A 236,423-nucleotide genomic window follows, 5' to 3' on the forward strand; every position below is an offset into this window, starting at 1 on the left:
GCTGCTGCAAGCCGACTGCGTCCGTGTTTCGCTAGATTGCAAAAGTTTCTCGGGACGCACATCTATTAATGCTGATATATACAACACTCGAGGTTCTTATCTATGGTGGTGTGGGTGTTATCAGAGCAGGGCGTGTCGCGGCCCGGCGCTCGCTCGTTTTCCAAAGCGGCGAAGCAGGAGAAGGAGAGATCCATAGAACGGAGATATTGCAGAGGAAGAGAAAGAACGGCGAAGCCCCGTTTGCACCGCGGTGCAACGTGCTCTACTCGCGCGCTCCTGTTCGGCTGCTGCACACGCAGCCGCCGAGATCAGCGCACTTGCATGCACACGTACTCAACGTGACTCTCTTTGAGTCTCCGCGCCCGAGCAATCCGGATACGTTCCGTTTCGCTCGTTTCTTATCCCTCCATGCATATGCATATTTTATAATTATTATTTCACCATTTGTTTATGCAATATTAGGAACTTGGAGCTCCTTGATTGTGGAGTTCGAACGATTGCGACTCGGCTGCCTTGAAATTTCATCCAATCTTCAGTATTTCCTCTGAAGGCATCGGTCGTTTGAAAATCTTGCGGACGACGTTCTTGGTTCAAAATTTGAGGAAGGAAAGAATTTTTAGTCAGGCGAATGACAAATTTTGACGTTGGTTTCGCCTCTTTTTAAAAATGTTCATATTTCATTGCGAGTAAAAGCAAGAAAAATTCAACGAACTCTCCACACAGAGTTGGAACTTTCGAGATTCAATATTGTCTAAAAAAACACATTTTTGCGCGGTTTTGTTTTCACGTTTTGTTGTAGCTGAACGTTATTTTCGGAGGTAAAAAGTGTGCTTGCCATTTTTTTCGAAATTTGATTATTTACCCCCGTTTATGAAAGTTCTTGAATAGACAGAGTTTTTTTGAACTTCCATAGAAAGTGCGATTTCGTTGAATCTTTAGTCAGTGAATCGACGATACGAACGAAATATTTTTCTTAGCCATTGAGAAATTTAACACCGCGCCAGTTTTTTCGATTGGGCGGCAGTAAAAGGTGGGAATTTTTGATTCGCCAACAACTATCGGTTACTTAAGGTGATCGCGCGGCCAATTTCACCAACACAAATGCTCCGAAAGTATCTCGCGCTCGTTCGAAAGGTGTATCGGGTTTTATCGCGTTCTCTAAGTACAGTCCGTGCGCAGTCTGAATGTGTGGGTGTTATCAGAGCAGGGCGTATCGCCGCTCTAGCAGAAAGTGGCTCTCGACCCGGTGCATAGATCCGCTAAAGCGAGACACATGTCCCCTGACAGGAGCGTAACGTGACTTGAGCTTCGGTGCAGTCGACTCTCTCGAGGATTCGGCCTGTTCCCGGTTCGATCCATCGTCCTCTGGAGTTTCATTTGATTATTCGAGTCCGGATACATATACGGTGTCCCGAAAGTTCAAAACGACAGAATTAGACAAATTTCGTTCGAATCTGGGGAGAAAAAATCAATAAACACGAAGATGCTTGGTTCGGTTTACACTTTCGGGGCCCAGACTTCGAAAACGACTCAAAAACCAACGAGAAAGGCTGCGCTTTTTAAGCACCAGAAAATGGAGTCGAAAAAATTTCGAAAATCTGCATAAAGTTAATGAAAATTATTGAAACCTACAATTCTTATTATCTTTTTCGAAATTCTCCGATTCAATTCGTCGACGCTCGTGAAATGGAGACGCGAAGATGAGCCGAAGAATCAGGCTCGGTATAAAATCGACAAAATCGTAGACGACTCGTGAGGATTCGAATTCGAAATGTTCCTGGATCGCGACTCCGCTACCCTGTATAAGCATATCCTCGTGGATGCTGCGATCGTCGTCGAACCTCTCGACTCACCGTGGACTTATCTACACACAAGGGAGAAGTACAGAGGACAAAACCGTAACCCAGCAGGGTTATCAGGATAACCCTCGTGGACCGTTGGTTATTCGCGCTTGGATTTGCCTCTCCGTCGATTCTCGACTGCGGCTGCAGCAATAAAAAACGGTGCATCGGTTCCTAGGCGCCACGGTGATATTTGTCTTTTCTTCTTTTTATCGCGAGCGAACTGGCACGAACTCACGTGGATTCTGTTCCATGTGCACATACTCCGGAGTATTTTGTAAATCCTCCGTAGCAATAAAAGTGGGTAATTCAACAGGAGATAGATCGGAGTACATTCATGCGTTATATAATAACAGAGAGGGTTGAATATAATTATGCAAATATCTCTCCGCACGCCGCTAACATTTACCTTTAGCCCGGGATCGCGTACGTATTGATACCAAACAATCCACACACACGCGCGCACGCACACATGTGGGATTCATTTCACATGAGGCCACGGAGCGAAATAATCATACAAAAGTCCAACGTGTAGGAAAAGGGGGGACATCGGTGCACACGTGAATGTATGCAGCGTTCCATGTTTAATTAATATCATTAAACAAATTGCAGAGACCAACATCAATTGAAAGGTTCCACGAGAAAAAAAGAGCCGACTGCAGTTCGGATGATAAACCATCCCATTGAGGAGTCTTTTTCTCGAGTTTTGATTGATGAAAAATTCGTGTTTTTGCACGAAATATTTAAACACTCGATCAAATCGATTCTTTGCGTCACAAGAAATTTTACTTATCCATCACTTACTACGCAATTAAATTTGTTTGAATAAATGTCAACAATTTTTTTCATTTTTCGAAAATTGATGTTTCTTTGAAGGGAATTGGTTTTCTGTTAAGGCAGATCATGCTCGTAGGATCGTATTTTATGTCTAAATTGGGTCGCGATTTTTATACTTCCTAATTAAAGATATTAGCACTTTAAATTAATGTCAGAGTTATTAACACAAAATCGTGAATCAATTTTTTCAACTTATCTTTTGGCGAATGAGATAACAAGCCATCGATTAATCGGAGATCCATCACTGACTAAACCCCAAATTTCATTCGTCCCTGGCTGAAATACTCTAGTTTTTTATGTTAAAAATCGCATTAGAGAGGACAAAGGGTAAACGCGAAGAAAAATGAATTAAGAAAAAGGTGTTAATAAAAAGACAGAAGGCTATGACAGGAATGGGCCAAGCCAAGAAGAAACAAAATGCCGGAATTCGTAAATGTGAATACGAGTGCTCATCACCAATTTCGTTCAATCTTTAACGTAATATATCATTATTACTAGTGAGACGATCGTCTCGAATTTTTTCCCAGACCTTCATTATATACTTTATTGTTATTGTGTACGTTTTTATAAACTTCGTAAAAAGCGTTCGTTCGTAACATGGAAAGATAAACGATTTTTTACGCACAGTCCCTACAACCCTGCGTGTATTTTTCTTCATATTTAAACACGTTTGTCCAAATAACCAATAAGAAGAACCCTTGAAAATTTGATATGCCTGTCAGTCGCCTAGCCATGGAAACTCCTCGTAAATTTCAAGACTTTTCTATAAGAAAATCGTTTCGTGCATGAACTTAAACTGAAAATCTCTCAGAATTTTCAACACCAAGAGAAACGCTGTGCGAGGCACAAATGCACATCGGTGTCCAACATTTTCGATCGTCCTGCCTCATTTGCTCTGTATTTGTGGTATGTGCCTTCATCCGTTACGTAGTAGGGCTCCCAACATTTTTTTATGGAGAATTATCCACTGAGAATAATGTATGCGTGCATCTACTCTCGAATGCAAACACGCACACAATAGGTATGTTTATCGTTCACGAGCGAGTATTTGAGAATATACATTTCATCGAGAAGCCAGAGTGCAAACTCCGAGATTCGCACACGTACACAGCCAGGATACAACGTCTTGATGGCCTGCGTACATAGAAAGTCCGCCCACTTCGTGACACGCAGTTCTCTATCACTAGTTGCAGTTTTACTCCTTCGATCTCCATGCAATTTCACCTTTTTTTCAACCTCAATATTTTTCAAACTTTCTGTTATCAATTGATTACTTTCGAATATCTTTCGTTCGTCTTTTATTTTGGTTTTGATGAAAATATAATAAATTCACTGAAAATGAAATATTGTTGGAACCTTTAAATATTTTTCAGTACGTTCAACTAAAGGAACTTTGTTGCAGTATTTGAAAAAATGTTACTGAAATGAATAAAAAAAAAAATGGGCACGAGTAACAAAATCTTTGAATATTTTAACAAAATGTTGTTTTCAGTGTTTGTTGGCTTCTGTACATTTTGCAATGACGTTCGAGCCTTCATTTCTACATTATTGTTTTCAATGAACTTTCGATTTTTAATTTTTCAATAATCGTTACGAATCACTCCTGAATTTGATTGATTCGATAACGCACGCTTTGTTTTATTTATACAAATGAACTTCGCGATCACTATCGCTCGTAGGGCTGCCTCGATTGATGCTTTATTCAAAATAATGATTGAATTTTCCACCACACAATTGTGGTTCCCTGAATAAAAGTCTCACTACGCCCGTGCATTGGGTTGTGTAAGTATTCATGGCACAAAGCAGCGGGTGCGAAAGTGTTGCAATCGCGGACTCCGCCCCAGTTGTACCCACACGAGCATGCACGGACTCGACTTAGGTGAGATAAAGATCCCCCGGACTTCTGCTGTTATTATTTTGCCGAGAACCGCATTCGAGAGCCGATAAACGAATCAGCTCGATAACTTGCACGAGATTTTGCTCGTGCATTACAATGGCTCGGCCAACTGTTGGCAAGGTCGTCGGTTCATTATTAATCGATTTTTTCTCTCCTCCACTATTTCTCGTCCTTTCTATTCTTATCCGTTTAATCATTATCTGCCGGATCTTCACTCATTTTTGTGCACTTTGATCTTATTTTTCTCGTGTAACCTTATCAAAGGGAGAAAAAATCTAAATAATTCTAATTGGGCGAGCATTTTTTTCCCGTTTGCAATCTATTTAATCACAGTGAATCGAGAGCTTGGAACGGGGAACAAAAAATGCTCGAAAATTAGCCTCGATTGTTAAATTCCACACAATACTCTCCCAACGAGTCTCCGTAGCTGGAAGAGAATTCGAAACCGCGACGTGGACTACATTCTCGTTCGGTTCAATAATTGATTGCACCTCACAAAACTTCGATTTGTGAAGGCGGAAGTATAAAGATCGAGCAATATTTCACCAATCCTGGTAAAGACAGATTCGAGGAACGAATGCTCGGTCTGTACACGCTTCGAGTCTATGCTTCATAGCGAAAAGACGGATTCATTTTTTGCCGACCAATCCTTCGGATCCTCGCCGAAGGGTATACACGATTTTGCGAACAAGTTGCATAAGTAGTTTTACTCGGAACTTTTTTTGCGAGAAAGAAGGGTTCGAAAGGTCGCTATGTATACCGGCTGCTCAGAACATGGCGATATCAGATGCTCAATAAAGCATTAACGACCGAAAAATATTTGGCCACTTTCGGAACGAACCTGCAAACTTCACCGTTTATAATTCCATATCAGGATCGAGTATCCAAAAAAAATTCAGTGCTGAGTGGCTCTGGGCCTTTTTGCGATTGAGATTCGAAATAAATCGAACCGAGGAATCGAGAAAATGATGCATAAATATTTGCCATGTCTGGCAATCTTCTTACGCGATTGATTCAGCTCAATTTTTTTAAATTAAGAATTTTTACGAAAACTCATTCAACATCTTGCAGGAGATTTTTTTGAAACGATTTTTATTGCTTGTTTCTTCATTCTTCGATCTTCATCGATCTGAAAAGTCCGCCAATTTTTTGTTTTCTATTCGAGCTTCCTGCTGACGGAACGCTTCCATTGAACTTTCATTCATAAAACGGTAGCTACGGTAGTGACTCGTTATGCCAGGCAGTAACGAAACGTTGATGTGCGTCGGAGCAGAAGATCTACTGTGTTTGCGGATACATTTGTACCGAAGCCCATTAAGCACCGTCTTTGTGTCAGAGCTGAAGAGAAGAGAGCCGAGATGCATATACGCGAACTCGCGATCCGACCACGCAAAGAAAGGCGCACACAATATTCGTTTTGCCTCCTCGCGCGATATAGACCGAGCGGAAGGACCTTTTCGTGCAACACGTTGGGGGAGAGCAATGGATCTGAAGGTTTGAATTCATTCTCGCTGCACTCTGCCTACGGCGCCTCTTTCCCCGGAACGCGCTACGAACATTCGAGCACGATTTGTTGTATTTTCTCCGTTGTGTCTCTTTGTTTTTGCTTTCATAGACTGTAATCTCGATTCATTCGAAAATTCATAGGGTCCGCATTCGCTGAAACCTCTCACGAGAAATCGATTTATTGATGTTGATTTATCCAAAGTTATTACCTCAGGAACATACTCAGCTATCGAAACACATCGATCGTTTCGATACTTTTCAACCGATTGCACAATTCATCGAAATTTTTTGAGCTCCCACCCAAAAGTACAGCAATCCGCAAGCCAAGCTTAAGGAAGATCGTCCGTTACTCATGATTCAAAAAAGCCACTTAATTTTTTGCTCTTTTGATGATCAAGGAAACGAATTAAATTTATTCTCCCAATTAATAAAATGATCTGTAACTTATTTGTTGAGATTAATACATTGTTAACGTAATGATAGCGATTAAAATACTTTCGTAGTAAAATCGTCAAGCAAAATATGACAGGAACCATTTTCTATTTATATGCGTATGCATATCTATATTTTAAACCAACTGGCTCATGGCGTTGTCGAAAATTCCACTGTTTATGTCGTTATTACTCGTTAACCTGAAATAAGTGTTTTTCTTTTTCCATTCCCAAGTGATTTTCACGGGTAACAAGGGTTTCTCGAAACATCATTGATATCTAAAAACATTGTATTTTCTTATTCTCGTTTAGACTCTTTAAAGTTGGGAGGATCCTGTTTCATTGAATCCAAATGATCGCACAGGAAGTGTGCTTGCCATAAGAGCCTTTGTATAACCCTTAAGAAACTGTGATTTTCGTTAATTGTTTTCTCGACAACTAGACGGTAGATCCTACAATAATTCCGGGAATAAATGCACGTTGTATATTTCTAACATATTTCCAAATGTCAACTCTCAAAACTGGAATTTTCAATTTCCATTAGATTCCCATGAACTTCCTTAACAGCTCCAACAAACCTTTCAGCAGGAAGTTGAAGCATGAAAATCGAAAGAGAAAGTCGAATGAAAAATACTTGGAAGGACGAATTTATTTCACGCGGAGGAAGTTGAATCCGAAGACAGCGCAGGATCGAAAATTCCCGGACGAGCCATATGCCACGATTCCGTCGACATCAGCCTCGCCCTCCAACTGTTCAGTCCCATTTGGCTCTAAAAATCTATAAAAAGTCAATAAAAATAGAATTTCATTGACATTCGGAGCTAAATTGTCGAGAATGGCAGCTCCGTGCAGAAATAATTTAGAGAAAAAATAATCATAGCCGAAGTGGAATATTTTTACAGCGAGATCAAAGTACCAATGATGGTTCAGAGTTCCGGCTGATATTGGAGCGCAAAAAGTTTATTGTGAAACGTTGTACTCGTACCTGCAAACATTTCCGGCTCATTGCTGCTGTAGTTGATGCTATTGCCTTTCGTACGAGTGCAAAGTGTGCGTGGGCGATTTACTAGACTCTTCCTCCCTTTTTCTCTCCGCATGTATCCCTCACGATTTTCTCCCTCCCTTTTCCTCTTTCTCTCTCTCTCTCTCCGTCTCCTCGACTTCGCTGCTTCGCTCTCTCTCCATCTGAAGAACTCTCGTTGTACGAGGCTCGTGGAAAACCATATATTTTCGTGGTCATCATTCGACACGCAGACCGCGATGCATCCGCGGCCATTTGAGACGTTAGAGAAAATATTTGGCCGCAGGTTAATGTTGCAATACACATCTCGAGGAGTGTGTGTGCACGAGAGAAACGCAGGAGAAGAAACTCGTCAGGGGAAGTTTTACAACGTGGAAAACAGTCAAAACTGAGCCGACGGCGTCGAGAAGGCGTTGTTGAGCTCGCGTGAGTATGTCCGAGCTACGTATGCCACTTATTATCAATGTAAGCTACAGCATAATAGTAATAGGGGAAGAACGGGACGCGCACCAAACGCGCCGGGGGCAGTGTGTTCCACTTGACTGAGCTTCGACGCCCCCGTTCTTAAAAACTGCAATTATGTAATTGTGAGATCTCTTCTGTCTGACTCTAGTGAATGGTGCTGGCTAAGCTTAATTACCATTCGGCATCCTCTTTTTTTCATAATTCAACTTTCCTGTGTAGGTTTGTACTCGAAGGTAAACATTCAGCTGGAGAAAATGTTGCTTTTGGAATACGAAAAGTCCCTTAAAATCCGTGGAAATCAGGCCGCTCTTCCCGGCCCGGTCGTCATTTTCATTTTTACAGTTTTTATCTCAACTCTGCATTTTTTCGTCACGAAGCCATGCTCCACGGGTGTAAAATAGTCTCTCGAAATGATCGCGAATGAAATTTTCGTCAAGCCTCTGGCAAATACTTGATTTTCGATGGTTTTCGACCGATTTTCTCACAATCAGGGTTCACACGGGGCTCCATAAAAATGTAATTTTTTGTACGAGTAACCACAAATGCTTACAACACCCCGAAGCCGACTAAGTTTAGTCCGCAACCGCGCATCAACTTGATCAACTTACTCAGCGCTAATGTCGCCGGTTAAATTCTGACCATTAGACCACCAGCTCGAGAGATCTAACTCGAAAGATAATCCCATGAGTCATTGCACCGAGAGCGTACCTCGGATTATTTATAACGTACTCTCGGCGAGAATATAAAGAATATGAAGGGATATGCGCGTGGCGTTGCTCGGCGACAACGCGACGGGGCGAGGGAGATCAACTATATCGCCTTTCTCTCCTCCTCGTGTGCAATCACTCTTCGCTCGTCTTATGCACCGGTGTTCACGGATATGGAGGTACGAATGTGCGTGAGCCGAGGAAAAGACGATTTTTTCTCTGGCCAATGTGGATTCATGAATAATTCAAACTCACCAGACTTTTTGTCCGGAACTAAACTCCGAGGGGTTTCGCGCGGAGACATGAGTTTCGCTCACAATGTCAGGAATTACGTAATTGAGTTGGTTAATAGAACGTAAGAATTTCGAAGAGGATAATTCGCGGTGAAATACCCGAAAAAAATGTAACGCACGCGTAATTATATACAGTCGGATAAGTCGGAATAAGAAATTCGAGAGTTAAACGTTCGGTTAGCAAAATGCAAAGACGATTATTTGAGCGGTCCTTCGCGGGAAGATTCCTCAAGAACTCTCGATTTAATTGCAGGATTACTCCCATTACCGTAATTATACGACTGAAAATATGGCGCGAGCCCGGACCGAAGTTCCCCAACAGCATGTGTTCGGGCCGCGTGTGATTGCAGCCGAGTTTTAAGCAGACGGAACAGACTCAGACGCACAAAAAGTGCGGCAGAGATCGCGCGTTAAGGACGAGACCGCGCCTCGCGAATGGGAGACGGTGCGAGTAATGATCGATGTTTTGCACGGTGTGCACGCTCGCTCGCCTCGCGAGAACGTTTGCTCTCCGCGAGTATGCGAAATACACGTCGCGCGGCTTCATTCGGCGGGAAAAAGATCGGTACGTGCGTACATATGGGTGGCTCTCGCGAGCGCATCGCCTTGAAGAGGTCTCGCTTCGCGGACCCTGCGAGCAGATCGATCCTTCTCTGACGTATCACCGATCGCCTCGGCTCCCTTCCTCTCACTCGCTCCGACGCTCTCGCCATCGGGAACTCTGAGACCTTCGCGACGCATACGGCAAAACAGAATATACGGAACGGGAAACATTGTAACGCGCTGCTGAGGTATAAAATAACTGAGTAAATGAGAACGTCCTCGAGAGCCCCGCGCTTCACGATCCTTTGCCCATTCATCCACTAAACTTATCGCAGTATTTGTGGAACGAATTTCCCTCGCTCCGAATATAAACAGGACGGAACGAGCCACCGGTAATTAGATCGATCTTTCAATGAGGATTTTATTCTACCGAGGAAAAAATCAGACGACAAAAAGGTCAAGGCGAAGTCGCCTCCCATTACCCTTTTGTCCACCTTTTTCATCGTTCTTTCCTCACTCGCTTTTTCTCTCAGAAACAAACTCTTTTCTCACGATGCTTTACCAGCAGCAATTCAAGTTTTAGGGGTGTCGACGAATCGCTCGAATTCCATGTCCAAAGTGGCTCATCGGAAGAAGTCGTTTATGAACGTCCAACGAAAACGATCCCGAGACGAAAATCTCAAAATTCATTTCACTCGCTTCTCTAATCGTTCACCAGCCCCCTGCTGTGCGGTTGCAAAATTCCGCGAAACATCCCGAAGAAAGTCAGACACTTTCTTGACGCGGGGCAAAAATATTTTCACTGAAAATCAAAGAAAAAAAATTATTTTCCAACTGACGAGTGATTTTTTCTTTTCGAAATGATTTCTTGATAAATCCCGAAACGAAGTAAGCCTCAAGCTGCACATTGGCAATTAAACGAAGTGTGTATATGAGCTGCTTGACGAACACCAATAACTAGTGAAAATTATCCATGTATAACTGTGCGTACTCAACTGGGCGATCGGTATTAGTCGATTATCCATGGGGTGCATGATGAGCGATGCAAAACTCAATGGAACAACCGGTCACGGGTGCCAGTGCGTCATACCGCATGTATTCACCTATAGAAACATTCGCATAAGTTTATATATGTACACGAATAAATATTAGTTACAAGAACGTAGAAGAACGTCTAGTAGTGCCATAACGTATGTGCGAGCCAAGAGCGCACCGTTACTCCTTCGTGCGGAAATCTTTCCTCGAGGACAAACAAAGTTAATAAGCAATCCATATAATGCTACGTGATAAGAGCCTCGTGCGTGTATCAAGTCGCTCGGAGAGATGAGTCGTTTTTCCACATGGGTATTTCTGCATCGAACGAGAGAGACCACATTTTTGACTACTTTTTTTTTATGTCATAATTGTGATAATTTGATACGAATGAAAACGGTAGGATGATGATTTTCAACAAAATTTTTAGTTCGATCTTCCTGCAGATTTGAGTCTCTGATTCTGGATCTGCTTATTCGTGCTTTGATCTCGAAATAATTTCGGATCAAAGGCACGGTACATGGATCTTTTAAATCTCAAATTTAAAATGAAAATTTAATGAAATGAAATGAAATTATTTATTAATTATAAATAATTTTACCAAGTAAATATTAATATAATAAATAAATAAAAACAGGATTTATTAAAATTTTGAAAAAAGTCATTTTTCGAAATGTTTTTTCGATTTTAAGATTTGGTGGATCGATTCTTTCCCATCGATTTGTGAGCGAATTGATCTTCGTATTGGTCTAGAAATGACATGTTTCGAACGAGTGTGATAGAAAAAGAAGTTGAAATAATTTTGGGGTTTTTTTGTTATGAAGACAATTAGCGACATCAAATTATGAAAAATCGACACAAAAAGTCCTCTGTATTTAAAGCCTTATACACTTGTGATGGGCGAAAAAATTAAAAATTATTTTATTGGATATTCTTCAAGTACAATGTATAAAGAATATTCTCACAAAATTTCGTAAAGATCGGGGCATTAGATTTGTAGCTATTCGTATTTCAACCGACCGTCCGCGGTGCGCGTGGTCGTCTAATACTCGAATCTTCAAACGCGATTAACTCAGAATCGTTTTTTTTAAACACCTTTGCATGGACGAAGGATTTCGTATTTCGTTGAAAAAAAAAATTCTAAAAAAACCGGAAATTTAGCCCCTCAAAAATGAATTTTTTGTTAAAACTGTCGCCATTTTGTTTTAAATCAAAACTTTTACAAATCCTTCGTCCAGGCCCAAGCTATTGTTGTCATAAATTGGTGGTATAAATTTGTTACGGATCGGATTAATAATTTTTTAGTTATCATGTCCACCGCAACTGATGCTCAAAAAAAGGTGCTACTGGAATCCAACTGGAGTTGCGCCATTTTGAGAAATTTTTTGATGAAAAAAATTGCACGCGTACATGAGCATGTGTACTAACCAACGTCGTTCACAGTTTTTCAATAAACATTTATTTTCTTGTCGAAAAAAAATCAAATAAATCATGTTTTTTCGCACACTGCAAGTGTATACATAAGACCTTAAGACTCTTCACGTACACGCACATATCTATAGACATATTTGTGTGTCAGTTGGTTTATCGTGTTGAATATAAATCACACGTTTAATTAATTGTGTGATTCTTGATTACGTTGTGCACGTCAGCAGTAGGCTGGTGCAGGTAATTTATGAGGCTTCATTCGACGTATTTAATTGGACCCGAATTTAAATATAATTGGAACGTCGTATAATTCGGATGCGTTCCACGACGGGCCGGCGACACGCTCGCGGTCGAAATAAACCGCAGTAGCGAATCGCTCAGATTGAATGAGATCGGAAAGAACAAGAATGATCACAGTGAGCTGAGAAAAAAGCCAGTTCGAGAGAGTGAACCAACGTGAGATCGGAGGTATGACCACAGTCGCCGTGGACCGGGCGAAAAAAATTACGTACCATCCTCGTACGTGAAGTTTATACTTTCAAATATACAACTGGACCTCATTCGCTCATGAATACGTGTAGAGGATTTCAGCTGAAATCAAAACAAATGTTATTGATCACTCTCATATTCAGCCTGATTCGCTTCGACGCTGTTTTTCGAGGCACGAAAATGGAGCAACATTTATTTTGAGTGATTCAAATCTCGCAATTTCCGTTCAATCTTTATAAACACTCGACTCTCCCAAAACAGTTGGCTATAAAAAATTAAATTTCTTTACCTCCTGAAAAAGCAGATTCGTTTAAAAAATCTACGATTGCAGCACGTAAGTATCGTTTTTTCGATTTGAAAGCTGCTCCTCTGTAAAGTTTCATCAATGCGAAATCCAATAAATATGGTAAAAAAGAGGCACATTAACACTGATACTAAGAGATTCTCATTGTCCGCCGTGCAATAGTTGTTTCCCAACGAAAAGTGAACCTGCCACTCCGAATCCTACAAACTGATTTCAAAACGCCGAAAATTTTCTGGAAAATCTCATCAGCCCCGGCGATAAAATTATTCACAAAAGAAGAATAAACCATTGCGAATGAAAGGCTGATTAAAAACGAAGACAAAAGTGAAAGAAAAGAATAGTCAGGGTCAAGACTTCCTCGGTTTAGCCTGAAATGCATCGCATTTGTGTAGACGTGAATACATAAAAGTAGCGAGTGGGTATAGGAGAGTAGTCCAGCAGCCGCAACAGCGATATATCCGCGAGTCGAGAGAGGAACGATGCGGATGGCAGGAGTGAAAGGCCCACGCCCGTGCCTCAGGCTTCTCGGCAAGGGCGACTGGCCCCTCCGCGCAGTCCGCGCGCACACGTTCTCCCGAGAGCAGAACACTCTCTTGCGGTGAACCTCTCGCGAGTGTGCGCGGGCTGACCAACACATCCGTAACTACTGCGAGATCTGCGCCGCCCGAGACGATCCGACGCAGTCGGACTCTCTCGCTTTATTTACACGCAGAAACGTTCACCGCTCCAGATGCACGTTGGGCATATCGATATACGAAAAGCTTAGAACACATTGGTACGTGTTTCAGAGCGTTCGAAGCAGACCGATATGAAGCAAAATGGACCGAAAGTATAAAGCAGCTTCGGCATTAATTCCGCGTTATAAAACGCAATACTGCATTCGTTTCCTTCGCACTTTGTTTTATTTTATAAATTCATTGTCGTTCTTTCGAGATATTCGCAGCCAGAGATTCGTGTGTTTGGATCTTTGGCTCGCCACGTGAAACCGAGAATGCGGAATTTCTATTTTTTGTCGATAGTTTTAACGTTTCTGTGATCTTGGAACGATCCAAATTTCAGTGGTCTCAACGAATCTGATTCCTGGACGAAGGGGAACGGTTTTTCTTAATTTCCTTTTTCTAGCGAACTTGTTGCTCCATTTGACGTGCAAATCCATAAAATGGGCCACGCAACCCTGCGGATCTGACCGAGAGGACTCTCTGAAGGGAGAATATACTTTCGTTCGATTCACTTGACTGATGCATCGAGAATCTTTGCCCAAGCGATGCGCACATCTACGTTGGCTCAGTTTCGCAGATGGACGTGTGCGGAAAGAGAAGAATTGCAACAGGAAGAACTCGCCCGCTACCGGGTGGTAGTGGAAAGGTAAGAAGAGACGGATAAGTAATGGTGCGTTAGCGATTCGCTCGATGGATTTATTTAAAATCGAGAAAGAGAGGGAGAGAGAGAGAGAGAAAGATGTGGAGAAACGAGCAAACTCTTGGCTCGATTCGTCGTAACGAATTCAGGAGATCGCATGCCCGTTCAATGTATACATGTATATGTGGGATGAACGAGATCCGAGAAAGATTCAAAGTCAGCCTGAGGGACGTGGCTCGTTTCTCTCGATCATGATCCACGGATCGCGACCGTGACGAGAGCCCGCGTTGCGCTTCTTCACCGTTCCCTTTTCCTACTGTATAAGCTTCAGTGCCGAGAGAGAGAGGACATCTCGTTTTCAAGGCAGTATTTCCATCGCAGTATCCTATATACAGGGTGTCGTTAATCACGCGCTTCCAAATTATGTCAACTCGGAAAAAACACTTTTGTTCAGCGATGCGGACGGGAGCGATGGAGGGCTGAAAAGATCGTTCATTTTCATCGGGAGGATTTCGTTGGTACCGTTGGTCCTGCAATGCGAATCTCGTGCCAAAAGGTTATGCCACTTTGGAAAAAAATCGGAACATTTTTGAGGCGGTTTGAATTCAGGCTTATTTTACGAAATAAAGTTGATGTTTGATCGCCTTGCAACGGAGTTCTGTCTTCGTTGTATTTGCCAGGATTCTCGAGGAATTTCAATCGTTCCTCTCCCAAATTCAGGCACCGAGTTGGTAGAACGTTGGGCCGATTGATGGGCACGGATAATTCTAACTTTTCGTCCGGTGGCTGTTAGTGGATTGAGGTCAAAATTTGATCATCGGAATAAACAATTAATAGCCTCGAGGTACGTAATAGTGTCGATCGGAAAAATGTATCAAGCTTGCGTAATTTTGACACGCCCATAGGAATGTCATTGGAGAAAAGAGACGAGAACGAAGGTTATTTCGAGTGGTTTTATTAACCGTCGAAACTCGATCATCGAATCTGCTCGTGCAAAAAAGAATCTCAAAAAGATTCACGCGTAGTTATGCTTTCGATGTCGTACAACGAAAAATGAGAAAATTCTGCTCGCAGAAGATTATTTATTAAAAGTCGGAATTGCTGCCAGTTCGTCGGAGCGCAGTGCGGCGATGGCGAGAGCGACTTCGCCCCACGGGCGAAGCATTAGTTCGAGCGGCGATCTGACACGCTTCTCTCGACGTCGTCGACGTCCTCGTCGTTTTGGTCGAGCACCCGGTGCGAAGAGGAGAGGAGCCGTCACGAGATTATCGGATTATCTTACAGCCCCGGTGCGCTCGCTGGGGCGCTCGCGCTTTCTAAAACGTTATGCCTAACCGGTGTCTATACGCGCACACGCCCGCGACTCTCTCGTTAGGTTTCGTTGTTGTTCGACGACTCGTATTTTCTGTTTTCTTCGTATATACATCAACGGACTTATACCTACGTACGAGTAAACAAAAAAAAGGTGCTCGCCGGATAAATCGATTCATTTATATCTATGTACGAAACGAATGCTTCTCGCTGTGTATAAGCTGCGGTACGGGGCGGATCAACGCTGCATATCTATACCGAAAGTGTAGTACACACGTGCTCTCACTCTTGGCAATGCGCGAAAGATCGCGAGCGACCTACGCGCGCACACAACGGTGTCGTTCGGGTTCTCTCTTTTGCTCAAGCGGAAAGAGTCTCCGGCGCACGCGCGGGGGGACATGCACACACGTGAGATTAAATCCATGGATAAAACGGCATAAAGGTGGGCGAGCTTTATTTGTTCCGCGATATGAGCCCGCGAGAACAAATATAGAGAACGTTATCGCGCAATTTGCACATCCGATAGGCTGCACCATATTTTTATCGTGAATGAGCAACAGGAAAAACGTAACTTTACACAAATTTATTTTCCTTCCGCATGTACAAAAGGATTTTCCCACTGGACGGTGCCTCGTCGTATATTTTCTACGGGGCTCAAAAGAATCCTTAGTTTCGGGACGAATTTTGGTGAGGCGAAGATCGATCTTCGGCTGGGAGTGCATCTCAGCTCGGTAGAAATCGATAATTATACATCTTCGATAATCGTGATCGAATATTCATTAGAAAATGGCCCGAAGAGGCTTAATTACTGCAGTGAAAGCCCTCGATACACGCGCGCCGATGGAAACCTCCGAAAGTCAGAGAGCCGTGAATACATTTGGGAAAAGTACTGAGCACGTTGGTCGGAGATAAGGGGAACCGTCGATTGCTTTTCGTATCGTCGAGATCAGGGAGCGCAGGCGTCAGCGGGATGACAGCTTGGCTTCACGTGCGCTCGAGCTTTCTGAGAGCCCAGCAAAGTAACGAGATCACGTAGATTATTCGTGATAGCTGTCTTTCGGCGACTCTATCTCGTGCAGCACCCGAAGTCGGTATATAATAATAGGGAGATTGAGAGATCAACGTGATCCGGAGAGTTCGCCACCCGCGGAGTTGGTTACACTGTTCGCGAAGGAGGGCAGGCCGCGAGGGGCTTCGATGTTTGTAACCTCAGGACGCTTGGATATTCTCAGATACAACTTTACCGAGTGAAAATATTGAAAAACAAAAATGAGGAGCGTCGTACCGAGCCACTGGAATCGAAAGTCCATTCCAGAGGCATCCGGTCGCGGGTTCGATCCGGGCGATGTCCAGGCGCGGCTGCCGCTCTCCAGAGTGAAATTCTTCTCTCCGCGGCTCGGTTTCTACAGAATATAACATAAATGAAATGACAAAAGGGAAAGAGAGAAGGCAACGCGCATAGACTCCGGTCGCCCATGGACGATACGAAGAATCGTTTACACGTACATTCGTATATGAAGGTAGTGCAAACGCGGATCACGGATGAGTGGGTGGAGCCCATATTGCTCCGAGTTGCTCAACGAGATGTCCTCGAGTTATCGCGATAAGAAAGGCCATCCTGAGGACACGCCTAGGCTCCGGGAGGCCCGCGATAACCATCGACATCGCGAGGAACGCGAGCGAGCCATACCAAGACTTACACCGCGTAACTGTGCTCCGCACACTCGCAGCTCGCCACGTTTACGTGCGAGCGATGAAAAAAGGCCAGCCACAGGATCGATGGGAATAGATTTAGTGCCTTTCTGACATCCAGCCGTCGATTTATACAGTCCATCTTCGCCAGATCGACTAGCAGTGTCCAGCCTGGAAAAATTCTCTCGCTACTGCCTTGATAAATGCTCGGGTGGACGCCTAACCCAACAGCGGACTTACGCCTCTCTGCATACTTGGTATACACTCGCCCAAGTGCAAAAGGACTCACTAGAACGTACGACGGTATACGATCTATTTTCCGAATACCACGTGGCCACAGGAGCAGCGCACGTCTCTTATCTCGCAGCTCTTCTTTAGCTCGTGCTAGAGATCCTCAGCAAAACAGCGCCCAACACACTCTGGACTGGAATAATCGAGGATCGAGCCTGTTCCTACCGACGAAGAGTTACGATCCCGTCGACCATCGCGTTCCGTTACACTTCTCCATAGTATCGCATTCTCCTCGTGCGCTCTTACGTGTGCGTATTTATGCGCTAGTTCCACCGCACCATCGTCCATCCAACGAATATTCTTGGCTCAAGCTTCATACTGTTTCCGGTACGATGTTACCTGGGATACTGCTCCGGAATGATCGTATCTTCGTTGCACGAGCTTTTCGTACTGTTTTATCGTGCTCCTCGCGTCTGTGATCTCTGAACAGTTAATCGTTTCGAATCGCATATTGGTCTCTTCTGGAGAAGGTCATTATTGATTCGCTCGTTAATTTACTCGATTGAGATTGACTGCTCCGAGGTTTGCAGCCTTCTCAGAGGCTCGGGATTATTTTTATGCCGGGCAAATGGATCCTAATGCGGGCTCACCGAATCGAACAGTATTTTCAATCGAAAGTACATTTTCACGCGGTTCAAAGTCGCGATCGAATCATGCAGATTGCATGTAAAACTACTCGAAAGAGAGTCTGTGATTGAAATTGTGCAATGAGTCTTTTTTCCAATGAAACCAAACGCCTCGAATGCTCTAACCCAATTTTCGATTCTATGGCGACTGACAAACCGATCGAAAAATGTCTTTGCGTTACAAAACACAGATGCAACCGTGAGATAACGCAAGATAAATTGATCGGTTGCTGTGGAATTCCGACTGTAAACCCGCAATATTCGCTCTGATCAAGCAGCCTCGAGACCGCGCCATCGATCGAAGTGTACTTGAGTTATTTAGCGTGCTCCGATCGACCTGTGCTCGGTCAAACAGACCTTGGAATGCTTACAATCATTCCGGGAGCAGTGCTCGAAATAGTTGAGAGGTTTTTTGTTAAATGCTCACTCGACTTCTAAACAAATGACTGATTCCAAACTAAATAATGAGTTCGAGCTTCAGACCTTCATCGGTTTTAATCAACAGAGCCATCGGAGATGAAATTTTCCCAACGAAATTCATTGGCCAATGGAAGTTCCCTAAAGTCCTCAATTTCACATGACAGCGTCAAACGGTTTAAAAAATTCGTTTCCATCAATTCATACGCAACGAACTATCTCCAGGGATCGACAAAGAAAATATTTATTTCCTCGAAGCCTCGAACATTTGAAAGTCCGAAGAAGTTCAAAGCCTTTAAAATTCCATGTTTACAATCGCAAACATAAGTCGAATCACGCTCTGGGCAGAGGACTGGACACCATAAATTTTCGCAACAAGCCTGCGCATTTTACGATCGATTCTCCTTTTTTTATATGCTTATAAAATTTCGAAAAAATGAGTATTGCGGTCACCCCTTGGAATCAGTGCGGGGATGCAGGATGTTTTCTCAATGGCCGTAGCCGCACACGGACATTTTACGATCATCCACGAGGCAGAAAGATGGACACAAGAAAGTGAAAGAGAGAAGGAGAGTCTTCGGGACACGTCCTTCGGCCGATATTTCAGAGTTTCCTTAGCAGAAGATGGTTTTATGTAATCTAAATATTCCGTGAAAAAGAATCGTCTCTCGGGGATAAATGTGTGGCGAGCGTGTTCTCGTAAAATCAAGGATGAGTCGCGTACTTGTTGCGGAGCTCCGTGGACGAAAGAGCGAATGTTTCTAGTCGTAAAAGCAGAGCGCTCTGGCCTTCTGTGGCTAAAGGCGTGTTAATAACGGATAAAGAAAAAAAAAAATAAAAGGAAGAAAAGAAGAGAAAAAAAAGGAAGGAATCGATACTTGACGCGATCTCGCTACGCCGAGTTTGAGAGGACAAACCTCGTAAGATTTCTATAACTGGACCGCTCTCGAGATCCTCCGAGGAGAAGATCAACTTTTTATCTGATGAACGTTGAGGAATATCGAAACTCTTTCTCCCTTTTTTCTCTCGCCCGTGGCGATCGTGCCATAGACACTTTATTGGCTCGCCGAGGAGAGAGAGAATTCAATTTGTTCGATTTATCCTTGAGCTGCTCGCGACGTTTATCGCGACATCGGATCCCCTTTTGGGAACGAAGCAACAACGAATAGATCGGTACTACACTCATACGCGACGCTGTTCACTGGCGGCACGAGGAAAAAGGACTTTTTGACCGACACGAAAAATTCACAGGGATCCACTCGCTTCCGGCCCTTTGAGAAGTTGGACCGTTGAGCTCGGAGCAAGGGCACCGCCCCGGCTCGTTTCCATCACTCGTTAATCGATCAATGCTTCAAAGCACTCGATCAATAATACACCGAGACACATTCGAATTTGAAATCTTCCGCAGTTGGAGAATACTTGCAAGTTATTAAGCGAATCGCTGTATATTTCAATGATAAATGAATAACACGAATAAAAATTGTTCTTCAGCTGCGATAAAAGCCAGAAATAGTTCATCGGTGTTCGGCTCACATAAAAACAAAAGTCGAGCAAGCATAAAACCGATAGGGAAATGAGTTTTTTCCACAGTCTCCTCTCTAATAAATATTCATCGAAATATCTCATTGGCGCGTGATCATCTCGCGGAATATACAGCACGTACGGACGATCGTGAATAATGAGGGACAACAACTAACGTGTAAGATCGGAGATCGTGATGATTCGCCAAGAGCGATACTTAATTGTCACGCGTGGTGCTCGCGTCCACAACGAGAAATCTCTTGATATAATACGCGGACGCGCGGGACAAGAGAATTATTCGATCCCGACGACCTTGTTATATCGATCGCAGAGATCATGCTCTTCTTGGTCGCACCCACGAGTCGTGTGAATGATTATACGAGTACTGCGTCGCAAATATAAGCGAATTATTTTGCTCGGTAACGACGCTTCGCATTCTCCGATCGCGACGTTCCTGGACACTCGGCCAAGATCGCGTTCGCAAATTAAGGTATTCCCTTTCGCGAAGCCGAATATTTTACAAATAACTGACTTTAAATAGCAGAGCATGCGAATAGATTGGCCAAATTTCAGTTTATCGAACATTCAATGAAGAATTAAAACTTCAAACACCGTAAAATTTATACCGTACAATTTGCGCCACCAGAAAATACGCTCATGCGAAAGGAATACTTTAATTGTTGAAACGAAGCTCAATACACGTCGTTCAAATGAAGTTGTCACTGCGTTGATTTCGGTGGACGAAAAAAAATAGAGAAATCAGTAATTGAGTCATCGAGCAATTGCCTGTTAAAATATGGAAGGTCATTGCCTCATTTTTATTTCAACGAATCCTCGAGGATGGTCACTTGTCTGTCCCGATAGTGAGAATCTCGAAAAAATGAAGTGTGCCATTCGAAAAGTTATTGGCCTCGTGATAGGGAGAACGACGAAGGAACGACCGCGCAGTAATTCGAGTTTTGTCATCGGAGCAAGAATTATTTGAAAGCGGTTCGCGTATACATAAATTCAGGAGTCGGAAGATCGCTCAAAGAATTTCATTTAGTATTTCGCATTTCGACACTGCATTATGTGTCGACACGATGAGCGTGGAGCCTCGGGACTCGTAACATTCATCATGCGAAGTGAGTTGCGAATAAGTGGGTGAAACAGCAGTTAGTCGATCATCTGCATCCTTTCGATAATTACAAGCGAGCAGTTTCGCAACGAGTCTTTTATCTCTGAGTGAGTTTACATCCGACCATAAATATTAACGGGCCCAAACAGAGAGCGAAGTGTGCAATGCGCGACGCGTCCAAGTCGGTCAAGTTGTTTTATTTTCGAGGAAATTTGCGACGCCAAACCCCTGGATTAGTTGGACGCGTCACCGGCCCAGAGGCGTTTGCCGCTCTTCGAATCAATGCGCTCGCTCCCCGTGTGCCGCCCCGCTCAATTCCGACTTTCAACCTCTGCCCGACGACTCCACATCTTCAAAGTGGATTACGATTGATGGAGCCGAGGAAAGTGCCGTATGAAAGATGATCTACAATAAAAAGGGAGAGAAACGATCGAGCGATACGTACGTAGAAAAGGAGAGGAGCAGCAAGAAGAACGAGCTCGTTTGCTCAATAGCTTATGAGCCTGCCCGTCGATACATAGCTATACGTCGAGCTTATCGAAACACGTCTTCGCCTGCTCCCTCAGGCGTAATTCTACTTCTTACAGGCCCCGTACAAACGACCCTCTTCGCTTCGCCTCGACGAAGTACGGACTCGGAAAATCGTCCAGTGCCGCCGGCGCACTCCGCGGTGCACGAATCCTCCAATGAGCAGAGAATTTCATAGATCGTGGCAGAGGGCGCGAAAGACCGCGCTCCAGGGACTTCGAGATCGAACGCCGGCCGTTGCGCAACATCTTAGAAAACCGTAAACTCAACGTTTGGGACTAATATCGCGCTATTTTCTTCCTTCTAGTAGACGAATTCACTGTCTTAGGTCGCCATATTTTCACCTCTTCAAGCCACTTTTCACTCGCTGAATCCAGCTGGAATAGCAACTGGACTTTTTTTAGTAAAAAAGACTCGAAGTAGAACGCGTCGATCGAAATATTCGAAGGAAATCTCTGCAAAAAGTGACCAAAATAGTTGAAAAGCCTCGATTATCGCGATGAGCTATACCAACGTCGGGGAATACGCGATGGAGCGTGACGAGGAATTTTCTCTCGCTCTTTCCCGGCCACGGAGAGAAGTAACACTGGCTCAGGCACATTTGGAAAGTCATGAAAAAGGTACGCGGTGATGTCACGAAGACTTGAAACAGCGTATCGGCCGAGCCGAATCGAGAAGTCGATTTATTTGTGAATAAAAATTCTGCTGCGGATCTTTGTACCGAGAGAGAATGGCAAATTGCTCGAAGGCTCCGGAGCCAAAATCGATCAATAACGATTCAATAAACCGCGCGCGCGCGCAGATTAAATGAAAAAGGATTCAGTTCGTACCTAATTATTAAAATTGCGGTTGTATCCTTTACATTCCCGCGGCCATTTCTACTCCACGTTTGTTCCGACGCGGTGATCGTGACGAAGAAAGGAAAGAAAATTGCTCGCCGAAGCGATCGATAATTATTTTCATCAGAGGGGCATCAGCGGGGAGGGATTATCGTCTATAAAAATGATGCAAATATAGAGAAACTAAATATAAAAGATGACCGAGAACATACGAAGACGGCGAATTGCGATGATGAGGTCGTGATGCCGGGTCACTTTTCATTAGTTCCAATCGTGTATAACCCTCCGTCACAACATAACAGATCATCGTTATTATTATTAGTATCATTAATTCAACTCGAAGAAATCCAACCAACCTGCTGCTGGCTTCGTGACCACATTGGTGACTCTCTCTCTCTCTCTCTCTCGCAGCAATTGCTCTTTTTGAAATCTTCAGTGACCACGATCCGAGTTGAGCCACATTCTGATCCCTTTGGATATAAGCATGGACACGTGGATTTTTTTTATTGCATCTTCACATTCGTTTTTTCATCCCGTTTGCAATTCACGATTTCACTGTCTTGAGTCTATGCTCGGTAAACGGTCGATGCGAAGCGGCGTTCAACCAGAATTTTAGTGAAAACATTTGAGAGCTTTTCACTACGCTGGATGAAGATTTGTTGCGGCATGAAAAATCATGTTTTACTGACATTCGGAGTTTGCTGTGAATTTTCAAGTATCAAGATATCAGCGACCAGAACTCACAGCTGATCAGATACGTAAAAACGAAAAGATTGTCAAAGCTCGATTCGAGGGGGGTTTCTTCTTGAATTTCCACCTCGAAGTTATCGTCCTCGTCACCATTCGTTCAACGAAGAGTCGGGAACGTGAGAAAATCTTCTGAAATCTGCGATCCCATGCTATTCAACATCGTGGCGACATATTCAGCTCGAATCCCAGCCCACTATTTTCGGTATTTAAAAGCTTCACGGACCAGCAGTTTCGAAAAAAATGATTTCGCAATCGAAGAAGAAAAAGTGATAAAATCATCGAGAAATGGGGCTCGGCCGAGCCATGAAATTTCGGAAGTTGATTTTTTGAGTTTAGGCTCTCTCGTGTGGGATGACGAGTAGAAAAGATTAAATGGAAAGACGCGGACACACGGTAAGAGTCGTGATTGATGAATATTCGCGTCGTTAAATTTCTTCGAATAATCATCTCCCTCACGATGATTGTTACGATCGTTATTATTTTTGAAAATAAAGTCGGTTCTGCAACAATATTGTGACAGGATGGAGGCATCTTTTCTTCGTGTATCGTTGGAGAGCGCGCGGTGCGCGGTTTATAGACCGTAGAAGAGTAAATAGTTGAAAGAGGCGACTCGGAGGTCAACGATAATTGGATCAGCGTTATATTTATCCTGGCAATCTTCCTCGCAGTATCATCTCGTTTCTCTCGTATGAAAAAAATGTTTGTATGCCGCGATAAATATGCCGAGAGCCCCGAGATTGTGAGAAACGGTTTCTCGTCATGCAAATTCAACATATCGCGCTTAGATTTTTATGTTACATTTACTTACGAGTCGACCGCATCCTCGAGTGAGATCAGACTCGGTTAGACTAGTTGAATCAATTAATATTTATAGATATATGATCTATGTCTCGTATTTACATCCAGAGATATAGACATACGCGTACGAAATGGCGGAGACGACGTGTTCGCCTGAGAAGGAAGAGGAGGATCTTTTGAATCGTCGTCACGATGCTGTCTCGAGATCGCGATCGTCGAAGGCACTCAAGATCACTGATATTCAGCTGTACGGGTGTATAAAAATATGAGCAGATCGGCAACATCTTGAATCTCTTTGCTCCCGATGATAATCGTCGTGTGATATTTGATCAATTCCTGCCCCATCAGAGTCGCGTGTTTCTTCGATATCTTCGAACTGGACCTAAGTTACGGCTCGAGATTATACGAACTTTCCTAATTTAATGACGCACGATATTCGCGATTCGAGAACTCGAAATTATCGAGGATTTCAAGTAATTAATTGCTTCTTGGGAATGAATATTAATGGTTTTCTCAAAATTATTATTTATCCGTGCTCCCATTAGGCTGGCATCGAACGTGAATGATTTTCTATCATTCGTTTGCTGATTTTAGAGCGGAGCGACCGTTTCGAAGGTTCGTGAATTTCGGAAGACCCGAAATGGCTCGTCTCGCGGATGCCCCTGGGCTGAGAAAGGCGTGGTGGTCGATACACCTCGCATAATCGACGTGCTACACCAGCGACGAGGAGTGACCGTGATGCTGGCACCGGAGAGGCCTGTCGTCATTGGCACGTCGTTGTCCCATGATTTGTCTCATCGTAGGAGGAGCTCTTAAGATGATTTGAAAAGTATCAACTCGTTGGGTTAACATTGAGCATTTTTCGAGCGTCGGAATATCATGCGTAAACATCGCGTACAAAGACAACTCTGACATCGCAACTCTTTTGGTTGAACGAGCCTGAATAATCGAGTGTGTTACCCAGAAATGTTTGCATGTCATGTTCGAAGCACGTTCCCATCGATTTTCATATAATTTGCAACGAAACGCCGAAGAAGCTTCGAGAGTGTCAGTTTGCCTGCTACTTTCTCAATTACAAACAACGTCGAATTATATTCGAGGATACATGCGAACTTCCATCGAATAAAACAGCACATAAACATTTTGTTTAGCTACCTGTTACCATTAATTCAGGAGTCATGTAATAGCCCAAACTCGCTCTGACTCGCGCTCTCGAAATTAATGCCCGTGCACAATCGCGCGTATTACATTCAACTTATAATTAATGATACATCTGGGAAGAGTATAAAATCAAAAGAAAATCTGGTTGGTGCCCACTTACTTGCAAACAGCGGTTCAGGGAGTACTTAGATTACGAGTCTGTCGTATCGCACTGCGAGTTCGTTATCTCAGTAATTTCGTTGATCTCAGAGATAGGATAGGATTCATATTTTCATATGCACACAGAGCGTCGGAAGATTACGTTCAAAAGCTGTTGGACGAGTCCAACGCCCTCCACGATCGATCGGGAACCCGTTTAACGGTGCAGCATCCTTTTTTCTATTATTGTAGACTCGATAAAAGTTCCGGAGGCAAATGAATCGCGGTCGGCTCGATCGAAACGGGGCGAGGAGTTTTCAGATTTCGTTTTGTAATTCCAATTTCTTTGCTTTTCCATTCATTTTTCCGATTTTCTCTCGTATTTTTATAATCAACGATTAAGTTTTATTGAAAATGGTATAAAAGTAGAAATCGGACGTTTCTATGGGCCTGGATCGAAGTTAATGATGGTCCATGAAACATTTTATCCATTCGGAATAAAATGAACTTGAATTTGGCACAGCGGAGCTCCCGCAATATTTTCATCGATTAGAAGAAAGCCATTTATTAAACCGCAATCTTTATGATTCATAATTTCTAATGCCACTCAATACATTGCTCGTTGATTCTTCATCTTTACAAGGGTTACGGCCAGACGATGGAGGAACATCGTACAAGGAAGAAGAGAGAGACGAGATTTATGGCCTCGATGAAAAGCTCATCGTGGTTTGATTCTTCCGGAGATTTGATCGCCCCGTCTTCATCTAGCTCGCACCTGGTCGATCAATTTTCCTCGTCGTATAAATACATCGAAAGTGAACGTTCAGAGGAAAAGAATTTGCAGCAGAGGTACGAACCTTGCTGATTTTCATTTACGAAAAGCATGAATTTAATGCTAATTGTAAGATGGAATTTGAGGAATTTGCTCTTATCTCTACAAACTTAATTGAACTGTTAACGTTCCGATTTTTAAGAACCCTAAATCAAGGGCTGATGATCGAGCAGCAATGAACGTTGGATCTGAGAGCCCCATAAACTCGATATCTGGTACGAAAGGAGAGCGAATAATCTTTAGCACGATTAATTAATTAGCGGGAAGCTTCTCTAGAAGCGATAATCTCCGGGGACTTGAGTCGGTAAAGTATGCGCGCGTTGGTGCTTTTATCAACTGTCAGAGAGTTCACGGTGTCTCCGTTCAAGCGCGACTTCGCTCTCGCATATATACGCTGCATAAAGAGCACCAATAGAGGGCATTAAATAAATATATATAAATACGTATAAAAAGGATTCCTGAAGAATCTCCTGGGAAAGGAATTCGATGCTGGGAGAATCTCTCTCCTTGGATAGAAAAGTTGCAATGGTCGCTTCCTTGCAGGGAGGGCTCGCGGGGCTCGCAGTTTCTGGTGTGAACTTTTGCCGATCCCCCCGCGCCCGCAGAGCCGCCAGACTTTGATTCTTTATTGGCGAGCTACCTCGCTCTTATCGATAGACGAAATGGAGGCGCGGACCACAAGCCAATATTATCCAAGGGAATAAGGATTTTTCCTATTTTTACAGACACCCAGACATCGCCCCGTGCGCGCACGTACACACATAACGCCGTTTACGAAAGACTGCCCTACGGCTCATCACGTAACAGGAGAGGCGAACGAACCAAACACTCATCCGGCGCTTATACACACGTACACATCGCTGTACTCATTTCTCTCTGTGTGTACGTTGAAAGCACAAGAATAAGAGTGGGATAGATCGTCTAGTATGCTGGGGATGCTGTTGCCGATACCCGGTGACGACTCTCGTGATTGCCCCAAGAAGGGAAAGGTGTGGCACGCCGCCGCAGCCACAACCGCCACACCGCGCAGTCATGTTGCTGATTTATAAGGCTAAATTCCTTTGCTCCTTTGCCCGCGTGCGCGCTCTACCTTTATATACATACTTGCCAACATGTCATGAATTTACAGGAGAATTTACATTATTCTGTTATTAATACACATTTCGATCGGAATATGAAAGTTTTAAATCGAACATTTTTCATTCTTTTCCAGACAAACTTTCTGCTGCTCTGTCTTAAGGTGATTGGATTGAGTCGATGCTACCGAGAGGACCGAACGATTGGAAGGAAATTGGAAGCTTCTACTGACCATCGAGAAAACAAATGGATGGAAAAGTAACGATAAAATGTTCAATAGTTTCAATCGATTCCTGATAAGAAGCGAACGATCGAACGGAGCCACATTTTCGGGCGAAAGTGACTGCTGACGTTTCGTCGGGTGTAGGTTTTGCTTTGGAAAAATACAAATTTACACGAGCCCTGCGGTACTCTATTCTCGTAGAGGCTCGTGTCAATGGTTTTGCACTTATTTATCGAGAGTCTGCCAACTAAAGTGACCAACCTCCCGAGAGAGCCTTCACGCCTTCTTTATTGCTCCTGTTAACGACCACACATTGTTCGTATCCGGCTTTCGCCCTCTCTCTCTTCATTGTCCCGTGGCGACTCCCAAGATGATGTCTCCATAATTCCGTGCCGACGTGGCGAATGAGGCAGTGACGTATTCTGATGGAAACGAGCACTTAAAACGCTTCGTCGATAGTAAGCACTCGTGTTCACTAATTTCCCAACGAAACAAAATAAAATGTAAGAAAAACGTGTGCGTGTTCGGTAAGTCCAAACTGAAGAGCAAAAAAGCTGGTGAATTATCTCGAACAAGTAATTTGCATCAACATACGAAATCGTCTGAAAACTGAAAATTGAATTCCAAACCAGACAGATGCGAACTTAACCCTCGATAAAATGGTCCATCCTCAAAATAAATGACGCAGTTGCGAGTGGCGAACTTCGGTAATTTAAGTTGAGTACTAAATCACGTCGAATGTAAGATTGAAGCGAAGTGCCCATGGAAAGGTGTCTGGTTAAGGAGGCTGGTAAGTCGTGCGATTCGTAAATGCATCGATCCGTTCGGAGTGTGAGGTAGTTGAGCGCATATATTGTCGTGTGTGGACGAGGAGCAGGGCAAGGCGTGGCACGTACGTTTGCAATGGGGAAGCACCGCGGTTCGAGAATCCGTGATACGGTCGGAACGATACGGGCTTAGTATAGAGAGAGAGTTAGTGCTTCGGAGTTGGTCGTCGTCGTCTCGAGCTCGCTTGCATACACAGTCGAACGAGGGCTCTCATTTTTTCTTCTTCTTCTTCTCCATTTCTCTACGACTTCTATTCTGTACGGTACATAAGAGGTGTTTAATACACGTATAAATATACATTGTATTTTTTATTCTCATTCGAAGGAAGTGTATCGCAGAGACTCGATATTCACTCGCACGCTTCGCTCCTCATATCTCTCTGTTCCATATAACTGTGTAGCTGAAATATACTGCCACCGATAGTGCGACCTCGCGGTGTGTTTATGCAGATTTTCAGCTTGTATGTTCTCACCGAAGCAGCAGCAGCAGCAGCAGCAGCCGCGTCAATTCCTGGATGCGCGGAATATAATGTTAAACTAGTCCTCTTCCGCCGGCGCGCCCTGATGTCGATAATGCTCGGGCTATTATTAAATCGCGTCTACGTATGTTGCAATGGGGAATAACAGTTTTGTGGGAATCGGGCGCAAATGAGAGATTCCATTGCTGTTTTTGTTAGGATCTGCCTTTTCTTATGGTGGGTCATGCCTGAAGGATCGTATTTTATGGGTGTCTAAATTCGATCGATTTTTACTTCATAATTAAAGATATTATCACTTTAAATTAATGTCAGAATTGTTTATTCGAAATTTTAAATATATTTTTTTAACTTGTCTTTTGGCGAATGAAATTACAAGCCATCGATTAATCGGAGATCCATCGCTGACCGAACCCCAAATTTCATTCGTCCCTGGCTGAAATACTCTAGTTTTTTATGGTAAAAATCGCATTAGAGAGGACAAAGGGTAAACACGAAGAAAAATTAATCAAGAAAAAGCGGTTAATAAAAAGACAGAAGGCTGTGAGAAAAATGGGCGAAGCCAAGAAGTAACAGAATGTCGAAAAAGCAAATGTGAGGTTATACGAGTGCTCATTACCAATTTCCTTCAAATATCTTTAACGTAATATATCTTTAAGAGGATCGTCTCGAATTTTTTCCCAGACCTTCATTATATACTTTATTGTTATTGTGTATTTTTTGAAAACTTCGTAAGAAGCGTTCATTCGTAATGTGGAAAGATAAACGATTTTTAACGCATGGTCACTACAACCCTGTGTATTTTTCTTCATATTTAAAAGCGTTTATCTCAATAACCAATAAGACGAACCCTTCAAAATGACCATTCAAACTCCGTACATTTAAAGACTTTCTTAAGAAAATGGTTTCGTGCATGAACTACCTTAAGATCGCTGATAGGTAGAAGTGAATCTCTTCGCGGAGATAAATGATCCTCGTGGATTATGCGAGATGAGGAGTTATGATCGAGATAAAGTCGATCTGCTTCCGCGTGTATCTATCGAACCGGGCCCCTCGAGCTCCTTGGGACCTTAATGAGCATAATTAGAGCCTGGTAGAATCACACGCTTTTTTCCTGTTTACAAGCATAAGAGATAACATGAAGAAAAATACGCATCGATGGGGAGTTAAGCAATACATCGCAAATGGCCCGGAGCTCCCATATCAATAATCCGCGCCCCATATCTTCAACCTCCTCGCTTGATGCATGGCACACTGAGATATATCTAATAAGATCGTAATACATGTACACACATGGGTTCACGTGTATAAGCGATTGAGCCTCGGTGAGCGAGCGTTACCGGTGAAGAAGCGATTGGCTCGTCTGGGTACGGGCGTCTCGAGCGCGGGCCCAGCCTGGTGCACGTCTTCTCGCCACGCTCTTCTCGACGATGCATGAACCCGTATACAGGACGTCCTAGAAATTGCGTTGGATTTTTTAAGGGCCGATCGATCCGAAGGTTTCAGAAAAAAAACACTTTTTCAGACCCTTTTCCACGGAGCGTTGGATTCTGATTCAACGCCCCATGAAACCACGTACCACGTCAACGTTTAATAAACCTGCTCATCGCTTCGGCCAGATTTCTGCTCAATCGATAACCCAGCAACGGTGAATCTCCTCGAAAAAAAGAGCAGATTGACACTTTTCAAATCGATCTTCGCTACCGGTTGTGGCTAAACGCAATTAGACTTCTGAGACACCCGGTTAACATACACACGAGAGATACTTGGGATTCAGCTGCAACTGCATTAGGGGCCGGGAGAGTCTATCTCTCGTCGTCCCGCCGCATCGTCCCGATTCTCACGTACGCCTTGAACTCGTATACTCTCTATACAACATACTTATTATAAGAGAGAGAAAGAGAGGAGAAGCGAAGCGGAGGAGGGCGCGAGGCGGAGAAGCAAAGGGAGGGAGAGAGCGCGAGCTACAGCGGCGGGAGGGAAATTCTATCACCAAAGTTTATCTAAGAGAGGAAGGAGTGTGTGTGCATCGCGCGTTATTCCACCGGGTGCACTCCTCTAATGCACTATGGGAGGATGACTTCTATCCACGTAACTGACTCATGCGCGCGCGGCGCCTCGTGTTCAAACCCGCGATCCAGTCGCCGCCGTCACCCTCTTCGCGTACGGGGTTTTACATGCGGCAGAAATTCCTCGTGGCTCGTCAATGGAAAATTTGATTAATCGCCACCGCGCGCAAGTCGTTTTCTAATCGAGGCGGAAGACGCGCTAACTATTCGCGGAATCTTTAGCCTCTCGTGGTCGATCCACGCCTCGCCCTGTGCTGAGTGTATTAAACGTACATCAGCTCGCTTCTATCTCAATACGACTTTGCCAATCCGCATATCGATTTCGTACTCTTTCGGTATTACCCACCTCCCCTCTCGCCTTCCAACAGATCGCCCGATATCTCCAGTCACACGCGATGATGTAACTCCCTCCGCGCCAGGGATGCTCGCTCCTCGCAGCCGCGCTCTCACCCCGTTTTGCACTCCCACATGCTACGTGTTCCCGCGCACTTATGAACATGCAGTCACGACTGTTACGCATTCCCTCGTACCAATGTCGATTACTCAGCGACGCTGCGAAAGCAGCATCGTGTCTCTCCATCCAGCCTCCCCCCTCGGCCTCTCGAATTATTTTGTCGGAGCCCGGAAAACTTTTTAGATTCAATCTCGCTTCACGATCGTTCATTAAGCGAGGAAGTAGAGAGACTGGAAATATCTTTGCACTACCTTGGGAACCGAGAGATTGAGGCAATGATGGAACATTCTTGTCGTTGAAGTTCGTGCGAATCTTTAATTGTTCTGGACGTTAGTTTTAAGGTTTCCTGCGAAGAGCAGGTCGCGAAATCTCACGAATTTTCATGCATCTTAATAATTGGTGATGAAAATTCCTCATTGGAGTTTCAACTGCGTGATTCGGCTCACTAATCAGGGAAATGGAGTAGTTAAAATACTTGAATTTCTGGAGATAAGCAAAGTGTGCAGTGGGCCCCTTCCTCGTCGATCGATGCGCGATCGAAGCGGCGCGGTCTCATAGTGCGCTCCGTTCTCGAATTCGCGACTCCGTCTACACGAACAAACAGCGATAAATTGCGAAAGTTTTCTGGCTCTTTATCACGAAACTATTGAAAGAATAAACCGTTGCGCGAACGTTCAAAGAGTTTCTCCACGCGGTTTGTGTAAACGTTCGCTGTGCGAGCGTGCAAACGCGAGCGAGTGAGAAAGGGCGAGGCTGGGTGGAAGCACCTTGGAATATTTCTCAATGAACGCAGCGCGCGATATCGAGCCAGAGCAAGAACAAATCCTTCTTAACGTGCCCAGCTTTCCCGAGCACATTTATTATTAGTCTTGCGCACGTTACTTTTGTACCTAATACTCGAGGAATATTATTTACGATTTGGAGAACGTGCTTTACGACAGTCGGTTACGCGCAATTACGCAAGCAAGGTTCTTCCTTGAACGAGGCGGGGGAGGTTTTGCCATAGGAAGGAACAAAGTCCGAGCGAGAAAGGGCCGGAGAGCGAGAGAGTAACGAGAATTAATCAAAAAAGATTATCGTCACGAAAGAACAGAATGTTTTCCGAAGTAATGGCGCTGTCATAAACGCATAAATCGTTGTTTCCTTCTTGACCTCCTTGCACTGCCATCGCGAAGGATCCCTTTTAGTCCCGAGGTAAATATATGCCTAGAAACGGAGCCGGAATATGGGGAATAGTTGAGCACGAGAGAACGAGAAGGAACAGCGCGGTCCGGTGGACGTCGTCGTGCATCCTCTTCTGCGCGCCTTGCCCACCTCTCTTATCGATAACAGTCACGCGACGTGCTCCGGAGCTTCGGGAGCGAGGCAGAGATACACAAGAGCTCGCAAAGAACGTATCACTCGCGGAGGATTTCTCTTTTCACCTTCTCTTATCACCGTTACTGCTGGACCAGTCTGGACCTCGACGACTGTATGCCACGTGCACGTGCTAACATATGTACGAAGGAGTGTGATTTAAGGGGGATCTACGAGCACACATGTATACGGAGCGAAGTTAAACAAGCGGAAATATCGCTGGGAGGGAGAGAGGCTCGTTCCCGGGGCTCGGGGATCATCGGGAACCTGAAACCGAGCCCTTTTGGCATTGAGGGCCGGCGAAAAAGTTGGACTTTTCCTCCTGGAGCCCCGCATGTGTACACGCTCTTCCGTGAGAGATCGCGCGCAGCCTCTTCCTTCGCTGCCCGCATCCTATATCTTGTGACTCGGAGCTCTTCAGAGAGTTAGTACGCGAGAGTAATATTCGTTTTTGTTTGTTACGAAGTGCGAGAAACGTCTGGCCGCGGGTGTGTGTCTTATGGGCTTAACCCTGAGCAGACTCGCCAACGTGGCGATTTTATTCCTCCAACCGGCGGACGCGGATGAAACTATTTTCAATTTCACCTCGTACCTGCGCCACGCCCTTTTGCTCTTATCGCGAATGTTTACTCACTCGAGGATCCCAGGGTTATGGATTATTTTACGGTCTCGCACTGGGCGGAGATCAGAACACCGTTAAACCCCGAGAAACATGATTTCGTGGAGATTCTTGCGGCTCTTATCGAACCGGTGAATAAAACTAGAAGGTTTTTCACGCCGGAGGCTTTGAGCGAGTTAGTAAATGGCCGAATAAATGGATAATCGTCGCGGTCGTGATAACAGTCGAAAAATAGTGGCTACCGTTGCCGAACTAAAATCGTCGCGCATCTCGTCCCCCTCCAGCTCTAAAGTATCTCGAGATACTCGCAAATGGGATTTTTATCAGTGTCGTAACGATCGTTGACGCCAACCTAACGATCCTGTAAATCGATCGGAGTCCGGGATCTCCCCAGGAGGCTATCCGACCAAGGAATTTAAGGAGCTTTGACGCCACCGAGCCTCATCACGCCGCGCAAACCTTGCGTCGCCTCTCTCCCGAGATGATCGAGCCTCGTTACTATCCTTGATCATGCATAGTCCCTCATACATGGACAGACTTTTATCCAGCCGTACGAATGTGTGGATAATGCCGGAGATGAGTATTAGTAAAATAACGACGAAGAAGCGACGAACGAGGCAGTGGCGGCGAAGTTGAGCCAAAGCCGTTTGGATGCTGCGGGGAGAAGTCCACGACTTGACATCTCTGACCCCACGGGCGTTTCGCGATACATGAAAGGGTCAACCATGACTCGAGTACCGCTGGCGCGCGAGCCTCCACCGCTACTTATGAAGCCCCACGGGTTGCTGCGGGCTGCCGCTGATCTTTTCTATCTCCGTTCCTCTCTACGTCGCTCTGTTCTTATCGCACTCTCTTCATCTTCGCTCAGGATAGTCCGAGTCCTACGGTCACTCTACGGGACGGTTTAATCCCGTGGAAAGTGTGAATTATACGCGCTGCCTACACAATCGACCGTGCCCTCGCAACTGCTCAGTCATTCGCTCATTTTCGTGACTTCAACTTTTCAACTATTTCAAATAATCCGATGATCAATACATCACGCAATTCTGCTCGTTGAAACACGACTCGAATTCACTTTCCAAACATACTTTAACCCCGAATCGATGACACCGTTTTTTCAGAATATCTCCTCAATGTTTTTCGTGACAATCTTCCGAGTAAGCAAATCTTTCGGGTTCGATACTCCAGAAAAGCAATCAGTCGCAGAAACTGGGCATTCGGAGTGGATTGGAAAACGATTCGAACGCTTATTTTGACAAACGCATCGAGAATTTCAACGGTTAATCAACGACTTGGAAAGACATTGCGCAAAAAAAGTGCAAGTCTCATTGTGCCGCCTGAATATGCTTCAAGGGAATGTCGAATAGCAAACTCGGCGAGAGACTAATAAAACGTTGATTTCATTCATGAAATAACGGAGGTTTTCACAAACTTATGTCACCGCCTTCGTTGCATTGCACTAGAACATTTTTTGGAAGCATTCCTAAGTTTTCTTTGTGATCGCGTTGGTGGTGTGTTGAATGTAAGAGGCGAGAGAGAGAATGATCACATCGAAGTTGCGGGCGTGCGGATTCGAGATAGAAAGGACGAGGAGAATTGTGACGACGTCACGACGTCCGTTCCGGCTTGGTTGGTTCAGTGCTGTCGCTGATCTCGCACTTTCGTTTTCCGCTAATAGAGCGTAGAGAACAGCGGGTATATAAGTTTTTTTGGTCAAACTCTTCGGACTTGTATACATATATATTAAATCTGTACATAAATAATGTATATAGAGTATAGAGAGACGAAAAATGGAATAAAGTGAGTAGCGGATTGCTGCGGAGTCCTGGAGCCAGCAACAGCACAGCAGACTTCAAAGAGGACGTAGCCAGGCCTCGGTATGGCTCTAAGTTTAACATGGCAAACGCGTTGGCCCTGACAGCGTCGAGTAAACGCGACTCCACCCACATAGAAAGGGGAACTCTTGCCGATTGCTCTACAGCCTTTGCTCTCTTTCTCTCTCTCCATCTCTCTTTGTCGAGAAGGGGAGAGAGAGCGAGATCTGTCATGCTGCTGACCAGATCGCAAACTCGTTCAGTGGCTCGTGTTCCACACGGGATCGAATCCTAGACAACATCCACCGCTGTTATACCTTCTCTTTGGAAGAGCCTTTTCTAAAAATGTTTCGTTATGAAATAGCGATTTTTAAGTTTCCATATGAACCGTGGCGCGCCTCGTTGCTCTCAACGTCGATCGTCCGGTTTGAGTCGTTCCTAGTTTCGCCTTCCTTCGCGCGGCAGCTTCCCTCAATCGGTTATTCAGGATAGTCCGAGATTTCGTGTAAAATGGAGTTCGAAATTCTCCGTTTTGCTACGTCAGGCTTTTTTTCGTGCAGAAAGATCGCCGGACTCGCGCGCTCATTGATCATCGTCGTCATCGCTCGAGGATTTAGTCACTGTCACGAGGACGAGGTACACCCGAGTATCACAAAGTGTGATGTACAGCGTCACAGAGATTCCTGCATAAGATTGAGCCACGTGATATAATATTGAGAAAGGCGACATGAGCACCGCGCACGTACACGCAGGCATCGGTGCCTGTACCCGAGAGAGAAATATGATAACTGTCGATCGTGGAACATCGATGCCCCGGAGCAATGGTCACTCCATCGCTCATAAATAATCCGTGGATCGAATAACTCGCACGTTCCATCATTAGATTTTATTTCACATCTGTACATATTTATACACGTCATTCACGGTCTACGCCGAGTCGAAACGAGCTCTCATTTTTTCTGTACACTCGTCAAAGCGATCCACCCTGAATTCGAATCAGGAGTAATCAATTAAATTTCATATGTAAATCGCGAAATATGGTTGTAGCGAAATCCGAGATTTCGGGACGAACCCCTTTCCAGTGAAGCGAGAAGTACCTTCTGTTGGGGTTCGATCGTAAAATTATTTATTGAAAAACAATCGAACGTTATGAGCCATCGAGATTATTGCAAACTCCGTGATCGCGGTCGACGTTTTGATCGAGCTCCACCTTTTAACGGAATTCTTGCAAATTATGGAAGAATTTGTTGTTGCTGCACGAAGAACGTTTAACAATCGATGGAACTACAGCATTGCAATCAAGAATTACAGTTACGCGATATTATCGACGTTCCAAGGTCTCATGATATTGACCTTACAGGTTCTTATCAGTACGAGGTCAGATCGACTGTAGATTCGAGACTGCACATACAGCGAAATCGATTACTCGACGAAAAGCCCCTTTTCCTCGACGGAAACTGCCCTCTTCATCTTCATTTTTTCGAGGAGAAATGAGAAACACGAAAAACGAGGACAGAAAGGGGCTCTTGACCGTACGTCGGTGGACTCGAGTCGTGCAATTATCGACTATCATCGCATTCTTTCTAGCGAATCCACACAGCTTCTCTTCCTCTCGCTTCTACTTTTATCTTCGGTGCAAAGAAGCCACGCCGATGCTCACCGCGGACCACCCAGGCATCGAGGAGCGTCTTAATTCTACCATCTTCGTAGCTTCTCGCATCTAACTTTATACTACCGTGCACCAAGCACTTGCACTGTCTCGCATCAAGTACGTACGATCCATATATCCAGCTAAATGGCCAACTTCTATGGGCACCGTAAGTTTTAAGTGTGATACGAGCCGGAATCTCCGCATCGCGCCTCCTGCTTGGAAAGACGTTCCAACAATTTCGTAATTAAAAATTATATTGTTCTTGAAATAAGAACATTAATAGCGATAATTGCTGAGAACGTTATCGCTCGGCATTGTGTTTTAGCTCGGTTTCTGTAATTATTTAGCGCTTCTTTTAACGGACTGTTATTAGTAGGGCGTTCGTTTCCGAGGGGAAAATTAGCTTGGTGGATGGATGAGTGAAAATGCGCATGAATAAACCAATCGTTAACGGGGGTCTTGCTTTAGAAAGCCAAAAAAATCGGTCGTTTTCGGGAATAGTTTGGATAAACGGAAATAACTCACCATTTTCATCACATATTCCATTTTCCATTTTCCATTTTTATATATTTTCCTTCCATATGAACTTACAAAAACCCGAAAAAATTGCGAAATTCTATACTGTCTAGCGAGTTTGAAAAAAACGCTTCTAAAGAAGAAGAATATGACTTCAACGTTCTGTCATTATAGAATTTCGCAATTTTTTCAGATTTTTATAGGTTCATATGGAAGGAAAATATGTGGGAATCAGCACAATTTTGAGGCCTGCTAAAAATCGATTTCAAATATAAAATTGTTACAGAAATTAGAAACTCTATAAAAATTAGAAACTGGATCGAATCGCTGCTTTTTTTTCTCTGTCTCTCGATACAGATCGATAGGCATATTTTTGCCTCCCGTAATAAAGCGAGTATTAATCAAACGATGAAAATAAAAAAGGTTCGCGTCGAGAGATTTGGGATGTTATTAAAAGTTCTCGTGACATTTAGGTCATGCGGAAGATATTCAAAACGAAATTGGCGAAAAAGGTGGCCGGCGGCGGCAGCTCTATCGGATCTGTTGGCTATCCAGTCGGAAATAATGGTTTGGTGTATTATATAAATATCCATAGAAATATATGCCCAGATTGAAAGTTCGGAAGCGAAACGGCCGGGAGCTGGCTAATTCGCGTTTCAATATCACAGTCGAGTGCGCCTTTGTGCTTCCAAGAACTCATCGGTGTATGGTGGATACAGAAGTGTGATTTTTTACGAGGTATTCGGTCGAGTTTCTTCGACAATTACCGGCCGGTCTCCCGGCTCATTTCGCAGTCGTTAAGACATAAACTCTCGTGCAGCGGAAAATCGGGAATACGTGAATATAAATATTTTTTCAGGCTTCCAGAGAGAGACCCCGTTCCAAGCGTTTTTCTCGCTCCAGTCTCCGCGATAAACCGGCGAAGCGACGAAAATGCAGCTTCCATCTCGAGGGTGTTTAGTGCGGTTTCCAGGCGTGTTGCAAGTCCTCGCGATTTGAATATTAAGAGTCGAGCGACCAGGAGGGATCCTTGCGCGAACGTGCTTTGCGCTTGGCGCTGACAGGACGACATTACGTCACCGCACTTATTCCCCATTCATTTTTCGTGCTCCCGCGACTCACCGAAGAGTTGCGCAAAATTTGGAACCGTAGATAAATACGTGGATGCATAAAAAATATTTTACCTGTCCGAGTATCCTTGGGCGTCCGTTTAAAATAGTAAAAAACACTCATTATTTTTACCATAAATTGCAGCTCTCAGCATCGCAGTTGGGACTTTCAGCGTATTACTCTGTTTATAGCCCAGGGGATAATGTTTCCGTATGCTTTTGCTGCTCTATCTACGATACTCATGTGATTTTTTTTTCTATCATTTTTCTAATAACCACATGTTACCTTCGTAACAATAGGCCCCGAGAATGGGGGCCACTCTCACTGCAATTCATTCAAGTGACTACTGCCAATTGTAAAAGGCATAATAGCACTGGCAAACACGCCTGCTAATCGCTGAAACAAAAGGCGTGTCTGTACTTAATACTTCATTTCGTAAATTGTGCTTTTAGATGGAATTATTAACACGATTTCATGAATCGAGGATTCGAGATGTTAAGGCGATAAATTTATGAGCTTTTGATGGTGCAACGAGGTGACGAAAATGTCGGAAAATTCTCTCGAATAATGGAGAGTTGCTAGAAAATTTATTAGGATTGTGACGAATGACGAGTGAGAGCTTCACAAACTTTTGGGCAACACTGACCGTTGGAATAAGGAGAAAGAACGTTAGGAGAGACGCTGAAAAATGAACGAGGCAGTGGGATCGATTTGTACACTCATTAATCGCAATTTGAGGATTCGAGCATGGAAGCGTTTCCTCTGGCATTTCAGGCCATCAATAAGGGACAGAAAAAAGAAATCAAAAGGATGCAGTCGCACGATCAATCTTTCCGGGTTACGTTTCGTCTCTCGAATCCTCCACAGCTCAGCATTATTTTTTTTCCTCTTGTTCGAAGAGCGATACTAAAAATTTCTCCTGGACTCGAACTCGTTTTCGTTCTTTTTGCCTCAGCCTCGCACGAATGCAATTTTTTCATTTTCACCAGAAATCAAAAAATCACGAAAAAATAAAAAATAAAAAAAATAAGAAAGCTACTACGGAAATTCGCCAATCTTTTTAGTGACATTCAGCAAAAATGTCATTTTCAGGCTAGAAACAAATGACGCATTGATCGACGAACTTCCACAATTTTTCTCGTAACATTCCTCCAAAGCGTATATAACGGAGAAAAATTCATTATTTTGCAGTTCACGAGGGAGCACCGGAAAAGTTTCGCGATTCCCACTCGATAGTCTGCGCGCGTAATGTCTTTGAGAAATTATGTCATAGGCACGATCAAAGGTCGGTATTACGTACGATGATTAGCCTTTTGTAATGAGCATCGCCTCAGTTTACGCATTTCTCGAGTGATTGCATGCTCGGTATCGAGCGAGATGATTAAACACATTCGACTGCGAGTGTGCTGCGCATGGGTGAACCTCGCGTGGAGGATCATCAGAGAATTAATACGGAACATTGACAGGACGCAGGCATTAAATGTCACTATGAAATAACCGTTTAATTAATTATTTGGCAGGGTCGTCGCTAAACAATCCGAGTGATTGAAACCACTCATTAATTCATGTGTGGCCACCACCGAGTAACCTATTTGCAACACTTCGACGAGGTGAGAAAAAATCGATTGGAGATTATCGAGACGCGTAATTCTCCATGAACGTTTACACGTGACTTTGCTCGGGTGTGTGAGCACACACGAGCGTCGAAGTAGAAGATACTTCGACGCATTCGAACGAGCTTGAAATACGAAAGGTTTGAAATATATGCACTGATGCTAATTGCCAGCAAACTAACGGGATTCGTTCGAATGTTCGTGGAGCCTCGACTGAGGATGAAGAAAAAATTGTTCGGATGAGTCATTAATTTTAATCCTGATGCTCTAATGGTCTCGGAAAATATGAGCTGCTTCGAAGATGCTCCGCATTTTCGTCTCTAACGATTTTTTTATTGCTCGTTTTATCTCGGCTTAGAGAGCCGGTGAAGGAGTTTGCAGACGAGGTTTGTATCGTGAAAGATTCTAACTTAATGTTCGCGCTGTTATTGGAGTGCAGAATTTCTCAGACGAAGTTCGAGCCCGAATTGAAAACTCATTTTTTCAAAATTGACGAGTCTTCTTTACACAACAGATGGAAAAATGGTTTAGTTCTCATTGGGCTGAGTCGGTTTTTAACCATAGCGATGGATCCCCAGTTGGAGTTATTCCGAGGTCCTGTTCGTGGTAACAGGCTAAAACTCGGTGAGATGCAGCCACTTGCATCGTCCGGAAAATGCTGTAACTCTTGGGGGGTCTTGCAGGAACGTGGAAGAGAGTAAAATTGCGTTAAAGTTGTGCGATGAGTCCGCAAAAGCTTGAAAGATAAAACCAGGAAAATGGGAAAAAAATCAAAATCGAATGAAACGATGCTTTTCGTTAAAGACTTAAAAAAGGGCACTCAATTGTTTTTTCAAGCATTCGTCGGTTTTTATTCGAGGGGTAAATTACCTCTTAAGTGTTCAAACTTACCACATAATCGATGAGACTGCGAATTGGATCGACTGCGGTGAATTCTCGATCTCGTCGGTTCCCCCCATCGTTTCCGATATGCATCGATCTTTCTCTTTTCCTCGAGGTCTTCAAACTTTTTGATCGTTCATTTTTCACCAGACTGGCTGGCACCATGAGGCCACAGGAGCGACATCTTCCAAGGCTGCTGGCTCCGATATGCCTCGTCGCGAGGTCACTCAAATATCTCGGTTTCGCGATTAGGAAAAAAAAGGAGGAATAAAAATAAAACATCGTGTCGCTCCTGACCACTTAACTGCTACGGCCTGGCTCCATTGTATAACCAAAACGTTTCGTTATGACGTACGATTATTAATGACTTTGCGATACGCTCGCACATGGTAGCGGACCAAATATTATTTTACAAACTTTGATTTCATTAGACTCGCCGTTATCCCTCGATCCCATTATAATTTCGATCGAACTTCCTCTCGCCCGTCTCTATACTTTGTGTTACGTAATAGGAGAGGAAAAAAGGCAGCACATAACATTGGATTAATAACAGCCGTGTCGGGCAGGCTAATCTTTGACGAAACTTTCGATCGATACCCGTGCTCGATCCTCGTACTTTTTTCTCTTCATCGATGCTGTACGTACAGACATACTGAGCGTAGAAAAGATGGAATATAATGAAGCTCCGACGTTGGATAATTACGAAACAGACAATTGCTTCATCGATCGAACGATTGTCAGCCCCACGCGCCTCGATTTCATATAAAATCAATCAATTAGTTTAATCATGCAGATATTAGTTTATTAGCATCGTCGACTGTCTGCCTCGATGCGGTGGAAAACACTCTGACGAACTTCCGGAATTGGGCGAACCCGCTTCCAAAATCATTGGCACAACAATTGCGCATAGTTTCTGGACTTTCGATCCCAGGGGTCCAAAGAGATGGTGCGCGGATTATTGGAATTATTCGAAAAATCGAAAATTAAGTGCAGTGCGAAATACGAAATTGAAATATTTTCAATTCCCAACGATTTCACTCAGTTTTCATTTCGAGAGACGCGTAATGAGAAACCCTTGGAATTTTAATTGAGGCGCTCCATCGCAGCAATTAAATTAACTATTTTTTAATAGGACTGAAATGAAGGGCAAGCGATCAGCAATTATTTGTACATTATTCCGATAATCCTTGTTGTGACACGCCCAAACTGCGTTATTGAACCGAGCGTCCGAAAGTTTTGAAATAATAAAGAGAATAGACGTACGCGCTGCTCGCGCCCAGAGATACGCCGTTCACCAGAGTGTAGATAGCACGTGGCGAAGGTGTTGCACATACGTCGAGCAACGTGCGTTCTTTGGCTGATTGGATCCGCGGCGTTTAAACCGCCGCGTTCGCGCCAAGGTCGATCACGATCTGCAACCGTGAAATATTATTCCATTGTATCGCTATTTTTTACAATTTATTATTTTTATTCCATTTCTTACTGAGCTATTCTACTTTGATTCCCAGCCGAGTTACCAACCGCCACAGTAAATCGCTTTTCCTCTTTACACCTCCGAACCTTTCGATGCTAAATTATTTAATTACGCAATTTATGCAAAACCTGCCGAGTGCCAGTCTTTCTTTTGCACTGCCTCGCAGTTTCTGCACGGGCTGACAACTAACGACGCACCACTTTTCGACTTGGCTTGGAATTATCAGTTTCTGGTTATTGCAATTCTGCTTTTTGGTTCCAGCTCTGTGTCAAGTCTTCGTTCACCGAACTCGGACGCATCGCGATTAAAAACCACGAAAAAATACTATTTTGACTAGGCTGAAAAAGTGTCAGGATTTTTCAAAAACGTAAATAAAACTTTGACCAACTTTCTGACTAGAAATTCAAAGAATATACGAATTTTACAATTACATTTTGGATGAAATTTAAAAAAATGTTCACCAACTTCGTGACTGGTAATTCAATGAATCTCCGAAAATGATTCTCACTAGATTTTTCATAAAAAATTTCATCGATCCAATCGAAGAAAATTGAAATCCGAATACACGCGTTTCTCAGTTTTTCTACAGCGAGGGTGAGAGAAAACGTGCGTTTCGATTGCACTCCCAAGCTGGCAGAACTCCGTTGAAAATGTATCGTTCGACTGCTCGTAGAGGTGAGGCAAGCTGGATAAATGGATTCTGTAATTGATGAATATATTTTATTGATCGATAATTGTAGAGCGAGGTGTTTGAGGAATAACATGTGTTCGAATAGAGCGATACGATGGAAGAAAAAGGGGTGTACTCGGATCTGTGGGGCCGCTTCGATGTACGCGTAGTATACGCGGGCTCGCGTGGTTTGACATCCGCTATACATTCACTATTGCACAAGCGAGCACGGATACCATTTACAGATTCCGAGTTCGCTCTGCCTTCGCGATAGTGTGTATGCGCCCTGGCTAGCGCGAATTCTTCCATGTGGTGAACACACCTTGGTACACACCCTCGCGATTCTCTGCCACTCGGAAATCTCGTCTATCTTGCCGGCGAACGTTCCGTTTTCATTCCTCGTCTTTCCACTCGTTGTTGTTGTTTTCAGTTTGTTTTTTTTTTTCACCGTTCGAGATGATTTATCGACTTGTGATGAATTCTGTGAGGCTTGAAGCGATCGTGGTGATAAGATTTTACATTTGTTAATTAAAAACGGCGAGCTGGAAAAGTTTGCAGCGAGCATATTTGGGCTACGGTGAATTTTGCATCGGAAACTTTCCCTGCGATTGCTTGGTGCGCAGAGACAACTCACAAAGTTCCTCTTTGCGAGGGTTTTCGAATTTTGTTGAGTGCTGAAAGGAAAAGTGAACGCGTTGATAAAGCGGAGTGATGACGAAGAGGAAAATGGAGGCTTTTGTGATGTCGGAACGAAATAATCAACGTGAAGCTCGGCTGATATTTTTCCGGGATTGCTAATGAGGCCGTGGGGGGCGCGGCGATTAATAATGGAAATCTGGCGCGTCGGTGCGTCTCGACATTGATCAATGGCGTTCGATTCATTTTTTCTCCGTATCAAGATCACAAGCGCACACGAATGTACGGATGCGCCGAATAGTTTCTAACGTCGATGGTATACACCGGTGTGTACGTTTTCAAGGCGTTTTCTCGGCGATCGTCATCGCAGGGATCGTGTTTAGGAGCGCTGCGCGCCGAATTCACTGGAGGTAAAAGGCACGAGATCGGGGGGAGAGGAGCTCTCGATACGCGTAGATCGGAAGAAGGACAGCGATGAAAAATAATCGAGATCGTGATCGATCCGGTGATGAAACGAGTCCGAGAACACGAATCCACGCAAACTTCTCCGGAGCTCTTAAATTCGGTTTCGAAGCGCTCCGCGCGCAAGCGGCTCAGCATCGCGCACGTTTTCCGTTTATTTCCAATTGAATTTCTTTCGTATTAATGTCACGGCTGATCGAACGACTCGTATAACATTAAAACACGTGTTGCCTCCGCCTCTCATCGAGCCAGAAATAATAAAAGAATATTACGAGAGCGCGGAGTCTCGTGACAAAAAAAGAAGCGCCGATTCGCTGCAAAACAGGCTGCTGGCTCCACTCGATTTTTGTACTCGACCATTTCATTTTTGTCGCTCGAATATCTCTCTCTCTCTCTCCGGGCGACACCGCGAAACAACATCACTTACGAATCGACGATTCGATTAACCCACTTGTAAGCGAAATTTGATCCAGCCTCATTCGGACGCTACCAAAAATGGCCGCGGTCCCTGAGGAGGGGAGGACGACGCCGCCTCGAGGTACGAAGAAGGTGTGAAGATCCCGTGCCACAGCTCATCTAAGAAACCTAAAAGAGCACCGGGCCGAACGAGTATCCTCGTGCTGAGCGCTCTTTTTTGTTGATTCGGACAAATCAGTCACTATTCATACCGAGACAGCCTTTTGAAAGAAAGCACATGCTTAGCAACGTGTTAGAATCTCTTGATTTATCGTCCCCTTTTGTGCTCACATTCTTCTCCTTTTTATTCCGCTCTGCAACGCGTTGTGTGATTTGCTGTTAATTACGAGTTTGTACGTATACACCCAGCAAATTATTCAGAACATACTCGGAGCGCTTTGAAGTGCCCCCCAATAAAACGGTGTTAATCATTTTATTGACAATCTGGTTAGAACGCTTTTACGCTCTTATTATTAACGAATTGAGTTACCAATTGGTCCAGAAAGACCTTCCATGGTGCGGGGCACGCGTGTGCTGGTGCGCAATTACGTGGTTAATTGTACGCGCTATTTTAAACGTGTGAATATACATCAATATTTTAAGCACGGGAAATAGCGTTTAAAATTATCATCGAATTATGCTCTCGGATCGCTTTCAAGATAAAATACTTTGGCACCGTGCCACGATAATTTTTGGTTTTGTCTGGTCTGTCAAAAAGTTAGATTTTGACCTGAAGAAAATCGGAAACCTCCATCAAACGCTCCGACCTTCCGTTCCGTGTTTTCTCCTCTCTGCTTCCAGGCCAATCGATTCATCGATATTTTTGCTTTCGTAATCGATGCATTATCCAATTACTCGCGTATTTACTATCGTTAGGCGTAGGGAAAGAGGCGATCAATTCAGGAGTCTCGACCCGGTCCGATGAACTGGCTGGGCTCCGGGGCTCGGTCCTCGAGGAGCCCTTAATTGAAAACTTTTCGACATTGATGGACATTCTAATCGACAGTTATGACCTCTCTCGTTTCCTCGTACCGAAAAGCGCTCTCGGAGCGGGAGGAAATCGCATCTGGTTGTTGAGATAAGGTCTCTTCGAGCTTCAAACAACTCGCACGTATATCTATACACAGTGGTATGATAATAATACTACTCGTTAGAGACGCGTGCGCTGCTTACACGCAGCCACGTGTCGTGTATTAGAAAGTATCCATCGTCCTACGTCTCCGAGTCCGAGCGCACACACACACACGTTTACTTTTCTCGTGTGTTATTATTTTTCTTAAGTCCATTTGCCCCGATGTATGAGGTACGTGCACACCGCGTGAAAAAGCTAAACGAAGCAGAGCTCTGAATCCCCCGAGAAGGCATTCATAATCCTCGCGGAGACATGCGAAACTCATCAGTAAGTAATTACCGGCGTTGAGGAGACGTTTACGATGAAAAAGCCGATGATTCGTTGTCCTTTTTTACGCGGAGGATCAGTTACGTTTGTTTAATCTTTGCCAGGCACAATTATCAACTCCGTGGAGGACTTCTGAGGGCGTCCTACCATTTTTCTTCGAGAGTTAACCTATAATTCTGCCCTCAACGGACGAACGTGCCCCTATCTTATCCCAGTCTCCTCGCCGTATTTCCTCGCGGTAAATTAACTCGAATTGAGAATGAGAGAGCCCAATATCGTCGCGCTCTTCCCTCATTCCCCTGCGATAAAATAATCGATCGAAGAGACTCCATTAAATCCGCACGCGAGTCACTCGCGCGAGATATCTCGCGCTCGAAAGCACAGACTCCTCATGTTGCCGGTGAACCATATCGAAAAGTAGAGATTTGTCATCCCACGTACTCCGGACCGGACAAACGGGATAAATCTCCCGATTTTTTCCCCCTTTTTAGAGCGCACCTCCCAAGATTTGCGAACTGCTACGCACGCTCACGTACACTTTCACCCGACTTTTCATCCTCGCGATAAACCCTTTTTTTAACATCGTTCTTCCAATAATCGCACTTCACAGGGTTCAAAAACTCTCCAAACAATTTACTAACGTTGAACCAAGCAAAAGTCTGCTAACGATTAAGTTTTATATTTTCATTTGCTTGGCAAATTTCTAATTGCTTTCGGGCCACGTTTCATTGGAATTATGAGAATTCTAAATTTCGATGTCTCCGTTCGAACGAAACTTTGTTTTTTTTTAAGCTTACTGAAACGAACTTTCTTTCAGTCAAACTGTCGAATGACAACCGAAATGGTAATTCTAAGCTCGAGTCGATTTCAAGATTTAAATTAGGAGACCGTGCTGAGCATCGAATTTCGTACAACAGGATTGAGAGTTGCGAGAAAAAAATGACGAAATGGGAAGAAATCATCTTGTTTCGAATGGCAAAACCCGAGTGACTACGGGCACAGAATTTGCAGAGATTGTAGGAGTGGTTGCATCCAACCTTGTAAGCGGATTGATGGATGGACGGCTGGACACAACCTCTCGAAGATTGATTTTGCCTTACAGCGATGATTTAATTAAGATCACCAAAATACTCATTTATCGTCGATCGATGGGCGCATGCGCATGAGTTTATATTTGTCCAAGTGAATACGAAAGGACGGGCGTGTCTGAGTGGGTGTAGCGTCGATGAAGTTTCGCTGAGGTCTATTTTCACTAGTAAAAATTAATTTCCACACACTCGAGGCGTGCACTTACGTATACACAGTAAACTTGTGACGTACGTGTAGGGAGCGGATAACGGCTCCAAGGACGCTCAACTCTCCCAGGAAACTGCTAACCGACATCCGCGAGGACACTGTATCGGTGAAGCATTTCTCGTCTCTTGCCGCGCGCGGTTGTTAGCACACAAAAACCTGTTGTAGACGGGTCTGCATTAAATACAGGAAAAAAAGAAGGACGCGGCCATAGGGAAAGAGAAATAAAAAGCAAAATGTGGAGGTGCAACTGCACGCTCGCCTGTCGCAGAAAAACTAAAGAGCATCGTACCAAGGCGCGAGTCTTGGCAGCGATCTCAGAGGAGGGTGAAAAACTTCGTATTTTCAAAAAATTTAAAATTCGGATCCACATTCGTGCAACGGGCAAAGTAACGTTTGGAGTCGAATCTTTCGAAATTTTTCTTCAGCTGCCTAACTTTGCACTTGGGAGTGAACATCAAAATTTCTGGTGTCTCGAATTAATCTCCAAAGTCACTGACCATGCTAGCTGCTCCCAACGTTTTTTGTCTCGCTCGTTGCTTGTTGCCGCGTGTTTCCGGTCCGGATTGAGAATAACTTTGGCTAAATTCTTGCACAGATGTCGGGATCGCAAGCGATAAGGAGAAATAGAAACACGCCGATGGTGAGATAATGGAGAAAGATTCGTCTCGGTTTGAGTAAGGACAAAAAGAGGCTTTAAATCGTTGATAGTCGGCTGCATGTAGATCCCGAGGTAAAGCATAATAGGACAAGATTTAAGAGGGTGTTCGTTTTAATCGCAAGTCCATCTGTCTTGCGTATGAATGCCGAGAGCACACAATATATAAGATAATAAAGTGCTCCTGTCGTTGGATCACAATAAAGAAGTCACTGGAATATATACGAATATCTCGTTTTGTTAACATCCACTTTTACCCTTCGACTTTGTTCGGTTCGTACGCGTAAATCATCCGGAAAAAGAGTGTTACACAAGAGACATTCCGCGCCAACGCGCGGCATGGTGGCATTCGGAATTTTCGTTGCTACAGTAGAAAGCTTCGTAACTATAATTGTGAGCTCGATTCGAGAAAGAGATGCTCGTAAGGCATTTTTCAAGGGAAGTATTCGGGCGGCGAATCTTGACGTGATGTCAGCTCATTATCGAGGGAACAAAAACGGGAAGAAGGTGTGCATGAGAATCGCGAGAAAAAGGGGCAGAAACGAGGCTCCGGTCACTCGCGAAGGCGATCCACTCTTCCTTCTTCTCGCGTCGAGGATACATTTTCTTCTTTTAATTTCTTTCTTCATCTCTCTCTCTCTCTCTCTCTCTGTGTGTATGCTCGTTGAAAGAAAAACAGCACGCTCGTTAACGCGATCGTTTCGTTCTGCTCCAATGGATTTTAAGCTGCATCGGGATAGTCGATCGTGTCTGGTGCACTCTCGCTGAAGAGAAGACAGGCAACTTCGTCTTTCCGGTATAAAACCAGTGTATTAGAATGTGTCGGGATTGCGGGCCTCGAAAGATTCCCCGCTTTCATATCCACCGTTTCCGGGTTTCTTGCATTGTTCGAACGGAAAATCCAGCGGCGATTTTAACCAAGGGAAATCGTTGCATTCGAACGAGGAAAATTTGTGTGAATTAATAATAATTAGCTCGTTAAACGATCGAGAAAAACAGTCGCACAGAAAGCGATCGCCTGCGCGATGCTGCACCATCGGTTCGTAAATGAGAAAAATCGAAAGAAATGCAAAAACGCAAAATTAACTCTAATTGATAAAAAATAATGATTTTTCGCTCTCTTTGTTACGGAAATTCAAACATAAATCCAAAAGTGACTTTCATCCCATGAAGAAAGTATTTTTAGACGTATTTTGACCGACAACATTTGCCGTCAATCCCGCAAAACTTTCTGCTGCTTCGAGCACTCTAATTATTGCGTTACGAGACATTATTCGTACCGAGAAATAGCGAAGCGAGGCTGCATCACGAAATAACTGAATATCACGAGCAAAGCCCTCTTACTTTCATTAATATTTTGGCCATTACTTTTCTGCGCACGCAACATTGAAACACAAAATTACTGCGGTTCCCGTGATTTAAGGCAGCTCGACATGTCCGGTCTTTACACAGCTGCATGAGACTGTCCCCAAAACGTTGACCTTTGGAACGACCGGAATCGTTTTCTCCAAAGTTTCCTCTCGTCTCCGGTCCTCCGACATATCCTGCGTCTGCATACGAAACTAATTGCACTCGTTTCTAGTAGTTTTTGCACCTAAAAATTTGATATTCCTCAAAGAAATCATCTCCCAACAACTTCGATATTCGTAGGTCGATAGTAAATCCAATTTTTCAGATTTTCGCGCATCAAAAGTACAATAAGTCAAACCGCAAGGTCGTAGCCTGCTCCAAAGCGGTTAATTCGTCATTTTTTCTCACGTTTTTCTTGAAAATGTTCTCGGACTTCATTCCCCTTTGATCATCACTGAAGCCGGATCGTGGAGCTTCGAAGTTCCAATGTTTCAACGCAATGGTAAAAAATACTTTAGCAGCATATCGAAGACGGACGCTGAAACATAAATACGCGAAGAATGATGAGCGGTTCTCGTGCTTCTTCCTGCTTCATTCGAAGTGGTTTACAGTGCGGATAAAGGAACGTATATTGACGTCGATATGGAGGATCGTCGGGATATATCGTTATAAATCGATACCCATGGATGGGTGGTACACGAGCGGTACGTGTACGTAGGGCAAACGACATGAGCGGTGTGCCACGCGGCTTATTATAAGGTTGAGGGACCGTGATCGTATGCACTGCACATTCACAAACGTTTATGCCAATCCTATACATATAAACTCAGCTTTTCAAAGCTCCTCGCGCGGCTTCGACTTATAGGCTCGATTCATGGGTGGTCTGCAATGCTAATAATGCTCTGATAATGTATATTTATATATTTATGTATTTATAGATGTGTTTCAAGTATTTCGTAACATGTGGAAGTACATTCTCGATCTTTGTGCGAAGAAATATGAATTCTCGAAGAAAAACTAAAAAATCGCTATTCATTTCGGTGTCTGCCTTCTGATCGATTTTTTCTCTGGATTCTCGTGTCAAAGTCTGCATTTTTGAGGCACTTTGTCCTCGGGAATGATCGAGAAGAATTTCGTTTAAGAAATTCTTCTCGACACATTGTTTCATGAAAAAGAAATAGTGGCGTTCGACGTTTCACCAAAATATTTCGTTAACATCGTTGTTGGAGGGAAAAAATTGAGCGAGATTTCGGTGTAACAGGAAAGTCGTTCGAGCGCAACTTCTTTCTCTCTCTTTCTCTCTCTCTCTCTCCACAACTGTCCTTTTCTACGTTTATATCTTTTCGAGACGCCGTAAAAGTGGCGCACAAACTTCGTGATTGCGATACAGCGCCGCTAGAATCTAGCCTATGAAAAAAAATTGAATACACACTAAAATTCACGAGACCAAGTCCGTTGTTACGAGAGGCTAAGAGGATTACTGAAGATATAAGAAAAAGCATCGCATGTGCCAATGTATACATCTAGAGATTTATATTTGTGTATAAAAATATAAAATATGCACAGGGTGTCTCCGAACCCAAGATTTCAGGTGCAGATTCACATCTTGGAGGAGGATTTTGATCGAGAGGCTTTTAAACCCCTAAACATTAAGGGAAAAAAGGATTCCTGGTTCCCCTCGGTAGACCAATTATCGGGGACTTTCGTCTTACGAATAACCTCGAATTTATATTGCTACGTTCTGCCGAAGGCTTTGGGACACCTGATATAAAATCGTTGGAGCGCGAACAAGGCATAAGCACTCGTGAAATAGCCGTACAAATTGCTCCTATTGCGAGCGAAACCCAAGCACGGCTCCTTCCGGTACTTTTCGCTACAGTTTTGCGGGACTAAAAATCGGCGCGAAAAGAAACGCAATTGGACGAGACGAGCGAGGATTTCTCCGAATAATTTGAAGCGGATAGCGAGGCGTCGGAGGCAGGGGGACTGGGGGAACGAAACGAGTGCGGAAAAATGGAATGAGCGATTTATCGGAGGATTAAAAAGTTGAAAATAGCTGAGAAAAATCGGTTTGATAACGTTACGTCGTACGGAAAATGAGTGACGCGTTAAATGTAAATGGCGACGTTCTAAAAGCGAGAGAGACGATAAAAGCTGCGAGCGATATTATACTCGAGAGGAGAGTACGCAGCACGTAGTCCGGTTGATCGGTCGCACGACCGGGCAAACCGCTTCCTTCTATAACTCGATTAGAGGCTCGCAGACGCGGCGGGATCGCGGTAAAACGGCGATGCAAAAGGAGCAGCGAACAGAGCACTCGAGATCGCAATATCGTGTCTAACGGCCTTCCGATCGTCGCGGTACCACCCAATATCTCCGCGCCGGGGTCTTTGAGCCGTGACGATCGGCAAACGTTCCGCGTCTCTAGCCCCGCGCAACCGATTCGCTCCTGGACCGGACGCAGCAGCGCAACCCGTTCGCGATCACGATGCTGCTCCTGCCTTCGCGCTCCAAAGCCCGGCGATCGTTCGTTTCTCTCGATCTCTAATACCGGTGACGACATTTCATTATCGAGAGAGAACGCGAGCATGAAACTTTGTTTAATTGCAAAATAGCGATTGCGATGTGCAACGAGGACGCCAATGAAATGAAGATCGCCGCGCGGTCGCACTCACGCTTCGTAAAGAGATCATGAACTTTCGGTGCCCTCGCGCGATTAATCAACGAGAACGATCCCCGATGCACCATTTCTGGGATCATTTCTGCTAATCGGGAAAATTCACAACGTGTCTGCTGGAGCAGCAGAACGCCAAAAATTCATCGTCAATCTCATCGGTTCGCTTCCCTCTTTTCCCAAACTCCCACGAGATCCAAAGAACGATTGCGCACTCGATCGCCGATCCGAAAATCCCTCAGAAAATACACTCGACGAATGCCACAATTTTCGAAGTTTCTTCGCCTAAATAATGAGACTCCGGGACGCGAAGAATTCCCAAATGCGTTTGGAAACTCAGACGATCTCCGCAAGAACCGAGCGCGACTGTATTTTCCATAAGAAAAAGTAGTTACGACGCTCCCAGACTCGATGTAAAAGGTGTTAAATCGTCATTTTTTGATAGCCTATCCAGGCTCCACAGGCGCGAATACCGAAGAGAAACGAAAGTCTAAATCTGCTGACCATATAATCCTACATTCTCCGAGAGCAAGATCGGCGAGTGACAATCGCGTCGAGAGCAGCGCAACGTGCCGCATAAATGATGGGTCTTTGCTCGACTTCTCTCCCCGGGTGGACGACCAGTCTCGTGCGAGTTTCGCAACTCGAGAGAGCCAAGCTGAGACAGCGTCGTATAGCAAAGATATCTACGCTCGCGATACCGGCACTATCCTCGTCTTTCTCGATTAAGCCCACGTTCCTTTTTTTATCTTCTCCGGATATTATAGGCGCGATCCCCGTACGTGCTATTCCTACCTACACGTGCACATCGTACTCTGGTTACGCCCTGGTATGTGTGTTACAGTTCTAACGACACTCTGCCAGAGTCTTCGTTCCCTTTCTCGCTCTTTTTCTCTCCTTCCTCTCGCTCGCTCTCAAACGTTGATTCTCTCTGTCTCGTCTCCTCCTCTACGTCGTGGACATTTTTATATCTGCTTAGAAGCGTCAGGAGTGCACGCGCGAATGTGCGTGTTGAGCTCACCAATACGAGTGTTGGTGGAGTGGAGGGCGCGTGGCCGCGGTCGACGGCAACAGCGTTTACTTTCACTCGTAGCCAGCAGAGCCGCATCGTCTCTGTAATGCCCTCATACTCGTGTATTTATGTATGGCTTTTCTCTGTAAGCTCCGATATGAATGTTTCCATGGAATTTCAATCGAATATTGTGATTTTCACTATTGTGGTTCCGCGGTACGAACGCTGGCTTCGAAGCTTTATTTATGAGTCTTAAAAATGTTGCGGAGACCAAAATGATCGTTGGAGCGGAATCGCATGATTTAGCGAAACTGGGATTAAGGTCCGAGTGCGTAGAAACTGGCACCGAAATTGGGACTTTGGTCGGGTTTGCACTGTGCTCGCTAGTCGAATCAGGGACAGTACATTTTGTCTTAAATTTCGAATTGAAATTGCTCCGAGGAGGTTTGTGTTATTATTCGAATTGCAAAGGATCGATTACTGTGCGTTAGAAACCGTCGATCGTCGTCATTCGAATTTCAGGGTGACGAAGCGCGGTGTGAACGCCGCGAAAGACGAGAGGTTCCCTTCTCTCCGGTGTGGTTCGCGCGGACATCGCTCCAGCATCGCTTCACTGTCCAGAGAAAAAAGAGGCAGAGATAGAGAGAGCTTCTGGACCGCCGTGTCTCCGCCTTGGCGTGGTCGGACGATTGCGGCTCTCGGTGGCGGTGGCCTGAAAGTGCTCTAGTTTTGGTCATCGAGAGTTATATATCCCGGGGGGGCGGAGGGGTCGGGCCGGGGGACACATCTTGTCACGGTGCGGAGAGTGCGCGACCGGCCTTCGCGTCTCTCCGTGCGTGCGTTCGATCTCCAGAGCTCTCGTTTTCCTCTTGTATTACGCTTTTGCTCCGAGATACTCTCGAGACACCGGACGATTTCACCTTCTTCGGCATTTTTAGAGACGCTCGCACTCTCCATATTTATTCAGATTTCTAGCTAAAAAAGCTGGCACGTTCGAATACGCCATTTTCCTACTTTCAATTTCCTTCGCGTCGGAGGATGATTTTCTTGACTATTTTAATAACTTCACTTCCCGAAGTCCCCATAAGTGAGAAAAAACTAAACAGAGCCGTCCCCAGCTTGTGGAAATCCGCGGAAAATCTTGATCGTTCCACAATTCCCTCGCGAAGAATTTCATCGCGCATGCGTTTCCACATCCAAAAAGTCGGCATCATCATATAAAGTAATGGTTTTCGAAAGTCGAGCAGGTTGAAAAACATTTGAAAATATCGCGATCCTTCGGCAACTAGGGAGGCGTAAAAAACCGATAAAAATGTAATCGTCAGGAAAAGATAAAAGTTATCCACACAGAGAATCGACACTCCATTCATTTTTGCGTGCAGCTCTCGAAAGGAAGCGACGGGATTTTCGATGTTGCAACGCGGTGTAAGCGTTGCTCCGCTGTCCGAGTCCCATGTAACGTTGACGTTGATCACTTAATTCATTGGAACGCGTGTTTGGACTTTCCATCGTTCAAGCTGCTCGTACTACGTACAATGAAAACAATAATGACGCGGACGATGTTGCTTCTCTTAATGACTTCTATTGATAGCCGTTCTCGAGATGCTCCCGTTTCAAAAATCATTAATTTTTAATCCCTTTTTCTCAAGGGACTTGAACCCATCCTCGAATCTTTGTCCTCCCTCCTGCCCACTGTAAATATAGTTGTGCTCGCACTGTTACGAATTGAGAAAGAGAATCGATCTCTTCGTGTCGATACTCTCACACACACACACAGCGTATACACTTATATGTAATTGGGTGTCCGATACAGCAGCCTGAGCGTTCGAAGAGATCGATTACATCGTTAGCGCGTTCGAGGTGGAAAATGAATTTCGTATACCATACATGAAGCCCCACAGGCCACAAGAATAGTTATGTACTCTCCAAACGAGATACTTCAAGCGGAGACCCGCGCGGCTGCCTCTATGGAAAATATATTTGGCTTTTGAACCAGCGAGCTCTGCGGTGCTCGGGCTGTCGGTGGTTATTCCGCGAGTGCGTGTATACATCATGGGATTATTGTGAGCCCAAATGATACGAGTTTCGCTATATAAAGTCATGTGGAACAAGGCTTTCAGCGACAAGAATCGAAACGCTACCGGTGTGGCCTCACTCTCATGAATTTTCTGACGAGACCATTTTTTCTCCTCCTCTTTTTATTTCTTCTGCTCTTGTCAATATTCCACGCAAGTCACTTCGCGAAGCGAAGTTTAGACGGCGCAGGAAACCACGGGGAAAAAGGGGAAGCGTGAGAGGATTTTTCGTCGGAGTGGTTCGCGACCCAAATTTTCACGATTAGCTCAATCACTGATTCACTTTTCCGTTGACATTAATTTAGTAACTCAACTATAGTTTTCGATTTAATTATACTTTCAACTGGTCATTGAGAAATATCGTGGCGCAATTCGGAGTCTCGCCCACTCTGCTAACGCTCAGGCCAATGTTGTGGCATTAGAATTTCCCGGATCAAAGGATTACTGACAGGCCACTTAAACGGCGATGACATTACCCTCGAAAATTAAATCTCATTCAATCGTTACGTTGCTCCTTTCTCCTCCAGACATTCGTCGGTCGCAAGCCTCCTCGGTTCCTCTACGAATAACGACATTCCGCGCTCAATCGCGGAATAAACGAAGCAGCCTAAATTCGTTGGACTCGAACTCCCCACATTCCGAACACAACGGATCGAATTCTCGCAGCAGGTGATCCGGACGCTCGTTACCCGAAGTTCGTTATCCCCTCGAAGATATGAACATTCCGTTCATTACGAAAAATCAATTATATTCGCTTTCGAAGTTAACGAAAGTGAGCATTTGCATTCGTTTTATAAACTCCAATCAGCCACATATTCATTTCGAACATTCCCCGGGCCCTACACTGTCCTAGAGGTAACGAACGAGCTCATAAATTAGTGCCGTAATCTCGTTCCTTCGTCTCGCGTTATCGATCCGATCTCACCGATCTCAAGACGTTACAATCGAGTCGATCGCGTCGAAAATCGGATTTCTCGGTCCCTCGCCACGTCGGGCAGAACAATGATAGCGAACGAGTGCGAAGACTAAAAGCGTATCAGTAAAAAGATTGTTTATCAGGCACAGCTGGATGAAAAATCCGCAGCGTATCGGCTGGAGTCGTGCGGCGCTCCTCGAGTCGTCTAGCGCTGGGCATCCGGAGGGCGGAGAAAGCTTCGAGGCTCGCCACCGTCGGTGTCCTGCACGTACGTAAGCGCAGCTCTCCCACACACACGAATATCCGTCGTTTAACTTGTGTATCTCGAGGGATCGAGCCTGTATAGAGATACGGAGATAGAGAAGTATCGGATCTCCCGCGAGAGCGAATACACGCTTTGCTTCGTTTTGCCCTGAACACACATTCGCCTCATGCCACTGCGAGGCGTGTGCCGTTTTTTCCTAACGTGCACCAGGACTCGGGAGTGCGCTGCTCGAGCCTCTCGCACACTATTCCGCTCGTGCACATAACGCGCCATGGGTTTATACTCGTTTTTTGCCTCCGCGGATGAAAGCAGGCATGCGAGATGTATGTGTTCCTTCGAGCCGGGCTCCGCCAATAAAAAGTTCGATCCTATATCCTCCAGGACATACATCTGTGTGTGTGTGTGTGTGTGTGTGTGTGTGTGTGTGTGTGTGTGTATGCCTTCGTACGGATACTCGTACGAAACAAACGCTCTGTCGCACTCGCCACGCCGCCTTCGATAACGACGCAACCGTACGCTCTATCTTTACTGGCTTAAATGTCATTATAGATATAGATATACGCGACGCCCTGTGTGGTATTTATATTGCTCGATATATAGGCGAGCATACGTGTGCCTAATAGCGCTCATTCCCGATGTCGAATGTAACGAAATGTTTTGATTTGATAACCCGATGCATTGCGGTATATTGGAAAATCGTTCAGGGAATCGATCGCTACACCTTTTTCAGAGGTATCGGGCCGTCTTGGGGTGGCAAATTGCGCAATTTTTCGATTGGCACCGTCTGGTTTGAGGTGAGGTTCTCGAGCCTTGGAGATTCGAAGCTTCTTATCCGGGGGGGGGGGGGGGGAGGGATGAACTGGGAACTTCGACGAAAAGTGTGGCTCGGCAATAATATTGTGTAAAGTTGTATTAAAATGTTGCTTAATCGTCGATCGACGAGGGTCGTTTTCTCCCCAGTTCTCATGACGATCGTGGGTTGGTCGGGGTTGAAAATTGATCGTGGGAGAGAAAAGAGTTTTTCGGAAACTTCGAGTTTCTGGTTTGAGTGGAGTCCTCAAAACATTTTTCGTGGAAAGTAACCTTCTGGGTTTCAAATAACTCGAAAAAATATCGATTTCAAAGAGTCGTTGCAGAACACGCTAAAAATGAGGTCCGCGAGATTGCCTCGATTCTCGATCAAGAAACTCTAGAAAGCAATTTAATCAAATGTACACGAATCTAATTCGCGCATGATGCATAACACTCCGAACTGGATATTCTCGCAAACGAACGCGTACGATTCTGCTCTCTTTTGACACGGTGTTGAGCGTGCAAATAATATAGCCAGCGAATTCGTTATCTCGTATGAATGAACTTTTCGCCCTTTTTCGTCCGCGGGACTGATAAGGCCTCGGGACTAGATAGTGTGCACCAGTCTTGGTGAAAGTTGCGACGACAGAAGCAGGATTTGCACGGGATTATATGATCTCTTTCGTCAGCCAGGTTTCGCCCGGCCGCTTGATTAATATCGTGATAACAAGCAGAGGCGGCGACGGGGGAAGGGCGGGCAGTTTAACGAGTTGCAGGTATTCATCTCTTTATCGCGGACGACTTGCAAATTTCGTTCGTGCTCTGAAAAAGTCTCCTCACCTAATATATTTCCTCTGCAGCACATTTGTCTGACGATATGCGAATAAAATAAAGGTCCCATGAGAATACAAAAAATGCGGAGAGCTCTCGCCGTTGCAGCGTCGCTGCGCTTGTCGGAGCACTCTCTCGTTGCGGTTGTCACGTGCGGAGTCAGATCTGGTTCAAAGATGCTGCGCTATCTTTCGCAGGGAGAGATGAAAGCGAAGACCCGAGAGAGAGAGAGAGAGAGAGAGAGAGAGAGAGACTCTTTTCCTGCGTCCGGCAATGGAAGCTGGTACCGCGATGAGGAATTAAAAGTCAGAATAAAAAACGAACGAGCGGGCTCGCGAGCAGCTACGTGAATAGGCGCGGATACATCGACCTCGAAAGTATCGAGAGTGAAGTACGCGAGATTAATACCCTCGCGCTTCGACGTAGGCGCATAAAACGTTTGTATATATATGTGTATATGCTAAGTAATAGAAAGAGCTCCGATGCCTGCGGAGCGAGGCATTGACGTGTCCTCTCTTCGTCTCGTTTCTTTCTCTCTCTTTTTTCCTGATATTCGCATGCGCTCCGCTAAACGAAATATCGATAATGATCGGTAATTATAATCCTGGGGATTCCCGCATCACGGAAGCGACAACGAATGTGCATCGGCAAAAACACATCACAGTTATTGGAAGCGGCCTCAAGACCACACACTCACATGCGAGCGCTGATCTAAGTACGTGGTGAGCGCGCGTTCGCGTGGCGGGCGGGCGGGCGGCAGTCCGCGACCCACATCCCGGACTCCGGAGATAAAGTGCTCCCAGCATCACGCCGAGAGTCCGCTCCCTGCTCTCGGCGATCGCGCCCCAGCGGTTCTCAACGTAACTCCACCTTCGAATCACTCACCATGCTAATTTATCGCTCGCTCCTCATTTTCGAATCGAGCACAGGCCAAGAATCGTCAATATTCAACAGCAATATTATCGACCGATACATTTAGGAATGTGGGCGCGAACGTTCTAATGCTTGAGTGAAGAATTTTTATTTTCATTTGCTAACAAGAATAACCGAACCGAAAAAATCCACTTGATGATTTCATAATCTTGCCTCGAAGCCTTTTATTTTTTTATCAGTTCCAAGTCAAAAGCCTTCTCAGATCGAGGAGTTTCAATGAATACGAATGCAAATTTTTATCTTCACTTTGGAACTCACTTGCGGTCAAATCACTTGAGATATTCCATAAAAATATTTTAATTTCATTGAAACTTTTATCAAGCGAATCCCTTTTCTCAACTTCAAATCTAGCATCATTTTCAGTGATGCTAGAAAATGCTTTTTCGAAATAATTCGAAAGATTTGACGCCCCACCCCCTCATAGTGGTCAGGATTCACAGTGAATTTTTATTTCTCCTCGCACGATCGACATAAAATATCGATCGAAATCGAAAGTGACTCCGGATACGAGGCGATGTGTCCGCCCGCGATGAGTCGAAGGCCCGAAGTCGTACCTACAGCTGCCAGTTAGATGAGGAATCAAGAGGCAATTCACAACGAAAATAAGTGCTATAATCCAACTCGACATAATTTCTTCATAAAGATCGCATCGGCCGTAAGATTTTGCCAATGAAAATACGAATACATAATCAAAAGATGCTGATTACATACGGGAGTATCGAGACGAATGCGGGGATAGAGATAGAAACAGCGAGAAAGTTAACTGCAAGATGTCCGATATAGAAATTGCGACCCTCTGAAAATGTGTGTACACACACACTCACACACACACAGATCCTACGGGTTTCGCTCGAACTCGCTCGTTTGCTCTAAACTACGGTCCACTTCCTCGCTGATTTTTGTGCGTCTCTGTTCCAGTCGTCGTCGTACTGCTCTCCGGTGCATTCTCTCCTCCCTGCGCGTACACACGAACGCGTTTTCAAGCGTGTTGGGTGTACAGAAACGTCGGGAACCGCGCCGCGACTCCATCCGAGATTTCCACTCCTCTTTACTATCTTTACTGTCCTCCCGTATGCGTGAATAAACTGCGCCAGTTCCAGACTCGTAAACTCAGGTTTATACTGACTGGGATGGGGGAAGCGGCTGTCGCGACTATCTCGTCGCATCTACGCCTCGGATTACGCCTCCGATGTCGGGGCGGCGAGGACGAGCGATTTCTCGATACTTTGCTCCATATGCGTCGGGAAACTTCATGTTTTTCTCCTTTTTCTGATCGTTATTTCTCCGACTTTCGAGATTTTTCACTCGAGATCTAAGCTGCGTTTACTGCTTTCGGAGCGACCAAAATCCGGACGGGACTCGAGCTTTTGTTTGCTTGAAATTTGAGGCTGATTTGCGAAAGTGACAAATGAGAATTTGCAGAAAAAAACGGAACTTCTTTTTGACAATTTGGTGATCGCAGCCGAGGAAAATCGACGAGAAAACTCGTCTCCGCGGTATCGAACCAACGCGTTCGCTCTCCGCGCTCGCCAGGAAGCGTTGTATCGTGTTTACACGCGTGATCCTCGGCTTACTCGGAACGCCAACTCTTGGAAGTCGCTCGCTCCATGGCCCGCAACAGAACACTTCGCCTCTTGCCTCTCCGGTTCGACGCTCCGCCGGAGCGCGCAGCAAAGTACGAGCGATCCAGTTCAGAATCCGCTTCTAGAGCTCCGAGAAAAGCTGCTCGACACGAACATCAAGAATAGAGCCGCGGAGAGACAACGCAGCAGCTTAGCGCTCCGCATCAGAGAGATCGCTACCTTCCGGGGCTGCTGTATACTCTTAGACCGAACGCGGAACCCGCGGAAGTTGGGTGCGACGCACGATCGCCTCGTCTCGCAGGACCCACCGGGAATACAATTTTCTCCTCGCCGCTTCTTTCCACCTGACGCTCTGCATTTTATTCCAGTATCTCTGACGTATCTTTTCCGCGTAAATGCGCCTCTCTCGATCACGAATCTTCCTGATCGAGGTTTTTTCCGCTGCGCCGAAGTCGCGCTCATTCGCAATTTCATTAAACGTCACTCAGTTGGGAGATGAAAAAGTGCTGGGAGGGATTTTCCGTACTTTTGAAACGTCACGAGCTCTCGTCGAGGGTCGATTGATCGTAACTTTGGGTGTTTCCATTTCGTAATTGATGCTCCGAAGCACTGAAAGATCGACGGCCGAAGAAGGTGGAACTTGGTAAAATGTTTATGCTAATTTCATTAAAAATGGGCGTATTTATTTACCTACGCACTTACGTTTAGGAAAACGTTGCTCAAGCTCATGCGAGATTTCCCGTACAAAGTTGGTCCGCGGAGCGAGCGCTACTCTCTCGTGATCCAAATAGAGGATTGAGACGTGGATGTGTACAGGAGCCCGATTTCCAAGAGCATTATTTATCGTAGGCGTTTTAATTGGTTCACGACTGGAGAGTTACACAGGCACGAATCTTTTACGCCTCTTTTCCTCGTGTTTTCTTAGCTCTGACAGTATATTAATATTTATCGGACGTTCGGGCACTCTCGTCTCGTATCGAAAGTGGCCGCCGCGCGCACGTCGTCTTTCAAATACGTTAAATCAACGTGCTCTCCATTTCCTTTGGCTCGTTTCGCTTTCAGCGCTCGGCTTCAGCGACGTACGGAAGGAAGTGAAAGATACGTGCGGAAACGTCAGACTCCGGGGATCGAGTCGGGGGTCTCAGCCGCGCGAGAGTCTATTGCCAATCTTATTCTGGTACGTTTTATTCCTTTGACAGCATCGAAAATAGAGCATTTAGAACGGCTGGAGGCATCGAGCTGCAGAAATCCCGGGGGAAAAATGTTCTGATTGGAGCGAAAGGTGGCGAGTTGAAAAAAAAGGATCGCGGACATTAGCGGCTGGTAGTTAACGCATGAAAATCTGCGGCACAATCAGTCCGAGGCTCGAACGAGATTCTTCGTCGCTGTAACAAGCGTTAACACTCGCGGAGCGAATCAAGAGAACGACATTGAGAACGTAGCTCGAAGGGTCGTCAACTTCATTGCGGCGTTGTTTCTCGCGCGATACGCGCCGAGGGCAAAATCCATCAATTTTGGAAAGTGGAAAGAAAAATAGTCCATGCATCTTCGCAAAGGAGTGTGCACTCCGCAGGGGAAACCCGGCCGACAGGAAAGAAACAACGAAACGTTCGTGTGTATGCACACTCGGCACTGTTTATTAATCCGCTCGGAGCCTCCGCATGTGCCGGGCTCGAGGATCAAGAGATCGCTCGAAAATAAATGGAAATTTACGATTATATTCGTCGAAAGTAATATTACACTCCGGACAGAGAGGAAAAGAGGAGGGCGACGCCGAGCAGAGAGAGCGAGAGAGAAAAACGTGCCAGTAAAGAGGGTTTGTGTTCCTTCGGGCTTATTCGCTCCGGACCGCCGGGTATATACCGCATAATTTAGAAGCCAGTGATACTCGAGCAAAACCAATTGAAGTATTACTCCGTAGCACGCGTTCATTTGCACTCTCATTTATTCGAAAGAGCCGCGGGAGGATCGCAGCTCCGCGACACGTGCCCGTTCACCGGAGTTCGTTTCCTCGCATCTTACACCGCGAGAAACAACCGCTCTTCTCGCCCGTCCAGTCTCCACATACGTGCGCGCACCAGTAAAAGTATCAGAGTCATACAGTCTACCATAGTGGAGCAAATCTGGTGGCCAGCTCCGCGCTCCCAAAGCTTCCGGGGCTGTGGCACATACATTGGCGCTTCTACCTGCAATCCGTCCGCTTCGGTTTAAATGATGTTTCAATAGCTCATTAAAACGCTTCGTTAAATCGAATGTTCTGCTCCGATTAGCGGATGAGGAACGATCAGAATAATCGAATAATCCATAACCCGAAATGCTGTGATTGAATTCACTGTGCAATATGCTATTTTCATCTTTCATCTAGTCCCAAAATAGGGCTTTTCGCACGTCAAGTGATATGGAAACTTTACGAAAGTGCGAATTTGCACTAACGAAACTTAAATTGCAGAAGAACAATGAAAATCACTTTTGAGTGAATTTTCCTCGTCAGATTCTCATCGATGATGAATTTCATTAGCAGCAGCATGTAATTCAGCAGAAAATTTAACCCGTCGACACGACACTGGTGCAAATCTGCACGGACGAAAATTTCAAGTGTCCGAAACTTCGCAATTGCTTTCTTCAATTTGGCCATTTTTCTATAACAAAACTTCATTTTTCAATTTTTTAAATTATTGTAATCGATTACTAGGGAATTTTTACACCTAAAAGTCTCGTTGTAAGGTTAATTCTGTTCGTTCATCGATGAAATAAAAAGTTTTGAAAATTCCAAGTGCAAATTTGCTAGTGTGGTAAGTGTGTGACCTCAAAGGGAGCGTGCCGTCTACGGGTTAACACCAAAATCGTCTGCTAATGTCTGCATTTTGGATTGTATTTTCACCTCGAAAACGTGAATTCGAATCAAGAAATTTCGATTCGCACCCGTGTAAGATTCAAAGGTGTTTAAAAAACTCATGAGAATATTAAAATATTTTCTACATTATTAAAAATCGCGTCACGATCCAATAAAAGTAAATCCAAGTGCTTAAAAAATTGTCAAACTGCTTGGGCCATTCTCGCGATTCGAGTAGATTGCGAGCGAGCGATTTCAATCAACGACTTTCATAGCGGAAGGAACGTGAAAAAGCCCATGCATCGGTGCACTGAATTTGTTGTTTTTCGAGTTGCAATCGCGGCGTGTATGCACACGCAGATAGTGTGCGTGCATGCCCGGAAGTAGTACAAATCGTGTGTTGAACGGACTTCGGTTCCAGAACCATCCATCTTCGATGTCGAGCGTCTCGCACGCGCACCGCTCGCACTTTATAGCGTTCGTGAATGTGCAGGAGTATCGGTACACGGTGCGGAAAGCGCGTGTATGCACGGAGGAATATTCATACACGAGAGAAACTATAACTCCGAGATATTACGCTCGTAGCGACAACCCCTTCGAATATCTCGAGCACGCATCTGCAGCGCGGATATAGCTCGAAAAAAAGGAAGGCAAATTAGAAACTCGCCCATTGCTTCCTCATCGTTTTGTCTCGATCCGAAGCTCTCTCTTTTCGCCATCTGTTTTTCCATTCCAACTTCGTTTAATCAGGATTTTATAAATTTTATAAAATCTCCATCGAAAATACCCGCTTTCTAAGTAGCACTGTAAACGAGTCTCGTTTCGAAGGTTCTTCGATTGTAAAATCTGATAAAACTAGTGGATTCGATCGAGTCCACTCGCTTCATGGGACTCGCAGTTATTTCTTGCACTTCCTCCCAGCATTCCTCGCCTCCTCACCGAAGTTTTTCAACTTCGCAGTTATCCAATTTCGTGGAAAATCGTGGTGTCTCGGAGTGGGAAAGTTTATTCGAGCTTTGAAAATCTGCTTGCTCGAGTTTCTCTCGAAAATTTGAATTGCTTTTTACTAATCGTCAAGTTTTAACCGTTTGCGTGAGATTTCGTTTTGCGATTGCGATATATGTGACGTTGCAGTGCATGAAGAAGTATCGAATTCACGATTCGCGAGAGCTCTCGTTAGATGACCACTTTCTAAGTTTAAAGCCCGTGTGAGCCGCCCAAGAACACACCGCGGGTGAGGCTGCTCTCGCCCGATTACACACGCGCATTTCACGTCTCTCCGACGGGGGACTCTTCCTGGAATATCGGGTGACCAACAACACGATCTCAGAGACTATACATGTGGATCACTAACGATCTCGAATCTTGGTGCAACCCTCCTAAACAGGCAGAAGAGGCGTTCCCATAAGAAGAATAAATGAGTGTACTCACGTACGAATCCATACACATGTATACCAACTTTACGTGTTCTCCTCACGTTCCGACCATTAAGTAATTGGCGACGGAGTTTCAAGTGTCTTCGAGTATGCGCAATTTTAGCGAAACTCTGGAGCGAAACGTCTGAGCTGAAAAAATCAACGCTGACGATCATTCTGAGAAATATTAATGCAATTCTCGATCTTCAAACGCTTTCTTGTTGGATTCGACATATTTGGAGGGGAAAAAGAAAATGCATGAGGGAACGTTGATCTGAGCGATGTGAGAGTCATTGGACGAATTAAATTTTGATTTTGTTGAAGATTCTTGATGGATTTTGAAGTGCGAAAAAATGAGGGGGAAACTCTAATTTACTTTTTGGGTCATCTGACGGGAGGTGGGCGACCAAAAATCGATAAAATTTGATTGCAATTCAAAAAAAAAAAACAATAAAAAATCCCGGGACGCTGGTGTATTTCTTGTGTGAAGAAAAATACGTACGATGCGCATGAATCGAAAGGGGTCAGGGTTTTGTAAGGTAAAAGAGACGCGAAGTGCATCACATGCACTTGGGATAAAGATCCACGAGGGAGAACGGTTGAAGAGCCACTGCAGACTCCACGCCCTAATTTTTCATTTGTTTTTTTCTCTTCTTCTTCTTCTTTTTTTTATTATTCTTTATCTCGAGTTTTATTCTCTCGCTAAAATCTTTACGAGCCGTCTGACCTTTCCGCGGCTTTAACGTTCGCCAATTTTGGCATCGTGTTTTATTCGCACTGTACACAAGCACCGATTTCTTTTCATTTTATCGCTGCACACTGGGATGCGCACTCATGGGAAATGTTGACGTATATAAAGAAAGGAATGAGCGCTACTGGCACGGGATTGCGAGAGATCGCTGGCATGAGCGTCTTGAAGATAATACCCACGAGATGCGCACACGAGAAAATCTCGTTGAAATGTTTTCTGCCAATTTACGCCTACGAATCGCCTCGTACTTGCTACATTTTTATCCTCAACCATCAGATTTTCATTCCCTCCCGATTTCTCATTCCGTGACCTTCTTCAGCTCAAAGATACGATGACCATCTTTGGCGTCTCGTTTGTCGGCGAATTCTTTTGTTCCGCATTTCCTACGTCATCGAGGCTCTTGGATATTTGATATATTTCAAGCGGCGTCGAACAATATTTTCTGGACGAACGCTTCCCGAGTGCGGACCTCATCGAAATACCTGGACTCGAAGATCGCGCTCGTTGCGCCAGAGAAACCAACTTTTCGATAGCTGCAGCACCGATCACTTCCAAGCTTTTTTCAACACGAAATCGATCTTGGTACCGAAATATTTTTTAGAAACCGACAGCCCTTCGCACGTGCTCCATAACGAGGACAATGTGAAAATTATGTGAATCGAGATCATTTTCAGCTGAATTTATTCATATGGAGTTGAAAAGCCACGAAAAAACTTGTCGATTGTTCTGCAGCTCTGAAAGTACCGACACTTGTGAACAATGGAGCGAACGGTCATATAAAAATTCATAAGGTATAATATTGATTGGAAACCCGGCAGTTCAGGAGCTCGCTAAGATGCCAGCAGCTGAATACACGAGTGAAAACATGACACAAAGAGGGAGAGAGAGAGAGAGAGAGAGAGAGAGTATGAAATAAGAGAGTCACGATCCCTGACTCATTATATTCATCTCACATAATGGGAGCGCACGCTAATTAATCGCTGTTTACATTGATCGAGGAGTCCCGTATGTAAGCGGCAAGTTTCTTTTGTCGGTGAGTAAGTTCGTTAAATAAGACAGTGAATTCGATCAGCTGGCGATACCAACAAACTTTCAAGCATCATTTATCGATTCGTATTTTTTGCTAACTTTCCATCATCTTTTGATCAAACATGAAAATTCCAAGCCGAAATCCCCAAAGCCAACTTCTTCATTTCCATCGATTTTCCACACCCCCGTGTCATCAATAAGTAGACCACAATTTCACAAACCTCTTAAGGGCTTACATAGGTCCAGAATTTTCAAAAAATCCATTTTTTTTGTAGGTTATTATTCTCTATAGTTTTAGGCGTATTTCTGTGAAAGTCGATTGTAAAAGTTCCCGATAGAGCGAAAGTTATTATGGAAAACGTGACTGCCCAAAGGGAAGGCCCGATGCGCGGACTTGAAACTGCAAATGCGTTTTTCTCAAAGCCACTTTTTCTCGCACGGTCAGTACTCACAGTTTTTGATTTTTTTTAATAATTTTTTTCAAATATTCGAAATTGTTTTCTCTATTGCCTGTCGATTCGGATTGTTGATATTGTGTGATTAAAAATTTTTATAAACATAATTAAAGTGTGACGTTCCACAACTTTATTACACAAGAATTTTTTTACGTTTTGCAGATCTATCAACATTTCAAGAAGACATTATGCAGACCTGCTTCGAGAAACGTGATTTTTTATGTTGTAATTTCAAAAAAATGAAAATAAATTTTTTACCGAGTTTAAATACTAATAAACATTGTGTAAAAATGATTTTTATTAATCTCCGTTACTATCCCTTCTAAAAACAGTTTTTCCTTCAGCGCCTTTTGGGCACTACCGGACCCATGTAAGGCGTTAAAATCTCTTTGAAAATTTCTTCGCCAAAAGTGTCCGAGGAGGACACGAGATAACAGATAATTATTGAGTATCGGCCAAGTCCTTTTATCTCAACGCGATCCTTACATGGATAAATGCATTTAAATATGCTTCTTATACTGACACATATACAACCGTCTACCGTCCTGCTTCGCGAAAGAGATTGCGCGCTTGTTTCCCGCCCGTGGCTCCTTATCGCTCTTCCTAGCTCGATTATTATAACAGCAGGCCGCGCCGCTGTTGAAGCACAACCCGCGAGAGTATCCTCTTGTATGAGTGCGGTCCACAGGAATCCACACATTGCAGGCCCATTTGTATCTATGGGATGAATAAATAGGGCGTAGTAGGTTGGTGGCTGGGAGCTGCTTCATTGTGGGATTGCATCGTCCTCTATAAATATAATACGATCACTGCAATCATAACGGTACAGAATCAGCTCTCCTTACAGAGGTGCAAGTATTATCGGTAGTAGCGTGTGTTATACTGGCTGATTATTGAGAACCGCGCAGTCGTCCGCAATAACGATTGTTAGACCTTCCCATCATCGTACCATCACCGCTGAGCATTACCACCGAAGCAGTAGCATTTAAACAGCACGAAAGAACGAAAACCTCGGGATATGTGCCCATTTGTGTATAAATGAGCCTGTAGAACTTCAAAATTTCTTTAGCCTGTGTATAACTTGAAAATTTCTTTCTTCAATTTGGCCACATTTCTATAACAAAACTTAATTTTTTTTCATTTTTCAAATAATTGTAATCGATTACTAGGGAATTTTTACCCCTAAAAGTCTCGTTGTAAGATTAATTCTATACACTCATCGATGACATAAAACGTTTTGAAAAGTCCAAGTGCAAATTTGCTTGTGTGGTGAGTGTATGACCTCAAAGGGATCGTGGTGTCTACCGGTTAATCCACTAAAAATAACAGAGAGACAGTTTAATATCTCGCAAGGAGTGTTCAAGAAGAAAGTCACTTCATTCAGATTCCTTGTTCCATCAAAAGCTCGTGAAAAGGTCACTAAAAATGGGACCGTATCGCGATGAAACGATCGCCGGAGATCATGGATCGAATTCAATTATCGGGATATCGATTCCGACTATATATTTTGCAATTATAATACTATCGAAGCGGCGGACTCATGTGGTGGGTTTGGGCTGTGGGTCGTGCAGACCCTCTGTGGGATACAATACCCTGCATTTCGTGTCGTTACATATCGTTGTCAGATATTTTTATATTTCATTTCCCGTACACCCGCTATGAGAAGCCTCAGTCGGCTACTCGGTCGATCGATGCCTCTCTCTCTCGTCATTAGAGAATCGAGATTGCGATCGATATGTGGGGAGGAGAGGCGCTTACTTCTTGCTGGGATCCGAGGCACGTACAGGGTGTCCGGAAACGATTTGTGGATGCGCGGAATATTGGGGAGTTCGGAATCGCGGGGAGGAAAACTCTCGTCAGTTTTGAGTTGATTTAAGGAGTTTCGGTACAGAAGTCAAAATATTAAGATATTGATGAAATTTGGTGATAATATTCTTCAACATCAAGTGCGAAAACACAATTTTTTTCAAAATTTTCTTCTACTTTTGGTTATCGAATAATTACGCATTAAGGCAGATTTCTTATGCCCGGAATGTGTATACCTATGTGGAAACGCTGTGCTTGTACACGTGAACTTTAGTGATCAATTACTCGACAACTGTGTAGAAGAAAGATCTTAAAAAATTTGTATTGTCAAATTTGGCACGAAAGAATATGTTCACGAAATTTTATAAAATTCTGAACTTTTTGAGTTTTTTTTATGTTTTTAGCATAGTTTAGCATGGCAACACTGTATCGCCTGTAGCGAAACTCCTTAATGCTGTGGTGAGTGTGAAACGGGAATTAGGCTCAAAACTTTTAGCTGTTTTTAGTCGGTTGATAATCGCTCGAAGATGATCGCATCGGGTGCTGCTTATCGCAGTTCTCGCCTGGAAAGCGAGCGTCTTTTTCCTCTTTTCTTCGGCGTACGAAGAAAATCTTCCGACCCACGATTCCGAGGCGCACACGCGCCCAATCAACAAGGCATTCTCGTAAACGAAACTGGTTTTCGGGGGGCCTCAGGCGAACCGCGAAGCTGATAATAATTTATCGGAGTTCTGGGTGGACCATAAAGTACTTGACTTAGCTGCTTTCAGCGCGCGATTCAACTTTGGTCAATTTAATTAGCTTGCGCGGCGGGAAGAGCCCGCCGATCCAAATGACGCATCAAACTTTCGACTGTGCTGCGCGCGGCGTGGCCGCGCGAAAGTGCAAGCTGATTTCCGAGCCCCGTCTTGTGTGTGTGTGTGTGTGTGTGTGTGTGTGTGTGTGTGTGTGTGTGTGTGTGTGTGTGTGTGTGTGTGTGTGTGTGTGTGTGTGTGTGTGTGTGTGTGTGTGTGTGTGTGTGTGTGTGTGTGTGTGTGTGTGTGTGTGTGTGTGTGTGTGTGTGTGTGTGTGTGTGTGTGTGTGTGTGTGTGTGTGTGTGTGTGTGTGTGTGTGTGTGTGTGTGTGTGTGTGTGTGTGTGTGTGTGTGTGTGTGTGTGTGTGTGTGTGTGTGTGTGTGTGTGTGTGTGTGTGTGTGTGTGTGTGTGTGTGTGTGTGTGTGTGTGTGTGTGTGTGTGTGTGTGTGTGTGTGTGTGTGTGTGTGTGTGTGTGTGTGTGTGTGTGTGTGTGTGTGTGTGTGTGTGTGTGTGTGTGTGTGTGTGTGTGTGTGTGTGTGTGTGTGTGTGTGTGTGTGTGTGTGTGTGTGTGTGTGTGTGTGTGTGTGTGTGTGTGTGTGTGTGTGTGTGTGTGTGTGTGTGTGTGTGTGTGTGTGTGTGTGTGTGTGTGTGTGTGTGTGTGTGTGTGTGTGTGTGTGTGTGTGTGTGTGTGTGTGTGTGTGTGTGTGTGTGTGTGTTGGGGAAGGCCACGGCTGCGCTGCCAGTCCAATATTTATGTAGCCGGTTTTTAACGGATTATAGATATACAGCTTGTGTCTAGAAAAAATGTACACAACATCGAGGAAGAAAATGACGTCGTTAGTGAATCGGGAATTTGAAAGTCTTTCTTTACCATCCCCTTTCGGTCGCTCGAAAATCAGCCTCCAAACAATTGGTTAAGCACTAAAAACATTTGTTAATCGAATGCGTAAATGACACATGCAAAAGTCTAAATGATTAAAAATCTTTCCAGAAAACCTTCTGATTGTTGAGGCACAATATCAACAGGTTTCGTAGCAAAAGATGAAAGACTCTCACCAATGGCAATACCGCAGCCACTTCAGTGAATCTGCTACTCAAGAAGCTGTTCTTTGTCCCCCACACCTGTGAAGCACTGCTTCCGAATTTATCACTGGAAAGAGCAACAAATTGAAGAGTGTCAAAATCGTTGACGACGGACACACGAATCGGCTCTGGATCGACTGACTTCTTGAACGAAGTTTCTCAATTGACAGAACTTGCAAGTTCTGGACAATCGATGCAGCGTCCAGGATCATCGGACCACTTTTATGATTGAATTTTTGTCTGCACTAATTCGTGAAATTAGTGAACATTTTCGAATAGCTAAGCAAAATGAGAATTTGTAAGATTCAATAAAATCGTCGTTTTTTAATGAGCTGTTGAGAGAATCGAACGACAGAACTTAATTTCTATTTGAGGGATGCTCCATTAAAAAGCGTGTTAGCCATCAGATAAGTGTGGCGGAGTGACAACAAAATTGAATGATTTTCGAGGTGGTGTAAAGCCATTTGCAGAAGTCTCTGTACATCGCCTGTGGAGAAGCTTCGCTTCAGGCCGGTCTGTCGTCGTTCGTACCCCGAGACATTTTTTTCCGGCAATCTGGTAATGCGATCAACAAGAGCCGAGCCCGGAGCGAATCTTTTCTCGTCGTTTACCTTTCGGCCAGGCGGAGGGATCGTTTATATTTGCAGTTGGTGCACATTGCACCAAACGATCGTGTACTTTCCGCAGCGTTCTTGATTTACGTAATAAAAAATGATTTCTCATTGTGCACAGTTTTGTTCATACAAATAAAAAGCCTCAAAAGTCCGGACGAGAGTCCTGGGCATCGTCGACATCATCACCGCGTGTGCCTCCCCGTCGTTGCAATCAACCTGAAAACTCACTTGCAGAACTCTGCAGCTCACACGGAATAAAAGTCACGCAAAAACGGATCCGAACGTTAAAAATCTTCATTGCGATGCTGGAGTTTCGGATCTGAACGGGAAATCTCGATAATTGTTAACGCCCAATTGAAACCGCAGTAAATTCGTTACCGTAATATGCATTAAGCCCATACAGACACAAATCGCAAGCGAACCCGAGGGAAATTGGAGATGTATGCGTGATCGTTATCCTAGTCACCTTCCCCTACTTGTTGCTTCTCTTCTTTCCTCAGCCTCCGCGATTCAGTACCTCAAGTGTATATAAACACGTGAAACTGTGTGTTCCCCGTGCATGCATTCGCGCTCGAATGTTTGTGTGCACATAAGTACCGCTCGCCTTTCTCGCTCCGATCTCCATCTCGCTCGGTACGAAGCGCTTCAATCCTCTCTGTGGAGCGCGCGCGATCCCCATACATATGCACAGATGTATCTCGGCTGTATGTATATTTACATGTATCTCCGGTACACTCGGCGGTTGCTGCTGACCGAGCGTGTTGTCAGTGCGCTCGGTGAAAGTGAGCGCATTCCATGGCCACCGGGACCACGCCCGACCAACACACGAATGCGCACACACATTTGTGCACGAATATTGTGTGCACCGGAGGATAGCATATCGCGGGAGAGCGGAGGCGCACATCAGCGAGTAAAAGCAAGAGAGAAAGAGTCGCAGGAATAGAGAAGCTGGCTCATTGCATCTAGGCAAACTCATCGACTTGTCTCTCTCTCTCTCTTTTCTGCTCCCGGGGCGCATTTTTTCCGCAGCCTCTTCCAGCTCATTCTTCATGTCACAAGGATATTCTCATTTCGGATTTTTTCCGAGGTAAAGAGCGTTCTTATGGTTTGTCGAGATTGAACGTTCGGCGTTGAAGTATTAGGGGCGTAGATCGCGATCGAAAATTGTACCGAGCGGTAGTTTTGAAGCAGCCAGCATCGAGTCCTTAATGGCTTGATTATCAGCGCGATGACATTATCGCACGCGCTTCTTTATCAACTTCAGGGACTTCGGATGTGGACGAAAGTCTGTAAATCTCTGATTACTCATGTTTTTTATGAATCTCAAGACAAACGAGACTTGTGAAATAAAAGGCCTCGTGCCTCCAGGTATTCGATGTCTTGCGACGTTAGGAAACGCGATTTTATCATCAGATTCGTGTTTGAAGCTGATGAAGCACACGATGAGAATAATTCCAAGGGGTTCTCGCTCGACCAGAAAAAGCCTCGCACTTTCCAGAGGTTTCTGCTGATTCTCACTCCCCATTTTTCCTTTGATTTTTGTTGCTCTTCGTCAAAGAGAGATTTGGTCATAACACAGCGGAGAAGTGGATCGGGGTAATTGAGGCACCGCGCCCGTCTGGCGGATCCACGATTTTATGTGCGAGCAGTGTGTGCTCGAGCGAGCAGACATCTCGCAGGGTGCTCCGGTTGCGCAATTGCACCGCGAAAAGGTGCACTTAACGTCCGCGTCTTCGGAGCCATGGCTCTTCGTCGGCGCGCGAGTGCAGGCGAGGAGTCTACGTCGTGGTAATCCTTTGGCCAAGGGCAGTCGCTTTTGCTTTCGGAAGACTTTTGCGATTAAAAAGAAGAGGATATTGAATATACATTGAAGGGGGTACGCGGGCATGTGTGTGTTTATATACGTTTATTTCGAGGGCACATTAAGGTCTCTCGTTCTCTTGTTTTTCCTCTTTATTTTTTAAAACTGGACGCGCTGCTCTCTCGGGCGGGCCGGTTTTATTTAAAATAAAAGAACGTTGCCGAGATATGCGTGACGGGAGAAAGGAAGATTTAACAGCCACACAGTCACGTACTCGCGGCAATACGTGTATCCACGTAGACACCTCATTGTCTACGTGTTTGTGCGTGCTCGCTTGCACAATTCGCGAGCTTCAACGTTTTGGCAGATGAATCTTTTCGCACGCCTCTTAACCTCGATATACCCTCCCGGTTGAAGCGCGTCTACCAGTCTCGTGAGATCTTCGCGATTAATCGCACTCGCTCGCTCTCCCGTGCCCAACAATTGACATACTCGCGGGCTTCAGTCCCATTTTAATGACGGGAAGGTGCTATTAACTCACCGCAAAAAGCAGAAACGTCCTTCTCATACGAGGAAGAGCCTCGCGCGGCATGGGATTAAACGAGGAAAATGCCGCATGGCGAATGGATATTATTATTGCGGTAAATAAGACTACGAGGCTTCAGGACAGGCGAATATTATCATTGTGGGCTACCGACGTTATTCAATTTTTATTATTCCATCATTTTAATTGCTCCCTGGATAGTTAAAGCTCGAAACGTCACTTATGGGCGGATAAACGCGTTTAGACTATGAATTTGCTGTGGGTAACAAGGATTTTCCTCGTTGGAACGGTGTTTCTTAGATTTTCATGAAGATACGCACTGAACCGACGTTTGGGAAGGCGAAATTGATCGGAACGACGACATGCGACGATTGTGAGATAAATCTCCGGAACCTTTCCACACAAACTGAACGAACGTGTGCTTTTCGTACACACTCGTCTCTCTCGAACTCGACATCTTTACGCCTATCACACGTCGACGTCGTTCGTAATTGCAATTTAAATGCAGATCACCCGCGGCAGAGTTGATCATTATTTTTACAAATTACAACGCTCGCGGACATGAAAAAATGTATTTTCTGTACATGGACTGGAATCTCGAGCGATTTCTTGCGCTCCGGCTACCATATCGAGGCTCGTGTCCAGCTTGTTCTGAAGTTTCCGGGCATTGGCTAGTTTTCGAAACGGAAATAACCACTCTTCGCGCCCTTTTTTCAAGTTTTTTCGAGACTCGTCTCTATTCGAGTTCCTCAGACTTTTCTGCTCGCATTGAAAATGCGAATTTCCGCAGAAAATCGTTTGCTCGAAGAGTTTTAACTGTCGAATGTTTGGAAATGCTCGAGATTCTTCCGAGCCGAGAATCCATCGTTTCCCGATAAGTCTCTGGAATGGTTTTTGTCCACAGCGATATAACGAGCCGTCAGCAAGAATTCTGCCGACAAAAGGGTGAAAATTATTCAGATTCGCATTACACAACTTTCACGTGCTCGCGCGGATGAGAAACAACGGGCTCGAAGACAACGCTTAACAGAGTCATTATAATCCATATACGAGTACTTTTAAGTATCACCAACTTCCATATATAAAGTATGCGGTTCGAGTCCGAAGAATTATTATCGCCTTATTGATCATCGATCGAGATCTATATACGAATGCTGGTTCTCATTACCACCAAATTCATTGTGAAATATTTTTTTTCGCAGGCTCGTTGCGATTTCCGTAATCTATTCTGCGTCGGCCCGCACACCCAAACGTGCAACACCATATCGAATGTGCGCTCGATCCGCATCGAGACACAAACGTGCGATTCTCGAGCGAATTACATCGAGCCCGTCGCTCTCTGCTGGGCGATTACGTCAACGCGCGTTAAAATTTAATCGCCGAATCTACTTTCGTATTTTACAGTTGCTTATGCGCTTCACAGCTCTCTTTACTCACCCAAATCCCGACATTCACGCAGCTTCATTCGGCTATAAATCATCTTAATAACGATACGTGAATAAACATCAGTATCTTTTTTTTTCGTTTATTTTTCCTCGTAGTGAGAAGTCCTTGCACGCACCCCAATCACCGCATCATAATTCATACTCCGCGTTACTAACCGAGTGTTTTAAGAGTCGCGGCAAAACTGCGCGCCGGATTCTCAAGCGCCCGATGAGGCGGCGAACCTTTTCGATGGAAAATTCAAATTTAAGCAGACAAATTTCGAATTTTGGACAACTCCGTGTCATTTTTTCCTGGAAAATCAGCTCCTTTTTCCTCTCCAAGATCGTTGAGAATCAAAGAAAAAAATATGTCGAAGCAAAACCCTCTCTGAAGCCACTATTCGAGGTCCACTGGGATATTCCGAGCTCCAAAGTTCCAGAGTCTCCGGAAATTTCGTCACGCGAGCTAAAACACGGTACGAACGTGAGATTCATAGATCGAAACACACCCTCGGTATATCCTGTACGAGAATAATCCAGGAATAGCTCAACTGGTTGCGCAACAGGGATATGCGATCACGTGATTTTTGTCCGGGGCCGCGTTCGAGTCTTGTTTTATTTGAGAACGAGGAGCGCTTCCTGATCCATTCCCGAGCGCACGCGGACAAGTACGATGTCGTCGTCGTGCAGGGACACCCACGCGTCGAGCTCTCGCGGAACGAGGCGCTCGTCGTACTCTCGAATAGGACGTGGCTATCGAATCTTTGCGGGAGCCGTAGGTCGAGGAAGAACTTGGACGTACACATGTGTGTATTCGGCGTATATAGAGAGCTATGTTAATATAAAAAGATCGAGTGCACTCACGATCACACGTATCCTGCTCGGGACGCCGGTATATCCTGAGCTCTCCGCAGTGGATTCTAGCTCTAGGGAACTACGCTGATTCTGTATTGCACCAAGTGCCACAACATTTCTCGTCTCTTTTTTCTCCCTCTCGCTCTTTCTCTCTTTCTGACGATCCGCCGCACACACACACACACACGCACACATACACATTTTCAGTGATTCGAACGGTCTCTCTGGAGCCTCACATATTTACTAGTACAAGGATAGAAATGATCTAGAGAAGGCATGAGCACAGAGCAGAAGTGCCCATGGACAGAATAATATCGCACACGTACACCGACTGATAAATGTGTGGATAGAAATGTATAAATGTGTGTACGTGAACGTGCACGTTACGGACGGATGGCCGAGAGCCAGGGCGTGGTCGGGTTTATATAAGAACAGCACACGTTTTTTCGTCACTCTTGCTCCGGAGGAGAAACAGCAGCCGTTTGCTCGGGCGTCTCCTCTCTTCTCCATTGCACAAAGTATTGACTGTTGGATAAAATATCGATGCATTATCGTGTATAAATCTTTGGATACATATTTGGAGAACCGTCGTCGTCGTCATCGAGTTTGTTATCCGGGAGAGCGAGTATGTCGATGGGGAGCAAAGACTCCCGTGCTTTCATGGTCTCGCTAAGCTCACCGAGGCTGATCGACCGGGCAATCCCTTGACATTTGCCTACTCGTTACTCTTACTTTAAGGAATACGAGCCTGGACCTCGCACGTTCGATAAATCGACGTTCTCCGCCCTGCTGTCTCGTCCTTCGTGCCCCAAGCGAGAGCCTCTGGACCGATTGATGCTTGCAAAAGGCTATGAAAGTACTCGGTTTCATGGGCTCGTCGTCACTGGCCGTTCCAGCCTCCGGTCATGACATTTCGGCGTATCAATCACCGGGGAAACTGTCACCTCCTGGCACTGAGTACAGTTTTCACGGAACGAAAAGCCAGCGTAGGTTTTGGGTCGAAAAATGTAAATTTGTGAAGCTGGAACTCATCCCCCGAATCACTGTCACTGTCAACAGTGGAAACCCAGAAAATTCGTTCACTTTGTTTTGCTTGATTTGAGCCAGTTCGGCTTGAAGCTTTAGTTCGAGGCCTCAATTGACACGTGCGATAAGCTAAAGCTGTGACTCCAGGATGAAATATCGTGGGAATGATCGACAAAAGCTCTCGCTCGAAAAAAAAGAATGTTGTTGATGGCACGTGGCTCGTGGCATTGTATTTTACACACGTAAGGCTCGATCGATCTCGAACGATTGATATGTAGCTGGAGGTGCGTTTAACGTCAGTAAGATCCACCAGCTACACCGTATCTTGAGTCGATTGTACGAATAAAAAAACGACTCCTTGCGTAAATCGTTTCTTCTTCTGCATACAATAATCATTATCTCGCGGAATCGCTTGTCCAATCATGCACAACAGAATGTGATCGCGATAATATACATCATGGAGGTTAAGTCGTCCGTGCGCAAACGTTTTTGTTTTTGCCTGACCAATAACGAGGACGCCGCCATTAGTTTTAACTGCGCGCCACAATTGATGGTAAATTACGAAACGGTCGCCTGTAAAAAACATATCGCGAGGTGATTGCGGCTACGAAATACGTAGCAGGATGTGCGAATGAAAGGTTTTTCGTCGCTGCGTATAGCTTTTTATACCAGCTAATAAAGAGATTTTTACAAATTTCTCGATCTACCGCGATTGGCCAATGTTAAATCTTGCTCACATCTCAACCGACGTTTTTCCTTCTCTCGCGCCATATCGCAAACGTACTATTAACCATTATTGGAGCTACGCTGATTTTTATTCTTTGCTCCCGGTACGTACGCTGCGAATATTACATGCGAACACAATGCAATTGCCAGAGGAGTAGCACATGTGCAAGCGCAAAGATAGTAACGGATTAGAGAGATTAGTGGGTGTGTTGCAGCGCTCGGTCTGTCTGTGCTTCTGTCTCCCTCCCTCTCAATCTTTCCTCCGATGCCTCGTCTCCCTCGTTCCCAGAGCAAAGATACGGGTGCGCTGCCATGCGTTGTAAATGAAAGGAGACGCAGCTCTGTTTAAAAAATCTCAAATGAGACGCGAGAGCTAGGAACAGGACGCGAACCGCCGAGCAGTTCGAGACACCGCACGACAAACCTTACGAGTTTCGCTGCCGCGAATTACGAACGTGTTCTATCCGTAAAAGAGAGCTCGCTGACAAATTTATACATCGCACTAGGAATCACGAGGAACTTTAATCTCTTCTGATCCAGAATTTATGCTGCTTCGATTCTCCATCATCGTGCCTCATCTGGTAGCCGGTAAATCCGGTCCAACCATCCGATTTCCTGGTCTATCGTACGGTGAAGGAACGCGAAGATATCCGGAGCAGAAATCACCGATGCGGTTCGTTAATGATGCTTTTTCCCCTTATTCAGCACCAGGAATCAGCGAACTCCGATTTCCTCGGGAATCCATCTCGGTGCGATTGTCACGAACTGAAAATTTCGAAGGATTCAGCATTTTCTGTTTTTCCGCAGAGTCGATTCCTCGCGCTGAAAAAGTTCCGTGGCTTCCCGCGGTTTCGTCGCTCATCGTCAAAACGGGAGCTCATTTTTTCCACTTTCTAAGTTCATTGGACGATTGATTCGACGGAGTCCGATGTTGGCGAGCAGTTTCTTGATTTACTGCTCTGCCAACCAGGCGTTTCGTCTCCTGTTTTTGTCCCTCGTGACGTCTTCACTTTTCCACGAACGGGACAGAGTTCGAGGGGCTTTGAGGTTGGCGAAATTGGCCGATGGCGCGTTGAGAGATTGCCTCATAATTCAATAAATTCGTTCCGAGTTATCAGCCCGGTAGGAACGATCGCGAGTCAAGATCGAGGGGGAGATCGCGAGTCGTCAATGGTCTTGAGATAACCATTGAAATCTCGTCGATTATTGGACGTCGGAGGGAGGCAAGAAAAAATGCTTCCTCGGTTGCGACAGGTCTCCGCGGCATTCCTCTTTTCCTTCGTATTCGTTTTTTTCCTAACAATTTCGTTTGTCCGAGCGAGAAAGTGTGTTTTATCGTCATTGCGGTATCGATTGCTCGACGTGCCGTTGAAGCGGGGATAGTCCGTGGCGGAGTCTCGAGCGTAGATTTCGGCAAGATTGAGAGAACGCTCGTGTAACGCTTTGAGTACTATCAAGAGGCTGTCCAGCGAGACATTATCTTCGCTGGCGCACCGCGCCCCTCTTTCGCTTCTTCACCGAACCACGCCGCGGCCTGGTCAAACGTAACGGTGACTCAGTTTCGGAGAATCCATTACAGCTGTTTAGAAAGCGGCGCAAGAAGAAGAGGAAAGAGAAGAAAAAAAGCCAAGTCCATTGTGGCAGCAAAAGCGGGAACGGGAGGTTGCCCGAGCCGCTGGATTGCTGGTCCGCAGATGTACTTTTGATTTCGTAAGACGAGGCATCGAAACATCCCGCGATATCTCTCCGTCGTGCAGTGTTATCTACCGGCGGAGCCTGGAACGTCTCGGAGCCTCAACGTTCGTCCGCGAACTGGTAACTTTGTTCGGAATCGAATCGAAACTGCTTTTACCGATGCTGGTCAAGATATCCGCAGCTGGTAATCGACCAATTCAAAATTTTCGTCGCGCATTACCGATTTGAAGGAGCTGCCTCGATCGCAGCTTCCGCGACGAGCTCAGCTTCCCCCAGGAAAGAGGGTAAAGACCAGAAAAGCAAAGATTCATCATTTTGGATTTTCGAACTTACATTTATTTAAACAAATCAACATCGACCTCATATTACGGGCTGTATATTGTATAGTTGCACAGGCAATGCATCGCTCTACGTACAGGCTTAATAATCCTGTAACACACGCCGTCACTCTGTTTCAGGATCAGATCACGAGCAAATAATTCGGGGTATCGGTTAGAGGGCGCGGCGAGGGTGAGGATTCGGGGAAGGGCTGGTTTCCTACTCGTCGAAAGTGGCATCCAAACGAAAGTAATGAACCGAACGACTAGAAATTACAATCAGACTAGGAGCGTCATACGATCTTTCTCGTACGATTAATATGAAAATTCGTAAGAAGCAACGTAACGAATAAATAAATAACAAATGAATCACGATCGAGGTATACATGGCTAGTTAATCCGCAGATCTCTTTCACTCGATATTCATTTTATCGCTCTCATTATTCTCTTTCCCTTTTATTTTCTTATACGTTGTTGCTGCTCTTGTTCTTCTTTTTCTTTCATCTTTTAATAATCTAGGTTTATAATACGTAGTAACGTCGAATGTGTGACTTGGCCCGATCTCGCAATCGTTCGATTATACGGATGAAATTGCTAAATTTAACACGAGAAGTTCTAAACAAGTCTCAGACTGCAAACGAATTACATGATTCAAATGTATGGGTATATATATTTATGTATATATAATATTTATTTAATAAATATATACGTTCGGGTATAGGAGTTTTTCATTAACTATTTTGGCTTCAGCTGTCTTTGTTTTACGCTAATGGCAGCACGGATATACTGTACTACACCATTGGGATTCTTTCGCTTGTTCACGCCTTCTTTTTTGTCTATATCATCGATTTTCTTAAATCTTCTCTCTCTCTCTCTTTTTCTCTCTGACTTACAAATAGTTTTTATCGAGTTCCACATCGAATCTACATATTCTCAGACTCTCGGAGAATCGTTGAGCGCTTGTTTCATCATTTCTCTTCACAATTATATCGCATTCGTATCTCAATTTTCCTCAATGTACAATTTATATATAATGCAAAAGCGCTCCGAGGAAGAGACGAGAGTTTATTCGACGTACCGAACTCCGCAGCACCGTGTACCACGCTTGTATCACGACGTATATACAACGCGAACATCGATGATGCGGATTTACATATTTAAATCAATCACAGCACGCGACTTAACGTCTCTGGGAGAGGAATGTTTCGACCGGATAACCAGAACTCATTAATGCGGTACTCCGGATTAAAATGCTCCATAGAACTCTCGGTTTTGGCTCTTTTTATATCGTCGTTACCGTTTGCAGAATTGCACGATTAAAATGCTCATTTTACAGCCCTCAATATCTCGAACTCGAATGGCTAAATAAATGATTGAAGAAAATGTTGAAAGTGCGCGAAAAGCACCAACGTTTAACGCCACGAGAAATCTGGGACGACGTTTTTTTTTTCAATTTTTCTCAAGTTCTGCTGCTTCCGGTGGAAAACAGAGGTAGAAAAATATTAGCGGGTCTGAATTTGCTCTCAGAAGCGACGGGAAACGTTGGAGCAGCAACAAACAAAGTATTTCTAACGGTCAAAGAACCAGTTTTTTCGGGCGACGGCAATATAAAAATCGTCAATCGAGAGTCTCGGATCTTTTTTAGGGCTGTTTGGTCAGCGGATCGCGGAAAATTTGAACGCAGATGCAGAGTAGATTTCGAAAATACGCATCACTACTGGATTAATCGCTGTTCGCGTTTATCTCAGTTACTATTTTTCCATCCCTCGTCCCAAAACGCATCGTTGATTCTCCCTTAATTAATCGATACGAGGAATCGAACAAAAACCAATTCCCGAGCGACCAGTTCGTGGCGTTGAATCAACGGAATTCATCATTCAAAGTAATTATCGCAACGAGCACGTTACCAAATAAATTTCGAGTGCCGATTAATTTCGTTTCGAGAATCAAGCATTGTGAAAACGTTTTAAAAAACTGCTGTCGTTGGTGCGCCAGGGAATTTCGATTTTGTTCAATACCGATCGAGCAGCTGTACATTAGCGGGAGACTTAATTACAATAAATGTAATATGTTTTCGTATATATTTAACATATGAGACTTTGACAGGGGGATGAGAATAAAGAGGAAACAAGAGAGAAATGGCAGAAAAAAATGAAAAATCAAAATCTTATATTGTGATTGCGAATGCCGCGAGTTTTAACTTACGCTAAATGATATCGGATATTTCCTTAACGAAATAGCGAAGTACACTTTCGTGTTGATCGTTAAACGCCCGACGAGATTAAATCACTTTAAACCGACTTCTTACGAATGCTCACTCCCAAGCGAACATTCTTGTTACAAGTACGAATACTTTTGCTAAAAATCATGTATACAGATGTATACATATTATGTAAGTATGTATATATACATCGATGGCGATAATATCAATAAACTTACGTATCCGTAAGAACGAGATGGTGACCCTCCGTTTAACGTTTCTCCCAAATTTCAATCGCACTAAATCGCAATCAACTTTCTTTATGCGCGTAAGATCGTTGATTCGAAATAACGTAATCGAATCGAACAAAAATGAAGTTGCCAAAAAAGTGTATGCAAATTCTCGTGTTTGAAGATAACGAGAACGCGCTTCGTTCGCTCTTTCTCTCTCGCGTCGTTGATTTCAGCTCCCCAATTTTTCATTGTTTTTCTCATTTTTTTCACCAGGAAAATGGTGACGAGAATCGTGATACAATTTTCGTAAACCTGCTGAAATATTCTATCGTGAAATCGTACACGGAAGAGAGAAGAACGCATTCATCACAGACACCGTACACCAGATAGTGACAATAATGATACTAATAATGATGATGACAATAATAAGGATAATCGTTGAAAAACAACGCCCGACGAGGAGGTCGTGCGCCGAAGTAATGAAACGTAAAAACATATGAAATCAATACTGCACAACGAATATAATCACTGATCGCTAACCGTATTGATAAGTGCAGTTTATGTAAACGCAGAATACATGGCTTACCCTTTGATACCTCACTTACGTTACTAAATCGAGTTACCTTAACTAATTGTTTTCCTTTTGTTAATAAGTCTATTTGAATATTGCACGCCCCGGCAGGGGTTTTCCTCGGGTCGCGAAGACCCGAGGTTCGATCACCCACCGAATTTAATGACGGATGAGATTCCGGAAAGAAGTAGAAGGAAAAACAAAATCATCATTTCTTACGACTACGTGCGATCTCACGGGCGATTATAATCCACGATTTCGTTATGAACGGCGATGCTCCGAGTGGATCGGTACCGTTCATAGAAATTCGCTCGCGAAACCTTCGGCACCTCGATCTCCTTTCTTTTTCCACATTTATCGTCGTCGTTCCCTCAATATTTTCTGCAAAAGTTCAATAACACAGTTTATGCTAATAATTTATAATTATGGCGCGTATGACGAATTACTATATGAGTCGAGCGAGTGAAAACCAAGCGCCCCGAAGGACCGATCTCTGCAACGAGATCAGCGCCGTCCACACCCACGCCCGATGCGCGACTGGATTCTTTTAGCGTGTTCGCCACTCACTCTCTGTCCGCTGATTTTTTTTTTTTTTTTAATATCTGAATGCGTGTGTTTATCCTCACCATTAACTCTCCTCTTCGAATACAAGGTTTCTCGATATCTGAGCAGCGTCTTATACCCATGTATATATACCTATATATGTATTTTTACATATATACACATATATAAATAGATATAAATACAATATAAATTACGATTCTGTCTGGACCCGTTACGGCCTCGTCGCTACTTACACTCTAAACGTTTAATTATTATCGTTATTCAAATTCTTTAGCTCTACAGTCAATTTAATCCGATATCTCGTAAACGCCCCTGATCGTCGTCACCGTCGTATCTTTCACGAGTGAATGCATTTTCTCCCCTTTTGGGCTTGATTCTCGTTCATTTTAACGGGAACGAGAAAGTTCCGATGACGCAATCTCACGCACTCACAATGTCTTTTTTTCAATCTGTGTTTCCAGAGGATTACGAGTCACGAGTTTTCGTGCCTCGTCAGAAACTTTGAACCCTCAGCTTGCGATGCACTTTGCCCGTTGTCCCTTCGATATTCCACCGCGAGTCGCTCTTCTCTTGCACAATTCTCCAATCTTTTCGCCCCTTTTTAGTCATAACAAACTTACAAATATATAATATCAATAATTCAATCGTCCCGCACGAGCTCCGAGCCAACCGAGTTCCCAATCCCGTCTCCGTACCGCCTGAATCCTCTTCGCACTATCGAGCCTGGAATCTGATTTTTTTTTTATCACACTCGCATTGTCGCGCGCGCGCGCCCCCCCCCCCCCCCCCTTCTCCTTTTCTCGCGCGATCCTTCGAGTGTCACATTTCAATCGTTTCTTGCTAATCTCTTTCCGCGTAGGCCGACAAACGTCAACGTCCTTTCAATGGTTTTTTTCTTCTTCTTGTATTACGATTTTTCATTAACTTTTATTGTTTTGTTGTTGTTTCTATTTACTAGACCGGCCTTTGTTATAAAAGGATCGAGGATTCGCGATCTAGGCTCGGTTCAAGAGATTTTTTATTCGCCTGATTCATTCTCTTAGTTTTATCTGAAATTTTTAGTTACACCTTGATACTCGCTGCCATTTATCGCATCTCACGTAGGAATTCCTCGTTTACTGCGCAAACACCATGAGAAAATGGGCGTCGGAAAGTCACCGAAAGACAAAGAAGAATTGTCGACTGGATTCTCTCGAAGGAGAATGATTGAGGAGAAAATGTTGGCATAAAAAATGACGCAACTTCGAAACGTATGAAGAGTCGTTTTAAGTTTTGAAACGAAATTGGAACAGAAGGGGATCAAGTCTTTTGCTCGTTTCTCATGGCTTGAGGCGATCAGTTCCTAGGCTGGGATGTAACGTTTAGAAAAATTTCATATCCGAGCACTCGATTTCTATAAAAAATGTTAGCCAAATATAATATGTTCCTGCCTGTAAAAGATAATATTTGTTTAAGAAGAGGCAAGAACCTTCAGATATACACACATGCGCGCTTCCGGATCACACATACACCGGTAAATATCAGACTTTAGTAAATCGGGCGAGAAAAAAATGTTCCTAAAAGCTCGATGGAAATTCAAACAGTCGTGACGTACTGTCGGACCTCGGGAGACTCGGAGTCGATGCTGGACCAAGGATCGCCGAATCTGGAGGCTTCTTCGCTCTTGGCTCTGCTCGGACCGCGCCAGCCCTCGGAAGAACGATAACGCGGCACTTCCTCGCTCTGGGAGCGCTTGGTCGCGCTGATTGCGCCGCTTTTGGGCACTTCGAGGAGAGCCTTCGATCGCAGCAATTGCGGTCTCATACGTGACTTTGGCTCTTCGCTGGAGGCACGTACGAGGGTGGTCGTTGGCAGCTGAAGTTTATCCGAGGCCGGATGGTGTTTGCTCTCGGAGCGACCGCGGATGCCACGCTTTTTAGAAGCTCCGTGGCTCTTGCTCGGGGCCTTTTTGGGCGACGGTGGCTTCGGGCGTTTGACAGGAGTGGCTGGTTCCTGCGGCGACCAAACAGGCGGCGAAAGATCTTCGGGCGACGAGTATCTCTTCGGTGGTGTTTTCTCCGGCGATTCGTCCTTCCAGGCTCCCTGGTACAGAGGAAACGGTGATATGACATTGAGAAATCGCCAGCGTTCTTTCTCTTCGTCGTCAACGACGCGGTCGGGCGAAGCAAGCGGCGGCGGAAAACACGGCGTTGGATGCTGGAACGGGGAGCGATTCGGATCTTCCGGCGGTGGAAGATTCCCGTAACTCTCGTCCGAGGGTGAATTATCGTAGGGCGTCCATTTAATGTCGCTTATGTGCTTCGGCTCTCGCTTCTTTATACCAATCGTTGGTAGCGGCGAATAACCCTCGTACGGCGCCCACTTCGCATCGGTTATTGTGATTTCCGGGGATATCAGTCTCTTGACAACGCGATTGTTGAGCCTGAGCAAACCTCTTGGATCGGGTTCCGGCGAAATGCTTCTCCGCACGCTGTACTTCGGTCTCTCTTTCAGGCTCTTGCTCTTGGCTCCCTCGGCAAAGGAGTCCTGCCCTTTGCGCCATTTGGTGTCCCTCCGCTCAACCGGCAACGAGAAATGTGGCATGCCGGCCCACCTCGAACGCTGAGCTTTGGTGCGCGCTTCGTCTTCCGGACTTACCAAAGCCGTCGGACGTTCCTTGACGTCCCACTTTTTCGACGTTCCAGTGCTTATGACGACAGCTTTTTGCTGCACGAGCTTACCGCGTTCCTTCGTTCGTCCACCTGCTTTAGCACCTGGGCGAGGATCTTCGCTCGCGTGTTTCTTCAACTCTGGCCGGTTCTCGCTCGCCGCTGTACTCGTTCTCGGCTCTTCGCTCGTCAAAGATTTAGCGTAGAGGCTTCTGTTCTCGGGATCCTGAAACCTTGCCTTTTTGTCGTCGAGGGGCGACGGCGAAATGGTCGTCGGCTTGGGGCATGTGCATCGGGGCTTTGGGTTCGGCATGACTTCTGGAACCTGGAGAGTCCAGCCGGGAACTTCGCCACGGGCTGCCATCCTCGAGTCATCGCTCAAATGCTTTCGCAAGTCGTGGGGGGTCGCTAGCAAGTGATCGGGAGGAATCGACCACTTGTCGGTCTCGGCACTGTGATGCTTCCTAAGATCACCGCGCTCGTGGGGCTTCTTCTCCTCGGGCGTGAGATTGTGACAGCTGCACTTGACCTTCCGCGTCAGATCAACGTCCGTTTTCGAGGTGTGGAGTTCCCAGCGATACTCGTTACCGTCGATCGAGTGTTTCGGTGGCAAATCCTCGGCTAAAGCGTCCTCGGGCGCGAGGAAACTGGCGTTCGCCCATCTCGGCTCGACGCTTCGAAACTTTCGAAGATCGGGCCGCTGATGTTGCTCCTCGACACTGCTGGGACCGGCCCCGTCGCCCATGTACAACGAACTTATCGCCTCGCAGCTGCAGGCTCTCGGTGGCAGTTTACTCTCTAAGGGGGTCGCGTCGATCGTGTCCAAATCTTCAATCGTATACGAAATAACAAGCTTACGGAGTTTACCACAATCGACGCAACGGCCCGGTTCACCGGCATCTTGATGACTAGCCCGCGCCTGCTGATCTTGCTGCTGCTGCTGCTGCTGCTGTTGTTGTTGCTGAGGGAGCTGCTCCTGGTGGGTGCTCGAGGTAGACGGCGCCGTTGTGTCATGCTGCGATGGCCGTTTTTCCTGAAGCCTCGATTCGTCAGAGGGTCGTGACGTCGCATCCGTGCTTGGCGATGCGCACGAACAGATGTGTGTAGCTCCGTCAAGCCGCCTTGGTGGGAACCGCGACTCCGGAGACAACGAGGCTTCGTTCGAGGCCGCTTCCAGTAAGAGTTCCGCGTTCTCCGGCCCCGCAACCCTAAAGTCCACAGTCGCAGGGTTAAATTTCATTCGCCACGAGAGCAGAGCACATTATTAACGTAGAAAACATCGAGGGATGAGAAAATAACGACAGGCAAACCATTAGTCATTTACGAATTTGCAAGATGCGCGCGTTGTTACGTACAGACCCTTCGAATTTTATAGGATGTCGTTCGCCCACGGCCGACTCCACGGGGTCTCATATACCTTGAGCTCGGTGAAGATTTCCGTGAAGAATCCGGGCTCGCTGTTGATTCGCAACATCTTGGAGCTCAGGCGATTGACGATCAGGAGGCAGCGGTCCCAGAATTTGTCCTTGCTGTCCTCAACGAGGAACGGCTTCAGCGGGTAGCTAATCTCGTTGCCCATGTAGCTGTAGCTCAGGTAGAGGCACGTCAGAACGGTGGCTTGGAGTTCTCGCTCGGAGGCCTCCTCCCCGTCGACCAATTCTCTCACTAACATGTACACGAACACAACGTTGGCCGGATTTATGAAAGGAACATCCTGAAATAGAAATGAATCCAGTTCGTTACTCCCTTTCTGATTACAAATCATCCGACTATTTCTCCTCTGCGAGAGTTCGCAGAGTCAATCGATTTATCATCGCGACAGAGCCCTGTCATTTGATCCTCTCCGCGCGTCTGTTGCCTCACGTCTGCCAAGACCCTCCTTAATTGTTTTAACAACTTTTCTACCGAGAGCGAGCTCCGCGAGCTACGTATTTCAAGCCCCCTATTACACGGATGATTCATATCACGTACGTATTAACTTTCGATACAGGCGGAAGAGCAGCCTTCGCAAATTAGATCCGAGACGATCGTGGGCGCTACCATGGAGAGTCGCTCCCGACGCCACTTATCGATCTCACCGCAACGAAATTTCCTACCTAACAACCGCGCGTCTCGAACGTTCGTGCACAATCTATTCATAATCCGGTCGATATTATGGAGATTGTACGAATTACGTAAGAGAGATCTTTGGACTCCGATGTTGTGTCACGAAATCCGCTTTTTTTTCAACGTCAAAAAACGTAAATCAAGTTAAACATCGTACATCGAATAAGTATTCGATTAAACTCCACTAACCAGTCGCCACTCAAAGCCGAAGCGTCTCCAATTCATCTACTGAGTAAAAGAAGCCCCAAAAAATAGTCCCCTCACAAATATCAGAGCGAAAACAGCCTCCAACGAATGCCTCCAACTATTTTAAGCTACCCTTCGTCATTCGCATTTGCCCTGGATGAAAAAAAGACGAGAAATTCTTCGAAGATGGCGCGGCACGTTCTGTAAAAAGGCCAGTTATTATTTACACCCCCATTCACCGATCGGAGCTTGCATACTTTCGTCGGGAAGAACGCGTTGGGAAAGTTCACGTCCTCGCAGCGCCATCACCATCATCATCATCATCGTTAGATAATCCGAGCGAATTCTCCGAGTAATTAGCGAATTGGAACGTGGTGTGGCTCACGACCCGATTTAATTATAGTGCAAGTGGCGCATGTGGATACGAGGCGAGTGTACAAGAGAGCAGGCCGAGCAGCAGGGCATAGATTGGTCGAGTCCGATCGCGGCGTACACCGCCAACGAGGAATATCGTGCGAAAAAGTGGTCGATGATGTGTGTGCACGTGGAACAACAATACGGTGAGGCCACACTGTGATCCGGGAGGATCGATGCCCTCGATACAAGTGTGTTCTCCCAATCTATATATACATATATATCAGCTTCGGTAAACTGAATCCACCTGCTATTACTGGTTCGCTGGTAAAGCGAGCGAATGCGCTCGCGCTTCGTACACGCTGTTGCTACACACCGTCATCAGTGGGAAAGCGGCGTTGCAACTCCGGCGTTCTCCCGACTGCGAGCAGCATCGCAGCAGCATTCGTCCACGCCCCATGGCTCCCCAAGGCTTGTGCATACGCCACGTTTAACCCTTGCAGTAGGGCGTTTTATCAGAGCACAAACTTGTCTCTCTCGCTCTCTTTCTCATCTGGCTTTCTCGGGCTTTCTGCTTTTCGAGAAAATGAAGCTTTTCGCGGCAATATAAACAGCTCACGCTTCGAAGGACTCGGGGCCTCTCGCAGGGAAAAGCACATCTCGTTCGGCAGAGCGTACCAGCTTCGAATGAAGAACGTGCAGCACACGCGGTGTGTGGACTCGTTCTCTGACACAGCGCCACGGGAACTCACCCTCTCGAGAAAATACCTTCGCTCCATCGTAGCTTTCGTTTATTATTGAATTACCGAACCATACGCTGCTCGAGCGGTAAGTGCTTTGACCGTTCTCCGCTGGTCAACGTCGCCCGTCTTTGCTTCTCGGCGTTTAAATTCGCCCTGTGCATTGCTCGAGCTGTCTCGTGCTCGCTAATTTCATTATTTTCACTAAGGACTTCTCGTTACAAGGTTAAAGGGACTGAGAGGCGCGGTCGATCTAATGCGGCGGCAAAGCAAAGCAGCGAGGACACTTTGACGTGGAAATTGTTTCATTACAGTCGCAAATATTCTGCACCTCGTCGAACTGCTTCGCTGCAGAATATTCTTATTGCTTGCGCGGGTGCAGTTCGGAGCTCAACAATTGAAGAATCTTCTAATGACCGTCATCATGCGAAAAAGCAGTAAAAATACTTAAAACATTCACACATCGGTCAGCTCTGATTACAAATTCGTCACGCTTTTCTCGAGCTCCGTGGATCGTCAATCGCCGATGCAGTCCCGAGGTTAATGCTGTGATAAAAGGGATTTAAAAATACAAAAACGTGCTTCGAGCGAATACGTAAACGAGGAGAACGCCATGAGAGTGCAACGTAGCTAACATTGTGTGTACACGAGATGGCCGCGGCGACGACGGGGCCGCCGTCGGTGTCGATGCGGGGTTGCTCCGGTTCGGTCGATATTCGCAGGGGTGAGCGCCCTGTTCTGCCCCGACTTTTTTACTACGACCAGCATTTCTTTTTCGTCAAGTGATTTCCTCAAATCGTGAATATTGTTTAACCTTGTTTCACAACGGTGCTTAAGAATCGTCTGGAAAATCGGAACGATTGGCGTTGTCGGGGGTCGGGAGCGATGAAGAATATTTCAGAAATGTCGATTCGCTGCGAAACCAATGACAAAAACATTTTTTCGAAGCTTTCCATGCGGCAGCGGATCTTCAGAATAACATGAATTCGACTTTTCATTTTTAGGATTGTTCTTCTTGGGGCTATTAATTCACGAAATGGTGAAACGTTCTAATAAAACTCGCCAGCAATCGTCATAAAAGCTTGAAAAAGAATCCTCACTGACAATTTCACTCCTATAATTACGTTGGTGGAAAAAATCTCCATAGAAAATGATGAACGCCGTGAAATAAATGAACGCTCGTCATCCACTGAGCCGACATTCCTGTCTGATTTAATTACAGAATTCCTCTTCCAGCAGTGGCATCGTTGAGAATTGTGACGTATAATGCGTCGTCGTCCACCGAGAAAGTGCTGTTTTATTTACGAGTAAACTGTGAAATTAACTGGGAAGAAAGTAGAGAGAGAGAGACATACGCAGGAAGGAAAAAACGTGTAACCAAGACTGCTTGTAACACGTGAACGTGGACCGAACACGTGATAAATGTCGGGAAACGTACACGGTGACTTTTAACGGGATTACTGAGGTCTCCCAATGACGCATAAACGTCCAGCCAGCTCGTTACTTTGCACTCGAATGGCACGGTAAATTTGCGTTCTGTATAAATACATGCTTCTTGTATTTGAAGCGCAGAAGTAAATTTTTATTAGTTTTATAAACGAAAGTAACGTGAATGATGTGAGAAAAATAAACTAAAAAAAAAATTTCAACTACCAATAGAGGAGATAAAACTCGAGGACTAATTTTTACGTTGAATACCAACGACAGCTCATTTTTTTCGCGTGAATACTCCGAGGGGGTAGTTTTCCAACGTTGTCACGTTTTTTCTGTGGCCTCGTAATAATTCTCTCTCTTTATTTTCATCTCTCTTTCTCTCTCTATATTCTCGATGCCGTAAAGAGGAGGGCAGTCTCTGCACCACGTGCTCACTCGCACCATCCCCTTGGGTCATCTGCCCCGTTATGGAATTGCAGGATACTCGCAAACGTATAAGCATCCATGCACAAAAATCTCTCTCGTACATCGTACGATCATCCCCTACGTCGAAGCAACCTTCCCCGGGCTTTCCACGAGATTCTCTCGGAATGCATGAAACGTATGGGAGTTGCGTCACAGAGAAAATAATCGTATATCGCGCCCTTGGTCGATGCGAAGCATCTGTGGAGCGCGGGGGAAAAGCTTTTTTCGCATTCTTTAAAACTCAACGATTTTTTAAATTACATTATTCGCTCGTTTGATCTTCGGTGCTTTTTCGTGCAGCTCAGCGACGTTACGTGTGGCATCGAGAAACATTTTCCCCTGCCTCAACACACGACGGTGCCCTCAAATCCTTCTGGAATTTGGGCAACCGAACCCTGTTACTTATAACATTCCATTTTTTAATCCCGTTGATCCCGAAGAAATATTTTCCCGCTTAGGAAAGGAGTGAAACCCAATTTCTACGGTGGAATCGAGCTCGAGTATTCTGAAGCAGCAATGATTCACGCATGCGTACGTTCCCGACCCCTCAGACGTTTTCGTGTCAACGAGTGTGCGTGTCTACGCGTCAGCGGACTCACGCAGAACCCGAAAATTCGTGGTCGATGACCGCCAACGCGCGGCAAAGTTTGACTGGACCCTTGCACGCGTTTCGCACCCCCGCCCCTCTCCCACGGGAGCCGAATCAGCGTAAGGGTCCTTCTCGGACTTGATGAACTTTCGAACATCGTCAAGGGGACTCTGAATTTTTCAAAACTTCCTGGAGTTCCCTCTGTTCCTTGTTTCCCCCTTCACTTCGAGAGTATCCAATAATAAGAGCTTAAGGGGTCTACGATAATTAGAATTTTCGAAAAATCGATTTTTTTATTCCATTTTTCAAAAGTGTGCATATTTTAAATTATCATACTAAAATTTTGTAAAGATCTGAGCAGCCTAAGTGTACTTTTGAGCGAAGTTTACTCGGCTATCTGAGCCCTCGTTGATAAAATCTCCGAAATTATTCAACCGATCCTTGCCAAAACTGTACCACACGTTCTTCATGACTATAGCTATAACGCGTATTATACGAATTTTGAAATGTTGAGCGAAACTATTTTTTTTTTGCAAAAAACGACGAAAGAAACGTGCTTTTTCGTAGTTTTTGATAAAATAGCCGCCATTTTGTGATTTTCGAAATAATCAAAAATCGTATGATATGCGCTACAGCCTGCTATTGAATCTAAAACCATATTTATTTTTTTTCTCCAATCATCCATTCACAGAGATTTTATCAAGAGCGCACACCCATCTTTTTTCTGGACCTGTCTTCTCCCCCATTTTTCTGTACAAAAACTGAGTAAAATAAAAATAAACAAATTTTTTTTGTGTATTTCAAGAGTGTATTCTTTAGGCCTGACAATTTTTATATCCATATTTATACTTCATACCTGTCAAGAAAAATCGTGAAAACATTCTTTTGGTTGCCCGTCTAATTAGAGCAGTAGACCCCTTAAGGCTTTGGAAGAGCGAAAGAAAAAATCGAATAAACTCTTTCGCCGAAACTCTTTCAACGTTTCGATAACGAGAGTCGTTGTCTTTACTAATATCAGTGACAACTCGTTATTCGAAGATTGATTGTTAAAGTTTTCTACTGTTGTGTGTACAATGAGTAGACTCACCTGCCAGCCTTGAAGCAGCAAACTCCTATCAACAGTTCTGAGCCACATGACAGCGTCACCAGCTTGAAAATCCCGCAGTCTCGTGCACTTTTCGTGCAAATAAACGCCGAGGCACTTGAGCAATTCCGAGGTTGATGCTTGAATCACAGTTTTCCTAGGTCCCGGTGGAAGGTACTTTTGCACGAGTTTTTCGCACGTTGGATTGTGCGTCGTATGATTGTTGTTCGAGAGCGGCGCTTTGGTCTGCATCAAACGTCAATAATTAAGCCACTTTTAAACAATATCAGCAGCAACAACGCGGCCGCTTTAGCGACAAATACTAGCTAATTACGATGCTTGGCAACGATCCATGCCAACGAATAAACGAAACCATGGCAACGAATAGAGGCTTCACGTTTCGATATATCGAAAAGTCTTTTTTGAGAATAAGAAAGAGGAGAAAAAAAATTCACTAAAAGTAACGTCTGTTACTCGCGACTGTGACGTCCACCTTTTCGAAATATCGAACTAGCGCTCGGTGGCCTCTTCGTAAACGTAAAAAACTCTTAACCAGTTCGAACGCTTCATCTTAACAAAGTAATACTCGACTAGAACTATCGATAAAACGACGATAACGTGCTTTGTGGTCGAGAGACCCGGAGCCTCGCTATCACGCAAATAATAACAAAAGACGAAGTCGAGTGTGTTTCAGATTCATTTTTGTGCGCATGTATTTATCTGCCTGCATATACATGGAATTGTTGCTCGCCGCAATGCTGCTTGCCCGTTACTGTCAAGGCCTCAACTATAGTGTCACAAACTTTATTTCGCTTTTTTTTAAACTCGTGTTCATACGAACTTGAATCGATAACGAGTGTAAATCAGCTCGGATCATATGACGTATTTATTAATAACGCGTGGTTATACGTACACGTAATTTGTGTGTATGTGCGTTATGACGAAGTCTCATTTATCAGAAAGATGGGTAAATTTTTCGAGAGAAATATAATCACTCCACAAGCCTTTTTTGTCGTTTAACAACGGCCCGATGCCGAATAATTGACAAAGTAATCAATTTTTCAAAGTCTCGCTGATTCGTGAAAAACAAATCTGTTCATTTTGCTGGTAATGGAATTGAAATGCTTTCGAAATTGAACATTTTTTTTTCGACTCAGTATTACGAATTTTCGTACACGGATGTCCGTGAATTTTGAACAAATTTGGATAATCGCGAGCCCGAGAAATAATGAGACATTTTTAAAATATGCTGGTGATGAAGTTAATAAGAAGCCACACTCGGGCAACAGAGTACGTACGTGAGCGGATTGAAATGTGATAGCAATTGTATCTAGCGTGGAATGGATATGTGGGAAATGATAGACCATCGCGAAGCGGAGTAAAGGTCACAAAATAGGTTGCTTCGTCACAGTATCGGAAAAACTCGAGCACGTGGAGAATCGTACGCATTCGCAAAGAGGTTTGCACGCTTCATTGCGTGGGCACGAGTCAGAAGTGGTTTGACGTAAAAAAATAACTGAGGCGTTGAGAATGGAAACGATGAAAATTTCGATCGAGCGTAAAGTTGAAGGACCGCGAGGCAGGCACGAAGGCATCGACGACGTTTAAGTTTAAATAGTAAACGGTCCCGTCATTATCGTTGTTAGAAACACAGCAAAATTAAGTGACACATTTTATACCACCGCATTTGACTGACGAGCCCCCACGATTTGAATGCTTAAATAATGCCTGATTCGCACGGTATTTCGATGTACACAAACAAGCAATTACGTCGAGTCATAAATGCCAATTAATTGTTGAAAAACAAACATTTCGGAGTGTATACGAGCGAGCAATTTGTTCGGCACACAAAGGCTCCTCATCGCGTTAGTTATTCATGAGAATCGTTTCGCGGTATAGCGGAGACTAAACTCGAATGGTATTTGAACATGAGACAAACGACTGTTTATTACGACTGATTTCCTGGTTGAGCTGCGGAATAGTCATATGGATATATCGACGTTCTACGTTAACGATGTGAAAAGCGAGAGTGCGTCGTGCGAGCTCTCGAGAACGCTCGGGATAACTGATGTTATTCGTCATTCGGAGCGACAAGTTTGATTGGGCTTTGAGAGAAAAAGATAATTCTGTGTTTTCGAAGAAATTTAATCGTGATCAGCTCGTGTGGATAATAGCAGTGAATAAATATTGACTGAACGAAAAATACAACGAAGAGGGAACTCACCTGAGGCGTTTGTATGTTCTTATTCTTGTCGACGATGGGAATATTGTCGAGTGGCTGACGGAACGTGATGTTCTTATTTTTGTTATCGAGTTTCTTTTTGTTGTTGTTTGCAGTACTAAATCGTTTCCACGAAAGTGCGTTGATGAATAGGGAATGTTTCTTGAGGTTTTTCTCGAGGGCATTTTTTTCGGAAATGATGCGTTCATTGTCATTGTTATTGAGATTGATATTGTTGTTTTGTAACGAATTGTTGTTCGTGGGTGGATGATTGTTCTGAGTCGTCGGGGCAGGCGCAACAGCCGCGACGCTTTTGTTTTCGCGATTTTTCGCGTTGTTTAATTGCTCGTAATTGAAATTATTGAGGGTGAAGTCAGTTGTTTGCGGATGGTGGCCGGTGGTCGGGTAAGCCGAAGCGCGCCGATCACGTGGACTGAAGGACAAGACTGTGCCCATGTTTACCGACTGATTGTTACCGGGCTCGCTGACCTGATGTTGCAATTGGTGTTGGCTCGCTTGCAACGAGTGTATTTGACTCTGGCTGTGGCTTTTGGTCAACTGCGGTTGTTGATCACGCTGCGTTTGGGGCTGCAAGTGATGTTGGCCTTGCTGCTGTTGCTGCTGTTGCTGCTGAGACTGATTTTGATTTTGTTGCTGATTTTGCGGCGGCAGGGGCGGCGGCGGAGGCCGAGGTGGACTCGGCGTCGTGATCCTCGGAGGTGGCGGAGGTGCCCAAGGTATCGAGACCTCCCTCGAGGGTCCCGTCAGCGGGGTCGCATCCCCCGGCTCGATGGCCTCCTCCACGACGGGACCCACAACTTCGCTCAACCGTCCTCCCAGCCTGCTGCCTTATTCCCTCAGGGCAATAGGATACCGCTCTCCGCCTCCCGGACGCTCTGCACTCCCGACTTCCTTAAATTACCCCCCGCACCTTGTTCCTCCCGCGCACACAATTCTTATGCTTTGAACGACGACACTTTTAAAATGGTCGATAAAATATTCACCTCCGCACAACGCGTCTTATCCGTCTCGTTCGTTCGTACTGAACTGCTACGAAATAGGTGCTTCTTCGGCACGGCACTCACGCACCCTCTCACGGCCGAGGGAACACCGTAACGCGGGAGTATGGCGCTCGATCAATAACACACCGCTAAACGTCAACGCGCCAATTCGAAAGGCTCGCGTTTCTTTTTTCTTCTTCTTCTTTTCACTCACCTCTTCCCTCGGCGGCCTCTACGTTGTTTTCCTTTTTTTTTTACTTTCAATCCCCCCGCAATCGAGCCTCCACGAAGAACGGAGGGTCGCGCTTCTGCCGAGGGACGAACGCGTCGCAAGAGCTTCTCCTTCTGTATATATACCCGTACTTCGCCCTGTCCCAGCTACAGCTCCATCCGTCTCTCGCGCTCGTGGATCTTAAGGGTGCACGAGACGATTCTGTAGGGAATCCACCACCCTGCAATCCTGCGCGCACGCCCCCACTCGCCAATGATGGAAGTCGGCGCGATGCTATTCCGCGCGCGGGATGTCGGCCAACCAGCAAAATGGCGAACACGATCGATCTCTTCACTCCCTTGCACCTATGTGTACGGAATCGTATGAAACTTTGTGCTGGACCGCGCTTCAGGAAACTAAACACTTTCGTACTAATTTTGTATACTGGTCGCAGGGGACTCTGGAGAGACGCAAAAAAACGAGCCGGTTTATCGCGAGCTAACGAAATGGGGACGTGGCTCAATTTTCAATGAAATCTCGTCTGAGCAGGCGAGTGAACGAATCCAAATGACTTTCCGTTCCCGTCGAGCGATCTTCGCTACTGATTTCTTACCGCGGTTTGTTTGTTGTTGAGAGCGAAATTCCCCAACTCGGTCTACGGGTTAGCACGTTTTTCTACTAATTTTTCGATACAATTTTGCCTACATCCGACGCACTCCCACGCTACAGTGTTATTTATTTATGCTACTTTCAACTCGAAAGCCTTCCGAAACTGTTAGTCAAATCGTCTGCCCCGACGAAACACCCTGAGGATATTCCTGGGGGGATTTGGTTCTCCTTCCTCCGACAAAGCACATTCGCACTTTTCTGCCAAACGTAGGAAGAAGAAAAACTGCTGAACTGACGCGATTCGTGAATACGCGAAACCCCGTTAGCTCGCACACTTTTCACTATCCCTCGTCGCACACCTTCCGCACTTTACGACCCTCCGCTGGTCGTGCGCGTTGATATTCTTTCTCGTTGAGCCAGCAGGCGAGCAGGAGAGCTGCCAACTCTCGTCGCAACCTCGCTGCCAGTGTGCTCGCCCTCACGGCAGACCAGCCAAGATCCGATGCGCGTATATATCTATGGATTTTTTCGTACTTGTATTCGACCAGTGTATCTGTAGCCACGGAGTTTCGTCCGCCCTGTAGAATTCCGTGCGCGCGCAATCGTTCGATAAACGCAAACGGCGAACGTCGATTGTCGGGGGTGGTGACGAGATGGCGGTCGTCGTGGTGGTGGTGACGCGACGTAGCGCTCCTGAGAGGGGTGCCCCGACCGAGAGCAATAAGGGAGCCGCGGGGGTGAGTGTGACCGAAAGCGATATGCGATCGGGAGAGTGAGCAAGAAAATGAATATCCACGAGCGTTTGTATATGTGCGCGAAGGAGACGCCGATGAGGGAAGGAAAGACGAGAAGATCGAGGCTCCGAGAGCGAACGAGGGTGAGAATACCATGCGAAAAATAGTTCTTCTTGGACTGAGAGAGAAGCCAGCGACGTGGAAGATAACATTTCGATACTCGATACGCAATAATAAACAGAAATGATCGACCAAATGATACTGATTCTCCGATGTGGAGACTGAAAAATGGGAGACAAATGAAAATGTAACGGAGAGTGCATGGCAGATATTTAGTAGGGAGAGAATCTGTCCGCATCTGCACTGCAATTGGATAAAGTCGAAAAACGATTTTAAAGATTGCCTCAGCTAATCCCTTTTTCGGGTCGATTTTCCGGAGACTTCTCTGCTGACGTCACTACGATGGCGACGTAAATTTTGTCCCATTTTTCAAGTCTGACGAAATGCTTTCGACAATTTCCTTTCTGATGAGCTTCGAGATTGCTTTCTTTGGGAAAAGAATGCAATCGAAAGATTGGTTTGGACACCAACTTAGTCTTCGTGTTTTTTTTTTCATGATGATTTCACTTTCATTTTGCGAGTATTTTTCATCGAAAACACGTCAACGGATGGACATTTCTGTCCAATTATAAGCTCTGTACAAACAGGGTAGACGATCGATTTATAATTTCGAGGGTGAAGAATAAAGTACTGCGTCAATTTCACCAGAATGGTCAAGCCTCGTTGCTTGTTTCGAACCTTTGCGAGGAGAAGAGTCCCTCGATCTGCGTGCTCCGATTAAAAAGCTCGTTGAATTTCAAATGTTTATTAAATTTACGACTTCGAATGTTGGTGGACAGAATTTTTTGCAAAATTTGAAAAACAAGAAAAACAAAAATTCCGTTGGAAGCAATTTTGCTGAAGTACGAGTTTGGCATCAATTCAAATTCTCTTCTCGTATCATCATTCAGCTCAACGAAATTCAATCCCATCAGACATTCGGGAAGACAAACGAAGGACTGTGTGAGAGCTCAATTTCGGAAATATCGAGTGCTTCCAAGTTTGATCAGTTGAACTGGGTTTCTTTATTCTTCGTATGCTCACAGACATCGTAATTTCATCTGATATTCCTTGTCGTGTGAAATTTTTGATAAACCTGTTGTTGAAGATAGTCGTGTATTTGCTGAAGATGCGCGCACATGGGCGAATCGCGATGCGTGAAATGAGCTCGTATACGTATATTCCCGGTGTCAAGTTGTCCGACCTAAATCAACTGCGCAGCAGCCTTCTGCATAAAATTGTGCTTCTTCACGTCAATTTCAAGTGAATTTGAAATTTTTGCAAAAGCTTCAGTGCAAATTGTCCATCACAAAACTCCTCAATTTCGATTATTCTTTTTATTCCTTTTCATAAAAACCCCTAATTTCGATTTCATCGATTATTTTTTCGTTGCTTTATCGTGCTCGAGGTGAAATTACACATTTTAATGCAATTGTGTGCTGATTCGTCATCGCAGTCGTAGGAATTCCGTCCATGCTTGGGGGACTAACAAAGAGCGCCACGGTACTTGATCTTGGCCTATTTGATCGCCGTCTACTTTCGCGTGAACGTCACAGAAGAGGAAGTTGTGAGAGAGAATCTTGAAAACCGAAATAATCGAACTTCAGGTTGGAAATTTTCAAATTTTCATTGACAATCCTTCGTATTTTTTCTCTCAAATTAATTACTTCTTCGAGGTATAAAATCTTAACAAAAAAATATTGCCACTCAACAGAATTCGAAAACTTCATTGCTTAGCTGGACTGCCTGAAATGGGATTATCTAATTAGCGAGTTTAACGAATTTTCTCTCGGAAGTTTGATAGAGCAAAGTCGAGATATCGAGCACCGTGACCCAGGACGCAGAAGGGCCAGCAGCAGAAACGTTGTTTCTCGCCTGGCACGTTAGAGATGTAGGTTTAGACGTAATTTCCGTAGACATAGTTGCGAGAGTCCAGTAGATAGGGACGTCAAATGACAGCGTTGTGGTCAAACATTCTCTGGCACGTTCGTTAGTAGATTCAGCGAGCGAGCCAGCGGCCTATGCGACGAGCGAGCAAACAAGTAACAAGTGTCACCAGTAGATAGGCTTCTCAGTGGCCGGACTCGGCGATCTTCTAGAATAACAAATCTGCGAGGGGAAAAAATGTTATTATTAAATAAATTTCATGCGGATCGAATATCGATGATATATTCTTGGGCAAGTTCTGCAAATTTTATTGAAATTCCAACGGAAACACTGGGCAGAGGGCTGACCGCGTGACTCTTGAGACGATCGATTTCAATTTTTTTTAAGCTCCTTACTCGTGGGAGAGTCCAAACCTGAATGCTAGACGTGCTCGATTCGTTCGTGACGACGGTCTCCCAATTTAAACGCTCACTGGTGAGGCCAGCATATCGTTGGGTGACTGCTCAGTCGTAGACCGAATCGATTGCTGAACAGGAGACAGACTTTTTGAATTTCTGGTGTTTATGAACGGACTCTGAGTAAAAACACGATTGCCTGAGACAAGCTCGTTAAAAAACACGAAAATTCACACCCAAAAACAGAAAAACAACGAATAAAGTTACAAATTGTGAATTTTCGTACTTTCATCGTGAAAAACACTTTTCAACACTTCGAACGTAGAGCAATTTTCATTTTTTCGTTTATTCAGTCTCACGAGGAGCTACACAGTAATCCGTAAAGTTAACTCATTTTCATTCCACCCGAGAAAATCTTATCCACTGACCTCATTGGACCGATAATTCGTAAAACAATGTCGCCGGATCGTTAAAAGTGACACAGCCAATTACAGTTGTGTTAGAATTCAGTATTTCGAGCATAATTCCGTATTTCGAACTTGCATAATCAGCAACTAACGAAATAAGTCGATCACCCCCGTTTTGGATTTCGAAAAATTTGATTTGCACCACAAAATCGTATTTCCGGCGTCCAAAAAACTGGAATCGTAGGGAGCAAAGCCTGGTGGAAGGAATTTATGAAATCCATGTAATATTGACTTATATGCATCGTTGTCGTCGAGGACATAAAAGTGTTGATCCCTTGGCAAAGTTATTTATAGTTCAACTCATTTAATACTGAATTTCTCAAACGTATAACAGAGCCTCCGTATACGTAGGCGCATATTTACGAGTGAAAACGTGTGTGCGTTACAAACACGTTGACGATTGGATCGCCGGAGCTGAAAAAAATGAGCACAGAAGGTGTTTTATCGATGTGACGATGAAAAGTATCGACGCTAAAAATACAAAGAGGTATCTGTACCCGGCTCTCATCTCGATGGCGTGAAACCCCCAGCCACCCCTTTTCTCTCCGTCCCTCTCCCATTCTCTCTCTCTCTCTCTCTTCTCTCTTCCGTTCTCTTGAGTGAAACGCAATATCGATGTGACCTCGATACAACAAAGCTCGAGCGGCATAGACCAAGATGTGGCAATGTATCGTGTTTGACGATTTTGTAACACGCGATGATTTTGCGACGCGAGAAAGGTCCCTTTGCAACCGCGCTGCCTGCGGCCTCGAACTCCCTGGACGGTTTACTGGGCGGCAGCGTGTCGATCTACGATCGGTTTGTTGCTCATTTTTTCGCCCCCGCTGACGCCGAAGCGATCGGGACGTTCTGACTCGCCGGAAAAATCACGATTTGGATTTTCTGCCATTTTTATTTGCCTCGCACCAAGGTTTCGTCGGAGACGCATAGTCAAAGTTTAGGATTCCGTTGCGCCTGTCTATCTTCTCGGAACATAACTTTTCATGCATCGAGGATCGATTTTCACCACGTTTTCCCACCCGTCGAAAAAATTGCGTCGTTTTATGGGCGATGAGACGCGATCCGTCACAAAAGAATGTCTGTATGGAGCTGTGATTTGAAGACTGCGACCAGAAATCGTCGCAAAAAGGAACCCGAACGACACTCGCAAGGGAGCAACGCGTCACCCCCCCGGAAATTATACTTTCAATCCTTTTCACAATAAGAGATGCACCACGCGCGTTGAAAGTCAAAGCGTCTATGCGTGAAACGTCTCTCGAGGGGGAGACAGAGATTAAACGATTTATAGTTTCGTCCAATGGAGCGCCACGAATATTACAAAGAACGAAGAGATTTTTCTCTGCTTCGCTCCTAATCGAGATCCCGGAGGGTTGTTATTTCCTACTTGTCCTTCGAAGTGGAGTTGAATCTCAGGAGCTAAAGTAAAGGGCGAGGGCCCACCCCCCCTTGTTGATCGGATCGTAATCAACTTCGCGATTCTTCATTATTTTTTCATCACTCAAAATTGAATGATTCAGCGAGAGATTTATTGGCTGACGCAATTCTCGGTTTTCTCAGTTATTATCTTCTCTGGTTTGCTACTTAAAACACACAAATTTCAAAACTTTTGCAAACGCGGCTCCCCTCCCGAGTGCCAGATGTCGAAAGTTTGTTCATTCGCGTTTGAAGAATCCAGCCGAGAAATATCGAAATTCTCAAACTCTTTTCTCCATGTTATTAGCGGAGATATAAAGATATTTTACGAGGAGAGCATCATCCCCTTTAGGGAGGCTTCAGACTGCCGAGCCCCTCCATTTGGCGGACGTTACCCTGCACTGTCGGCTGTACGCGGTATCGCCATAGCAACCCCTCTCTACTGAAACTTGCAGTCGGGATCAGAGCGAAGTAATTTCAGCCTACCCCAATATAAAAAAGAAACCCCGTCGGCTCACTCCCTCGCAATCCACCCTGTCTCGTTTCTACAGCAAACATATGTATCCTCGAAATCTCATAAACATTGTTATCGCGAGTTTACAGGATGCATTTTTTATGGACGTATCCCAGCACCGAGCTTCCCCACATTTTCATCTTAAACTCTCGTGACACAGTTGCATTTGCATTGTTCTAGAATAATATGTTGAAAATTACATTCCCAGAGGGTTTAAGTTCGGGGAGCAAAACGAAAAAATAATAAATTTCGTGTGAGGTGATGTGAAAAATCTCATTTCTCGCTCTGGCAACTTTGTTCGAAGCATTTTTGACACGACTCGATCGTGATGACTGTCCTAGAAATTTGGACAGCGATCTGACGTTTTTGATGTGTAATTTTCATTCTTTCGATCCTCAGAGTTTTGGGAAATCTTGGAGAACCGCTGCAGGAGGATTTTCTAGATGTTGCAACGCTTACGAATAACGGGAGGGAAGAACTGTGTGGAGGAAATTGAAGAAAGATTCAGCTATTTTCGAGCTAAATTACCGGGACACGGATATGAGGATCGAGATCTACTCAGCGAATCGGAAGATTGTACTTTCCATGAATTATATCCGGTAAATGGTGAAGCTGAATTGCTCGCTCTGTTCGTCAGGCGCGTCGGGTATATTTTTCGTAGAAATGAAAATATTAGTATTTCTGGTGGGATCAAAACATCGCGGCGTTACTGTAAAAAATATCAGTCTGAGTTCGAGCTTCCCCAAGTCGAGTGGGAACGAGAAAAAAAGCAGCAGCATGGCCGTTGCCTCATTCGCCACTTTCATTGTAATCGTCGCGAAACTAAACTTGTTTTTAACCCTCTCAAACGCTTACGAATCCAATAGTGTGACATTTCCAACGATCCAAGAAAATCGAACGGTTCGAAACGAACCACAGTTACAATTGGGGCTGAAAAACAAAAGGACCGATTGGTGGCCTCCGATTCCTTTGGCCCCGCTTGATCGGGAAGCTGCGCAGTCGAACTTCTTTCAATACTCACCGTGGGCGCAGCTTCCGGTGCCTGCAAACTACTATTTTTCTGGTAAAAAAAATCTCTCAAACTTTCTTTTGTTTCCAATTGTTCGTTGAAATTAATTCCAACTTTTTTCTTCTTTGAAAAACGAAATTATTCACTTTCGTTGTAAATTCAAGCTCGAATATTTTTCGATCATTTTTTTTTCAATCGAAACGAACCAGCAGGACTGACCCCACCGCTGGAACAAGTACGAAGCGAACACTACGCGTATCTCCCGGAATACGATTACCCTCATTCGTCGCCAATGGTTTCCCAAGGACCGGCGACGAGTTCTCTTGGCATTGGTACAAAACATCTCGCAATCGTTAGCTTCATCGGGCTTCTATTACTCTTCGCCATTATACAAAATTCTCTGATGTCTGCGAAGCGTAAAGATGCATTAGTGGATGCACTTACCGGTCGTAAAAAGAGAGACCTCTTCGTCACTCAGGGACTCGTGCCGATGGTACTTTTATCAAGCTTTTTATTCTTTCATGAACGAACCGACTGTCCTAGTTGAGCCAAAGTGTCGATTGAAGTGAAAATCTACTTTTACTTACATTTTTTAAAATCATTGAAAATCACGTGAAAAATATCCATTTTGAGAGATAAAATTCTCATTTTTTCTGTATTTACCAAAAGAACTTTGAAACTGCAGCGTTTTTCCTTATGTCGCACAATTTTGGATGAAGCTTTTCGTCCTCTAAAAGTCGAAAAATGTATAAAAAAATCTTTTACTAAGATCGATGGAATGATTAGAAAGTTCAGTAATTTGGTCGGTTTTTGCGTTGATTTTTAATTTCTAATTGTTAGCCAATCGAAGAAGTTTTGAAAAATGGCAACGAAAAAAATTTTTTGTCTACCTCAGACTCCGGAGCAAGTGGAAATATTGAACGATGACGCGCGACTGCGTTGCATCCAGAGGACGGTTTGCCTAGAGAATCACAGAATAGTCGAAAACTTTGGTGTCGTTGGTCGAAAGCTCGCGAAGTATTTGACGTAAGTAAGAAATCGGTCAAGATATTTGTGCTACCGAACAAAAACTCCAACGAATATTGACACTTTTCCAAAATTTCAATCCATCGCGAAGGAACGGTGTGAAGAAATCGGTGCAAACGGCCTCAGGCTGGGCGCGTCTCATTGAAGACGCTGGTCAAGCTGGACTCAGGGGTGACAACTGCAACGTGCTTTATCGGGACTGCACCACCATCTCGAAAATCGGAGATGAAAAAACTCAGAATAAATAACATTTTATCGGATTAAGACCGCGGAGACACGAATTATATATACGACGTGACGTTCACCAATATAGCAGCCTACATACATAGACATACTCACGCTAATATATTTACGTTTGAACTCCTGACCCAAATCTACCTGTGGCTGCATACGAGTGAAATGGGGCCACGTAACGAAAAATTCTCGAGTCCTAGAGCCCTGCAATCCAAGGAGAACCGAGCACGGAATCATGTGCTTAACTAAAGCCGAAAATGAGCGAGGTATAAAAGCTAATTTGACAGCAGCAGGTAACCGATTATTTGTATATTTTATTCAATAATTCGATATCCGATTAAACCGAATCGATTTTCGATGAAAATAAATTGAGTGAGCTCAAAATTGATTCTCTGGACGAGTTTTGGTTCTTGGTTGCTGAAAAATAAATTATTCCCCTCCCAAAATACAATTGGATCGAAGTTCCTTCAGAGTTCGAGATCGTCGGATAGAGAATTGAGAAATGCCTGAAAACTTGAACATCGGAATCGACAGGTGTTTCGGATGATTTTCTCGTCCCGAATAAGATTGTATAGAATTGGTGGGAAGATGGATGAGTCGAAAAAAGATGACTCGTAAGACCTCCGGAGGGTTGAATGAAGGCGAAATTTTCGAGTGCTGTAAGGAAGAAGGCGATTACTGGTTCGCTCGGCTGACGAGGTTTGGGGAACCCTCAAATAATTCAGGTCGATATTTCGCTTTCGTCGAGGGTGGAAGGCTCCTGACACGGGGACAAAGAAATGTGTGATAAAATGAGAAATAAAAAGCTTATCGATCGAATGAAAACTCCGAGGTATTAATATGCTTTTGAATGTTTTAATTATAATACGCTCTGTTGGTGAATTTGTTTCCGCTACAAACATCGACATCCAGCCTGAACTATTTTAGACAGCATTTTTGCTCTATACATTACCGAGTAAGGTCGTTCCTCGTTTTCCTCGAGTCAACGACCCTCGGTTATTGATGTATATAAAAAAATATCAAATCACGAACATAACATGAAATAATGGAGACAACCATAATCGTCGCGTTGCTTTTTTTCATCTTCTCCTGCTCTCCTCTCTCTTTCTCACTTTCCTGTTTCTTTTCATTAACTATCACAACGCTATCATTATTATCGTAAACATTAAGGCATTACATATTTATAAAGTCTTCGTCACTCGCTACTATACAGCAATACCACGCTAACTCATAAATTTATTGTATAATAGACGTGAGATCGCTCGTTGCGATAGTCCTCAACGCAATTTCTGTCCCTTAAAGTCCTGTCATTTTTTCCTACTCATTTTTCTTATTTTCTTCCCTTTCACTTGCTTTTTTCTCGTGCTCTTTTGACACAGACACAGACACACACATGGCAGACTGGACAAGGCATGGAGGGTTCCTGTGAGACATTTCTTGCCTTCTTCCTCTCGCTCCCTCGAGCTCTATTTTCACAATCGCACACACACGCACACGCACGCTTATGGGTATCGATTATACAGACATGAGAGTGTGTTTTTTCCATTTTTCTTTTAGCGGATAAAAAAATATCGGGAAACTGAATTGCGACGCGCGAAAAAGGAAACGCTGGTCCGAGTGTCACTTCCGTCGCGTTCGAATTTCGCAGAAACTTGAAAAACTCGCTAAATTCCAAATTTTCTTGTTGTTTTGCTTGCGAATCTGACAAATTTGGAGGAAAGTACGTACTTTTGTGGGCTTGCGTACACAGTCGAGTGGATTCGGGCGCGTAAATTTGTCTCCTTCAACGTTTCGATTGGATGAATTAGAAAGACTCGTTGTGGCAATGTATTTCGATGCGGACAGGCGAGCAGGCAGTTTCACGGCATTTTATTTACGGTTTTCTTCTTTTTCAACGTTCTCTTGACTCTGGAACGGTCGTTCGGAAGCAGACGAGGCTCAACGTCATTATTGTAACGGTTTTTTAATACGCGAGGAAAAAGTCGCGATCGTCGAGTACGTTTTGAACACATTTTCTTATTTTGACGTCACGTCGATCGGAAAAAGTCCCGGACACGAATGGGCGACAAAAAATTGGCGAAGAATCTCCCCAGTGGAAACAGCGTCGCGGTTGCTACGCGGGCCTGCACGTTTTCATTCGTTAAATATTTCATCCAGAGGGTTTTTCCGTTTCTTTCCCATTTTTCTACAAATTTGACTTCGTCGCTGAAAATAAAAAAGATAAAATCATCGGACTTTCCTCATAATTTTTCTATTTGACGAAGAAAAACCAAAGCCTCTCTACTCTGCATTTCTCTGCGACTCAACTGTGTGAGAATTTCTGAGGCTATACGAAAAAACATCCCCAAGAGAAATGAATTTCGAAGTTTGTGAAAATGCCGCATCGTTTCGCTCAGTCAAATATTTCGTCGACGAAAGACGATGGAAATAAAAAGGTCCAAAATATTTGTAGAAAACTTAAAAACAAGCGAGAGATCGGTGTCAGGCTTGAAATTTTGTGGTCGAACTTCGGGACCGCAAAGAGAGCGAGAGAGAGAATGAGAAAGAGCACGAGGCAGAGAGCCCTTAACGAAGAGGCAAAAAAACGAAAGTAGGGAGGAAAATCGATAGGAAGAGAGCTCGGAAAAGTTGTCCTTCGCTCGATCTCCGATCGGTAAGAAAACTTGGTAATTTCGAGAGACAATGGCGCGTGTTTTTGAATTTTCATCTTATTTATTGGATGTAGCATCATTCATTTTATTCATCGAGGCAATGTTTTCTTTTTTTGTCAATTTTTTTATTATTTTTAATATTAATATAGGAAGGGGGCACACGGCGAGCTGACAACATATTTAGCAGGGCGCCCCCCTGCGCGGTATATCGCGAATCACTTTTTATTCTATCAATCGTTCGCTCTCTCAATCTCGCTTTTATTATCCTCCGAAAGCTTCGAAGGGATTCACAAAGAAAAAAAAAAATCACGAGCTCATGTTTCTTCGTCGTTCATCATTCATCGTTTTTTCTCGCTCAATAATCGTTTGTTGTTGTTGTTGTTGCTTTTATTATTTGCAGAGTTTTTTTATTCATTAAAAATCGCTATGCAGCGAAATATCGGGCTGCTTGAGAGATCGAGAGAAAAAAAAATAAAACACCAAATCGTTTTATCGACACGGATCAATCGAATCCCAGCATCGTATAAAATGAATCCACATTATGCCGACTAACACGATTATCGTCTTAATCCTTTTTAAACTCTATCAACTGATATAATAATAGTTATTAATATTATTAATAATAATAATATGTACAACATTCCTATAGTATCTATAATGTCGTCTATATCGTCTCGGTGAAACGGAAACGGTCGACACGCGCTCAGATTATTATAAAATATTATTCGTTAAAACGCCTCACTTTTACTTCGCTCAGTTACACAATTTCCTCGTTTCTTTCCTTCATTTCTGTACTTTTTTGTTTGTTTTGTTTTTTGTTTTATCCCTGCCGTAACGAGTTTTCAATATTAATCGAGACCTCAAGTCGATCGTGAATTTCATAAGTTCGTATTTTCATTGAAGAATCTTGTATTGCATTGGAATTCAAATATGGAATTGACGAAGTCGAATTAATCCTGATCTGTAAGTAACCGAACTTCCAAATTTCAGTTGAACTCTTATGGAAGGCAACCCAGACTCCGGAATTGACGTTAAACGCCATTTAATCTGTACGATTTGACTCGAAATCAAGTTCACCGACGAAATCGGAAGTGATCGACAAGAATCTCGTCACTGGAGATTGGACGTTGACTCCGAAAACTCGAATTTTGGGCGAATGAATTTTTTGTCGTTTCCAATCGAGATTTTCAACTTCTCGTACGAACTTACGAACTTACGAACTTACGAATGAGTTCAAACAAAAAGCCAAACTCATAATCATCATAATTGTTATGAAAATGAGGTTTTTTTCAGCCAAGTAAATGCTCAATATTTCTCGAAGGTTGGTGTTCACGGTTGGAGCTTTAAGGCCTCGAATTTGTGTGTCGATACCTGTCATTTTGTTTAGTCCTTCTCGTACGTATATATTTGTACATTTTATAATCTCGCGAGGACTACTTTCGTCCCGCTCGTCGTCGATACAATAATGCGGGTGGCTTTTCTTCGTGTTACACAAAGTGTAAATGTTAATTCTGTTTCTTTGTTTAATTAAGTTTGTTTGTTTGTTTCATTTATTTATTAGAATTCTATTGTGTGCTTTGCTGTTGCAATTTATATCGTAACTTATCTGTCACTTTTATTTTTATTTAGGCTTGCGGTAACATCTTATCGACGAGACGCACGTGTGAACGAGAAAGTTTGAAAAAACCGAAGGTTTTTTTGGATCGAGCTCGAAGATATAAAAAAAAAGTGGAAAGGCTCCTTTCGCTTAATTTTCGAATTTCTATGAAATACGACAAGTTATGAGTGGTCGAAATATTGGATTGCACCATCAAACGAAATCTCGTTTCTGTGTGTACATTTTTAAAGATACAAAAACTCACAATTTTTTGAGCCATTGATACAGAGAAGCAAAAAAAAATAGAAATGATTACGAGTTTTCGAGTGTTCAACAATATTTGGAAGACGACGAAACGATTTTCGCTCTAATTTTTCGCCATTTCTTATTTCCCAACATTGTATATGGAAGAAAAAATGATAAAATCGACCAAAAAGAAATAGTTACGGGGAGACTTTTTGAAAATGTGCGTTTCACCATAAAAGTAGGCCAGGCCCTTTGTACGATCGATCAAGGTCGATGATGAAGAAGCGATCGAAATAATAATAAAAAAAAGGGTAAAATTGAACTTTCGTTTTTCAAAAGTTTCGGAACAAGCGGATTTTCATTTTCATTTTTTTTCAATTCTTGTTCACCCGGAATGAAAAAAACTAAAACGACGAATAAACAAAAACGTGTGACGCGTTCAACACGGAACTCAAATGACAAAGAACAAGAAAACTGAGCAATATCCGATTGAACACGATAAAAAAATTAATAGGAATTGTCGACAGTTTATTGAGATCTTTCTCGCAGATGGCTGAACATACATACATTTTATCTTTTTCGCTCCATTTATAAATTCACACTAATTTTCAATACAAATAAACGAACAAAAAAAGATCCGTTCATAGCTTACGTTCCGTGCATCGGTTGAATTGCCAGGCTGTTAATTATCGTCACCTTTGGACATTACAGAAATTTAGAACTATGTACATGTCGCTGGTACTTCTTGTTTTTTCTTTTCATTCGTTTTTGTCTCTCCATTTATCGTTATTTAAAATCTCTTTCTTTTCTACCTTCGCTTCTCGCCTTATTTCCTTCCACTTTCCTCGTTCCTCGAAGCGAGGATGAAAAGTAAAAATAATAATCACTAGGGACCAGTCATAAGTTGTCATGCTTAATAGTACAATAGTTACACGCGCAATATCTAATCATCATCAGCGAATGATCAATCGTCATCGTTAATTCATTAATTACAATATTCAACGTACAAATGTAATTTCGTAATCGGGATTACAGGTGACAGTTTTTATTCTTGTTTTGGAATTCTGCCAATGCCCGTGTTCATTCTTTTGTTTTTCTTCATTCAGTTTTTTTTTTTGCGTCCACATTCGCCATTCCCACAATCGTCAAGTATTTTAAATCATCTAGTGTCCTTTTACTCATCCCTTTCCTCTCGAATTTCTATTTTTTCTTCTCACAGTGTAATCAAAACTCTACCTGGCCGAAAGATTATTTAATTTTGTTTTTGTGTTTTATCATTTTTATTTTTTTTTAATTTTTTTTCTTTATTCTCACATTACTCAAAGTTCGATCTCTCGCAGGCGATTCGAGACTTTCATCATCGTCACACGAGTGGATCATATTCTTCTACGTTTTCATCATTTTCAACACAAAATTTTTCCGCACATTAATTTCTTAAATCCAGCCTCGAGAAATTCTATCAATTCTTTTTCATCGTCCCTTCTTCTCTGTCGCTCTTCACACACGTAACTCACAAATATTTGCGCGATCGCGTAGAACCCCGTTAGTTCACGAGCGTCGTGACACGAACGAGGACATATTTATACGTTTATACGAGGCGTTTTTTTATCCAACTTGACGCAGCTTTGGCTCTGGCCCTCTCAAATTTCATTCGACATAGTATCAAAAAGATTCCTCAAACTTGGATGCAAGAACGAAGAAAATAAAATTCTTCCTTCGGTAACAGTTTTCTTCTATTTCACTTACGTCGGTGAAAATCACATGGAAAAAATAAACGAGAAAATCATTCACGCGATCTGTTAAAAACCGAATTTTCATTCAAAATTCTTTTATTATCAACAACAAAATCGAACGAACGACAGTGTTACAAACGAAAGTAAAAAAAAAAAAGAAAAAGAAAACAAAACAAAACAGCGAACAAAATTCTAGAGGACGCGTGTCAAAGTGAGGCCATTTTGGCGAGGAACCTCATACATAGATACGAATTATATATATATACATATATTTATATATATATATATATATTTTCGACATAATCTCCAGTTTTTCAATCATCTCGAGCGAATGCATTTTCAGTCTCGTGATTAAATTTTTCGTCGAGGAAGAAGTGTGTTATGTTTTTCATATCTTTTCGGTTGTTGTTGTTGGATTTTTATCGTTTTTTATTATACACCGCTATGAACCTCGATTAGACCTAAGCATGCTTAGAAAATATTTGAAAAAACGAGTCTATTGGAAGGTGGCTTTTTTCGTTCAATTAGCGCTCTCTCTTTCTCTCTCGCTCTCGCACTTTCGCACATTTTTATTTACTCGTCGCTGTACACACACACGGTTTTGTTTATACTTCATTTAATTTTTTTCTTCCTTCAATCGCAATAATAATAATAATATTAATAATAAAAATAATAATAATATTAATAATAGTAATCATTGAAAAACATTGTTTTTTATCATCATATCATTTACTCCGCACGTTATTCAATTGTTGCTACGATCTTGGGGTCCTGTTATTATTATTATTTTTTTAATTTGAATTTTTGTTGTTTCAACCTCGATTCCGTCGTCGTAATCGTCGTAGTTATCGTCATCATCGTTGCTCACCACCCGCATTGGATCCTCGACTTTTCTCGTTTTTAGCACGTTCTTCAGCTTTCACGAACTCCTTAATCCTTGCCTGTTTTTCTTTCTCTTCATAATAATAATGTTGTTGTTGTTGTTGTTCATTTTTTTATTCTTGTCACAAATACGCAGAGCAGGACTAGAGCGTGAGCTCGTATTCGGCGTTGTAAAAATTAGCGCGCCTTTATCATCTCACGCTTTAATAACTTGTCCGTTTTCTCATATCATTTCGTTCTCTCGTTTTATCTTTCTCTTTCGCTTTTTCTCTCAGCCCCTCGCGCTCAATGTGGAATAAAACGAGCGAGTCATCCGATTGACACTGACACATGTAACTTCGGGATTAAAAATCTAAACTTATTTTGTTTTTTGCGGTCTTTTTCGTTTCTTATTTCTTTTTACTGGCCAACCGTGAAGCTCTCGACGTACGTGTGTCACGGGTTAATTCGAGCCGCGTATCCGTTAGGAATCTCTCAGTAACGGCGAAATTCTATTTGAAAATGAAAATAATAAAAGGAAAATCAAAAAAAAAAAAAGAAAAAACAGAAATAGAATTTTTCGTTCTCCGACGTCGACATCACCGCCTCGTCCCCGAAGCTTCGGCACATTGTTCTTCTACAAATTTAGCTACGAAATGAAAAAGCTCCGAACAAAAGGGAGAAATAAGCTTCCATTATTTTCCGCTTTCTCTCAATCTCTCCGCTCGTCTCGTCAATCATTCAAATCCACTTGATCTCACAAAATTGCTCCCAGAAAACACACGCGAAATAAAAACACAAAAAAGTGACAAAAAAATTCAGAATCCAATGAAACAACGCGCAGGAGCGTCGACGAGACGATTCATTACGTTATCGCGTGCTTCATCGATTCTTTTGTTTTCTCTACTTGTTTTTTTTTTTTTTTAATCATAACAATTAATAAAGGCTCTACGATTGGAAAAATCGTATGGACAACATAAAACAACAATATTACCTAATAATTTACTAGCGCTCGCCCTTACGGATCCCCGCATTCCCGAACTCAATCGTAATATTCTTCTTCTCCTTTTTATCCTTTTTTCGGGTTATTTTTAATATTCTCGTCTTGTACCTCGTTTCTACAATTTTTTTAATCATTTTCACAGGTACGAGATCGATTCGTCAATGAACAAACTTAATATCTTTCTCTCAAATTCTCACACGAAAAGGAGAAAATTTGTTGATTTCACGTCGAGTTTAACGAACTCCATTTCTTTTTATCACGTTCGCTCTCGGGGAGCCGCGATTTGAAAACATCGGAAAATAAAATTCTCGTGTATTTCGAGACGCAAAGGCAAATGGTAAAACAAAAAATGTCAAATGAAATAATGTAAAAAAAAATTAAGAATTCGAAGAATCGTGCTTGAAAATAAGCTACTCGAGAACGAGAACGGTGACTTTTGCGGTTGATTTGTTTTTTCCTTCATCGATTTTACAACAACCCTCAATTCGCTTAAACTCTCAAATCTTAATAGATTCTCGAGCATCTTTTCGTTCGTCTTTCGTTCGAAACGTATTTCATTAGAAGGAACGGAGTTAGGGACACGCGGCCTCACGTGGACTGTGCTCGGTGGCGAGATGCGAGAATTTCCAGTTTCGGTTCTCAATGTGCGTTCTCGTGTTTACGATTATTATTGCGCTCTCAAATATCTTCTCCTCTTTCTTCTTTCTCTCATCTCGTCTCAGTCGCGATCGTAGTAAACGTTGTTTTGTTTTCTTCCCGTTTTGCCAAACGGTTGTTACCTCCTGTCACGATAAAGGAGATAAGTCTTCATCGCCCGTGGCAAATTCAACACGGTTATCTTCTCCTCTAGTCGATGTTTACCGATCCGTTGTCGTATCACTCTTCGACAGAGATCCATCAGAGGCAAAGGTTCGGCTGTTTTGATTGGAAAAAAATAAACAACATTCGATTAACGATGTTTTCTCATATTGTGAGTACGATTGATTAATGAATAATAAGTGATTCAATTGACGGTACTTCAAAGAGGAGAAAAATCATTTTGTTTTGAGAAACTTTTGTGTTTGCGTGTTAAGGAACAAAAAATATTGCTTCGCTTACAAAATTACCAGCGTTTACTCCAAAATGAAAACTCTATTTCAAGACTGAATTCCAAGTCGGAATGTCATGATGTTTTTTGATCGAGTTTTATTCTCATGAAAGCGTATGCGTGCTTCTATCGCGTATTGTGGTAAAACGCCTGGAGATTAAAGCTTAAGATCATAAAACCAATCTCATAGAACATTAAATTTCCTACGAAAAAGCCCCTGACGACGTTCCTCTGTATCTTGTAAGAGCGGTTTGAAAAAATTCCTCAAAGTTTCTTTAGCGAGAATGTCTTTGATCTGCTTCTAAATTTAGACTACTCTAGATTGAAAAACCTTGTTAGACGTTATTTATTCTTATAGAAAATTTCATGCTTCACGGAATTGATTCTCTGGTTGTTCGCTCAATCATCGAGTGTTTCTTTTAACCATTCATAATTTATCACGAAACCGTTCGATCTGAAAACTTTGGTAGACCTTTCAACCGAGATTTCTGTCTTGAAATACAAAGTGTTTACTTCGTAATGATTGAATTCGAAATAGAATGAAAAATTTGTTTGAGGTTAAAAAAAAAAAAACTATAAAAACAGATGAAAAATTATTTGCTTACGATCAAGGCCACCGATGTACTTCATGGTGATCTCGCAGTGTCCCCACACTGCTGAGACAATAGGATGCAATTTTCTTCCTTTAAGACCTCTAAAAGCTACGCCGAGGTACTGACCGTCAACGACAAATGCTAACGTGCCCTCGTCCATGTCGAGTACAACTGTAAACAAATATGAACGTTAAAAAACCATAGTTCGATAATTTTCATCAAAAAATCACAAGAAAATAAATTGTTCTCTCCAAAAATGATGTACAAAATCTGTGAAGAGTAAAAAAAAATAGCTCAACGTACTCGTTGTGTTTTTAATATCATTTTAATTTTTACTCCAACTCAAAATCTATTGTTTAAAAATTCTCGTTAAGATAAACTCATTTTTAACTCAACAATAAACTGTAGAAACAACGCAATCGAAATAATTGGCAATGACGTAACATGTTTTTTGTATGATTCATCTTTAGTGGAATTTCTCCAACGATTAAATAAATTGTGTAAGAACAGTTGGCATGGAATTCATGCGTTTAAGGCTCAAGTATAAAAAAACTGTGTGGGAATGACGTAAAAAAGGTGCCAAACAAACAAAATTGTTCTACGTCTCTTGAGAAAAATGGAATGTTTTGAGATCGTGGATTGAAGTAAACGATAAAATGAGTATGAACAGCATCCAGAATAAATGGGAGTCAAAATCAATCTTTTTTGTTCAACCTACCCAAAAATTTGTCGGGAACTATGAAGGTTTCATCGGGCTTTAATAGCGCTGGGTACGTCACACCATTGTTGTTCTTCGAGTCGTGATAAAGTTTATTTCTACCAAGATCCCAGCCCCAGCTGAGCTCGTTGTTACCGACTAGGCTTTGATAGCCGACGCTGTGGAGTGGCGCTTCGGACGTCGCGACGCCTACGACCGCGTGTGTACCACGCTGTCTCGTGCTCCAATGGAGCTCCCACACGTGCATGCCCTTTGTGTAACCGACCTTCCCTCGTATGCAATCCGTACTTTGAGCTACGGGGTGACGATGAAACGTTAACTTGTCGTCCTCCTGAAATTTAACGACAACAAATTAATGAACGTTTTTGGAATAGCTGAGCCCAACTTTGGTGCTGCGAACTCGAGAATTTGCAGTGAACATTTTTCGTGTAGTCTTCGAAGAGAGTTTTTAATCTGTCAACTTTGGATTTGGTGTGATTCGTGTTTTATTTTGAAAAATGTCAATTTTGTAACTATTGCTTAACGATTTTTAATCACTCGAGTTCGTTTGAGATTCTTTTGTTAAATTGTTTTTGATGTTAAACATTTTACGAAAAATCGAATAGACAGATTCGAGGAAAGATGAATGAGTGAGTGGACGATTTTTGAGGGGAGTTGCTTTTGGCATTGAGAGTATTTTTGAAGAACAAATTACAATGCAGATTTCATGAGGCGAGATTTAGGGTCTGAAAACTGCAGAATAGGCGTTTCGGGTCCTCTTAATGAAATGTTCTTTCGAAAGGATTTGTCGCAATACTTTTCCTCATAAGCTACATACCTGGCAAAAATAGCTACCTGAAATATTCGAGATCGTAGAATTTGTAATCCTTTACTATTGTTCATGTCTCATACCGAAAATATTTTGGATTTATCTAATCTTTCATTTTCGTACAACGAGAATAAAAAAAACGTGACGATCGACTCGAAATTCGTGATTACTTGTTGCAAGGTCATTTGGATTGTCAATTTCAAGAAGGCTCTTGATCAATAGCTTCTTTCGAATGACAGTTTTAAGACGATTTGGTGCAGAGGTATTGGAAGAATTTTATGATTTTGTGGAAGTTTCTAAGTGACAAATTTCTGGAGTTTTCCTTCTTTTTTTTTCGTCTCGCATTCAAAGATGAGTTCAGAGATATTTTTCAGTTTCAATATTTCCCTTCGAACGAGTTTTCGTGTCAAAAATAATAACGAAAAAAGTTCTGTACGCCGAGCATTCGGAAATCAATTTTATTCTCAATTGTTTTTATTTCTCGCGAAGGAAATAACGAAATTCCATATTTCATGTTAATTTTCGAACGCAAAATCCCGAGAGTTTTAACGACGCGATATTTTGGGCCACTGGTCAGTGCAGCGTTCTTGAACTTTCGTGAGTGCGAGGAGGATCCTTTCAAAAAGATTGAAAAACTGTTGGACGATTTTTTCAAAGTGTTCATTGAATCTAACCTTTGAATGTGCGACCAAAAGAGTCGTTAATTTGAGAGCTCACGCGTGACATTTCACTCCAAACTTCAACCGCCAATCACGTGCCAAATGTCGATGACGTTCAACAGAGAGTTTGGCGATTCGTTAGCGGCTATAAATAGCTCGAAGATAATTTGAGTCTCGATGACAAAAAACTGGGAAAAAGTCCCAAAAATAAACCGAAACTAAAACAATCGCGCCCACTAAAAACGTTTTTTTTGTATTCCGCAGGCAAAAATCGTGGAATAATTAAGCGCTCGCGCTTGTTACACAAACATGTTGACTGAAAGTTGTTCGATAAATTTGCTCGATTCGCGGACAGACGCGAAAAAAATACGTTCGACCACACGAAAAATCATCAACTCATGAGAAATTGTCGAATATTTTTCAACCCAAAATATAACATGAAAATAAATAATTATCTGTTCACCTTGACGAATATGTTGAGACTCCGGTCCTCGGCATTCCAGCCGTGATGTACCTGAGTCTCGCGTGACGCGGGTGGCATGTCGAGTAGTACATCGAGACGAGCTGGCCTCGAGAAGTCCTGGGCCAGTGCTCGGGGCACTACCGGTTTGTACGCCACGGCACCGCCACCACCGACGCCAACGCCGCCGCCTGTTCCTGCACCGCTTTCGCGAGTCAGGCTCTTCAAGCCACCTGAAACGAATTTCAAAAAACGAAAAAAATTAGTGAGAATTCACGGGAAGCAAAGACGAAAAAGGAACGAAAGAAATGAAACAAAAACTGAGGACAAGAAAAAAGTCGAACGAGCTCACACGATTCGTGATAAAAGATGAAAAAAGAATTTTTTCATGCAAAAGTTTTAATAATTTTACTCCAAATACTTAATTATTTCGTAAAATAAAAATTCTTCTTTTCATGGAAAAAAAAACAAGTTGAATTCCGTTTGCTGTGAGTCGCTACTGGTCAACAATGAGTCACAAATGTAAATAATGATCGACGTGCTTCTTATTGACGAATGTAGGATTTCTACGAGAAAATGGTCGCCGGATATGAATCGTACGCGTAGAGCTACTGATCGAGTCAAAAGCCCACGTTAAATGGAGGATCAAGAAGCAAAAAATGTTTTGCATTTGATAAAATAAAGAATGATTGAATTACAATTATTGCGTTTCCTTCGTTTGTACAACGAAAATTTGCTGGTGATTTTTTTCGTGAACATTACAGACCGAAACGACTGTTATACCGACTCGAGACCGGAGGTGAACTGAAAGTTCCGTTCTAACGTTCGAACCGCGTTGAATTCATGAGGGACACTGCGGGGCCAAAAGTTCGGACGAAGTGTCAGAAATTTTTGGGGTTCCGTGACGACGGAGATTCGGTCACGTCGGTATTGTGGAGAGCCGAAAATGGGGTTGGTGGAGGGGAGCGCAGGGGCGAGAAAAAACGTAGGCCATGAAAGCGAAAGAAAGAGAGGCACAGAAAGGGAGAGGAGATTTCAATGGCGTAGAGTTCTTAGACGATCCTTGACCGCTTAGTTTATTTGCTCTCGCAGCTGTTCCTGAGCTTCGAGGGTTCGACGAAGAAGGCTCAGGAGCCCCGAAAAACCACCGCTCTTTTCCACCGTCCCTAGTTAGTTATATTCCTACAGGGTCGTCCAAAATTCATGGGTCGATCCTAAATCGGTCCTCTGCGTACTTAGAGCCTTAAAATCTATTCCTTAATCTGGACGGTTCACTTGTGTCAAATGTTTAAACAAGAAAAATATTTCTAGCTGCGCATACGAATTTTTCTAAACGTTGTGCTCAAACCAGCAGTTTGTATCCATTCGCGAAATGGTGTAAAACGTTTCGAGACCTTTTGTCAACAAAAGATGAGAAAAAACATAGATTTTTTAAAAAAACATTTGCCCGAAAACAAACTAAAAACGATAAAAAAAAAAACGCAGTAAAATCAAACCCAGACGAATTAGAGGAAAAAATGGCACATTTTTTCAAACCAAGTTTTAGAATTTTTCAAGTTTTAATTCTTTCCCAAAACCCACTCGTCGCGACCCTCTAACGTCCCACGTTATTTCTTCAACGGGCCGTCAAATTTCTTCATCAATAAAGCACTGCGCGGCACACGGATACTTTCCGAACGATGCTATGACGTCAGAACACTCGTGCAGTCCTTGAGATCACTCATCTCGTGGTTAACCGAGTTTTTCCTCCCGAGCAAGCTCAACCTAACATCGCCAACGGTGGATTATTATACTTTCTAAATTTTTATCTCATCCCACTCCCATGACGTAACTTCATTGTAAATTCAATCGAAGAATCACGCTGCTGGAAAACGGAGCTTTTCCTTCGCCGTTGCGAATCAAATATAACTCCAAAGCATTGAGGAAGAGTTTACTGATCGTGCATCCAAATTCGCGGGGATTCATCGCTCGATTTTTATTTCTCATTCAATAAAAGAAAATAAAATGTTCGAAATTTTCGATGATAATAAAAAATTATCGATTTTTTTTATTATTGCCAAGCCCCGAGGACAAAAAATGTTGAAAAGTTCGCAAACGATTTTATTTAGACGTGGCAACTCCCGTGGATTGCAAAATGAAGATAAATTTGGCGACCTCCTCAAAAATGATTTCAACGTTGTTGTTATATCGTTGGTGAATCGCATTAAGGCGTTTTTCTCCAAAATTTGGTTGAACGAGAAGCGGAGGGATAGGTTTCTCGATCGTAAATAAGTGTTGGAGTAGCAGCTGAAACTCGCGAACCGTGCAGAGCGCACGAGACAGATTAATGAACCGGCCGTAAATCGATTTTTATCGGGAATGACAAAGACGTTACACGCTGGCTGAGCGTGTATAAGCGTTTCGTTGAAGCGAGGCTGAGAGTGTGCGTGTGAACAGTCCGGTCGTTGAACGGGCCAACGGCCTCGAATCGACGAATTTTCCTCCCGAGAATAGCTAAATAACCATTCATCAAAAATGTTTTCAGTCAATTGAAATAACGAGCATGTGGAATATCTCGTGATGATTCAGATGCGAAGAAACATTTTAAGGTGTCACGAGAGCCCGATTTTCGTCAATTGCAAAGATATTATTGAAAAAATAATCGAACACGAAGCGAGATGAATTTTTCTGATGCGCAGTATCAAGTTCGATGCAGCTCCGATGTGAATTTTTCTCTTTTTTCGTCCTCGTTTGTGTGAGGATGAAAATAGGCACGTTCACGACGATGAGTAACGTGGTTGGAACGATGTTAGGAGAGAGAAAGAGGGACGGGGAGGGGCGTAAAGCGAAGGGTCCCGTCGAGAAGGTGAAGGTGGGTGAAGCTCTCAGGAAAAATAAAAATCTTCAAATTCCAAACTCTTCAGGTATACATCGGGAGGTAAGAAAGGCAAAGAAAAGAGAAAAAGAGAAACTTTGGTACAGCGTCGGTTCGTGATGCTTTTCGTCTTCTTTGCTTTCACGACTCCTCGTGGAAGAGGATGAATATGTGTGTAGAGGAGCGGTAGGAGGTGTATACCTGGAGAGCAGGTAAGGCGACCCGCCCTCACCTCTCACGCCCGCAGCAGCAGCAGCAGCAGCCCTCGCGCCGCTGCTCCGCTGGTGTTTTATAGGACGCCACTAAATCGAGGGTCCTGCGATCAGGAGACGTCGAGAGGCCTTGACCCCGGAATAGTCGCCGCGGGTCGTCACCAAACGCTCGCGCACACAAGTTTCTTCCCTCTTCATATTTCTTGCGAACTTTGCGTTTTGCATTATCCATAAGGGAAGTCGATCGAAAATAGTGTCAAATTTATTCTAATCACTTGCGGCTTCCAAAAACACCGAATTCGATGGAGGATATTTGATCATAAATTTCGCGTCCCACGGCTCGACTCCAAGCGCACGGTGATTTTTGTCGCAAATTTATTCGACAGCGAGTCGCACGGGGCTTTCGGAATTTTTATAAATCGATGCAAATTTTCGATGGTTCGCCTAGCACAGCCGAGTTCCAAACTTTCTAACTTTGAAGTTAAATCCTCATTCGAGCATTTGGTCGAGAAATTTCGGGGCATTCGAATCGGTCCGGCCACCCTCGCACGAAACAATCCAAGTGAAAAGTCGTTGTGCCGTGACCAGTGCATTGGATTGTGTGAAAAAACAGAATTTCCTAGACTCCTTGCGCGTTTATTATCGCCCCGGAGACAATCGATTCGACGACAATCACTCGGCACCGTTTCCCCGATCGGTGGATCCAATTTTCCCGAACTTTTAAGTCCTTTTCGATGTTTCACCGTTTGTAAGAAAGAGCCCTGCAGATCACTTACCGGAATGTCGGCCCACTGCCAAGTTCCACATCGCGAAATATTGATTTTGCGAACTCGGCTCGCACTCAGAAGCGTCGACCGGTCCAAATAATGAGTTTTATTGCGTCCGGAGCTTCTTTTCTACTCATAATTTCCACCCCCCCCCCCCTGATCCGCGGGTATTAACGTCAAATTAATCGATCGCAGTCGCTTTAACCGGCCATTTTCAAACGAGTCAATTCAAACGAGTGGGGACAAAATGTTAGAATTACTAAAATTTCGAACAGACAAAATCTCGGGTTTGTAAACTTCGAATATGACTAGAAAATAAATAAAGTCGAAAATAAATAAAGTAAAAATGTTTATATCGAAAATATCGAAAATTTCAAAAATATAATGACGAAAGACTAAATGTTACTGTGAAATACTAAAACAGCAAAAAATCGCACGGTCAAAATGGCGAAACGTTAGAAAGTCGATCGATCGCCATTTTGGCTTTCGCCTCTCCGAGGCATCCTTATTCCGCATATCTAAGTTTTATAGGCTCGAAAAATTCACTTTCGATTTTTTGCTGCTATACATTCTGGCCCATCTATAAATCACCTGCTCACCATCATATTGAATACGAAAATGTGAACTTTTGACATTCGTATCGTCTGTTAAAATTGCATTCGAAATGAAAACTATCGAAATATTCGAGTAAATACGAATTCAAAGAAGGAATATTCGGTTATAGACACGACGTATAATCTGTTAAGCAATCGATCGGAAATAAGGCTTCCGAATTACTTATTTTTCTCCAATCCCATATGACAACAAATTTTGAAATATCGATCGTTCTACAATTTGTAGTCGTTTGACATATCGAACCCTGCCCAATCGAACTCGCATCGCAGTTCAGACGAATTTTGTCAGCATAATTTTACCAAAGCCTTGACACGAATTCAACGATGAGACAAGCGAAAATGTACAACGAAGAGAATGACAATTCACCTGATATCTTTTGGCCCATGTTCATGCCCCGATGATGGGAGCGATGGTGTGGGTGATGCCGGTGATGATGGGGGTGACGTAATTCGGGGCACCCCCCCGGCAGTTTGTGCCTGTGGTGTCTTGTGCCGGTTGTGGTGTGATGATGGTGATGATGGTGGTGGTGGTGGCCGGTGTTCGGTGGTGGTGCTCCACCCTCCTGTCCTCCTCCACCTCCTCCACCGCCGCCTCCTCTTCTGGGGCTTCCACCACCGCCGCCCCCGGCCCCGCCGTAACCGCCGCCGCGGCCGACGCTGACGCTCTCGTTGCCCAAACCTCCGCTGCCGCCGGTTGTACCGACGTTTGCACCGTTGCTACGACTACCGCCCCCGCTCACGCAACGATTCGCTTTATACCTGAAACCATCCGAACATGCAAATCCTCTGTTACAAATATTTTCTCATTATTTTCAATTATTTTGTATTCTTTGGGTTTGGGCTGGTGAACGCTCGTAACGGAATGTGTGAGGAAATATTTTATTTTCTGAGCATCAATTTCCATCGGAGACTCGAGAAAGTGTACGAAAATAAGGAGAATCGATGGGATTGAGACTCAAATTGGAAGCGCGTATAATCAGTGGTTGGAATCCGTAAAAAAATGGCTTTTCCGGATCCATTGTGATCGAGGATGATTGAGCATTGAATCGAGGAGAGTGTGAGCATGATTTATGCATTGTTTTCAATCGCGAGGTGTCAGAATATTGACACATGTTTTATAACGACGCTGTAATTGTCAACAATGAGATAAACCGTGACTAATGATCGGTAATAATCGTTGGTTGTTTGGTGATTCGAACGCGAGGAAAACCTGGCAACGAATGTTATGAAAATATGAAAATCTCTTGGCAAAGAAGCGCGATATTAATTATTGAATATTTATAAATCGTAAACGAGCGTCTCGTGACATTTCGCAGTAGACGGTACGGAGGATATTTTTTGTCTGAAACTCAATGGATTTTAACCGGTCGGATGCGCTCTCTCGGGGACATCATTTATTCCGGGTTGAGCGGCGAGTTCCCATGAATATTCGGCCGGTAATGAAAAGGCTTTCGGAAACGTTTGCGGTTTTAATGAAATCGATGGATGCCTCTTTATACGATATTTCCTATGGTGTTGCTCGGCATTGCGTGAGGACGCGGTGAAAAAGCGATTGAGCAATGTATCGAGAGAGAGAGTGAGGCGGAAAGAGCCACCACAGCGTGGGGTCATTTTACCCTGCCGAGTTAATATACCGGGCGAGAGTGCTCTCAAATAATTTCCGGTATCATCGTTCAAACGCCACACGAGTGTCCGAAAATTCGCACGTTTTCTCCGACCCCGTTTCCTCGTTGATCAATTCGAGTGGGAGTTTTATTTTCATTAAAAAAATGAAAATGAAAGGAAAAAAATGCCACAAGTTGACGAAGAGAAAAAACTCTTGGGCAAATCTGTGAGGAGCAATGACGAGGGTGATTTCGAGTGTTCGATCTATCGCGACCGGAAATCATTTGCAATCGTATATTTCACCGCGTTCATATCTGAACTGGCGAACGAGAGAACGTCGTTCTCGATATTTTTCGATCGAGTTATGCAACGAGGCCATCATCCTTCGTCAGCGCACTCCCTACGACTTTTTTCCCCCTTCACGATGAGCTCGTACTTTTTCGTTCTTGTATCTTCTCGCGAGCGTGTCTGTGATCTGCGCTCTCTCTTTCTCTCTCTCTCGCGCAGCGTTCTCTCATTCCAAATCGTACGAGTATTGAATTTATTTATCTGTTTTATTTCCTCCTTCGTTTTTATTATGTAACGAGAAATATATGCGTCGGGAACGTAGCTCGTTTTTTATTCGCTACAATATATCGTACAAGTTAATTCTCGCTGCGTCGCGCGCGGAAAAGGTCAAGGTCTGATAAACGAGAGAGGAATTAGATCGCGCGCGCGCGCGAAGCTTCCTCGAGGAACATGTAAACGCGACGGACTCGACGACAATCCGCGATTGATACTCTTATCTCCCTCGCTGATAGTACGCTTCGGGCAAGATTGTCGCGAATTCGTGCGTCGTGTTTGAAAGTTGAGAAGAGCCTTCGAACGAACAGAAATATCATTTGATCCCCGCCGCTTTTATTTGTCTCGGAATTCTTGTAATTCAGAAAAAAAAACACTTTTTCGAAGGTCCGAAGTGACGATAAAACGCCATTTCGTCGCTTTTGTTATCGCGCCCCTTTTCACGCTTTTTCGAATAATATTGTCCGGAGAATAATACCGAACAAGGGAAAAAGCAGCGTCGAGAATTGAGACTCGATTCCTCAATACGATGTATTCGATAGCACATGAGGCCAAAAAATACAGAACAAGTGACAATGATCGATCGACCTTTCGCGGGCCAACCTCGGGTCGGATCTCCAATCTTTGATGACGCAAGGCCTTGTCGAAGGCAAGTCATTCAGGAAGGGAACGATGCGTGCATTTTTTTCGTGGCAAATGGAATCGACGTTCGATTCGTTCCTGCAACGTGGCCTTGGCTACGTGCACTTGATATTTCAGTCTTTTGTTTTGTCGTTGGTATAAAATTGTCTGGTTTTCACGAGCATTTACGCGCAGAATTGAACTTTCGAAGTGTTGGGAGCGCCAGAAAAAAGAGAGAACTCGGGGCGCTCGCTTAATTTCGATGCTCCGATTCAGCTGCTCGAAAAATCATTCGTCACCAAAAGATTACTGTCGATTGGTAAAAGTGTTTCGGGCTGTGGCGAGAGCAGCGTGACTGACGAAATCGACGGAGCGAATTTGGGCAAGTAATTTAAAGCCGTTTGTGACTGTGTATTCAACGAAATTTTATCCTGTTAATTCTGCAAGCTGATAAAGTAACGGGGAAAAATTGTTTTTGTTGAAAATCGTGACGAGAAACGTTCGACGGAATGGTTTTAATTCGTGAAAATAAAAAGGCTCCGGCAGAGCGTTACGATGATGGGAATCGAGTTGAAAACGAGGCGAAAAATTGATCGGCGATTAGGATTTCGTCGGGTTTTTCATACCTCGGGGCTCCGAGGCAACACCAAACAACAATTTTCATGTGAAATATTAATGTACGTTGTAGAGCGACTAAACACGATCGACAGTGCACACGAGAAAGCGGAAGCATCGAACGCTGAGGGTAGACCGAAGGCGCGACTAGCTGCGGTATTGATCCGTGGGTTTCTCCCAACAAGAGAGCCGCCCCCGTCCATCTTTCTCTCTTGCTCTCTCTCTCTCTCTCTCTCGTCGCCGCGCTCTCTCCAAAGCGTTGAATCGACGCTGCCAGCACAGAGAGCGTGTATACGCAAACCCAAATGCTACCCTTGCGTCACTGGCGACGTAACACACAGCCACCCTCGTCCCAAAACTCATGGGGATGGAGTTTCGCCCCTCTCGCGGCGATGTGCAAGTGGACCGGCAAAAATGTCCCGGGGAAAAATCTGCCGGCGTGTACGCACTGGGCTGGAGGAGCGGCGGCGACAGGTTCGTTCGATTAGTTTTTATTTTCAGTCTGTTCAAAGCCTCGGCGACTGGATGCGAGGAGGTGGATTAAAAGAGGCGAGATCAAAGCACACGTCGGAGAGTCGAAATATTAAATTACTTTTTCATGGAATAATAACCAGGCGAATTATCGAACGGAATTCGCTGGAGTTTTCTCGACGCGGATAAATGCTATCGTCGATTCTTCCGGCTGATTTAACAGCCTGAAAACTGGGCCCCGCGCCCTTCCGATTCGTAACATTCGCGCATTAAACTCTCGAAGTATGTGAAACAGGAAAACGAAGTTATAACAAAGTGTTATCGAGCCAACTTCGACAAGCGTTGTTTCGCGTACTCGTATACAAGAATTAAGCACACATTTCCGTACACATGTTGCCGGCAACTCGGCGAATAAGACAGAGCAAGTTTCCCGTAAATGTTTCACCGTTCCAACGATTCTCGGGCTCCTTCCCTCCGCGAGCCGTTGACACTTCGAGCCCGACAGAGATAGCGAGAATCGAACCCCGCGCGCGGCTATATCGAATGAATTGTTGAGACGCTCGTCGTCGCCCGACGTAATGGGGACGAGAGGTTTGCAGATCGATCAAACGGCAAATGTCACGTTGGAAGGCCTAACGCGAATCCGCGGACTCATTTCTCCTCGCCTCTTTTTCTCCTCATGCTTTTCTTTCTCGTCCACGCCTCGAGCAGATGCTTTCCAGTCTAGCATTGGAGCGCAACGAAAAAACGGTTTTCCGGATTCTCGGAGGATTCAGCCAGGGAGAACTCTGCTCGGCCCTGCCGATCCGAGAGCCCCCGATCGCGGCCCGGTTCTGCGCCTCCCTCGTTTCTCCGGGGAGAGAGTTTTCCTCTATTTTGGCAAACGAGGCAACAATAACCTCATCCTTCCGCAGATCCACTGTACAAATACGCGTCTTACGGGCAGCGAGAGCTCGTACGCGTACGGATTGGTAAGGAGGAAACGTCGGGGACCCGGAGAACCGGTGGTAGCTTACTTTTAACAGCTGAGACGAAACAGAAAGCGAGCACGTTTGCGCGGGCAAGAGAGAGAAAAGAGTTTTCCTCTCTCCCCACACCTGTTCACCAGCTGCCACGACAAAAGGCCATTTTAACCTAGACGGAGGGCTGCCAAAGAAGGACGCAGGGGAAGCGGGACCAGGAGCTTTGTATACAGCGCAGTGAATCGTCGGTGCTAGTTCGGCTTGCACGTACATCGAGCCTTTTGAGACTCTCGTCATATCGTCATTGTACTATTCGCTGATTGTACCATATATTCGCCGCTCTCAATGAACATACCGATTTCACTTCACTTAACAGCCACACCCTGTTGCGCATGATACCCCGCTGCGACGACGTCAAATTTAACGAAACAATAAACACAATGCAAACCTACGGATTAAAGTCAAATTTCGCTTAATGAATTCACTCTCCTCGAAGCCTTTCTCGCATTTATCGCTTCTAAGCGACGCCCTTGTGTGCCTCCCGAGAGCTTAGGTAGACGTAAGTAGGCAAATTAGGTTTGCCGAGTCGCTGTTTCGGGAAGAAAAACGCTCCCGGTTCTCGAGCCTTTGCGCTGATTCCAGGGAACTCGGACGGTTCACTTCTTGGCTGGATATTTTTTATTGTGAGGTGAGAATAAAACTCGTTCGGCAGCGCCTTTCGCGCGGCTGGAAAGAATTCATCGTTTCGACGCTTTATCACGATCGTTGCCCTCAAAATAATCGGGAGTCGCGTAACGGCTCCCCGTCACGGAGTCGGACAGGAAATCGGTATAAATTCGAATATTCAGGCGTTAACGAGCGGCTTGGGATTAATTTGCAATAGATAAGCGAGGGGTCGAGGCGAGTCGCGAGGAAAAAGAGAAAGGAGAAGAGAAATGGAAAGGACCTTGTCGCGTGGTCGGGGCTCTCCCGACTCTCTTGTTTTCCGCGTGTATATGCCGGCGAGAGCAGTCTCGGAGTTTCGAGATCGCGGAGAAAGTAATCGGCAAACGCTGGTGCGGATCACCAGCAGCAGGAGAGATCGTTATTTCTCATCGGCGTCGCGGTTATCGCCGGCGTCGTCATCGTCCTACCCGAGGAGAAGGTTTCCTCTCTAGTTTGCCTGTCTCCTCGGCTTCTCGAGAGAGACCCGAACTAAAAGTTGCTAGCCATGAATTAGAGAATGTTTGCTCGAACCGTAACTCTCGCGCCTCGTCCGCTTTTACCGCTGACCACGACCTTTCGCAATCCCCGCGACGAGAATCCACGCGCTAACAATTCCAAAATGGACGAAGCAAAAAAGGCCTTTTGGCGCGAGCCTTATGCGCCGCCTCAAATATCCCCTTCGATGTTCTCGCGAGCCGATTACTATGCGAAAATTCTCGACTCGTTATGAGGCCGGAGCCTGTGTGAGCCGGAGAAGGGAGCCACTAAAAAGGTCGCCACGAAGCGAGATTAACAGGAAAGAATATAAAGACACACCGACGCAGTTTAACTTGCTGGCCCGTTCGTCACTTTTTCTTGGCTATCGCGTCACCAGACAAAATTCAACGACAGAAGAGCTCCTTCATTTGTTCCTGCGACCCAATGAAGTTCAACTAACGAACCTTTTTCAGGAAGTTTCGTATTTTGTGGAGCTTCGTAATTGAATATTGAAAAGAATTCCAATGTTGGCTTCGCCGCGACGTTCGATGCCACACGACGATCCTTTTGTAGTGAATTTTCCAAAAATTAGCAGCTCATTCACGCTGCGTGGAAGCCTCAAGCACACACGCAGACGCTCTTCTCGTTGACTTTTTACTGCAACGGACTAAACTGTTGCGGCGAACCCTGAAATGTCGAGAGAACGGATCGCCTTTCGAGAATCTTTCGAGGATCCCGGGAGATCCATTAAAAGATCATTGAAATATCATCGACGAACGGGCGCGAGGAGCCAAGAGAGTGAGGTGCCTGCAATCAACCTCGATCAATTGAAACCCTTCGAAATCTGGGCGTGCCATTTGAAATTATGAAGATCGTGTTCACCGCATGAACATTCCCAGGAGCGAAATGAGGCTGGGGAAAAAAACTCGTGAACTTGGCACTATCGAAGTGACTTGGAAACGTCGTTGAATCGCGAATCCGAATTCAGAAAAGATGCGACAACGAGCGTGAGAACGGAGTCGATAATCCATGACGAAAGCCGCTCCTGCCCCGAATCCGCGATTTATCCACTCCACAGGTAGAATAATCGGAGACGCTAAAGACGTGTGAGACAGCGAGAGTATAAAATTAGAATCTCGGACTGCCAAGTCCCGGTGAGGCCGCGATATTGTGGCACAAGCGTCGAGTTTCTCGCGCGTCTTGTCTCTCAACGGCGACAAGCCGAAAAATAAAAATCGCTTAATGGACGCGAAGGATCGATCAGAGACGTCGAGACAGAAGAAGTAAAGAACGAGAAAGAGCGAGAGAGAGGGAGACGTTTATTGGGGAGGTTGTTGGCGGTTCGGTGACTTTGATGCGTTGATGAGGCGATTGCTAATGGTATGAGAAACTCTGCAAGTGAGCCAGCAGCTTCTACAACGAAAGGTCACGACGATATATATATTCATCCTGGTTACGAATGGAGAGTACATTTTTTCAGAGGCTTTAATCGTCCCTCGAGAATCTCGAGGGACAATAATGTCGTTTTTCATTTTGGGATTTCTTTTTATGAAATCTTTTATTCTTCCATGGGAGTGTATTACAAAAGCAAAATGTATATGATGTTTCGAAAACTCGAGAGGGCAAAAGAACGAGACGGTTGATTCAGTGAGAAAGATAATATTTGGGACGAACTTGTTTAAAAAACGAGACACGAGGCAAAGTTATTCAAGCGATAAAGAAAGAAAATGAAGCTTCAGCGATCTCCAAGTCGACTAATTCGTTTGAAAACATTATTTGTCGTATCCCGAGGCAATCTCACGCTCGTAAACAGAACGAATTCATTAAATAATAGTGCTCTCCGTGCGCGGAGTTTAAGGAACGAAATCGTATAATTCACAATGTCAGATAGCGATCGAGTGTATTGTGATTCGTTTCGTTTATTCATTCAAAAGCGAATACGCGACTAGGCAAGCAGCGCGAGTTTGTGTATACATTGGCAATCTTCCTGCGATGGATGAGACGATCTTTTGGTTTGGAAGGATCTATGAATCGTCTAATGGCAAGTGTGTTTCAGTCCCATTGGTTATAGGTCCGAGGAGACTTGCGTCGCGAATTAGAGATCGTTTCGCAGGCAGAGCCGAGCGTGTGTGTTCCAGCGTGTTCACGCAGACGCGAGTTTCGCAATCGTTGCGTCGAAGTTAGTGCTTCGAGAGAGGAAAAAAATATAAGTAAAAAGATAGTCAGCGTTTCTCGTCTCGTCAGCGGGGACGTTTGGTCGTCGCAAATCGACCGAGCGCGCGTACCCTTCGAAAAAGAATTTGACACGAATCCTGGAGTGGCGGCGCAGTGTCGAGCAATTTTCTCAGTAGAGTTTGCGCTACGATTCAGTAATTTTTCGATCGATTTTAATCGTTGGACTTGGCGGGTTTGAGCCTCTCGAATTTCCTTCGCTCCCCGGGAGACATTTATTAGGAAACTTTCGAGGAAATTGCGTGAAAGTTTCCATCGGCAGCTTTTAAACGTCGATTGTACGCTCAAAAGTGATTCGACGCTCCCGGGAGGGAGGCCGAGGTGCGGAAACCGTTTAATTCATCGCAGCGATTTTTCTCGTTTGCGCACCACCGTCATTGCGGCGCTGTGAAAAAAATGGCACTTCGCACAGAGAGCGAGCTATTCCGGCAACGTTCTCTTCCGGCTTCCCACGCGGCGCCCGCTCCCGGTTTGTAAAAGGCGAGTTACACGGGGCCGATCGGTTTCTGCGACTCGTTGCACGGAGCGCACTTCGATCGCACGGAACGAACGGCTTCGATTTAATCTGCTCTCCATGGACAGAAGTACATGGCACAACTTCAAATAAACACACCACCGATACACTCTCGGGTATCTCAGTCGCGAATTATCGCCCAGAATCGTAGGTGTGCGCCAGCAACGGATCCTCGAACCGAGTCTTTCGACTCCCTTCTCCTCCTCGTCCCTGCCCCGCGTCATTAAGTCGCGTACCTGTCGTTAATTGTGAATTCAATTGATATCGTAATAAACAAGTCGGAGGTAACGCTGACAGGATAATGTAGCGGGCGTCAAGCACATTAGTCGTTTAACTCAGTTCGACTAACAAATTACACGTATTTATTAAAAGCCAGACACTTTATCAGTGTTCGTGCCACGAGGGAACTTGCCATGCGCTGTTGGCGATGAAGAATCGAAAATCTTGCATAGTGAAGTTTAAACGAAGAAAATGGGTTGAATATTGGACAAAACTATGTTTACACACGAGAAAATTCTACTCGAATCGAGAGTCGCATCAAGCATAAAAAGCTCATTCGCGTGCTGAATTAATTCACATCTGGGACTTAAATGTCGCTGCAGTGCAGTCCTCCGGCGAGTGAAACACACTGCTGTATTCACGAATAAATATATATTGTAGAAAGAGATTCAGAGGGAGGGGGAGAGCGCAAATAGGACAGAAAATAATCGAGATGATTGTCGAGAGTCTCTGCAGTGGCGATCTCAATGATGAAATTGTGAATCGAGAAGCAAGAAAATTTTCCTCAAGGATCCTAATGCCTTGGATGGAAAAACGAAAGGCGTGTATAATGCACAACGCGTTACGTACAACGCCGATACAAACCCACACAAACACGAAAACATTGGAGTTTCTGACACGCGCTGCTGCTGCTGCTGCTGCTGCTGCTGCTGCTGCTGCTGCGAACCGACACGTTTCTTGTGCATACAGTTTTACTATGTATAGTATTATATACGCCCCACTATATTCCACTCACGCACGTGTCTCGTGTCTATTTCTAGTATTCCCAGCACCGTTTATACGCAACGAGGTGCACTTCACTCTCCCTCTTTCTTTCGCGAGGCTTGGAAGCGAGGAGAGGCTCGTTCAATCAAAAACCGAATGAGTACCTTCGTGTTTCTGGAAATCTTTAAAATGCTGATATCTCGAGAGACGAAGCACTGGGAACGTACGTCTTGCAGTTGCTCAGCATTTCAAAGGGGCGACGATAAAAAATGTGCTGCTGAAAAGCGGCGATCTGAATTCCATGCAATTTGTTTGCGTGTCAAATTTCCTGAAGACGATAAAAATTGCTGTTTTTTTTTTCAACTTGTATTTTCGAGTTGAGAAAAAATACTGGAGACCGGATCGGGCGGACTGTGAAACTCGAATTTGCTCGTGAATCTCTGGAAACGTTTGCGGTGAGCTAAGATTTCCCTGAGAAAGTACGATGGATCGGTTAAAAGAAATGGAAAATAATTTTCCAAAGACGTTGCGAGTGTGACACTCCGACTCGGTTGGATGTCAGAGAAACATTTTGATTAACTATTTTTAATTTGCCTTTCACGAGTTCGAGCCCGGTTTCCTCTCGAATAAAGAGCCCGTCGCACAAGTGAAACACTTTAAAGCAGATGAAGGATTCGAGAATAGAATTGAACATTATCGAATCAAGTGGCAGATTGAAGTAAAGAACGAGAGCGATGCTGCGAACGAGATCGAAAGAAAGAAAGAAAAATAAAAAGTTCCCTGTATAACTATATACTCATGGAGCATCGAGGGAACGAGTGCGAGAGAAAAGAAAATAAAACGTCAAGAAGGCGTCGTAAAAAAAGCACTGGCACCAAATGGGAGGCTTTATCTTGAAAAGGGGCTCGAGAGGAAGAGAGGGAGACACAGTTAAGGACCATAGAAAAGAGGAGACTCTCCCTGGGCTTATGGCATCGTTATCTTTCGTTATTGCTATACACAATATATCCATACACATATTTATAGAGGCCAACCTACCACCACGAGCAACGAATACTCGAAATACGTGCATCCCTCTATCATCTCAGACTTTATTTATTCTCCATATACTCGTAAGCTGGTGTGTGCGTACGTATGAACGAAATTTACGTCTGTTGTGCGAGATATAGTTATCGCGGTGCACTTTGAGAGAAATCTAAGGTTCAACGACCCGAGCACGCAGGCGCGCGAGCGCGTTAATGTGCGAGGTGCGCGAGTTATTATTTGGCGTATGTTTCAAGTTCGCCCAAGTCGTGTGGGGCGTTAAAGAAGATTGGCACTTGAATAAAGCTGGGGAGGCAAAAACTGTCGATGAAGGTAGCTTCGTTTTGAAAGGTTATCAGACAATCGTGGATCTCGAATTACGCGAGCGGAAATGAGGAGGAAGTCAACCGTCTCAAAATCGATCGTGAGTTCCCGAATTATACGAAAAATCGAATCGGCCTCGTTCGGAGGCACGTTTCCGCGGATCCCGTTGAGTTTTTTTCTACTATTTTCACTCCGTCGTGCGGTCCCAGAGGGTTCCAGTCTCGCGAGGCTCCTCCCGATACATTTTTTCGTACACTCAAACTCGCGTCGAAGCGTCAATTTGGGTCAACGCCGATGCGCCCGATCCCATCGCAGAGTAAATATAACAAATGCCCATGCACGAGCCAGGAGCGCGCAGCCCGAGGAGAAAGAAAAAACAAAAATATATTCGAGGATGCTCGAAAAGCGAAGAAATCAGTGAACACGAATCGGGAGGTCTTCGGAAGGGGCCGAGTGAGCGGCAGCACTCGCGCAGAAGAGGATGCACGCACACCGGAGTAAACGGAGGGGGTGAGCGAGAAAATAAAACCGAGTGGTGGTGGGGCTACAATGAACAATCGTACATTGTTACGAGTTATGGCATTGTTACTCCACTGCTCTCGCGGTGCGCTCCAACTTCTCCCCCTCTCCCCTGTCGCCATTCCCCTCACTCCGCACCTTCTCTTTTCTTTATTCCCTATAATACCTCGACCCTTACCGTGTTCACATAATTAGGCTGTAAACGTTTCGAGACAATCACCATTGTTTTGCCATGCCCCCCCTCCAGGCTTCTTCGTAAGTCTCTGTACACAGAGCTCGTCGCGTCCTGCCCTGGATCAAGGAGGCGCCTCTCGACGCACACATGCACTCGAGCTTTGATCAGACATTGGGCGCGAGGAGGTAAAAAAATGGCGGCAATGCTCGATTTCAATTGTAGTATCATTTAGTAGTTTGGAAGTTTTTTTGTTGAAACAGAGCCACGGACGGACACGAGGCGACGGGGATAAGCCTGACGATTGAATGAAATCGTTTGACTCTCGGTTTCGCTCAATCGAATAATTTCTACTGATTTGCACTTCAGTCCGTTAGGACTGGTGGGCTTGCTATGAAACATTGGCGCAACGGAGCGTGGCGCGATTTATGCTCGAAATGCGAGAGACCAACTCGCTGGGCGGTTGAATATGTTTATTGGAGTGGGTGACATATTTGCTAGATTATTCGCACGTTTCGAAGTGAGAAAATCGAGTTGGTTTCTTGGAGGTGGATCGAGCTTGGAATTTGGGGAAGTAAATGGTGTGGAAATGACGGGGAAAAGTGCTCGGTGCATCGGAGCTGTGGAAATTATAAACACACGCGTACATGCTTTTTTATGCGGACACTATAATGGCGCGGAAGATGCTCGGAATGAATAATACGAACTCGAGCGTTGCTGCAATTTCGAGACTTTCGTCGGGAACAGCCCGAGTGTTTTTATCGCTGGAACTCTCGTTCTCGTAAAGGTGAGCCACTTCATACCGGAGAACAAACGACGTGAGAAGGAGGGCGAGGAGGAAGGCTCGCGGGAGAAGCCCGTAGCGATAAAAGCCGCAAAGGCCCCGGAAGAACAGGCCAGGGGTGAGTATTATTATTACCTTTGCCGAATCTAGTGGCTCGTATAAATATACAAAGGCGAAACCGCGCGCGCGGTATCACGTTTGTTTCGTCTATCTTAAGGGGTATCCCCCGCCCGGTTTGTTCGTGCTTTCGTGGCTCAACAATCACGCCGTGCGCTATATATTTTATTACGACTGTTCTCTCCCGTCCTGGAGGCTAAGGGTTAACGGTTGCGACGTGAAAATTCGTTTGACCAATTTATACGACGTGCCTCTTTAGCTGTGAGGCGGCCGGGGGGAGAACGACGGGGAATGTACTGTTTACCTTCTCGTAAAAAAACGCTCCTCGCTCCCCCGGCCTCTTGATAAAAAGGGAAGAAGGTGCGAGGGAACGCTCGGTGATAAGCGGAATGAGAATTGAGAAACCGGCGCGAACGCTTATGGAGGAAAATATTTCTTTGGAAAAATTCTCCCACGCATCAGCCAATGTTTAGCTTCATAAATTGCTTCGAATGCATTTATATATTTCCGGGAAAATAGATGAAACGGTGAAAAGTAGCGTATTTAAAAAGAGAGCCCCGAGATAGGAAAAGATTAGTCCGTGAATTTTGTTTACAGCCGATTGTCCGGCTTGGCAAACGTCCTCCCTCGGGTTATCGGGCCAGACACTCTTATCCAGACACTTCCAGAGAATTATTACTCGACGAATTACTCCGCGTAACTTCACATTGAAATAAACGGGTAATTGCTTCACCGTATTTGATACTTAATTCGATATCATTTCGCCTAAAATTAAACCAGTTTTCCTTGCCGCAGCTTCGAGTTTCGCGCCACCTTAATATTGCGTGCGTTCTGCTACCGCCGAAATAATCGCTTTTTCAATCGCAAACGCGGACACGAGGAGTACGTGAAAATGTGCTCGTTTGAGAAAGGAATCATTATTATTTCTACGAATGAAAGCAAATATAATAGCGAAGAACGAAAGCAAAGAAACGGGCGGGGGAGACGGCGCACGAAAACTTGGCATCGAGTTTGCCCGAAAGTTTTGACGTTCAAACGAAACGTGACGGTCCATGAGTTTGCCGAAACTCGGAGTGTTTTCGCGCGTAAAAAACCGCTGTTCCAAACGCGGCTGATTGCATCGCGAATTGCAGTGACAAAGCGAGATATCGAGGAAGCTGCGAAGCACCAAAGAAGCCCGGCGCACGAGCGAGAAGGACGTTTTTTATCGTTATTTTAAAAGGCACAAAGCTCCAAGACTTTTCGCGAAAGGAGTATTTTCAAAATGGCCGACAGACGTCGAAAGGCCCGAGATATGGTAGCGCGCAATGGCCGGCGGATGCCCGGGGTGTGCACAGAGCGTCGGCCGCGAGAGAGCGTCACAGCCGTGACCTTGTCTGGGCCTCGATCCCACCACTCCGCGCGCTCGCTCAGTCTCACAAGGCATTCATACATCCTTAGCACAAAGCCCCACCACTCTTTGACCGCCGTATGCGTCCTTCTCGCACTTTCCTCCAGGACGAGTCAGATGCGAGAAGGACAGCAGACGGGCGAGGGGAAAAAACTTGCGGCGTTTTTAAACGCAGGAAGGGACCGCGCGCGCGAGCGAAAGGAGAAGCTTCCAGTGATCGTCAGACGCAGCCAACTCGATCGCTATCAATTATCGGGGCGATAAAACGACCGTTTCTACCAGCGATCATGGACCGTCGTCATTCTATTCGCCCGACCTCGAATCAGGAGGGCATTTTCGAATGAAAGTCCTGGATAAAAAACACTCGCGAAAATGATCGATTCTCGTCGAGCCCCAAAAAGTACAAACGCGAATATCAAGATGAAATAAAAATAGCTGTAATCACGTTTTGGATTCGTCGGTTCACGTAATTTTGTAAAGAGTTTCGTTTCCGGAAATGAGACAACAGAATTGTCTCGTTTACTGACTCAATTATTGACAGCTCGGAAGAATCGATTGGTGCGATCGTAAGTGCTCGATCCGACAAACGTCGGGAACACGAATAGGTGGAAAAAACAAATGTTGGAATATCCGAGCGCATTGGATCGTTACCTAATTTAACGAGTAATTGAAAAACTACGTAAAACTCAGTGCTGTCGCGTTTTTATCGTTATTCTCAGTGTTCTTTTTTTTCTTCTCTTTTATTTAACAACCGCGTACGTAAAGCACGTGGTGCGTGTGTGTGTGTGTGTTGTGAGAATATCCTGAAGCTCGTTAGTACGTCCACGAGCGTAAAATCACAATGGTGGATTTCGCGGGCTGAGCGAAACGCAGAAGGCGCGTGTGTTAACGAGGGAAAGGTGGACGAGTCACTCTCAATGGTACAAATGCGCGATATAAGCAATGATATATTAGGCGATTCCGTAAGAACAGACGGAGCAGCAGCTATCCAGCAAGCAGAATTTACAACTTCACGCGTCGAAGATCCTCGGCTGCAATGTCTTCAAATTGGACTCAGCCATTTTGAGGATATCCTCATGACGTAAATATTCAAATGAAACGATTGACCCGAACTGTCTCTTTATCGCGGGGCCCCAATTAAGCTCATTTACAAATCAAATTTGCGGGTCAATTGAAAAAAGCATTAAAATGAGTAAGAAATTTATTTAAAAACATAAAAAGCAGCAAATCGTTCGAGGGACTCGATCGATTTCTCGAAAAGCCTGCTTCGTGCGAGCACAGATAAAAAATACATTGCAATTGCACGCATTAAACGAATATCCACACTCGAAGCAGAGGCTCGATAAACGTCCGAGTACGTCGAAGTAAAAAAACGCCGATCGAATGAGGAAAGGGAGCGCATGTAACACGAGGAGGTGCACGCATTGACATGGAAAGGTTTATCTCTCGTGCGGAGCGGTGAGGACTTACTTCCGGCGGATGTCGCGAGACGTGCCCGTCTTTCAAGAGCAGACACGGGAGAGCGTGTGTGTCAATCCTTTTCTTTCACTCTTTTCCCAGTTTCCCTGTCTCCTTTCCGAGGACAATAAACCAGAAGGCAGAAGCGGGGGGGGGGGGGGGGGGGCGAGACTTTTCTTCGGAACAGTTGCACGAGTTTTCCGCATCGATGAAAAAAATAGAAGAAAATGAGAGTCTTCCCCACAATCGATCGCCTCGAAATTTCGCGCGCAACGAACAACGTGATTCGTCGAGATTCGAAGCTGTCGAAGCTTCCACCGAGACTCCGAGGCCTCGAAAAGGTTTAACGAAAATAATAAATTGGGAGAATGCAGGTCAAGATTAAATCGATTTTCCACGAGTGCGCAGCAGACCTTGCCGATGCTACGAACCCCCTTAACTCAAGCCACCGACCTTTTTACAGACTGTCCCGGAATAAAAACTTTAGACAATGACTCGACATTTCTATGTGCATACGCGCAGAGACGTTCGAGCACAGATACATTGGAGCGCGCGAGGAAAGGACGCGAAGGTGCATTTATATTGTACCTTTATACAGTCGTATCCTCGCGGAGATAAGAGAAACTGGTTGAAACTCCCCGGGCACAGGGACACGTTCGCAATAAGAAGAGAAAGAGGAAAAGGAAAAACGGCCCTTTAGCATCCCGATGTGGGAGCGTGGAGAGAGCACCGTGTAACAAAAGTCTCGAAAGTCCATAAAGTCGTGACTCCGCACCGAGGAGAGTCGCACAGCTACGAGTGTTCTTTGCGAAATAAATATGAGTTTTAAGGTATACATATATATAATGGGTCTATTAGCACCGTTGTAAAGTTGTGATTCGGCCGTGAAACTCTCCGGTGAAAGTAATCCGTGGGGCCCGCGCGAGAGGCACGAATATATAAGCGCGTGTGTAAATGTTGACAGTTTGCAGGACAGTAGCGTGGACGCACGCAGCGCTCGAAAAGGCGTTCCATTATGCATGCGCGTACTTAATTTTCATTCATTTCGCTCGGATAAATGTCTCTTGATAAATTTTCATGCAGATTTATAGCGGAGTGTGCAACGAGAGTGGGTCTGATCGGAGTGCGTTAAGTGCGATACGCGAGAGTCCAATTCTCGGTTCATTTATTGAAGGTTTATCGCGCTCTCGCGCCGCGAGAAGCTTCTTCGAGATGCAGAACTCGAGGAGAAGCTTCCACGCGATTGGTGCTCGCCGGGGCTCGCAGAACCGACGACGGAGAAACGGACAGACACGCATGCCACGGGAGAATGCCCGGCATCCTGCCAGAGGCCTCAAACTTGATCGTGAAAGAGCGAGACGCGCACGAGCTGGAGGAGAACAGACGAAGACGAGGGGCGCGCCAGGCTGAGGGGATCCGAGCATTGTAGTGCGGCCGAGTTTCCTGCGTTAGTTCCAAACGTTTCAGAACGTTTTATCGCCATTTTCCACCGCTCTTCGCGCAACTTCGGCTCCCAGGAGCGCGCGGCGCTCGGTTTTAATTGACGCGTTTCGTGAAGCAAGGGCTCCGGATAATATTGACTCATTTAATAAAAATTTGAACGTCGCTCCGAGCAGAAGCTCGGAGATTCCCTCTGGCGACTGATCGAGCGGTTCAAAGACTCCAACGATTCTCATATTTTCTAAAGCCCGCAATAACTCTCACGTTTGTAAGTCGCGCCCGGGTGCGAGCGTTCAATGGTCACGCGATGACTCAGTCGAGGGACAAGTGTCGAAGGAAATGCTGGCGATTGAGAAGAAGTGGTTACGTCACCGTTGCTTCGCGCGACGACAATGATGACTGACAATCGACCAATTCAAACGGATCTCTTTCGTGACACCCGGCGTCGGTGCCCCTTCCCGTCATTCGTATTCACGTTCGCAGTAAACGGCTTCGGTAACGACTTTCGACATTTTTTTTCTCACGTTCCTCGCGCGACTATTTTATCTCGGAAAAAATGATTTTTCAACGACTACGGAGGGAATCACGCTGCCGAGAATTTGATTTTTTTCCCCTTTTTCGACGACGAGCAGTTGTATTTGTCGAGTATTTTCCTCTCGAATCATCGAACGCTAATTAATGAGAAAATATTTGATAAGCAATGTTTGCTTCAGTCTGTTTGACCAAGCAAAAAGAATACCGTGCGGTTTTGTGTGCCGACTCGTCGCGACGAAGAGCCTCCGCATCATTTCCGAAGATCGCGAAGCAAACGACGAATCGAGAATGTTATGAAAGCCGCGCGCGGCGCTGTTTGCGTCCCCGTTTTTCTCCGCGCGCGCCCCAGCTTGCGGATGCACTCGTGTGCATCTCCCGCGGTTTACGGTGCGCGCGATTTTCCGTGAAATCTTTGAGCTCTCAGGACGAGAGTCGCGAAACAGGCACGAGGCTACGGGCAAACAACTTTCACCGTGGGAGCGTCGATACCCAAATTTTCATCGTCCCCGAGTGACTGAAATCACAGAAAAATTGAATTTCGAAGCAGCAGCTCGATTCAGGGGACGAGCGAAAAAATGCGTTCCTTTCTGAACGCGTCATTCGGGGCTGCGAATGATTGCGCAACGCGATCGAGTGTCAGCAGGCATCCCAGCTGCGCGTAATGAGCAAAGGTGCTTGCGTGAAAGCGCACGATAATCAATTTTCGTGGAGTAACTCCGCAGCGGGCACGTACGCGCAGGATAATTCTTATTTACGAGGTTGCACCGAGCGAGAGCGCGTTTCGAATAAAATAGCGGAACGAATAAATCGCGCGAAAAGTCGTGTATTTTTCGTATTCTCGGTGGTAAGAATTGCTTTTCGCTTGGGGAACAGGCCCGAGAGAAACGTCGTCGTTTCGGGCGGCTTTCATCGCTATATATATTTGCGGGTGGCGTCCGACGTGACGTCGCGTCGTCCGGGGGGACGCCCACGAGCCGCTGCTTCCCAAGGCCGTGCAAATAAAATTTCGCGAGATATTCATCGGCGAATATCTGCTCGCTCATTCAGGCCTTAGCAGGAGACCGCGCGAGCAGGCGAGTTTCTTAATCCCCAACTTTTTCGATTTATTATTCCAGAGCCAGCGCAACTAGCTTCAATTCCAAATCCACCGAAGAGCGTGGAACCCCCATTTTCCTCTTTTTCTCTCTGGCAATATTGATATAAAAATTCTAACCGTTTAGAACCGACGGACTCTGGTGCGCGAGTAGACGCTGGAGGAGGATCACGTATGTGCCATTGGCCCAGAGCGAGCGAAGCGGAGAGAAATGGTGAAGGGCGGCGCGAAGAAAGAGAAGATTAAGTGACGAGTGCGGCGCCCGCATACCAAGTGTGCGGGACCATTGTGAAACTTACAAATCTACGAACTAAGTTTCAACGTTAAATCCTTAAGAGTCGTTGCGGGCGAAGAAAATTTTCGGGTAAGTAGCCACAAGCATAAAAAGGAGCGCTAACTTTGAGCTCGTTTTCAAAGAAACGTTCCACCATTTCGCAGATTCGAGCTCCTCTCATGTTCTTTTAACATTCCAGAACAACTCTCGCATCGTACCCTGGCCAGGGACGAAAAAAGAGACGAAATAGAGCCTCTTTCTACGAAACCGCACCGTCGACAACGCCGCGCGAAACTTCGCTGCCTCCACCTTCCGGATCTTTTACGCACCAACGAAATTTCGCAGGCAACGCAGAACGGAGCGGGCCCCCCCGAGGGATACGACGAGAGACGGATTCGTTGAGGGACACTGGCCTCTGGTCACGCATTGACAGCCGACTTGGGTCGACGTTCGCCTCGTCATCGTCGCGACGTTCAAACACACACGGACACGAATACAGCCTCGCATATACTCGGAGAGGTTGGTTAGGTCCGCTAAGTGCCTTCCACCCACCGAGGCATCTTCTCTCTTTTAACGCCTCGCGCACACACGCGTGTGCGAGGATCGAGGAGCACACTTCGCCCCGGCCATTTTTTCCTTCTGAAACTGGGTGTGCGGCTTGGAGGGACACGAAGCTCTTCCAGATGGACTACGTGCTCGCATCCGCACCATCGCGTCCAGGGGTCGACCGAGGCTCTCGCCTTTCCACCGAAGGACCTTTCCGGACCCTCGTCTTTCTGGAATCCTCGTCCGCGTTCTACTTCATCCGGAGCTCCCCCGCTGACTCCTCTTGCGCCATTTACGTGCAAACGCGCGATGAGCCGCTCCCCGGCTCTTCGTCTGCAAATGTGTCGTCGTGTATGCGACGCAAAAGTTGCGCGAATCCCAAGACTTTCGAGATGAGCGCCGATGTATGTGGTGCTCCGCTCGACGCGAGTTTCCCAACACGAACCAGTCTCTGTCAAAAACTTTTATGTCCTGGCAAACGATCTACAGACGGCAGCCTCCCTCCTTCCTCTCACTCGACACTTTTATCCTCCTTCTACGATATCTTATACACGCACGAATCCTTGGATATGATGTTTGTGAATGGAGGGAACGGAGTTTCCGAGTTCTCTTTCTAGCGTGACGACAGAAAATTACTGCGCCGCTAGTTTCACAGCTGCTAATTCTCGTACGGGCAACCAAGCTCGGAAAAACTGTTGCGAGATAAAATAAGTTTTTATTGAATTAGCGGTTTTTCGCTGTAGAGAATCTCGCGGTAGGTTCAACTCCCGAAAACTCTGGGGCTGTCATGATATTCTTTATTGACTCCGAACAAAAAAGAGGAGTTGATTAACTTCTCGTGAATCGAGCCCTTTGGGGGAAACGCTTAGAAAATCTTAATGGAAAGCTACTTTTTCTAACAAACCACACGTTTTAAAACAGCCTCATTGTCTGCTCACATTGTTCTCGTCGAAAAAGCCTGCCTCGGTGGTTGAGAAAGGAGGCCTGAACCAGGAGCCCACTGGGTCCCGGACAAAGGGCCCGCTCCTTTCTGATTTCACACTGAGGGCACAAAGAGAGAGATCCCTTGGTCGGCGGTTCGGGATCACGCAGGCGAGAAATGAGTTTTCTACGGGCCTGAGAGTGACGCTGTGCTAAGCAGCGACGCAGCCTTCTTCAGTTTTTGCTTTAACCCCTCCCAGTTTCTACGCTTTTTTTTTGCATCGCTTGCGTAGTTCCTTTCGAAGCACCGAAACGTCGATCGAGCAAACAAACAAAAAACCAGACAGTCGAGATGCGAGGACGATGCGCCCTGAAACGAATGGAATGAAAAAGAACTGCGGAGGGGTGAGCACAAAAAATTAACCTTGCAAGATAAAAATGGAGTATTCGCTCCCAGTGCGCAGCCGGCTACGACTTTCGGCATGTTTTTTCTTTTCACGCTTTTAGTTCCCTCTCTTTATACTTTCTGAGCTAATCTAGTCGCTTTGTACTTGGCCTTAAAATTTGAGTCAGTTCCGATGACGTATGGGCCGGTAGGACGGGAAATAATGGAAACTCGTGACTCAGAAAAATGACGGAGGCTGCCCGGTCTCCGGCTCGATCGAACGAACATTTTTTCGACGTTTCAGAAAGCTCTGGGCGATGGGCGATCATAAAAAATAATCTCATCGAAGGTGAAAGAGTTGTGACAAAAAATAACCGAAAGTCGAAGTAAAAAAATATGTAAATTCAACGTGTTATGAAATCGAATACAGCTGCGAACTTGCGAACAAACAAGTGCGGTGTGTCTTTTTCTTTATCGCTTTCTCGTATCGTGTATCCGATAAAAAGCACACACTCGCGAGGCCCAAACATGTCTGTACACTATTCGAGTGTAAGTTCCAGTGGCATATGGAACTGGCAACGTCAAGCGAGGGGGCTCTGACCGATACCGGCGCTACGCTTCGAGACGACGTCGACGTTACGAATTGCCCCCTTCCTAAAACTCGTGTTTCCACCAGCACGATTATTGCATCGCCAAAAGCGCTTGGGTACGACATTTTTTCGTCTCCCGCCCCGAGCTTTTCGTCGTAGAGAAAAAAAATCGTCGCTCTCGACGCAGGAAAAGCCACCAAAGTCGCTACCGATTCGCGTTCTTACGCTCGGAACGAGCGCGGATTTCTGGAAGAAAAAGAAAATGGTGAAAAATCTCTTCGGAGTAAGCCTGACGAAGGGGGAAGCAGCGGTTCCCAAGAAACTCATAAAACCATTGGAATTTTATCGGCACGAATACGCTGCGCGTCGAGCCACCACTTGCCCGAGAATAAACAGTTTCCTTAATATCATTTCTCGGGGAATCTTCGGGAGTCGATTCCCGGAGCATCTTCGAAAGAGTGGCGAGGACCCGGATCGTTTTGACGTTGAAGAGCTTCGATGGGAAGGAGAAGAGTCTATTTGCCGTTGAGAAAGAGGCTCGCAGTTTCCTTGAGAGCGAAGCAACCAGCGCGAATCTTCGAGAAGGATGCTCTGCTGAGCTGGCTTCGCTAGACGGTATTACGCAAAATTTACGATTGTTCGAGTATGAAAGAGCAGGATTCGAAGAATGAGGGAATTAAGGGGGAAGAGTGAACGCGGCCCTTTTCCCTCTTAATACGGATCCGCACAAGTGCACAGGGGTTTTCGTACCTGCTACGGCAACATTTCCGTCCAGACGGTGACATTCGGAGCTCTCGAACATCCAAAAGTATCTCAAAAAACATGGAACCTTCCTGGGGAACGAAGAAGTGGAAAATTATCACGAGAATTTACCGACGAAACTGCTCTCGATTCAAACTAAAAACACGCTCGTCAGATCACAGAAAAAATCGGCTCCTCCAATCAGAATGGCCCATACATCAATCTCTCTCTCTCTCTCTCTCTCTCTCTCTCTCTCTCTCTCTCTCTCTCTCTCTAAAATGTATATATCTTCAGCGTCTTTATGTATAGCCGCTGAGGGTCGCGAGGGCGTTTCCCTCTTCTCTTTCGCGTCTCGGAGAAAAGACCGAGACGACGACGAAGCCTGCGGTAAAATTCCGTCTGTGGTATTGAGCTCGGTTCTGCTCTCTCGACGAGGCGAGGAGCGCGCACACCTATATATCGACGGACAGATACGTGTGCACGTGCGTGTGTTTCTGTGCGCGTACACGGTGCACACCGAAACGCGAGTCTTTCGGATGAGTTTGCCATCGGGAAGATCGACTCCGGGGGCGCTGCGTGAGCTTCCAAAGGCCTCTTCTCCTCTTCCAAAGAATCCTCCAATTCCGCACACACGCAGTGTGAACAGCGCAAACTTTTTGATCGTTAAAGCCAGTAGCGCCCCTCCGTTCTACGGCACACCGAGAAATATAAAGGACGTTGTAACGACCGTTTTACAGCGTCGGGGCTCCATGTTCGGACGAAAAACGTTTCACGAGCCGAGAGGAATCGAGAAAAAGTGCTGTTTATATTCGAGCTCCGGGTCAGAAGGACGTAAACACAGATTTTCAGCTGGAAACTACGCTTGGAAAAATCATCGCTTCGATCTTTAACAACTGATGCAAGTGCGCGCGCGCGCGCGTACTCGTGATCAATGTTTTTTCAAGTTTTCCCTTCGAATAAGAGCTGAGGAAAGATTTGAGTGTTGGGTTAAGTATTTCTGATGGATTTTGCGGAGCTGAAAAGTTGGCTGAATAGCTGAGCTTAAAACCGTTGAATAACACTCTGCGAAGTGTCCAAGTACGAATATCAATGGGAGAAAGAGGGCAAAATAAGTCTCAAAGTCGTTGAATTTTATTGGAGCTGTTTTATCGCGCGAGTAGGAGTTTTCCCAGCACTGCTGTCGCCTCTTTTTTTTTCTCGAGCTAACTTTTTATTCGGATTCTCGTACAGTCGGGGTAACCTTAAGTCTCACAGTGTTTTTTTCGCCGCTCGCGTCGGGATTTCGAGGATGAAATACAAAGAAAGTTCGCAGTCGAAGTCAACGAAGCGCGTTCTCGCCTCTCGCCCGCCGCCCCTCGACGTTAAACAAACGCTCAAGATTCGCGCACAGGAAGAGCACAAACGCGTCTGTGAGGTTTGCCAGATACTCTTTACCTGCTGCTTTTCCTCGCGCACGAGACACCTCCTTGAGATTTAACGTCGAAAAGGTCAGAGAACTGAAAGTGAGAGGCGTCTTATTATCGTGTCCCTAAACTACCGGAAATCCGGTGGATCAAAGTTCCGGCGAAAAGTCCGGCGCAACATGGAAAACGAATCGTTGATGCTTCCCTAATTTGTGAGTCAAAGTGCATTCGGTAAGGAGTTTCAAAACTTTTCATAGAATCACCCAAAAAGCCTGAAGTTCCCGTGAAAACTGAGCACAATTCCAACTCATTTTTCCTCCATTATAAAAATCATTCTTTTGAACGAACCTTCCCAACAGATTTCCCAGCATCGCATTTAATCTCTCTCTGCCTCAATATTAAAATTGCATCTCCAAAGTAAAATCGCTCGGAAAGTATGACGAGGTGAAAGAACAACGGCGGAGGAGCAGACTGCGCCCTATCTCAGCGTGCAATCGTACGTCCACTCGTATCCGAGGACGGATAGCAGTTGAATGAGAGACAAAAAGAAACGATAACAAAGAAGAAAAGAATAAGGAGGAGGAAAGAAGATTAAAGGGGTCAGCGATATAATACGAAGAGAGCAGAGAGAGAGAGAGAGAGAGAGAAGAAAAAAAGCGTCCTCACGATCTCATTGAGGACCAGGTTGTTCGTGCCGAATTAATTGTGCATTTTTTATCTCCGTGCGTTTATTTATTATTTGATTTTTCACAGCGTCAAGCTGTCGTCACGGGGAGAAAAAATTGAGCTCATAAATCGAGCGAACGAACGAGCCGTGATTCTCTCGTTGACGTGCTCGTTTTTTCGATAGTTGCCCGCACTGAAGTAAGCTCGAAAACGTGAGTCGATCGGATTTTTCGGATCGGAGGGAGCGGCGGAGGCGCAGAGGCGGCGGCGGGGGGGAAGGGGGAGGGAGGGCCTTATATCGCAAGGTGTGGGGAAAGGGGATCCCAAGAGCGGCGTAATTCGTAAAATGTTGTAACCCAGAGAGTCGTCGAGCTGCTGATGTAGAGGCGGCCGTGTATGTGGCAACGTGAGTCGCGAAGTTTCACAAATGGGTCAACATATAGCGGCAATTGCAAATGGCGGCAGGGCGCGCGCGCGTTAGCGGTATAGCGCAAAAGCGCGCTTGAAATCAACTCGAGCAAGAGAGACGGAACGAAAAATCCTCAGTGAGTTTGGACACGTTTGTTTGCACGTTAAATCAACGTTTTCGAGACGCAAGGGCGTACCGAACGTCGCTTAAATCATGTGGGTCAATCCGTTTTGTATGAAAAGTATGACCGCGTGCACGGGCAAGTATTGTATATTTATCCTCGGCATCGTCATCTGTCGCTTACGAAAAGCATTTTTTTTCTCTCCTTTTGCTTTTCGTCATTTTATTTAGTTTTTTCACCCGCGCGTACGTGCATATTATACATATTTATGTCAAGACGGATCGAGTTTTATTCGGTAGTCGTACGCACGTGGCTTATGATCGTGCGTGAGACTTTTTAAAAGTTATTAAGCACCGCAGACGAGGCTCTCACCGAGCGGCAAAGCTCATTTTTCTCTCCCTCTCTCTCTCTCTCTCTCGTACTCGAAGCAAGGCTGAACGCGACCGAGAGATGTGTGGATGCATCGAAATTTGAAATGAATGAGTCGCACAAATGGGTCACGTATTCGCCTGCAATTGGGCCTCGTCCCAGTTCTTTGAATCGGAATAAATTTACGAATTTGCTCAACTTATCGACAAGCAGTTTTTGCCAAGCGATGAAAATAAGGCAGGAAATTGTTTTCACTTTTTGTTTTCTTTTTCAATGCTCAAACGTCGAAAAACGTCATTTTTTCACTCGTTTCAAGATTCACCGTTCAACGATATGACGAAAAATGGTAACACTGTGGAGACCGCACTTTTATCAATTTGGGTCGCGATTTCCTACACAATTATTATAACTCGCTCCAACCATTTTCTTATCTATGGGAAAACCAGAATAAATAAAGCTTTTATACAGACGATAATTTTATAAACACGTGTTGTGTGAAGCTCGTTTTTAAGGAGCGATTAACAGAGAAACGTTTTCGAACCCTCATAATAGCTGACTTGTCACGAGTCTAACGATGATGGAGCTGCGGAAGAAGAACCGCTTGATAAAACGCTCATAAGATGTGACCGTTTGAGAGAGCTCGGCGCGGAGCAGGCTCTCCGCGATTATGAAATTATACAGGCTTCGAAGGATTCAATTAGAACTTGTTAGCAAACGTGCCTCGAATATTCTCAATTTTTGCCTTAGCAACGCGCGAGTACGAAACCGAGAAGCGTACGAGTGTGCGAATGATTTTTTAGCGATGCTCAAAAAAACGGTATTTCGGGGGGGTCCAACGCTTCGAAACAGAGGGAAACGATTATTATTGATTATTCTGTATGTCGGAGATAATTCAGACCGAGGAACGAATCGTCCAAAGTTTTGTCTGGTTTGTAATCGTAGCTCGAGAGTTCAGCAATCGTCTGAATGGTCGCTGCTTAATTCGAGCCTTTTTTGTCGAGATTCTTTTTTCGCTTGGCTCGAGTTGAAGGAATTTTGTTTCGGATTGTCTCGGGTGCGACGATCAAGTGTGTTTCCTGCGCTGATTGGTCAAGCGGTTGATTGAATTTTTTACTCCAAAACTCGAGGATTCACCGCTTCGATTGTTGATCCAATCGATTACTGGAAGCTTATTGCGCAGAAAATCGGGAGGAAAAGGATGCTGGAAAAAACGTTCGCATCCGAGCTCGAGTCGATTCGAAGCTTTGGCTCCGACAAGCAACGAAAGATAGAGCTTCTCTTCATATTTTCAAATCATTATGAATCCTTGCGCCGAATTCTGCGCTCAAAGCTTCATTCGAATTTCCTCCCAGTGAATGAACCGTCAATGAAGAATGTAAAAACGACCTCAACTGCGCGTGCGCTCGTATAAAAGCGGATGAAATTGCGTCGATCGAGTGAAAGAAATTCGACAAAGTTTTCGGGCCGAGGCTGAATGAAAGTGCAAAGTGCCGCGGAGTTATTCGCATGCGCGACATGAGCGCGTAACAGTAATTTTTCCATTCTTTGTCCGCGAGCCGATGTGATGCGCGCACGAATTTACGAATTCATTGTGTGGGACCTTTTTCGAGGAATGTTGCAAGAGTCACGAGAGCTGAACAGTGGAAGAGAGGAATGGAGAGGAGGACTCGGGAGCAATTAAGCGTGTGCGCCGGCCGGCAAAGGAAGTCGCGTTAACTAAGAAAGTCTGCTGAATGAAAACAGCTGCTGTCGGGTGTGGATCTCGTTCATATAGTTGGTCTCTCTACATGCTCGGGACAGTGACGCGACGAGAAACCGAGTCAGGAGTCTAAGCGCCTGCGTCTCGACTCCACCCACGTATCTCGCGGATGAGTAGCCAAGTGGGGAAGAAAGAAGAGTGGGAGGAGGGGGGGGGGCGGAGGGATCGTTGGTCCATTTCTTCAGCAGCCGGAGCAACGTGCACGCATATAAATTCACACGAGAAGCAGCCATCGAGTTATTTTCATTTTCAAATAAACCGTCCTCCACCCACGTGCCTGTGCACGCGTCCTCGCACCTATGCGTAGTAGAACGGCCGATTCTCGCGGCGAGAATTCCGCTGTGAGCGTGAAAAATATCTCCGGTTCATAGCAGAGAGACTAGAGAAGAATCCGAGTTTTACGAAGGTTAACCAATAACCTTGGCTGTCGCTGCCAAGGTTTTTTCGACCTGAATTTTCCTGCTCAATTAATGGATTACGTGCGACAATATTTACGAGCATTCTCGGTTTAGTACTGCGTAAGCGAATGGCTCTTTTTCGCCTGTGGACACGAATCGTTTGAGGAAAGGAGGCAAGTTCATCAGAGCTTTGTGCGAAGGAAAGCTTTGGGGCTGAAAGCCCCTGCGAAAAAGCGAGCGAAATTTTCCTCCCTGGACCGTCCACACTTATCCACGAGTATACGCGCCCTTGGAAACGCTTTTTCAAAGTTTATGGAGAAGAAAGTGAAGCAAGAGATTGTGAGAGGAGGAGAAAGAAAATCAGACCTCGCGGGGATCTATGTACCTCGTGTCTTCATTTTTGCTCGGTACGAAACAGCCCAGTCTGAAATAAGAAAAAATAGTGCGAGAGTCAGTACTCGATGAAAGGTCTGAAAACTCCGTAGAAAAATGTAGCTAAACAAAAGAGTAGCCTGACGAAAGAAATTTCGTGTTCTTTTTTATCTCGCTATAAAAAAATTGCTTCCTTTCGGAGCTTCAATCACAACTGTTAAATAAAAAATCGAGCCGCCGCGTTGACCTGCGTAAAACCGGTTTCGTGACCTCGGATAACGAAAATTTCTGCTTCGAAAATATTATTCAAAAGCCTGAACATTATTCGATCAAAAAGATTCTGGTTTCGTGTGACGTGACGAGAAATCTGTCAGGTTCGGCCGAAGCGACAGCAAACCGAGGAGAAAAACCTCTCGAGACTTTCGATCTCTTACGAAAGGATGCGAAGAATTCTGAAATTTAGCAGGTTGGAGTAAAGTAGTTGAACAAACGAAGTGGCGGGGTCCGAGGTCGTGACGAATGGCGGCTGCACAGCGCACAATTTTGCGAGATGGCCGAAAATTACGAGGGAGCTGTGCAGCACGAGCGGTGTTGATAGAGTATTTTTTGATCCTCCAATGAGGAAGCGATTGGTAGGTTTTGCGATGGATAGGAGAAGAGCGACGGCGAAAGGTCGTCGATCGGGGGGAGGGAGGAGGGCTCCGAATTGATGGCTCGCGGAATCGTTATGCGAGGGAGCGATCGGCGCATGTTCATTTCCCTCGACTCGATAATTTGGTGAATTAGCCTCTGTACTCTCGTGGAAAAGGGAAAGCGCAGGGAATCACGAAGCTCGGAGATCGTCCGGAGGGTGAACGGACTCGCGGGACGACGTTCGACGACGATAAAGTCGTAGAAATCGGGCGAGAGGGCCGACGGAGCTCAATTCTTATTCCATTTTATCATATCTTTTGTCACACTCGCCCCGCCAATCCAACAACGCCGAATACGGCGGTGTTGGATTACAGAAAAGGGAGAGGCGGCGCCGCTACACGTGTCTCCTCGCTTCTCCGCTGCTTCTCCGCACTCTCTGCTGTATGCTAAAACGTGAGGCTGCTGGTGTGTAACGCGCGGCGTGTATTTCGAGATGTAGACGCGGCCACAAGGGAAACATGCCTCCGCGCGCTCTTCCGAGCTGCGGTGCGTGCACCACACGCACATTTTCTTCGGTACACGTGTCACGCATGCAAGAACTAACTTCTCGCTGTACGTGTTTTCCTATAGTTATATCTCTGCGTGTATAATGAATCGTACGTTGCCCCTTTAATAGAGGAAACGTCGGGTGGGGAAGGGGGAGGGGGGACGCCGCGGAGCCACTGCGGAAAAGGGATGGGCATTGCGGACTCGGAGGCAGACATGGTCGGACGAATTGAATTTTTTTTCTTCACCTTTCCCTCAAAATGTGTCGTTCCGCACTAGATTAATGAGACTCGTCGACGGTCCGAGTGTTGAATAATTTTAAGAAACTCAGAAGAATGAGCGTGTACGAGAAACACGGGGAGGGGAAAAAATCTTTGATTTCACGAACGTCGATTCAACTCGAGATATCGAACTTCGTACGACGCTGAAGTTCGCAACGTTGGAGTCCAACGAAACGGAGGAGAAAACACTTATTTTATATATTTCGGGAAGCATCGGTGCAGCGTGAAAAACTACGAATCGCAAATTCGAGGGGAAGCGAAATTAGAGAATTATATACTGGAATTATTGGAGGCTTTTTTTACATCATCTCGTTGGAGCCCAACGTCGCTAAATTCGGCGCCATGAACTTCGCACGGAGACACCACTCTTCGTGGACATGAAAGAGGAGAAAGAAAACGAAGCGTACGCGGGGCACGCGGGTAAAAAAATCTGTAAAACTGCGTCGTACGATATATCGAGCGAGAAAAACTGGGAATGTTAAATAAAAGGCCTTGAGGAGTGATAATCGCGTTTGATTCAGGGTGAAAAGAAATTGATGGAGTGTAGGTGCACACGTTGTGAACTAAATATAGAGCAAATAGCTTCGAGCTATCGTTCATAATTGTATAAAATATGTGCGGTGAGCTTGTCCGGAGTCGAATAATTATGTAAATTATTTAGTGCACTCTCGACACGTTTGAAATAGTGATTACGTTTTTATTTATTCTCTCTCTCTCTCTCTCTCTCTCTCTCTCTCGGTTTCTCAGGCTCGAAGCCACGTTTGAAAGCGCCCATTGCTCCTTTTATTCGCCTCGCGCTATCGCGCGGTGTCCACACGTGTGTTATTTGTTTTCGTCGTATCGATATCGCGTACTGCGCAACGCGCGCGAGTCCCCTAACGCGTTCTTTCGCCCGATTTGCATGCGCATTTATTCTCGAGTTTTCAACTCTCCAATCAATGAAAAATAGACACACGTGTACCGCGCGCGTGTGTGTTTTCTATGGGAAATATAACGCAATACGTTTCGCGGGGCACGTATCCTACGCGCGAAAGTACTCCGATGAAGACGGCGACGCGGTAACGCGATACAACGATTGTAAGCACCGCTCGGTCTTTCTCTCTCTGCCCCGCATCCCACATCCCTACCTCGTTCCCCACCGAGCATCCTGCGGGCTGATGACAAAAATTGTTATCGTCACACACACGCACACGCACGCGCGCGCGTGCACACAGGCGGAGACCCTCACTCAAAAGTGCGCGCTCGTCGCCTCGAGGTTTTCAATTTCGTATCGCCGTTCCGTTGTTTCCGATATACTGATTCCTGTCCTCGTTCCTCTTCGCGGCCTGACCGAGCCTCCTCCTCCTTCGTCCTCCCCCCTTTATCGTCATTCGCGCGGACACTTCCGCTCGCACTTTTCTTGCATCAGCAACATTTTCGAAACACTACTTTTAGTTCGCCGCTTCGTTACTGGGCTGGGGTTGGCTCATGTTTTTCATCGTGTAAGACGAGTCCGGAGGCTTCTCTTGTTTTTGTAGTTGCCTCAATTTTGTCATTGTTTCTCTCCCTAGTTTTGGTGAAAGATTTTATTGACTCGATTAAATTGATTCCGGTGGGGCGCTGTATCGCGCAACTCTCGAGTTGCTTAATCTTAGCCTCGGTTCTCGTCATTTTGTGTATTTTCTTAAGCCACGTGCTTCGTAAACTTCCGTGATTTGACAATGAGCCAAGAGCTTGTTTGCCACGTTTTTCGTTTATCCTGTTTCGAAAAAACGACACGAATTTCTACCGATTCCTGTTTGAATTTCATTTCCATTTGGTCACTCAACCCGATTCTTGTGCCGGCACGTGCGGCAGGGTAAACTGATTCGAAAATTTGGACAAGTTCATTATGAAATAAGCTATCGATGCGCGCCACTTTTTAACGAGAGCAGCAATCAAAAATACTATCGTTTTTATGTCATTCTCTAAAAGTAATTTTGTGGGGAGTATTGATCCAGGAGTTGAAGGTCGTTAGACCCAGTAACGCTGTCACTCTCCTATCGATCGTATTTTTTCTCCATTCCATTTTTGTCTATATACTTTTTGAATTTCGCTCCATGCTGCTGACGTCGAGGTTCGCCAGTCTCTTTTTCCATTTATTTCTTCCCCTCGAGGCGATCTTTCGAGCTTTCGTGAACGTTCCTCTGACTTATAGTATTATTTTTCTGGGTACGAAGCTCTTCGCCACAGCTTCGATCTCCTCGTCCCTCTCTTTCGGTGTTTTTTGTCCTGCTTTTTTTTTCAATTCTTTTTTTATTCCTGCGCAGCATCTTTTTCCATTCCCTCGTTTCGCGTCACTCTTCTTTTTATTGTTTTATTCTTTGACTCTTTTCATTTTCTTGCCGATCTGCTGGTAAGATGGCACAGAGAAAAAGAGATCGAGACGACAGAAAGACGGAGATAAAAACAAAAGGAAGGAAAAGTCTGCTGCAAGTTCGCCGCTCACTGCTCGAATTTATCGTGTCGCGACGCCTGGCATGCTCCATGTTGTTTTTTTTTCACTTTTTCATCCCTAAGCACCTTTTTACGCTCGCTATTTCTCCAAGCTTTTCGATCTCGACGTAAACTCTTTGGCTAAAAGTTTTTAATTGTCATGATCAATTTAGATCGATTCGAATAAACTCGTGTAAAAATATTGCAATTCTAACAAAAATCTATGAAATTTTGATCGAAATGATTTCACTCAATCTGCCGCAGTGCACACGCCCATTCGTACTCGCTTATTAGCTTCGGTACACGGGAAAATCCGTCGACTTTTAAAGCGGATTGCACTCTGTCGCGAGGCAAAGTTTGGTCAAAGTTCATTGGGTCAAATTCAATTGGATGTAAAAGTTTCTCGTGGCTCGTGAGTTTTCCCGAGAGGAAATAACCGGAGGAAAGCGACAGGAGGTTTCCGGTGTTACAAGCAGATCTCGAGGGTCTGCGTCGTCGTCGTCGTATCGTTCCGACAAATTCAATGAAACATTTTTCAACAACTTTTCAATCAATTCTTCCTCGAGACCTCTGCCGCATAAATGATTCCTCGACAACGTGGAATTTGAAAAAACTCACAACATCGCATATTCGTGTAGCTTTTGTTCTGGGTTGAAACTTTGACGACTGTGATGGAAAGAGAAAAACAGTTCGAATTATGACGGACTAATCGTCCCGAGTCCGCGCTCCGGTTTTCTTCGTCAGAAATGTGCAACGTGAGTGCAAAGTCGTACGAGGAACCGCCAGGTTTTTACATCACGTTCGCACGTTCAACGAAACTAGAGACCCATAAATGCGATCTTCCGACTCGTCTGTCATATTATTAATAGAATATCGTGCACATAACACGTATTTTTTTCCACGAACACCTCAGAATTATAACGAAACGATAAATTCTGTTTACGAAGTTATCAAATTGGTTATAAGTTTTCGTATTTTAAATCCACAAGTTTTATTGAGCGCTGAAAACGAGATTTCGAATCATTCGTGTTTCGCACTGCAATATGCAGAGAACGTTACAAAGGAATTTGACGAAACGGAGTGACAATAATGGAAGAAGCTCGAACAGTGAGGACGCACTGTCAAGATGATTCAACTTTGTAAATCGTCAACGGCTTTCGTCTCGCAGCAGATTACTATTCGCAGTCTGAGTGAACAGTAGAATGACGGAAAAATAATAACGGAGCAGACCGAAGTTGAGCGAACGCAAACAGGAGATTGTTGAACGATTTTCCGAGCATCAGCGAAGTTAGTCATCGGGAAATTTGACTCGTCAGCTGATCGCTGGAGGGGAGTCAGAATATGGGAAGTGGAGGGGGTATGAATACATCATGAAAAGTTTACGACAGTTGCGCGATCGCGTATGCCACCGCGTCGAGCGAAATAATAATGATATCAATGAAGCCAACAATATCAACGGTGTTCAGTGGCGGTTTAATGAATCATCGCACACGTGGGATCTCTTCAAGTTGCTTCGCGCTTATTCACCGTTTTCAAATCACAAAATACAGCGAAACCCAGAGCGATCGCCGGGAGCGTTTAATCACGTACGACTTGGTTTTTGACAAAGTTGCACACGAAGCTACGCGGAGACTCGACAGAAATGGAGCTCCCGGGCTCGGACGCTTTGGAGAATTGTGCGATGCCGAGGTCCCACGGACGAGACGACTCTCTTCCGTTTTTCAGAGCTTTTCCAGATATTTTTGTCCTGGAAAGGGAGCGAAAGTTCGCCAAGAAAATAGTGCCAGAAACTTGAACGATGAATCATCGAAAGTTTTTTCTAGAGGGACTGAGCTTCCTGCAGCGAAGAATTTGTCATCGATCAATTTCCGACCGAGCGCAGAGACCAGATCCCCCGAATCACGAAAAACTTTATTTCCAATCGAACAGCCACGGATTTGGGGCGATCGACTGAAAATGTTTTCTTCGGCTCGCGGAACCGAGTATAATCGAACGATCGCCGAAGCGGGAAGAAGAAACCAGCAAACAATTGAGTAATTTGTGTAGTAAACAAACATTTCTCAAAATCAACGAAACGTTAAACTCGCGATGAGACAAAAAGTCTCGAGTACACTTTCGAGTAGAATCTTCACGAAGCCGCCGAGCGTCTGGCAGCTGTCAGCGAATCTGAATATTCGTGTGCCGCAAAAGAGAAGCGACTCTCGCCAATACTGGTGGGCTTCGATTCCCAAAGCGTAGGAAATTTCGAAAGGAGCCTTAGACGAGCGATTTCTTCCGATGTTGCAAACGAGCGCTCAGTTTATTGTCATTTTTTTCCCCTCGACAAACGCCTCTCGACTTGGAATGGTGTTCGCGAAACGGGTCAGCCAATAACCTTACGCTCGGGTCGAGTATAAATAAAGTGTGTCTATTCCGAAGCATTTCGAGAATGGTCGCGGCCTTCGAGAAATTTTCATCGAATGGGAATATCCGAGAGAACATCGAAGGCACGAGTTGCTCTCTCGCTCCGAAAATTCGTTGGCTCCGAAAGAAGCCTTTCGAAAAGGGGGACTCTGCCGAGCGACGGTGTAGAGTGTGTGCGCGCGCGCGTGTGTGTGTGTGTGTGTGTACGTTAGTGTGGCGATTGAATAAATGTTTTTTCAAACTTACGTTCGTCGCGCCTTTACCGCCCAATCCATATCTCGTGAGGTACGACGTATCCAACAGTGAACTCACACAATTCTTTCAAATAAATGCAATAAAATATATCGAGCTGGTTCGCCGTCGTAGCGCGAATATATTTGTATTTTCAGTCGCGTATATCGGCACGGATCGAGTGTGGACGTAGAAAACAAAGATAAATAATGATTCGTTGAGAATTGCACTCGCGCACAGAAGTAAAAAAGGGCATAAATTCAGAGGTTTTATGGTCGATGAGGAGAGCGAGTGTGGAGGAGACTCTTCGAGATTATTCACGTGAGGGGGAATAAAAACGAGAGGGAAAAATAGAAAATTGAGTAAACACTTGGCGTAGGGAGCTTATTCTTTGCACTTTTGCACCAGAATCGAGTTAACTAATAAACAAGTAAACAAACAAAAATTTAAAAAACCGGGTGCCCGTTACACGGTCCGTTGTGGGCAACCCGTGCTCATGTACATTCGCTTCTCCCGAGACATTAATTCGATATTTGATTCCACAGGCTTCGGTGAGCCGTCGAGACGACAAAACCAGAGGGAGAGTGCTCCGGTAAGGCAAAAAAGTGAGATCGTCGAGTAGTTCAGAGTCGCAGCTTCCTTCGTATCTTGGCTCGCGCACAAGGATCTCGGGCACTCGGAAAAATTTGAACACACGAAACACCCACACACGTGCGCGCGCGCAAAGAAAATTCCGTGTTTCTGGCTCCGTCGCGTGACAGCTCCGCTATCGTTGGCTTCCAATGAAAATGCGTATTCGGCTCGGTTTATCCCGCGAGAGAGGCGTCGTGCGATCGCGATTAGCTTCTCGGTTCCTTACGTTTCTTCGTGTTTTTATGTTTATTCGGTGAGATACACGCAACGGCGATAAACGCTCGTTCGAGGCTCGGCTCCTCTCTCGTTCGCAGGTTTTCGTCCGTGTTAATACTCGCTCAGACGGCGCACGCGTGTCTCACTGTGTTACCGTGCGGGCACGAGCGCGCGCGCGTGTTCTCCCGTGCACAAAGCCGCGATTTAGAGGAGCAGATTCGCGAGGGCCCCGCTCTGCTCTCCGTGTGCTCGTGTATCTTCGCGTCTCTTTCCGTTTCTGCGTTCACGACCGAAAGGAAGGGGAAACTGCGACAGAGAAAGAAGAGAGCTTGTCGAGAGGCCACGCCAACTTTGCGAGACATGGATCGTCGAGCCGCGAAGCTGCCTCGGCAGTGGCCCAGCGAAGACTGAAAACGAAATCCGACAGAGGCGCGACCGTGCCGCGACGCGCATGGTGGAATCGCCCGTCGACCTCGACAAAGAACCGGGGAGGGGGCCACGAGAGGCGGGAGAGGAGCTTAAGGGGGAAAGGGAGAGGTACAGTCCCCTTCAGATTCAAACTGCTCCGACTCTTTTCCATCCGCTGATATTCGCCGCTATCGCACCATATTTTCTAACCTCGCTAACTCAACTTCGACCGAATTATCCAAGGCCGATCGCGACCTTTTTCCGGAATCTCTGATTCTTCCCTCCGACCATTTCGTTCTCCGATTTTTTGCGTCGCTCACCCAGTCGGAGACGAAAATTCCAATTTTTCTTTATTTTATGGATTTTTCGTTTTAAAACTGTTCTCCGGTGAGTAGTTAAGGAACTGGGGTGACGCAACGACGCGTGCTTTTCGCCCGTCGAACGCTCGCCCGGGACACCGGTGCTGACTTCTCTGAGTGTACATCAAGAATTCTTGGGACGATTAAAAAAATGACCTGCGAGCAGGCTCTCCGACCAATGGCTCCGATCTCAACGCGCGAGGTCACATTCATCCAGGGTTGGCGCGGACTTTCAACTGGAACCCTTAAGAACCCGCGTGCACTGTCGTTCTGCGGCTCTGAATTCGTGAGTCAGCTGAACCGAGAACTCCACGAGAATTTTCGTTTGCGAAGGGAAGCATTGACGAAACGTTTTTTCCCAGAGAGCCTGGCTAAAAAGTTCAAAAAACACTGCTTCTTCTCTCAACAGTCCAACGGTCACTTAACCACGATTTTCAGGCACGGAAACCACTCGATTTTATCTCCCACGAATGAGAATCCATGAAAAACCGTTTTCGCTACCGCACAAGTCGACTAATTTCACTTCCAAGGACTCTAAACAACGAAAACCGGGAATTCTAGCGTCGTTCTGATCGAACGAAAAAATAATGCAAACGGAAAAGGTAAGGGAAGTTATTCCTCTGAGATTCAAGACAAATGAAATTACTTTCGAGATTAAAAAACCGACGAAACTCGTTCCCGCATGCGGTTTTAAATCGACGGAAGAAATTTTTGTTGACGGCTGTACAGGCCGATAAAGAGCGAGCGAGATACGCAGACAGAGAGCAGGACAGTCAGCTTTGGAGGTTAGAGGGGATTAAAAAGGGAGAACCCTTGTGGACTGGGGTTTCGCGTAGCCCTCCGCACCCTCCGACGTCACCATTGCCGGTGTCGATGGCGTGGCTTACCACTCGATACAGTCGTTCGTCGTAGGGACGTTGAATTAACTCTGTAAAAATTTACGTTCTTGTGGAGCAACATGCCACGATGGTACTCTGCAGACTAACCAGTTGCGTTAACACTCGAAACTATTCGCGAAGTCGCGGTGCTCGATTTATTAACCCGTGAACACCACACCGGGTCTCACGGACCATATAAAGTCATGGCTCTTTTTTAATGACGTTGAAGTTCGCACCGTTGAAATGCAGCGGTTTCCATTTTTTCTCTTGTTTACTCTACTTTTTAACAGAACTTTGATTCGATGCGGTTTTAACTTGGAACATTTTTTATCCTCCGTCGTGGGAGGAGAACGAAGTAATTTTTTCGCTCACTTTCCCTACTCTTTGGACTCTCGTGGAAAAGGATATTCGATTAAAACTGACGATGAAGCTTCTGCGAATGGAAAAATCGATCGAGCGATGCGTTTCGGTGCACTATGCAACGATGTAAAGTTCACTGTCGATGGATAAACGAACCAACGCGATTACGTTTGGGTGCATCGCGATGAAGGAGAAAATCTTGCCATGCGAAATTTGAGGTGAAAGATTAAAAACTATCGAATTGCTGCATATTTTGTTTTGAAGCTTCGACGAATGGATTTTTGCCCACGACAAATCGGTTTGGAACCGTTTTTATAGAATAATCGGAGTTTGCTGGCGTTTGTTACGCGAATGAAAAATTATTGGCTTCTAAAAGCATCGGGGACACGGACTCGCTCGAGCGCGGTTTCTCGCATGAATTTTCCTGTCGCGGGATCGAGCGAGAGGGCGATGTTGGAACTATCGAGGAAGGAGCACGGCACTAGAATTTCATCAAAGTTAATTCATTCGTGAGCTGCTCGGGCGGGAGCGGGACCGCGCGATTTGTCGGAAAGGCTTTATCCGCGTCGGCCGGAAGCGACGTAATAATGCGTCATCGGGTCTACCACGCGCATTTCTCTTCTCGATCTCTCCGCCGCGTGCGGAGCTGATCGAACGTTGGCTTAGAGTTGCTCGTGTGCAATCGGAGCAGCGAGAGCTAACGAAATCGATCCGTTCGGAGCTCAGATTTTCGGGAATTTTTCAGTGACCACCAAACGCATGATATTCGACGACGCGAGAATCCGAGGCTCCACAATTGGCACCGAGTAAAAGCGTCATCATTCTCGCGGTCATTTAAAAAGGATCGTTGAATCAAAGCACCGTTAATTGATGCAATGCCAAATTATTCTGAAGCCAAAATTCTGGTCTCGACCTTGCAACAATTTTCGGTTCAAAACAAAAAATAATTCAATCCATTAAAATTTGAGACGAACGTTCTCGTTTGCATCTGCAATGCAGAGAACGCGCAGCGACACTTTTGCAACTTCACACAGAGCGCATAGAATTCGACTTCCCGCTACGAGGATTCGACTCCATTTTTGAGAGCTCTGAAAATCAAGAACACGAATTCTTCACTCACCAAAACTAAGACCATTTGATCGTTGATATCGACCCGGTATAAAAGATCGTCGAAAAAAGGAGGCTCCTCGTCCCCTCCGAAAATAGTGCTCCTGAGATATTCGAAGGGTTGTTATATTATCGGTGAGTCTCTCTGGTTCGAGTCTTGAGAAGTCTGAAGGAGCCAGAGCAGAGAGAGAAAATCAAGTAACCGAGTGCGCGCGGATCGGATCTGCATATTTACATGTATATAGCACCTTTCAAGTGCGCTCAAGGCCGCGGGCTTTCGGGCTGTGTGCGGTGCGATTACACGCCGAGATGGAACGGTCCTTTCGGGAGGAGACGGGGCTCGGTCTCGCAGGAACCTTCGGGTAAAAGGAGGTCGAGGGAAGGTATTGGGGGGAGGGGGGAGGCTGCCGAATATACTGGAAATTGACAAATGTTCGTACGGTTTCGCTCCGCGGGGATATACTGGGAGACGAAGGGAAAGGTGAAAGGATGAGGGGGACTCGCGGCGACTTTTACTCGCATTTGTTCATGCTCGCGATTTTGTACGTTACTACTTTCATGAGGGCGCCGGGGCAAAAGGATCGCAGCGATTACGAACGAAACCTCAGAGGCGCGTCGAGAGAGCGCGGTGCGTGTGTCCAGAATAATTCAACACAGTTTTGCTATTAAACTCGAACGCGGAGCTACTGGGAACGAGTTTGATGCGCTTGAGCAGGATCCACTTACGCGAAATGCGCAGCGCTTTTGGCGAGCTCCGGCTCGAGGTGCCTGAACCCCGTCAGAATGAAACGTTTTTCTTTCATTTCGACAGTGCATCTTTGCCCTCGGGAATAAAAACGGAGAAACGGAAAGCGATGGGAAGCTGAGGTGCTAACCTGCATCGGAGTCCGCCAACTGCAGCCTTGGAAAGCTCAATATTGCGCTCGCTTCCCATTTGAAGAAAAGGGAGAAGGGGATTGGGCGCGGCGGTCGGAATGTTCCTGCTGCGAAGTTACATTACACGTAATTCGAAAATTGGCCGGAAAGGGCCTTTTTCTGTTGGGATGCCGACGCGACGTGACAGGGAAAACGAAATTACACGTCCGCCGGGAGACTCGCCCGATCGGTACGTTTTTTCCACCGTTCGTGCGTCACATTCACGAAATTTGCTCGACTTTCGTCATGCGGAAACTAGCCGAGGGTATATTTCCGAAAGAATTGTGCAAAACGACGAGATTCCCTCAAGTTCCGGCTCGGAGAATTCTAACGCCGCGTGTCGGAGCTCCCGATATGCTAAACAATGAAGATTCTCCTAAATAATTGAGTCAGCGGAAATTCGATTAAAGTTCTGATCGAAAAGTTACCGAAAAGAGGATCCGCGAACGTATAGAAATGTTTGAATGCCGAGAGGAGAGATTCCAGACAGCAGGTAATCAGTCGAAGTATGCTTCTCGAGAGTTGAATTCGAGGGAACGTGCGAGCAAAGTCCGCAGGGGCTCGGGGCCACGTATGCAGACCCACACACGTATCAATTTCTAGCGAGGCATAGGAAACCGCTCGACCTAACTTGGCGAGTTGGCTCGATACGGTTACGCCCTTTTGTGCCAGCGGAGAGAGCCGGCATGTCCGTGTGTTCCGAAGGTTTCGAGGGATCTCGAAACTCACGTAGTTTGCTGCTCGAAGCCGAACACACATCGTACGTGGAGAATCCTTCACAATATGCGAGATGGTAGCAGCCCCGAGCACCTGAATCCTCGTGACCTGGGATTCAAAATGGTGCCTGATGGTCCGGGAGATAGAGGCAAGGAGCGAAGCAAAAGAGGGAGTGAGAGAGACGTCGACGGACAGACGGAGAAGAGCGAGATCTGACCGAGCACTCCAACATTCTCCGGGGCCGTTGGCGTCGCCACACCGTCGCACCGTGTCTGCCGCTGGATATAATGAAGGTCAGGAATTCTGATAGGGAAGCCTGTGGAGGAGGACACCCTCGCTGCACCGTGAGCGCGACTCCGAACTCGCACACTCCAATTCTCAAGAATAATTCGTAACTTTTGCTCTCGTATTAAAATTCGTCGTTTCTCGTGTGCCCTGAATCAATCGTCTCGAGTCACTAGGCCAAATCGAGTTTCTGAACGTCTCGACTAAAGATCCAACGAAAAGTTGTGAGGATGGCAGCATTCATTCGAACTGTTGTATCCAACATAGTAAAAAGACAAATAGCCATACCTTTTATTCAAAAGTCTTTTTCGCTTTAAGCACAGTCAACAATCTTTTCACCCACTTCAAATGTTTATGAAGTATGCTCGAGCAACCCTGAAAAAAAAACTTATCATGGAATTTACTGATAGTGAAAAATTGCGATTTACAATACATTTCGACTCATCGGTAAGTGCTAGTCTGACACGATGAATGAAACTCGAAAATAAAACGAAATATAGTTGTGACGTGCATCACTTTTTCCTATCCACGTAAAGCTGTTTAGAATTCGAGGGACGAAAGATACGAAAATTCAAAAAATACTATGCTGTTCGTAATCGGTGCTTAAATGCTTTGAAAATTCTTGAAAAATAATATATTTCTCACTACATAAAACGAATCCGTTTTCTCCGTGCAGTCGATATATACTATCGAAATTTGAGCTGATCCTAAAAAAGTCAATTCCGTCGATGATATTGATGTAAAAAAAGTCTTCGAAAGTGCATTTTTGACGAAAGTTTCAATAGATTTAAACGATCATATCGGGCAGTTATTTCTGCTCGTGCATTCGAGTCTCGCATTACTCGAAACTCAACTCTCGTCTCGATCCAGAAATACGGAGGTTTGCGAGACGTTTTATAGCGTCCACAGGAAACGTTGACTTTTTCCATTGTCTGGTATATTTATGTTTGCTTATCGATCGTTTGCTCGATGAATAATTGCGGCCACGGATGCCGGGCACTATTGAAAAAACGTCGGAAAATCTGCGCTTTTCGTGCGGAATTTTCAGTGACAGTCGACGAATAAATTTGGAGCACTATCGATGAAAGAATAAACTCGAAATAGCCAAGGGAAAATGAGAATCTCGCGATGAATATACGGAGCCGAAAAAGAGACGAGAGTCAACGTTCGTCTCTTCACCTCCACAAAAAAATCTTCAGATACTTACGCAAGTAAAAGTAGAGTTGAGGGAGGGCCAGTGGTCCGGCGGAGTTATTCGGGCTGCGTGCACACAGGTAGTAAGACACGATAGGTGAGCGCATTGTATGCAAATGGGGAGCCCCTCGACGACAGTAATTACAAATAGTCGAGGACCCACCGAGATGCCTTCTCTCCAATATGTAAACTACCTGAGCGTGTAAACACGCGGAGTGCCCGAAACTGACTGGCGAAGCAATCGAGTAATTATTGGAACGCGATTCTCGAGGACGCGGAGCTTTATTGAATGGAAGACAGTGCGTTTAATCGGTAACGAAGCTGGGTTTGTTACGATTCTTCAAAATCTGCGTGACGTCAACCGACTCTGATATTTCAAGAACTTTCGTCAATAGTTTATCCAAATTAATACGGAGCTGAAGTTTGCAACGTTGCAGTCCAACGAAATGAACGAAAAAAAAAAAAAAAAAAAAACATTTTCAATTCGCCAATTTTTTATTTCACGAAGTACCGGGTGCGGGTTGAAAAACTACGAATTGCGAATTCGGCAGGGAACGAAATTGTAGAATTACTGGAATTGTTGGAGGGTTATTTAGATCATTTCGTTCGACTCCAACGTTGCAAACTTCAGCGTCACAAATAAAGCGAAAATTTCGCGTTTAATTATTGAGATAAATCTCATGTAAATAGCGGAACGTTAATTGAATTTGTGAACAACATTGAAATTGGAAAAATGGACGAATCTGGAGAAGAGAGTGAGAATCTTGTCTGTATGCGTATGGAGTCAGAGTCACTGGTCTTTGTGCGCCCTGGGATGCTGGCCTGCTCTCCCGGTCTGCATCTGCTTCACGGGAGTGAACGAGAGCAACGAAAAGCTCGATCTGTTTCAACCTAAAGGAGCGTTATTTATATATAGAAAGGAAGAATGAGAAAGAGAGACACACAGACACGCGTGTGTATATATAACTTCTGCGTGAAGTGAATGTCAGCCCGAAGGTCGGCTTTTGTCAAGTCTCAAGAGTATCTTTGCCCCTCTGGTCAATTCCTCGCGGAGTTCTCTCACTCGCTCAGTTTATATTTCGTCTGGTCAAATATGTTTCATCGGGAATGTATAGACGCGTCTATACGTGTCGTGGTCGAGGATGCAATTATGATTAAGCGACAGATTGGTACGAAGAAACGATAGAAAGTCCCGCTGAATGCTCAATTGAAAAAAACAGTTGCATAACTTTTAGCAACAAAAATAGTAGAATTGAAAAATAAGCGAGGTTGGCTCGTACAACTGTTCCTGGGACGCGGCTACGTACCCCGCGCGAATCGATAATATCTGAATTTCAAATCCGGGAAATCGCTTTTTCAGGAGAGTTTCGACACACGAGGCGATCGCGACTGGAAATATCGTTTCTACTGGTTCGTCCCTGCTCCACGTTTTCGTATCTTTTCGGTCACGTTGTTTCGAGAAAAAACACCGTTTTTAAAATTCAATAAAGCCGCTGAAAGGGATGCGCGCATGTGTGCCTTTCTCTTTAAATATTCTCATTCTGTGTGTGAGTGAGTGTGTGTGTGTGTGTGTTTGTGTGATACGTGCGTTTGGGGAAGGAAGGCTGTTGATTATAGATAGTGGGGTCCGTGAGGAATACTTGAGAGCTCTGTGCTGTGAGCAATGGCTCGAGTCTCGCTGATGGAAAGGTGGGGCAATGACCAGCGTCCATCGAGAACAGTGTGCTCACCAACACCGACGTAGCCCACACAAGCGCGTGCATTCCTACTCCGTGTGAGTACGAATGGCGACTGCAGTCGGGCCAGAGGCACGAGGAACTTTGTGTGTGCCTGCCAAGCCCAGCAGAGAGAATAACACACATTTGTAAATGTACTTATACGTGGCTGTGTGTATGTGTGTGCGGACGGAAGGAGCCCAGCAGTAGACACGTCATTGACCGTACACGCCCGGGCAAACCAAGGCCCCCCTCGAGGTCTCCGAAGTACCTTATGCGTGCATTAGCGGTCACCGCTGTGGGAATCGTCAGGACATTTATATACATTTGCACATACGCAAGCGAAATTAGCCTCGAGGTAAAGTCATCGCGGATCGAGTGGCCGCGAGGGCCTCGACGATCATTTCCTCTCGCTCTGTTTCGGAGCTCGATCGAGCTTTTTTCTGCACGTGGCATGCAGTGAGGAAAAGTGTTGGGAAAATGGTCGGATTTTCGAAACATTGGGAAACTCGCTGCCTTTGCCGAGGCCTTGGTACAACTCTTCTCCCGTCTTCGGAAATCTCCGCCGGGAAAGGAAAAAACGGCGCGAAGGGTTGGAGCACAAAGAGAGCGAGAACACGTGGTGAAAATCGACGCGGGAAAAAAGGCTCCGCGAGAGTGTGACACACGCGTTCACCTTTATAGTCGCAAACACCCCATAAGAACTGAGACCAGGCTCACGGAAGTTGGAGTACGTACACGGAGGGAGAAAGTACCGCGAAGTATCGCAATACACGCTTGAGGTAAGAGAATGCGAACGCTATTTCTATAAGAACGGGATCCACGAGGGAGGGGGATGGATCGCTTACCTGCACGGTTCGAGTGTTTCAGAGAAGGCGATGGAGCCTCTAATTTTAATAATTGGATATAGCTTTACATTCCCTCTCGCCTTTGTCCATTATTCGTGCACTGTAACACACACACGCACACACAGACATTGCTTCCCCTTGGCCTGTTACGTTTACCGTCGATTTCTATGCATGCTATTAAAAACTGAGCGATTTGGTGCTCGCAGTAATTACACTTGGAATTCCGACGGATTGATCAACTTCGCCTTCGGTCACTCGAGATATCCGAGGCGGCAGAATTCTTCAGGAATTTCAGCGAATTCCGGTTCCAACTTGTGGAAGCCTCCGCACGCTTTAACCCCGTTTCGAGCCTCTTCTCGTCTCGTTAACAACTCGGGAGGGCGTCGAATTCATATTCGAATTATCGCTGGGTTTCGTTCACGAACGAGTGTTGGGAGGGGAGAAAACAATGTTCGTTCAAACGAATTGAATTTGGGAATGAATCTCGATGAAGTATCGAAAAAATGCTGGCTTTTTAACCTGAGTTTTCGAGCACCGTGTACACGCTACAGGCACACGAGTTTTTCCATTCCGTAGGGCCCGTTATGTATCGCGCACCTTGGAGTAGGTCCGCATTAGTACGGAGTCGCACCTGCCTTTCGTTTAGTTTTTTCCCCCCCGTTTTTGTGCCGTTCTCGCACTCCGTTGTCTCTCCTCAAATTCGTTTTTTTGTCGTTTTCTGTCTTCCTCGCTCTCGCTACTGTTCGTCTCGCGTTCTTTCCATTTGCCCCCGTCTCTTCCTCTCTCGCCCAGTCCATTTTCGTGCCGCTTAAACACCGCTGAAATCTCTCAAACCGCCCCTCGAAGTGCGTCCGCATATCGGTGTCGCTCTATTCTCGTGTTTGTGTTCGTTTCGGACCTCGACCACGAATGGAATTGATGCGTAAGCGTATTTATCGTACACCCAAAAGCCACAAACATTATCACGGACATACCGAGCTCGGTAACCACCAAAATCTTGCAAGCGCTCGCGCCGAGATCCACTTTTCGTTGGACTCACCACCGTAACGTGCCACAGCTGTTCCTCCCATTCATACTGGGTCACGCCTCATATTGGATTAAGAAAAACTGCTATTTAAACGTTATTTATCGCTGTTCGCCTTTGTTCCGGCGCCGTTAGCTACCGCGAATGCGGCCCGGGATCGGCGACTCCGGATTACCCAATTGAGTTTCCGCACACGTTACCTCCTTCGAGAAAAACCGTATTTTACCATCGTAACTCAAACTCCCAGGACAATTGCCGACTGCAATGCACACTCGTTTCGGTGCTGCGAATTTTCGGTCTGTGAGGAATAAAATCACGGATCCACGATCCATGACACAATAAATTCATTCAAGTTTCGATCCACTGACATTTTCGATTCGATCGAATACCCCGGTTCACGATCCGCCGCGGCTCTTCTTGAACCGAAGCATCTACGAAACGTGAAAAGTGAATATTTGAAGCTTATTCCACGTCCGTTCGCCTCGTATATGTTTAGAGGCGAGTAACATATAATCGAGTAATGGCGACGATCAGCGGGGACAGCTGATTTCAGTGGAAACCGTTGACCCAAGTGTTTTCCCGTCAGCTGTAGCGGAAGCGATATTAAAATTGATCGTTTGGAAACTTGGGCTGTTTGAAACACGCGTGACTGCGAGGCAGATACGTCGGCGTAAAAATAGAGAGTACAGAAATATGATGAAATTTCATTAAATCGGGAGAGAGAACGCGATTGCAGATTCTTTGAAACGCTGTTTAATGTCACGGTCACATATTCAGCTCTTGTGCGACTGCGATTTTCCAACTCGTTAAGCGAAATACACGAAGTTTATGGCGAACTAAAAGTTCATTATTCGCCGGGTCGCATCCACGAAGCTACTTTAGTCGCATTAAAAAGTAAATACGAGCTTTTTCCCCGAGGATTTTTCAACGTTGCATGTACGAACATACCGGAGTTAATTTTTGAGGCTCTTTCTCTCTAAATGCTCTTCATAAATAATCACGAATGATTAAATATTCATAAGATATTTTCATCAATTCCTGCCTCGAGCCCAAATGCCAGCGCGTATTATTTACAGGCGGACCTCGTTTCGATGGATATACGCGATTGTAATTGCGGGTACGATAAATCCAGTGCGTGTATCCTCGAGCGAGCTCAATTTCGCGGATTTGTTGAACGGCGATCAGGGAAAATGGAATATTTGGTCGAATTATTCGTGAAACACGCCTAGGAGCTTCGTAATTCGAGAGAGTTTCGAGGAAAACCGACTCGAACATGAGATCGCGATTTAACGGGCTCCTTGCTGCCAGGATTGACTCCCAAAATCTGAAACTGGCTCAAGCATTGATGAAATCTACTTTTAATCCTGCAGCTGTGCACCGCGAGGGGAAGGGAATGACAAAAATAATTTGGCAAGGTTAATCGACGATGATTTTGAGTGGAGAAATGCGAGAGAATTGGAATCGTTGAAGCAATGAAATCCACTCGGAGCTATTTTTCAAATGCTTTTTTCGTAACAAGATTCAACGTCTCCGAGAGTTGGAGAGAGAGAGAATGGTGCTGTAAAAAAGGAAACTTTGTCAGGAGCAGCACGAGAAGATAGAAGAGATCCAGGATGACTCGTCGTCAACAGGAAGCGCAGCTGGTTTATACCAGAAAGACAGACAGAGATGGGAGCAGGGGCAATGGAGATGGAAAAGAGCGAGAGGAGAGAGGGATTGGCCAGCTGTTGATGGAAGGTTTTAGTTTAGGTATGTCGACCGCTCGGAGAACCGACGTTCTTGGGCCGTGAGAAAAGGACGAGACTGCGCTGCAGTGTGTGCTCTTATAGTGAGTTGAACGAGAAGCCGAGGTCGAGCTGAGCACATATAGAGAGAAGAGGACCTCGAGCGAGGAACGAATTCCCTCTCAACTGTTTGGGCTTCTCGTCTGTCTCACTCTGTCTCTGAATCTTCTCTCCCGTTCCACCCATTGAAAAAAGCAAGGAGAGACGACGGATGCTTCACTTTTCCCGGCATCCTTATCCTCCTTCGCTTCGGATCAATCTTTCTGTCGTATTTCATCTAAGAAAACTGTCCTCGTTACACCATTTGATGTATATTTCCATTTTATCCCATACAAACATCCGCACAATAACGTATCGATACGAGCAGGGGGAAGACGAAAGAAAAAAAGTCAGCGACCGATTCGCCATCGTTGCCTGTGCGACGAAACACGTTGCAGCTATTTCCGAGGCTCGCGAACACACCGAACAGCGAAATCCCAATGATTTAAAGGGAGTTCTAATTCGACGACCTTTGGCCTCTCCCAGTGGAAAAAAGTTTCGACTATTTTTCGATCAACGCGTCCAACGTTGGATCTAAAATCATTGCGATTGGTTAAGTTGCTGACGTAAAAGTACGAAGTTTGTTTCGTTGACGGGCTGTTCGAGTCTCACGCTTCTGCGAACGAGTCGTGCCACTTTGTCAGACACCTGTTAACTTCTCGTCACTTTGATTTCAAAGATTTGCCTCCGTAAGTCACATATTTTCACAGGATTTCTCTGGCCGATCTCTTCGCTCGGCTCCTACTCGATGACTTTCGAAAAACTAATACAACTTTGCGCATTTACCTCGCGCACGCTCTCCCTGCAAATTATGCAAAACGAGGTACTCGCTAAGTTGCTACTCTTAAAGTGCAACTTCAGCATATATTTGTGTTTATATTCAGAAGGATTAATCTGTGTGTATGCTCCGAGAGCTGGCAGGTCCTGTGATATTCTTTTCTGTACGTATGTTATATCGCGTACGTTGTTTCCTGAGCCCCAAGGAGTGGCCGAATGAAAGTGACAGCTATTACGAGAGTGCAAGGCGAGGAAAGGGCACGCGCACAAGAAAGGTGTGTGTGAGTGTGTCACAATGTGCTGTAAACCCGGAGCCAAAGATTGAGGTGGAGAACTGGACAGGTGAAATTAAAAATACGTCTGAAGTCGTTGGCGCAGAATCATTGATTTTTTTTTGGATTAACGTTGAAACCTCTCGTGCAATCTCGAAAACGTTTTCCTATTCGTTTAACTCAGAGTTTTTTCTTTATTCAATCGAGGGTGCAAAGGCTTTTATTGTAACAGGAAGAAAATTGCGCGAATTTCATCGTCGTAGCTCAGTCTCTGAAAAAATTTGTTCAGCTTCTAAAATTTATTGTTGCAAATATGGAGTAATCATAGATTAATGTTTTCATTTTAATAAAAAAAATGTTACTTTCGTACTATTTTACATATCCTCGTACATTCCGATTTAATATTTATTCAAACTTTAGTGTTTGACCGGATTTTCTACTGAAATTGATCCAAGGAGAGTGCTCAAATCTCAGTTTTTATGAGGCAACATTCTGCTCGTCGACGAAGAATGAATTTACTTCCAGGATTCTTGCCAGTGCGGCAAAAGAACCGAACTTTTTCACTCCCCCTGATTCGAATTGAGAAAAAATAACGAAATGTTTATCCATCGTATGAATTTCTGGGGTACGAAACTCAACTTGATACATGAAAAAATGCAAATGTTGAGGTTCGAGAAAAATCATAAATCGAGCGTTTTTTCATACTTCACTCCGAAGTTTGCGTGCTCTATCATTTTCCCCTTCGAGCGTATATCTCTCCGCAGGTAACCGCGTGTACCACAGTGGTCCACTGTTACAATACACTCTTCTCAAGCATAAAGTTTTATCTGTTATCCGCGATGGTGTGCTCGTAACCGATTACAAGTAGCGACCTCAGGCGATATCCATAAATCTCAACTACAATGTGAAGGCGTTACGCTATTACTCTGCTCGTTATATATAGTCGCTACTTATTTTCTCTGTGCATGTGCCCGTGTACAGAAATAGTAGGAAAAGCATGGTTTTATCGTTGTGATAGTGTGCTATCCTGACACGCTCGAGTTATCTTATCTCGTGCTAATCTTGCCTCTCGAGCTATTAGCCACACACGAGTGAAACGCACATGCGACTCCTCCGGCTACGACACCTTCAATCTTTCTGGCATTCTTGTGTTTTTTCCTAAATGAGAATGCATTTCGTTCGCGCTCGTTCGAAAGAGCCTTTGAGCCAATTCTTTTAGTTCCACCGGAAGGAAAATCCGCTCAAGACTGAAGTTGCGGTTGAGATTTTCCTTTGGAAATCATTTCAACGACTGGAGACTTTTGTGTTTCGAAAAAATCCAACGACTTTTGTGGACGTTCTGCCAAAGGGGGGTTTCAAGGTTTGCTATTTTCTTATCATTTTGGCTCGATTTTTTTAATCTCGATTTGCACTAATCGAAGGCTCCGTCGAAAAATAACGTTCGAACGCGCAAAGAAAAATGGAGCTTCGCGTGAAGAGGGTCGAAAAAATTAGGCGCAATACACATTTAAAAGACGGAGGTTACGAGAGACGAGAGGAAAACGTCTGAAGATGGGTGTTGCGCTCGCACTGAAAAGGCACAGAGAACTCTTTGTTGCTTCTCTTTTTGGGATATACGTTGCTTTCTGAAGGAACTATTCTCGCTGGAGCACACACGCGCTCGCAGACTGAAGCGATGAAGAACGAGAGATCCATTCATCGTTGGTTGAATATACTTTTCATCGGCAAAAAGCGAACAAGAGGATCATGGTCGCGACTCCGATATAAGAATCTTCCCGGAGACAGGCAGCTGTCGGCTTTTTCGAGGCGGGAATATACACTGAGAGTTTTGACCCGCGCTCTCTTGAAATTTGGACTCCTCGTTGTAAAACTCTTCGCATAAAAAGGAGAATCGAGTATTCGAATACTTGCTTTTATTTTCTCGTTAAACGGAAAATGCCCGATTAAAAAAACGTTGCTGAAGATATTTCAGACGATTAACACTAATTGAATCTCCGAGTGGAAAAGTTTTTCGAAGCGGACGTTTTAATCGGTCTCATAAAATCCCTCCGGGGCTCTTACTTCACTGCAATAACTTTGATTTTTCGTTTTTCATTAGACGTACAACAAGTTTTCACCTGCCAGCACAAATTCGAATTTGTGACTGTGGATTTCGGAGAAAAAAATCCCAGAAGGTCGCGAGGCACTGTCGCGAATTCGACGATCGAATATTGATCAGAGAATCTCGAGTTTATTAACCAATTCCAAGGATCTCCGAGCTTCGACGTCATCAACAAATGAGCGTTTCTTTTCCCCGTGTTACTTCACACACTTCAACACAGCCGCATCGTAACCGTAGAAAAGTGCGTCGGTAGCGTGGGAGGATAAAAAAAGGTGGAAGGTGCAAGACACCCACGCCACGGAGCTGTTGTGATGATTATTTTTTTTCTATTCTGAATGACAGACGCGAGGAGAACTGAAGGATGCTTTTGGGAGCCTGCACGCTGCGTAACACCTGAAGAGAATGCCCGCAGGATTGAAGCAATCGGAGATATAAGTAAAACGGGGAACAGCAGACTGCGGCGTTCCACAGAGCTATACCTGGGACTTTTGTGCAGCTGCATAGCTCGCTCCAGAGCCAAAGACCTTTGGCCACTTTTACCCATTTTCTTTGGCCCCGGAGCGGAGTCTACCTTCGAATAAGTTTCGAGCGATACGCAACGTGGGAAAAGTTTTCGGTGGAAATAATTTTGTAATGGAGCAAATACGTTCGCCTGGCACAATAAGAAGGAGCGAGCTGCAGCAGGGTTTTACTCAAGTTTTGAAATCGTTTTTCATCGGTCCAGGAAGTTTGGGGGCTTGGAGAATTTCGTATTTTCTTAGCGTATAACGAGCACGGGGAATCGTTCGAGGAATGAGAGCTTTATAAAAGCGGTGGCAAAGTATTCGTTTCGAATTTTCATGAATTTCAAGTTCACGGTTCTGGATTTTTCTCCATGAAATCGACGAATTTCCTTTTTTGTACTGAATTTTTCGAGCAGAGCAAATTCTTCGTATAATAAAGGTAGTTTGAGGGGGAGATTTTCGTCCGAGTGCACCACGGGAAATTGTACCGAAAACGTCTGTTTTTTTGCCAAAGTTAATCGAGAGTTTAGCAAGGTCTGATGGAATCGCGACTGGATTTTTTGTACCTTCATTCCTTATCGAAAGGTCAGTATCGTTCGGCGTATTGGGAAAGTTTTATGCAGTTGCGGCGCGAACGATTCCGAGGCCTAACGGACACGCTCGTCAATTTAGTGGACAGTTATATATTTAACGCACAAAAAGCCTGTTTAATTGCCTTATTTGTGTTTACGGAGTCAATACATCGGAGAAAAAGCATTCGTTGATTGGCTCTTTTATTGTGGCCAGAATAAAACGCGCACTGCTGCAATAAAATTGAATGTGTGGTTTGGCCAAGCGGGGAAAAGACAAGAGAAAGGAAGAAACGAGTGGTCTTCTGGAAAACCGCGAACGAAACGTAAATCAAGGAGAGCTAATGAATCGAGACGTTATCTCGGTCTTTTGTGGCTGCGCGCGAAAGCACCGCTTCGTTTACGACTCTTTAATCACCTTTCGATTAATTAACACTCGAGAGGGAACGCACGAAAAATGAAGAAACATGGGAGAACTGTGAGGGATGCTAATTTTGACCTCTCAACTGAAAAATTACGCGGCAAATAATTCTAACTCTATGCGGCATTTCGACTGCAATCCTCGATTCTCTGCTTGCAATAAAAATAATTTTTTTTTTCCGTAAACGAGCGTTCTGACTTCCGGTTTCATGTCGGAAAAAGAACTCTGGAAAAAACACTTGATTCGGAAGACAACGAAGAGTTTCTGCGCAATTACGATCGATTTCTGATTGAATTTAATCCCGGAGACGATCGAAGATTTCGCGTAATCTAATCTAATTCGCTTGTCGACTTATCCCAGTCTTTCCAGCTGTCGATAAACACTTCCGGCGTTTATAATTCGGTGAAAAAGGCGCGAGATTTCTCGCACGTCGTCATTGAATTACTAAAAACTGTATACAAATCATAAATATCATAAAAGTTGGTCGCGAGGCCGCTGATATTGTAAAATATTCTTAACGATATGGAGATTCAAATATTCCCGTGCGAGAGTGAATGTCCCCGACTCGTGTCTTTCGCAAGTCCGTCGCGATCCGAGATAAAGCGTGTGGAGTAGGCGCAAGCGTTCTCTCGCGCTCGCGAGCACACGTTACTTCCGCGTTGGTGGGAGCGTTATTAAAGCGTATGGGAGCAGCGTCGCTGTCGCTATATTTTCGACACATTCGATTCGACGACTTTGCAGACCGAGAGATCTGCTCGAACAGCTGACGGAAGTTGAAGAGCGCGAGCGACATTTGTCCCGACATATACTCGCTCGAGGAAAATCTCCGTTGACAATGCCCGAGCTGCGCCGGACGGGGGAGGTTCCTTCGACCAATATTTCAGACACAATTTCGTCCTCCAATATTTTTCGATCACGCGAGACTCCGCTGTAAAAACTGGCGGAAGAGTTCGCAGGTTTCGAGGGTCAATTCTACCCGACGATGACGAAGCCTGACGAACTGCCCTCGTAAACTAAAAACCCAAAGGGAATGCTGCTCCGGGGCACACTTTACAACGATAAATAACGTTCACAATAACCTACAGATATACAGCGGAGCCTCGCGCGCGATAGCTTTCACTCCCGTCTTTGTAACAGCAACGCGAATGAGCGCGCAGTTGTCCGCGCGCAAAAGGGGGTTAAAAAAATGTCATCTCGGGTGAAACTGGAACGACCGCATAATCGATCGACCGAAGGAATTGCAATATCTCCTTGAAATCAACCTTGCTTTCATTCAACGCATTCCCTCTTATGGATTAACCTGGCCATTGTATAGAAATAAACGCGTACGTACGTATAGAAAAATAAAATGTAAATTCCAGCTCTTTCCTGCACTCTCTCGTGGACGTGATCGACGTAAGACCAGGCCAGTAAATCAAAAGCTTTTCAAAAATTTCGAACAAGAAGTAAAAACTCGAAGAAGCGAAGTTTTCGTCAAATTTCGAGGGAATTCCAAAAAAATTCACTCCCCAAATCCTTGCTTTAGAGATTTGAAAAAAATCTGACATTCGCGCGGCACTTCGAAGCGTCGAATTAGCTCGCCGGATCTAGCAGTTCACAAAGCAAAATTGGAGGCTCATGAATATCGAAGAGTTCACTCCACCGTTAAAAATATGGGTTCGGGTACTCGAAACACAAGAAATGAATTCGTTAGAAGTATCGGGGGGCCTCGAGTGCTTAATAATTTTTCCCTCCAGACTTGAAAATTCATTATTTTTATGTAGTTTCGATAGAGGAAACACGTTCGAAAAGGATACGTTGGACCGCACACGCTGAACAATCGAGTCGCTAATTCAGCAAAGCCACACACTTTGCACAAAGTGTACGGCGGGGGGGTCTATGGATTAATAGAGGGACACGCACGCGTTGAAACGTAAAGTGAGTTATGTGGATCTGAAAACGCGCTGGCATGGACTTTATACACTAACTATCTGGTGCGCTAGGTTTGTAAAAGCCCGACAAAAGGGATGTGTGCTCGTGCCTCCGGCTGCTTTTCCGAGCTAACCCACTCTGCACTGTGCGCCGTTGATTAATTCGATGATCAAGTGAACCGCGAATTGCTGTACGAAGCGTAAATTAACTTTTGTTTTTTCCTTCTCCCAAACGTTTTTTTATTATCTCGTTCGTTCGACGCATTTAAAAACGCGCTCGCCCCGGTTTAATAGCTTTTGTGTCGAATCGTGGAGGCTTCAATTGCACGAGAATTTGAGTTAACGTTTTCAAAGAACGTTTGTGTCCGCTCGTTTGTAGCCGCGTCTTATCGAACTTTGTATTTCGAACGTTTGGTTTCCTCTCTCCCCCCTCCCGGCCCGCCCGTTCGGATCCGAGTCGCCGCTTCGATTTTTTTGCACTCCGCAGTTATATATTAAGCTAGTTCTCCACCGAACTGGGGAGTAACGTACCACGTGAATCATATTATTAATAATGCAGCAAGGATACACGCGCCCCTGGGCACGTACGAAACGGATGCGTTAACACACTCTCGCCACACCAACGAAAAGAAATGGGACGCTCGAGAGTTGACTCGAGACTCCGGGAAAACCATTTTCGAGAGCGGATCCTCGCGGCTCTTAATCAATCCATCATCGGAGCGATAATAAACGACCCAATTTTGCCGGATTTTCGTCCAACAGTGGCAACCATTTATTCCATTTTTTCGCTCGCTTTTTTCTGTATTTTTACGAAAGATGTCAACGAAACGAAAAATCATGCTAAGAATAATGAATAAAAAGTCGGAATCGCGAGCTCGCAGACTTCACCATCATCGTTTGTGTGATTCTTTTTTCTCCTTTATTTTTTTTTTTCGCTCGCACGTAGACACGACACGGTAGGATACGTTGCGTATCGCCGGGTGCAGACTCGCTCACACGCACGTGTTTCACGCTCACGCGCTTCCCCGCCATGTGTGTGTGGGTGAACTCGCCAGAGTTCGACACGCGGTGTGTTCTCGTATCGAGCTGCCCCGCTCTCCTCGGTGCAGTCCAGCCATTCATGACTGCAGTGGACTGCATATTCGCGCGCCGGGTTCCATATGCCTCTTACATAGCGGCCAGTTTTCCCCACGGAATACGTACGTCCGTGTGCGCGCTGACTCGTTCGGGTGTATACAAAAATGTATGGCACGAGATTCTTACCTCGTTTCCCGCGGTTCTCAATTTTATATTACTTGACCTTTTTCGGGGATAAGAACGTTCATTTTGCTCGTCACGTTTCTCTGGAGCGGATTTCAACGAGGATATTCATTGAGAGATACGATTCGTTAGGATTTTCAGGAACGAACGAACAGATCGAGCGTTTTTTATCGGAGATAATCGGCTCGGTGCGAAGATGAACGCAGGAAGGCGAGGAGCGTTTCGAAATTTTTTATTAAACAAATCGAATAATTCGCGTGCTCATCGAGTTTCTCACAGCGCAAAAAGCGTTTCGAGAGTTTCAATCATATTTTCAGCAGTTTTTGTTTGCACTCGAGGCACTTTCGTCGTGCGCGCGAAATTCGCTTGAATTTCGTTTTCTTGTCACATCAGCTTGAAAAAACAAAAGAGAAAGAGAAAGACAAAGAGAAATGGAGTGGCGCGGAGGGAGAGCTTGCCAGCAGGGTGCACACGTGCGCACCACCTTCACTTCGCAGGTTTCTTCTTTTGTGCGAGTCTCTCTGTGCGCCAGATCGACCCTTCCGAAACGAGCCGCCCCCCGAGCTTCCCCCGCCGCCCTCGGATTCATTTTCAACCGCTCTTTTCTTCTGTTTACTTTATTTTTCAACTCTCTTGGAAGCTCCCTCGTTTTTCTGCTGGTTTTGTCACTGCTACAACGTCGGGAAAGTGCTACTTCGCCCGAGGTCATTTTCGGAAACATACGTGATGAGAGGAACGATCCGCCGTAAGCAACGGACGGCTTCGAGGCACGAAACTGTGTTACAAATGTGTTTTTCTCATTTTGCTGAATGCGGACTCGCCGCTAAAGAAGACAAAAAAGGTTTTTCGTCTCATCGTGAACCGTTGCGGAAAGGACGATTTTTCCGAGCATCTTTCACCAAAAGGACACATTTTTTCCACTATTTTGCAATATCGATTTAGAGAAGCAAGGATAACTCGAGAAAAAAGCTATTCTGGGCTCCCTCACCACTCTCCTCGCCTTCGCTAACGTACATCGTGTCTTTTTCAGCAAAATAGATTGCTTCTTCTTTGTATAAAATACCTGGAATATCCATAAAATTTTCAGCGAAGAGACAGCGCCTGAAGAATTGTTCAATCGGCAGTAAAGACACATCTCTCGTGCGAAAGGGTTGTAGCGGTAAAAAGACGAGGCTCTCCTATGACAAAACCAAGTCTCCGGGGCTTACCTGAAACATAAATAAGACAGAGGTTTGTGAGTTGTGGGAAATGGGCGGAAATATTGACTCGCTTGTTTTTCACTACAAAAAACACCACATTTTGGTGCTCGCGGTGCTTGTACAAGAAGCAACAAAAGTAAAGACTCGACACCGGCACACGTTTTCTCAAGAAGATAAAAATCCTCGAACTCCTCTCTGTTACCAAGACACGCGTCGTTGGATCGTATCTCGTTTTTTTCTACTGCCTGACCCACAGTAGTATTGATCTTCGATGAGTTTTTCTTACAAATTCCCATAAAACTGTAGCTGAAAAGTACGAGAAAAGCATCGAAAAAGGTTCTTCGGTGAGGGCTCCAAAATTTTCGATTCCGCTGAGCTCGAACGCAGGCTTTGGAACACTCGATATAAGCTCGAAGGTACAACTGGAGAGAACTTTGGCGAATATGTAGTCGAGCTAGTGTCGATCGCGCATCGCACACGCACACGGAGCAATACACGGCGGGAATGTGCAAGCGTTAGTATAAGAAAGGTGTATACAAAACGAATATCCGGTTACTAACAAGAAAAGACTTCCCGAGAGACATACACAGCCGATCCCCGTTCGAAAGACGAGAGAAAATAAGAAAAAAATAAAAAAAATAAAAAATATGAATCATATAAATATAGAGCATATGCGAGACAGTGAAAAATAAATCGCGCGACGAAAAAAGTTATTCGTTCAACGAGAAATTGGAAAATAAAATGTCCCATGCGGTATTCGTTTCCGGCCAGAAAACGGAAAAATATTGAACCACGAATTCACTTATCGGAGTCGATTTTTCGTATGTTCTAGGCTTCCCTATCATTTTCACGCTCAATTAGTGTCGAGGAGCCAGTCGCACGTGGACGAATCTTCGTCAATTCGGAACGAGGAATCTCAAAGGATTCGCGGGCCATTCGTCAATGCTCCGAAACCCGAAAAATATTGATCGACAGATTCGACAGAACGCGAAGACGCAGAGAGACGTTACATCGACGAATTAGTCTTCGCATATTATAATGCTGCTGCGTACATGCTCAGCGGGCCCTCGCTCAATGTGATTGATCCAGCTTTGCTCTGCAGTTTCCAAGCAACCGCGCGTATCGCCGGGATGAACACGACGAGACACACACGACGAATGTCAGCCATTCGAACAGCCCCTCGACCGCGCGCTAGGCGCTTAATCAAATCGAATGTAAAAAAGACCTTAAAACGTGCTTTATAGCGGTTGGAGAGAAGAGTTGAAGAAAGGACGTACGTCACGATCACGCTCGCCTGGGCAACACAACGATCTTACGCTGTCAACGAAACTTGCGAAATCGAAAGTTTTTCCATTGAATTTTCACGATTTCCGTAATTTTTTTTCCCCCCCCCAAGTTCGTATCACTCAACATTTTTTGCAATGTCAAAATCAATTTTTCGGCACATTTTTAGACGTGTAATTCACTTTTGCGAAGGAGCATCTTGAAATGGGATCAAAACGAGCTCAATTATCTCTCTTTAGCGTGAAGATCCATCCTCGCGTATGGGATCGTAGATTCGTTTATGCGCCAGCCTCTCCTTTAACTTGATCGGAGATACTTGAACGAAAATAATGGCGCACGACGAATGCGTGTTCTGGGAACAGTGATGAAAAATAGGGAAAATTGAGGATATTATTTCGAATGAATGTGAATGAAAAAGTTTTTTGGAACGAAAAGGTAGAAAAATTGATAAATTTGATGCTGTGTCGGTGCCAGAAGCGTTTCTCATTAGTTTCACGAAACGAGTGAAAATTTTTCACGTTTCGCAACTCTGTTCACACAAACAATGGAATTTCCAATGGCTAAATTTGGAGAATTGTATAATGATGAAGCACGTTAAAGAAAAATAAATGCGCGTCGCATCGGACGATCAATAAATAAACGCAAATGAAATAATTGGCCAGGAAGGAGAATTAACATCGCGTTCGTAGCGAAAATCAATGGGCGTGCGGGCGGGCACATAAATTGGCTCGCTCGAAAGAATAATCGGGATCGGCAAACGATTTTATTTTGCAATTTTAACGAGGCCTGCGGGGCCCCCGACAAAGTACAGTTCGCAAAATGTTTTTAGTCGAGTCATAAAATTGTGCATTATCATTTGTGGTGCGTTACGTTAAATATTTCAGATTTTCTGTATGCGGTAATAACATTTTGCGAGCGAATATGATCATACGAAAGCGAGTTTATGTCGCAGATATGGAGATTGAACTCGCAGGGCAATGGTATTTTAAATAAATGTGAGCATTTACAGCAATTCGCATATTTTTTCCACCTAAAGAATCCGGTTAATCAACAGACTACGTGGGCGATCCGAACGCCACCTAATTAAGCGCTTTTTCCCCATTTTTTGCCTCACCAACTCAATTTGAAATTTGATACAATTTTTGTCTCTCGAAGCTTCGAACGAACGTAATCTCCAATTTAGTTGCAACTCTTGCATGCTGCAACGACGCTGCTGAAGAAACTCTCGGGATAAATGGTTAGAGTTCTCAGATTGCCGGGGCGTAATCTGTCCCGTGTGTATGTATACCGAGAACATAATCGCTCAGGAATACGTCACACGCACCTATCAAACGAGTCTCGCTCTTTCTTCATCCTTTTTTCGTCTCATCCCTCTCTCGTCTCGTCTTCCATCGCGAAGTAATGACACTCATACTGTTTATTATTCAGCGATAGAGAGACACGTGTAAACGCCAGATAATTTGTTTTCTCAAGCACGCAGCATTCTTTTTACAGTTTAATATTCAATATCAAAATTTATGTAGGAGCAGCTGAAAAGCTGGCATTCACTAGACACGATCGAGAATTTTAATCTCAAAAACTTTCGGGCTCGCAGCTTCTCGCACGGGAAATTCCCTTTCCATCTGTTCCGCAGTCTTCGTGACATTTTTCTCGATAGACTTTTCGACCCGGGCTACACAAAATATTCGTTACGGTTGAACGGCGCTTCGAGTTTTCGAGAAAATTCGCTCAGGAGTGTCTCCTGCTTCGAGTACTTTCAAACTTGTGAGGCTGCTTTCTAAGATTCGTGCAAAGTCCTTAGTTCATCGGATCAATTCGTTACGAAATCCCGCAGGTGGTTTGACCTCCGTTTCCGTGCATTTTCGTCTAAATTTTTGTAGCAGCTCGACGCAAAGGACGATTCGAGCGACCGGATTCGTGGTCGTTGTTAAAAAAAGTTAATTTCGAGGGCCGAGATTCTCTATCGATCGTTCTCATTCTCGCTGTAATTGTCACGTTCGTATATAATTACCGTGACGAAATGAGAATGAATATGATGAGAAAAAAGGTGAGATAAAATGAAAAGAATATTGAAGTTGAACGGAGAAGATTGAATAGCGTTTCGGCAGGTGCGAATTGTTCTTAAGCCGCTCCGAGTTCGCATTAAACTATTCCGCATCACGAAAGCAATTACAACATTATTTCATGTAGTTCCGCACGCGTCGAGTCGCGCGGCAATCTCGGAGAGTTACAATTGGAGGGCTGAGAATCCGCCTATCCCTGCATTCGTCAGAATAACTTATCGCGCTTGAAGGTTTTCCTACGATAGTTCGTACGTTTTTTTCCTTTCATCATGATCTCGCTCCCTTGCGAAATTTTTGCATCACAACGACTCGCGAGATGACGAGAGAACGAAGCTCAAGAGAAGCGAGAGGAGGCGAGATTGGTCTCGAATTGTGACATTATGCTAAACGTCGTATTCTTTCACTTTTTCTCTCCGCGTCTGTTTGTGTTTTCTGCGTGCCCTTCTTTAATAAATACGCACACGCGCGGGCGCGTATTAATACGCGTCTGTGCGCGATCGTACGATTAGACGTAGAATTTTCATATACACACGCGTCATCGTTTGCTTCAATGTGATTTAAATTCATGAGCGGATCTAATGTATTCCTAATAATAAGGTGAAGGATACAATTAGCTTTAATGATTCTTTCGTGGAACTCGACAGACCGTTTGATACATAGCTGATAAAAATAAACGAACGAAACAACGTTTCGATATTTCGATCACAAAACTAAAGTGCATGATAAAACAATTTGAAAGACAAAAATGAAGATAAAAAAATTAAAAATGTGACAATCTCGAAAAACATGAGAAGCCCGCACATTCGCGACTGAATTATCTAATTCCATTTACTTTTCCGATTCGATTGGCCCGCATATTTGCTGCTGAATTTTGTCAGGATCGGATGAAACGAGTCGAAGTATTGATCACGAATTGAGCGAAGAGGTGACAGCGAGTCGCGAACGGTGCGCGAATAACGAGAAGGCAGGCCTTTATAAAACGCAAGAGCAGAAAACTTGGTCGCACTGAAACTATGATTTCACGGGTCAATATCACACCGCGGAAAAATAAAGAGTCGAGATGAAACAAGGCCGATCGATGATGGAATAACAAGGAGCTCTCGGCGGCTCATTCGTTTGGGGTCTCAATTCTGGCTGTCTTGTTCACAACACTGGCACGATGACGACAACGAGTGATCAAACGATCGCTAACGCTATCGATAGATCACTCGATGCCTATCAATCGATAAATTTTCTTGTCTGCGCGCGGAGCGAGCCATCGCACAAAAGCGGAGCGAGAAGAAGCCTTCGAACGTTCTGATCGGCGCGCGCGCGCGCGTTCTACAGAAAGGCAATGTGGAGTGCGCCAATGCACACGAACCGAATGTACGAATGGACGTTTTTACATCTGTGCATCGCCGACAGCATCGAAGAGGAGGTGGAGCAGGAGGAGAAGAGAGATCGATAATGCACAGTTAACGTCAGGATTTCAGACGCACGGTGGTCTCGTTTCGTTCCATTTCGACACGAAAAATAACACGAACGCAGACTCTCCCCACATATTCTTATATATATTTGTCGTGATTCCGATATATGAAATGTATGGAGGCGAAAAGATTGAACGAGAGAGAGCGAGAGATGCCAAGGCCATGGATCGACAAACAAGTTGGTCAGTGCAAAAGCATGCTCGTCTGCAGGAGGGACTCGAGTTCCTACGTAAATGCATTGGGCACGCTTGCCCGTGTGTGTATCTCTAAATAAATCAATTTCCACTGGCACACGCTCCTTGGTAAACGACTCTGTGTCCCGGGGACGCACGCGTGTGTTAGTATTTTGTGGCTATTTTGTGTGGCTCCTGTATTTGTTTCCTCAGGAGAGAAAGAGCGAGAGGAAGGGGGAGCTAGAGACCGTGCCGAAGTTATTTTACACTCGAGACTCTAAAACTCTGGTGAATGTGTCGCGCGGTCAGCCAGAAAGAGAGACGCGACCGGAGAGATAGAGAGTTTCTGCGACTTTCTGTACGGTAAAGGTTAAGGTCTGAGTTGGAGTTCGATAGCCAATAGAAGCGCTTGCCTGGGAGGGGTCGATCACAAAACCGTTTGATCGGTCATCCGATACATTAATTTGCTCCTTCCGATGAAAACGACTCGCGCACATATACGACGCTGCTTAGGTATTTGAACTTATTCAAATATTCAAATTGGAATAGCGGAAATTTGTTTTTTTTTCTCCTTTTTTTCAGTTCTGGTGGGAGTGGTTGAAGTGGAAGAGTTTGTGAAGCGAACCAGCTGCGGTGGCTTTGCGGCGATGCGACCAAAAAAGAAATGGATGACTCCTTTTCCTTTTCCTCCTCGCACGCACTGGAGGCCTAAATTCGGCTGCCGTATCAATTGCCTGCTTCGATTCTTTTCGGCGCTCCGCTGAGTATGCCAATGATTTTCTCTATGACGATTTGAGGCGACCGGAATTTTGGGATCGATCACGAAACCGATGGATAAATAGGTTTTGCTCGGTTGTCGGTGAAAATAACGGGAGTCTACGCCGCAAATGGAAGACCGCGGGGACCGAAGATCGATCTGTCAACGCGGCGCGGCGCGGACGTCGAAAACGCCGGAAAAAGAAAGGGAACGGTTTGTTTGTTTGCGCGCGTTGAGACCGCACGGAATAATCGCAACACGCGATTGCCACCCGACGGTGTCCTTGCATGGAGATACCTCGATGCATCATTGGCACTTGTAACACTGCAATTACACGCTCACGCCAGATATGACATTGCACTTTACTGGCTAAAGACGAGGCGGGAGGCTTAGAGCTTTCTCTGCTGCTGCGACGTGCAGAACTAAATCTACTGTTTCGACTGGATTTCAGGCACATTTTTCCAAAACGTGCCACAGTCGCTGTTCCGTTGGATTATTTTTCACGCCAATGCTACGTTGAGACATCATTGAAACGAAAATATCAAGATTCTTGGTCTAAAAATCAAACAGCAAAAACATGAGAAGCTCTTCAACAGGAGTAAAAAGACTTTAAAAAAGTTCGTTTCTAAGATCCCTCGTACCTATGACGCTGAACTTCGCTACGTTCGAGTCCAACACGAAATGAATGAAAAAAAAAAAAAAAAACATTTGTAATCCTCCGATATTTCACAAATGATTTATGTAGATTGGAAAACTACAAATAGCGAATTGGAGAGGCAAGAAAATATGAGAATTACAAATCTTTTTTTCCTTTATTTCGTTGGACTCGAACGTTGCTAACTTCAGGGTCACCGCGTACCTAAGAATGCAAAATTGCGATCGATCAAAACTCTAAAAGTCCATTCCCATTGATTTTTCATCTCCGTCGCCACGCCAATTTTTTCAAACCCACGAAAACTTTTCACTAATTTTCTAGCCCTTCGAAAAGATAGGTTCTGTAAAGTACCGATAACAAATGATCGACGAGGTCCCAGAACCAGCAAACTCCAGAGACGTCGAGGAGCCATTTCACACTCAGATTTTCCGTCCCGTAACAACAAACCGCACAAAACTCGTGCAGGAGAAAAGACAAATATTTTAATGAACTTATCTCTCAGTTTATCATCTAATGCGACTGTAAATATGTTGAAGCTAGTCTCTGAAACACCTCTCACTCGACGTCACTTGTTTAATCGAAGGGGCACGACGGGGTGAGGAATCAGAGATTGTACGCGATATTCAGGCCGCGTCCCAATTTCAGTCGATGATAAGAGACCGAGGCAGGAGCGCGAGGGTGGTGGAAGGTGGAAAGGAAACCTCAACTGGCAACTCGACTGAGCGTTGAGGCTGTGCACGTGCATATAACTATGCACATGTATACTCGACAGTGTATAATATATAATAGTTTATATAATAGATTACAAACGCTTCTGTGAGAGCTAATCGCTACACGCTGCAGATAAATTACCACCCGCGAGATCTATCAACGTTTTATCACCTTGATTAATTAATACGCTCGCGAGCAATGCACTATTAGAGCACGGTATAGACAGCAGCAGGATTCGTGTGTATCAAGATCGGTATAATTTCATGGGCGATGCGCTCCACTGGCATAAATCGTCTAATGATCTCGCGGTGCATGTGTGTGCGCAACGTACTTTGCGAAAGCTGAGCAGCCGAGGTTCCGATGACTCGTTCTCTCGCTCGCTCTCTTTCCTCGAGTTCGTCCTCGCGCCTTCAAATTTAATTGTACGTCAGGCTCGAGTATTCGTACCAATTGATCATCAAAGTTTCGAGATAATGCGACCCTTTCTCACCTTCTGTTGGTATCTTCGCAGTAATTTAGACCGACGTTTTTTTTGAAACTTGATATTTAAATTCCCATAAAAGACACACTTTTCGTGTTTTTTGCTGAGTCGTGAAGTTGCAGCATCGAGTTTGACGTTGGGAGAGGGCTGAATATTGACGAAAGATTTTTTATCACGAATTTGAGGTCTTTCCGAAGTTTTTTCAGCCACGGTTTGCTGGAGTTTGTTTGGAAGATCGTTCGGTTAATGTTACGTGAAAAAGTGCATTCGAATTTGGTGAAAAACTGTTGCAGCCTCACGCAATCCATCCATATGGGGTGGTATCTGCAGCAACGTGCGTCGTGATTCACCCCATGAACGTTGAAGCTGGTAAGGGGATTGGACGATGACGTGGCCGAATTTACCCCCGAATAATGCTACCCCCGAGAGGCTCCCTGACGACGATCCATGGGGCGGTGAGAACAAGAACCTCTGGAATCGGAGTGCAGTCAGAGGCTTGGACAATTTTTCGGCCTGAAGTTTCTAGAAATAAACATGAAGTTCTGGCTCATTCAGTAACTTCGAATGATTTGTGTTGACAATTGGAAATTTCAGTTTCTCAAGGACCGAGACTCGACAGGCGATTCGACGTTGCGTTTCCTTTTTATTTCGACGTTTCCTCGATGCGGGCTTCTCCAAATGAAGGAGCGCAGGTTCCAAGCTATTTCATCTCGCAAGAATTTCCATTGGATAAAACGTGGGCTAGGAAGCGACGAGCACTTTGAATATATGAAGGAACGATGACGAGGATTTTCTCCGGTGATTTAAAGCCTTCGTTGGATGCACATGCCATTAACAAGCGACGCATGATAGAGTAGGAACGCCGAATGCTCAATTCCTTTTTCAGAGCTCCGAAAGGTCTTGGAAAGGTTGGACGAGGCCGAAGAGGGAGCCCTGAGGAGCGTTCGTCCGGATCCGGCGTCATAGAATTCGGCGGAGTCAAAAGACTCTTAACGAAATTTCGGAGGGTTCGAAAGCAAGCGTCGATAACCCAAAGGAGCCTCGAGAATCCGAAGCGAGGGGCAAAGCCGATGCAGGATATTCACGCGCGGGGAGGCGAGATATCAGAGAGGCGAGTGTCGCAAGGACAGTCTGCGCAATTGGATTCGATCGATGTGCCCTGCTGCCGGCGTCTCGTAACGTTCATTAACTGTAATTCGTAGCGACACCGAGAGGAATTTTCCTCCTTTTCCTCAAGGGTCTTTTCACGGAGACTCAAGGGGCGGATAAACGGACGCGAGGGGAGTACACAGCGTTGCATTATTTTTTCTCCCGCTCCCTCTTTTTCATCTCCGACTCTGGATTTCTCAAGATTCCGCGGAGAAGTATCGCCCACGGGGCCGCGGCGACGCACGTGACATCGAGCACTATGTGCGACACAGTGAACAGCGATTGCGTTCGTTTTTTATTTTATCGAATGCAATCCCAACGCGTGTGCACATTTACGTAAACGTAAAAGACTGTGTGTCGACGTACATTCATGCGCTTTATACAGGTGCACGTATCCGAGCCCAAGCCCAAGATTGAGCACGCCAAGTGACATGGTTGGCGGTTTGGTATTTAGGAAAGGCCAACGTCGACCAATGTCACAACCTGTTTGAAAGGCGCTAGAGCCTCCACGCGGCAGAGCCGCCAGACTCCAGCCATAACTCGAGTGTTCTTGCCGCTACTGTCGCTCCCATACGCGAGGAGACGTTGCCGCAGTATCTGCGAAACGATCTCGCATCAATTTGATCGCTTTCCTTCGCATCGTTATTCGCATCGCCTAAGAATTATATAGTCCGAGACTCCGTTTCGCGGATGTCCTCTTTACTTCATCTGGCTGTTCGAACGCGCAGTTGAAAAGTCGATCTCGGTTGAGGGAGACTCGAGACTGTGCCATAACGTCGTTATGAGCCGCGGGATCTAGAGCAGGCAGAAGCAGCGAGCGCATATTCCCGAATGTCTTCTAATTTCTCGCGCTATCTTCGACGTCGAATTCTCCAAGTTTTGAGGTTAACTCGACTGTATTTCATCCGAATGGGAGGAAGAACACCGAGCGAAGTTCCGGGGCGCAAGGGAGCAGCTTGATAAAGGAAGAAAACTTCTTTAGTATCCGCGGCTGATTTATCCGTTGATATTCAACGACAAAACGCGCGGTTGAGAAAGGATGAGTAAATTGGGATTGTGCAGTGTATTATTGTGGAACGGTATGGGGAAGGAAATACTTGGTGGAGGGTCCTCGGCGAGCAAGGGTCGTTCGTAGAGAGGCACGAGTATCCGCGTTACAAGACGGTGAAGATTCTCTATCTGGCAAGTTCTCATTGTCCCCGAAGACCTGGTTGTAGGTACACCGTGGCTGCGCGTTCGTATCACAGGTAGAGCTCGGTAAGCGGAGACAGTTGAGCGCGTTTTCCCATGGCCGTGAAATCTCACAACCCTTTTTGACGAGGAGGCCGAATCCTTTAGCTTTCGGTTGTAGAAGGAGACGATCCGATGCGCGATTCCGAGGCAAATGGAACGACGAAAAACGGGTAATTTTTGGGCAAACCAGTTTAACCGGTTGCCTCCGTCTATCATCACGATCGTATAACCATTGAAAACGCGTTTCTTTCTTCGTCTCTAGTGAAAATATAAATAGCAGCCCTCGGCGGGCTAACCCTAAACGCGAATAACTTTTGTCTTTACCGCGTCACAGGTCAACTTTCTCAGGAACACGCAACGCTTTTATTTCGTAGCTGTCGAACGAACGTGGTTGGAAACTCAGCTCGTTCTGGAACTGTTCGTTGCTTCATCGAGGCAAAACAACGGTTTTCGTCATTCGATAATACCGAGGTCTTTCCGGGACCGAATAATCGATTGGACGCAGCACGTTTTCGCTCAATGTCACATTCGTCGCAACTTGAAACTTTCCATTGGAGCAATAAACACCATTTTCTATTACAAATGTATAAATTATCCCTTGAAAGACACAAATCACTTTTTATTCCTATCGTCGCGCCACGTCATCCCGCCAACAATTACGGTATCTCCGCACCGTATAACGCGATATCGGAGTTCAAGCACATTGCGAAAATTTATATATTATTCGAGTAAAACTAGAACGAGAACGTGGGTATAGTGTAACGAGAGATCTCGCGGGAGCGAGAGAAGGTTTACATAGTCCACTTGTTTTTCACTCATTTGCCACGTGCTGGCGACCCCGTGCATGTAATATCCTTGCTACTATTCGCTGCTACTCTCTGTGATTGCAGGAATAGCGTTGACGTTTGCTCGGTGACTGGAGGCTAGTAAACGTGTACATTCGTGCTTCTGTACGTAGTTTCTCTCTCTTTCTCTCTCGGCTGGTATTATCCGTGCGCCTTCATTCGGGTGATATAATCAGCCGTTGCAATGAGAGGCCCGGGAAAATTGCATCGGAGCTAAAAATAAGATTTGCAACGTTTGTGTTTCTCCGCTTGAAATTTCCGTCTTTGTCGCGCGTTCGAAAGGCCTCGAGAGCGAAATATCTCATTGTGCTTCCGTCCTTAACGCACTCAAAGGGTTTTACTTTATTCAGACGTTGAAACATCCAGCAGCAGCGAGGTGACCGGGGAGAGGGAAGCTTATTGACAAAGCTTCAGCAAAGCGAGTAAACTCTGGGGTTACTTGAGCAACGCTGAGCTGGCGTGACCCCGAGCACATGCTCAATGTTTCGTACGTGGATTCAGGCTCGTTAGACTTTTGTAACGAAGCAAGAGCTTCGCCAGAGAGTCGCTCATCGTCGAGTCCCCGGAAGGGTAAACGCGAAAAAGGGCGCAGGGACGAGGGAGTCCCTTCAAGGAATGGTTTGACCAGCCAGCTGAATACTGCTGAAAGGATCGCAGCCAACGTCCCAATGAACCTCGCAATCATCGCCCCAGCGATGGCCAATGCATGCTCAATGATGAAGCAGCCCCCCCTCCTCATTTGGCTATACGTCGAAACAGAATCTTGTATCACGTGGTTGAGCTCAATAAGTGAGAATACTAAAACATTTTAAAGCGACGATCGAGCGTTAGAACTTTCGCAAACTCCTACGATAAACTGTGCATTCTCGGAAAGAGATTTTCTCGATATTGGATCCCAACTCCTCCCAAAGGTTCGACCTAAAGCTGATAACATGAGCATACAACGTTCCACAAAACTTTGAAACTTTTTCGCATTGATTCGGGATCACGCTTATCGGTATTCCGTGCTTCGCAAGACTCGCTTGTATCGCAAGAAAGTCATTCTGATCAGGAGCCGATGAGCAAATTCAACTTGCGGCTACCAACAAACTCCTCCATCGCCGGAGAGGATGTTGAGGAATATTTTCAAACCGATCATAATAAAATCCTTGCCATCTTGGAGCGCTGCCTAATGATCGCGTTGCTCAGTGTAACCGATTCTGAGATCGCAACGACAATGAGCACCCACGTATGATTTGGACGAAAAATTGCACCGGTCCAAAGCAATTTCGTCGAACCTCGGAGCAGATTCGAACCTTCTGAAGGAGAGAAGAGCTCATAAGTTTTCATCCGGATCGTCCTTCCCTCTGGACTCCTCTGAATCGACTTGACCAGCACTATTGTGCTGCATTGGTGAATGAATCGTTAGAATAGGTGCAATCCTCCGTTCAACTTGACGAGGACACTGGACACGGACGAGACCCTCGATCCGGGGGAACGTCTCGAGATAGCTGGGTCGCCGACTTAATAAGTAGGTCGGAGTCCAGACGCTTGCTTTTCTCGCGAGTTGGATGCACAAACGCACAAACACTAATGAGGAGGCTTTGCAAACTGTGGCGTCCAAAAGACACGAATACAGCAGCGTTAGAAATCACGAAATCATTGCAACGCTCACGCTCTTGGGCAATAAACGTAGAGACCGGGTCGCCGGTAGTTGGCATAGCGGCTAGGAGGAAGGTTGGTGTCGAACGAAAACGCAAACCTTGGTATTTCGCTACGAAGGTGTATTACGTGAGAAACGAAGCAGAGAACATGAAAGGCGAAGAACCGTTGAAACGCCCATTCAACGTCATGCTCTACGATGCTCGGACGCTTGATTTTCGAAGGCAAACTCAACAGAGCGCCGATGAGGAGCCTCGGTTTTTCAGTATTCAAATCTCGCGTATTACGAATGTTCCTCTGGATCAATTACCGATTAGAATGGATGAGAAGAATAGGAAAGTGTTTGTCGACAGAAAGCGTGGTTTCGAATCGATGTTGAGTCGAATTACAGCAAAATAGCTCAACTAGAATGAAGGATTTCGTATTCAAAATATAATTTGCAAACTCGAGTATCATCGATAGTGTTGCCACTAATGGAATGACACAACTCCAAGGTAAGCTTTCGATAAATACACGCCGTGATAGTTTGCCACTTAACGATTCTCCAACATCCAGTTGAGCATAAACGAACGTTAAGTTACTTAGTAAATCAGGTTATGGGAACGGTTAAAAAAAGATGTTGCATAACGTTGGAGTAACTTGGTACAAAGCGCGCAACGCTCTTCGCAATTTCGACATTATTCTAGCGGGAGAATCGACACTTTTTGGGCAACCTTTCCCCAACGTCTCGAAGCGCGTGGCCCAGCAGCGTTTTCTGTTGGCACTGTGTGTTTGAGACACTAAACTCACGCTCTCGGAACTTCCATCGGCTTGGCACCAAGGCTACGAAATATGTCGTCGTCGTTGCGTGGCGTAACAGTAGCGAACAGACGGTAAGTTACACATTTACGTGAAACCAAAGAGTCGATGTAATCCACACTCCGTAATAGGGCAGAGTCTGACCTTCGGTAGTGTGTCCGAGTTGATACGACAAGGGATCGGAGTTCGGAATATCGAGAAAGACGATTCCCTCATAATTACTCAGATTATCCGGCGCCTTGAAGTTCCCAAGAAACTTGTAAAAAATTCTGTCCGAGGTAAGATCGGTGGGAAGAAACTTGGAGAATTGCGCCTGAGATTCAAGTTCGTATAGCATCGTTCTCGCAAGTGATGCAAATCCACAGACGTTTGATTAATCAGGGAATTCCCAATCGTCGTTGATCAGCCTAACATCACCGAACGATCTCCGGTGCCTTTCTCAACGTATTTCTTTGTTGCTCGTTATCTCTCCCCGTTGCGGCAAAGATTGCTCGCGCGTACGTGCTTTCAACGAGAACTCGGCGGCGGCAGGTTTCGCGTCGAAACCTTGTGAAAGTTACATCACCAAGGCTACTCGCAATCATTATACGCATTAGACGTCTCTCGGTCGTGTATTATTCTTAGGAACTACGCTCGTTGGCTTGCCGAGAGCTTCTAACCGAGGGCCTGCCACGGTTTACCAGTAAAATCACACACGCCGACGACGACGAGGGCGGACATTGTGCGCGCTTTGGACACGGACGCGCGACGCTTTGCTCGTGTGTGCGTTTCAAATTTCAAGTGTGCGCCATCGCGCTCGGAGACAAATGAACTTATTCCCTTCCGCTTATGGCAAAAGTCATAGTGGCTCTGCGCGTTTGCTCTGACAGATAATAATCCGAAGTTCATAAATGCACCGGAGGCTTACGTTCGTGGCAATCGACTCGTTCGGAGTTGCCTCTTGTCGTCGTTCTCGTTTAATGCGACTTTTAACACTCGCGACAAAACTTGATGCGACGTACTCGTGCGACATTAATAGTACTGTTATTGTTATCACGTCCCCTGCAATTTGCATCGAAATCCACACGAGGTTGCGTGCGCGCCGAGCATTTTTTATCATCTCGCTAAATATTTCTGCGTTAACTTAATTAAGGCAGTTGTTTCTCCTGGAACGTAGTAAAGCGGTCATTGAATCCGCACAAGCGCGCGCGCGCAATCCTAGAATAGTTAAAAGGCGCGCGCGTATCGAGTTTATACCTGCAGTTGTTGCCACTGCTGTTCAGTGCTACGTTTACAGTCGCAATTACATCTCGCATTGCTAAGAGAACAGGGGAGTAGAAAACGGGCTGCTACGATCGCGCCACTGCTCCCGAGTCGCCGCGAGAACGACTAACCCCGTTTTTACGGGGCACCTAAGTGAGACGTACACTTAAAGCCTCGAGGATGTTGCAGTTACGGAGGCATAACTCGCCGGGAGAGGCTCGAACTCGTGCTCGTTTTCGGATGCTAACACGAAGACGATACGAGCACGGCTCGCGTAATCGAGAAGGCGGAGGACTTTGGATGCGGAAGTTAAAACGTCGACGAGCAACGACCATTTCGAATCAACGGAACACCAATTCGTACAACCATTTCAGACTGTTATTCGAATGAATCGCTGATGACTTCCTCCATTTTTCAAGCTCCGTTCTACAAGGCCACTCTGGCTGAGTGGCTTTGAAGTTATTCGTTTTGTTTAAAACGCCGCTATACAAAAAAAAAATACGTTCAAGGTCGAAACTCGCGGGCATAGATAAAGAGCTCGTTCCGTCGGTAAACGATTGTGTCATTTTAATACACTTGCTACACACCGTGCTCGTTCAAGGACCTAATAATAAGACGATAAACTGCGGATCGCGAACAGTCGATATTCAGAGATAATATCGAGGCTAACTTTTGCTGGAAGATTCGTCCGTCCAGCATCTCCACTTTTCACGTTCACCCTCCCCTGGGGACTTCGGGGCTTGGCTACGAACACGGGGATTCGCAAGCGGAAAAAATCAAAAAAGCAAGAAGCTCCTTGGCGTTGAGCTGTACCATAAAAATGGAGATGTACGTGCGAGTACAGCTATAGAAATAGAGAGAAAGAATCCGTAAGCTATTCGTGTCGATCCAAGCGTCGATAGCTGGTCTGAGAGCAGAGCCGCTGGTCACGGACCGGAAACTCTTCGCTCCAAGATCTTGGCACTTTGCTGCCGGAGAGCAATACACGTTCGCCTATCTACGTATATATTCTCACAACTCTTGCCACATTAACGCGCCTCTCACCCGCGAGAGATCGATCTATCGATCTTTCTGCTTCGACTCTGTGTGTGTAGAAGCTGGTGCCCGTGCCCACGATCAAGCTCAAGGACGCAACTCGAGCTCTTGCGGAATCCCACGTTGACCTCGATATATCTTCATAGGCGCGAGTAGCTCTCTGCGGCTCTCGCTTTATTCTCGTCATTCGGTCTTTCGTTACTCTTTCATCGTTTCTTGGCTCTCTCTCTCTCTCTCTCTCTCTCTCTCTCTCGCTGCTCAGAATCGAAGTTTCCTCGCTTACAGAATCTTCTATCGATGCTTTCATCGATCAAACATCTTCGTTGCGTCGATTGTTTCTCTTGAAGAAACGAACGTTCGATACCCGAAGGGATCCTGCGCGCTGAAAAGTCCGGTAGAGCAAGAGTGAAAATTTCGCTTGGATGAAAGATTAATAGCGACGGCAAGATCGTCGGATGCTGGACCCGCTTGGAAAGTTTTCCGCTCGACCCCCGCATAGAATTGGGAAGCGCCATCGTCAGGAATTCCACGAATACTTGGGTCAATCTGCGTCCACGCGGTTGATCGAGGCCGCGCCTCTTTTAGATCGGGAAAACAAAGAGCGCTGAAAGGATTTCTGCGTCTTAACTCGCTCAGAATAATTAATCAAATTCGTTGAAAGGCTCTATCGGCTGTGAAAGAGATTTTTTTCATTTTATAGCCAGTCAAGCGTGTAGGTTCCACAGCAATCAAGAATCGAATGTTATCGTGACAATTTTACGACTCGTGCGCGTCCCTTTCAATATTCGAGTTTCCATGGAAGAAATTTCCGCTCAAAGCCTGTTACCGGTGACAGATTTTCTTGGTGTAAATTACGAAAAAACGTGTCAATGACACCGGAGCATTCGGCTGCAAGCCAATTATTCTGAATCGGCGTTCGGGGCTCGGGGATTGAACGGGGTGTGGAGCAAACGCGTGAAAGGATCTAACAGCGCGCTGTGCTCGGCTACAAAAAATTTAGGCGAGTCGTATCACTTGCAACCGTTTCATTACGAGAGACAGAGAAGCTCCTCGAACTTCTGGCGAGGCGTGTGCGAGGTGTCGTAAAATACGACGAAGAATAGAGGGAGAGAATAAGACGGAAAGCGCGGCGGGTTAGGGATAACAAAACGGTGGCGGTTGCGGGTGGTGGAGGCGCGCGATGCACAGTGGAGGGGAGCACACTCGAACCCACTGGTTTATGTATTATTCATACCCGAGGCAGCTTCCTTCGCATTTTCGTGTTTAAATATTTAAATACCTCCTCCCCGTGCTGCTACTTCTCTTCGGCTTCGTTTTTACCTCAGTGTTTCCAGTTCCGAGTGCGATACACCGTAAGTGCGGAATTGAGGTGTGCGCGATGCTCGCCGGGTCACGAAAATATTCCATCGTTATTTTTCGGCTCGCTTCGCTCGGGATCCGAATTTCGAGACGAATGTGCAACTCATCTGCTGGCTCCGGCTCCCCCCGCGCGAGACGAGTGGGACGAGCGAGTTTGCGTTTCGCAGTTTCCCCTGCTCGACTTATATATATCTAGTCCCGCGAGGCTCCGAAGAGTGGTAGCCAAGTCGACGAACACAACGTACGTACAGCTCCGTCGAGCACGACCCGAGGGCTTTCAACGAGATCCGTCTCTCCTTATCTCTCTCTCTCTTTCTCCTCTCTCTCTCTCTCGACTGCGAGCTGCCATATCTATAGGGTAGGAAAAGGGGCACAAAAAAGGAGGGAGACTCTGGAATATGTACGGAGAGAGCTCTCCGCCGAGGGGATGAGATCAGAAGCTATTTCGTTGAGGGTCCACTAATGGAAGGGCCGGCCGACTCGGATCAGCACACCAAGAACGAACTAAGAGAGCCTAACTACAGTATTACTTTCGTTATATTCACGTCCGACTCTCTAACGAATTGCGTTCAAGTTTCCGCTCTATACTCTCGAGCTCATGACACTGTTTCCCTGGTTCGTCGACCCATTACTTTATCGTGATACTCACGAACATCCTCGCTGAATCGTCGCGCGCACGCTTCTGAATGCAATTTCATTCCGCTTCCGAATAAAGCTTGGAAAAAGTATTTTATTCTGGGCAACTCATCGTCCTGGATTCCGCGAGATTATCAGCCGTTTCGCTATCACATCCTTGGAGAGATTCGATCGAAATATGCGGATGGGTTTTGCGAAAAAATCGGCCAGCCCACGCCAAGGCGGTCGCGGGATTCAGTTTCTCTCCTCGAGTTCCCTCTGCTCCCACTTGATTGAGCGCATTATTATTAAATCTGCGTCACAGCGTTACACATAAGTCTTGAGAGCCTCCTGGTGGGGATAGCCGAGTAACGAAAGTAATTTCTCACTCGGATAACGAGCGTTGGGTACGTGACGGTTACCCAGGACCGCCTGGGACACCGATGAATGGCACTTTTTGAATTTTAATGGCCTCTTTGTTTCAAGAATCAAATTTTGCCAAAGTTTCCTCCGCTGAAATCGCGTTCACGTTGAACTTTGTGAAATAGGCTTGAGCAATGTCGGAGCAGAATTTCTGTAGTCGTCTCCCCCCTCCTCAGGCGGTCCCGCTCCGAAAAACCGAAAAATTAAAATCGCCGTGACTTCGCAGAGCGCTGCAAGCGACGAGGATTCGGAAGGAGCTTCCCGAAATCCGTTTCACCAGAGTCATAAAGTAACGCTCAGCTCGTTTTACCCAGCCAATTATTTGGGGCTGGAAATCCTCAGAAAATTCGTTGAAAAAGGCACGGGAGGGCACGCACTAGGAAATTTTAAAGAGAACGTAAATCCCGCCAGACTATTGCCAACGCTCCGAGCAACGTTTTCGACGTACCAGTCCCAAGACTCCACCGAATCTGTCGACATCCGCTCGCGCGGAACACGTCGGACCCAAAAAATTCACTTATAAATTCTCCAAATGAAAAAAAATTGAACCAAACGTGAGAAAAAAGCCGAAAAAGCATTCGCCCAATTGTGAGAGCAGGGAACGAAAAGTCAGTTGAAAAGTGAAAGTTTTCGAAAACATCCAAAGTACAGCGAAAAGTGTCGACTCCAATGATGAGTCTTCGACAGTGAATTATGCGAAAAGTTATATTCGAAAGTCGCGTATGCCCATCACTGAAATTTTCCGTGGTTACGATATCTGCATAAAAGATCGTGATCTACGTACGGCAGAGAAACGTGTACGTATATAGATAAGCTCGTAGAGATCAAGTAGTACAGAGACGCCGCAAGAAGGCCACGGATCGGGCAGCACTACAGGAGAGCTAAAGAGTGCGCTGGTCGGAACTCTCAAGAGATAACCTGCCGCTTTCAATTAGCGCAACTACGAACGCTCCGCTAATTTATGCCGATAAATTTACTCGTGCCCCCGCGCGCGCGCGCGAACCAACGAGCAAACGACCAGCGCGTTGTGTATCTCGGTACTGCAGCTGTAGCCGGGATACTCGCTCTTGGCTCGTTAACGATTTACTACTACTGCTATTACCAACTCTACGATATGTTGCTGTTGCCGCTGCCGCTGCTGTTGCACTACGTGTTGCTGCACACAAAGACCTCGAATAAAGTAGCTTTTGCTCATACTAGACTTTAGCTAAGAGAAGGAGAGCGAGAGAGACACGGGGAGAGGAGCGATATATATCACGAGAGATATAATCATTACGCTCGTGTGTACAGCCATTCTTCCTCATTTGGAAGCTGTTTGTACTTGACACGGGCGTATTTACATTAGGAAATAACGATTTTAACGAGTTTTTACAATGAAGACATGCCCAATTCGTTTTCAAATGATTAAAGGAGTTTGTACAGCTTTTATATTCGGGCTTTTAAACATTCGTGGATTGTATGAAAAAGTTTACTGAGGGTCACAAATCCATTTTTATTGTTATTGTACCGAAGGATTATATATTTTTTATGAGTGAATGGTGAAAATTACTGATGAAGATTGGGAAAAATTAAACTTGCTGAGGGTGAGGTTTGCGAGGTTGGAGTCCAACGCAATGGTCTAAATAACTGTCCAATAATTCCAATGACTCTTCAATTTTTTGTGATCAGTTCAACTTACACGAATGATTGGCGAAGTTAAAAATTATGGTGAATGTCAAATTCCTTTTTTTCGTTTATTTCGTTGGACTCGAAGATTGCAAGCTTTAGGGTCGTTATTGTGGTTCGAATTAGAGAATAGAGTCGACAGCGTCACAGAAACGTTTGATGGAAGCGAAAAGATTCGTTCGGCGTGGAGGACCGTCTCGAAGGGATCCAGTTCCAGGTGTTTGCCCGGAAAAATTGAGGAGGCTATTGTCGTTAAATAACTGAAGAAAGAGCCGTGTTTGGGAAAATTCGCGAACAAAAGATCGGCCGAAGCGTGTGTGGGAGGCTGAGAAGAAAAGCCGAAAACGTGGCTGTCGGTTGTTCGGAGTTTCGGTCCGCCGGGGGAGTCAGGAGTTGGACAAAAGCGCAAAGTGGGCGGAGGATGTGAAAGACGAAGGACTTTGGTGGTTCGATATTCACCGTCGTGCTCCAATCTCGCTTCGCTTCCTTCTCCAGTTTTCGTTATCCGCAACATTTTTCGCAGCTGCTATCGCGGCGTTTCGCTGCGCATTTCCTCGTGCATTCCTGAGGCGCGGATCGAGGTACGGCACAAGAGAATAACACAAAAAGTAACGCCGTGGATCGAGCCACTCTGGGCGTAGATACCGAGGCAGGGGAAGCAGATTGCGAGGCATCCTCCGCTCTGAACTATGCACAGCGTACACATTTGAGGTTGCACGCGAGTGAGCTCGCGTTGTGAATCGTTAGTAAGACAAAGACGAAAACGAGGGTGGATGGAGCGAACGGAGTTTTCCTGAATGAGGCTGAATAAGTGAATGCAGCTCTCGTGTTCGCCCTGTTGAAAAGGAAGTTCGAGTTAAATGAGCTTTAAAAAGATACAAAAAATCGGGATGAAAGGGAGAGGAAATAAAACAACGCGGTAACCAACGCGAAGCTGTAACGAACGGACCTCGAGTCTGTTGAAACGAGAGACGAGTTGTCGAAAAAAAACGAAAATTTATTTGAATATCCAAGGGGAAAAGAGAGCCTCGCGATAACCGAGGTGAAAATAATGATCGACTGTACGTACGAGATGATAGCGGAAGCCGCGTGAGCGACCATGCGGCGGTGGAGCTCCAAAAATATTTGGAGGAATAAAGTGGCGCAGCGTTATCTATATATTCTCATGGAAATATGTGGATTATAGTGGCAGTGTGAACCGTCCGTTCGGTTTCGTACACCACTCGCGTCGATGTGTGTCGCGAGTTCCCGGGGATACGCGTACCTCCCAGGGTATAATAGCCCCCATCACGTAGACTCGAAAGTATCGCACGCAATATTCGAGGATTCACGAGTGGGTATATAGAAATTCGTTATAGATATACGCCCAAAGAAATTCAGCACTTCGTAATGCCATATTTGATACGCTCGAAAATGTCCTCCCCTGCGCTCTCTCGCCCGCCGCGTCATTGCCACGTGAGAGCACACGCATATGCGAGAGAATATGTAGTCCGTTGGACTCGGTCATTTTTGACTTTTGCACATTTTTTGTATTGATCGGCTTGACGATGGATTACTATGCATGGAGTGAACAAGCTCATCGGTTTTTATCTCCCACGCTGCTCTCTCTCCCTCTCGTATTTCGATGGAACAATGGACAGCAGGCCACGATATCGACGTCAATCTGGCTATCATTGATGGAAAAGTTCGACGGGAGATTCCCGCAGGAAGGGAATCGGGGGGAGGAGTTTTTTCCAGGAAAATCGCGTCCGCTGATTCGAAGTTGTTGAAACTAATAATTGATGAAACGCGAGTTGAGCGACGCCTTTTCCCGAGAAGCTCCACGCTCGCTATTCCCAAGTTGGAGAGCCTCACGCTCAGAGAAAAGTAATTGGAGTTGTTTTAGACCAAACTGGAGATTCATTTTCTCCGAAAACACGTTGCCCTGCTTGGTCGAAGAAAACTCTTCCAATAACATGAAAATTTCAATTGAATCAATAATTTTATTCCCCAGTGGCAAAATGAGCAAGTTCTCAACTCGTGCACCCTCGTCGCCGATCTCTTTGTGTCTCCACCGACGTAACAAGACGAAACGACGAGACGAAAACTACTCGAATGACGGAAATTTGTAGGCGCACGTATGAAGAATGGTGGAAGCGATCGCATGCATGGACGATGAACAAAACATCGAGCATACGTCCTATGGGCACGCTCGACATACTCCAGTTGGGAAAAATCAATGAATGACTCCATTGTGAAAGCTGGCTGTATGCAGCAGGGGTGCGATGAGAGCCACCCAAAGGTCATCGACACCGTGGGGATGAGGATGGAGAAAAGAGAGCATCAACACATGCGACTACGATCCCCTCCGTTCCTCCGCGCCTCGCGGCAGGCCTTCCTCACATCCTGTACTTTCACTGACCGCCGGGGTTCAACATACGGGGTCTTGTTTCATGGAGAATGACACCGAGTTCCAGCTCTCGATTTCTCTCTGCGCCTCTTCTTTTCCGTATTTCTATATACACGTACGAATATATGTATATGCACGGGTCACTATGGAATCGTACATGCAGGGGATGCGTCAGTGGTGCACGCCTTTTCCCTTTCATCGGCTCGTTCTGTTTGCCGTCATGACCGTCGACAATGTGGCACTACTGAGCTAAATTTTGCAACAACAAAAACAACAACAAAAACAAAACAAAGTTTTTTAAGCAAACAAAGTTTACGTGGATTACAAAAGTGGCGCTGTCCGCTGCGTGGAAGGAAAACAGTTTTTCTTAATGTTCGTGTAATGAGGGTCTCTAGCTGCTACTCTAGCTTCTCGTGAAAAGACGATGATATATAAAAGTAGCTGAGGCTCTTTTTCCTTTCGTCCGATTGACCCCGATGTGGCTGCTCCCCGGGGAGGCTTTTTTTCAACAATTTCTTCATATTGGCAAACAGAAGTATACATCGGCTTGGTGAAGCCATTACCGAAGTGGTAGTCTAGAGAGGAGTAGAGAGAAAATGGAGCTTCGTCGATATCGTACGACCAAGTTCTCGTCGTCGGAATACGCAAATATCATGGTCGTGTCTCCGTGTGGTGTGCGTGCATAACAAGGAGGATCGGTGGGTCGAGAAATAGGAAAGAATGAGGCGTAAAGAGAAAGAAAGGATGAGAAAGAAAGATCTTTTGGCGTGGGGAGTAGTGCGGAAAAATTTGTGAGAGAGGTTAAGTTCATCGTCGTCATGCTGTCTCGACGAGTCCCTCCGGAGCAAGAGAGAGAGAGAGAGAGAGGCGGGGGATGTTAAGTTAGACCGTGAGTAAAACTGTGACTCCGATAACCCAAGGGACACATAGCCTGGAAGGAACTTTTTCTGCTTCTTTCGTGATGAGAGGCCGTGGTGATTCTGGCTTTTCGTACATGGATATTTCCACGGTGGCGTCACCTATAAAGCATAGAGTAATAAAGATAGATAGAGAGGGAGCGTGGGCGAGATAAAGAGATAAAAAGAGACGATAATAGATGGTTTCTCTTTAGGTTTGCCGAGGGTTAGGTTAGGCCAGATCAGGATGGTTCCAGGGTTCTGTGCCAGTCACTAGGGGACGTGCCCCTCTCGCTCTCCTCCCCGTGTACAGCAGCAGTCGAACTCAGACTCTCGCTATTCCCTTTGCATAGCTCGAAGCCTGCGAGTAGCCTCCGCCTCTATGTGTGCATCCTCTAGTTCTGCAATTCCATCTCACTCATCCACAATGTCCCTTGATATTGCGTTCGCCAGGCCCGATCTCTTGCTCTCTCGCTCCCCGGATTCCACGCTCGGTACATCTCGCCTTCTCTTTCAGCGCGCCCCGGTATATATCCTCTGCTTTTACTGCTAGAAAGCTCCGCACCCCCATGAGGGATCAATACCAACCAGCGGTTATCGTACCGATACTGTGCAGCACACCACTCGTCGCTTCCTCTTGGATGTTCTCTCTCCTTCGCCAGCCGGTCTCTCTCTCTCTCTCTCTCTCTCCCTTCCCCTCTTTCCTCTTACTTTCTGGTTCGGTTAGTATAAGCTCTGACAGAGAGAATCCAGGATCCATGCGTACGTATAACGAATAACAATAATGCTACAGGGCCCTGGCCGCTTTCGATAGAGGAAGAAGAATCGAACGAGACGCGGATGTAGCGGAGTCGAGGGAGGGGGATGAAGAAGAAAAAAGGACGAGCGAAAGGTAGAGAGGAGACGAGTGGGGAAAAGCGATGGAGAATCTTCCTCGTGATGCCGTGGAATAACGAGGAGAACGAAAAAGTATATCTCGAATGGCAATTAGGTACGAGCTTTCTCCTCTCTTTTTTACGCTCATTCGTTTCACCGTTCACTCGCCTCCTCTATCATTCACCATCACTTTTTCTCTCCCTCTCTCTCTCTCTCTCTCCCCCCGATTCGATGGCTCTCCGCATAGGCGCGGATGTAGGGTTGGGCTCTCCCGCGTTCGGCTTTACCAACGCCAACAAGGATAGAGACCAAAAGTATACCCGTACGTAATACCTACGTACACTGCCATCAATACACGTACAGCGTGTGGTTATAACACGCTACAGAGAGACGAGGGTGAAACGCGACGACCGAGCTCTCCTCCCCCACTCTCTCTCTCTCTCTCTCTCTCTCTCTCTCTCTCTCTCCCTCGCCGTTGCACATCCGAATGGATATTGTGCACAAGAGGGATGTATATGCGTCGAACCGGCCGAGAGTGCTTCGAAATCTGTCAAATCAATGGCAGTTTCGCCCTCTCCAACCACCGTCTATATGTATCAGGGTGTACACGCGCATACCTATTTCGATTGGACGTCCTCGTCTGGCGAGTCTCTCTGCTCGCCGACCGCGACGCGGACTGCTCTCACGTGCATCCTCCCCCGCGATCACCGACGCGCCGACGTATACGTGTAAATATACTTGTGCGAGGGTATCGAGCACCTCTTTTGGCGAGTTTCAACAAGGATTATTTTCGGAATGAAAAATTAATCGAGACTACGCTCTGCACCGAGGGTACAGGCATGTATACAGCGAGCATAACTCCTCCTCACCCCCGTCACATCGTGCGCTGGTCGCACTACCAAAATCTCGCTAAAGAACGTACGCGTAGCCTTTGTGACTCTGTAAAATGGTGCTATCGATGTGCGGAGGTTTTAGAACGTATGGGGATATGAGTTTTGGAGTAGAAACTAAAGTTTCCCTTTTTCCGTTCGGAATATTCAATGGGGATTTTATTTTTGTTCTCGCGTGCGATTGCCAGGCCGATGTTGCATCATGGGAACAAGGCCATAAAGAATTTTTGTGTCGAAAAAGATGCTCGTGCATTGGAACTAAAGCTGTTAGCGGCGATAACGACTTGCTCCTGTCGACCCCGGTGGAAAAGGCTGCGCCTCGAGCCTCGGAGCAAACTCACGAACATGCTTAAGTACACGGAGAGAGGCCGGCGATCCCGGTTCGTAAAATCCTACAGCGGGCCCCTCCCCGTCCTTTTTTCCCTTCGGAACGGCCAACAATGCGAGTGCCAAAAGTTTGCTCGAAATTCGCTATTTGCAGGAGCGATCGCTGCTCTTTCTGCTCGAGCCCTCTCGAGCCCCGGAGTTTCAAGATCGTTTTCGACTCGGGAGCGCACCGCACAGGCCTCCATGGGAGCGTGAACGGGCTCGTTTGTCAGACGGAAGCGGAATAATCCAACGGACAACTGCGCGAAAAGCGCGGAGATCGGGGTCAAATCAATACGAAAATGTGAGAAAATTCGAACGAGAAGAGCCTGACGCCGAATCCACAAAATAATACCGAGTCGAAGCTCGACTCCTGCCCTCGACGGAACGCAGCTCGACCCCCGCCTCCGTTAAAAAGTTAGCTAATTCACTCGGAACTTGATTCCCTTAACAAGTCGCATACGTACATCTGTAAAAACGTGCCAGTCCAGAGGATCGATCAACGAAGCATCGCCGGATGCTTCACGAGTCAGTCAGCAGCGAAGCCAGGCCAGTGTGTGCTCGACGTCGAGCAATCGCATGCGGAATTCAGCGAGGCGGAGGGAACGCCACTCTGGACACAACACAACCGTACATATTGCTGCGCATCGAACACAATGTTCGATCGAATGCGAGGGTGAAGTAAAGCTCTCGTCGCTCGGCGCTATCCGACACAGCACCGCAGCAGCACCAGCTCTGCTCCGTGTTGACGAGAGAACACACGCGCACCGACCGAATATCCATGACGATCCATCAATAGTCTGGTAACTAACAGCTCCAATCTACACACTTATGCACATGCATGTGCAAGCGAGTAAGAACGAAAACGCGCACGACTGGCGAGCGTGGCTCGGTCCGGCTAACGAGACACCATTCTCGATGCGGAGGCTTCCTGCAGTGCTTGCGAAGTGGCTTTCCGTATGCATCCTCTCCGCGGAGCATTTTCGCCGTCTCCGCCCCCCGCTTCGTCGCTCTCTAACGCTCTTTCAGTGGAAACATCCCGCGGACTGGCCAACACGACTTTCGATGGCTATGGCATGTCAAACTTGCACGAATCGATATGCTCCGGTCAACGCGATGTCGGATTTGCCAAAGCAGAAGGTGGGATTGATTCGGAAATTTCGCACACGCGATGGGCAACATCGAACCGTCGAAATTCCTTCGATCGGAATCCCCAAATCCGGGAACTCTTCAATGATTCTTCGAAAATTCAGGCGCAAATCGAGTGCAAGCTTGTCAGTGAAATAAAAATTCTTCGTCACGAAACGTTCCACACCCGCAGCTCTCGGTGTTCGCACGTAAAACGCAGTACATCACTGCTTAATCACGCGACAGTTCGCGTATCCTCCAGCGCACATATAGCATCATTATACCCACGCGTGAAAGGAGCTTTGGTCCATCCATTTTCATCCATTATCATACAGGGATTCCTAGAGTACAACTGGGATATCTGACGCACGCATATACACACGTGTTACGGGATTTCAGCGGTGTGTCATCAGTTTCCAATTGGGGTTAATATCCCACGGTGCACACGCGTGCACAGGGCAACGCACACTTTCGCTGTTAGAGATGGAAAATGAGTGATGATGATAGCGCAAAGCGAGAGGAGACACGTGCACTGTCTGCGTGCAAATGAGAACAAACGCGATGAGTTTAATCCAAGAGTCAGTGATGGAGGATACGCGGAATCAAAAGCACTTTACTTTGAAGCAAATACACCATTGTCACTTTGATTATTCAAATGTTCTCGGAACCGACGTTGGTTTAGGGTCGCGATATATTATTCGTCGGGAGGTATAAATTTAGTGGAATCGTTTGGATCAAAAAGGTGTGAATGGAGTTAAACGCAGCATTGTCGCATCTTGATGATTCGAAAGTTTGCAGTTTTCTGAGAATAAAAAACAAAATCGTGGTTCGTTGTTGAGTGATAAAACTTGGAGTCGGTGATGAGAAACCACACGATCGAATCGCTAGTTTCCAACGGATAAATCAGCTCTAGGCTGCGATGATGGGAACACATTTTCAGTGGAAAACACGCACGATAAATATTCGAAACGATGCCCCCCATCAGCGAACGATCTGATTGATGATAATGCAGATTATTGGCAATCTGGAAAATGGCTAAAAGTGAAATTGCAGGACGACTCGTTTAGGAGGCAAATCTATTTTCACTCGTTTTTCAAATATTCAGATACCCTCAACCGTACGCCTCGCCACTGAGCTTGCACTCGGGGATTAAATTTCGAACTCGTTTACCCAAAACTATTTATAAAAACGGATCGTGACGCGTTGGAAGGAGGCTTTTTTCAGTAGTTGGCTTCTTTCAATATTTCATCAATGCATACATTTACACAGGGTTTTCAAAGAATCATTCATACCAACTGTTTCCAAACGAATGCGTCAACGAACCAAAGAATATTTACTGAACGAATCGCTCTCATGAAATCAAAACGTTAGAAAAAAGTCCAAATGACGAAGAAAATTATTAAAAATACGAATAAATTCTTGGAAAATCTCAAAGAAAATGTGCCATCATTGGATAATTTCACAATTTCGTCCAAATATATTGGCATACAAGTTTTTTTCAGATTCGAAAATAACGACGTTCCAGTTGGTTCCTCGTTATTTCAATAATAACCATTAATATCCGTAATTTGGAGAACGAATCTCGAATCCCCGCTCGTCGTGAGCAACGAATTCGATTTTCAAGGGAAAGCAGCACGAATAGGTCGGTCCTCGTGACAACGAGCCCATATGGGCAGGAGCCCGGTCCATTCGCGGCGAGGGAACAACGGAGCGAGAAATTCAGGGAATAGAACATCATCCTCTTCTGGGTGTACAATGTTCCTGCTCGAATTTTCGTCGACGGGGGAACAATATCGCGAAATGGCACGAGAGGTGTAGTGGAATAAAGGTGGAGAGGGTGTTATATCGCCATCGCCAATAAAACACTCTATAAGCCGTAACGACGACGCGCCAAATATGGCGGAGGAGAGCTTGATGATGACATTCCAGGGCGATACGATTCACCAGAGGTTCAACGACCACATTAAACCTTTGTACGGTATCCGGGCAATTTCTGAAAATGTTATAATCCAGCGGAACGAGAGATGTGAAGAGAAATATTTATGCGCTTTTCCAAAATTGTTTAACAGCCTTCATTTTATTGATGCTTCCGTTGATCCCTTTACGATGCTCCTTCCTCAGAGCCAGCGTGGACAAGTACGATCTGCAAAGAGTAATTAATCCCAAAAGCGGAGTGAAAAGTGGCACGACATTGTGGGTGGCCCTGGCTCGCCTGGCCTCATTGCAACGCGGCAGGTTGACTCGTGTCTTCATATATTTTCCCAAATCGGCATCAAACAAAAGCAAAGACACTCCGATGAATCGAACGAATGGCCAATAAATAATGAACGGAAATTGAGTTATTGGATGTTCGTTGGATTCTCGATGCACCGGAACGAGCTTGATCGTACGAAAGGCGATCGCGCCTGTTGTTATTCGCCGAACAAAAATCCCGTAAGCATTACTCACGCGGATGTTCCTGGGGCTTGTTTTTTTTGAAAAGGCAAGCGCGCGATCCGTTAGCGTTGAAATATAAGGGGACATAAATCAGAGAAATATCCATCGACGTTGATGACGGTAGGAAAGGAAGCCTCGTTTCCTTCGAGGCCTTAATAGCCGCATGCGGAAAAACGCCAATTAGCACATGCCTTTTTTAACGAGCTTCGGGAAAGCGAGTACGAAAATTGCGCGCGGTCTCAAAATCCATCGCGATTTCACGTCCGACGAGGAATCCGCTCCGATGCGAAGGCAAATGAGCTCTCTGGAAATTCGTGTGTAAAGTAAAATTTTGCACACGAGCGCACTGGCCACGAGGCTGAGCCAATCAACCAACAATAGGCTTTCGCGCCCCGGAGGCAGTAAACCGAAAAGGTTTACGCGCGCAAAGTGTGCGATGCGTTCCCCACACGAGGACAAGCGAGGCGGTGTGCCCGCGTTCGAATTTACCGGTGCGGTCCTCGTCCATAATTTACGCGGTATGGAGGTGAGCGCAGATGTCAGAAACAGCTGGCCGATCGTGTGCTTACCCGGCTCTCAAGCTTAGGAAATACGTAACACGCGAGCGAGCGAGCGCGCGCGCGCGTACCCGTGACGTCACAAGACCGAAAGAAAGAGAGAGGGAGAGGGAGCGATGCAATGTGACGCGTAGTTTGCACACCTCGCCCCTCAGATGCATAGATTATACGCGTTTTTTCACTCCGTTCCTCGTGTTCGCTTTTTATTCCTCCCTCTTGCTCTCTCCTAACAACACCACGGACGAGGTCAGTGAACCTTTTCTCTCCTCGTCGCTCCTCGTCGACGAGGATCGCGGCTCCGTTCGGTGGCGAGCGTCGTATTAGCTGAATCCGAGCCGAAACTACATCGACTGTTATACGATTTTCCTCGGTTGCTTTCCCGCTTATAATTTAACCCACGAACCCCGCGTCCGGGGAGCAGCGTGTTGTTTTCTTGGACTGAAATTTATTTTACTTTTTTCTTTCGAATCTGCGTTACTTACTCGGATTCTATGGAAGTTCGTAGCCAAAGCGATGTGCGAGGACTTTTTTCATCGAATGGGGGTGCTTACCTGCAACGGGAACAAGAAAACAGAAAAATTTAAAGACGCATTCACAAATCGACGATTGCTCACGCATACAAACATCACGAATCGGGCTTGAAAAAGTGTCAGATAAATATCTAACGCGAGCCCCGAATTATCAACAGCTTCGCAGGAGAGACGAAGATAAGCAGGAAATTCTTCCGTCCGGAGTTGCCTTCTGCTCTAACCATCTTCGTTTCGGAGGGTGCTAACAAAAGCGTAGATGAAATATGTGCGGAAACGGATTGTCCCGGACCCTCGAGCTTTAAACTAACCCTTGTTCGATGGAGCTTAACGTTTTTTTCTAAAAGTATCAGAGACTTTTATTCTCCCCCGAATAAGACGATGGGCCAGATGCAGAAAAACATTGGTTCGATGACACCGCGCGCTCGTCATTTCATGCAGCGACGCCAAAACCCCACTGCGAGGTGAAAAAAAGCCTCAATCTTTGGTAAAAAAAGTAACAAGAAATTCTTTTAATTTTTAATTTCTCGTCCGACAAAAATATTTTTTGTTTAAACGACTTCGTTCTTCGAAGTTCGTCAACAAAACTGTCGCTTCTCTCGACATTTTTCTTCACTTTCAATGATTATTTTAAAAAATGTTGCTCTTTTTATCACTGCTTTTTGCAATGGTGACGTATCAAATTTCGAGTTCGTCGTCTCTTTCGCGTTCCGTTGCCACAAAAATGACTAAAGTATCGTTCGATTGGAAAGAAAAAATGCAAGGCGATCGCCGGATGTGAAGCACGCACGTGCAAGGAGGATGAGAGTACTGCGAAGCAGTCGCGGTGGAAGGGAGACAGAAATAAGAGAAGTTAGCCACGCGCGAGCGTGGACAGCAGAAAGAGGAACTTTGCCAATCGAAGTCTCGTTGGTGGAGAATTCTGCAGGGAAAGTACGATCGGACACCCGACCGGGTTTGTAATTCGAGACGTTTCCCCCGCGGTGGATCTTTCTCGCGCGTGCAATCGGAATTTTCAGAGTTCCGAAGGGAAACGAGCGTCCACGGGGTTCGAGGGGCCGGATATCGAAAGTACGTTATTTCGACACGCGGGATTCGACGCGACAAGCACACCCTCGTGGCGCGTTTATGCATCCGCGTGTGTGGACACTCGTAGACGGGAATTTTAAACGAACATATGCGACGTTTGCTGGCATGGTAACATGTGCTGTGCCATTATCGTTCGCACTCGCGGATTGCGTTGATAGATACGCGCGCCATATACCGCGAGCGAGTTGAGCGTGCATATTGTTCACACGCGTGTATAGCAAGTACGTTGAAAAAAGGGAAGGGGGATTGGAAAAGCGGAGGGTCGGGGATGGGCGATAAGCCGTTTTGCGAGTGAAGCTCCGGGGCCGAGTGTCAGTTGAAATGGGAATATTTCAAAACTGACAATTATATGGATAATGTGTGTTTAAAGCTGGCAAACGAAAGGGCACGATTGGCGAGATTCAGCACTCGCGACAGCGCCGATCGAAGGCTTTTCATTAGCAAATCATTGGATGCGGATAGGAATTTGCCGACGCGTAAATAGCCGCCGCGTCGTTTATTTCTCTCGTACATATACTCGAATTTGTACATGTGCAGCGACGCAGCATTCGGGCCACTGGACTGGTTTTACGCGATCCAATTAACTCCTTTCGCTCGCACGTGTGCGTACGCGAGCCCACACACTTGCAAAGCCACCAGACACGGATGACGAGAGGCCGGGCTCGTGAGGACAGACGCGAAAGTGGAGAGCCAACGAAAAAAGAGGAAAACAAAATTGTCAATTCTGTGGAAACCTCACTCGAGAGGGAGTGAGAGACGAAAAAAAGGAAGGAAAATAAAATAAATAACTCTCGTGATTTGACAGAGTGCTGGACAGCAACGAGACAGTCAATCAGTCGTTCAGTCAAGGAAAAGATTCGGTAATCAAGTGTTACGGTATAATGCAGGTGTCACGGTATGGATGAACAGTAATTCTTTATTTTTTCCTTCGCCTTTCCAAACCCGCGTGGGTGTTTTTCGTCTATTTATCCCCATTTCCGAAGCGGCCGTAACGAACTATTGTCGGAGGTCTCGATCTCCCTTCAACGAATTCAGCGTCTTGATCCGTTCGGATTTTCCTTCCTCCATTTTACTCTCATTCCTTCGACCACTGTTTTATTCATTTTTCCCCGGATTCCAACCTTCCCATCACCCTTTTTTGTTCGCTTATTTTTTTTCCCGAGGGAATCTTGAATTGCGAAATATAAGAGCGTTACACAATGAAAATAATGAGGAGAAGCACACGAATTCCACTGCGGAGAGCTGCTCCGCTGTATTATCACGAGACAATCACCATCTCATCGTGATGGAAAATGTTTTTCCTCCCATTTCCGAAGCTCGCAAGCCAATTTAACTCTCGAGTACATCATCGAATCTCCACCATGTATATTCCTTCATTTTCTATGACTCGTTTTCTTTTTCTTTCTTTTCTTTTTTTTTTTTTTTTATAATTTCCAGGTAATTATGCGCAAAATAAACTCAGACACGAGATTCGCTACTTCTCCGGAGCGCGTCGCGAGAGCGTTCGCTCTTTCGCTATGGAGCAGCGTCATTATCAAAGCTCTCGCTCGCGTCTCATTAGAATCGTCTATTGTTTGACACGTATCCATCATCGTCATAAATGCCAAGGTGAGTGTACCCGGCGGAGCGCGCACACAGGCGCGTCTTGCGATATCGCATGTTGGCATGAAAATGCTGTTGATTTGTCGATCGTCAATAATACACGAGCAAGCTTTCTATAGCTATAGAAACCAAACGTATTAATAGTCCTCGAGCGTTTGCGATTTTGCGATTAATTAATTAGGTATTAACGGAAAGGTAAATGGCAGCTCATTATGTGCATTTACGTTGGAGGCATACAATCTGTGATTACGAATTTTCGTATTTAATAAATTATGCGAATCATCAAATCCGATTAACGGTTTGATGACAAAACAATAAAATTCTTTGCTCATGTGATACGATCGGTAAATGCAACATGTAAGCATCTTAACGATTAATTCACGATACTTTATTGATAATGCTCCTCGATTATGAGGTGTACGTGGATGAAATATTGATTATGTAACGAGCGAGCAACAGCACCGTAGAGAGGCTAACAATAAAATTTTATTCGCCATCCTTCGCAGCAACGATCTTTGAGAGATCATTTAAATAAATAATCTCAAGCGCATCAGCAACGTTTGCTCTCACACGCCCCCCCTCGCCCGGTCCCCATCGACATTTTTCCATTGTCATTTAGTTTTTTTCTCCAAATATTTGATAAATTAATATACGCGCGCAGCTGGACATAGAAGTATGCATGAAATATAGCGGCGCATAACAGTTGGTCGGGGCGCGACGCCATGGAGCCGTCCAAGCTGTCCGAAATCCCGTGCACACGTTCCGACGTCGTTGAACGCGCGTGTGCATGTGCGCCTGCATATACGCGTCGAGGGCGATAGACCGTACGTGAAATATCCGTGCGCGGAGTCCCCCGGTGGGGAATCTAGCAATTTGTAGAACCAACATTGTCGAGACATCCGGTTGATATGGATAGTTCTACACGTACGCAATATTTCTGTGTTACGAATACGTGTAAACGCTCGACACTCGTACGTACGAATTAATACGCGAGGCTGTGTGCGCGCGCGAGGCGGAAGAGGAGGAAAGAGAAAGGGAAATATTTGATGTACAACAACGAATCGAATAGCTCCGGCAGCCTGGCCACTGGCGAATCTCCACCGAAACGAGACGATGAGTTACATAACGAGAGCCCTTCGAACTCGCACAGCCCTCGTCACTCTCTCTCTCTCTCTCTCTCTCGGTGCCTATGCAAAAGTGATGAAATACAGCGGCTCCTTTCTCCACGAAAGGGACGCGGGGGGACCCAAGAGAAATGGGAGGTGAGAGAACCAACTGCAATTCAATGATCCCTGGGTCAGGGGGTACACGAACTAACTCTGCACCAGATGAAAATGGAAAAAAGTAAGCAACTCCGCGATCCTGGACACTGCAAAGCTTTTTCCTGGTGTATTTTCAACTTCTGTGATCAGGACTCTGGTCTGTGCGATTTTTTCGAGCTAAAAGTGTGACTCATGGGAAACGACTTTCTCGAATTATCGCAGTGCTTCGATCGCAGTTAGATTTGTGGGCCTTAAAATGGGAAGATCGTCAGAAAAGTTTGGTCGAAAGGGGCTGATGGAGTGGAGTGAAAATTTGAAGTAAATTGTGTTTTCTAATGATTCATTCAATGCCCAGGTCGCTCGCCGACTCATTTTCCCCCTTGAAAGCCTCTAAAATTTGGCCCACCGTCGTTTCGTACGGTTGAGATGCTCGGTTATGTTTAATAGTAAAGGGAACACGATACGGTGGATCGCGTCGGAGATATTGAAGCTAAGACTGGGCAAGAGGGAGGTTGGTAGACGGGCAGTCGGAGTAGCGCGAAACCGAAAGAGACGAAACGAGCGTTGCGCTCGCACGCCGGGCGAGAGAAGCGTTGAGTGCAACGACGTCGCTGCACTAGCTCTCTCGCGGTCGCCGCATCCCCGGCGAGCAATACATCGCCTACTTCTCTCTCTCTCTCTCTCTCGCTCTCTTTCTTTCGCATCGAGGGCGTCTGTTGGTGTAAAAGCAATTAGCCTGCTCCTCGGGCAAAGTCTATAGTTAGGAAACGTTTAGTTCTCGCGAATGTGACGTCGTTTAAACGAGCCTTTTGCGACGCGGAGGTGAGCTCTCTGCTCGATGGCCATTAAAACGGTGATGGTCTTGGTCACCTTAATTCCCTGTGAAGCTAATTATCGACTGAGAAAATGTAGCGTTACTTAAAACAATAATTACAAGCTCTTTTGCCATTTTCGTTTTTTTTTTCTTTTTTCTTTTTTTTTTCAACGATAGATCAAAATGAATGATGCGAGAATGAAATGAGAAAATAAAATAGTTTAAAGAACGTGTGAGAAGTTTGGTACACGGTAATTCCAGTGAGTAATCATTGAAAAGAGGAACGCGAGCGAGGCGCTCCTGAAAGATACACATTGACGAAGATGCACTAGGCATCTCTCGGGGGAGATCGAGTGAGAAATAGAGGTCGCTACTTCTCATCGTTCCAAGCCCACTTCTGTCGAGGATTCGAGTCCTCGGGGCTAGGAATCTTCCACGGAGTGTTTTATCAAGCAATTACAGTAGCACCGGAGGGCGAGGCGAGGAGCGAGGGAAACCGAAGGAGAGAGAACGCGCGGATACGCTTCGGGGAAAAAATGTGCGAGAGCAAAGGAGAGGAAAGATAAGAGCAGAAGAAAAAGTGAAGCAAATGGAGGGTAAAAAAGGAGGAAGGCTCCGGGAAGGCGAAAGGGACGAAGGTAAAAGGGACAACAAAGGTGGGTTGCACCTAGTCTCTTCTTCGGTGGCAACTGCCGGGCTCTGGAATGGTGAAACAGCTGTGGGGCTCTCGCGTAGTCTCGGTGAACGACGGGGAAGAGTCGGGCGTCGTCGTCATCGTGGATGCGCCGAAGCGAGAGCAGAGACCAGCCGAGAGAAAAGAGAGAACGAGCGGAGAAAGAGTGCGCGAGCAAGGGATGAAGAGAAAGCTGAGCAATGGAGCGAGATGGAGTTTAAGCACGAGGAAAGGAGGGACGAGTGGGGAAGAAAACGAAGCTGCGAGAGCGAGAGCAACGGAAAGAACAAGAGAGAAAAAAACAAGTTGAGAAAGGGGTTGAGAGAAAAGGGAGTAACGCAGATGAAAGAGTGACAGAGCCGAAGAGAGACGGAAGGAGACCCAGAGAGAGCGAGAGAGAGCACGAAAGGGGGTGATAAAGGCACAGCAAAGGACCCGGCAACACTGCTCGGTCGATAGAAGAGTGGGACCTGCCGAGTGTGGCAACATGGCGTTGCGTCTGCTTTAATACAGTGCTTCTCATTCAGCGGCTCACAAACCCCTTTTTATTTTCTCCATTACATAGATTCGGGATTAAAGCTCTGAATCACTGCTCGCATTTAATCTGTACGGTTACATTACGACATGTTAGCATTATCTGTGTACTAAATTTTACCATTCGGATCGTCTCATACGTACCGTCTCAAACGAACGCTTCGTACATGAAGAATTCCCATTTCGAACGTTCGACATTCATTCAGCCTTTTCTACTTTTTTTTCGAGGACTCTGAGTGAAATTTATTCTCAAATCGTCAGGGAATAGAGAAAAATGATGTTCGCGAGGAAGCTCCGGGCTCTGCTTTTACTACAAATCATACTAACTACGGAAATCCTCTACTTATATTCATATTTTTTCGTTCTTTTTATCGAATCGGACCCACTCATGGACCGGCTCCAAAAAATCAAAGAATTCTAGTGCGTATGCGAATGAAAGTTTTTCAATTCTACCGGATTTGCCAGAAAAAATCGACATGACGATCGGTGAAGCCATTGATACAACGATTCTCTAACTTTGCCAATAAATTATTGGGGCTACATCAATAAAAATGTGGAAAAATATCTCAAAGACGGGAGATATATTCGGGAGATATTCAACTGCGAAGTCATTAGATTATGAGTTCGTGAAAAAAAGAGATTCAAAAAATGGAGCACGTTAATTAAGGGTGTACCCTTAATTATACGTACACTTTGTGGTACAATAAAGAAACTGATTCGGTTCGTCGTCAACATTGCTGAAGAGCAGGGCGGGAAAAGCGGAAGAGAAAAAGAAGGGCAGGAATTGAAAACAAAGTTTCCATCGAATAGTTTAGAAACACGTAAGCGAATATACGCCAAAGAAAATAAATCGTTTATGAAACGTGGAGGAGGATCGAAAGTTTGGCGTGACTGTGAAGGTGGACCAGTTGCCATTTGTATTCCAAAAGAAACAGGATTTCTATCATCCTGAAATAAATTCAATTTGTCCAACTTCGGGTGTTGAAACTCGAGAGAAAAATTGAATATGGCGTGGATAGCGGGGCGAAACCTTTGAAATAAAAGACGAGAAAGGATGAGAGTAGGAAGAAATTTTGGTTTTCACACGTCGAGAAGAATTTTCTCGAGTGTACACACAGAGACGCGGGCGAGAGGTGAAAAACCGCGAGTCCGAAGTGGCTCTCGATGTCCCGGCTGATTTTACAGTCTGCCTCGTCAAATGCTTTTTCTCTCCCCTTCTTATTTCTATTCCTTGTTTTGTTATTGCCATTATCATTATTATTATTTCTTTTCTTTCATCGACTCTGGGCTTTCGAGCTTTTTTCAACTATTTCTTCCTCCAACGCAGCCAAGAGGTTGGATGAGAGCAGTCTCGAGGGAAGTTTTGCGAAGCCCCGGGAAAGTGTATGCCTGGGATATAAAGTCGATGGGGAGAGGAAGCAAAAGAGAAAGAGAGAGAGAGAGGGGAGCGAGTAAGAGCACAACATCGCGGCTTTTCATCAGCGCTCAGTCCTATAGCTTCGAAGGAACCGAGTGAAAGAGAGACCCCTTGAATCTCGAGATATCGAGACTAGGAAACGCCATGTTTTTTGCACTCTTTCGTCATCATCGATCCTCTCTCTCTTCCCTTCCCTTCTGGATCCTTTACCAACCAACTTTTCGAATCTTTCTTCCCCTTGACTTTTCCCCAACTTGCTACATCTTCCAGTGCAGTCCAATTGGCTCGATTCCACCCTGCTCGCATTTTCATATGCTCTCACTCTCATTCTGTGTGTCGCTCTTTCAGCCCTTTCAATCGCATTTCTTTCCGTCATTCTTTTTTTTTTTTTTTTTTTCTTTCAAGAACAGCAAATCATCTAATTACTCGAATTCAAGGTAATTGTGAAGTTTCATTTCTCACTGTGGAGAAATTGCTGAGAATTCACGAAGAAATCGAGTATCTGGAAATGATTATGAGAGAATCATTCCTATCGAGGAATTAAAAAATGTTTAGTGCGAGATACTGATTTCATTGCACTCTAACACCGGAGCATCAACCTGAAGTAATTGAGAGACCTGCCTCGAAATGAGAGAATTAAAACCAATTTGAATACGCCAGGAATTGATTCAGGGTCCCGTTCAAGCTCGAGAAGCCCTCGATTTATCGCTACCTTCTTGACAGAGGTTCAAGACATATTTCCTATGGTGGAACGGCGACGATCTTCCCTTCGCATTATTCGTGAAAACGTCAACACAATAATGTTATGCAATATCCGATCTGACGGTACGGTACCGAGGAAGTTGAGCGACGTGCGATTGCAAGTTTTAAAAGTTTTCGAGAAGCGATTGTTGTAAACCTGTGGAGCCAGAGAACTGGAGACGTGTACAGAAAATCGATAAACGGTCCAAGTTTGATCGATAGACAGCACACACGGCTCGTTCTCCTTCTGGCGTGTTGATATCTTCATTAGACTTTTTTCTTTCTTATTTCTTCTTCTCACGAAAGCTTGCCTAGTTTCTCTTTTCACGATATTTCGCTTTCCACGTCTCATAAATGTCTAATAAAAATGTGAAAATCCTTCGAAAGTTCTGGGCTAGTCCCGCTGCAGTTTACTCTTCGATACAGAGACGAAAAAAAAAATAAATAAATAATAAAGTTTTAATATCTAATCTCATTTTCTCGCCTTCGGAACGAGACTCAATTCACAGCAGACTCGCGAGGAAAAACTCGCCAGGAGATGATTTTTCGTTTCAACGTGCACACCCCGGATTCGACAGACATGCCTCCCGCAACGTTTTGAGAAACCTCGAGAGAACTTTATGTCGAGGTTCTTTCGAGATTCCTTCATTAATATGTGGAACGAGCACGGCCGTGGGAGGTCTGGAGCAAAATGAAGGCAACGAGTATCGCAGCAAAGAGCGCGAGGGTTCGGGCGTGCCAGGGGATACAGTTAAGCTCATGGCAAACGGAGAAGACGCTCTTGGGTTTGTCAATGTTTTTTTATCCCTTTTTTCGCGTCTCTCGTCGCTTTCTTGACGAGCGTTCTGCTCTCCGGGAAAGAGACGCGTATATGTTCCCTTTCTCACTCTCCTGGCGAGACGGAAACTCTCCGAGTTCTCGACATCTCGCGAGCCGAGACTCGAAAAACGACCGCGACAGAGACCGAGATTCTCACATTATATTAATAGCGAAAGATCAACGCCGACCTCCGGGAATAGGAGCTTCTCACTGACGCCCGGTCTCCTCGCTTCTTATAGTCATCGACGAGACTTTCGTTAAGTAGGTGATAATTCTCCACCGATATGAATACACGTCGTGCATCGGGCTCCCCTTTTTTTCTAGAATATCGCACCGATTTTTACTCTTGATTATGAAAAAAATGGTCAAATATTAAATTCGAGGACAACGAAGAGGTTTTTCAAATAAAAATAGAACGTTCGATCGTCATTAGAATTCCACAAAACAATAGAGCTTTCGTGGAAAGTTATTTCAAAGATTTTGTACCTGGCGGCACAGCAGTTTTGTAAAGCAAAATCCAAGTCTGCAAAGCTCGTGGAAAAGAAAATCGCGTTAGCGAGCTTTGGAAACAAAATCTTCATTGAAAGGAGCAACATCGAATTATGTAGACATCACGTAAACTATCTGCAAACGAGAATGGATTGAGGCCACCTGTTGGCTGACGTTGAAAGTTTTACATCTTAACTTGCCTTCTTGGTCGGCAGGTGGTGGCATGTGCCTACATTCCCGTCCGCGAATGGTCTGTGCGATTGGTACATAAGCACTCACGTTGTTTCGTCAATTCCAAATTTCGTTCTTCGTGAAAAGAGTTAAATTTACTTAGAATTGCTCATTTATGCAGGACTCGTTAAAATCATTGGAAACCAAAGTGTTTCTTGAGACGCGAAGAAGCATTTTGAGGCGAGTCTCGGAAGCAGTCACCAAGACTCTCGGCAAAATTGAGAAAATTTCAAAAACGTGTCACGCGGCTTTCGAAAAGTTTCGGAAAACTTTTTCCGAGTGACAGATCGACACTGAAGATTGATCACAAGCGAACGAGGCGTCAGAATGAAAAATGATGAAGATTCATTTCAATTTTTAAGGAGGCCCCGGACCGAAGCAATTAGACGAACAAAAAACCTGGTCATAACCGATAATCATCTCGAAAATAATCTCCAATTTTCTCATTTAACATGTAAAATAATTCAACTTCAAAGCTCTCTTCGAAAAAAAAAAAAAAAAAAAAAAAAAAAACAGTTTCAACTCGATCGGAAGCAAAGGCGTTTCTCATAGCGGCGAGAGTGCACCAAATGCCTTCGGTGCAGCTTTACTACGCCGGTATTCGAAATCGATATCTTCTGAGGCGTGTCATTTCGTTATTGGATTTCCATCAGGCACGGTAAATGTCGCATAAATGGGAATTGAGAAACTGTTTTATCTCCTGCATGAAAATTTCTCAATTATGATAAACTACAACAACAAAATTAAACTACAATAAAGTAAAATGGAGGGCGCGTTGGAAGTAATGGAAAGAGAACCGAACAATTCGCACGCGTCGAGCCAATATTTAATTTCCATTAATTGTTAATGCCCTCCCCAAGCGACGTCGCCTATTTGTATATTCGATGCATTTGAACGGAGAGTGATCAAGTTAGCTAATTAGCCAGGTAGATGCGATGTGAGAGGCGTTGATAATTTGATTCTTACTTAGCACTATCAAGGCTCATTTATCCGGACAGGAGAGTTTCTCGCGCTTCGTCGAGAGAGAGATCGATCGTCGACGAAGGTCAGGACAGGATGTGTTAAAGAAACGAGAGAGAGTGCTGTGCTCGTGTGGCCCTGGGGAGGGTCATTTTGCGAGCTGAGAGAGGAGCGGCTGAGAGAACTGCGTAGAGTATGTTGCACGCGTCGACGAGAGCACACCTGTGGGAGCTAATTCTCTCGCGAAAGCCGATACAATTATTCAGTTCATTTGTCGCTTTGAAAACATTTCAAGTAAATGGCTACTAAAGAGAGTCTAACGGAGCAAGGAAAACTTTGGAGTTTCGTTGACATCTAAACGGACGTCCGCAAGCTCTGTAAGCAGTCGCGGAGATAAAGGGCGCATACGATACAGAGACACGAGTTTTCAGGCCCCTAGAAACCGTAAAAAGAGAGCGAGACCATATGGCGGACTTGGCTTATCCTCATTTCCCACTGTCTTCTTCTTCTTCTTCTTCTTCTTCTTCTTCTTCTTCTTCTTCTTCTTCTTCTTCTTCTTCTTCTTCTTCTTCTTCTTCTTCTTCTTCTTCTACTTACATCGGATGAATCCCTTCCGAGAAAGCCTTTCACATCTCGTCTCCAAAGACTAAGGAGCAAGGTAGCCAAGCTCTAATAAGTTGAGAGTTAGGAACTAGCCACTTTCATTCCATTCAGAAGTTTCTTTACTTCGCCAATTGTTTGTATCCCCTTGGTCGTCTCCCCGGCATGAATTTACTTGGAGCGCGCATGCGCCGAAGGCCGCAGTGCAATGTCCTAACTCGAGCTTACATGCTTTGCAGTTCGTAAAGCTAGAAAGACATTTAAAAGTCCATGAAAGTTTAACTTTTCACTCGAGCGACGGATCCGAATTAAACCGAGTTAACTTCGAGCGAGTACTCGCGGCTAAAGAGACTCCAATTCTGGCTCTTCAAGCGGCAGACTCTGGGTACGAGAGCTCCGCGATCGTAGTGTGTGTTAAAACACAATATCCAGAGGTAACGTGGATAAAAAACGATGCGCTACGAGTTGCCGAGCTACCACAATGTTTCGACGCATCCGCACAACTTTTATCGATAGAAAGGTGGCTTCGTAGCCGTCGTTGCGTCGAGTCCTTAAGCGCAAGGGTATTGTTACCCACCGATAGACAATCACTCCTCGGATCGATGCCTCGTAGCCATGATGCGTGACTCGAGTTTTATCCTACTCCGCGAAACGAAAGAAAAACTAAAAGAAAAAGTAAAACATCGGAGAGGAAAATGGAGAGTGTCATTGACACCCATTGCTATCTGATTTAAATGAACCGCATCAAGGATTTCCAACGGGCGTTTATTAAAACGCGTTGAAACTGCCGCGCGAGCAGTTGGTAGAGTTTATCTCGTGGACAAAAATTCAAAAATGTTTGCCAAGCGTTTTCCATCTGTCGAATATTGTCTCGAAAAGAACAAATTAGTCAGAGAAATTGCTGGCTTTTGTCGAGAAAAAATTGCCTCTACCTTCGCAGGGTGAATAGAGCTTTTCAATTCGGAGCCACGTGGTCCCGGATTTGCTGAAAGCACGCCCCGAAAAGTGTCCCATGAAAAAAAAAAAAAAAAAAAAAAAAAAAAAAAATCGTTGGGAACGCGCTTGTAAGTGTTGAAAACCGAGTGAAAATACTTGCGCAAATGCTCAGACAACTTCTCACCTTGTTTCCATGCCACGCCGAGGAGGAATGCCAAAGCTGCGTCCAGCGAAGCCGGGCTGATGGATCCTCTGAGGGTTTGTTGTGAAGAGTGAACAACGCGGATTGATTCGGCGACAGTGACGAGCGTGGTAAGTTGCCGAAGAAAGTCTTCGATTGTGGCTAAAGAAACGATGATTGTGGTGGGAGTGGTGGAACTGACTACGGAAATGATCCGAGGACTGTTGCTCTCGAAATGGGTGAGCGGTGCCTTCCGCAGGCCACCAAAAAACATACGGTACAACGTTGGGTGTACCAACCGTCAGGAAAGTTGGTTTCACTTGTACCGCGGGTACGAAACGATACGTGGATCCAGTGCTGCAAACTGGCTGATTAGGGTATGAAAATGACAGTGATAATTGCTGGTGATGATAGACGTTCGAATTGACAGTAACTAAAGGTTCACTTTGAATGAGGTTCTGTGCCTCCTCGTTTAAGAGGTTCCAGTCACGCCAGTGATGGCCACGAGGTAACATGTCACGGCAACATAGCCGCTGTCAGCCGCACACACTTTTGTTCTTTTAACCTGCGAGTATCTCCCCGACGAAGTTCCTCGTCGCGCACAGAAAAACAATCAGGCGAAGCGACGAACGCCGGAAGACAACATTGTCAAGAGACTCGGCTGGGGATCCTTTATCCAGTGTCAACTCCCTTATCCGTTTCAACGAAACTCTCCCACTTATGAATTACGAAACAACGGTATCAAGGTGTGCAAGTGCCGCAAAGCAAAGTTAGCGAAGTTGGTCAAACACGAGCTCAAGCTTCAGCCCTCGCGGCTCGACTCATCCCGCCGTAATTGGAGAATTCTCTTGATTGGATGCATGGAGATGAAGTCGCGTGAGTGAACTTCTTGAACGGAAGGGATGAGCGAGAAGACAACGACGCTTCCATCTGTCCCAGGATCGGCGGTTCCCCGGAGCTCGACATCACGTACTTCAAACACGACACTTTTGTAACTTTAATCTCATTATCATCGAGTCATACGATAGCGAAGAAGTTATACAAACACTCTTTCGAAGCACTAAAAAAATAAGAGGAAAAAACAAGAAAATATAAGCTACCGCACAACGGAGAGCTCGTCGACGAGGAAGCCCTACGCGTTGTCCTTCCTCTGGAGAGAAAGGACTCGTTGAGGTGCTCGTTTTTCCTCACAGACTCGTGGGATTGCCGCCGACGCCTAGCCTCTTTCACTCCTTCAAAACGACGCACCACCGCGATAGCTTACGTCGACTACTTCCACCCCTGACGTCGCTGTGCGCTACCGAATGAGAGAGAGAGCTCATGAACGAGAACGAACTCTACGAACACACCGAGAGAACGAACCGCGCGCGGCGCGCCACAAATTTCAAACTCGGGGGTGCGCAGTCAGACCTCTCGCCCTCATGCGTTCCTCAGCAGTGCCGTCCTCCTCGTTCACAGGACCCCATTGTTCGAGAAGTTATGCAAAAAAATTGGCGTACAGATTGAAGCTTTCATGGCAGCCACGTTCCAGTGAGTCTTTCTACAGGATTTTACAAAATTTTACTTGGATGCGTACGTTTGTGCAAAATCATGACGGCGAAGTCTGCAACGTTGGAGTCCAACAAAATGATCTAAAAAAAAGCCTCCAATAATTCCAGTAATTCTACAATTTTCTTCCTTGCCGAATTCGCAATTCTTGGTTTTTCAACCTGAATCGATACTTTGCGAAATAACAAATTGGTGAATCGGAAATGTTTTTTTCCTTCATTTCGTTCGACTCCAACGTTGCAAACTTCGGTCTCGTGCAAAATCAACGTTTCCCCGTGACAACGCACGCGATTTGTTGAGCTAGAACCATCATTTGATCACAATCTCGAGAGCATCATCAACAGACTTCACGAGTTTCCAGTTTCCTCATTCCGGTCGGATTTCTCCTGAATCATCAACTTAGCATTCTTTCTAGATTCATTTATTCCATGGGTTATTCCATGGAATATTCCTGAATATCGTAACGCTTGCGCCTCAGTTACAAATCTCAATACAAACGTGACGTTGGAAAGAAGAGTGAATGTGTAGCTGGGGAGGTAACGATAAACTTTCTCTCCGGGTCCTGTGCATTGATGGATCAACGGCTGTCCTTGAACCCGGGACAATCGGTGCGTTGATCGGTAGTCGGAGACCGAGCGAGAGATGAAGGACGATCATTGGCTGTGAATATTTCGCAATGCCGGATTTCACGATCGAATCAATTAACCGAGCACGAGACTTTGTAGCCGGTAATTCGAGCCTTCGATCGGCAGAAACACGACGAAGGATCATCTGGACCACCCAGAAATTCTTCGTCGCTTCGGAATACCAAAAAATCATGTATAACGAAGTTAAGGATTCTCCAACCTCGAAACTAGCAACGAGGAACCACGCAGGCCGTTCCAGAACTCGAGAAATTCAAACAAATCAGCATCCAGATGTTCCGAATACTTTTTCCCAGCTGATCGGAGTGCGAGAGGCGAAGAACCCAAACAGAAGACACTAAACGAAGTGTGTCAATTTATCCAACAAACCATTTGCAATGCACCACAACCGGAGGCTGGAAAGATCAATGACACGACGTGAGGCGCGACGGAGCTCATTTACATGGAGCCTGGGCTAAGAAGAGCCGAAATGTAAATACGTCACGACGACGTCTGACGACATTCAACAATATTTTTCGCACAATTATTCCAATTAAATCGTGCATTTACAGGAAAATTCATCAGCAGGTTATTTTATAAAGAAAATTCCATTGGAACGACAATTCATCAAGGAGGCTTCAGAGATATGACAAAAATGGAATTCGCATGCCTCCGGAACGAGAGTTTTGGTGAAAACCGTCTCGGGGTTTGCGAAATCTGGAGCCGGCCCTGAGCCTCGTATCTCCCCTCCGTGCGGAGTATCGCCACGAGAGTCAGGGCGTCGAGACGCCTCCTCGGCAGACCATTGGACAGAGGATTCGCATGCGCGAGTTTCGACCTACCCCTATTGATCCGCGCAGCACGCTTTGCACCCCCTGAGGACACTTGCACGCAAGATCCCCAAAGATATGAGACCTTTACATCAGCTCTTGCCGTCATTGCTTGTGGTGGTAGTTTAGCTCGTGTTCTGTTCCTGCTACCGGCGTTTCTACTGTGAGTAGCGGCAGCAACTACGACGCCATTTCTATCATATACGAGCAACGAGCGAGCTGGGTGTGCTTAGTTGCTTGGAAACGGGCAACTATTCACTTTTCGAAACTATGCACCTTACTTTTCCATAAACTTGGGGCAGATCTTTGGCCAGAGCTTGTTGAAAGTTCAAAGAATTTATCAAAGTTGTATTTTATAATTGAGAAAGCCCCGCATCATTTACATAATCGTAAGCCAGTAATGGATTTGCGGTTCGGTTGGCACACGTCAAGTCAAAGTAATGTATATCGATCGAATCAATATTGGCAACGTCATACCCCATGCCTCGTGATGAATATTAAGAGAGATGATTAATCAAGAAAGCTATTAAGAGGCTATCTATGCTCAGCGATAATGGATCATGGAGATTCAGAGTCTACACCGGTGAGACGGCGAATACGGATGTGCCCAAAATCTCAAAGCCACAATAGCAGGAATAAAGCAAGTATTCGTTGATCCAATCATTTCTCGAGCTCCAGTTCAAATCTTTCCTCGAGCCATCAATCCAGTGACCCAGTATTTCGATCTAATAATAATGGCAAGAATCAAATTTGAAGAGGAAACTATTCTTTATTGGAAAGAAAGCATTTTAGACCTTTGCTAATGGCGAATGGAATCACAAGCCATAATTATCGTGCTTTGAAACACAAAATTTGAATTTTCACAAATTTTTCAAAACCCTAAAATCCTTGAATTTTTAATATCTCTGTTTGACCATAAAGTTGAAATAGCAAGAAATAAACCCTTCGAATATCAGAAATCCGTGTTTTATCCTCTCGATCAAGACGAGAGAATCCTCGAATTTATTCCCATATTTAATGATAACAGTGGAAAGGATCGCTACGAATTATCTGTCAGATCTGCTGTTCAAAAACTGTAACCATTTCTTGACAGTTCTGTGTGCGTTTGCACGGTATTCGATGCTGATCATCATGGAGCGCCCATTCAATTTAGCCAATGCGATGAAAAAACTTTTCATAATTAATTTTCCTCCTCTCGCTTTGACCTTCTTTTAGCGAGCGGATTTGTCGTCGGCAAGAAGAGAATCCCTGCTTGCCCGCCAGCAAAAAGAAGTGTGAAAATCGTTGGCTCGAGCAATCAATCATCCCGATTTTTAATATCCAGAATAGCAGAGTTCATTATAACTCCGGTGATAACTCATGACTATTGTCTAGACGAAGCGAATACAGTTTACGGTGCACGTAGCCGCAGTTACGATTGACCCGAAACGTGACGCGAGTGTTCTCGCGAGGCTCTCATAGCCGTCCTCGGCCCCTCAGCGCGTACGAATTGCGAGAAGTGACAAAGCGCGTATGCCCAAAAGATTTTTAATCGATATTCTCCAATTTTTCTGCGACTTTGAGGCAGGTGCTCGCCTCGCAAAGTGGCTGCGCTACAGGCACTGGGAAATAGGAAGAACCGGAAGAAACCTAGACAAAAAGAGTTTCCTGAAAGCTTCCAGAAGCGGAAAGCCCACCGCGAGGAGTCCAGTTCAACAACTCCGCAGGTCGGCAGGGCGAATCGTCGGAGTGTTTTGCGAGAGGGCCCAAGGCCAGGGGATCGCTTGCGACTAGCCGGTGGCAGGTGAAGATTAAGGAGGGACAACTCACGCATTCCTGTCATTTTATCGCGCGCTGCCTCCGTCTCTTTGTGCGCGCGTTCGCAACGGACTGAATGAAAGACTCGTGCGCGCAGTATGTGATGTGAAGTAGAATCGAAGACGTTCGAGAAGTCGCCGGTTTTCTGCGTTAAGGCCGAGTGCGATCGACGGTGAATCATCGAAGCGCAATTTGGCTCGTGTGCGAAGATCATGCATCGCGTCCCGACTCTTCGTTAGCGTGTCGCCGCGCGCAAATTCGCTATCACTTGTACTCGCACGCGTGTAATAGCGATAGCGAAATAAAGTCTCTTTCCAATTGCGTCAATCAGACACTTTCGAGTTGCAAAATACAATGAGACCTTTAAAAAGCAACCGTCGGAATATTGACGCGGGACGAGTTACCGCGCTACATTCGATCGCCACCAACGATGCAGGCTTCACAATTCACATCGATTATCACTCGGACTCGTGGCAACTGTCTTGCCTCCGATGCGCGAGCCTCCGATGTATAAATTTACGTGTGTGAACGCGCGTGTGTTACTGCTCGATCCTCACAACGACTGACACGAACCCCACCGCTTTCGCAATTTCAATTGAACCGACATTTATTTAACAGCACAATAATACGAGACACGAGCTGTTAGTCGCCTTGGCGTAGACGCGTATCACTATTCCCGTAATCTCCGGCGCATGAATCATGCGTTTTAAAATCATCCTGAGACACGCACACCTTTGGACGACCATAATTAATAATACGTTTCACAATTTCTACCCGAAACTCTTTAAGAGTTGCCGAGTCGATTGAAACTTTTCGGAGTGGCTCGTGAAAGGGGAGGGACGTTCGAATAATGAAAAAAAAAGAAACTCGCGGTGGGAGAACGTGAGAACAAGTACGATGTTGAAACAAGCCGGCGGTCGGACATTTGGAAACGAGAATCGGGAGAGGGATTTCGATCCTAACGTTGGTCCGCGGGGCTGAAGTTTATTCCTTCGATTCTTTTTATTCCGAGTGCGGTTTATAGTGGGAGGACGAAAGTTTGACGCCTTCGTTGGCTCGCAAATCGAATTACCATCGCACACTTTTCCCTGTGACAATTTTTCTGCCTTTTTTGTCTCTCGATTATTAATTCGTGGTGAAGCACGCGGGGTTCGTCGTTCAATTAAGGCCGCGAGTCGATCGGAGTATTCGTCGAAGGGGAGGGGAACTGTATTTTTCGTAACTTATTTGGTATTTATTTAGCACGTAAAGCGAGAGCTGAATATGAATAAAAATGTCGCTTGTTCAACGATGATTTTTCTCGCTCTGCACCCCGCCATTGCTCTCTAGGAAAATCTGCAAAACGTGACGAATATTAGACAGAGTCGAGAGCAACTTCTTCCTTTTCCTCATGCAAATTTCCGCAAGCGAAGACCAAAGAGTGCCTGCAGACCGTGAACCTCTTCCTCGTTCTCTCCTCTCTCTCTCTCGCTTCTTTCGATGAAAGATTTATGAAGCCACGAACGAATAAAGCGTGGAGTACGGGAAAGGGTCACGAGAGAAGTACACCGGAGAGTTTTGTGAGTAGGTTCGTATAATGCTCCGTGTGCAATTGAGAGACGGCGCACAATGTCTCCGCCACTTTCCGAGATTCAGCCACTAGTCTCAATATTCCAAACGTTTTATTTTTCCACGTATATATGTAGTAGGCCAAGGTTGTAAAATTCTCAGAGTTCTGACACTTGCGAAAACCTCGGAGATCGCTTGGTTCGAACTGGTGAGAAATTCTCTATTTATTTGACGACCCTTTCGAAGAAATTTACTTAAAAGTGAAATATTTCATCTCTGAATTAATTAATAGAAAAGCTGAGTTCGTCCGGAAGTTCGTTGAGGTTCGACAGCTGGAAATCGAGTCGTGATCAGATCGTCCAACGAGCGCGCAGCTCGGTATTGCCGGAGCACCGAACGTGTGTGCCTAACCCCAAAAGTTCTGGCTACGTGCTCCCGAATTGATTTGAGAGCGCCCGAGGGCTGGCTATCGAGTATTTATCGGCTGAATTCGATAACGAGAGTGTATTTATAGTGTCGACGATGAGAGAAGGAATAATTTCGAGTGTACTGCACGTTCTCGAAGAATTATTGAGCCTCATGGATTTTAGGGGTAGATAATTTTTCCAAGAAGAAACTTGACAATCGAAAATTTCGGTTAACAATCCAGTGCAATCGGATCCTCGTTTGTTCGATGGCAATCCAATGAGGATAAGGAGAGTCCGGGCAGCCTGAACAGGGCATTGTAACGAGAGTCGTGGAACTCGGTGACAGCGAGCTGTCAGCTCCACTGTAAGCTGCCTCACGCAGCAAGAGGCATCCCGCCAGCGCTCTGCAAAGGTTAATTCCTATTATAATTTCTATGCGAGAACGCGGATGGATCTTTGGTAACGCAGTTATGAGCCGTCACGTACGCGCTGCTCCCGAAGCGTCTCTCGCCTCGTTTTGATGCAGCGTCGAAAATCTATGTGCGCGCATGATGTGGCCCCGAAAGCGCGGCAATTTCGTTCATTAATACGTCGATGGAGGATCAGCAAGGGGCGGGAAAAGCGAGAGGGAGGCTGTGCAGTGGGCGCTCGCACACGCGAGCTGCCAGACGTGTGCGAAACACTGTAAACCACCCTTTCTCTGCGACACTGTCACTCATGCATTCAGGGGGGATCATACGTGCTGCACAACTGGATGCATTACACGGCGACTGTCGCGCCGCGCTGGCCCTCGTATGCGTGCACACCGCCGCTGCTCTCTCGCTCCCTCTCTAATCCCATCCGATCCACGTTCCCTTGTCCCTCACCCTTGTTAGCTCGCGCACGTTGTGTTTTAAGCATCGATTGTGTATCTTGTGTGTGACGCGTGCGTAGATAATGCACGTATCGCACCGGCGTGACGGCGACCAATACGCGACACTCCTACGGCGCGATTCCGGACGCCCAAATCGGCTAATCGGGCCCGTGAACGCAGAAACAATTCCAAAGTCAATTTTACGCGTTAATTTATTGTCAAAACTTCCCTCGTCCACTCCAATGCGCACGAACGGAACGAGGGTAATAAATTTTTTTATTACGAAAGATGAAATTTTATTAATGCCAACGAGAAAAATTCGCTGGCGGAATTTAATGAGGGAGACACTTTCCCTAAAACGGATTCGGGCCGCCCAAAATTCAAGTTGGTTATCAAATTTTTACTGGCAATCCGATCGAACGAAGGGGGGGCCAACTCTTGTGCACCACTCAAAAATTTATCGGGGGTTTTTTACTTACGGTTTCTCCTTTCCATATTGAGCCCGGTCAACGATTCCATAAACGTCAAATTTCCGTTCAGATTCCACCTCATTGAGGTATTCCTTTCGCATGAGCGTATTTTTTGGTGGCACAAATCGGGGCACTCGAGATTTCGACTGATTTCCAACTTCTGTTGTTAATATCTCTTTTAAGCGTTCGGTCACCCTTTACTTTTATCGTCGCTAAAGATTCCTTACGTTTTTTCGATCTTTTTTTCTGTCTTATAGATTTTACGATTTTCCAAGTTTCAATTCTTTATTAAATGTTCGATAACCCGACCTGAAATTTCGTCAATCCGTTCGCACGCACTTTGACTTTGCTGTTATTTGAAATGAGTTATTTGTAGAATATTCGGGCCCGTGAAAGGAACGCCTTAATGGAATGGAATTTGGAGAAGAGCCTGGCGCTCGATCGTTCATGTGATTTGCACCGATTCCGAAAACTACGATATTCATTCTAATTTTCAATTTCATGAAAGTGCAGGCTCGTAAAATGATGAATCACGCGAAAGGAGAATGAGAAAGTGGGTTTTCACTTATCGAATGATAAAAGTACGGCAGTCCCCGTTACCCCAATCCAAACAAACGAGCATATCTGCCAGAGATTTCTCATATCTCCAGGCCCGTGCCAGCACAGCTGCTTAAATCAGTCCCTGCGTCCATCCTCCGTGGAGTAAATAAAAATAAATATTTGACGGTCCTGGACAAAACACGTGGTCCTCATTCGACCCCACGTAACCCTCGTGGCCGCGTTCACTTCGGTGTTTTTTGCTCCGTTTTTTTCATTCTGCCGCTCACATATGAATTCTTTTTGATATTTGTAACCCTCGCGGAGCGATTCGGACACGGCGTGGCGAGTTAGCGCGACGAGCACACCGAATTCGTTATGCCACGCCGATACATTGGAAGTGCAAGCTCCGGGGGGGGCACGCTTCTCGGCGATGGGGCATCGGCCGTCGCAATCATTCCCGTCGGAAAAGAAGTTTCGATAAAAGAGTCAGCACATCGTACACGCGCTCTTCCGAAGAATTTGTGAGGGGTTAAAAACGTGCTTGTAGATTTAGTAAAATCAGACAAAAGGCTCCATTTTTTCCGCTCGCTCGCTAATTTTTGTTATTTTCGACGCGGAGCTCCAATGACTCCGGTTCGGAGAGCCAAAGATCGTGGAAGGCTTTGAACCAGAATTACGAAAGGCGCGAGAAAATACGCTGACGAACGTTGCATGCGCGAAGTTGAAAAGTGTGCTCGAAAATCGTCAGAAGCGTTAAGCCATTCGAGTCGCAAAGTGCACGTAACAGATTTCACCTTAAAAATTGAGGGGAAATATATCTCCTGGACTTTGAGGAGAAAAAAGAAGTCTCGTTTCTTAATTGTCTCTATATATTTATCGGTGCTCTCGAAACGAGAGGGTCCGCGAGTTATAATGGCACCGGTGTGCTGCACCGTATACGCGCCCAGGAAAATAAAGTTTTTCGAGAGTTTTCCTCGGCCCCCGAGGCTAAAGAATGAAAATACGCTTCGCGAGAAGCTAATCCGGTGTAATGAGGTAGGAATAAAACAGAGGAGACAGAAAAACGAAGGAAAAAAAGAGAGAGAAGTTGACAGAAAGTATAAAGCGAGGGAAGGAGAGAGAGAGAGAGAGAGAGAGAGAGAGGGAAAAACGAGTGACACGAAAAGATTTTCCATCTCCCGTGGGAAACCGGGAAGAACTTTTCGCGATGCTTTCTTATCAAAATGCAAATCCGACGACCGACATCGTTCCACCTTCCAACGCCTTCGCTCTGTTTTCGTTTGCGTTCCCACGTTACGTATATATCGATGTTAAAATTTCTCAGTGTCTTTTTTTTCGTTCCCTGTCGTTAACAGGTCTCGTTCCTCCTGCTGTTACGTTTTCGTCTCTGCGAGAAACCTGAATTTAAAAGGGCAATAAATGGAGTTGACTCTCGCTTTGTATTGGGATAAGAGAAATATTTCTGTTTACCGAGAAAGAGAGAGAGAGCGAGGGAGTACTTCGTCGCTTTTTGTAATACGATCGAAAAAATGATTTTTTATTGTGGTATGGGACTCCTGAACTGCGTTTTTACCGGGGGGGTAAAACCGTAGGAAAGCTCGACTGCAGCGCGCGCTGCGGCGCATAGAACATAGAAAAAGCGTTTGCACAGATCGATCTGCATGAACGGATATGCGAGCCGATTCATATAGATCGGTCGCATGTATATGTAAACGTACGTTTGATGCACGCAGATATTTGCAATTTCGAAATTTACATCGAGCGATTTACAATTTAGATGGTTTAGTTTATTGTCTCCCCGCAGAGCCCTTTTTCCTCGCAGACAAGCACCCACGAGCGCACTCTTCGCGTCTCGTTGCGTTATGAAAAAAGCTTCGGTCCTTCTGCAGCAGCCCCTTCGAGCCATCGATACCAACGTTTTCACCCTTTCTCCGGAGCTTTCTTTTTTGTTTGAATGCCTCAGCGCTGCGAGGATCGTGGCTAAAAACCACCCCTTTTTCTCCAATAGCACACCCACAGCCTTCCCGTCAGCTGGAAGACTTTCATTTCGCACATTTAGCTCGTCTATATAACCCTTGTCTGAGCTTCCGCCTGCTCAGCCCTCTGTTCACGTAGCTCTCTCTCTCTCTCTCTCTCTCTCTCCCATTTTTTCTCTTTCCGTTCTCGGTCTCCCGGTACCTTCCTGCCCCTCTTCCATTCCTTTCTCCCTCGCGTCCTCCCCGGCAGGCCTAGTTTCACGCTGGCTATACAATTCCGCTTGACATAGAGAGGAAAAACCGACGACGAGTTTTAGAAAAGAGATAAAACAAAGGGGAGAAAGGAAGAATAGAATTGCGTTGTGATATCACACGCCAGTAACGGAGGCTTATGTACCAGTAGCGGAAAGAAGACGTCCGAAAAAACGCGGTCCACTAAAATGCATGTCGCCTCCTTGTCGAAGAAAAACTTCGGTTTCCATCGTCCCCTCGCAGTAGCTCCAAATCCACGAAACTTTGTATCCAGAAAGAGATTTTCAGATACCGAAATAACTTCGACGGCTCGAATATGCGTGAAAATGGGCCCGAGACTTCGTCATCGTCGACGATAAGAATTCACTGGAGCACGAAAAACATTGCGTCCGACCCAATCTCGATCGGTCGAAAGTCCTGTGGATTATTTTGCATTGTAATTATCGATGAAAGTCTGTGCTTCGAACACGACTTGAGGGGCATGACGTATGTGTAAACGCAGTGTCTACACAACCCTGAGGCTTGGCACTGAGCTACAAGGGGGGGGTTCGAGGGTTCGTCGCGTGTGTACCCTATCCATCCACCACCCTCGCGTTCTCGTCTTCTCATCGTCGTAGTTGCCGTGTTTCCAACCCTCGACAATTCCTAGCCACGAACTCCCGGGGGCACAGCATATCTGGTGCTGCCAGAGCACAACGTCATCGCGTCGTGTATTATAGCCTCGGTACCTTCGGTACAGCGACATTACGAATGTACATGAATCTACGACTGTATTTGTGCGCGCGGTGTGCTGCCTCCATAGAAATATACGTGCAGCCCTCTCGCCGCTATTTTTTCAAGCTTTAGGCAACGCACGTGTTGTCCTTTTCCCTCGTGATTACATCGAACTCTACAATTTGCGAGCGGCTCTCGGCCCTTCCTACTATTTGTACCGAAAAGGCTTTCTTCTGCTCTGGGGGCTTTGTGGGTGCATGAAAAAGAGGGGGCATAGGAACAATTATGGGAAAATTCATCAGAATTTTATTCCAGGCAGGCTACGTAGGTTGAAACTTTGGCTGTCATGGTGCATTTGAACGAAGGAATTTTCTCGCGAATTATTCATGGATATAGTGGAAGTAACGACGCGAAAGTTTCGAGTTCAATTGGAGTATCGGGGTCGGAAATATTTTCAGGCTATTGTCTTGCGATCGCACTGAGCGCACGAAACGCACTTGAAAAAGTCGAAGAAAATGCTAAAAATGTGAGTAATTAAATTCATTTACTGTGGGGATCGTTATTATTTGGGGGAAATTCGCCTCGATTCTGACCACCGAATAAAATCGGAATTTTCGATAAAAATAGAATAATGCGCGTCGTGAGTGCGGGGGCATCGACGATTTTAAGGCAACAGGAACGCGAATTGTATCGAATTCGGATACCGCGGTGTGTCTTACGGTTGAACAACGTTATTTCTACCATTTCCCACGTATCATATTTCTCTGTAATGAGGTTTGCGAGCTCTCTGGCTGTGAAACTCGCGCCTACGCTCCGAGGAAACTCAAATCACACACGTGCACAGAAACACACTCGAAAGAATTGTTAGTCACTGCGCTGCTTTTATTGCGACAGTGAGCGCGAGATCATATAAAAATCTCATTGCTCTCTCGCGCGCGCGCGCGCGCGCGAAAGTCCCTCTCATGACTGGCGCATTAAGTTATTTGTATGCTTAGTCAATTCTCTATGAAACTGGCAAAGCCATTTTTTACACTTGAATAAAAAGGTGAATGAATGAACTAGCGAATAATTCAATAAAGTAGAAAAATAATGTATAAAGCGTGGTCACGTATATTCGTCGCATCCTGAATAACCTCGCAAAAAAAATCACGCTCAAAATAACCTGGTAAAGTAACCAACGAACGAAGCAACTCTAATATCCCAAAACAAACAATCAAACAAAATCACAGACACAAAAAGCTAACTAAAGAAACAAACGAAAACACTAACACTCGAGACATCTCGAGATGTCAAACACTTTAAAAACAATAAACAATAAATTCATAATCAAGCATTTTGAATCTAGTAATGAAAATCCTGCATAGGGTTTCATATTTATCCGTAATCAATATTTCAAATGGATATTTCAATTATTTTCTATACACTCCAGTCGAAGCTAACTTAAAGCTCGTTTTAATGACGATTATTATTCTCGTGGCTGAGGAAAACAATTGTCAAAGGGTTTTTTTCCAAGTGCATTGAAAAAAATTCAATAAAATTGTATTTCCATACGATCGACAGATCTTCCGAGCAAAATATGCAAGTTATTTCAAACGTTTCGTGCAATGACTTCACAATGTAATGTGGCTCTTCGAAGCAAAAACGAAGCAAGCATTCAACAAGAATCTCTTGTGCAGGAGGCTTCGTTATTACGATACGTCGCAGGAAGCATTTTTTTCATGTTAAAAGTAAAACAAAAAATAAAATATCAAATTATGTGACAATTTCAAATTACGTATGTAGCATCTTGTAAGAATCTACAAATAACGAAAAAGTTATTTCGTGAAAACCGATTTGAAACTTCTGCAAGACAATTTTACACGAAGATGTGAATGAATATTCAAGAGTGAAACTTCTTTTAATCTTCCCCATTCGCCTCGTACATCGCGTTCCTTCTTTTTCACAAATTTCAATTCTCTGAGTCTCGTCGCTCGAGTTGTACGAACTCTAGTATTTTCCAACCGGTTGGCATGTCTTTTGCTCTACGATGTAGTTGAGCCTAGTATCCAATTGTTATTCCAAGTAGTCGCGTAGAGTTCGTAAGATACTTTGAGCCTTCAGGATTAATGTAAATATCGCTACACATGAGAATTTTTCAATGAAATTTCTTTCCGTATTCACGAAAGTATAAAGGATCGTAAAGAATGAAAAATTGGATCGTTATGCAACTTTCGACTCCCGAAAGTAAGAAAAACCTGAGGATCGTGATTGGGTGAAAGTTTTTTTATTTTTGTTTTCTTGAAAACGTGACAAAAATTGCGTAGACGACGATAATAATTTACACGACTGTTGTAAATCGTGACAAGTTAGTGAATCGTGTTGTGCACGATGCGAGAAAACCATCTCACATAATGAGGTCTCGAGTGGTTATAACGGCATGAAAAGCGAGGCTGATGCGCAGTCGACGAAGTTTCTGCGGCATCGTGCAATGTACTCTCGGTACGCATGAATCGTTTGTGATTAATAATTCATAGAATCCACGCGTATGTATTAGCTCATTGAGCGCAGTAATCGGAGCCCGTGTCTGAGATAATATTCGATCGTATTTCGCGTCTTTCCAATTCCATTCAAGAACACACGTGCATTAAATTAATCAATGAATTCGGTAATCCTGAAAACTTGGACGTTATTAATGACGCTGAAGTTTGCCACGTTCGAGTCCAACGAAATGATGGAAAAAAGCCTCCAATAATTCCAGCAATTCTCCAATCTCGTTTCCTGCTGAATTTGCAATTCGTAGGTTTTCAATCCGCACCGATACTTGGTGAAATAAAAAATTGGTGAACCACAAATGTTTTTTTTTGTTTTTCGTTCATTTCGTTGGACTCGAACCTTGCAAACTTCGGCGTCGTCGTCATTAATAGGATTCCATCTGCTCGTTATTGGAATATCTTGCACAAATCGATCAGTAACTCGACGAGATTGAAAACATTTTCTCACTCAACTCAACATCTGTGGGTCAAAAGTGCTCACTCCGTACACGTGTCGAGCCAATTAACGAGTTGGTTCATAATACACGATCTTTCTGTCGCGGGACGAGGATACAATTAATGCACATGCGCTCTTACCCTGTTTTCTATTTTATATTTGAATTTTTTATTTTTAAAGTTGAGCCTTTTATCGCGTGTCACAGACATTTCTCGATGGGCTTCACGAGCGCTCTCGCGCAGGGTAGTTTCGCACGCTTGGCTAATACTCGCGTGTAAGTCGTACTTACTCATACACGCGTACCCGTGCATCCGTGTTGAGAAAGTTTAAAGGTTCGTTCGCGTGCGAGGGCGATGCCGGGATTCGTCTGGGGTTGACAGGCAGCGTGTGTGCATGTTCCCGGGGGCTCCGTTCGCTCTCTTTCTCTCTTACTCTCTTCATCCCACCGCCGTTCTATCTGTGGTCTCGTGTTTATATTGCACAGCGCAGAGAATGAAGCTCACTACGAGAGATGGGGCGGGGATAAGGGACAGTACGGCTCTCGGGTTGCACGGATGAGGGTGAACATGTGACAACTATTGAAGTGAATGCGAGAGAGAAAAAGTGGAAGCGAGAGGGTGCGGAGGGCGGAGGGAGGAGATAGAAAAAGAGCTTAAAAAATGAGGACGACGGAACGGGAGTGAGGACGGAAAATTCCGGCATAAATGTGCAGGCTAAAAACACTTTTAATCAAACTTTTGAAGATCGCCACGCGAGAGAGGCGATGGATTAAAATCGTCGGCTGCTGAGGCGCTGGGGCTCAGATACTTCGATAAATTTTTCACTAACAACCGAAATACTACCGCGTAGCCAATCATTCATTCCCACCGCAATTATCCTTCGTGCAAGTACCCGGTCGATTAGGAAATTGAGGAGCGAATTGTTGAAGAGAACAAATTGGAGCGGCACAATTGTGCTGGTAACCGGAATTACAGTGCTCGCACCCGCTGGGCTTCGCGCATATGAGAAAAGTCTCGACGCTCTGCTCAACGTGGAAGGCGAGTCGGGAAACCCGGAGGAGAGAACGTAAAGGAACTTGCTCGAAATATTTTTAAATATTTTTATAGCGGAATTTATCCGTCGGAAATATCAAGGAAGGTTTCGGGTCATCGCGAGAAAACGGAAAAATTCGTGGCCGCAAGAAAGGATTTTTCGTTACGCTTGAGAGCAGCGTCTTCGATGAGCAGTGAAATTTGGCATGTTCCATGGGAAATATATGAGCAATTGAGCGTGCCACTAGATCGGGAAGGATGAAGAGTTCAACGTCATAAAAATTCGAACATAAATCCGGGAATACTGAAAACACTGAAGCTGATGCCCCCTCGCCGATATTCGATAAAGCGATTCATCGCGCGGTGCTTGAAAAAAACGGGGGCGGGTTATCACAACGAGGTGAAACGAAATTACGGATTCAGACTACTCATGGACTCGCGAGGGGGGCGGCAAAACACATAGTCGGGCCGTACGATCGAGGGGCACCGAGGCAGGGGTTGAAATATACAAACTCGAGAGCAGGGAGCGCGCACACGAGCGTTTTGGCATATCTACAAGCCGCCTGCAGAAATTACGATGGGCGGCAATGGCGGCGTTCGCAATGGTGGTGCTTTTCATCGGCGGATCGATCGAGTCCGGTAATTTATTCGTGGCTTCGAGCGGCCTCCGTCTCTCTTTCTCTTTCCTTCTTTTCCACGCTAAACGAATCAGTGTTCGCGTCTGTATATATATAAACAGGTATCTACGGAGTGTCGCACGACCGATTCCCAAGATTTTCAGCTTTGAGGAGTCGCGCCGAAATTTTGACAGTTGGAAAGAATCGAATGATTCGGCGAGAGTCGTAAAAGTCGTTCGAAGCACTGCGGGGAAAAAAAATACTTTGCACGATGGGCTGAAAGAAACATTTTCTTTCGTTGCAACAAGAAATTTTTGGCTCGCGATTGCACGAAGAAGAATTCGATTGAGGAAAACGGAGATTTGTTTATTCGTTTCATGATATTCACGCGTGAGTCGAGGCCAATTTTCAAAGTGTTTTTCACTTCACGAGACTTTTTTTCGTTGACGAATAAATCCAGCGAATTGCACTGGCTCCGTTGAGATTCGAAGAGTGATTTTAGTCTCGAATGAGCGCACATTTCATGCGAAAGAATATTCTATTGAAATTCAAATTCAAATAGAGAAATAACGTTGTTCGGTATCGCCGGAGGGGATTGCGTTGTTGAATTGAATCGCGTGTAACGCTGTAATAATCATATATTTCGTTGATGTCGAGCAGTCGCACGTTCCATTGGATGAATTACGGTGTGTTTTTTGTTTTTTGTTTTTTTTTTGTTTCCCTGTATTCCAGTGAATCGTGTTCGCGGTGCGCAGTCGGTAGAGGAAAAGTATGAAATTAATGAAGTCAACGCGCTTCGGGCTCCTGCTGGATGGACAATTTTGTGTCTCCCGAACGACGCACGTTCGGGGGACAGCAGCGCCTTTTGTTTCGGGGATTTAGTGAGCTACGAAACTACACTGTCGATGTGAGTCACGACTCGAGGGACAGCCTATATATGCATATTCATGAATCGTTGCAAAAAGGAGGCAAAAAAGACGCCGAGAGAGAGGTCGTCGATCAGCCACTAACCGAGTGCAGGAACAAGCGTTATTTTTTAATTGCGATGAAGAATAGAATCGATAACTCGTTAACAGCCTACTCCCAGCCTGCTTCTCATTCGGCTACAGTTTTTTCGCTCCACTCTTTCCGCATGTATACACTTGTTTTTTCCATCGTTTCCAATAATTTTCTCTGTCAGTTACGATGTGGGGAGGGGGACGAGGCTGTTTTAAAAACAAGGGATAATCCACGACGTTTGTTACACGATATGAGAGGAAAGAGCCTGGTTCGGGGGGAGA

The 236,423-nt window shown here is 45.3% G+C and overlaps 4 protein-coding genes across 16 annotated transcripts; 1 reads left to right on the plus strand and 3 right to left on the minus strand.

Annotated features, from left to right (window-relative positions):
• Positions 1–79,504: 79,504 nt before the first annotated feature.
• On the minus strand, positions 79,505–86,964 carry LOC122410847 (serine/arginine repetitive matrix protein 1-like). The gene has a single exon (XM_043419294.1). It carries the CDS (start codon positions 86,962–86,964, stop codon positions 84,652–84,654), a length of 2,313 nt encoding a protein of 770 aa, XP_043275229.1. The 3' UTR covers positions 79,505–84,651.
• Positions 86,799–97,190, minus strand: Cdk5alpha (Cdk5 activator-like protein). The gene is made up of 4 exons (XM_043420240.1): positions 94,907–97,190; positions 92,686–92,928; positions 87,080–87,438; positions 86,799–86,932 (listed from the first exon to the last, which is right to left on the minus strand). The coding sequence occupies exons 1-3, from the start codon at positions 95,357–95,359 to the stop codon at positions 87,094–87,096; spliced, it is 1,041 nt and encodes a 346-aa protein (XP_043276175.1). The 5' UTR covers positions 95,360–97,190; the 3' UTR covers positions 86,799–86,932; positions 87,080–87,093.
• Positions 94,765–104,899, plus strand: LOC122411458 (uncharacterized). 9 transcript variants are annotated; one of them, XM_043420250.1, is made up of 6 exons: positions 97,473–97,601; positions 102,633–102,832; positions 103,100–103,296; positions 103,452–103,735; positions 104,138–104,268; positions 104,360–104,899. In XM_043420250.1, exons 2-6 carry the CDS (start codon positions 102,774–102,776, stop codon positions 104,514–104,516), a joined length of 828 nt encoding a protein of 275 aa, XP_043276185.1. In that variant the 5' UTR covers positions 97,473–97,601; positions 102,633–102,773; the 3' UTR covers positions 104,517–104,899. The 9 variants fall into 9 exon arrangements, with proteins under 9 accessions (XP_043276178.1, XP_043276180.1, XP_043276185.1 ...); XM_043420243.1 differs by lacking the exon at positions 97,473–97,601 and adding an exon at positions 94,765–94,917 and having other exon boundaries at positions 102,633–103,296; XM_043420245.1 differs by lacking the exon at positions 97,473–97,601 and adding an exon at positions 97,368–97,461 and having other exon boundaries at positions 102,633–103,296.
• A 438-nt stretch (positions 104,900–105,337) lies between these two features.
• On the minus strand, positions 105,338–219,597 carry gus (gustavus). Of its 5 annotated transcripts, none has more exons than XM_043420235.1 (7): positions 218,974–219,597; positions 148,934–148,972; positions 121,733–122,124; positions 116,922–117,151; positions 114,992–115,322; positions 114,286–114,444; positions 105,338–113,508 (listed from the first exon to the last, which is right to left on the minus strand). In XM_043420235.1, exons 1-7 carry the CDS (start codon positions 219,483–219,485, stop codon positions 113,369–113,371), a joined length of 1,803 nt encoding a protein of 600 aa, XP_043276170.1. In that variant the 5' UTR covers positions 219,486–219,597; the 3' UTR covers positions 105,338–113,368. The 5 variants fall into 5 exon arrangements, with proteins under 5 accessions (XP_043276170.1, XP_043276172.1, XP_043276171.1 ...); XM_043420237.1 differs by lacking the exon at positions 218,974–219,597 and adding an exon at positions 155,484–156,708; XM_043420236.1 differs by lacking the exon at positions 148,934–148,972 and having other exon boundaries at positions 218,974–219,595.
• Positions 219,598–236,423: the final 16,826 nt, after the last annotated feature.

The sequence above is a fragment of the Venturia canescens genome, chromosome 5 (assembly GCF_019457755.1).
Source record: "Venturia canescens isolate UGA chromosome 5, ASM1945775v1, whole genome shotgun sequence".
Lineage (NCBI taxonomy): Eukaryota > Metazoa > Arthropoda > Insecta > Hymenoptera > Ichneumonidae > Venturia > Venturia canescens.

Coding starts and splice junctions, on each gene's coding strand:
- gus (XM_043420235.1), bottom strand. CDS start 219,485: ATGTTACCTCGTGGCCATCACTGGCGTGACTGGAACCTCTTAAACGAG. Junction 114,445..114,991: donor AGTTCCCGACAAATTTTTGG/GTAGGTTGAACA, acceptor ATTTGTTTACAG/TTGTACTCGACATGGACGAG. Junction 113,509..114,285: donor GTACATCGGTGGCCTTGATC/GTAAGCAAATAA, acceptor CAATCAAAACAG/CCGAACCTTTGCCTCTGATG.
- Cdk5alpha (XM_043420240.1), bottom strand. CDS start 95,359: ATGGGCACAGTCTTGTCCTTCAGTCCACGTGATCGGCGCGCTTCGGCT. Junction 92,929..94,906: donor AGAACATACAAACGCCTCAG/GTGAGTTCCCTC, acceptor CGTTTGATGCAG/ACCAAAGCGCCGCTCTCGAA. Junction 87,439..92,685: donor TGCTGCTTCAAGGCTGGCAG/GTGAGTCTACTC, acceptor TTTCTATTTCAG/GATGTTCCTTTCATAAATCC.
- LOC122410847 (XM_043419294.1), bottom strand. CDS start 86,964: ATGAAATTTAACCCTGCGACTGTGGACTTTAGGGTTGCGGGGCCGGAG.
- LOC122411458 (XM_043420243.1), top strand. CDS start 102,837: ATGGTGAAGCTGAATTGCTCGCTCTGTTCGTCAGGCGCGTCGGGTATA. Junction 103,736..104,137: donor CTCAGGGACTCGTGCCGATG/GTACTTTTATCA, acceptor TGTCTACCTCAG/ACTCCGGAGCAAGTGGAAAT. Junction 104,269..104,359: donor AAGCTCGCGAAGTATTTGAC/GTAAGTAAGAAA, acceptor TCCATCGCGAAG/GAACGGTGTGAAGAAATCGG.